This window comes from Aquarana catesbeiana, linkage group LG01, assembly GCF_042186555.1.
Source record: "Aquarana catesbeiana isolate 2022-GZ linkage group LG01, ASM4218655v1, whole genome shotgun sequence".
Taxonomy (NCBI): Eukaryota; Metazoa; Chordata; class Amphibia; order Anura; family Ranidae; genus Aquarana; species Aquarana catesbeiana.
Genome location: NC_133324.1, coordinates 454,140,110 through 454,428,467, shown reverse-complemented (window position 1 = coordinate 454,428,467; position 288,358 = coordinate 454,140,110). Strand labels below are relative to the sequence as shown.

Here is a 288,358-nt window from a genome sequence, read left to right as displayed (position 1 = left end):
GCCATACTCTTTCCATTTTCGGATGATGAATTGAACAGTGCTCCATGAGATGTTCAAGGCTTGGGATATTTTTTTATAACTTGACCCTGCTTTTTTTTTTTTTTAACAAAGATTGACCCTGCTTTAAACTTCTCCACAACTTTATTCATGACCTGTCCAGTGTGTTCCTTGGCCTTCATGATGCTGTTTGTTCACAAATTTTCTCTAACAAACCTCTAAGGGCTCCACAGAACAGCTGTATTTATACTGAGATTAAATTACACATAGGTGGACTCTATTTACTAATTAGTTGACTTCTGAAGGCAATTGGTTCCACTAGATTTTAGTTAGGGGTATCAGAGTAAAGGGGGCTGAATACAAATGCATGCCACACTTTTCACATACAGTATTTATTTGTAAATAATTTGGAAATTCATTTATCATTTTTCGTTCCACTTCACAATTATGCGCCACTATGGGGTTTATTTACTAAAGGCAAATCTACTTTGCACTGCAAGTGCACTTGGAAGTGCAGTCGCTGTAGGACTGAGGGGGACATGCAAGGAAAATAAAAAACAGGATTTTTGCTTGTACATGATTGGATAATAAAATCAGCAGCGCTTCCCCTCATTTCAGATCTGCCCCTCAGATTTAAAGCGACCGCAGTTCCAAGTGCACTTGCAGTCCACTAAGTGGTTTTGCCTTTAGTAAATCAACCCCTATGTGTAAGTCTATCACATAAAATTCCAATAAAATACATTTACGTTTTTGGTTGTAACATGACAAAATGTGAAAAATTTCAAGAGGTATGAATACTTTTTCAAGGCACTGTAATAATACTTTATCACTCTCATTAACACCCTCTCACGCAGTCCCCGTCAACTCTTTTCTATCTTTAACGCTATACTTAGTCCTCCATTACCTCCACCCACTAACATACTCTCTGCCCAGGAGATTGCTAATCACTTTAAAAATAAGATTGATACAATTCGTCTTGAGATCTCCACTCTACAGATATCTCCCTCACTTTACACTCTTTGTCCTCCTGCACAATCAATACTCTCGTTTAACACAGCTACTATAGAGGAAGTCACTACATTTTTTTCTAACTTCCTGCCCCCTGGACCCTGTTGCATCTCAAATACTACGCTCACCCTCTGACTCTATCCTACACTCTTTAACTCATATCTTCAACCTCTCCCTCTCTACTGGCATTTTCCCCAACCCTCTAAAACATGCACTAGTCACTCCCATACCATAAAAGGCCTTGCTGGACCCCACCAATCTTAACAACCTAAGACCCATCTCCTTACTCCCTTTTGCCCCCAAACTCCTTGAACCACCTCACTGAGAATAACCTTCTTGATCCCCTTCAGTCTGGATTTTGTCCACAGCAATCCACAGAAACTGCTCTCCTAAAACTCACAAACGACTTACTAACAGCTAAAACCAACGGTCATTATTCCGTACTCTTACTCTTGGACCTCTCCGCTGCCTTTGATACAGTTGACCACCATCTCCTCCTCAAAAAACTAAATTTGCTTGGTCTCCTTGGCTGCTCTCTCAGTTGGTTTGAATCTTACCTATCTCACCGCACCTTCAGTGCCACTTACAACTCCACTTTCTCCTCCCAACTCCCCTTACCATTGGGGTCCCCCAAGGTTCTGTCCTTGGACCTCTACTATTCTCTATATACACATCCTCCCTGAGTCAGCCGATAGCCTCTCATGGCTTCCGCTACCATTTATATGCACATGACACCCAAATTTATCTCTCTACCCCTCAGCTCACCCCATCAGTCTCCTCACACATCACTGATTTACTAACAGACATATTAGCCTGGATGTCACACCACTTCCTTAAATTGAATCTATCTAAACCGAGCTCATAATATTTCCCCACCCACGTGCTCTTCCCCTGACTTCTCTGTCAAGATCAATGGCACAACGATCAGTCTGTCCCCGCATGCCAGGGTGCTAGGGGTAACCCTAGACTCTGAACTGTTCTTTCAGGCCCACATCCAATCCCTGTCCAAATGATGTCGCCTTAGCCTCTGCAACATCTCTAGAATATGCCACCCACCCAACGAATAAAATTCAAAGTACTAAGATTAATTTAAAAAGCCATCCACAACTCGGCCCCCAGCTACATCACTAACTTAGTCTCAAAATACCAACCAAGCCTCTCTCTTCGGTCCTCCCAAGACCTCCTGCTCTCTATCTCCCTTATCACCTCCTGTCATGCTCGCCTCCAGGCTTTCTCCAGAGCTTCTCGCATTCTTTGGGACTCCCTACCCCAATCTGTCTGACTGTCCCCTAATCTATCCATCTTTAGACGACCCCTGAAAACCCTTCTCTTTAACCCTTTCGCCGCCAGGTCCATACGTCGTACTGACCAAACAGCCGGGGGTATTACACAGAATCCGGTGGCTGCAGACACTGGGCTTGTGTGTGAAAATGACAGGCAGACTCCTGCCTGTCAGGTGAGAGCATTCGGGCGGCTCCCGGTACCGCCCCCCCCCAATGCTCCGCTTGCCCACCGGTGGACCCGGGATCTCCATGGCGGGTGCCGGCAGGTAGAGGAGAAGGAGAAGAGCGGACACACGTCCACTCTCCTCACCTTCTTCTTGTGACTCGGAAAGCAACATCTCTGACATCACTTCCGGGTCAAGCTCTCGGTGTCCCCGGCTTGATTTGCCGAGAAAGGATGTTTTGCAATGAGGTCTGCACTGCAAAATATTCAGTGGAGTACAGGGGAGACATGCAGGGTCTAAAAGACATATATCAACAAAGGAAACCTGTCTCCTATGTGATGAAAAAAAAAGTTAAGTAAAAAAAAAAAATTTTTTTTTAAACATGTGTGCAAAAAACGCAAAAACAGCTCTGGCAGCGAAAGGGTTAAAGAAGCCTATCCTGCGTCTAACTAATACACTGTTTTACTTTCTCCATCAGCTCATCCCCCACAACTATTACCTTTTGAATCAATTGACCCTCCCTCTAAGACCCCATTCACACAGGGGCAACACGACTTGCAGGTCGCCTCAGCGAGGCGACCTGCAAACGACTGCCCGGGCGACTTGCAAAACGACTTCTGTATAGAAGTCTATGCAAGTCGCCCCAAGTCGCCCCCGAAGTCGTACAGGAACCTTTTTCTAAGTCGGAGCGACTTGCGTCGCTCCCCTTAGAACGGTTCCATAGCACAGAACGGGAGGCGACTTGTCAGGCGACTAGGTCGCCTGACAAGTCGTCCCTGTGTGAATGGGCTCTTAGATTGTAAGCTCTAACGAGCAGAGCTCTCTGATTCCTCTTGTACCTAATTGTATTGTAACTGTAATGTCTGCCTTCATTTTGTAAAGCACTGCGCAAACTGTTGGTGCTATATAAATCCTGTTTAATAATAATATAATGCAAAGCTCTATTCACACAGTTTTGAATTATAATTATTATAATTTAAGGGGATTACTGCCCTCTTGTGGTTTCATCAACACAACTTCATATTACATACCTAAAATAAACTTTTACAGACACACTCCTATCTTGATTACACATTTTCATTTGGGAAAACAAATAATTTTTCTGTTTAGAGGTAATATTAATTAATCAGAAACTGGCTTTTATTGAACGCCAAATACTTGGTCTTATTTAATGTGTGTCTAAAATGTTATATACAGTATTACAGCTTACCATTCTTTAGATGTGGTGATTTCATTCGTTTTCTTGTTAGGCTAAGAAGGACGATATTCAGGCATTTGTCTTCAGTGAAAGGTAAAAAGCCAAACGGCCATTGCCCCCACCTATAACTGGCCTTCTCAGCAAGGACCACATGGAAGCGTGACACATGTCAAACAAAACCAAAGAAAATTCCCAGTTCAACTTACCGACCAGCCTGCAATCAACCAAATTATCCTGTCTAACAGTTTGCATTAACAACAGGGGTTTAGTTTTCACTTTTTACAGATACATGCGTAAGCTGCAGAGCCACTTCACGGCACCCCAATGTTATCTGCAGTCCTAACTCTATACTCTTTTCCTCCAGTCATTGAGCATTGAGCTTGGGGCTCTGTTCTCTCTTTGTGGAGCATTGACCTTGGTTATCTTAACTCTGGCATGTTAAATTTGGGGCTCTACTCTCTTGAGTGTTGAGCTAATCACTTGACAGTTTGGTTGAGGACACAAGTAAATGTGACAGTTAGCAATCCCAGCATTCCAGGAACATACCTTTTTTTTAAAACCATTAAATCGATGGGTTTAGTTCAGCTTTATGATATACTTGTCTTCAGGATTTCTGGGCTTCAGCAAAATGGCAGCCTCCAGAAAGAAGAAACAGGAGTAATGCTGGAGGCAATTTACAGCAAACACTACTTTTGGTAGCATAAATATTAATGTGGAATGCATGTTCCTTGCTAAAGAACATTATTTTTTTTTAAGTTGTGAAGGGTAAAGTTAGACTTTATCTTTTTCCTAAGACTGCCTGCCTCCCATTCTTTACCAATGTTTTTTTTTTTTTTGTTTTTTTTTATAAAAGGAAAAAATGCCCCTTACATTGGTGAAGAATGTGAAATACCTGTGAAAAACAGGTACCCGCTCCCCCACCCCCACCCCCACCCCCACCCCCAAAAAAAAAGATGCTGGAAATGTTAAGGAGGAGGAGGAGGAGTGGAACTTTCCCTTCTAGGTGAAGTTCCACTTTAAGGCTTTATGTGCACAGTCGTAAAGTCTTTAGTGATACTTTAACCACTTTCCGACTGTGCTATATAGCCAAAAGATGGCTGCAGCGTGGACATTCAGTTTAGGGAGGGCGTCAATAAGCGTCCTTCCTGAACCCTTCCCCTTGCGTGCCTCCTTCCTGCGGCATGCATCAGACACAGTTGATCACAGATCAGGGTAAAGGGCCAATCAGAGCAGCCCTTTACCATGTGATCAGCTGTGTCCAATCATATGTAAACAGACTTTCCAGTTATTGACAGTCCTTTCCGTCCACACTGTATCTGTGGGAGGAAAGGAGAGCTGTTAACTGGCAAGCCTGTCAGCACATCGTTTACAGTGATAATCAGGGCACTGATCATCAGTGCAGCGCCATCAGTGCCAATCAGTGCAGCCTATCAGTGCCACCTATCAGTACCCATCAGTGCTGCCTCATCAGTGCAGCCTCATCAGTGCCCATCAGTGCAGCCCCATCAGTGCCAATCAGTGTAGCCTATCAGTGCCACCTATCAGTACCCATCAGTGCTGCCTCATCAGTGCCCATCAGTGCTGCCTCAATACTGCAGCCTCATCAGTGCAGCCTCCTCAGTGCCCATCAGTGCAGCCTATGAGTGGCCATCAGTACATCCTATCAGTGCCCATCAGTGCAGCCTCATCAGCACACATCAGTGAAGAAGAAAAACTACTTGTTTGCAAAATTTTATAACAGAAACTAAGACTTCATTCACACCTGATCGCGGGTGGAATTCCACCTACGATTTCAAATTGCTGCAAAAGGCGGCCCACCTTTGCAATGCCATTACTTTTAATTGGCACCCCAATTGCGCCACGATTGTTGTGCGGTAAATTGCTCTGCAATCGCGGTCAATCGCAAAGTGCAAAATAAGCTCATGTTCCTTTGTGATCGACAAGCACTGCGCATTGAGATTGCAACTCGAAGTTACCATGTGACAATCGCAGCAAAATTTGCGGTGCGATTAGGGCACCATTAAGAAGTAATGGCATCACAAACGCGTCCCGCGTTTTGCAGCGACGTGCAGAATCGCTGCAATTATGCCCATGATCAGGTGAGAATGGAGCTTAAGGAAAACTTTTTTTTCAAAATGTTCAGTCTTTGTTTGTTTGCTTAGCAAAATAAAAACATTCAAAAACTCCAGTGTTGATTAACCACTTGCTTACTGGGCACTTAAACCCCCTTCCTGCCCAGGCCAATTTTCAGCTTTCAGCGCTGTCACTCTTTGAATGACAATTGCGCGGTCATGTGTACCCAAATGAAATTTTTATCATTTTTTCACACAGATATAGCTTTCTTTTGGTGGTATTTAATTGCTGCTGTTTTTTTTATTTTTTGCTAAATAAAACAAAAAAAGACTGAAATTTTTGAAAAAAAACCCCACAAAACTGTTTCATAGTTTGTTATAAAATTTTGAAAACAGGTAATTTTTCTCCTTCATTGATTTGCACTGATAGGCTGCGCTGATGGGCATTGATAGGCAGCACTGATAGGCACTGATAAGGCGGCACTAATGGGCACTGACAAGCACTGATGAGGCGGCACTGAGAAGTGGCACTGATGGGTGGCACTGATGGTCACTGATGGTTGGCACTGATGGGTGGCACTGAAGGGCACTGATAGGTGGCACTGAATGGCACTGATAGGTGGCACTGATAAGCGGCGCTGATAGGTAGCACTGATGGGCACTGATGATTACTGATGGGTGGCACTGATAGGCACTAGTAGGTGACACTGATAGGCAGCACCACTGATCTGTGGCACTGATTATGAGAAACTGATGGGCCTTGATTGGCAGCGCTGATGGGCATTGATGGGTGGCACTGTGGGCACTGGTAGGTGGCATTGTGGGTACTGGTAGGTGGCACTGGTGGGTACTGATAGGTGGCACTGGTAGGTGGCACAGTGGGCACTGGCAGCTGATACTGGTGGGCACAGAAAATGCAGCCGCGGCTTTCTGTATGAGGGACCGATGTCCCTGACAGCGTGAGGGAAAAAAAAATCCAGATTACCAAGCTCCTGTTTACATCATGTGATCAGCCGTCATTGTCTGACAGCTGATTATGTGGTAAGGGGCCGGGATCGACCCCTTACTCTGGTCTGTGATCAGCCAAGTCTCATAGACTCGGTGATCACAGAGCATGCCGCGTGTGACCCGCAGGGCTGCGCAGACAGCGCTTGCTCAGGAGGACTTCCATGAACACCCTCCCGGCAATTAAGGCCCATGCTGTAGCACACTTATTTACCAACTGTCCCGGATACTTACCAACTGTCCCGGGACATTCCCAGGATTTGAACTCTTTTCCCGAGTTTATCGTTTCCCGGGAAATGTCCCGAGAAATCCGTTTTTTTACGTATTTCCGCCGCTAGAGGAACGCGGCCGGCGGAGACATTATCTCCACCAGCTGCCATTTTTAAGGAGACCAGGAACGGCTGGGCGGCTAGACGAAGCTCCTGCGTCGCTGCCCACCCTGTGCCTGCTCCGCCTCGCCCCACCTACCCGCCCCGCTGCCGGTCTGCTATAGAAAGGTAAGGGGGGGCTTCGCTGGGGACACCTGATGTTAGGGGGGGCACCGCTGGGGACATCTGATGTAAGGGGGGCTCCGCTGGGGACACCTGATGTGAGGGGGGCTCCGCTGGGGACACCTGATGTGAGGGGGGCTCCGCTGGGGACTCCTGATGTGAGGGGGGCCTCCGCTGGGGACTCCTGATGTGAGGGGGGCCTCCGCTGGGGACTCCTGATGTGAGGGGGGCTCCGCTGGGGACTCCTGATGTGAGGGGGGCTCCGCTGGGGACTCATGATGTGAAGGGGGGCTCCGCTGGGGACTCCTGATGTGAGGGGGGGCTCCGCTGGGGACTCCTGATGTGAGGGGGGCCTCCGCTGGGGACTCCTGATGTGAGGGGGGCTCCGCTGGGGACTCCTGATGTGAGGGGGGGCTCCGCTGGGGACTCCTGATGTGAGGGGGGGCTCCACTGGGGACACCTGATGTGAGGGGGGGCTCCCAATGATTCAGCATTATGGTGAGTTGAATGATTTCATTTTATATTACAATGTAATAATAGAAATAATGCACTTCAATCATCCTGACACCATAACAACCATGGTGCCGGGATGATTGAAGTGCTAACACCAGGTGTTTGGAGTATCTTTATCTGCTGATTGTTAAACTTTCTAGAATACACATATTTCTATTGTTGTGTAGGATCTGGGGCTGCTGTCCCTCCATCCCTCTCCCCCCTTTCCCTCTCCATCCCTCATTCATATCAGACTCTAACCACACCCCCTTTGAGCCACGCCCATTTAAGACATGCCCACTATTTTGCATAAACCACGCCCATTTTCGCCGCGGCGTGCGTCGCACGCCGCATTTTTACTTTCCCCCTGTACCACGCCCACAGATGCATGCCCCCGCCCCCAATTATAACAAGACTCCGCCTACAGCCAAAAAAGCGTCCCTAAAAATTCTTTTACAATGTTGGCAACTATGCTGTAGCCGTCTTTCGGCTATGGCGTAGGCAGCAAGTAGTTAAATACTACAAAATGAAAACTCTATTTGTGTGAAAAAAAATAATAGAAATTTTATTTGGGTACAGCGTTGCACGATGGCGCAATTGTCATTCAAAATGTAGCTGATAGCGCTGAAAGCGCTCAAATTGGCATGAGCAGGAAGGGGGAAAAGTGCCCAGCATTGAAGTGGTTAAACTTTTTCACTTCGAGGAGTACTAAAAAAAAGAAGACAAATGAAAATAACTGCATGTATTGAATATCTGAATATTGTGATGAGATTTATACATTTCCAATATGAATATGAGCCACCTACACAAAGCTCTGCCAATGAGAGGTATACTGTACTGCTTTTCCCCACTTTGTATTGGCTGCTTGTCACAGCTAGCAATGTAGTACTGATCAATAACCAGCAGAGGGAGCCTGCGCACCTTTCCTAGGCCCGACGTCATTAAACTGCGCCGAAGTCTCCGAGTGCCCTCTGTGGAGAGCTGAAAGAACAGAGGTGTCATTAGTGGGGAGGCCAGTGTTCCGTGTGTGCGGGGGGCTAAGGTCACATAGACATGGCTTTGAACCCTGCAGACGAGAAGCTACGGTTGCAGCAGCTTAGGGTTCTGAGGAGGAAATGGCTGAAGGACCAGGAGCTGAGTCCTCGGGAGCCCGTCCTGCCTCCCACCAAGCAGAGTCCAGTGGAGAGATTCTGGAGCAACTTCCTGCGGGAGAAGAGCTTCTGGAGGACCTATGTATGTGACCAACAGGGTGGAAGGGATCAGGAATTCCATTGGTTTACCTGGCAGTCTGTGAAATCCCATAGGGAACAGATAGCTGTGCCTTCACAGACTGCCATGTTCACAATAGAATTCAGGTGTTTACTGTTAGATGGCAGCTGTTTTTTCTTGTTTTTATGGCTGTCACACTCGCCCACACAGGGATGATGTCTGTCAGTGGGAGCAGTGTCTTGTTTGTTTTATAGGGAAAGGCACCATTTACCCTTTTTTGTTTTCTCAACTTTATTTCTATGCACCGCAGGAACACAGAGGGCTGCCGCGTGGAAATAAGCAGACATGCCTGCAATCCTGAGATGGCAACATCATTCTTGGTGTGGAAGCAGTGATCCATCTCGGAGGATTCACACATCGCATACACCAGGGATATGCGATTAGTGGACCTCCAGCTGTTGCAGAACTACAAGTCCCATGAGGCATAGCAAGACTTTGACAGCCACAAGCATGACACCCAGAGGCAGAGGCATGATGGGACTTATAGTTTTGCAACAGCTGGAGGTCCGCTAATTGCATATCCCTAACATGTTCCAACCTCTGAATCAGCAGAAGGTGTGCCTGACCCCTGCAGAGAGACCACTGCTTCCACACACAGAGCAAGGGTCACACTGCAGCTGGCAGGCTTTTCTACTTAGGCGGTGGTTGCTTTAGTAAGAAACGGTAGGACTTTGTACAGCTTTTGTTTTCAAGCGCCTGGAATATTTTTAGATGATTTAAACCAGGGGTGCTCAACCTGTGGCGCTCTATCTTAAACCAGGAAAGCGCATGCCTATGCGCTGGAATGGTGGGTCGGCAAGCCCAGACTGCGATCGACGAGCTGCTGACCCCCATCCCAATGCATGGAGTCAGCACTGGCAGCGGAGGAAGCAGGAGCCTTGTAAGCTGATGCTTCCTCTGTAGTGTCGCCTCCTGTCCCAGGTGGAGTGATACCAAGTACATGTTGTCTGTGACCTTTCTAGCAGCCTGGAGTGCGATGCCAGAAGAAGTACTACTGTATTAGACATCACATACAATACACTTTTGCAAAGAGCATATTAGCACCTCTAAAAAAATAAAAAGGTTATTAGGCTGCTTTCACACTGATCCGCAGGAGCAGCACAGTGCACCTGTGGCTTTCATGCAGGTTAGCTGCACTGAGCCATAGACTCCTATTATGACCTGTGTGTTTGGTGTGCTTTCAGAAAGTGCACCACACCTGTAATTGTTATTAAAAGTCTATGGCAAAGAGGAGCTAACCCGAAGAAAAGCCACAGGTGACCTGAGCTGCATCCACAGTGCGGGTAAACCTGTAGCGCCTCAGTGTTAAAGCAACATTTTATGATTTTTTTTTTGGGGGGGGGGGGGGATAGAACCTCATAGTTCATTGTGGCCCCTGATCGGTTACCAAATCACTTAAGTGACCCTTGCTTTTGAGCACCCCTGATTTAAACTAAAAGTTCAATAGGACTTCAAAGCCCTGCTCTGAGCAACTACAAAAGTATCCCACATAGTGGGGATTTGCCTGCACCGCAAGGCTTAATTACTCATCAAAAAAAAAAAAAAAGATCCTCCACTCCTTCCCAGAGCTTCTGCTTCACCAGTCTATGATCCTGATGTCATCAAGACCAAAGCGGGGTCAATAACCCTGCATTGGACATGATGATGCGGGGGGACAGTACACTGCTGGAGTGTGAGGAAGCACCATCTGCGGGGGGGAGCGGAGGATCAGGTGAGTGAAAGTGCTTCTCCTTTTTTCTAGACAAAAGAAGCTATTAACTCTTGCAGTACGGGCACAGCCTGCCTGCAAGGGATAGTTTTTTTGTTTTTTATCTGCCTGGAGTTGGGCTTTAAGTGACTATATCTAAAGTGCTGTACTTATTGTATTTATTTAGATTGTATTTAAAGACTAAGTTAATCTTTCCAGTTGAATAGACTATGCAGTCAAGGGGGCCCCCGTGGATTAAAAAAAAAATGTGCAGCATTAAAAAATATTGCTTAATGTAACTGCTATACCAGTAAGCAATGGGCAGCATCCCCAAAGCCTGGCTAAAATAATTCCCATTGTTAGCATTCCCCCATCCTTCCTTGCTGCTAGGGTGCACCATACGTTGAGCGCTCACCGCAGCATCACAGGCGCAAGCACTTTCTCTTATTCAAAACCTGTGCTTCCACAGTACACTGTCTCTCTCCCTGTAGTAGAACTGGGCTACTACTACAGGGGGAGAGGGAGTGCACTGAACATGCATAGATTTTAAACATGGGCGAGTACACTGCAAATGGGTGGGCCCCTTGATTGCATAGTATGTGTGTATGTATGTATGTATGTGTTTTTTGTTTGTTTTTTTTCAGGCATTTCTTCCTTTATTTTCACCTGGTGATCCTCTGAATAACATAGCAGCAGAAAAAAAACAAGTGGTTTATTAAATTTGCCACCCCTCTAAAAAGCAATCCCATTTGACAGGCCATCTGGAGGCAATGTGTTGCTTCTCCACCACCTGTTTTAACCCTGCAGTTTTAGCTTCATATTGAAATGCTTCCCTCCAGAACTTTTCACAGCCCCCTTTAAAGTGATATTAAACCCCAAAACAAAAGTAAATATATTGCACTTGCCGATCCTTAAATGTGGTGGCTGCATTTGTTAATTTTTTTTTTTAGGTTTTTTTTCTTTATTTTCATCTTATGATTCTGCCATAACACACTTCCTGTTTTTGGGTGTCTCCACTCTGGATGGAGGAGCAATGAAGTCATCCTCAGGCTGGGGAGACAGTAAGATTAGATGTACTAGCAGATTTAGATGAACTTGACCAACAAAGCAAAATTTCAGATAACACACTATAAGAACTTAGAGCAAAGTTTTTTTTTTTTTTTTTTGAGATGAAGGTTTTACATAAATTAATACCAGCTGACCATTTTAACCACTTACCGACTGCGCTATAGCTGAATGATGGCTACAGTGCGGTCAGCCAGTTCTGGCAGGGTGTCATATGACGACCTCCCGTAATCACGCCCACTGCAGCACTTGGGCGGCGCGCTCTGTAATCGCTGTGTTCATGGGACACAGCTGATCACAGATCGGAGTAAAGGGCCAATCACAGTGGCCCTTTAACAGCTGTGCCGAATCACAGCTCATCACGATGTAAACACAAGCCAGTTATCTGCATTCCTTTCATCACGCTGACAGGTGAAGAGAGCTGGTAAGTGGTTTGTGTGAAAGGGACAGCTAAACTGATTATCAGTGCAATGCCAACAGTGCCCATTATTACTGCCAATCAGCGTCCCCTATCGGTGCCACCTCATCAGTGTCCACCAGTGCAGCCTCATCAGTGCACATCAAAATTACCTGTTTACAAAATTTTATAACAAACTATGAAAAACGTTTCTGATTTTTTTTTTTTTTTTTCTAAAAATTTTGTGTCTTTTTTTCGTTTATTTAGCAAAAAATAAAAATCCCAGTGGTGATAAAATACCACCAAAAGAAATTGAATTGTTTTTTTTTTTTTTTACTCGGAGCCTGCAAAGCATTGCACCCACGATCAGCAGATCACAGGTGCTCTTGCAGACTGTCAGTGTTGGCTGAATGTTCCTACTTCATATGGGCAGGCAGCTAAACATTGACCAATTAACTACCTAGATTAGAGCACTCAACACCACCCTGTTAGGTCATTGGGAACTACAAGCCAACAGCTGCAAAGGTTGTTGGTACTTGTATAAACAGAAAAGTCAGTGCTGCAACATATAGCAGAGCTCCCGAGTGCTCCATCCACAGTCGCTGGCTGAGTAAAGTAATGTAGAAAAAATGATCCGCACTCCTATTGTTGTTCTTTAAAAAAATCTTAGTTTTTATTGACAAGCCACAGTGAACAAACGCAGATGAAAACAGTTGACGTGTTTCAGCCTGGGTACTTGTAGTTCCCACATCCACAGAACTCTGTGAATAAATTATGCAGCTAGGTGGGCGGGACCCCGCACTGCCACACTTTTTTCTTAAATTGTGACAGCAAGTTTGGGGAGACGTTTTACCGCTGGCTGACAACAGGGGATTGGGGGACAGTACGTTATTGATGTAATATGTTACAAATGGTAAACTTATCCTTTAAAGGTTTAAATCATGTCCCTCCTTTTCTTAAAAGAGAAGTTCTAGTTTTCAAAATAACAAATATATGTACTCAACTAGGTGGATGCAGCATTGGTCCCCCACTGGCTCTACACTGAGAACTGAGCAATCAGACAGTTGATTACTCAGTTATCGGTCCTTAGTGAGCAGAGATCCAATGACTGTCATTCAGCAGCAGCTCTCTACTCTGCCCCTCCAGTGCTCACTGGAGCGCTGGGCTGTTGGGGGGGGGGGGGGTGGGAGCGGCTGGCTCAGGCTCTCTGTAGCTTGCTGAGAGGTTAAGCCAACTGACAGTCAAGCATCTGGGTGGATCCCAACATTAAAGTTAGGATCCCTCCAGAGTCTGGACCAGCTGAGTGTTGACACCTGACAGTGGACTTTAGCCTGCTGTTGGCTGAATATGGGTCACAGGAGTGCAGAACTAACTGCATTCCTGTGACCCACAGGAGAAGTAGGGCCAAAAGAGCTTTGGCCCGACTTCTCCTATAAGACGGTATGTATTAGGTTCCAGAAGTCTTCCCTCAGTATTCTAGGCACAGTATGTAATGAGGTCTAACTAAAGATCTACATTTCTATAGGGGATTTAGGATCTCCTCCCTCTTGCTAGTGAACCCTCTAGTGATGCTCCCCAGAATCCAGTTTGCTTGCCACACTGTTTGCTATTTTGCAATCTTACATTTAAAATAGGCACCCCCATTTTTCTCTTTTGTAGATCTTGCTAATATTGCCCCTGTCTCCCTCCTACAGAACATGGAATTTAAGTTTCTACTGCTTTGACAAACTTTCCAACGATACTGAATTATGATGATTAATTTTCTTTGTTTTAAACATCTGCAGGAATATCAACCATATTGCACACCTTTATGTAATGAGCAAAAAGACATAGTTTGCCTACTTAGGCCGGGTTCACACTGGTGCGACAAACGCTCCAACGTTGGGAGCTCATGTCGCATGACGTGTGAAAATCAATGTTTCCCTATGGGAGCCGTCTTAACTGGCCCGACACATGTCGGTCCGACTTTGAAAATGCTCCCTGCACTACTTCGGTCCGACTTAGATCCTACTTCAGCCCATTGAATATCATTAAAGTCGGAACGCCGTCTTGCCTTATCCGACTTTGGCATGCGATTTGTGCTCTGATGATCTTGAGGAGGAATTCCATGCAAAATTTTAAATGTAAAACCGGCATGGGTTCCCCCTCCAAGAGCATACCAGGTCCTTGGGTCTGGTATGGATTTTAAGGGGAACCCCCTACGCCGAAAAACGGCCTGGGGGTCCCCCCCAGAATCTATACCAGACCCTTGTCCGAGCACACAGCCCGGCCGGTCAGGTTAGGGGGTGGGGACGAGCGAGCACCCCCCATTCCCCCCCCCCGAACCATACCAGGCTGCATGCCCTCAACGCTGGGGGGTGGGTGCTTGGGGGCAGGGGGGCGCCCCCCCAACCCAAAGCACCCTGTCCCCATGTTGATGAGGACAAGGGCCTCTTCCCGACAACCCTGGCCGTTGGTTGTCGGGGTCTGCGGGCGGGTGGCTTATCGGAATCCGGGAGCCCCCTTTATTAAAGGGCCCCCAGATCCTGGCCCCCCCACCCTATGTGAAGGAGTATGGGGTACATCGTACCCCTACCCGTTCACCTGGGGGAAAAAGTGTCAATTAAAAAAAACACATTAGACAGGTTTTTAAAGTAATTTATTAGGCAGCTTCGGGGGTCTCTTCCGACTTCTCCGCTCTCTCCGGCCTCCAGCGTGGTCACCGGATGATGTCACCCATTCACCCCGCCCCTTATGGCGTCACCGCCCCATCATGCCCGGGCGTTGACGTCATATGGGGCATGATCACCGGGTGACACCACCCGGTGACCACACTCCATGCCTATATAAGTCGTTGCACACCGCGCACATGGCATTACAGCGGGAGAGAGCGTCGTGTCAACATCGGAAGAAGACCGGGCCACCGCTAGCAAAAAAGTAGAAGATAGTGGAGGAGCCCGGCAGGAGAGTGGGAGAAGAGGCTGGAGAGAGCGGACTAGTCGGAAGAGACCCCCGAAGCTGCCTAATAAATTACTTTAAAAACCTGTCTAGTGTGTTTTTTTTTTTTTTTATTGACACTTTTTTTTTCCCCCAGGTGAATGGGTAGGGGTATGATGTACCCCATAATCATTCACATAGGGTGGGGGCCAGGATCTGGGGGGCCCCCTTATTAAAGGGGGCTCCCGGATTCTGATAAGCCCCCCCTGCCCGCAGACCCCGACAACCAACGGCCAGGGTTGTCGGGAAGAGGCCCTTGTCCTCATCAACATGAGGACAGGGTGCTTTGGGGTGGGGGGGCCTCAGGGCGCACCCTCCCCCTCCACACATGGCACAGGAGCGAAGGAAGGCTACAAAGCTGTGTTCTGATTAGACAAGCTGTGTGCTGAGCTCCCTCCCCCAACACAAATTTATCTCATGTGTCTGGAAAACTTGTCAGAAGTGACTCATGCTGATAACTGAGGAATGATGCACCAGAAAACACTACAGATATATGTGCTTTGTTCAGATTTCATGATTGAGGTTTAAGGTAAAGTCCCCCTCCTTATACTTACTTGAGCCCCATCTCGGTCCAGTGATGTGCATGAGAGCAGCAGGAGCCAATGAGGAGAGAGTGGGTGGGGCCAAGCCATACTGTGTATGAATGGACAATGTCGATTCACAGGAGTGTGGCTTGGGAGTGAACCTACTCGAGTGCCCCTATAGCAAGAGGCTTGCTACTAGAGGCAATTGGCTGGGGGAAGAAACCAAGACCACCTATGGGGGACCCAAAAAGAAGAGGATCCGAGCTTCTCCCTGCAAATCCCTTGCACAGAGCAGGTAAGTATAACCTGTTTGTTATTTAAAAAATAAATAAAAAATTACAACCTTCTAGAATGACTTAAAATGATTGCTACTAAAAGGACCTTAACCGCCCTCCCTGTTACATGTGTTGCTTCCCCATTAATATGGATGAGCTTACCGGACACTGAAATGATGTGGGGACAGGTGGATGGAACCACAGGAACTTTTGTGGAATGTCTATTACCTAAATGCTTCAGATTTGGGGAAAGTTGTATATTTTAAACATACTGTTATTGGGCTAAACATTTAAAAAATATTTTCTAATGTCTCTTTTTTTTTTTTTGTTTGTTTTTGTTTTTTAGACTTATAAAGCATACAATTTTGGCAAAACGACCTCGAAAATTTTAGCCATAGCATGGGTTGTACATTACGTCACGAAGTACCACCTGATGGTAATATTCTAATTGTTATCTGGCATGAAATTTATAAGAGTTGTTTTTTGTTTCTTAAGAGCCCTTTCACATAGGTGTTCTGATCAGATCCCCCTGTCAGTTTTCAGGTGGATCTGAATAAAAGCTCTTTGTTTATGCGCAGGCAGATGTAAATGGACAGTACATCCAATTACCTTCGAGTTCACCTCGGTCCACCTTCCGTGTTTTCTGACCCTAAACATGATGAATCGGAGGTAAAAGGATGTAAATAATGCATGTCTGTCTGTATCTGCCTGCCCGTAGACCTAACATAAGTCTGTTAAGCTCCATCAGAAAAACCCTGAACAGACACAAATGCCACCGATGTGACATACAGATGATTCAATTATCATTCAGCAGGGGGTCTGTTCAGATTCCCTGCTGATTAGAAGGAACATTTGTGAAAGGGGCCTAAGAATTGCCTTTCCCCAGTGCCATTATTGAAGACTTCCCACGTGTCTTCAGTTCTACTGGTGATGAAAACAATCATTCAGAGAGACTATCATGAGACACATTGATTAGAGTTATCATTTTTACTTCTTAAATTTAAATGCTTTTGTGTACTTAAGAATTAAGTGAGTGGTTCCCAATGCACCAAGATTTGCACCAGATTATAGACATGCGATTTAAGTGTGGGCTAAACATTATTTGCTGGGTGAAAATGAAAGTGCACTTGTGCCCAGGCTATGTGCATTACACTATTACCATGTTCTTTGGAAGTGAAAGAGCTTTACAACAATACCTCAGTCACCTTTCTAGGTGCTTCTTGAAGATCGCAAGAAAGACTCTACTAGAGTCAGAATCAGTTCAATTCCAACAGCTTAGAATCATCTGCTCAATGTTTACATTATGGGGCCGGATGCCTGCTAAGATCTGCTCTCTTAAAAAAGAAAAAGAGCTAAGATTTCATTGCCTGTGTTGTGAACTTAGAAAATTACTTCTCCACAATACATATAGGCTAAATGAGGCCATGTGCTTTTAAAATACAATCATGGCCAAAAATATTGGCACCCCTACATTTCTGTCAGACAATGCACCACTTCGCCCAGAAAATTGTTCCAATTACAAATGTTAAGGAATTCTCATGTTAATTTCTTTTGTTTGTATTGGTGCTCCACAAAAAAGTGGAGAAACAAAAAGCCAAATCTGACACATTCCATGCAAAACTCCAAAAATGAACTGGACAAAATTATTGGCAGCTTCTCAAAATTGTAAGAAATGATTGCATTCCAAGTTTGTGATGCTCCTGTAATTTGTAATTAAACTCACCTGTATCAATTAACAGGTGCTGACAATATAGAAATCACAACAGCAACCAGTTAAAATAGTGAAAAATTTGTTTGAGGATTTAAGAACAAAAATTGTGGAAAAGCATAGACAATCACAAGGTTACAAGTCCATCTCCCGAGATCTAAGCCTAATGCCCCGTACACACGGTCGGACATTGATCGGACATTCCGACAACAAAATCCATGGATTTTTTCCGACGGATGTTGGCTCAAACTTGTCTTGCATACACACGGTCACACAAAGTTGTCGGAAAATCCGATCGCTCTGAACGCGGTGGCGTACGTTGGGACTATAACTGGGGAAGTAGCCAATAGCTTTCGTCTCTTATTTTATTCTGAGCATACGTGGCACTTTGTGCGTCAGGAATTTCCGACAACGGATTTTGTTGTCGGAAAATTTTATAGCAAGCTCTCAAACTTTGTGAGTCGGAAATTCCGATGGAAAATGTGTGATGGAGCCTACATACGGTCAGAATTTCCGACAACAAGGTCCTATCACACATTTTCCATGGAAAAATCCTATCGTGTGTACAGGGCATTAGTCTTTTTCTGGCATATGTTGCTTACAAGTTAAAGTAGAACTATAGGCAAAACCTTTTTTTTTTCTTCATTTTGGATAGAGCAAGGAAGGGTTATAACCCTTGTAAGGTTTATTTTTGCCACCTGTGCCCCATTGCAGAGATTTCCCTTCGCTTCCTGTCCCATAGCCAAATGGAAAGTGAGGAAATCCCTGCAAATTATGGGAATTTCTTGGGGACCCCCAGGTTACCAGAACTATGGTCCCCATTGGAAGATTCCCCCTCTATTACTTTTCTGGGGACAACCCAAAATATGGGATTTTCTTTTAATTTCACTTTCAGTGATAATGGTAAATAGGACAAATAAAGAGGGTGTATCTCCTTAACGGGGGGCACAGACAGCAATTAAAACTGACAGGGGGACTAATCCTTCTCCCCTCTATCCAAAACGGTACGTTTTTTGCCTTTAGTTATACTTTAAAATACATATTTTTTGCTTGAAAATTACTTAGAACCCCCAAACATTATAGATTTTTTTTCAGCAGAGACACTAGAGAATAAAATGGTGATCGTTGCATTATTTTGTCACACAGTATTTGCGCAGCGGTCTTTCAAAAGCAATTTTTTGGGAAAAAAGAAACTTTCATGAATTAAAAAGAAAAACAAACAGTAAAGTTAGCCCAATTTTTTTGTATAATGTGAAAGATGATGTTATGCCGAGTAAATAGATGCCTAACATGTCATGCTTTGAAATTGTACACACATGGAATGGCGACAAAATTTCTACAGGTTACCAGTTTAGAGTTAGAGGAGGTCCTGTGCTAGAATTATTGCTCTCGCTCTAACGATCGTGGTGATACCTCACATGTGTGGTATGAACACCATTTACATTTGCGGGCGTGACTTGCATATGCGTTCGCCTCTACGCGTGAGCACGGAGGGATAGGGCACTTTAAAAAAAAAAAAAAAGTTTTTATTTTTACGCTGTCTTCAAAAAAAGTTCTGATTTTATTGCTGTCACAAGGAATGTAAACATCCCTTGTGACAGTAATAGTCAGTGACAGGTACGCTTTAAGGAGGGATTTGGGGTCTATAAGACTCCAGATCCCTCCTTTGCACTTTAAAACGCCAAAAATCTGCGTTTTGGAATACTAGGGATTTTTTAAAATCGGTGCCATTGGCAGCCGAGCAAACCAGAAGTTATGTCATGACATCGCTTCCGGGTTACTAGATTGAAGGGCCGATTCCGGCTTAATTCGGGTCTTCGGCCAGCCGGCGGACTTGTCGGCTGGTCAATCGGGGCCCCCAGTGGGACAGGAGAGCTGCGGAAGGCGACGGGGGGGGAGACGACCCTTCCCGCACTATAAGATAACAGCCTAGCGGCTTTTAGCTGTATCAGTTGTTATCACTAGAAAGCCAACCGCTGGCTCTAAAAAAAAAACTGTACCCGGTATAACTTCTTCAAGCCGAGAATGCAAGACAGCTTTTTGGTAAAGCCCATCATTCTACTGTTTTCAGAAAAAGAAATGAGGCCTTTAAAGAAAAGAATATAGTCCCTACAGTCAAACATGGTAGAGGTTCACTGATGTTTTGGGGTTGATTTGCTGCTTCAGGTACTGGATGTCTTGATCGTGTGCATAGTATTATGATACCTGAAGACTACCAAAGAATTCTGGTGTGCTATGTAGGGCCCAGTGTCAGAAAGTTGGGTCTCCATCAGAGGTCATGGGTCTTACAGCAGGATAATGAACCAAAGCACACGTCAAAAATCACCCAGAAATGGTTTAAAGTGGTTGTAAACTCAGAAAAAAAAAACAAAAAAACGTGCAAGACAAAGGCATAATGAGCTAGTACGTATTGCATACCAGCTCATTCTGAAATATTAACCTTAGATCGAAGATGTTGTAGCGGTCACCCACACAGAGGTGTGACCGGCGACATTGCCTGTGCAAGGGAAGAGAGAGGAGAACCGCCGCCAGGTTGATTAGAGCGCCGGGAACATCACAGCTTTCATTTCAATAGCTGTGTGTTCCCCGTTGCGCTGTCAAATACAGCCCCTTCCCCTTGTCCGGGGAACTTTGATAGACAGATCACCCGTCCCAGGATTGAAATGAAAGCTGTGATGTTCCCGGCGCTCTAATCAATAAAGCAGCGGCGCCTCTCCTCTCTTCTGCGCTATACAACACCCCTGTAATGGGCAGCACCAGGGGCGGGGGCAGAGCCCTGCCCAGACCCCAACCCCCCCCCCCCCACCCCCCATTTTCGGATCCATTATTGGCCTTTTTTTCTCTTTCGAAAAGGCAATTTTTGGCCAATCTGTTTCGGCAGCCGAAATTTCAGTGCATCCCTAGTGTAAATGTACATAGTCTAGGCACAGGTTTACTTTAACCACAATTGCATTTTAAATATCGCTGCACAAATGCTGTGCGACACAGTCTCTAGGGCCTCTGCTAAAAAAAAATATATAATGTTTTTAAGTCATTTCTCTAGCAAAAAAACACACATTTTTACTTACAGTATCTCACAAAATGGAGTACACCCCTCACATTTTTTAAAACTTTATCATATCTTTTCATGTGACAACACTGAAGAAATGACACTTTGCTACAATGTAAAGTAGTGAGTGTACATCTTGTATAACAGTGTAAATTTGCTGTCCCCTCAAAATAACTCAACACCCAGCCATTAATGTCTAAGCCGCTGGCAACAAACGTGAGTACACCCCTAAGTGAAAATGTCCAAATTGGGCCCAACTAGCCATTTTCCCTCCCCGGTGTCATGGGACTTGTTCGTGTTACAAGGTCTCAGGTGTGAATGGGGAGCAAGTGTGTTAATTTTGGTGTTATCGCTCTCACTCTCTTACTGGTCACTGGAAGTTCAACATGACTCCTCATGACAAAGAACTCTCTGAGGATCTGAAAAAAGGAATTGTTGCTCTACATAAAGATGGCCTAGGCCAGGGATATGCAATTAGCGGACCTCCAGCTGTTGCAGAACTTCAAGTCCCATCATCCCTCTGCCTCTGGGTGTCATGCTTGTGGCTGTCAGAATCTTGCTATGCCTCATGGGACTTGCAGCTGGAGGTCTGCTAATTGCATATCCCTGGCCTAGGCTATAAGAAGATTGCCAAGACCCTGAAACTGAGCTGTAGCATGGTGGCCAAGACCATACAGTGGTTTAACAGGACAGGTTCCCCTCAGAACAGGCCTCACCAAGGTCGACCAAAGGAGTTGAGTGCACGTGCTTAGCATCATATCCAGAGGTTGTCTTTGGGAAATAGATGTATGAGTGCTGCCAGCATTGCTGCAGAGGTTGAAGGGGTGGGAGGTCAGCCTGTCAGTGCTCAGACCGGACGCCGCACACTGCATCAAATTGGTCTGCATGGCTGTCGTCCCAGAAGGAAGCCTCTTCTAAAGATGATGCACAAGAAAGCCCGCAAACAGTTTGCTGAAGACAAGCAGACTAAGGACATGGATTACTGGAACCATGTCCTGTGGTCTGATGAGACCAAGATAAACATATTTGGTTCAGATGGTGTCAAGCGTGTGTGGTGGCAACCAGGTGAGGAGTACAAAGACAAATGTGTCTTGCCTACAGTCAAGCATGGTGGTGGGAGTGTCATGGTCTGGGGCTGCATGAGTGCTGCTGGCACTGGGGAGCTACAGTTCATTGAGGGAACCATGAATGCCAACATGTACTGTGACATACTGAAGCAGAGCATGATCCTCAGGGCAGTATTCCAACGTAACGACCCCAAACACACCTCCAAGACGACCACTGCCTTGTTAACCGCTTCAGCCCCGGAAGAATTTACCCCCTTCCTGACCAGAGCGTTTTTTGCGATTCGGTACTGCGTCGCTTTAACTGACAATTGCGTGGTCGTGCGATGTGGCTCCCAAACAAAATTGACGTCCTATTTTTCCCACAAATAGAGCTTTCTTTTGGTGGTATTTAACCACCTCTGCGATTTTTTTTATTTTTTGCGCTATAAACAAAATAAGAGCGACAATTTTGAAAAAAACGCATTATTTTTTACATTTTGCTATAATAAATATCCCCCAAAAATATATAAAAAAAACATTTTTTTTCCTCAGTTTAGGCTGATACGTATTCTACATATTTTTGGTAAAAAAAAAACGCAATAAGCGTTTATTGATTGATTGGTTTGCGCAAAAGTTATAGCGTTTACTAAATAGGGGATAGTTTTATGGCATTTTTATTAATAATTTTTTTTTTTTACTAGTAATGGTGGCGATCAGCGATTTTTATTGTGACTGCGACGTTATGGCGGACAAGTCGGACATTTTTGGGACCATTGTCATTTATACAGCGATCAGTGCGATTAAAAATGCACTGATACCTGTGTAAATGGCAGTGAAGGGGTTAACCACTAGGGGGCGGGGAGGGGTTAATCAGTACTAGGAGTGTTTTCTAACTGTAGGGGGGAGGGGCTGTATGTGTCACTAGACTGATCACTGCTCCCGATGACAGGGAGATGTGATCAGTGACACTTGTTTCTAGGCAGAACGGGGAGATGCTGTTTACATCAGCATCTCCCCGTTCGTCCTCTCCCTGAGGCGATCGCGGGTATCCCCGCGGCGATCGAGTCCGCGGGACCCGTGACCCGACTCACGGAGCTGCCGGCGCGCGCGCGCACACGCCGCCACCGGTGCGCTTGCAATGGCACAGTGGGGAATTCAAATGGACGTACAGGTACACCCATTTGCCCAGCCGTGCCATTCTGCCAACGTACATCTTCGTGCGCCGGTCGGGAACCGGTTAAAGAAGCTGAGGGTAAAGGTGATGGACTGGCCAAACATGTCTCCAGACCTAAAACCTATTGAGCATCTGTGGGGCATCCTCAAACGGAAGATGGAGGAGCGCAAGGTCTCTAACATCCACCAGCTTTGTGATGCCATCACGGAGGAGTAGAAGAGGACTCCAGGGGCAACCTGTGAAGCTCTGGTGAACTCCATGCCCAAGAGGGTTAAGGCAGTGCTGGAAAATAATGGTGGCCACACAAAATATTGACACTTTTTGGGCAGAATTTGGACTTTTTTCACTTAGGGGTGTACTCACGTTTGTTGCCAGCAGTTTAGACATTAATGGCTGTGTGTTGAGTTATTTTGAGGGAACAGCAAGTTTACACTGTTATACAAGATGTACACTCACTACTTTACATTGTAGCAAAGTGTCATTTCTTCAGTGTTGTCACATGAAAAGATATAATAAAATATTTTAAAAAATGTGAGGGGTGTACTCACTTTTGTGAGATACTGTATATGAGAGAAGTGTCAGAATTGGCCCGGTAGGCAAGAGGTTTAAAGGATTCGCAGATCAGAGAAAGAAAAATGGTAAAGGGATATCAAAATGAATGGTCTGGCAACAGGTTCTCATGAATGATGGTGCGATGTTAGAAATGTATATGAATCTTAACGGATGTAAAGTAAATTAAAGTAATACGTATTCTCTGTTTTAGGAAGCCCCTTATGGTGTCACCTATCAAAAGGCTGCCTTGTATCCCGTAAGTATTGACCACAGGTTCATAGAATTGTCAGGTTTTATGCTAAAGAAAAAATTTCTAATGATGTCACAGGAACTCCTATGCTCCTTAATGTGAAACTTAGGCAAGTAAATACACCGATACTGATTATCTTCTAATAATGGAAGATAGAATGGATTTGTGTAACTGATTGGTAATACACCAGCCAGCTGTAATTTTTATGCAGGTTCTGTTGAAGTTTATTTTCAGGCTATAGGTAGAGAAGCCACACAGTAAGTTGTTTTTTTTTTATGTCAGCGTGGCTCTTAGTCTTATGTGTGTAAACGCAATACATTAACAAATTTAAAGTGGAGTTCCACCCTGAAATTTTTATTTTTACATAATCACACCTTTAAACCTATAAAGAAACATTTGGAGGAAATGTTTTTGTTATACTTACCAGAAACTATGTTGCTATGTAGTCCCCCTAATCTGCCACTTTCTAGTCCGCGGCGCTCCTCGTCCTTCCTCGCCTGTGCTTCTGGGAAATGTGAGTCATCATTTCCTAGGAGAAATCACAGCCCAGGAGGGAGGAGCCTGGTAATGGCTCTGTGCACGGCGTGAGGATCCTGAGAACCCTCTCCCTGCAGCTGAGAGGAATGATCGGCCTGATGAGAAGGTGTAGGTAGCTTCCCTCCCCGCCCCCCCTGCTCATCACTCACTGAGCTGTCTTGTGGAGTAAGCCAGAGGAAGTTTGTACCTGCGTCTGACTGCTACAAGCTGTAGTGAGCGTCCCTTTTTGTCCCAACTTCAACAACAACTAAAAGATAAGTACCGTATTTTTTTTTTTTTTTTTTTGGCTTTTTTTCTATTGCAATTGTCTTGAAGTGAAAAGGCAAAGGAAAAGTAATAGAGCAAAAGAAAGGGAAAGAACATATTGAAATAAAACGAAATAAAATGGAATAAAAAGCGAAAGTAAATGAAGGCGAAAGAGCTGAAAAAGTAGAATCAAGTGAGCTAAGAAAAACAATAAAAACAGGGGGGGGAACAGGGGAGAAGGAGAAGGTGAATGAGAGACAAGCCAACGGAAGAGTTGTCTCCCAGCCCCCACCTGCTTGCTGCTGCTGCTGCAGTAGCTCCCTTTCTTGTGATCCTTTTTTTTTTTTTTGGTCTTTTTTTATTTTTGTTTTTTGCAAATGGTATTAACTATAGGCTCGATAGTATAAACTATAGAATAAGAAGAAATTTCATAGTAACAAAATGTGGAACATATAAGCTCATACTGGAACTATACTGCTGAATATATAAATCATCTTGCTGAATACTTGAATTAGATTGCATTATACCGCTAAAACATTTGAATTATTTTTATGAGCACCTGGGCCCTCATGCACATGGGCTGTTGGGAGAACGTTGTGAAAACGCTAGTGTCTTTGCAGTGACTTTTTTTTTTTTTTTTTTCAGCGTTTTTGCAATAGCGTCTTTGAGCGTTTTTGGAGCGTTTTTTTTTTGTTTTTGTTTTTTCCTCCTCTTTTGGCTCTTCTATTGCAATTGTCTTGAAGTGAACAAGCAGGGGAAAAGGCGAAAGAGCTGAAAAAGTAGAATCAAGTGAGCTAAGAAAAAACAATAAAAACAGGGGGGGAACAGGGGAGAAGAGAAGGAGAAGGTGAAAGAAAGACAAGCCAACGGAAGAGTTGTCTCCCAGCCCCCACCTGCCTGCTGCTGCTGCTGCTGCTGCTGCAGTATCTCCCTTTCTTGTGAATTTTTTTTTTTTTTTTTTTTTTTTTTGCAAAGGGTACTAATTATAGGCTTGATAGTACAAACTATGGAATAAGAAGAAATTCCATAGTAACAAAATGTGGAACATATAAGCTTATACTGGAACTATACTGCTGAATATATAAACCATCTTGCTGAATACTTGAATTAGATTGCATTATATCGCTAAAACATTTGAATTATTTTGCTGAGCACCTGGGCCCCCATGCACACGGGCTGCTGGAAAAGCGCTGTGAAGACGCCGGTGTCTTTGCAGTGACTTTTTTTTTTTTTTTTAACTTTTTCCAGTTTTTTTTCAGCATTTTTGCAATAGCGTTTTTGAGCGTTTTTGAGCCTTTTTTTTTTTTTTTTTTTTTTTTTTTTTCCAGCTTAAGAACGCTTAAACAATTGAACAGCACTAAGGAATGCTTAATGTACTTAAGGTAGTAACATAACTTCTGGAAAACGGGGACCACTCATATCTCATTAATTTATTTCTATTATTGGATTGTGGGGAGGATGCCGGGTATGAGAACGGAATAAAAGAAATATTAGTAAAAATAAGTCAATTTAAAAAGGCTGGGAGATTTTTTCATCATTAAGAGATCCCAATCAAGGGGTATTCTGGAAGGCAGCTTTGAAGATCTTATAAATCCAGCCATAGAAACAAACATGAAGGGGAAAACAACAAGAAGTGCGGGAGCAATACCGAAATCACCTAGGACCAGCCTAGGCCCAAGTCCAGGCCCTATGAACAGGTATATACAGCAAGGAATCGGAGAAGGAGAGAAACAAGTGGGTTCAAAGGGCAGACAAATAGATACAAAAGAGAAGGACAACAAGGATAAAAAAGGCCAGTATAAAGTACAAACAGAAACCAGCCACCTCTCAGAACCCAGAATGGAGCCAGAAATGGGAGAGGAAGACAGAGGAAAGGAGGAAGGACAACAAGGGCCACAGTTGCCAACAAAACAGGATATGGAAAAAATGTTTGCGGCACTAGAGAATTCCCTAAAAGCAGAGATGTCAACACTCCATAAAGATATGGGATATATGTTAAACAGAGTGGAAGAAGTAGAGATCAAAGTAGACCTACATCAAAAAAACATAAAGGAACTAGAAGATGAAATAAAGAAATTAAAACGGGAACAACAGGAACAATCATATAAAATAGAAGAGCAAGAAAATAGAGATAAAAAGAAAAACTTGAGAATACGTGGGTTACCGGAAACAGAACAAGCAGAAAATCTAATAGAAAAAATGAACAATCTCTTCAACCAAATCTTGGGAAAGGAAACAACTAACACAATAGGAATAGAAAGTGTCTTTCGAGTAAAAAAACCTCAAAGGTTTGCAAGGGAAACACCTAGAGATGTAATCGTACGCTTTGAAAAATGGGAAGAAAAAAAACAGATCTGGATAAACCTAAAGAGGAAAACACAAATAGAGTTTGCGGGAGGTAAATTACAAATATTTCAAGACTTATCTCAAGAAACGTTGAAAAGACGACGGATACTAAAGCCATTATTAGAAATCCTCCGGGAGCAAGAAATTCAATACAACTGGGGTTTTCCAGCATGTCTAATAGCAAGGAAAAACGGAATAAGTGCGAGGCTAAGACATGTGGAGGAGATTCCGGACTTTTGCAACAAACTAGAAATCCCCTCCCCAGAACTGGAAAAATACGCAAATAGTCAGGAGCGAATAACGGCAAGAGATGACCTACAGTGGCAAGTAAATTCAAGGATCAGACATCAAGATGTGGACTCTCGAGGAAATTAATATCTGAGAAAATACCACACAACGGTGCAAGGGGCCTTAGAGTGGAAAGGGGGGGGGGGGCTGGGGTTGATGGGATGGGAAAAAAAAGGAAAGTGAAAGGATTGGTAAAACACAACAAAAACGCAGGGAGAGGGAGACAGGGACTCACGGAGTGGACAGGGGGTCGCCCTATTAGTGCTTAGGCAGGGGGGTAATAGGGTGTCTTACAGAGCTCCGCCTCACAATAAATAGAGCAGAGGGGGCAGAGCGTGCCCCACAAAACAAAGTAAAATGCTCTCAGCTCTAGAGAATATGGGGGTAAAAAACCCATATCAGAAAAAAGGGAGGGGGAGGGTGGGAGGAGGGAGGGGAGGGGGAGGGAGGGTGGGGAGGGAGAGGTCTGAGTCACATGAGTGGTTACATAGGCACACCTATTCTGAGACAAGAGATGAGGAGACCCCGTGCGTCCGCTGGGTGTCCCCTCCATCCGGTCTCCTAGGGGGACCGCGTGGGGGGGAGGGCCGGAGGACGGGCGGGGAAGAAAAGGCACAAGAATGGAAAACGTAAACAGCATAAAAATAATCTCTTACAATGTCCGAGGACTAAATTCCCCAGGGAAGAGAAACATCATCCTCCGAGAACTAGAAAAAAGTAAAGCAGAAATAATTTTCCTACAGGAGACGCATATAACCCAAAACTCAAGTGCCAAAATTTATTCAAGAAACATACCAACATGGTATCAAGGAGACTCGCCAATAAGAAGGGCCAAAGGAGTAGCCATCGGTATAGGGAAAAATGTACGTTTTCTAATAGATCAAAGGAAAATAGACCCGGAGGGTCGATATCTTTTTATTACAGGAACTATACATGGGGTAAAATATACATTGGCCAATGTCTACTGTCCTAATAAGAACCCTAAAAAATATTTGATAGATATAATTAAAATACTAATGGAATTCAAGCAAGGAAAATTAATACTAGCTGGAGACTTCAACTTCAGCATGGATAATAAAATGGACAGTACCTCAAGAGTAAGGGACAAAGAGGTAAATCAACTAAAGAAATTAAAAAGAACATTATATGAACAGCAACTAATAGACCCTTGGAGAATTCAGCACCCCAGCACAAAGGACTACACATTCTACTCAACAGTACACAAAATTTACTCCAGATTGGATTACATCATGGTCGAACATAGAAACTTGGAAGAAATAGAAGAAACAAAAATAGGCATAATAACCGCCTCAGATCACAGCCCAGTAATCTTGAGAATGAAAATAAAAGGAGAAGTCCTTGAAAGGGGTCCATGGAGAATCAACGAAACTTTATTAGAAGACAGTGAGACCGAAATAAGCATCATAGAAGAAATTAAAAGATATTTTGAAGAAAACGATACACCAGAAGTATCGAAAGCAACAATATGGGAGGCGCATAAATCTGTTATTAGGGGCAAGTTAATAGCTATAGGGGCAAGAAAAAAACAGGAAAGGAAAACAAACATGCAACAAATAATTAAAGAAATTTATGAATTGGAACGAAAACACAAAAATCAAGTAAACAACAAAATCTTCGGCCTACTATCTCAAAAGAGAGAGCAATTAAAAGACTGGATGGAACAAGAAGAAAGGAAGGACTACAACAGAGTAGTACAAGAAAAATATAAATGGGGTAATAAACCAGGAAAATACCTAGCAAATCTGGTAAAAAAAAAGAAGTCTTTGAATTACATTGAGAAGATCAAAAATGAAAAAGGAGAAGTGGTAAATAAAACCACAGATATAGCGATAACATTTCAAAAATACTTCAGCTCCCTTTATGCAATAAAAGGACAGGAAAGTTGGAAAGAAGCGAATACAAGAACAAAGAAGATACAAGAATATTTAAAAAAAGCAAACTTACCAAAACTAAAAATAGACCAACTAGAAGAATTGGAAAAAAATATTACGCATGAAGAGGTAAAACTGGCATTAAAGGAAACTCCCGTAGGAAAAAGCCCAGGACCAGACGGGTTTACGGTCAAATACTATAAAAAATTTGAAGAACAGCTGACTCCAAAACTATTAGAATATATGAATTCCTTAGGGGAAGATGAAGAAATAAGAAGTGAATCGTTATTAGCTCATATTACAATACTACCAAAAGAAGGGAAAGACAAAGTTAACTGCTCAAGCTACAGGCCAATAGCCCTATTGAACGCTGATACGAAGCTGTACTCCAAGATCCTGGCCACTAGGATAAAAAAACTAATCCCACTGTGGATCAACCCGGACCAAACTGGTTTTGTCCCGGGGAGAGAGGGGCGGGACAACAGCCTAAAATCATTATTGATGTTGCACAAGAAGGTGCAGAATGAGACCCCAGTTCTATTCCTGTCATTGGATGCAGAAAAAGCATTTGACAGGGTAGACTGGGGTTTCATGATGGATACATTGCGGCACTTGGGTATTGGGACAAAAATGATGAAGTGGATAACAAATTTGTATAATGGCCCGACAGCAGTCGTAAAAGTAAACGGTAGACTCTCTCCAAAAATTAAGATGCAGAATGGAACACGGCAAGGCTGTCCACTGTCTCCACTATTATATGTATTGGCCTTAGAACCACTATTAGCAACACTCCGCAATAACAAAGAGGTAGAAGGAGCGAAACTAGGAGGAAAAGAGCATAAGATCGCTGCCTACGCGGACGACATCTTGATGTACGTATCCAACCCAAGAGTGTCACTCCCAAACATACTGAAAGAAATTAAAAAATACGGAGAACTGTCAAACTTCAAAATTAATCCAATAAAAACGGAAATATTAAACATAGGTCTAGAGGAAAAGGAAGTTCAGTTTTTACAAAAAGAATTCCCATTCACTTGGGTAAAAGAACTCAATTACCTTGGAATTAAAATAACTCCTAGAGTCGAAAAAATTTATCAGGCAAACTTTATTCCACTGATCAATGAGGTCAAAGAAGAAATGAAAAAGTTAAGAATACAGCCACTTTCATGGATTGGAAGAATAAATATGTTTAAGATGACGATATTACCTAAAATAAATTACAGATTACAGATGTTACCAGTAAAAATCCCGCAGAGTTTTTTTAAAATAATTAAAACAATCATGCTAAAATACATATGGCTTAATAAAAAACCAAGAATTAAATACACGCTGATCACAAGGAAAAAGGAGCATGGGGGTCTTGCCGTCCCAGATATAAGTAGGTACTATAAAGCCATAGTTTTAACACGAATGTTAGAGTGGACAAATGAGAAAAATGAAAAAAAATGGGTGGAAATGGAAAACACAATAAGTGGAGCCACACTACATAAGAATATTTGGATTCCACGGAAATATAGAATATTGGACACCGACACGCACGAAATAACAAAAAATGTATTTAAAATTTGGGACACCATTCACTTAAAGAATGAATGGAAATATAATTCACCACTATTAGCACTCACAGGATCGAATCTCTTCACCCCTGGGAGGGAAATATTTGAAATCCAAGGAATAGGTAACCCACGACTGAAAGATATCACTAGAAATGGCAAAATAAGAACACGAGTAGAAATAGAGGAAAGGAATGGATGGAAGATGAATGAATGGAATTATATTCAAATAAGGCACCTAGTAAGCACAATACCACACCCACTGAGAGATGAAACAAAATTAACTGCACTGGAAAAGCTATGTAGCAATGAAACACCATTAAAAAACGGAACATCAAAAATTTATAGTATACTGACAGATTTGGAAGCACAAGAAAGACCAGAATATATAAATCAATGGGAAAAAGAAATGAATTTAAAAATAGATAACCAAAAAGTGGAAAAAATGATAGAAATGGGATATAATAAGGCTTGGGACATGAAGACCATAGAAATGAATTATAAACTAGTATCAAGATGGTATATGACCCCAGTAAGAATACACAGATTCCATCAAGATAGAACCTCCTTGTGTTGGAGAAAATGTGGCCAAATAGCAACGATCATACACATATGGTGGGAATGCCCAATAATAATGGAGTACTGGAAGGAAGTGTTAAACAACATAAAGGAAATAACTGGAGAAGAAATAGAACAAAATATTTGGACATGCCTCTTCCATATCTACAATAAACCTAAGAAACAATATAGAAAATCAATAATACCTAACCTCCTGAATGCGGCCAAGGCCTTAATTCCCAAGAATTGGCTAAAAAGTGGAAAACCAGACATTAGAAACTGGCTAAAGGAAATAGATTATCACTACAAAATGGAAGGAGGAGAGAAAGGGGATAATAGTAGATGGGAAAGTTGGAAAAACTACAAAGTCTCGGATATTTATTTAGATAGGATAAAAGAAAGAACAGGTGCAGAGCCAAGTGGATAAATAACATAAAGGAACGGACCAGACACAGGGGAGGGGGAGGGGGGGTGGGGGGAAATAAGAGGAACTGAGAGAGAATAAGATAATAATAGGGTTTATAATTATAGAAGGCGGTTTGTCGCCGGTTTTTAAAAATATTTAAGAATATCCTAGAAGGGAAAAATAATAAAGATGTGACGGAAACAATCCACAATGATGTGAAAAAGGAGAAGAGATAAAGTTTGACACATAAAGTTGAAATAATGTCTCTCGGAAAATTTTCGCTGAAGTGGAAATAAAAAAAAAAAAAAAAAAAAAAAAAATCATTTCCTAGGAGTCTGTGGGCAGTTCTGTCATCACAAATCGCGTTATTTCCTGACAGGTATTGACGCAATTTTAGGGGGATCACATCTGTTGCCATAACAACAGGGCGGGACCTTCCTCCGCCACACATTGTTATGGCAACTTTAGAAACAATCGGCGCTACGGCCGCCGGTGAATCGTGCATGCGCGAGATCAAGAGGTGCATGCTGGGTCTCCAACGCTAATCCTGAAAGAGGTATCGATTGGGCTTCACATGCCCACAATCATGATGGCGATGGCCAGAAGAGGATGTACAAACTTGTGAGTATAAACTATATATATTTTATCAACATTAACTATTAAACATATGTAAATGTTTTGTAATGTAATAATGCATTATGCTCGGATCAATAAAAAAAAAAAAAGTGTCCGGAACTCTGCTTTAAATCGTGTGTTGTGTGTGTGTGTGTGTGTCATTAACTCCTATCAAATATAATAAAAAAAATTGTATATTTCACATAAATGAGTGCCCAAAATCTCAGTGCTGTAAGTAGTATATGTGAGGGAGTTGAAACCGTGCACACTCCCAGTGTTGTAAATAGAAGTGATCTTTTCACAAGTAACCAATCACGGTTTAGATGAATGTGAAACCAAAATATCAGTGCTCCAAATAAAAGTGTAAGGACATTTTCACACTGGGGCGTCGGTGGTAAAGCGCCGCTATTGTTAGTGGCGCTTTTCAGCTGCTAGCAGGGCGCTTTTAACCCCCACTAGCGGCCGAAAAAGGGTTAAAAGTGCCGAAGCACTTTGCAGGCACTTCAGCAACGCTGCCCATTGATTTAAATGGGCAGGGGGGCGCTTTAGGAGCGGTGTATACACCGCTCCTAAAGCGCCTCAAAGATGCTGCTTGCAGGACTTTTTTTTTTTTTTTTTTAACGTCCCGCAAGCGCACCGCTCCAGTGTGAAAGCACTAGGGCTTTCACACTGGAGTGGCACTTTGCAGGCGCTATTTTTAGAGCTATAGTGCCTGTAAAAGCGCCTCAGTGTGAAAGTGGCCTTAGGGAGTTGAGATCAAGTTCCTAATGTTATAAAAGACAGTGCTATATGAATAACTCAGATATAATTCATGCACAGGTGCAGGCAAACGACACAGCATTTGGGATGTAGTTGACACCCACAGCAGATCGCACATATTGGAATGTGGATTTCCCACACTGCGTTCCGGGCACTTAAAGTGGATGTAAACCTGATTGATGAAATTTGACCTAAGCACATACAGTGTCTTGAAAAAGTATTCATACCCCTTGAAATTTTCCACATTTTTTCATGTTGCAACCAAAAACGTAAATGTATTTTATTGGGATTTTATGTGATAGACCAAAAAGTGGCACATAATTGTGAAGTAGAAGGAAAATGATAAATGGTTTCCAACATTTTTTTTTTGTTTTACAAATAAATATCTGAAAAGTGTGGCGTGCATTTGTATTCAACCATCTTTACTCTGATACCCCTAACTAAAATCTAGTGGAGCCTTCAGAAGTCCCCTAATTAGTAAATAGAGTCCACCTATGTGTAATTTAATCTCAGTATAAATACAGCTGTTCTGTGAAGCCCTCAGAGGTTTGTTAGAGAACCTTAGTGAACAAACAGCATCATGAAGGCCAATAAACACACCAGACAAGGTCAGGGATAAAGTTGTGGAGAAGTTTTAAAGCAAAAATAATTTATTTAAAAAAAATATATATATCGCAAGCTTTGAACATCTCACGGAGCACTGTTCAATCCATCATCCCAAAATGGAAAAGTATAGTACAACTGCAAACCTACCAAGACATGGCCGTCCATCTAAACTGACAGGCCGGGCAAGGAGAGCATTAATCAGAGAAGCAGCTCATGGTAACTCTGGAGGAGCTGCAGAGATCGACAGCTCAGGTGGGAGAGTCTGTCCACTGGACAACTATTAGTAGTGACTCCACTAATCTGGCCTTAATGGAAGAGTGGCAAGAAGAAAGCCATTGTTGAACGCACAACAATTCTACACAGGAGTGGGCGTAGATATTATTTTGACAGGGGGGGGAGGGGAGCAAACAAGCGGAGCTTCCCCTTTTGGGTGGAGCTTCATTCTAAGTAGCACGTGTCTTAAAAATTTTCTGTTTTTCGGACTCAAGCAGTTAGCAGTAATGTTATTAACATGGCTTGCAGAGTAAGCCTGATGCATGTGGATATTTGCACTGGTGAGGAATCTGAGGTAGAGAGAGGTGTTATTATAAACTGCCACTTAAGTTTACTATATTAATTATGTCTGTTTCAACATAGGGTGATATCATCAAAGAGACTGGAGAAGTTATCCCACCCATAGAGGAACCAACAAGCGGTCATCATCACCACCACTAAGACAGAAACGTGTTATGTTTTCATATAAATGTGTGGTCAGAAGTATAGTATTGAATAAAATATTAATTATACCTTTTTGTTACAAAATGAGATTTGTGCATCTGTAAAGTTTGTCAGTTAGTAAGCCTTGTTTATGCCCCAAAGAAATAATGAAAGAAGGAGGGGGGGGGGAGAAGAAAGGACTGATTTCTGTGGATTTAAAAAAAAATACCCTCCAGCTGGCTGAGGCAGGTCATTTACTGCAGCAAATCCTGTTTTTTTATTATTCCCCAATAGAAGACTAAACTTTGGTTCTAGTGGGGGTGCTCACAGCCATTACTGCAAACACTCAGCCAGTCCCTGCTTAGAAAATTCAATTTGTTCCTATAGAGAAGCTATCGCACATCAAAAAGTACAATGTACTTGTGTTAAAGAGTATCCTGTTCTCTTTGTATTGCTTCCTTTGTTTGAAATGCCTTATGATCCTGCTATTTCCCCTGCTTTCCTATTATAAACTGACCACGCTAGGCATGAGAGCACATCCTTCCCAGCGTGGTCAGTTTTCTGCCTCTCCTCCAATGGCCATGACTTCAGCTGACATGCCTCCTGCTTAGCCATTCACTGGGAAGAACAATGTACTGCTGGTTTCTCAACCCCACCCCTCCAAGTCCCTTACGAGAACCCATAAAGTGCTCTAGAATTTCCTAGTAGAGGGCTGCGCTGACTTGATAAAACACAGTGGACCACACCAGCAGATGACATGCCTCCCCAAATATCTCCTAAACCTGCACAGTTTAGGAGATACTTACATTACATGCAGCCAGTGACATCACTGGCACATGTGCTCTGAAGGAATGCCACCCATGCCGTTCCTTCAGAGCCCTGTGCCGTAAACGGCAGCTCCTGTGTGTATGCGTGAGAGTGATGTAATCGGCTCTGTGACTGGCCAGAGCCACGGAGTCCGCAAACCTGGAAGCAAGACGGGTGAAGATGGGAGCCCCTGCAGTGCTGACATGTCGGTGCGGAAGGGCTTTGTTTTAAGATGAGTTTAACGCATACTAGCATATTTATGCCTTTTACCTTGCAGGTTTCCAAAAAAAAGACCAGCGGTTTACAACTGCTTTAAGAAATTCAACTTTATTTGCAAAGCAGAATAATTTTTTAAATACTACTGCTTAGGGATGCACCGACACAAAGCATTTGCATGAGTATCGGTACTCGCCCAAATGCTCTCGATACCAAAACTTTGCGGTTCGATTTGCGTCAATACAAAATGAATGGGTGCAAATCACACGCGATTTGAACAGGTATGCGGTGCGATTCCTGTCTGAATCGCATACAATTTTCCCCACCGCTCCTGTGTATAGAAAGAGATTACAGAAAAATCTAGTGGGAGTTTAAAAAAAATGTCAGAACTCACAGTACATGGAGCCTGCATGCGCAAGTTGCTGGAGGAGATATAGAGGCGGTACGCCCCCAAGCTGACATCACTTCAGCTCTATACCCACGGGGTCCGGAAACTTCTACAGCCCTGTGAGCACCTCCAGCGGCCCTGATTTAAAGGGTATTGGTGCAACCCTACTACTGCTTTTACCTAGTTACCTTCAATTCAGGATGTGTTGATTCGTGTTTTTTCCACATTTAAAAAAGCATGTGTTGCGTTAAGGCAACCCATTCCTTTAAATTTGCTGCCTAGTACACACAAAAAAGGTGCACATACTTTTTTTTTTTTTTTCTTTTTTTAAACAGTACGCCACAACGCATGGTCATACATTACTATGCACTGACAAGGTACTTAAGCGTGCCATTAAGAATTGAGGGCACCACAACACGCTAACGCGCACACATGTGAACACAGCATAAATGCTTTTATAACCTTCAGCGTTTACTAAAAACCACAACAAACACACCTTTCAGCTGACAGGACAAAGTACACAACTCTTACCATACCTTGCTATAAAAATGAACTCCAGGCAAATCTGCAGAGCTTTTTTTTTTTTCCTTAATTACATCATTACACTACAAGTACAGGCCAGACCTAGATGGCTTAATATATATGAAGAAGAAAACAAGAAAAAAAAAAAAAAGTTAACTTATCCAAATAGGTTCAGTGTTCTAGAAAAACAAGAATTCTGATTAGTATGGCCTACATATCGACTTTTCTGAAGGATAGGTCATGATTATTGCTTATTTTCCTTAAGTAGCACTAAAATTTAATGCTCCTTATTTCTTTTTTTTTTTTTTTTACATTTTGGCAACTCAAAGCAGTTTTTGATTCCTCACTAGGTCTATACTACAAGCTCTGAACATGGCAGATACCATTTGTGCAGTCACATCCTTGCTGTGACAACCAGGACTGATTTGAATTTCCTGATTCATCTCTGCAGTGCATTATAACAAAATAACCCACTTGCAGTCTATTGTTTTGTTTCCCACAGTATGGTGACAGTTTTGGATTTTTCAAAACAGTCATTAGAAAACGGACCCCAGAGTAAAGCCATGGAGATCAGTTCATAGACAAGCTCTGAATATTGCAGTAGAGGTAGCAGAAGAAATCAGACACCACCACCCTTGAAGGTCACGGACATTTTTGGTCTGTTGCTTGAGGCAATGGTCATTCTAATATATTGAGAGGACGAACCCTTCTAGGTGCCAAAACTGTTGCAAGGTACAGTGCATAATTCCATCCAACCAATTTGCAACACATAATGGCCAAGCCTAACATACCATGTCCAATAAATCACACATTTTTAGAGACAGATTTATATATAAAAATAATTTTGGATGTGTTACTTTAACAAAAATTTCTCAAGCATTCTTAGTACGGGCCTTTCCATATCAGAGTTGAAGATGTAAAAACTGTCATATCTCCTGAAATATCAGTTTCAATGAAGATCCGCAAAGAAGTTCTGTATCAGAGGACTAGGCCAGTCACATTTTTAATTACAAAAAAAGTCCAAGACATGAAAGTGGTGCCGTGTTCTAGTTTTGGTAGTTCATTTTTTCTGTAAAATATTTTCCATGGTTGTGGTATCACCTCATGTCAGGTGGTGGTATGGGTTATCACTCATTTGCATCAAAGTGATGACAGCAGGCGCCCAATCTTCTAGTGGTGTCAGCTTAAGATTTGGTTTGGGTATTTGGCCTGCAACTGCCATAAAGCCGAAAGTCTTGCAGCATATAGCACAAAACCCCAGGAAATGATCACAATACAGAAGAGAACCTAGGAAAAAAAGAAAGTATTTTAGATCTTTATAAAAATGCATACATTTTCTGTCTTAAAGTGTTACTAAACCCACAACAGTAAAATCAGTCTGTATATGCAGCATAGCATGCTTGTTTTACTCACTGTGGAACTTAAGGGGTTAATCCTCTGCATTGTGTAAAAAGGCTGTTTGATCCTGTATGCACAGATCCTCCCCCTCCCTGCAATGTCTATCTGGGGAAAGCCAACCTGCACATGCTCAGTTGTGTCTTTTATGCTGGAGAAAACAGTTTCTTGTTTTCAGAGATAGCCAGGTCACGTGATATTGACATCACACATGTGGGCGTGTATAGAGGCTGAAGTGAAAATCTCCACCTTCCTGATTTCTCAGCACTGAAGTAACTGTGCAGATTATGATGTAACCGTGGTATACAGATCATCAAAAAAAAAAAAAGGTATATAGTGGCAGTATTGTAATGTAAAAAGATTTAAAAGCTGTGGGCACTGTGGGGGGCGGATGAACTGTTTTCATATTACTGGGTTTAGTAACACTACAAGTTGTTACTAACTTTTTAACCCCAACTCAAACCCAATATTTTATTTATTTTAGTTTTGGATGGAGTGCGGCAGAGATAGAACCCATCTGGTTTTAGCTGCAGTCTGTACCCCATTGGAAAAATTTCCATTACTTGCTATTTGGACGGGGGGTTAGTAGGAAATTTCTACAACAAAACTTTTTTTCATTAAAACCAGGGAAGGGTTGAAACCTCGGTCAGGTTATTACAGTAATTCTGTCCCAATAACAACTATCCCATTTATTTTCTGCCCAGTTGTCATAGGGACAGGAAATATGGAATCTGCTCAGGGGGGTCACAGAAAAAAAAATTTAAATGCACAAGTTCTGCATTAGTGCTTGACCATATTCGTGCACATCCATATTTACATAATGTTCAAAGTCTCTTTAAAATAATATCTTATGTGCTGTTTATATTCATAACCTTCCACCATGCGTGCCCTTATTTAATTCACTGTTTTTATCACCACCAGATGTACTCTCCCCTGGATCTATTGACCATATCATATGCTCGGTCAGAATGCGCTTTTATCCCTTTTAAAGTGGAGTTCCACCCAAAAATGGACCTTCCACTTTTTGGATTCCTCCCCACCTCCGGTGTCACATTTGGCACCTTTCAGGGGGGAGGAGGGAGCAGATACCTGTCTAATACAGGTATTTGCTCCCACTTCCTGGCATAGATCACCGCGGCGCTTGCGGTGACCTACGCCACTTCTGGTGCCTACATTGTCCTCCCCTGCTGTATTCTGTGAGACACAGAACACAGCAGGGACCAGAGAGGATGCGCAGTGTGACTCGCGCATGCGCAGTAGGAAACCAGGAAGTGAAGCCGCACGGCTTCACTTCCTTATTCCCTTACCGAGGATGGCGGCGGCAGCAGCAGAGAGCCGACAGACGGATCGGCTTCGGCTGCCGACATCGCGGGCTCCCTGGACAAGTAGGTGTCCATATATTAAAAGTCAGCTGCAGTATTTGTAGCTGCTGGCTTTTAATATTTTTTTTTCGGTGGACCAAGGACAGCATTTTAAAGTATAACCAATCTTACCATTCCAATTCTCCTGGTGTTCTCCTCAACCTCCTGCTCAGCGCTATATAAAAAAAAAACACTTGTGCGACTTTGGACATCAGAGTCGCATGACAAGTCGTACCCCATGATTCCCAATGATAGTCCCTGTAATACTTTGGTCCGACTGATACAAGTTGAGGTCCATAGACCTTAAAGGGGTTGTAAACCCTCATGGTTTTTCACCTTAATGCATTATATGCATTAAGGTGAAAAACCTTCTGTGGTGCTGCACCCCCCCAGAGCCCCCGTTTTACTTGCCTGACCCCGATCTTTCTCCAGTCGGGAACAAGGACACCAGCTCGACCTGATGTCTCGTGTCCTGATTGGATAGATTGATAGCAGCACAGCCATTGGCTCATGCTGCTGTCAATCAAATAGAATGATAGGGGCAGGGCCAAATCCTGCATTCCGTATAAATGGACACAGATGCAGGACTTGGGAGCGTGCCCGCATGGTTGTCCAGCTAGGAGAGTGCTTCTCCAACGTGGACACTTAATGCGGGGAGGAGCCACCAGCACCACTGAGGGATGCCAGAAGAGGAGGACCAGGGTCACTCTGTGCAAAACGAACTGCACAGTGGGAGGTAAGTATGACATGTCTGTTTTGTTTTTTTTAAAACGAGGGTTTACAACCCCTTCCTTCAAGTTTACACAGGCATTCCCTGAAATTGCATCAAAATCGCGCAATTTTCAAGTCATGGCAGAATGTGAAAGGGGCCTAAGATAGTGCTTCTCCTTTTAAAATTGTATTAGTTATCCAAATTTAACATTTTACACTCATATAACAGGCGCAAGATCGCACAAAATATATCCAGCCTTATTATGAAATATGGCAATTGTGTGCATTATCCCACACAACTGTGGGTTACCTCACTTCCAAGCTCCTTGAGCGTCGTGACGTCATCCATGCCCTGCCCCTACGCATTTTGTCACAGGGCACGTGACTTCATTAGGGGGAATGTGCATTAATATGGTCAAGCACTAGCGCAGCACTTGTGCATTTATATAGTATATCTTTTGACTTGTATGAAAGTTGTATATGGTGCATAGCTGCTGGTGACATTATGTTTAATATATTTATATAATTTTTTTTTTTTTTTTTGTTTTCTTTATCTATTTTGGGATTTCTACAGAATAAAACCCGTAGCAGCTCACAAGGGATAATATTCTTTGTGGTTAAAAAAAAAAAAAAAACCTGACATGTATTTACCCTTCCCAATTCTGTCCAAAGCAATATAAAATGGTTTGAATGTAGTTAAAGCGGACCTTTAACCATATATCTACATATAAAAGTAAACTTGCTTAAATGTACACATCTCGCTTTCACTCTCTGAAACCCTCATCGTCCTTGAAGGAAAAAAAAGAAAAGGGTGTAATCGGTGGCCGGCTTCTTTTCTGTCCACATACTAGCACATTATGTGACACTTACCTGCAAATGACGCCCGCGTCGTCCCCGCTGCAGGCCACATTCACCTTAGCCCCTCTTCCTTCTGGGGGACGTGGACTCCGGCTGTGTGACTGGCCGGAGACGTGTGATTTCACTTCCGCACGGGAGCCACCGATCACGGCGCGCACTGCTGAAGAAAAACGGCACGGGCGGCCGTTCCTTCAGAGTGCATGCGCCGATGACATCATCGGTGCAGTATACAGTAAATACCTCAAACAGTGCATATTTAGGAGATATTTTCAGTACCTATAGGTAAGCCTAGAATAAGTATACAGGGAGGTATACAACCTCTTTAAATGTACATCAGTGCAGGTCTGATGAATGGATCAGGACACAGACAGACTGAATCCTGATGATTTAAAGTGATACCAAACACACACCATTTAATTTACATTGTCCCTTCTCTTTCTGCTGGTCACATGTTCAAAAAAAAAAAAAACAGACTTTGGAATACAGAGTAAAAATAAATAATTCACATCAATAAACGGTTTTGAATTAGCATACAATTATATATATCAGAAATATAAATATTTTTTTGGCAACAACATGGTGTGGGCAGATTTCTACTAGTCACAGGCTGTGTCATGCCCCTCCAGCCTGTGTCTTAGAATAAGAGGGAGGTGAAGCCTCCATTAATCTTCATGTAATATCCTGCCCTCATTATGTTTAGCTGGTTAGTGGACATGGAGGAGGAGAGAGGAAGTGAGCTGCCATTTACCACTGTGTATACACCCACATGTTACTCTATAGTCACATGGTCTTCTCAGATGTGACAGGGAGGAAAAGCTCAACAAAGAAACTCACTGAAAACTGAGCATGTGCATAGTTGCCACCACAGCCGCACTATCCCTAGCTGAATTGGGGACATGAACAGAAGGTGGAGAAAGAGAGCAGCAGGATCAACCAGGTTTTGGAATACATCATTTATCGATAGTTTTTTTATGATATGGTTTTAGTGATCAAAAACACATAGAAAGTAGGTTATATGGTTTCCCATGGCATAGTTCACACTAGTGCTTTCCAGTTCCAGAAAAAAAAGTAGAACATGCTGCATTTTTCCTGCACTGGAAAGCAGTAAAACACATTAAAAACGCACCGGACCCAGTACAGTGAAAAGAAAAAAGAAACTAGAAAAAGTAAAAAAGCATCTGGAAACCCATACAAAATGCACTGGAGAGTGCGCATGCAGAAAGACATCAGGAATGGATCTGGAGTGGGTTTTTGTGGTGTGAACCAGCTGTAAGATCTACATGGACTATAGCAGGGGTCTTCAAACTATAGCCCTCCAGTTGTTCAGGAACTACAATTCCCATCATGCCTAGTCATGTCTGTGAATGTCAGAGTTTAAGGCTTCATGCACACGAGACGCCGGTGCAAACTCTGCCGAACACATTTTTAAAAGCTGAAACCGACGTTTAGAAACGCCCGTTATACCGCGTTTAGCAGCGCTTTACCACGTTTGCGTCTAGAAGTGTCTGCAGAGCAGAGAATGAAATTTTGCTACCCAACTTTGGGGTCCTGTATCTCAGGGCCACTTGGTGCTAGGAACCCCAAATATGGGGTACCTAGCACTAAGTGGCCCCCGAGATACAGGGTCGCAAAATGTCATTCTTTGCTCTGAAGCAGAGAATGACATTTTGCAACCTGAATTTGGGGCCCCGTATCTTGGTGCTAGAAACCCCAAATTGGGTGTGCTAACACAGTCGAACTAACACTACAACATATCCAAAGCTGGGGTTCCTAGCACCAAGTGGCCCCGAGATACGGGGCCCCAAATTTGGGTCGCAAAATGTCATTCTCTGCTGCAGAAAAGTGCTTGACATTTTGTGACCCGACTTTAGGGCCCCCGTATCTAGGAACCCCAACTATTAGATATGTTGTACGGCTAGTTCCACTGTGTTAGCACACCAAATTTGGGGTTCCTAGCACCAAGTGGCCCCGAGATACGGGGCCCCAAAGTCAGGTCGCAGAGCAGAGAATGACATTTTGCGACCCAACTTTGGGGCCCCGTATCCAGGGCCACTTGGTGCTAGGAACCCTAAGTTTGGATATGTTGAAGTGCCAGTTCCACTGTGTTTGCACACCAAATTTGGGGTTCCTAGCACCAAGTGGCCCCAAGATATGGGGCCCCAAAGTCGGGTCGCAAAATGTCATTCTCTGCTGCAGTTTACCATCATATTCCTGTGTTTTCTGGTCCAAAAAATAGGATTCATTTAAAAACACTTATAAACGTAAACGCGGTACCGGCGTTTAGCCGCGTTTGGCGTCAGAAACGTGGAAAAATTTTGCGTCTGAACCCATTTTTTTGCTTCTGGAAAAACGAGGTTAAACACAACTGCCTAAAAACGCCAAAAAACGAGAGTGTGTACTTGGACACATAGGATAACATTGAATGAGTTCAGGGGCAGTTGAAAAAAGTGTCCAACTGCCTCTGAACGCGCGTTTAACAGCATCTCGTGTGCATGGGGCCTAATGCCTCATGGGATGTGTAGTTCCGCAACAGCTGGAGGGCCATAGTTTGAAGATTCCTGGACTATAGTGTATGGTCACTGTCAGAATGATGTCAAATGTAAGCTGTGTCTGTCTATATACATCCACATGGTCTTCTATAGCATATCCCAACCTGTGATTGTTGCATGCCAGCATGAGAAGGAAGAGATAATTCCAGATCTTACCAAGGACAGGAGTCTCCCCTGGCCTCTTCTGCTGAGGATCATCATATCTGCACACACTGACTTCCCTCTCCTCTTGTGTTGATGTTTGGCGCTGTATAGCAACGCACGTTGAGGTCAAAGATCCCCGGAGAAGCAGAGTGGCCATTTTTATTCCTGGCAGGTCAGAGCATCCTGCTAAGATAAACATTATTTCACGTGCACAGATTTATAGTACATCTAATATACTATAAAACAATGGACAACGATCTTTTTGCCGAATAGTTCGAAACACAGCCAGGGTGCACCTTCACCTCCTCGCCTGCAGGGGGCAGCCAGCGCTGTGTCTAGCCCTCCAGGGCAGAGTTTGGCGCTCTTCTCTATGGCAGGTTCCCGGCGCCCCGGTCTTCCTGGTAGGGCGGAGAACGGAGGTTGTTTGTGTAATAGGCTGGGAAGGTAATGAGAGTTGGTGGTGTCGGGGATACTCAACGGTCACCATGAGGGAGAAGAGGGGAAGACGGCGGAAAACAGGAAGGAAAGAGGATCCGAGCACAATGGTTAGTCCGCATATATATTGTTATGGGCGCTATCCCTCCATTATTTACACTGTCCCTTTGTAGTGCTGACTGGCACTGTCACTATGACTTAGCAGAAGCTGTGTTGGAGCTCCATAGTCCTCATCCTATTCCTCCCACTCATTTCATGGCTGGAGACTGGGGTGGAAGGTACTGTATATGTATGTGTGTTCTCATATTGTCTATATACTGTATGTGTGTTCTCATATTGTCTATATACTGTATGTGTGTTCTCATATTGTCTATATACTGTATGTGTGTTCTCATATTGTCTATATACTGTATGTGTTCTCATATTGTCTATATACTGTATGTGTTCTCATATTGTCTATATACTGTATGTGTTCTCATATTGTCTATATACTGTATGTGTTCTCATATTGTCTATATACTGTATGTGTTCTCATATTGTCTATATACTGTATGTGTTCTCATATTGTCTGTATACTGTATGTGTTCTCATATTGTCTATATACTGTATGTGTTCTCATATTGTCTATATACTGTATGTGTGTTCTCATATTGTCTATATACTGTATGTGTTCTCATATTGTCTATATACTGTATGTGTGTTCTCATATTGTCTATATACTGTATGTGTGTTCTCATATTGTCTATATACTGTATGTGTTCTCATATTGTCTATATACTGTATGTGTTCTCATATTGTCTATATACTGTATGTGTGTTCTCATATTGTCTATATACTGTATGTGTGTTCTCATATTGTCTATATACTGTATGTGTTCTCATATTGTCTATATACTGTATGTGTGTTCTCATATTGTCTATATACTGTATGTGTGTTCTCATATTGTCTATATACTGTATGTGTTCTCATATTGTCTATATACTGTATGTGTGTTCTCATATTGTCTATATACTGTATGTGTGTTCTCATATTGTCTATATACTGTATGTGTGTTCTCATATTGTCTATATACTGTATGTGTGTTCTCATATTGTCTATATACTGTATGTGTTCTCATATTGTCTATATACTGTATGTGTGTTCTCATATTGTCTATATACTGTATGTGTGTTCTCATATTGTCTATATACTGTATGTGTTCTCATATTGTCTATATACTGTATGTGTGTTCTCATATTGTCTATATACTGTATGTGTTCTCATATTGTCTATATACTGTATGTGTTCTCATATTGTCTATATACTGTATGTGTTTTCTCATATTGTCTATATACTGTATGTGTTCTCATATTGTCTATATACTGTATGTGTGTTCTCATATTGTCTATATACTGTATGTGTGTTCTCATATTGTCTATATACTGTATGTGTTCTCATATTGTCTATATACTGTATGTGTGTTCTCATATTGTCTATATACTGTATGTGTGTTCTCATATTGTCTATATACTGTATGTGTGTTCTCATATTGTCTATATACTGTATGTGTGTTCTCATATTGTCTATATACTGTATGTGTGTTCTCATATTGTCTATATACTGTATGTGTGTTCTCATATTGTCTATATACTGTATGTGTGTTCTCATATTGTCTATATACTGTATGTGTGTTCTCATATTGTCTATATACTGTATGTGTTCTCATATTGTCTATATACTGTATGTGTGTTCTCATATTGTCTATATACTGTATGTGTGTTCTCATATTGTCTATATACTGTATGTGTGTTCTCATATTGTCTATATACTGTATGTGTGTTCTCATATTGTCTATATACTGTATGTGTGTTCCCATATTGTCTATATACGTGTTCCCATACTGTCTATATACTATGTGTGTGTTCACATACTGTCTATATACTGTATGTGTGTGTGTTCCCATACTGTCTATATACTGTATGTGTGTGTTCCCAAACTGTCTATATACTGTATGTGTGTGTTCCCATACTGTCTATGTACTGTGTATATATGTGTGTGTTCCCATTAGGGTTGTCCCGATACCACTTTTTTAGGACCGAGTACAAGTACCGATACTTTTTTTCAAGTACTCGCCGATACCGATACTTTTTTTTACTTTCTTTTTTTTCAGGGGGGTAGGGGGTGAACGGTGTATGTGTTTTTGATTTACAATTTTTTTTTTTTTACAATAATATTTCTTTTATTCTTTATTGCAATATGTGTTGTTTTTTTTTTTTTTAATCAGCCCTGTTGGGGGGCTTTGGTGAGATATCAGGGGTCTTAACAGACCTCTGATATCTCCCCCTTGAGACAGAGAAATAGACAGAGGATAGAGATTCCCCAGTCCCTTTCTCTGCAGCGTCAGCTGCACTGAGAATGAATAGAGAGAAGACAGCGGCTCCTCTCCATTCATAAACTGACACATTGTAATCACAAGAGATTACAATGTTTGAGTTATGTGAATAGACAGTCAGCTGACTCTGTCCATTCACAAAGGAAGGAGGAGGAGGACGGCACAACGGAAGGGGGAGAGCGGAGAGGGACAGCAGAACAGAGGGGACAGCGGAACAGAGGGGGCATGGAGGAGGATGCGGTGACAGTCAGCGGTGATCACGTGTGGGGGATTTACAAGCACCAATCACCGCTGTATGTCACTAAAGCCGCTGGGGGAGAAGCTTGTAACTCCCCCACGCGCCGATCACCGCTGATTTCCAAGTATCGGGGGAAGCATCGGGAGCATTTGCCCGAGTACAAGTACTTGGGCAAATGCTCGGTATTGGTACCGATACTAGTATCGGTATCGGGACAACCCTAGTTCCCATACTGTCTATGTACTGTATATGTGTGTGTTCCCATACTGTCTATGTACTGTATATGTGTGTGTGTTCCCATACTGTCTATGTACTGTATATGTGTGTGTTCCCGTACTGTATATGTGTGTGTTCCCATACTGTCTATGTACTGTATATGTGTGTGTTCCCATACTGTCTATGTACTGTATATGTGTGTGTTCCCATACTGTCTATGTACTGTATATGTGTGTGTTCCCATACTGTCTATGTACTGTATATGTGTGTGTTCCCATACTGTCTATATGTGTGTTCCCATACTGTCTGTACTGTATATATGTGTGTGTGTGTTCCCATACTGTCTATGTACTGTATATATGTGTGTGTGTTCCCATACTGTCTATGTACTGTATATATGTGTGTTCCCATACTATCTATGTACTGTATATATGTGTGTGTTCCCATACTGTCTATATATATATATATATGTGTGTGTGTGTGTGTGTGTGTGTGTGTGTGTGTGTGTATTCCCATTAGGGCTGAAACAACTAATCGATTAATCAACAACTAATCGATTATGAAATTAATTGATTACTATTTTCATAATCGATTAATCGGCCAGTAACATAATGGGGTTAAAAAAAACTAAAATGAGCCCTTTATAGTACAAAAAGAGCAAATAATTGCTACTGTAAATATTACTTTCACAGTTCTACAGTAAAAAAATGAACCCTTTACAGTAGCAATTATTTGGTTTTTTTTGTACTATAAAGGGCTAATTTTAGTTTTTTTTTAACCCCATTATGTTACTAAACGTGTTAGACCTGGTTCACATTTTTGTGTTTTTTGGTGCTTTTTGCAGAAACGCACTACAGTTCATTTACATGGTTTCCTATGGGACACGTTCACATCTATGCTTTTTTCAGTTGCTGCGTATTTGGAAAGGGTCAAGGACTTTTTCTTTTAATGCAAAACGGTGCTTTTTTGGTTCAATATACTTTAATGGAGAATCTGCAGAATAGCATGTAATGCGTTTTTGCAGCAATTTGTTTTTTTAATCTGCGCAACAACAAATTGGCCAAAAAAAAAAAAGAAAAACGCAAATTGCAGCAAAATCACGTGCGCAAAAATCAAAACGCACAGCAAAAAGAACTGCAGAAACAGATCAAAAGCAAACTGCATAGGTGTGCACCGAACCTTATGCTGGCCACACCGATCAATTTTCAGACAAGAATATTCAGACGAAAAATCTTTGTACATTCACTGAATGAAAGAATGTTTGAAATTTTCACTTGTTTTTAACATTCTGTTTTTAAAATGAATGTAATTTTTGAACGAAAACCACATACACTGTCTGAAAATTCCTTTCACCAAGAAGTTTTCTATTTCCAAATTTTCCCATCACTGTGGTTGAAAATGAACGTCGATTTGACCCCACTAACGATTAGAAAATCGAACGAACGTTCTTAAAATTACATTTTTTTTTTTTTTTTTTTTTTTTGAAGGAAGACAAAAGAAGGAAGACAAAAGAAGGAAGACAAAAATTTGATCTCTGAGTCTGATGATATTTACCAGATTCACCCTTTAATAGTATATATCCTCTAATAGTATATACAGTGTATATATCCTCTAATAGTATATACAGTATATCTCTCCTCTAATAGTATATACACAGTATATCTCCTCTAATAGTATATTCAGTATATCTCTCCTCTAATAGTATATACACAGTATATCTCCTCTAATAGTATATTCAGTATATCTCTCCTCTAATAGTATATACACAGTATATCTCCTCTAATAGTATATTCAGTATATCTCTCCTCTAATAGTATATTCAGTATATCTCTCCTCTAATAGTATATTCAGTATATCTCTCCTCTAATAGTATATTCAGTATATCTCTCCTCTAATAGTATATACACAGTATATCTCTCCTCTAATAGTATATACACAGTATATCTCTCCTCTAATAGTATATACACAGTATATCTCTCCTCTAATAGTATATACACAGTATATCTCTCCTCTAATAGTATATTCAGTATATCTCTCCTCTAATAGTATATACACAGTATATCTCTCCTCTAATAGTATATACAGTATATCTCCTATAAAAGTATATACAGTATATCTATTCTGTCTGTTCGCAGAGTGGATTAGATATTTTGCTCCCTAACCATATAGTTGGTTATTTATATTTACCAGTGCATATAGATATTTAAGAATAACTTGCCTTTTAAAACTTTACATATTAACTAAATTATACACCACACTTTTTTTTTTTTTTTTAAGGTTATTAACCGATTATTCGAAACAATAATCGGCCAACTAATCGAGTATGAATAATCGTTAGTTGCAGCCCTAGTTCCCATACTGTCTATATACTGTGTATGTATATATGTGTATGTGTGTGTGTGTATATATGTGTGTGTATATATATATATATATATATATATATATATATATATATATATATATAAATAATGTGTGTGTGTTCCCATACTGTCTATATACTGTATGTGTGTGTTCCCATACTGTCTATATACTGTATGTGTGTGTTCCCATACTGTCTATATACTGTATGTGTGTGTTCCCATACTGTATATGTGTGTGTGTGTTTCCATACTGTCTATGTACTGTATATGTGTGTGTTCCCATACGGTCTATGTACTGTATATGTGTGTGTTCCCATACTGTCTATGTACTGTATATGTGTGTGTTCCCATACTGTCTATGTACTGTATATATGTGTGTTCCCATACTGTCTATGTACTGTATATGTGTGTGTTCCCATACTGTCTATGTACTGTATATATGTGTGTTCCCATACTGTCTATGTACTGTATATATGTGTGTTCCCATACTGTCTGTGTACTGTATATATGTGTGTTTCCATACTGTCTGTGTACTGTATATATGTGTGCGTTCCCATACTGTCTATGTACTGTATGTGTGTGTGTGTTCCAATACTGTCTATGTACTGTATATGTGTGTTGCCAAATTATTTTTTATCATCAAGGAACATACATTCCACATTACCAATCATCCTACCAAAATGAGCGTGTACTGTAAACTGCCTCCAGCATTGCTCCTGTTTCTTCTTGCTGGAGGCTGCCATTTTGTTGAAGCCCAGAGCCCCTGAACAGCAGTAAATCATAAAGCAGAACTAAACCCACCGATGTAATGGTTTCAAAACCGTTACATTCCTGGAATGCTGAGATTGCTAACTGTCACATTTGCTTGTGTCCTCAGCCAAACTGTCCATCAAATGTGTGCAGCCATGGTAGTTTGCAGATCAAACAAAAGCAGCTTCCTTGGCTGTAACGGATAGGAGGGTTTAATGCCACTTTAAGGCTGTCAGCAGATCATCCTCTTCAAATTTGGCAGTGCCTAAAAATAGAGCGCAACTGAGCATGCACAGAGCAGGGTGAGGCAGTGTATTACTGGATTTTAAACAGTATACACATTTATTTTTAGAGTGGAGCTTAAGGGTTAGTTCACAGCATACGTGCTTGAAAAGTGAAGTGTCACTTGCAGAGACATCAGTTTACATCAGTATTCCCGCACGTCCGTTATGTGTCCTGTTAAGTAGATATTCGCCATCACACCAGATGTAGGTGTGCTGGCGAATATCTACTTATGGCACAGGTTCCAGCTGTACAGTGCCCAGTACCATAAAGAGCTCATTCCAGGAACATGTGCGATGGGAATATGGACTGTGAGTTATGTGCCCTGTTCACACCAATGTTTGCGGTCATGTTAGTTTTTTTTACCTGTGCAGAAAATTGCATATATGTTTCAGATTCCTGCACAGAAAAAAATCTGCAGGTTGTGGCGTGAACAGGGCATATACAGAACAATTGTTTTTTTTTTTTTTTTTTATTTATTTTTTGTGCCCTTATAGGAGCATGTGCAGAAAAACTGACTTCTTAGCACCATGGTGTGAATAAGGCCTTAGAACCGGTTCACACAGGGGCGACTTGTCAGGCGACCTAGCCGCCTGACAAGTCGCCTCCCGTTCTGTACAATGGAACCGTTCTAATCGCTCCGACTTAGAAGAAAGGTTCCTGTACTACTTTGGGGGCGACTTGCATAGACTTCTATACAGAAGTCGTCTTGCAAGTCGCCGCGGCAGTCGTGTGTAGGTCGCCTCGGTGAGGCGACCTGCAAGTCGTGCCGCTTCTAATGTGAACCGGCGCTCAGTCAGAAAATTAAGTCCTGCTAGATCACTTCAAACTGGCCCCTTTTGTTAGGTATAGCGATGTAAAACATTAAAAATAAGTATACTGTTTAAAATTCAGTGACACACTGTCTCACCCTGCTCTGCACATGCTCAGTTGCTCTCAATTTTTAGGCACTGCTGGGTTTGTAGAGGCTGATCTGCTGACAGCCTTAAAGCGTAATTAAGCCCTCCTATCCTTTAAAAATGTCTTTATCAGTTTAGGCCAATATGTATTCTTCTACATATTTTTGGTAAAAAAATCGCAATAAATATTGGTTGGCCCTAAAAGGTATAGCGTCTACAAATTAGGGGATAGATCTATGGCATTTTTATTTTCCTTTTTTTACTAGTAATGGCAGTGATACTCCTCCCTTTTTTTTTTTTTTTTTTTTTTTTTTTTGCGGGACTGTGACATTGCGGCGGACAGATCGGACACTTTTGATACTGGAGTACAGAGAGATAGCTGTTCCTGATCACTAGGATCAGACAATCACACTGTACTCCCCTGACAGAACGGGGATCTGCTTTGTTTACATTGGCAGATCCCTGTTCTGCCTCTGTGGAGCGATCATGGGTGGCCGGCGGACATGGTGACTGCCGGCCACATGCATCGGCTCCGGTGTGCGTGCCCGCTGCATCTATTACACGAAGCCCCGTACCAATACGGCAATTCGCGCAATAGAGCCCCACTGATGCAGTATAACTGCGGCGGCTGGTTGGCAAGTGGTTAAAGTAACACAGTGCCATTTCACAAATAATGACCTGGTCATTAAGGTGGTAAATCCTTCAGGGGCTGAATTTATTTATTTTATTTGATCACTTTTATTGCTGTCACCAGGAATGTAAACATCCCTTGTGACAGATACGCTTTATGGAGGGATCTTGGCGTTTTTGAATACTGTGGATTTTTTTTTAAAACTGGCGTTGTTGGCTGCCAAGTAAACAGGAAGTGACGTAGTTTCCGGGTTATTAAATCGTAGACCCGATCAAAGCCGATTTTGGCTTTGTCCGGGTCTTCGGCCAGCCGGCGGACGTGCCGGCTGGTGGCTTGGGTCTCCCAGTGGGACGGGAGAGCCCAGGAGAGCTGCGGAAGGCAGCGGGATAGGGGGGATTTCCCCCCCTCGTTGCTTGTAATAACTGATGCTTAGCCACATCAGTTGTTATTACAAGAAAGCCGACCGTCTGCTCTAAAAAACCGTACAACCACTTGAGCAAAATGACGTACCCAAGTATTCACATAACCAAGTGTGCCAGGCTGCCTGTGAAGGGCTGACACTGCTACCGAATCCTTAGAGCAGTAACATCATCCCAACAGCATCCATAGCTCCAAGGAGTTGTTGGCCCTGGGAAGCTGGTAAAAAATAGGCAGTTGCAGGGTCCCCCCCCCCCCCCCCCCATTAAAATGGAACTAAACCCATCGATTTAATAGTTTCAAAAAACAGTTACATTTCTGGAATGCCGGTGTTCTATCAGATTACCACTACCTGTCAGATCTTGTAACGGAAGTGACGTTCCGACCAAAAAAATACTTCCTGCGCTATGCATTCCAACATGCGTTCCACGGCGCTATGCATTCCAAACATTTCATGATCTGACGGGTAGTGATAATTTGATAGAACACCCATGCGGACATCTTAATACACCCAGCTACGTCTTGAATTTCAGAGAAATTTTTTTTTTTTTTTTTTTTTTTTTTTAAAGATAACTTTGCATTGCATTTAGACTGTAATGAACACGTCAAGTATAACAGCCAAAATGTAACAGTTACATGTGAGTGAAGGTCGCTAATCAGTCAGACTCATGCCGAATTTCAGAGAATTTTAACAATAAAGTTGAACGTATATGTAAATATAGTGTATTGATATCTGTGATGCTGTTTGGATGTTTACTTTTAAAAGCCTAAAGGTTTAGCGCTGTGCAGGGTGTATCAACATGGCCTCCGCTACCTTACTGCTGGCGTCCAGCTACTTTCAAAATGTAACATCAAAACAGCGTCACAGATGTCAATATACTATATTTATATACGCTCACTTTATTGCTAAAATTACTCTGAAATTCAAGATGAAGCTGGGTGTAGTAAGAATTCCCTTCACTTTCTGTCCCATAGCCAAAACGGGAAGTGTGAGGAAATCCCTGGGTGTCACTGAAACTAGTGTCCCCATTGGAAGATTTCCCCTCTATTCCAGTTCTGGTGTCAACCCAAAACTTGTGATTTTCTTTTACTTTAATTTTCAATAATCATCCACAGCAATGACTGACAGCAGCTTTTGCTGTGTGTGTCCCTTTCATACCGCCTCTGCATGCTGCGCTCATGGCAGATAGAGTTGTAGTTCAGGACAGGAGCATGCATGTACAGGAAATTCGTTCAGGACTCCATAGGTCCTGGGGCACAGTGGGAAGACATAGAACTGTGAGTTTTTACGCATGGCCAGGGTACTATTTGAAAAATAAAATTAAGAGGAAGAACATTTATTGGATAAAAAAAATTACACATGGGGCTGCGCATTGCATGTGGTTGCATAGTCGTGGTGCGGCTCCTAAGGGTTGAAGCAAGTGGCGAGCAGATTTATCATCTCTCAGCCACCTGTCACCCACCCTCTAAAAAGCAGTCCATCATATATCTTTTTCATTGGAGCAGCAAGAGCTTACAAGTGTAAAACGGATCTAAAGAAGTTATTGCCCACCAGGTGTACAGACAGACCTGCTCCGCAGAGTTTTGTGGTCACATGAATGCTTGGAAAAAGTTTTTTTTATTAAAAAATATTGAGATTAATTAGAAACTGAATGTAGCAAATATAAGTGGAGTGACAACATTTAAAAGGTGGGGGATTGCATAGCCATTTTTTATACCCAGTCCTTAAAAGGGTCATACACTGTACTGATTGTACAATCTCATAAACCTCCTTTTAGCTTTAGAAAAACTGTTATTATTTAGACAAATCAAAACATTCCTTTTAATTAATATCAAATTAGGCAGGTCCTTATTCTGCATAGTTGATGGTAGACCTAAAGGAGATTGTGTAATCAAATTGTATAGTGTATCGTCAGCTTTAGATGATGTGGATGCATTTGTTTTCTTCTTACCTGTATTTTTACCTGATGATCCTGCCAGTAACACACTTTCTGTCGCAGGTTGCCCATGCTTATTTTCTGCTCTCTATGGAGAAGCAGGTTTTACTTTTAATTTGGGCTACTAACCCTCATCATCTCCAGTAGATAGGGAGGAGTTGTTCAGTAGGTCACCAAAGATAGCTGGGAAGGTGGATAATGTTGGGGAAAATGACAAGGACACTGCAGTTCTGGCCAGCACGGTTTATGATTTGCATGTTGTCAAGGGTATACTCTCTTTGATCTATCTGAGGCAGGCGATGTGAGGAGGTCTTGTCCATAGAATTTGATGGATACATACCTGTCATTTTGATATGATTGTAATTATCTGGAGTGCCAGTGCGCTCTTCTTCCTTTTTTTTTTTTTTTTTTTTAATAGCAATTTTACAAAATGTTCTGGTTCTCGAGCACTGCAAGGCCCTGCACAATTTTGTGACATTATGCAATTTGGACCAGTGAGAAGATCTAAATACAGTACAGGGTTGATCATTAACAATACCAGTTTTTGTTTTTTTTAGCCAGGCTTTGGGGATGCCTTTTCTGCCCTACACGTATGGCATTTAGGGCCGGTTCACACCAGAATCGCACTGGAACGTGCTCCACACTCCTGTGGGACTCTTGCATGGTCCTGTGGGACTCATGCATGTTCTCCTGCAGTGTGATTCATTTGAATGGGCTGCAAATTGCAATTTGCAGAAATGCAGCCCTAAACTTGCCAGAAACCTCCATCATGCTTCACTGTTGCCTGCCAACATACATTAATGTACCGCTCTCCGGCCCTTAGGTGAACAAACTGCCTCCGGCTACAACTAAATATTTTAAATTTTGACTCCCCAGTCCCGAGCACCTGCTGACATTTTTCTGCACCCCAGTTCCTATGTTTTGTGACCGCTGCGTCTACGGTCCTCAACATTGCCCATTTCTTTGTGCTTCTTTAAAAGATCTTGGAACCCCAGTCTGCTTAGAAATCTTTGCCCGGAGGAGACCTTGCTGATGCAGTATAATACCTTGTGTCTTGTTGCTGTGCTCAGTCTTGCCATGGTGTATGATCTGTGACATGAAATTGTCTTCCACAACCTCACCTTAGTAGCAGAGTTTGGCTGTTCCTCACCCAGTCTTAAGCCTCCTACACAGCTGTTTCTGTTAATGACTGTTTCAACCTACATATGAAATTAACGATCATTAGCCTGCTTGGTATAATTGGTTAATCATACACCTGACTCTAAGGGCCGGTTCACACTGGTCCGACAAGCGCTCCGACTTTGAGAGCACAAGTCGCATGACATGTCAAAATCGATGGTTCCCTATGAGAGCCGTCTTAACTGGTCCGACTATGAAAAAGGTTCCTGCACTACTTTGGTCCGACTTAGGCACAATTTCAGCCGATAGATTTGAATAGAAGTCTCATCCAAGTCAAATCACATCTTAACTGATCTGACTCATGGCATGCGACTTGTGCCCTGAGATCAAGTGTATGCAATGTTAGCAAAGTAAACCCCCCCCAAAAAAATAACAGCCCCCACCCCCCAAATCCTTACCAGGCCCATTGGGTCTGGTATGGATCTTAAGGGGGAACCCCATGCAAAAAAGACCGGCGTTGAGTCCCCCCAAAATCCATACCAGACACTTATCTGAGCATGCAGCCCGCCCCTCCTGAACCCTACCAGGCCACATGCCTTCAACATGGGGGGGTGGGTGCTTTGGGGCGGGGGGGGGGGGGCCTCTGGCCGGTGGTTGTGGGGGTCTGCGGGCAGGGGGCTTATCAGAATCTGGAAGCCCCCTTTAAGAAAGGGGGCCCCCAGATCCTGACCTCCCCCAATGTCAATGAGTATGGGGTACATTGTACCCCATACTCATTCACTCCCAAAAAATAATAATAGTAATAGTGTAAATAAAAACACGACACAGTTTTTGAAAAGCAAAAGAGAGATCCTAGTACAGAAGTACCTAATATACAGGGTGACTCTGTAGGTACTTAAAGGTCACTTGTGCCAACGTCCCCGATAATGTGTTAGAAGCATCAAGGGGCTAAAAATGGGACTTTTAAGGCACAACTGTAATACACTACAAAAAATATGTAAAAAAGTGGAATTTTATTAATAACATACAAAGAACATGGGGAATGGACATACAACAGGCGGCAACTCAGCTGAGCTGTGCACTTCCAGACTCCTCTGTTACCTATCGTGGGAACTGCAGCCTATACAAGCTCTCCCCTTACCTGCAACTACCTGATCTGATATCTATCTGGGATGCCTTGGTCTCTGTTTGCTGCCAGTCTGATCTTTTTTCAGAGACATCTTTACTTTTGATCGTTTTCAGCGATCGATTAAGCAAGTCCACCTTCGTGAATACACTTTTTCCCTTTTATATTTAATCGAACCTCTAGCTCCTGAAGAAGTGTTCTTTGTTAACGTGAAACATGTAGAGCAATTGGAGAATACACCACTCTGGAATACCAGACCTGCAGTGCTCCCTCAATCTCAAACTCTCTAGGGGAAGTCTACCCTTTTTTCTCCTACCTGGATAGTGAATGTATTGATAAGAATATATAGAATCACTTAGGAGACTGCAGGATAGGATCCTTAATGGTGTTATTACATGTGTTGTATGCCTATATCTGATGTTTTTTTAAATGTCCATGTCCATTCCCCATGTTCTTTGTATGTTATTAATAAAATTCAACTTTTTTACATATTTTTTGTAGTGTATTACAGTTGTGCCTTAAAAGTCCCATTTTTAGCCCCTTGATGCTTCTAACACAGTTTTTGAAAAGTCCTTTACTCAAAAAGAATAATGTTCCCCATTGTAGCTCCAACGTCAATCACGATGTCTTCAGCTGCCGCCACCGATCCGTTGGAAAAAAAAAATGCTCGTCATCCAACACTGACTCCCTCCGGGTTATGTCACATGATGGCCATCCCCCCTAGCTATATAAGAACTGTCAGACATCGGAGCTGACAGAATGGTGGGAGCCAGCGTCCATGGAGGAGTGCGTTTTTTTTTTTTTCAGCAGTGATGACGGAGGAAGACATCGTGATTGACGTTGGGGGGACTTTTTGATACAATGCACCCCATACTCATTCGCATAGGGGGGCCGGGATCTGGGGCCCCCTTTCTTAACGGGGGCTTCCAGATTCTGATAAGCCCCCCGCTCGCAGGCCCCCACAACAACCGGCCAGGGTTGTGGGGAAGAAGCCCTTGTCCCCATCAACATGAGAACAAGGTGCTTTGGGCAGAGCCCCAAAGCACCCGCCCTCTCATGTTGAGGGCATGTGGCCTGGTATGGTTCCTGACCTGCCGGGCTGCATGCACAGATAAGGGTCTGGTATGGATTTTGGGGATGACCCCATGCCAGGTTGGTGTATTTTTTTTATTTTTGTGTTGTTATATATATATATATATATATATATATATATATATATATATATATATATATATATATATATATATATATATATATATATAATTTTGGTGTGTGGTTTCATCCATACCAGAAGCAAAGGAATTGTTTTGATTGGTCAAAGGACAAGTCGTGATCATCTTAATGTCGGATCAAAGTCTGATCCCGTTTATTGAAGTCGAATGGAAGTCGGACCTGAAGTTGCAGGGCAAAGTCAGAACGAAAGTCGTGCAACTTTCGTGTCAGTTTAGTGTGAACATGGCCTAATCCTACAAAATACTTGTGTAACTTGTGTAAGAATTGATGCTGGTTTGAAGCCAAAAGGGTAGTCACACCAAATATGGATTTGACTTAGATATTTTTTTTCTGTTCACTCCCTTTTTGCATTTTGTGAATTGATTAAAAATCAATCAAAATATACATTTTTGGAAGCATTCATACTTTACAGCATTTCTCCACACCTGTCTAAAACTTTTGCTTAGTGCTGTAGGTAGGGTCGTTAGGAAATAAACCTATCGTTTATTTTCATGTTCTTATACATGGTTTTTGTTTTGCAGATGCAGTCAACATCAACAGATGACTTCCTAGGAGCTAGCAGCTCTAAAGCTGGTTCCAGGAAATCGCACAATAAAGGATCCCCAACAGATGTTTCTCCAGACTCAAAATGTCCCATATGTTTGGACCGATTTGAAAACATATCGCACTTAGACCGATGCCTCCATAGGTTTTGCTTTAAATGTATAAAGGAATGGGCAAAAAACAAAGCAGAGTGTCCTCTATGCAAGCAGCCATTTCATTCTATATTTCATAGTGTGCGAGCTGAAGATGATTTCAAAGAATTCGTTTTGCGTCCCACTTTAAATGGCTCTTTTGCCAGTCCAGATGGGCAGAGATTTCGCTATCGTACTACTATGACCGGGGACAGTAACTTGCCCATGCGAACAAGATCTTCTGCACACAGAACATTTTCACCACCAGACAATGGTGTTCTGTTTGAGGGATATACAACTAGACAATCTCATCAAAGGGGCAGCAATATTCAACAGATGATGAGAAGGCTAGCTTCCAGGCGACAAGCAAGTGCAGAGGGAAGGACAATGAGACAAATTCAAGAGCAGGAGCTCATAAACTTCAGGAGAGCACTTTACCGATCTGGAATACGCGTCAGGAATATTCAGGATGGAGGACGCTACCGTGATATATCTGCTGAATTTTTCCGCAGAAATCCTGCTTGCCTTCATCGGCTTATACCATGGCTTAAGCGGGAATTGACAGTGTTATTTGGCACACATGGTTCCCTTGTTAACATCGTGCAGCACATCATTATGAGCAATGTTACTCGATTTGACATGGAAAGCCAAGCCTTCTTAGAGGATTTGCAGCCTTTCCTGCTTCACCGTACAGAACACTTTCTTCATGAGTTCATCAATTTTGCACGCTGCCCTTATAATATCGATGCATATGACCAGCATGCCAACTACGATTGTCCTGCACCTTCATATGAAGAAGGTAGTGCATCAGAATCCTCTGTAATTACTATATCCCCAGATGAAGTTAATACAAGGGAGCCTGATGTGACTTCCTCTTCTGTTGAAGTTGGTGAAGCTCCCTGGGATGATGAAACACCTGGACCTTCCTACTCTACAATGGAACAGGCAACTAGTGGTATGTTAACTACTTTAGATAGCTCAGATGAGGAACCTTCAAGTAGTAGACTGGAGTCTGCCAATATGATAAAAGAAGCTACTGATGATATTCAGAGTCAGAGCATTCCTTCTGATGACTGTATTATAGTGGGTTTTGTTAAACCACTTGCAGAAAGAACCCCAGAATTAGTTCAGCTCTCTTCTGATTCAGAACCTTCCCTTTGTGAAGTGAAGATTGAGCAAACTAAAAAGCCCCAAGAAAGACCTTTTACTTTATATGACAGCAGTGAGTCACATAGGTCTTCCATTTCTTCATCTCGATCAAGTGATAAGCCATCACGCAAAACTAAACAAAAGCAGAAGACACCCAGTGACAAATCTCATCCAAAAAAGAAGAAAGAGAAAAGATCAACAGACGTATCTTCTAGAAAATTGTTTGAATCCAGAAAAGACGACAGACATTCTTTCAATGAAGGCACATCAAGGTGGCGGGAACGTTCTTTGAGCTCTGATTGTTATTCTCGTTCTTCTCGCAATAAGGCTTATGACAGTCACAAAAAATGGCACAGTAAGAACAGACAAAGAACAAAATCTCGAGAAAAGAGGCATAAAAGTTCGAGAGAAAGGAGGCGATCACGTAGTAGAGATAGAAGTTTATCTTGGAGGAGTAGAACTGTTTCTTTGTCAAGTGAAAGTTCCAGAGAGCTAAAAAGATCCAGCTCTAGAAATAGAAAGCATAGCAGAGGGAGATCGCGAAGTCGTGACATTGACAATACAGGCAATTATCGCAGTACTTATCACTGGGAGTATACATACTATAGCAGAAACCGTAATAGAGAAGAGTTACAAAAGTCCTATAAAAAACATTCCCGTGGTAGAGGTCATTGCTCTAGATATTCTGACAGTCCTGATTACCATTTACAGGCTTTTTCTCAAAGGAAAGAGCCAAGAAAGCGAAGAGGAACTATTGCTGATAAGCATCATCATTCAAGAAGCCGATCAAACAGCAGTCGTGCTACTATAACTAGTGCTCAACAAACCCAGTCTGACAAACCCAGTGGTAAGAGGAAATATAAAACCCGCCATCTGGAGCCACAGAACAAAAATAAGAACAATGGTGAGACAGAAGTTGCCAATGGAAAAGAGGCTCATACACAGACAGCCTTAAGAGACTTGGAGGATAGTTTGATGGATAAATCTTCAAATGAACACAAGCCTAAATGGAAGAAAAGGACAAGGAGCCCCAGTGTGGAGATTGTGTATGAAGGAAAAAGCACACAAGATACCAAACAACATAAAAAGAAAAAGAAGAAAAAACACAAGAAGAAACGCAGACATGAAAAGAGTTCTCCAGTAGTCATCAGAATTGACAGTGATAGTGACACTCCAGAGAAACTTGATGTGCCGAGCAGTATTGATGTCGATACACTGCCTGGTAAAAGTAACAGCATAGAGTCTAATATAGATTTGATCAAGGACTCGCCAAGTACCTCCACACCTGTTCACACCATAGACAGAGATTGTGGGGAAGCCGCAAACCCTTATTCCAAAGCTTGCAATCTGACATCAGTTAATGAATATCTTGATGCTGCCTCAGAGATACTTGATGGATTATATTTTGATGAAAGTTTGGATGGAGAAGCTTTTCTGCCAGCACCCAGTCCACCTAAAACACCTTCTTTTCTTGATGAAACTGCAGTGACTGGGCTTCCCACATCTGATTCCAAATCGGCGCAGGACAGAGAAGATTCTACTTCACCCCCTATAACCGCCTCACAAGAAACTCTTGCTGGGAAGTCACAAGAAGTATTTCCTGAGACTGTCTGTGAACATTTGCAAAATATGCCTTCTATTGCACCACCTCTAATGGCCTCTGAAGAAAGTACAGCAGAGAACTTGCAAGATACATTTGCCGAGAATATCTGTGAACATTTGGAAGATATAGTAGAACACCTTTCTCCAACAATTTTATGAGCAGTTTTTTTCTTACGTAAAATCTAAGTTCTTTTTTAACTTAAAGTTCAGCTTTCATTTTGACATTTAATACAATATGAAGATCATAAAAACAATCAGCTTTTTTGATGTGTTTTGTCTTTCTAACTGAGCCATGCATGTCTGTTTCCATTCCATTTTATTCATAGGGAAATTGGTTACCCCTTTTGTCTGAAAGTATACATAAAGGCAAAATCTCTCCCCCCCCCCCCCTTTTTTTTTTTTTTTTTTTTTTTATAGCTTTGGATAAGGTGGAGATGGATTAGAACACAGGTCAGGTTTTATTGATGTCTGTGAGATTCATCCTCTCTATTTGTTCTGTTTACCATTATCATTGAAAGTAAAAGACAATCCCAAATTTTGGGTTGTCTCCAGAATAGCAATAGAGGGGAAATCTTCCAATAATATTCCCTTAAATTGCAGGGATTGCCTCTCCCCTGTTTGCCTATGAGACAGGAAGTGAAGGGAAATCTCCCCAATGGGGCACAGATGGCGAAAGAAAAATCTGACTGGTTATAACCCTCCCTTACTCTATCCAAAATGAATCCAAGTTTCAATAACTAAAAAAAAAAAAAAAAAAAATGATATACAATATATATGCAAATGAGGCAATCCTTTTCACTTTGAAATAGTTGGCAACAGTGCTGGCTGTTTGTAAGCATACCATTTTTATGTGCTCACAGACATGCAATGCCTTTTAAGGCACAGTGAAAACCCGGTAGCAAAGATTACAGAAACCTTTCAGGATCCTGAAAATTTTCTGTATAACCCACAAAATTACCAAATCACTTGGAAAGAGTAATTTTTGAGTAGAACCTAAAGTTTTTAATGCATTACAAGAACAGGATGTGTTATTCTTTGGAATAGGATCTATCCTTCCTTTTTTTTTTTCTTTTAAGACAAATACCAGAGACTTTGCAATAAATAAAAAACACAGAAATGTACACCAAAAAAATTGTGTTCTTATATGTATAAACTCTGCAGATTGTATCATTTACTTTAATGTAAACCTTCTCTGAGATGAAGGTCCTGGTGACTCAAAGAACTAAAACCAGAAGGTAGCCATTACAGCCAGGGAACTGGAACTTTTTGTAGAAAAAACTAGCAGCGACTAGGTCCCATCCCACTATATTGCATTGTTAGGCCTTTATCATTCCTCATAACAATAAAGAGTAACTCCACTTTTGTTAAGAAAAAGAATACAATCCCCTTTGGGTGATCTGTGTACATTGCAGGGATTTTTTTTTGTTCATACTTCTCCTATGGATCGCAGCAGTACAGTTTGTTCTGCACTCCTGTGATCCGTTTCAGCCAAGAGTGGGCTGATGTCACTCAGCTGGTCTAGGCTCAAGAAAAATTCTGACCATATGGTCACTATCCACCCAAATACCTGGACCGACACCTGGCTCGGCCTCTCATTAATCTGCTAAGAGCCTGAACGATGAGCCCCCACAGCCCACCGCTGCAGTAAGCACTGGAGGGGCAGAGCAGAGAGCCGCTGACTGACAGTCATGGTTCTCTGCTCAGAGCAGAGGAGGAGAACTGAGTGATCAATGGTGTTCACTCAGATATCACTGGGGACAGATGCTGCATGCACCTACATAAGTATAATTGTTTGTCTTTTAAACTTCTCTTTTGGCAAACCTTGCAGAGAGAATAGGCATGGCACTGACTCTTTCGTTATTAATCAGCTCATGCAGTTCTAGTTCTAGTGAGGTAAATGCAAGGTCTATATCCTTCTAGACCTGATTAACCCTTTTGTAAGTATCTCGCCAAAAATGAAATTTTAGTTGTAGAGGATACCTAAAATATTATTTGCATCTTAGTGCAGATTCCTGAGAAAATCAATTGATCTGATAGCAGGAAATGATGTTTCTGGGGGTGTTTTTATATACCAGTCGTGTATGGAAGAAAATTATCCACTTGAAGACCAAGCCTTTTCTGGCACTTTTTATTTAGAAGTTTAAATTTAGTATTTTTTGCTAGAAAATTACTTGTAGCCTCCAAACGTTTTTATATATATATATATATATATATATAATATATATATATATATATATATATATACATACAGTGGGGCAAAAAAGTATTTAGTCAGCCACCAATTGTGCATGTTCTCCCACTTAAAAAGATGAGAGAGGCCTGTAATTGTCATCATAGGTATACCTCAACTATGAGAGACAAAATGTGAAAACATATCCAGACAATCACATTGTCTGATTTTTGAAAGAATTTATTTGCAAATTATGGTGGAAAATAAGTATTTGGTCAATATCAAAAGTTCATATCAATACTTTTTATATATCCTTTGTTGGCAATGACAGAGGTCAAACGTTTTCTGTAAGTCTTCACAAGGTTGTCACACACTGTTGCTGGTATGTTGGCCCATTCCTCCATGCAGATCTCCTCTAGAGCAGTGATGTTTTGGGGCTGTCACTGGGCAACACGGACTTTCAACTCCCTTCAAAGGCTTTCTATGGGGTTGTGATCTGGAGACTGGCTAGGCCATTCCAGGACCTTGAAATGCTTCTTACAAAGCCACTCCTTCGTTGCCCGGGTGGTGTGTTTGGGATCATTGTCATGCTTTCGTTGTCATGAAAGACCCAGCCACGTTTCATCTTCAATGCCCTTGCTGATGAGAGGAGGTTTGCACTCAAAATCTCACGATACATGGCCCCATTCATTCTTTCACGTACACGGATCAGTCGTCCTGTTCCCTTTGCAGAGAAACAGCCCCAAAGCATGATGTTGCCACCCCCATGCTTCACAGTAGGTATGGTGTTCTTTGGTTGCAACTCAGCATTCTCTCTCCTCCAAAGACGAGTTGTGTTTCTACCAAACAGTTCTACTTTGGTTTTATCTGACCATATGACATTCTCCCAATCCTCTTCTGGATCATCCAAATGCTCTCTAGAAAACCTCAGACGGGCCAGGACATGTACTGACTTAAGCAGGGGGACACGTCTGGCACTGCAGGATCTGAGTCCCTGGTGGCGAAGTGTGTTACTGATGGTAGCCTTTGTTACGTTGGTCCCAGCTCTCTGCAGGTCATTCACTAGGTCCCCCCGTGTGGTTCTGAGATTTTTGCTCACCGTTCATGTGATCATTTTGACCCCACGGGGTGAAATCTTGCGTGGAGCCCCAGACCGAGGGAGATTATCAGTGGTCTTGTATGTCTTCCATTTTCTAATTATTGCTCCCACAGTTGATTTCTTCACACCAAGCTGCTTGCCTATTACAGATTCAGTCTTCCCAGCCTGGTGCAGGTCTACAATTTTGTTTCTGGTGTCCTTCGACAGCTTTTTGGTCTTTACCATAGTGGAGTTTGGAGTGTGACCGTTTGAGGTTGTGGACAGGTGACCTTTATACTGATAACAAGTTCAAACATGTGCCATTAATACAGGTAATGAGTGGAGGACAGAGGAGCCTCTTAAAGAAGAGGATACAGGTCTGTGAGAGCCAGAAATCTTGCTTGTTTGTAGGTGACCAAATACTTATTTTCCACCATATTTTGCAAATAAATTCTTTCAAAAATCAGACAATGTGATTGTCTGGATTTGTTTCCACATTTTGTCTCTCATAGTTGAGGTATACCTATAATGACAATTACAGGCCTCTCTCATCTTTTTAAGTGGGAGAACTTGCACAATTGGTGGCTGACTAAATACTTTTTTGCCCCACTGTATATCTCATTTATTTAATTTGTTTGTAGAATATGAAAGATGATGTTACGCCAAGTAACTAGATACCTAACACATTCACACTGATGGAATGGTGACAAACTATGATACTTAAAAATGGGCGACCCTTTACATTTTTTTTTACAGGTTACCTGTAGAGTTACAGAGTTCGTCTAGCGATAGAATTATTGCTCTCGCACTAATGTTCGCAGCAGTACCTCACCTGTGCTGCGAACATCTGTGTGAGCGACTTGTGTATGTGTCAGCTTGTACACAAGTACAGAGGAATGGGGGGCACTTTTATTTATTTCTTTTGATAACGTTTATTCCTATTACAAAGAATGTAAACATCCCTTTTAGTAGAAATAAGGATGACAGGTCCTCTTTATAGAAAGATCTGGAGTCAAAAAGACCCCAAATCTCTCCTTTTACCTTTTTGAAAGCAAAAGATCAAGAAAAAAACAACAAATTTTGATCTTTTTGCTTTAAAAAAAATAATTATTTCTGCCCTAGACTGGAAGTGACGACGTGACGCCGCTCAGGTCCTCCGATCAGAGATGATCTAGTCTCTTGTTGATTCTGTTTCCAGCTAGCCGTACCATCTGATCGTTTCTCGGGCACGCCGGAGAAAAAGGTAAACCTGGAAAACACAGAGTGGGGGGAGAGAAAGTGGGGATGTCACTTCCCACTGTTTCGGAAAGAAAGCGTTCACGTGGCTAAGAAAGCCAGCCGCTGGCTGAACAAAAAAATACTAAGGTTGTGGCGGATAGCTTCAGCCATAACCCCGGTAAACCACTTGCAAGCTGCAACGTGTATATATGTATTGCGGTTGGCAAGTGGTTAAAGCGGCTGCAGATTGAGAAGGAAAAGCAATTTTAAATAACATTTAAATACAATATGGCTTGTTCAGCAATTGTATATGCTATATTACTATTTTTTTATTTGCTGTTTTTTTCACCACAAAATTGGAGTTACCCTCAATGAGCATTACAACATTTTTAAAAAAAGGGATTTGTACTGAATTGGGTATATCTAATGAAGATACTTTGGTTTGGGTCTTAGTACCTCTTTTTTATTTTCTTATCTTGTACGTTTAGCTGGTTTTCTAAGGAAAACCGGAATAAACCAATGTTTAACCAAACAATATCCTCCAAAGTTGTGTACGGTATTGTAGGTTTAACATTTTTTGGGGCGGCATTGCCTGACTTTCTATTTTAATTTGTCCTCAACTATTTTTCTTTGTGGTCTCTTTTCATGGTGTGGTTTGTTTTTTTTTTTTTTCCTCCTAAAATGCCCACATACAACATGACTCCAAAATAGCTTTGCCTTAAATGGAAACTGAAGGTGTGTGTGTGTGTGTGTGTGTGTGTGTGTGTGTGTGTATGTATGTATGTATGTATGTGTGTGTGTGTGTGTGTGTGTATATAAATATATATATATAATATATATACACACACACGTGTGTGTATACATGTATGTATATTTTTGTTTGTGTGTGTGTGTTTATACACACACACACATTGAGGGAGAATTGCTAAAACGAGTGCAAAATCTAGGGCAGCTCTGCATAGAAACCAATCAGCTTCCAGGTTTTATTTTCAAAGCTGAAGTTAGAAGCTGATTGGCTACCATGCACAGCTGCACCAGATTCTGTGCGCTTCAGTTTTATGCATTATGCATTTTCAGTGCTTTTTGCAGATTTGCACTACAGTCCATTTAACATGGTTTCCTATGGAACACGTTCTGTAGTGCAAAAAGCACTAAAAATGTATAGGTGTAAATCTCCCTCATTCTGGGCAAATCTAAAAACATTAAAAAAAAAAACTTTTACATTTAATTAGGTTAACCATTCTGGGTATTTGTCCTATTTACCACTTACATCCAACACACAGCTCACTTGAAATTTCTCTCCTGAAGATTTGTACTCATTAGGGAGTATTCCCTAATGAGTACATTTATGTCCCAGTGAATAAATATGAATTCACAATATGCAGCCTACATATCTAGAGCCATTTATTTCAGTTTCTATACATCTCTTGTCAGGCTTGCGAAACCTTGCTTCTGGATTTTATAGATTAGGGCTTGGAGAGTACCAAGGCAGTGTGAGCATGCCCAGGTGGGGCCAAATATTCCACAAAACCAAATACCCTCTATACTTCACATTGTGGTCAGCTGTTCTTTCCTCACTCTAAAGCCTTGTACACATGGTACGATTGTTGGCAGGGGATTGTCTGTTGACAGACTGTCTTAAAATCCTACCGTTAGTACGCTCCTTTTGACAATTGTTGTCTAACTTTCGGCCAACAAATGTTGGATGACAGGCTCGTAAATTTTTTGCAGACAACAGTTTGACGTCAGATTTTTGTATGGTCAGTACACAAATTCATCACACAAAAGTACAAACACGCATGCTCGGAATCCGTGTTTACCAAACACAAAATTAGCAGAAGGGGCCCAAAGGGTGGCGCTCAAGACCTGAAATTCCTCATAGTACATCACTACGTTCGTGTTTGTGGCACGACAATTGTGTACCATTAGTATGCAAGACAAGATCCTGGCACACGCCCTTTTGACAAAAATCAGATGCTCGGTTGGCCAACAATTGTACCGTGTGTCCGAGGCTTAAGTCTAACATCTTGCATGCATTGGAGCTTTTGTACATTTTCATCTCTGTTGCCTCTGTGCACTTGTACAGAGAAGCTGAATATTCATCTTTCTTGAAGAAAAAAAGGTTAACTGCATAGCTGTTAAAAAAAAGTTTTAGAAAAAACATATACCTTTTTATAGAGAATTAAAGTGTATGTAAACATATTTGCTTCCTTTTTGGTCTATTAAAAATATGGTTGAAAGTGTTTTATGTTAGTTTAATAAGTGCAAAAAACTTTTTTGCTTCTGCCAGAAATCCAGTAATATCCGGAGGACTCTGCACTATTATCTCAAACAATGTTACTAAAGTAACTATGCTGCTCCTCAATAGATACAGTGAGTGAATGTAGCCACCTGTAGTTCAGAAAGTTTTACTAGCAGGTGTGAATAAGCCTGAAAAAGGAAAAAAAAAAAGGAATGAAGCCACTACATTTAGGATTGGTAAATTACAATATATTAAATTTTTGTACTGTGGCTTTGGTACACTTTAATGTGCATTGAACCCTATAGTGGTTATGTACTTAACAGGCAACATACTAGGTCATCTGCATCTCTTTGACATCCATTCAGGTTAGGACTCTTTTTTTTTTTTCCGTCCTGACTGACCGTTTTGACATGAGAATGAGTTTACTGGTGTGCTTTAAATCTTTCACCATGGCTTTTGACAGAATTTGTGTACTGGGTGTTACAGTCCCAGTTTTTTTTTTATGTATTAAGTTTCTATTGTAAATGCAAATGTGCACATTTACTGTATTTGTCCTCCCTTTTTTTTTTAATATACCTATATACTCAGGGCTTGGGAGTCACAAAACCATGCTTCATAGGACTGTCAAAATGCCATTTAACATGTAAACTTTTTGTAATATAATGTATGTCAATAGAAGACAATAGGGCTGTTTAATGCTTTATTGCTAAACATATACGAAACATGTTCAGTATTTGCCTCCTTTTATAGGTTTATGCAGTAGAATATTATTTCATTTTTTTGTTCTTTTTTTACTTGTTATCCTATCCTAAAACTTTGAAAGTATTGGCTTAATTTTGTGACCTGTAAATATGTATGTTCACAACCCTTGCAATGTATATATGGTGATAAATCTATCTATCTTTAGACTTGTATGGTAATTTTGTTTCCTATTGATCTCACACACACATTACATGCCTACATTTATTCTGCACTGCAAGGGTATGTTGCATGTTCCACCTGTTTAGGGATTAACATGTAACATGTTCCAGCATCTACAACTCTTCCCCTGCTGTCCCCTCCTTGTGACAGTGGGCCAGGGATCTTTTCCCTGCACCTGCTGTCACTATTTGAAAACCGCATGGCCGTGTGCGGCTCCGCCCACACGGCTGCATAATTCATTCACGGTTTCCTGAGAATGAATGCCTGCAAGTACCATCATCCATTGCGGCAGACAGCTTGTAGCTTTCAGTGAGCTGCGAGGGCATCCTCATAGTCCATTGATCTTCCTGCTCTCAGGTAACTCCCTGTCGGCAGTATGGGCAGACATCTATGCTGAGAGTCTGCAGAACTGGATGTTGCACCCATGCTCTGCTGATCACGGGTGCAATGCTCTGAAGGCTCCTTAGGAAAAAATTACAAATGCACATTATTTATTTTTTTTATTTTATTTTTTTTTAACCTGCACATCTATTTGCAGGTAAAAATTGTGAATTTATTATTTCAGCAAAATGCAGGTGCAATCTCATGCTCCTGCAGACTGTCAGTGTAACTGGCTCCTTGTACCTCGTATGGGCAGGCAGTTACTGATGGGAGACATCAATAAACTACCTAGAGAGCTCAACAGCACCCTGGTACCGCAAAGGCTGTCAGTACTTGTATTTCTCCCATTCACAGAACCTCGTAACTGAATGACGGGGGCGGAGCCCTGCACGGCTGTGTTGGGTTTTGTTTTTTATATATATATAATATATTGTAACAGCGGGTGCGTGGAGTGGTTTCCCAGCCCACTGTCACATTAGGGGTGCAGGGGCTGCTGCGACAGTAAATATGTTACACCCCTTCTGGGTCTGGGGTTAGAGGAATAAGCTTTCACTTTTGCATTATTCTTCACTCTAGCATACTTCTGTTTTCCCTGATGCTTCAGATTGTGGGTGGGCCCTTGCCATCCTTGTTTGCAATGAACTATGCAGAACTATTGGTCCTGCATTGTACTTGATGATGTTGGTGTGTGACTGCTGGATTGAGCGCCCTAGAGAAGAGGTGGACAAATCACATAGATGGAGGGAGGCTGCCAGAGTAATGAATACGGTATTAAACTTTCTTCCTGTGTCCTCAGATTTTAAATCTGGAAATTTTGTTTAAAAGTTTTCACATTACACAAACAACATCAGTACAGTCCTGATTCCTTCTCTCCCTCCACCCAAAAAACAACTTGTAGCTATACATAACTTCTAGAAAACATACATTTGCCTTTGTTGCGACCACCTATTGCAAGTGTACTCCAGCTCCTTTAGTAGTATTTGGCACACTTGTAGAGAAATGAGTAGAATTATATTCCACTGGGAGACCCAATTAGGACAAATGTTGTGTAAGGACTCAAGAGCGGAGGAAAGAAGTCCCACCGATCTAATGCAGAATATGGGCCTACCAGGGGTCAATCCATGTTAGGAGAGTAGTCTATTAACAATTGGGAAAATGGGAGCCAAATCAACGTCACTAAACCAATCTTCCCACAATTATTCAAAAATAAACGATAAAATCAAATGATATTGTTAAGCATAGAGACCCAAGGAGCATGGTCTAGTGAAGCAGAAGCACCTTTGAGCTATACATTTTGTGTATGTTATTTGCTGTTTGTACCAGTAGTAAGACCCAGATGTTAATTTACTAAAACTGGAGAGTGCAAAATCTGGTGCAGATCTGCAGAGAAACCAATTGGCTTCCAGGTTTTAGCCTAGGTTCAAAGAAATAAATAGTACAGCGCTGCGTGAAATGTAAGTAAACAGCGGCCAACACACCTATAGACCCAAGTAATAGATAAAAGTGTAGTGCTATAAACTAGGAAAATTAGATAAAATAGTGTCTTAAACCTAATGTGTATATAGAATGACATACAATATAATCAAATATTAGTATGAAAATGCTATAATGCACTATATATAGTGCATGTATAGTATACAGAACTATAAACCAATATGCAAAAGAACACAATACAGTTTTGATATAAAATTGATATAATACACTGTGTATGGTGTATATATGGTCTACAGAGCTATAAGAAAGAACACCAAAATATGTGAACAGTGATTCAAATATAAAAACCAATAAAGTCCAAAAAGTCCTAAATGGAATTAACACCACAGGAAACCATAATGTCAAAGTCCACCAACGTTGTTGAAAATTGAAGAATAGTGAGAAAGCCACCACCCAGGGTCTTAGGGGGCTTACCAGAGGCAAATGACTTGGGAAGACGTATGTCAACCGAGTCACAAAGGCTGTGAGACCAACTGGTCACAAGAGTACAGCTCCTTAAATGGCCATGTTGAAACGCGGATTGGAGTAGCAGATAAGTGGAGAAGCTGTGTGGAGGCTTAGCGGCAACCAAAGTAAGCAGTGAAGGTATTAATGGTGAGGAAGCCCTCACCGAGGATATTAAGGGGCTTACCAGAAGTTGTTGACTTGGGAAGACTTATGTCGTCCAAGGCAAAAAGGCTGAGCATAAATAGCAGCGGCAGTTGCTGGACTATTTGCTCAAGCAGTGGATGCGATTTCTGGTAGTCCCTCTGCATTTGTGCATCGGGCTATGGTCAGAAGGGGGGGAAACACCCAAAAAAGGGCTTAAAAGGGACTCCTACAAGCTCTAAACACTCTACATTTTCCCCTGAGAGTTCTGGGGTGGCCGGTCAGAGTAAGCGATCAGGGCTATCAAATATTGCTTTGGTTTTCCTCAAGCCATGATGGGATTGGCTAGCGGCTTTATTCGCATCCCAGAATGGGATAAAATGCGATTTCCCTCAGGGGACCATGAGAAGGCTGATGACTCCTCTTCTGAGCGGTCAAATGCGGGGGGATCAGCTTCACAATCTGAAAGATTGATGGTGCAATTCTTACTGAATTTGTCCGCTCCACATTTTTTGCTACTCTTCATTGAGTCGGTCGATATGCCCACTTGCTTGTTTGGGTTCACTAAAGCCTACTCAAGCTGCGCATGCCTTTCCTGTCCATTCATTGCTGGAAAGGCTTATATATTCTGAGTGGGATCACCCAGATAAACATTTTTTTCTCCTAAAAAGTTTTAACACTTTTTCCAATGGAGGAAAAATTCACTAAGAAGTGGGAGATACCAGCAATTGTCGCTGCTATATACTCTGTGAATGAAAGTTTGACCTGTCCGATAGACAATGCTCAAATGCTTAGGGATCCAACGGATAAAAAGTTGGAAATTCCTATTCCGAAAAATAGTGGTTTTTTTTGGGTTTTTTTTTTGTTTTGTTTTTTTATATGTCTTAACCTGCACTAGCAGCAATTGATATATGTCAGTCCTTGAGAGACCTGTCTGAACAGGTGCTCAAGGTTATTCCTGATCAGCAGGCCCAGGATTTAGCCGAGTTACTAGCGGCATTATGTTTGGCAATAGACGCCATGAGAGATTCTAGTCTTCAAGCCTCGCGCCTTACACTTGGCTGGTGCATAGCCATAGAATCTTATGGTTGAAAAGTTGGTCAGCCGTAGCGTCATGCAAAGCTCCTGGCTGGATAAATACATCCAAAAACATTTTTTGTGGAAAAAGTATCCTTTTGCTAATTTGGAAGAGGAGTAAACATATTTCATTTAAACAAGCTCCTTCTCCAGTACCAGGAGCATCTGCTTCCAGGCAGTCATGACGGCCTTCGCTGTCAAGTATCAAGAAGGAAACTGAAGCCTCCTTATGAGGGGGCAACACCGCTTGCTCGAGTGGGGGGGGGGATTCCACAGTTCTCAAGGGCCTGGCAGGAAGAGTGTCGGAGCCTGCAGCCACATTACCCTGAAAGCGCCTGATCTCAGAGGCTAAGCAGGGTCGGTCCTGGTCAGTGCCTGGCTGGGAGACCGCCTAGGAATGCCATGTGCCGTAGGCTGCAGATGGGTGACTTCCTCAATAACTCGAGGGTACAAACTTGAGTTCTGAAAGTCCCCATATCCTTGTTTTCTCAGACTCCAGAGGAAAAGAAGTCTCTCTTTCAAGCATTGGACCATCTTTTGTCTCAAAAAATTCATCTTAGTGGTTCTCATGCAAGAGCAGGGATTGGGATTTTATTTAAACCTTTTCATGGTACCAAAACCAAATGGGTGTGTCAGACCCATTCTAGATCTCAAAGATCTAAACTGGTTTCTGAATATCCACTCTTTTTGTATGGAGTCAATCCGATCAGTGGTCTCCGTCCTACAAGGTGGAGAACTTCTGGCGTCAATAGACATCAGGGATGCATACCTCCATGTACCTATATTTCCTGCTCACCAGAAATATCTACGTTTCGAGGTAGAAAATCTTCGTTTTTAGTTTGTAGCTCCTGCCTTTCGGTCTATCTACTGCACCTCAAGTATTTACAAAGGTCTGGCCTCTCCTGTAGCCGGATTCAGGCCCCAAGGTATAACGATTATAGCTTACCTAAATGATCTGCTCTTGATAGACCAGGCGGTAGCCCGCTTAGACCAAGGTATGATCTACAGTCAACTATCTGGAATACCAAGGTCGGATTCTCAACCTAGAGGGATCCTCCTTAAAAAACTTTAAAGGAGATTGGAATACTTGGGTCTGATTTATTAATACAGCCCAGAAAAAGGTATTCTTAACCCAGGCAAAGATCAGTGCCATATGGGAACTGAGTGAGATGGTCAAAGCAAAGAACAATCCTTCTATTCGACTTTGCATGAGTTGGTTGGGAAAGATGGTGGCTTCATTCGAGGCCGTTCCTTATGCTCAGTCTCATTTTAGGCTGCTGCAAAACAGTATTTTGTCGGCTTGGAACAAGTAGGTCCAAGGTCTAGATTTCCCAATGTGTCTGTGTCCAGGGTGCACTGGAGCCTCAGTTGGTGGTTGATAACCAAGAATCTGCAGAAGGGAAAATCTTTCCTACCAGCTACCTGGAAGATGGTAACAGCAGATGCCAGCCTTTTGAGTTGGGGAACAGTCCAGGAAGAAGTCACTGTCCAAAGGAAATCAAAGATTTGACCTTGCCCATCAACATTCTAGAGATCCGGGCAGCGCGCTTGGCCCTGAGGGCCTGGATGTTCAGGTTAGGGAATTGTCCTGTCAAGATCCAATCCTACAATGCCACAGCAGTGGCCTATATCAATCACCAAGGGGGCGCGACAAGTCGTGCGGCCTAGAGAGAGGTGAATTATATCTTGGGCAGAAAACAATGTACCTTGCCTATCGGCAGTTTTCATTCCCGGGAATAGAAAATTGGCAGCCGGACTATTTGAGTCGCCAGCAGTTGTTCCCGGGAGAATGTTCCCTTCACCCCAATATCTTCCTGGCAATATGCCGAAGATGGGGGACCCCAGACGTAGATCTGTCTGCGTCCAGGTTCAACAAGAAAATCAACAACTTTGTGTCAAGAACAAGGGATCCGCTAGCATGCGGAACAGATGCCTTGGTGTTCCCATGGAATCAGTTCTTACTGATTTATGCATTTCCTCCAGCTTCCACGACTGCTTTGCAGGATCAAGCAGTAAGGGAAGTCGGTGATTCTTGTGGCCCAGAAGATCCTGGTATGCAGAGATCATAAGGATGGCGGTAGGGGACCTCTGTGGACCCTACCACCACGTCCAGACCTTCTCTCGCAAGGTCCGGTATTCCATCCTACCATAGAAGCGCTAAATTTAACGGTTTGGCTATTGAGACCCATATTCTGAAGAAGCGTGGGCTATGGGGTTCAGTGGTATCTACCTTGATTTATGCAAGGAAGCCGGCCTCCAGAATTATATATTATAGAGTCTGGAAGGCATATGTCCTTGACTTTCTGTAGATGGGGTTAGAAATGAAGCTGGCCTTGCGTACTATCAAAGGCCAGGTTTCGGCCTTGTCGGTATTATTTCAACAACCACTTTGCATTCTTTGGTTCGTAGCTTATTCAGGGGGTAACGCAGCTTAATCCTCCAGTTAAGTCATCCCTGGAACCTTGGGACTTGGATTTAGTTCTGTCGGCATTGCTGAAACAGCCTTTTTTGAGCCAATACAGCATATTCCCTTGGTCCTTTTGGCAAGGAAACTAATTTTCTGGGAGCTATATCTTCTGCAAGAAGGGTATCAAACTTGGCTGCTCTTTCTTGTAAAGAGCCATATTTGATTAGTCACAAGGATAAGGTGGTATTGCGCCCTCATCCTAACTTTCTACCGAAGGTAGTGTCTAGTTTTTATCCGAACTAGGATATTGTTCTACCTTCTTTTTTTCCAGAACCTGTTCTACGGAAGGAAAATGACTACATTCTCTTGATGTGGTGAGAGCACTCAAGGTCTACTTGAAGGCGACTGCTCAGAGTCATAAAACAGATGTTTTGTTGTGTTGCCTGAAGGTCCTAGAAGTGGACAGGCAGCATCAAAATCTACTATTTCTAAATGGATTCAGCAAGTAACTGTTCAGGCTTATGGTTTAAAGAGAAGGATTCCACCCTCTCAAATCAAAAGCGCACTCTACTAGGACTGTTAGTGCTTTGTGGGAGTGCATCGCCAAGCTTCCATGGTCTTCAGTCCATACATTTACCAGATTTTATCAAGTGAATGTAAAAAGGCACAAGGATATCGCCTTTGGGCGTAGTGTGCTGCAAGCAGCAGTATAAATCCTCTAGTCTCATGTTGCCTAAATTCTGTTGTGTCTCCCTCCCCTCAGTTGGCATTGCTCTGGGACATCCCACATAGTAATTACTATGGCTCTGTGTCCCGTGATGTACGATTAAGAAAATAGTATTTTTATAACAGCTTACCTGTAAAATCCTTTTCTTTGAAGTACATCACGGGACACAGAGGTCCCTCCCCTCTTTCTGGTATACACGTGTATTGCTTTGCTACAAAAACTGAGGTACTCCCAGTAGTGGGAGGGGTTATATAGGGAGTGAACTTCCTTTCTTAGGGTGTGCCAGTGTCCATCACCTGAAGGTGGCCTATAACCCACACAGTAATTACTATGGCTCTGATGTACTTCAAAGAAAAGGATTTTTACAGGTAAGCTGTTACAAAAATCCTATATATTTTTTTTTTTTTTTTTGCCTTCTTCTGGATGAACTGTAGGTCTAGGGTTGTGTATATGGGATTGTACGATTTTATTTTATTTTTTTTCCCTTTTTATTGGTTGAACTAGATGGACTTTTCAACCTAACTATGTAATCTCCCATTGTTACTGCACAGATTAGCAGAGCCCCACTGAGCCTTCTTGGTTCTTCTGGATCAAGGTGTTACTGCCCCTGCGGCAGGAAGGGTAAGGTTTTACTACAACCTGTTACTGCTCCCAAGCCCGAAGGGGCATTCGTCCCATTTTTTTTATCTCTGGATCTTCATTCAAAATCCAAAAATTCTACATGAAATTTACCAAATCTTTCATCGCCTGCCTTCATAAAGTAACTTTATGCCTTCTGTGGAGATGCTTGCTCATTTGTCAACATTGCCAAGGCTATGTTTACCCACCTCACTTAAATGATTAACGATACATAAACTAAGTGATTAGAACCTTTGTCTATATAAGAATTAAAAAACGAATGATAACGGTGCGAAAAGGATAACAATCTAATTTATTTAAACTTACTATTGTACAGAAAAAAAACTTGTAATAATCCGAGGTTAGCAACTATAACATAAATGATACAAAATATAGTTATAATGGTCATACACATGCTATCAATAGATTAATAATATATTAAGGCAAAATCCTACGATAGAAAAAGTTACAGAAAAGGTAAAGAGGAATATAAGAATACATTACACAGGCATTCTTACGTGTGGCCATATTGGGTCCAGACCATGAGGTAAAGAGAGTTAGCATTCCTAGGCTTTTGGTTTTTCTGTTCCCTCTCTACCCATCCCTGCCAATCAAAACCCTTGACCACCTCATTGGTTCAGAAGTGACATTGGATCCTGATTGGCTGAAATTTAAGCATGCTTCCCACACAAGCAAGAGGCTATCTACAGTGCCTCTGTGTCTGCCTTAAAACATGTAAACAAAAGTAGAATACCGCGCTATATCACAACAAAGAACATGTACAACTGCTGCTAAAAGTGAGATACACCCAATAGTATAAAAGAAGAGAACAGTAGCAGCGCTAAGATTGAAAAAAAATATAATTCCAAATATTGATATTAATTGGTTGGCATCAATGTTTCACTAATAAATGAATCACTCAATTAGTTGATTAACAATCTATAGCGTGAAAAACCTTACCACAAGGGATATATATTGATTATAGGATCAGTAGATAATTATTAACTGAAAAGTGTTCAATAAAAATATCAAATAATAAATGCTAGTCAAAAGAATGTTCAAAAAATGTGCAAAAGGTGTTAAAGTTCATAAGTATAATAAAAATAATTCCGTGACAAATCCACCACTGCATCCAAGAAGTGACCACCATAAGAAATGCAGGCTTACCAAACAGCAAGCAAGAGAAGCTTGTGACCTCAAACCCGGTCGGGGCCTTTATCCCAAAGCAGGCAGGTAGCTCTGAATCCCAAGCTGGTAGTAAGGACAGAGCGGATGTCCCAGGGAAATTCAGCGTTCATCGGATGATATGGATAATCAGCAAGCTCTCTTGGGCCAGAGACCTCCGACAAGCCATCATATAAAACCCAGAAAGAAAAGGCTCGCCATAGCGTTATACCATCAAGAAGATTTATTAAAAAATATTGCACTTACAGAAGTTAAAAGCAATCAACAGGAAAAGCCGGCCGGCTAAACAAAAATGCCCGTCCAATAGAGACACTGGTACGCGGTGATGTCAGCATGTCAACTCCTCCCGACATACGTTTCGTCAACAAATGACATTGTCTGGGGAACGGGCAACGCACTGACGTATCGCGTATTTATAGAACCAGAGCTAACCAAGCCTCGATGTGGATCGTGGACTGGAAACTCAGGCATAGTCACAGGAAGACAGGCAAGAAGGCCAAATCCACCATATAGATTGCTGGCAAGAATCAAATAAAAATCCATAAAAAACAAAAACTCATTAAAATATAAAATTAAAATCAGCATCTGACACATAAAAGGAGGATGGGAACAATAAATAAATGGGTAAATAATACATTAGGATAAATAATGATATTTGAAGCGCTTCACAATGTGCATGAAAATGAATATATAAGAATAAATATAAATAGTCAAATAAATCCAGCGGTGAGTAAAAATTCCTATAAAATCCAGCAATCAAAATAGTGTAAAATTATAAAAAATTAGTGACACCAAATGTGTAAAAAATTCACATCAACAACTGAATAAAGTGTTAGAACAGAAAGATGTTGAATTGAAACAAAGGAAAAAGAGAAAATACCTCAGAGATACCAATGATTATCAGTTAGAACAGGTTTTCAATTGGAAAATCAATGCCAAACAAGGTAAAACTGGGTCTATAGCCTCATCACCAGATAGAGAGGTGAGGATAGTGAGCCCCAGGAGAAATACATATTATAGGACTCCAGAAAGGAGATCCAGGACACCAGAAACCCCAAGATATAACCAACAGAAACAATGGGAACAAAGTAACACACATGACAATGGATCAAGAACACCAAAACCTTGGTGGAGGAACAAAACAAAAAATAAATCACCAAGAAGACCCTACTGGAAAAATAATGCCAATAAAAGACCAAACAAACCCCACTATCCACCCTACAATCAATCAAGATCGCACCAATCAGGTAATGAATCGCAATATGATCAGGTGGAAAATGGCAGGTACCCCAGGTATGGGGAACAAGGATACTATCAACATTCAACTAGAACTGAACCAAGAGGAAATCAATATAATTCCAGAAATGACCCCAGAAACTCCTACCAACAACCTCATAGGGATCAGCCAAGGGATTATCGGTATGATCAGGATAGGAGAGATCATAGGGACTATCAACAGAGTAATGGTGAATCTCGAGACCACCAGTCCAATGGTAATAGGAATGGGACCAGAGAATACGACCAATACAGATATCCTGATAGGAGGAGCCCATTGCCTACCACCAATAGATACGAGCCTCTTAGAAATTACATAGAGGAAGAACAGTCAAGATCTTTTTTAGATTTCCGCAGAAACGAAGATCCCCCACCCCTACAGGAATATACAAACAGAGAAAGAAGTCCAAACACCATAAAAGGGGATGCAGAGCAGGATGGCAAACCCAAAAGAAAAAGAGAGTACTAGGGGAAGGCATCTACAACCTCAGCGGCAAAGAGCTCACACGAGCGGAATTAATCACACTGGACAAAGGCCTTAAATATGCACCAAAAAAGAATCTGGACAAATTCCAGATGTATATTGACATACAAAAATACACCAGGAAATTGAATATCAAGAAATACTTATTATCCAGACCACCATCTACATTGAACAAAGGAGTGGAACTTGGCAGAGGAGTACAGCATAGTGATTTAAGAAATAAGTCACTATTCAATCCACCCTCTACAAATAATGAACATATTGAGGTGTTTAAAAAAATGGTGATCAAAGACCTGGAACAACTCAAGTTCAGTAGAATCTCGGAATCCCAGCATATACAACAAGGTATAAAACAATTGGAAGCAAATAAAGATATTATAATTAGACCGGCCGACAAAGGGGGCGCCATTGTAGTACTAACAAAGGAATACTACCACCAGGAACTGATGGGACAACTTAACGATAATAACACATATCTGAAACTCAGTAGCAATCCTACTAGAGAATACAAACGAGATCTGTCCTCTTTGATTCAAAAAGGAATCAACAAAAATATTCTATGCAAAAAAGAATCTAGATATTTAGTACCGGATACATGTAGAGTTCCAATCATTTACACCATCCCGAAGATCCATAAGAATGCTGAGGCACCACCAGGAAGACCCATCATTAATGGGATTCAATCGATCAATGCAAGACTAGGGGAATATGTGGACAAATTCTTGCAACCCCTAGTACCTAACACTAAAGCTTATCTACGTGATACCAAACATTTATTACAAATATTAAAATCTCTGACCCTGGACCCTAATAGAAGATATCTGTTAGCAACTGCGGATGTTGCTTCACTGTACACAATAATTGAACATAGCGATGCAATAGAAGCATCTAAATGGGCTATGGATTCATTCAGCCATCTCATTTCTAAACAGAAAAGATTTCTTCTTAGAAGCCTGGCCTTTGGTATTCAACATAACTACTTCTGGTATAATGATAATTATTTTCGACAACTAACGGGTATTGGGATGGGAGCTAAATATGCCCCAAGTGTAGCCAACATATTCATGGCAAAATGGGAGGAGGATGCCATCTTTTTAAATACTCCAAAGGAACTGGTTCTATATAAAAGATTCATAGACGATTGTATTTTTATTTGGAAGGGTGATGAACTGAGTTTAAGATCCTTTTTCCAACGTTTGAATATGAACCAAAAAAATATTAAACTTGAACATCAAATTAGTGAGACTAAAATCCAGTTCCTTGATCTTGAAATAGAACTAACAGCCAATATCATCAGCACAAAAACTTTCTTCAAACCGGTGGAAAGGAACAGCTATATACCAGTAACGAGTTGCCACTATGAGCCATGGTTAATCAACATTCCGAAGGGCCAGTTTATTCGCTTACGGAGAAATTGTTCAGAAAATAAACAAGCTCAGTGGATAGGTAAGAGGTTTGAAGAAAAAGGGTACAATAAATGTTTTATAGAAGAAAAAATAACAGAAGTCAATCAAACCTCAAGAGAAGCGCTGATCCAAGATAAAATCAAGGTAAATGACAAAACAGATGACATACCTCTGATAATGGACTTCAGTATACAACACAGGAGGATGGAGAGGATTATAAAAAGACATTGATCTATTTTAAAAACTGATACTACTTTGGCAAATATACTCCCAGAAAAACCGAGATTCATTTATAGACGAGCTCCAACTCTAAGGGACATCATAGCTAAAAATGTACCCAACCCACCCAAGAGAATAACTGATTTAACCTTTTTTCAGGGTAAAGGATTCTATCCCTGTAAAAGGTGTTATGCCTGCATAAATACTAATCAAAATGGATACAGATGTCAGAAATTTTCTTCAACAAATACTGGACAAGAATTTGAAATAAAGGATTTTATATCTTGCAGGACTGAGGGGGTGGTATATGCTTTACAGTGCTCCTGCTCCCTCCAATACATTGGCAGAACGAAGCGATGTGGAAGAGAATAAGAGAGCATATCCAGAACATTAGAAAAGGCTATCCAAACACAGTGTTTCAAAACATTTTGATAGGTATCATAATAGAGACCCTAGGGGTCTCCAATTCTGGGCTATTCAAAAGTATAAGGCTCATTGGAGGGGTTCCCATAAAGTGAGGGAACTCAGCAAGAATGAATCCAAATGGATATTCCAGATGGGTACATTAGAACCCCATGGTTTGAACATTGAATTCGACCTGAATTGTTTTATTTCTGATTTTTAGAGGTTTTTCAGATTTATATATATATATATATATATATTTTTTTTTTTTTATGGTATATATTTTATTTTAATATTTTTTATTTTATATTTTTTATTTTTATTTATTTTTTGGTCCAATATTCTCATTATTTGTCCAATACCAGTTTTTGTGGCAATATTTGGTTCAGTTCTAGCATATAAATAATGGTCATCATCCATTTTTGCAATATTCTATCATGGAACTTTTAGATTTTAATTTTATATTTTAATATTATTTCCCTATTTCTTATATCATATCTTATTTTAATTTTATATATGTATATTTATATATCATGTCATCTTGTTTACTCCGTTTTCCATACATTTTATGAGCAGAGCATGTGGATACCCCATTTTTGTGATATCATGGGGCACTGGTCAATTATCAAAACCATTAGAGACAATGCTTTGCCATACACTCCCTCTGTGAGATGTTATACCAATTGTGACCACTGGAGGGAGTTGAAGAATTAAACGTGATTAGAGATATCAATATATATATTTTTTACTTTTTACACACTGCGTTTTTTACACATTGAATCGTGGTTTTGATAAACCAACGATATTCATATGAATTACATGTCTAATAAAAGTAGGTTTTAACAGGATTGAAGTTTATGCAGGAAGCAGAATGATGACAAACTCATGCTGTAGCCATGGCAACCACTCTGCTGTTGTGCTATAAAGCTGAGTCCGTCAGAGCTTGTATTATCCTTGAAAAAGTCACGTGACTGTGATGTAACGCGTGGGAGGAGCCAAGGAAGCTCTGTGCAGATCAGCAGTTTCACACAGTGTACTGCACTGAATCTGCTCCTGTCTAAGGCGTAGTAAAACCTGCATATGCCTTATCATTATAAGGCACACGTGAGTGGATTGAAGTTTGCCTGTGTACCTTGGTATCCTAACTATTGCACAATGATTGTTTTTTTCTCTTATCTGCCTGTTTATGATTCTCACATTGGTTGTGAATAGAAGCAAAAAACACATTGGTACTATCAATGAGCACCTTAATTAAAGGGGTTGTAAAGGTAAACATTTTTTCACCTTAATGCATTCTATGCATTAAGGTGAAAAAACTTTTGACAGTACCGCCGCCCCCAGCCCCCCCGTTTTACTTACCTGACGCCTCGAATCTTCGCTGCTCGTGCTCGTCATCTTCATTGCAGCTCAGCCTGGTCGCTGATTGGCTGCAGTGGATGGATTGAAAGCAGCGCAGCCATTGGCTCGCGCTGCTGTCAATCACATTCGATGACGCGGCGCGCCGGGGGGCGGGGCCGAGTGATACAGCGAGCGGCTATAGCCGCCGGCTGTATCACAGGAGCGCGCCCGCAAGCACTCACCACCGTGCGAGGGAGCTCGCATGAAGGTGGTAAATGCTTGCGGGGAGGAGCTGAAACAGCCGCCGAGGGACCCCAGAAGACCAGGTTCGGGGCCACTCTGTGCAGAACGAGCTGCACAGTGAAGGTAAGTATAACATGTTTGTTATTTAAAAAAAAAAAAAAAAAAACTTTACAACCCCTTTAAGCAAGTGTTTTTAAACAGCTTTAAACAGGGGGTTAAACTCACCAAAACTAGGTAATAATAAGGCTCCAAGGAAATACACATCCAAAACACAAGCTGTTGCTACCACCACTCCGGAGGATCCTCAGATGATCAGGGCTCTGTTTTCATATTTCAGCTTGTATACTAAATAAACTTATTACCTAGTTTTGGTGAGTTTAACCCCCTGAGGAGAGAGTGTTCTCACACGGTGGAATTTTACTGATCGGTGGAAGGTGCACACTGAGATTCTGCTTTACGATCACCTGGTGGACACTGTCTGAACTACACTCTGAATTTTTCACCACTTTCTGAAAAAGGACTTTTTCATGTGAAGTTGGCCGCATGCATGTATATCTCTGCTCAACATTAGCGCTGTTTAGTGTGATACTATAGTCTTTTTAATGATTATGCTATACCACTGTTTTTCATATACTTCTACATATTTGTGGTAAAAAAAATCGCAATAAGCGTTTATTGATTGGTTTGCACAGAAGTTATAGCGTTTACAAAATAGGGGATAGTTTTATGGCATTTTTATTAATAATTTTTTTTTTTTACTAGTAATGGCGGCGATCAGCGATTTTTATTGTGATTGCGACATTAGGGCGGACACATCGAACATTTTTTACACATTTTTGGGACCATTATCATTTATACAGCAATCAGTGCTATAAAAATGCACTGATTCCTGTGTAAATGACACTGGCAGTGAAGGGGTTAACCACTAGGGGACGGGGAGGGGTTAAATCAGTACTAGGGAGTGTTTTCTAACTGTAGGGGGGATGGGCTAGCTGTGACACGTCACTGATCTCTGCTCCCGATCACAGGGAGCAGAGATCAGTGACACTGTCACTAGGCAGAACGGGGAGATGCTGTTTACATCAGCATCTCCCCGTTCATCCTCTCCGTGAGGCGATCGCGGGTATCCCCGCGGCGATCGAGTCTGCTGGACCCCCTGACCTGACTCACGGAGCTCCCGGCCGGCACGCGCACGCAATGGCACGGGGGAAATTCAGTGGGACTTACCTGTACGCCCATTTGCCCAGCCATGCCATTCTGCTGACGTACATCGGCGGGCGCCAGTCGGGAAGTGGTTAAACGCTACCCACATCAGGACAGCAACAGGGTGGGGTTTACTAAAGCTGTGGCCCTAAGACGGTACCTGAATAAACTTTTCCCATTAAGAAACCTTAGTTTGAGATATTTGGATTAACCTCTTTTGATCTTGAGATCACCCAAATCGTCCACTCCGCTCCTCCTAAGACATCCTGATTTCCAGCTCCCTTGATACCTCCTCCCATGCTCAACCTCAGGACTGCTCCAGAACCTTTGGAACTCCCCCACCCCAATATGTCCAGCCAGGCCCTACCTTTTTCACACCTAGGTGATAACTAAAAAACTTTTATTCCGGGAAGCCTACCCCGCCTCCACCTAAAATGTTACCTCAGCCAGCTCCATATTCCCAGCCGCTATTATTTTTGTACCACCCTACTTTCCTTAAATCATAAACCCCTTGAGCAGGGCCCTTCTACTCATGCCCTGCACAAACTGTTGGCACTAAATCCTGTTGCCCAAACTACCCAACTACCCAACTACCCAACTTTTAACTCCTCCCCGAATCCCAATGGAAGTTTCAGTAGGTGTAAGGGGATGTCAGGTTTGTTATAAGACCTTTCTTCAGGGGTGATTGAGGTACAACTCGGTGTTCCTGCTATATCCATGCCAAGGGCAAGAGGAGATGTACAATAGACTCCCCAAGGTAGTGTACCCTGCTAAGTACAATTTAACCTGATGCTGAAATCAGTGCATCATTAGACATGTGATTCCAGCCCCAGTACCCTGGCCTCAAGTATTTTTAACTTTGTTTAGGACCAGTTGGGACACTACCCCAGCATCCATTAGACACAACACCCTCCTGTGCCAGCATTGTTGCCTTTTGCCATAGCACAACACCTTCCTTTCTCCAGCACTCATCAGTACCAGTCATCTGAGGCTGTCCAGACTCAAACCATCAGAACAAGATGGACTCCAGGGTGTAACACAGTAGAGTCTGTTAGGATATTACCCAGGTTGACCGTGATATCTGCACAATGTTCCATCCGTGCCATTAGGGATGAGAACAGTGCAAGTTAGATTTTGACGATCCTGGAACTTAGTCATCCAATCTATTACGACTCATAGGCAACCTGGATACTACCCTCACCTGCCTGTCTTTGCAAATTGAAAATTGACCCAGTGAGAAAGAGCCAGTCACTTCTCCAAGGTCCTGGATGCTGGACAGAGCAAGTTGGCTTTCCTAACCCCTTCCCTGATATATAGCACAAGACCTCCCAATGTGGTCCTGAGTATCTCCAGCTCCATAGTGTTTTAAGGTACCCAGTGCCCCACCTCCAGCTCCAAAGACAGTCTCCATTAAGCCTCTCTTTTTCCTAAGGATGAGAAATAGTCTGAATACTCGGATTGAAGATCACCTTCCACCAGGTACACTTGAGGCTGCACACCTTTTGCCTCCTTTATCAATTCGGTAATCAGACCATGTTATTCTTCACCCCTACAAAATAACCTGTCTACCCTATTCAGACAGGACTCACATGAATGACAGGGGCATAATGTAGCACTGGGGCGCTGGTCTTCCTGGCATGCAGGACACAGACAACTAGTTAAGGTACACAAGGAGTCTAGGACAGGATAGATACCTACGGGTATTAACTGAGGAGAATACAGCATGCCCACACATATAACCAAAGTGAGGGTCCTTGGAACAGCCAAGAGCTGGAAGCACCCCACACAATCTTCCTGCACAACTCTTCTCCAGACTCACCCAAAACCATACACCACGAGGCCTGACCTATACACTCTGAACTTGTATGCCATCAGGCAGGCCCTCGTACTACACATCTGAAGGTAAATCTAAAGGAACTGAACAACAAAAATTGCATAATGTGTATCCAGCTCGAGGAGCTGCTGCTACCAGACACAACTGGCCAACAGGCAAAGAAAAATCCTTTGCAGCACTGAGGCGCCGGGATCACTGAACAGTAGTGGGTACATGAGCTGACCGGTGTGCCTTGAAACACACAGATATTCATTAGGTAATTGGTAACAAATAGCCACATAAAAACAGACAAACAGGAAACTCTAGGAGAAAATAGGATTGCATGGTGACACGGAAGGAAACAGGTGTGAACTACACATGGGGACACACAGAAAGCTAGGCACATTAACAAACCTTGGCCTAAGGCAAAGAGTCACACTTGCAAACAAAGCACTGGCTGGGTGTGTAACTAATTTCAATAACAGCAGGGGGGATTAAGCAGTCTTAAACAAATCTACACAAAAGAAACATCAGACCTTTACCCTTTAAAGCCATGGAACTACTAGTATAAGCATGGCTGATCTTTGGGAATCTATGACATATCCAATTCACGCTCTGGATAATACCAAAAAAAACCTAAGTGAGAACTGGACATGTGGACTTCAGTTAGTTGGTTCTGCTACTCAGTGGAGCAAAGAAACTCGTTCACACCAGAGCTTCATACATGTTGGATCAGAACGTACCACACACACTAGGTAGTCCAAAACACAGCCGAATGGACTGACTAATAGTACAAAACAGACCACATAAACCCGACAAACCAGGAGAAAGAAAACCAATTTTTGTATAAAGTTGTCTATGGAGGCTGTGATTTCCTTTTGTTCTGAAAGCCATGAAACCCAATTATCAAATCTGAGGAATAAAACACCAATAAAATTTAGTAATAAACATTACATTTTTCCTCCTAGAAACAAAATAAACCAATGGTTATATACCTGTAACAAGACATTAGCATATGAAACACAAATATATATTACATTACATAAACAGTGCACTTTTAAAAAAAAAATACCAACAATTGTTGAGCTCAACTTATTATTAATATGGATTTTTGTTTTATGGTATACCAATAATTTCCTAAAACAAATGTATTCACCATGGTGAGAAAAAAAATTAGCAACTCGTAATAAATCTTTTAGAGGTACCATTTATCAACAAATCATAATACCTCACCACAAACCTCTCGCAGAGCTGTCTATCTGGAAAACAAATACATTTTAGTAAATGCACCTTTCAGTTCAGTATTACAGATAATTATCTTGGCTCGGGTAATTTGCATGTCAATACAGTTCGCTTTACACTCTCACAGATCTGGTGAGAAAGAAGGGGGGGGGTCATTTGGGTGGGCTGTCAGCAGCTGAGACAAACATCACATGACACGACATATATTGCATATTCCACACACTCACAAAATTAGCTAGGTCAAAGATGACCTCTAGACATCACACATATCAGCATGTTTTCTATAATGACCTGTACTTCTTAAACCCATAACATCTGTTTCGTAAGGTTGAAATTCTTTCAGAGATCCATCCCATTTCATTAGCCCCTTCTCAGCCTGTATGGATGCATTCTCAGAATTTTGGAATGGGACCCATGACCTAGGTGGTTCATACTTCTTACACCTAGGCCCCTTTGCAAAGCGTGGAAAAATGTGGAAAAAAATTGCGCTGTCTTATACAAATAGTGGTAGCTGCCAGCACATCAGATAATCTGTAAATAAGTGAACGAATAAAGTAGTATAGTGCAGCGCTAATAAAAGTGGAATAAACAATGCAATATTTAAATCAAAAGTTAATATAGTATACAAATGTGCAAATCATACATACACAACAAAATAAAATTAGACAACAATGGTGATAAAGTTACATAAACCAACAGTGTTAGGGCATATAAAGTGCATATAGTCCATATAATATGGCAATAAATAATGTGACTGTGAATCTGTGTGAACTGGTTGTCTGTAGATAATCCACCACCTTTTGGTGTAACACACCCAAGGAGAGGTACAGCAACCACGCCTTCCAATATAAACCAATCCGGTAGGGATCCGTTACAATATTGACATCAATGGGTATCCGCCATAGGTATAGTAACCCAAATTCATGAGCGGTTCCTCTCAATATAACATATGGTAAAAGGAGAAAAAGGGGTATGACCCAATGTCTGTACACTCACAATATCAGGAAGTTTTAGAGACAGATAGGAGTTCTTTGTTGTTGGATCGCCCACCCATAACTCTTATAAATGGGCAATTCTAACTTCATATTCAGTACAACACAAGGACATTAAAACTTTACTGAATAGACATTGGAATGTCCCGAAAATGGACAAAGTTTTACGTCCTCTAATACCAGAACACGCTAAAGTTACATTTAGGGGAGTACCTTCACTACAAAGTAAAATCGCTCCAAATATAATTAATCCTCCTGTTCGCCCCTCTTTTTTTCATAATCTGAAAGGGTACCATCCTTGCTAAAAATTTGTTGTATGTTGCCATAATACAAATGGCAGGTCCAAAACATTGGAATTTAGCTCCACTGTCACTAATCGTGTTTATCAGATAAAAGGTTTCCACACGTGTGCCTCAAGATATGTTGTCTATCTGATAACGTGCCCATGTGGGAAGCAATACATTGGGCGCACAACTCGCGCCTTCACGATTAGAGTAGGGGAACATATCGCCAAAATAAAGAGTGGAGACATTAAACATATGGTCCCAAGACACTACAGGGAACTTCATAACCGTAACACTGAAGGTACCAGTTTTTTGGTGATTGACAGCTATATTTCCCCATTAAGAGGAGGAGCTTTGACCAGAGGGGTCTCACAACTTAAAACATATTGGATATACAAACTCCAATCTTATCAACCCTGGGGGATTAACATAGAATGGGATATAAAAGGCTTTTTGAATAAAGCCTAGTCCCCATATGTAAGCTCATATACTGTAGTATGTTTGGTGGTATCAAGATATTTAGGCATTTGGGTGTGCCAAATGAATTTCTAGGTTTTATGTATCCGAATATTATGAGTTTTGACTCTAACAACTAAGTCTTAAATTTTAAAATATTGTGGTTATTTTTCTTTTTTTCTTTTTCTTTTTTATTTATTTTTCATCTTTTGTTCGTTAGTTATGGGGTGGATCTCTTTGTAAGTTGACTCTATACTTATGTACGGTTAATATTATACATATTTTATATTTTTTATGAATTTTCTGTTTTGATCCCTGTGTGCGGGCCAGCTCTGTACCATTTGTGAAGTCCGGATTATCATGCATTAACTATTTAATAATGCACTATATATGTTTTAATCCGGGAGAATATAAAAATGAGTCCGCTCAGTGAATATGGGTACAGAAGAAATATAGAACTGCTGCCTCTACAGATACACTTCCACCTGGGTGGAGTTTACTAGAATATATATAAAACAAATGTAGATGTGGCGCTGTTCTAGTGAAATATATGTTTGATGATAGAACCATCATATTATGCCTTGTGTAGTCACCCAAACTAAGTGTGGAAACTGGATAGTTTAAATTGTGTATACTGTAAATTAGTAACAAATACCTCAAACCTTATGTGTGTGCACATATATCACGGTGTGGTACTACAAACTTATGGTGTCCATTAGCAGTTGGACTAATTCAAACGAAAAAATGGGTGAATAAGTAAAGAAATAAAAGAAAAAGGGAACAGCGTGTGTTACAGCCTCTGTCGCCTAGTTTGCGGTGGATTTTGAATTGTGTTACAACCTGTGGCGGCTGCTTGACAATGTAGTTTCAATGGCTAGAGAATAAGCTTCAGTGTGTGTTGTTTACCAAAAATGGTGTGGGTTACACTTCGTGTATGTCAACCCCAAATGTAATATATGCTATTTTGCAAATCTTAAAATAAAGTTACATTAAACATATCACATGCAATTGCATTAATGGATTTTTTTAGTAAAAGTGCGTGTGCCAAAAGTGCTTCGTGATCAAAAATGTATGCTAATTTAGCAATTAAAATTAATTAACAAAGTGACTAGTGCTCAAAAGGTTAATTAACAAGGTGACTTGTGCTCGAAAGGAAAACCAGTGCTTTCTGGAAAGACAATTTTGTTTAAGAAGGTCTTCTTATATGGCAAAGTGACTTGTGCTCAGAAAGAGTCAGTCCTTATTAAAAGACAATATTATTTGAGGATCTTCTTATTCAGGTGCTGGCTTGGTGGTAGTGCTTCTTAATCGTGCTCCTAATGTGGATGCACTCACCGGATAGCCTCACCCCTGCAGGGGTATTACGCGATCACAGTATCTGCCACTGTGTAGCAACCCTTGGCAGCTCTGGTCCGTGGTGAACATGGTGGTTCTATCATCAAGCATATATTCCACTAGAACAGCGCCACATCTACATTTGTTTTATATATATGTTTTTATCCGGGACACATATAAGTGATTATACATATACAATTAACCACTTTGCGCCCGCGCTATAGCCGAAAGATGGCTACAGCTTGGCGCTCAAAAGGGACGCCCTCCTGTTTACACTCCCCGTGCGCACAGCCACGGGCGCGCGTCGGGGGAAATCTGTGTTGGCCGTGTCCCTTGGACACGGCCAATCACAGATCGTGCTAAGTGGCCAATCACAGCGGCCATTTAGCACTCGATCGGAGTGTCCAATGAGAGATGATCTCATATGTAAAAAAATTTGTTTTTTTTCAAAACTTTAGGCATTTTTTAATTTATAGCGCAAAAAATAAAAAACCCAGAGGTGATCAAATACCACCAAAAGAAAGCTCCATTTGTATGAAAGAAAGGACAAAAAAATTAAATTGGGTACAGTATTACATGACTGAGTAATTGTCATTCAAAGTGTGAGAGCACCCAAAGCTGAAAATTGGTCTGGTCAGGAGGGGGGTTTAAGTGCCCAGTTGTCAAGTGGTTAAGTAATATTTATATCCATTTCACTCTCGTTATTGAGTGATTTTGGGTTTCAGATAGGTCGGTGACTTTGTTGTCATTTTGACGATTGGCTCACTTCCGGGTGATTCCGTTGTTATTCTGACGATCGGTTCACTTCTGGGTAACTCACCATTTCCGGTTTTCATCAGTGGAGAAAAGAACGAGGCTTGGATCATCCTTGTTTGATATCGCCGCCATTTTCGTGGTGACGTCCAATAGAGGACTTTGCTTGCATGCCTCGGGCGCCATTTTGTCAGCGTCCTATGGTGCAAGCGCTCAGTTCCGTTCTCTTGCTGCAATATTTTTTATATAGTGATCATAACAGCAAGTTTCATTATAACATAATGGCACGTGGCTTATTTAATTTTTATTTTACTCAATTTATGCTTTCGGACGCGCTCTGCTTAGCATAGCAGAGAACGGTCCAGAGTGTATAGTTCCGGTCACACCCATATTGAGGCTTGAGTTACACATCAGAGTGAGGCTTGAATTGCAAGCCATGGGCGCCATCTTTACAAACCGGAAGTGGTTTGTTTACGATTTTTTGGCGGTCATGGAGCTGGCCCTCATTTGGGGTGCTCATTTAGCCTATAAATACGCAGTGGCTGCAGTGGACCAGCACCCCAGAGGATGCCTTATAGGATGAAACGTCGGGACGGGCTCTGCTGATGCCACTGCGTTACTTGGTTTTATCCATATGCTTTTAATGTCTTCTCAAATGTGAGTGACCATTTTATCATTTTTCAATAAATGTTTTACATTTAAAACAGAATCACACTATGTGGCCCAATTTTTTCTCCTTTTGCCATATGTTATATTGAGAGGAACCGCTCATGAATTTCAGTCACTATACTTATGGCGGATACCCATTGATGTCAATATTGTAATGGATCCATACCAGATTGGTTTATATTGGAAGTCGTGGTTGCTGTACCTCTCCTTCTGTGTGTTACACCAAAGCTCTGTTGACCCATCAGGCATACGCCTAGTTCAACCTGTCTTTCCTTACGGTGGTGGATTATCTACAGACAACCAGTTCACACAGATTCACAGTCACGTTAATTATTGCCATATTATATGGACTATATGCACTTTATATGCACTAACACTGTTGGTTTATGTAACTTCATCACCATTGTTGTCTAATTTTATTTTGTTGTGTATATATGATTTGCACATTTGTATACTAACTTTTAACTTTTGATTGAAATATTTCATTCTTTATTCCCTTTGCAAAGCGCACTGAGTGTACTTCATGATCACGTCTTGTGGTCCTATATGGATTATGTTTACCGCCGACTTTTTGACTGAAACTGGACGGACAGAATCTCGCGATGTGGACAAATAAACCACATAAGTGACATTTTAGCTTATCTAAAGTGGTACATCTCTTAACAAAAGGCTTTGTTTTAGACGACTGAGAATGTGGGATGGCTTTTTCTGCATTAGTAGTTTTTACCTGCGGCTTACAAAATAAAGGGGCAATTTTTAAAGAGCTCTTACCTTCCTGGGATTTATTCTTGTTGGTACATACCTTAGGTGTGGAGGATGTCCCCCTGAATTCAGACATATCCAAATCCATTGCCTCATCTGACTAGGCAACTGAATTCATACGGCCATGTCATCTTTGTGTGATGATCACGGTACAGATCTTCCCATACTTTTAACCTTTCTTAGAATACCTCTTCCTCGTCCAACAATCCCAATCACGAATATCCTAGGGCCCATATTTAACCCATCCTTACGTACGCTTGGACCCTGCCCTGATTTCCTAACCTTTTATAGGTTGATCCTCCAGAGGTAGCGACCCTCTGGACCGTGATTGGGTTGACAGGTACCGCCCCTATCACCGTTGCTGCTTTTCACTACTTGTCAGAACAATATTTTCCCTGTTCGTGATGATAGTCCTTCAAGTCAGCCTGGAGATTTTCCAAACTATAATAGTTCAATCTCCCCCGTGGACTTTTCAGAAGTATTCTAAAAAAAAATGGCCTAAAGTTTTGTCATCTGCTGATAGATGACAACTCCTGTCAGCTTCTGAGTATCTTGCCAACAAGGACCGGGTGATTGTATAAGGCCCCAATCCTGACAATTCCTCATCATCCCCCTGTTCATCACTGTCACAACTCTGGGGATAATAAACAAAAAACCGCGCTAAAAAGTGAACAAATGAAATAATCTTTAGTAAAGTCCATGCAGTCCCATATGAATGTCCACACAAAATAAGGAAGGTGAAATTATTATAAGTGAATAACATATAATTTCCTCCAATGTGATAAATGATAAACAGCAAAGGGACTGGAAACACCAAAATATTGCGCTTACCAGACGTAAGCCAAATAAGAGCGGGTGGCTCAATCCCAGCCTGGGCCTTTACAATGATGATCCAGCCGAGTCAGGATGATCACACTCGTCTCATATGTCCAGTCCGTCAAGATTTATATCCAAAAAAATTATAACACAAGCATAGCGTAATACTGATATATGAAAAACTCAAAAAAGTGCAACACTCAAAAAAAAGGTAAATCATGAATATCATATATCATCCAAAGTTGACACAGCAACTATGGATGTTGAGTGAGTATCATGCAATCATGCAAAAAATGTGAATTAGGTGAAATAGGTAAGAGAAATTGCAACCCCAATCTCAAATTAAAATCAGGAAATATTATAGCTGTACCAAATCACCCAAAAAATGTAATCAATATGAACGTGAAAAAAAGAGAAAACGGAACCAATGACAGATAGCTCATCGCATGCACATGCTGCTTACCAGATGATAAATTTAAACAGGCAAAGTGTCACGCAACTAAACGCGTAGATAGGATAGAAACACACCAGCGAATCCTAGGGGATATTCAGCTTACCAGACATCCTCACAGAGTAGGCAAATGGGATAAGGCATACACAGGCTCCTATCCGGAGTGGCGTAGACGCGTCCTAGCCAGTCAAGCCCAAGCTCAGCGGTACATATGAAGTAAAAGATGCCCAATAGTATAATACTGTTTAATCCAATTTATTCGAATAGAAATTGCACTTACATAAAAGAAGTTAAAAACAGCGAGAAATTGGAGCCGGCCGGCACTCAAACAATACTCCCATCCTCACAGGGCAAACGTGGTGACGTCAGCACGTCCCTCCCAGACGCGTTTCGTCACACGCTGACGTTTTCAATGGGGAACGGGAAGCATGCTGAGCCACCACGTTAAATACACATACCAAGCCTCGCCTTGAGTTCCGTAAAAGGAAACACGCAGCGCCATCTTGGATATGGGCAACTATGTACTGTAATGCCAGAAACTGAAACCAGCGAACAGTCAGAAGCCCTCAAATTAAATATAGCGTCAAGAAATATTAAAACAACATACATATGCATACATCATTGCAAGATGTGCTCAAACATATTTAAAATACCATCTATATAGGAAGTGAACACATACTATAGCCTGGCAAAGGGTAATAGATAAACAATATTTAAAATACCATCTATATAAAAAGTAAACACATATTGTGGCCTGGCAAGGGTAATAGGTAAACAATCAATGTCAGACTTCAGAGATCCAAGACAATATATCCCCCATAATGTTACCCATACCACATGGGTCTCAATAGTAAATACATTATCTATGCGATTAGAAATAATTGAAAAAAAGGATATAATAAAGAAAAAATATATAAAAAATATATAAAATAAAAATATTACAAAAATTATTAGGGATAAGTTTAGGAATAAACTTGGAATTAAAATTAATGCAAATCTATTCATACTTAAGCAAACCGTAAATTAGGCAGGGTATCATAGACAGACTGAACCATACACAACCACCTCAAGGAGACAGGTAACATGGCCCGACTCAGCCCAAAGATATTTTATCCAAGAAATGAATAATAAAACCCATAGTTTGAAAAAGGATCAGAGTTCCAGGATGCTCACTGATTCAAATGTACCCAATTCACCCCTTGTATATAACAAAGTAGGATATATATGATTCACCCCTATGTGCAACCACAATCACAGATCAGGAATTGTCAATGAACGCATTGACGTCCACATCTATATTAAGTCCATAGGGCGTATAACTTTTAATTCTATGGACCCAGGACATCTCTAGTTTAGAGATGTCCCGTACCATAGAACTTCCTCGCCAGTGCGGTTGATAACGGTCAATGCCCAAAAAAAGGGTGCTGGCAGGGTTCCTGTCGTGTATTAAACGATAGTGTTTGGAAACTGAGTGATTTTTAAAACCCGTCAGAATATTGGTGACGTGCTCATTGAGCCTCACCTGGAGGGGGCGTTTAGTCCGCCCCACATATTGCAAGCCACAAGGGCATTGCAACATGTAGACCACCCCTATGGTGGAACAAGTAATAAATGGGGTGATAGGGTGGGCTCGCCCAGTTACCGTAGACACAAAAGACTGAGTTCTCCTCTGGGGATGTTGGTCTAGTGGCTGTCCCTGCTTGTCCCTACTCAGCATCATTTGGTGTGTTTTTTATTCTACCATCCATGCACTCCAAGTATTTCTTTCCCAAGCTTTTGGCTTAAAAGTACCTCTCTTAGAATACCTCTTTCCAGTCCAGCATTCCCAATCTTGAAGATACCACCCAAGGCCCATATTTACAATGGACCCTGAACTGGAACTAATTCCCCAACCTTTTTACAGGTTTCCTTTACTCCAGAGGTAGCTACTCTCTGGCCAAGAATTGGGTTGACAGGTACTGCCCCTGTCACCGTTGCCGCTTTTTTTTTCACTACTTGTCAGAACAATTCCCTGTCGTGACTATAGTCCTTCAAAAAATTAGCCTGGAGATTTCCCAAACTCAGTAATAGTTCAATCCCCCCCCCGTGGACTTTTCTGAAGTATTCTAAAAGAAATGCTTAACGAAGGTGTCATGGTTATGCAGTAATGTGTGTCTGTCAGCTCACCTTTCCTCCTGTGTTCACCTTTAGAGGCCAGCCACCCTCACCTGACTGTTTAAGTAATCTTCCCTCAGCATAGCTCCACCCGGCCTCTATTAGGAAAACTATATTAACCTGGGCATTGCAAGCCAACCTTCCTGTTCAACCATTGTGTGTTAACTTTCATGTGTACTTGCTGTGTTTCCTACGTCTGATTCCAGTTACCGACCTTGGCCTGTTCTCGACTATCCCTGTCTGCTTGTGACCCTGACCTTTGGCGTGTTATGTTTATCCTTGTCTGCTAGTCCCCCCCTGACATTTGGCTTATCCCTAACTATCCTTCTTGTTCCAGCCTGCTGCCTCCTTCCTCTTCTCCTGTAGTCTACTGTGAGTGTGAGCTGTGAGACCCTGGGGGCCGCGACCTGTAGCCAGACTGCGGCGCAGTCCATCCTCACCACTAGAGGCTCTGGTGAACACCTGCTGGCTCCTAGACTCCGTGCCCTGGGGAATCTATGCTCTAGCTCCCAGTGGGATCTGTGTTAGTGATCCAGTAGACCGGCTTCCTGAACCTCCCGGGGGTCAATCCGCAGCAGTCAGTGCTAGGGTCCACTACGTTAGCGGTGCACTCCTGACTCCCACAGAGTGCATCTGTCACCTGGTCTCAGGTGACCTGACAGAAGGGCTGTTACTTCTGTTATCTCAAGAATGATTAGCACAAACTTGGATAATCAGGACCCTATGCGTGCTTGTAGTACAGGAGGCAGTTAACTGAGGCACACCTAATTTCAATATGATTTGTAGCAGTTACAATATAGCCAGTGTTTACAGGTCTAATTACAAAGCTCACAATCCCCAATTAGTAGTTTCCAAAGAGACATACTAGGGCTGAAACCACTAATCGACAACCAATCAATCATGAAATTAATCGATTACTATTTTCACAATCGATTATTCTGCCAGTAACACAATGGGGTTAAAAAGCAAAAACAAAATGAGCCCTCTATAGTACAAAAAAACCAACGCCACTGTAAATATTACTTTCACAGTTCTACAGTAAAACATGAACTTACAGTAGCGACTATGCGCTCCTCCCTGCATCACAAAGGGCCAACCCTAGCCTTCTCAACCTCATTATGTTAATAAACTTCCTAGACTTGGCTCACATCTATGTGCCCTCTGGTGCCTCCTGCAGAAATGCACCACAGTTCACCTACATGGCTTTCCATGAGACACGTTCACATCTATGCTCTCCCCAGTCGCAGCATATTTGGAAAGGGTCAGGGACTCCCTCTTCAACGCAAAACAGCGCCTTTTCTGTTCAATACACTTCAATAGAGAAGCTGCAGAAAAGCATGCAATGTGCCCCTGCAGCAACCCGTGTTTTTTTAATCTGGCCAACAACAAAAATGCCCAGGTGGAGCTCCTCCTCCTTGGCAGGGCCCTGAGAGACCACCCTTTCCCCCTTCTTGTCAGGATCCAGAGAGATCCCAGTATTGGCAACTAAGGGAGAATTCCCACTGGCAACAGGAGGAACCAGATTGGGAACCAAGAGGACCCCCAAGAAACCTAGAAGAGGATGCAGAGGGGGGGAGAAAGAATAACAAGAAAAAGAGATCAATAGGTCAGGGTATCTTTAATTTAAATGATGCAGAATTTACCTCTAATTAATTAAGAGTTTTGGAATTAGGTTAAGGCTCGATTCACACTGATGCGTTTTTTGATGCATTTTGCATTTTGCAGAAATGCAGGGAAATTTTTTAACATGGGTTCCTATGGAACGTGTTCACATCAATGCATTTTTGTGCCTCTGCGTTTTTGGAAAGGGTCGGGGACTTTTTTTCATGCAAAATGCAGCATTTTGCATGTAATAGAATTCAATGGACATGCATACAAAACACAAGTACCACAATTTTGCAGCGTTTTTGCCAAGATTTGGGTTTTGCTGTTTTTTTTTTTAATTTCTTTTTTTTACATTGTATATAAATGGTTGCTACGCAACCGCATTGTAAATAAAAAAACAATGTAAAAAACAAACAAACCGCAAATCGCGGCAAAAACCCTGCAAAAACGCATGTTCAAAAACGCGTCGATTACCGCAAAAAGCACTGCAGAAACGCTCAAAAGCAACATGCATAGATGTGAATCAAGCCTTAAAGTTTGCACCAGATAAAGAACTAAACAAATTGAATGCATATATAGATGCAGAGAAGTTCATCAGAAAGTTGAGTGTTTATAGTTTTTTTGCAGAAAAACAGACCAATAAAAATGATTTTACTGCAGTTTTTTAAAATAGTAGTTTAAGAAATAAATCAATTTTTAATCCCAAAAAAAATCATCCAACCATTTTTTTAGAAAGTTTAAAGTCTATGGTAGAAAAAGACATTTGATTACTCAAAACCAAACCCAGACACAAAAAAGGTAATATACAGAAGGGCATTGAAGCTTTAGAAAAAATAAAAAATGTAGTGATTAGGGCAGCTGATAAAGGGGGTGGGATTGTGTTAAATGAGGAGGATTATAAATATGAGCTGAATGGTATCTCCCACTATTCTAATACATATAAAAAGTTTAAAGGGAAACCTACAAATAAACTGAAGGCTAAATTGAAGTGTTTAGTGAAAACAGACCTCAAAAAAGATATTCTAACAAGGAAGGAGGTCAGATATCTTACACCAGATGCACCTCAGGTACCAATAATATATAAATTATCCAAAATACACAAACATACTGAATACCCCCCCGGTTGACCTATAATTAGCAGCATAAACTCTGTGTTTTTGTGAATCAGAGAGGATCCATGTGACTGAAGACGAGCAGCTCCCACGCGCGGAGCAGGCATCCCCGCAAAACACAGGAGGCCGCTCCGCGCATGCGCGCGACATCAGCTCCTCGTCCGAAGGTGGACACGGAATGCCGCCGGCAGGGTTGGAGCTCCACCCGGTGGTAGATGTTAAAACCACGGGTGTTGCTAGAAAGGGGAGATGCCTAGAGTTGCATCCCCCCACCCTGCCGGGAAGCCACCAGATCAAGCATTGACACCCCAAGGTACAGGGGGAGGACAAAAACAGCAGTCTAGTATCTGGGGGAGAAAGAAGAGAAAACCATAAACATAATTAAACTATTTCAACTTTACATCAATTCATATATTACAATGTCGAAAAATCAAACCTACTGATACAATGTAAATGCATTATTTTATTTTTGTTATATAATGAGCAAGGAAAGAAAGAAAAGGTACACTGTGAAAACTATGACCTAAAAAGGCATCAATCAAGAGAAATGCATTGAAATTCCCCAAAGCCTGTTTCCAGGAAAATAATTACCAGAAAGGATGGATAGATGTTCATGGGAAGGCAGTAAAGGGCATATAAATATTACAAAGATTATCATCATAAGAATTTATTAATATCATAGACATGTGTATGTATATATATATATATATATATATATATATATATATGTATTATTGTACCCGGAGAGGGCCAAGTTCATATCCAGGTTGAAAGGCAATGCCATATTATGAAATGGGTGCCAACAGCTACTTCCTCGATGAGGGAATGGCAAGTGAAGTAATGTTTAAAAAAAAAGAAAATGTATTTTCTTGCCCCCTTCATTCTCCTCCACATTTCTTCAACCATATCATCCTAACTGGTCTTTCCTGAATTGAACCCCTTCAAGAAAGGGATATATAGACCTGGATGTGTGGTGGTCCCGAGTCTATATATACATTTTTGCTCGATTTGTAAGAGCCTTTTGTTCCAATCGCCACCTCTTCTCGGAATGTGAATCCTGTCTAAGGCGGCGAAAGCAATTTTTGGCATTTTGTAGTGGTGTTGGGTGTCACATGTCTTCCTAAGGTGAGGTAGATGTTGCCTATTTCCATGCTATAGACATGTTTAGAAGTTCTGCACCAAAATTTCTGCCTGGTTTTACCCACATAAAATGCGCCGCACTCTCAGGTCATTAAATAGACTACTGCAGGAGTATGGCAATCTACAAAATGTTTGGGTTTGAAAACCTGGCCGTTGGGAAGCGTAAATACTTTTTCCTTTCTTATCTACGGACAGTGAGCACAATGTCCGCAAGGAAAGGTCCCATATATGGAACAATGTTTTTTATTGGATTTGCAATATTCGTTTTTCATCAATTTGTCTTTTAAAGACGCAACCCGTTTAAAAGTGATAGAGGGAACCGGAGGGACAAAATGCTGGACTTTGTCATTATCTGTAAGGATGGACCAATGTTTTGCAATAATATTGCGAATTTGTTGATGTTATCGTGAGTATCGTATGATAATACGTGAAGGATCTACTTCCTTCCTACTTCTTGTCTGTGGTCTAAAAAACATCATCACTGCCTTCACTTTTCCTGGGCACAGACACTTTGATTAGAGCCCAGATATAGTTATAATTCGATGGGATATTTATTTTCTCCAAACAAAAGCTTGATGTACAGTGATATATATACTTTTAGTAATCTGTAAAAAATACACTAATACATACACTCTTTTAGTAACCTTTATAAAAAATTTAAAAAGAAAGTTAGAAAATTTTTATTTCCTTTCTTTTTTTGCTCCTGAAATAAATTGCTCTTTGCTCCTTACATTACATATAAACATTATATGCATTTGGGTTAGAGCATTGATATAACCTAACACATTTCAACACATATACAATATACTAATCTTTATCCTCATGGTAACTTTCAGGTGACCTGTTTCTCCTTTTCCCTCCTTTGGCCTTGTGCGTGGGGGGCACTGTTTATCTGTGACCACTTGCAAGCCTCACGGGTCAGTTTTGCCTCCCCATTGAGGGTGCAAGCAGGGACGACTTTTCAGCAGAATCCAGGACCACAAGTGGGGGAATCTTCTGTTTTCTTTTATGCTCTTTTAAAGAAGTCTCCGGATAAACGAGTCCACACGGTATAGAGGGTAAATATAAAGTGACTACCTCAGACTAATACATGTATAGGATATATTAAATAATATTAAAATGTTGTTTTTTTCTGATGTACTTGTAGAAATATAAGGACCCCCTGAGGAAGACCATGACCCAATAAGGTTGAAATGCATCTGGGTTTTTTCCAACATCGGATAGTATAACCATGTTCAATATTGCAGGTAGCATCGTTGGATGCATACCCTCTATAATAGTTTTCATATATTACTAATTGTCTGATCTGTTATCCAATCCATCGTGTCTTGTATCATGTAAACCGGAGCTCATGTTTTACATTTTTGTACTGTTTAATCCATGTCCCGAATATTTTGTTAATAAAACCTATTTTTTATATAAAACTCTTTCCGATTTATATTTGTTGCTAAAAAAAACCCCATGGGAAACCTTCAATCTTTTTTGCAAATTACTATTAGAAGATAAATCAAAAAATAGAAATATTGGGTATGAAACAACTTTTTTGACAGATTTCACTGCATATTTTAAATCTATTGAGAGTATAATAATGAAATGCTTTTTATTAAGAGACAAAACTTTAAGTGGTTTTCTCCCTAAAAAAAAACAAAATGTCTCTACCAGAGAGCCCAAAATTTGAGAAATATTATAGTCCCCAATGTTCCCCAAGAAGCCCATTACATTTCTGGATCAGACAGGCTTATTTTGCTGTGGTAGGTGTGTAGGGTGTAGAACCATAAAAAAGAGAAAAAGAAAATTGAATACTTTTAAATGAAATAGTCTTGGTAGAGAGTTTAAAATTAAGATATTTATAACTTGCCAGACTACCCATGTGACCTATCTTGCAGCCTGTCCATGGGGGCTGCAATATGTAGGTCGCACGACAAGAAAAATGGGAGTAAGGGTCAACGAACGTATTAATAATATTAAAAAAGGATTCCCCAAGCATAGCCTATTGAACCACTTTAGATTGTACCACAATCGAGACCTTAGTCCAGTGATGGCAAACCTTGGCACCCCAGATGTTTTGGAACTAGATTTCCAATGATACTCACCTACACTGCAGAGTGCATGAGCATCATGGAAATGTAGTTCCAAAACATCTGGGGTGCCAAGGTTCACCGTCACTGCGGCCTAGTCTTTTGGAATTCTGTGGGATAGATAGAATTGAGAATTACAGGGAGGTATCAACATGACCAAAGCTGTTTCTATGAATGAAACAAAATGGATATTTGACCTTAATACTTTAAGTCCTGCATGCTTAACATAGATATTGATGTCAATTGTTTAATTGTTTGTATAGTCTGTTTTTTTTCTATTGATTCTGGTCTTATTATCAGGCCAGTGAAATGCAATATCTGTAATGCCCACTAGAGGTCTCTTTTGTACAACTGTGAAAGCCTCTTGTTCTAAAATTATTAATTCTTAGTGGTAATATATAGAATGGCCTTTAGAGGTCAGTGTTGATTTCCAGTTCAGCGATTTTTAACTAGAGCTCAGCGTCTGTTAAAGTTTTTTTAATTTGTTAAGTGATAACATAAATAAAATAGAACCATCTTATGATAGATTAACCTTTTTGTATTAAATATATTTGATTATGTTTGAATCCTCAGCCATCCTTAGTTATTTTACAATCGGATTGACCCAGCCTGGTTGTGGATTGTATATAAAAGGGTTAGACGTATCCGAGCACGTGATCCCTGATGACGTCAGACGTGGGCCGACAAAACGGCATTGGGTGGTGTTCTTGAGATACGTCATTTCCAGTCAGCTGGAACGCAGGTGGAGCACAAACCGGCATTTCCAATAATATACATGCTGATCCTTTTCTTCTTAGATGTAAGTGCAATATAACCTTTTTAAAAATAAATTATTTTTAATACTACACTATGAAAGCGCTCTTTCCTCTCCCTCTTTATCTTTATATGGCATCTTTGGGGCTTTGAATATAGTATTTATCTGCATATTGAACGAGTGACAGCAGCAACTTGGATTCCATTTCCGTGATCTCATGTGTGATACCCTGGGATTTCTCCCTCTATGCACATCTTGACTCCCTATAATAGTGGTTAATTAAGTCTGGTGAATGTGTAGTGTGTCTGCATGCTGGTGGAAAAAGAGACCTATACCCACTATACTTTCCTATACTCACAAAGGACGTTATTTGCACTTGGGATATACTATGGACTTCACATTTATGTTTATTCACTTATTTTAATTGGTGTTGCGTATATGTATTCTGTATACTCACTGTGATGATGTTTAATTTATGATTTCTTTATAGGAGCGCGGTTATTTTGGTTTTATTCATTTTTTTTTGTTTTGGAAATTGTGAAGTTGACCGCCCAAGCATTACAGCTATTCAGATGGATAAACACTGAAGAAATGGCTGCACTCCAAGATCCATCAAAATTCTTGTTTAATAAATGAACATCCCAAGTGTTACAAACAGTTCAAATGGTAGACGCGTTTCACACACTAACAGGTGCGCTTATTCATTACAAAGATAAGTCAGCATTTTTCTCCTTATATAAACCTATCCAATATAGCAACAGGTGATACAGATCATTAAATTGCGGACTTCTTTCTAGCCACATGTGATTCACATATACATTAATGAGAAAGAAAAAGACATATAAACTTGCACATATTTGGATATCCATTCATAAATAGGGTTAATGGTAGTTATGAGGATATATCGATATAGACAGTTCATGTGCTATGAAAAAACAGGAAAAAATGTGTACATATGAAGTATGTGTAAAAATATAAATGTGTGTATAGAAGAGAGAAAACGTCCAAATTTAAAAGCATTATAACCTATTCATATGCCAATGGTTAAAAATGAATATATGTTTGCTATACTCCAATATACCTGAGTAAATATATAAGTAAATACATATATATTTGGCTAGACCCACAATAAAAACATTAATCAAAAAACATGGGGAAGCTATCAAGGTATAAGGATGGAAGGAGGAGGAGTATAAAACGAGACAAAATTGACCAAAATCGATCAACGGTATATGGTTCATACAGGAAAAAGATATCCATTGATTATCTGTTCCATATGACCTCAGTACCATGGTGCGTAATTAGATAGATGAATTCATGTACGGTTAATAAATACATTTGTGTATGTATATATATATATATATATATATATATATATATTGAACAATATGGGCGGTAAAAACGTGGCCCAAATTTTAGATCGCCCCTATGCCTTCTGCAGTCTATAAGAGAGACTTGTATTCAATAAATGGATTAAGTGGCCAATTATCCTGGGAGTGCATAGTATCATATGAAACAATATGGGCGGTAAAAAAAAAAAATCACGGCCCAAATTTTAGATTAAACCTATGCCTTCTGCAATCTATGGGGGGGGGGGGGGGGGGGGACTCGCATTCAATAAATGATTTGAACCACCAGCTATCCTGGGTATGCACAATACCATATGGGACAATATGGACAGTAGAAACACAGCCTAAATTTTAAATTGTCCCTCTGCCTTCTGTAATCTATAGGAGGGACTTGTATTCAATAAATGAATTGGATGACCAGCTATCTTGGGTGTGCATAGTACCAGAAACAAAACTATCATAATTACACTGCCATATTTGCGCTAAAATTTAAGGAGACACTAAAAAAAAAAAAAGGACCATATCAATAGACAAACACATCACAAGCCAAAAAATAGTAGTAGTATATAGCTAGGAATGGATGTGGCAAAAGGCAAAAAACAAAGAACAAAAAAGGGGGGGGTTAACGGGGCTGATAATATACTGCCGGAGAAGATATATATTTGGCTAGTCATAAAAATGAGTAACATCCCACTGAAAAAATTCGAGTGGCGCGTCAGGGCCCATAATTTACTGCGGCATTGCTGGCTGATGATTGGCCAAGCATGCACTATGACCTGCATGCTTGGCCAATCACAGCGCCGTCTGTACAGAGAGCCGTAATTGGCCAAAGCCAGGGTGGCTTTGGCCAATTATGGCTCAGGGGGTTTAGTACACGCCCCACACTATATAAGGCCGCCTGCGTGGCGGCCTTGTGTAGTGTGTTGCGGCGGAGAGAGATAGACAGAGAGAGAGACAGTGTCATTTGATTTAAGTTAGATAGTGTAGGCAAGCAAGTCAGCTGCACTTACGGTGTATTGTGTATATATATTCATCCTAGATGTTGTACGTGTGTGTATATATATATATATATATATATATATATATATATATATATATATATATATACTGTATTCAGTTTAGCTAGATCCGTTCCTGTTATTCTCTTCCTACTGACAGGCAGGCAGGTGTTTTTACAGTATTTACAGTATTTACAGTTAGTGTACTGTGTCCTTTGCACAGTGTGAACCTAAAACTACCTGAAGAAAATTGGTGGTGTTTTTCTGATCCTATTAGTACCACAGGCAGGCAGCTACAGTATTTACAGTTAGTGTACTGTGTCCTCTGCACAGTGTGCACCTAAAGCTACCTGAAGAAAATTGGGGGTGTTCTTCTGATCCTAATAGTACCACAGGCAGGCAGCTGCAGTATTTACAGTTAGTGTACTGTGTCCTCTACACAGTGTGCACCTAAAGCTACCTGAAGAAAATTGTTGGTGTTCTTCTGATCCTATTAGCACCACAGGCAGGCAGCTGCAGTATTTACAGTTAGTGTACTGTGTCCTCTGCACAGTGTGCACCTAAAGCTACCTGAAGACAATTGCTGTTGTTCTGATCCTATTAATACCACAGGCAGGCAGCTGTAGTATTTACAGTTAGTGTACTGTGTCCTCAGCACAGTGTGCACCTAAAGCTACCTGAAGAAAATTGGTGGTGTTCTTCTGATCCTATTAGTACCACAGACAGGCAGCTGCAGTATTTACAGTAAGTGTACTGTGTCCTTTGCACAGTGTGCACCTAAAGCTACCTGAAGACAATTGCTGGTGTTCTTCTGATCCTATTAGTACCACAGGCAGGCAGCTGCAGTATTTACAGTTAGTGTACTGTGTCCTTTGCACAGTGTGCACCTAAAGCTACCTAAAGACAATTGCTGGTGTTCTTCTGATCCTATTAGTACCACAGGCAGTCAGCTGCAGTATTTACAGTTAGTGTACTGTGTCCTCTGCACAGTGTGCACCTAAAGCTACCTGAAGACAATTGCTGTTGTTCTGATCCCATTAATACCACAGGCAGGCAGCTGCAGTATTTACAGTTAGTGTACTGTGTCCTCTGCACAGTTTGCACCTAAAGCTACCTGAAGACAATTGCTGGTGTTCTCATGCTAATAATACTACAGGCAGGCAGTTGATTCTGCTAGCTGCAGTATCAGTATATATATACATCCCAGCTTTGTGCAGCTACATCTCACTGCAGGCCATTAGTATGTCTGGAAGGCCAACAAGGAGAGGCAGACAGTCACAAGCCAATAAAAGAGGGTAAGCAGGCTCTGTGTCTAGAGGCAACAGTGCTGGTCATGTAGATGGTGCATCCTCATCAGCACGTGGCCGTGGGACACGCTTGTCCTTTTTTCAGCAGCTGGCCGTGTTGAGCCGCAACATGCGGAAGACTTGGTAGAGTGGATGACCAAGCCGTCCTCATCCTCCTCATCCTCTCTCACCCAGGCTCAGGGTACTTTTTCTGGCAAAGCAGCTGCCAACGCGGCCTCTTCCCTGGGCTCAATGGCATCAGTCACCCCTTCCCCAGCCCCACCATGTCCTCCTGAGGAGTCCCCCGAACTGTTTGACCACAGTGTTGGGTACATGCTCCAGGAGGATGCCCAGTGTTTTGAAGGCTCCGATGATGGTACCCAGCTAGAGGCAGGCAGTAACGTCAGCCCAGAGAGAGGGGGTGCCCAAGAAGGACAGCAATCTGGCAGTCATGTTCCCCCAGCTGCAGCATACTGCAGGTTTGCTCCAGTGATGAGGAGGGGATGATGAGGTCACTGACTCCACGTGGGTGCCTGATAGGAGAGGAGGAGGCACATTTCCAATGAGGCAGGATGCCCTCCAGGTGCCAGCTTATGGGCAGCACACGACTGCATCACAACGCAGAGCTCCGCATGTGCAGGACGCTGCTGTCTCTGTGCGTTATTCCAAAAGTTCTTTGGTGTGGGCCTTTTTTGAGACGAGTGCATCAGATCCCACTGCTGCTATTTGCAACATACGTCTCAAGCGTATCTCGCGTGGCCAAATCATCACCCGCTTGGGCACCACATGCTTGACCAGACATATGTCTACCTGCCATGCAGTTCAAAGAACAAAGCGGACCTCTCCTTGCTCCTCATCAGCTGGGATCTCCAACCCCACTATTCCTTCAGTCCTCTCTGAAACCTGCACTGAGAGGAATGAAGGTGTAGAATTAGGGGTGTCACAGCCAAGTACTTGCGGGCAATCTGCTATCGGTACACCAACGTCAGATTGTAGCAGGCAAATTTCCCTGCCCCAGCTGCTGCACCGCCGAAAGAAGTTCACTCCCAGCCATCCACATGCCCAGCGGTTGAATGCTAGCTTGGCTAAATTGCTAGCACTTCAACTGCTGCCTTTTCAGTTGATAGACTCTGCCCCCTTCCGTGAGTTTGTGGAATGTGCAGTTCCTCAGTGGCAGGTTCCCAAACACCACTTTTTCTCAAGGAAGGCGATTCTGGCTTTCCACCGGCATGTGGAAGGCAATGTCTTGGTCTCGCTGGACAGGGCGGTCAGCGGTAAGGTACATATTACCGCTGACTCATGGTCCAGCAGGCATGGACAGGGACGTTACCTATCTTTCACCGCGCACTGGGTGACTCTTCTGGCAGCTGGGAAGGATGCAGGACAGGGTGCAGTAGTGTTGGAGGTTGTTCCGCCACCACGCCTCCAAAATTCTACTAATGGTGACTCTGCCACACCTCTCTCCTCCACCCCTCCTCTTCTTCTTCCTCCATGGCCTCTTCCTGTGCTGATTTGTCCTCGGCACCAGCGGCGCTCCGTAGGCGTTCAAGGGGCTATGCAAGCACGCAGGCAAAAAGATGCCATGCGGTGCTTGAGCTGCTGTGCTTGGGGGACAGGAGCCACACTGGGGCAGAAATTCTGTCAGCTCTGCAGGCGCAGGTTCGGAGGTGGTTGGCGCCACACCAGCTCAAGCCAGGAATGGTGGTTTGCGACAATGGCACCAACCTCCTCTTCGCCCTCTGACAGGGACAACTGACCCATGTGCCCTGATTGGCTCACGTCCTTAACTTGGTGGTGCAGCGGTTCTTGGGCAGGTGCACGGGCTTACAGGAGGCAGGCCAGAAAAGTCTGTGTGCATTTCCGCAGGTCATATAATGCCAGTGCTTGGCTGGCTGACCTCCAAAAGGAATTTAACCTGCCCAAGAACCGCCTAATCTGTGACATGCCCACCAGGTGGAACTCAACGTTGGCCATGCTGCAGCGGCTGCACATGCAGCAGAGTGCCATCAATGAGTACCTATGCGACTATGGCACCAGGACAGGGTCAGGGGACCTTGTTTTTTTTTCCCCACACCAGTGGGCTATGATCAGGGATGCATGCACTGTCCTGTCACCATTTGAGGAGGCCACGAGGATGGTGAGCAGTGACAGTGCATGCATCAGTGACACTGTCCCTCTTGCCCACCTGTTGGAGCACACGCTGCGTGGAATAATGGACAGGGCACTTGAGGCAGAACAGAGGGAGGAAGAGGTTGACTTCCTTACCTCTCAAAGCCCCCTTTATCCAGACAGTGTTCCTGCGTGCCCGCTGATCACACAGGAAGAGGAGGAGGAGGATTGTGTCAGCATGGAGGTGGAGCCTGGCACTCAGCATCAGCAGCAGTCTTCAAGGGATCATTTACAGTCCGAAGAAACCCATGGACTTGTATGGCTGGGAGGGGGTGGCTGCGGAACATGTCATCTTTAGTGACCCAGAGGACTCTGGACCGAATGCCTCAGCAAACCTACACTGCATGGCCTCCCTTATCCTGCAAAGCCCGCGGAAGGATCCTCGTATTCGTGGTATCAAGGACAGGGATGATTACTAACTGGCAACCCTTCTTGATCCACGTTACAAGGGTAAGGTTGTGGACCTTATCTTGCTGTCACAGAGGGAGCAGAGGATGAAACATCTTCGGAAGGCCTTGCAGAAAGGTTTGTGCAACACATTTCCAGAGCCTGGGAGGTTACAATTTCCTGGTCCTCCTGGACAACGAGTTGCTGAGGCTTCGGTCAGTCACAGAATGTGGAGAAGGTGGCCGTCTGACCGATGCATTCAGACAATTCTTTAGTCCGCAGCCCCAAGGTCTGATCGGTTCCAGCAACCATCGCCAACGTCTGATTCACATGGTGCAGGATTACCTAGGGGCAAGATCAGACTTGGACACCTTTCCCACTGAAAATCCTCTGGGTTACTGGGCCTTGAGGATGAATCACTGGCCAGAGCTTGCACAGTATGCAATTGAGCTACTGGCCTGTCCTGCATCCAGTGTTCTTTCGGAACGCACATTCAGTGCTGCTTTAGGCTTTGTAACCGATCACAGGGTGCGCCTGTCCATCGAATCGGTCGATCGGCTGACCTTCATAAAAATGAATCAGTCTTGGATCACCAGCTACCAAGCACCTGATGCTGATGTAACTGATTGATTTTTTTTTTAATGTGAGATCCCTTTAATACTGCTTATACTGATGCTGAGTGACTATCCTGTTATGCTGAGTGACAATCCTCTTCCTCCTCAATTTTCATGCTGATAGCTTGTAAGAACATTTTTGGTTCTGGGCACCGCCACCAGTGGCCAAGGCCCAATTTTTCTGCCCCTGTTTAACAGGGGTGCGTAATTGCAATTTTTGATGCAATACTTTGCAGCAGGGCTCATTCCTGCACTCCAACTATAGCATCTGTGAGGGGTTGCAGTATTGTGGCACCAGCACCAGTGCCCAAGGCCCAATTTTTCAGCCCCTGTTTAACAGGAGCGTATAATTACAATTTTTGATGCAATACTTTGCAGCAGGGCTCATTCCTGCGCTCCAACTATAGCATCTGTGAGGGGTTGCAGTGTTGGGGCACCAGTGCCTAAGGCCCAATTTTTCTGCCCCTGTTTAACAGGGACATGTAATTACAATTCTTGATCTAATATTTCACAGCAGGGCCCATTCCTGCGCCCACCAAGAGTAACTGTGAGGGCTTACAGTGTTGTGGCAACACCACCACCACCACCAAAGGCCCAATTTTTCTGTCCCTGTTCAACAGGTGCATGTAATTACAATTCTTGATATAATATTTCACAGCAGGGCCCGTTCCAGCGCCCACCAAGAGTAACTGTGAGGACTTACAGTGTTGTGCACCACCACCACCAAAGGCCCAATTTTTCTACCACTGTTCAACAATGGCATGTAATTACAATTCTTGATCTAATATTTCACAGCAGGGCCCGTTCCTGCGCCCACCAAGAGTAACTGTGAGGGCTTACAGTGTTGTGGCAACACCAACACCTAAGGCCCCCAATTTCTGCAGAGTATATAGGGCAGGCCCCTACTTTCAAACATCCAGCTTACAAACGACTCCTACTTGCAAACGGAAGGAGACAACAGGAAGTGCGATGAAATCTACCCCTAGGAACAGAAATTCTCTCCTGTAAGAGTTAATATGGGAAAAACGTGTCTCCTCTTCACTGATGCTTTATCACCAATCCTTATTTCACTAAAACCCCAAATTTTCAAAAAACATTTGTCATTGGAACAGAAAGTGAGGTGAAATCTTCTGAAGAGGTGCACAGACAGCAAAACAAATTTTACAGGGGTGATAACTCTTCCCCATGTTTTCCAAAAAGCTTAAAAATAGATTTTTTGGCTGGAGCTACACTTTAAAAATGTACCAGTTCAAAATTACAAACAGATTCTACTTAACAACAAACCTACAGTCCCTGTCTTGTTTGCACCGCCTGTATACTGCTGTTCAGAGTATATAGGGCCTTGGGGCCCCACGCCTTTCCTTTTTTTAATTTGGGTTCGGGGTTCGCCTTAATATCCATACAAGACCCAAAGGGCCTGATAATGGACTGGGGGGGGGGCACCCATGCCGTTTGTCTCACTGATTTTCATCCATATTGCTGGGACCCGACATTACATTAAAGGCGCAAGCAGTTTTAAATTACTTTTATTCCTTTACAAATGTCATTTTGTGCAGGGACTATTCTAAGCACGGGAAACACGCGCCACTTTACAGGCATACTATAAACACCCCCCAGGTAGGATATTTAAAGGAATATTTCCATTTTTTTTGTTCACTTTAAGCATCATTAAAATCACTGCTCCCGAAAAAACGGACGTTTTTAAAACTTTTTTTTGCATTGATACATGTCCCCTGGGGCAGGACCCGGGTCCCCAAACCCTTTTTAGGACAATAACTTGCACATTAGCCTTTAAAATTAGCACTTTTGATTTCAAACGTTCGAGTCCCATAGACTTTAATGGGGTTCTAAAGTTCGCGCAAACTTTTAGTCCGTTTGCAGGTTCTGGTGCGAACCGAACCGGGGGGTGTTCGGTTCATCCCTAATTTCCACTGACTACATGGCTGCAGCAAGGACACCCACCCCTTGAAATGCAGCCATGTTAAAGATTTGATAGTTCTGCTTTTAAAGAAACTAGGGGACAGCGATTGACCCAGAGTGGGAGCTCTGCGTGGTACATTGATTCCTCCCCGCCGAATACTCGCACAAGTCTCATCCGCATACAGAACAGGAAGATGTCTACTTACAATCTCTCTTATCTCTTTGAATTCCATACTATAAGGAGTAGGTAAAGTCATTCTGTTTTGATGCTGATTTTGAGCGTGCATCCTTTTTCTACTGATAAGGTCTATTCTGTTTTTATTCTTGCCAATTATCCAAGCCCTATTGATCATCCATCTTGGATATCCTCTTTCCAAGAACCGTTGGGATAAAGATGCTGCCTCACGCTTATAATCAACATCATCCTGACAGATTCTACTGATTCGTAAAAACTGTCCCACAGGGATCCCCTTAATGGTGTGTCTAGGCTGTCCTGATTGAGCTACAAGGAAGGAATTTCCCGACAAAGGCTTTATATAGAGAGTAGTGATAACCTCCCTTAAGGAGTACATCCAAGTAGTGTATCCCAACATTTTCAGCCTCACCAGTGAAGGTGAGGTTTTTATTGTTATAATTAAGGTACTCCAAAAATTAACCTAATCTAGATGTACCATCCTCCATGATGAACAGGAGGTCATCTATAAATCTCAAATAAAGTCTAATGGAGGACCTAAAGGGGCTCTTCCCTCCAAAGATGCGAGACCGCTCCCACCAACCCATATAAAGGTTGGCTAATGAGGGCAAAAATGTGGCCCCCATCCCGGTCCCGCATCTCTGGAGGTAGAACTCCCCATCAAATAAAAAATAATTGTGAGATAACAGATAATTAAAAACTTCCACAATAAATCCTCTCTGTTCAATTGGTAGGTCTGTGAGTGTTATAAGGAAGAAGGCTACTGATACAATAGCTAGGTTGTGTGGAATGGACGAGTATGCACTCGCAACATCACATGTAACCCATGAATAATTGCTTCTCCATTCAAAACTCTCTACGATTTTTAGAAGGGGATTTGTATCTTTGAGATATCCGGGAAGTTGCTGGACTAAACTTGCTGCACATTTATATTTTTTACACATACTTCATATGTACACATTTTTTCCTGTTTTTTCATAGCACATGAACTGTCTATATCGATATATCCTCATCACTATCATTAACCCTATTTATGAATGGATATCCAAATATGTGCAAGTTTATATGTCTATGTCTTTTTCTTTCTCATTAATGTTTATGTGAATCACATGTGGCTAGAAAGAAGTCTACAATTTAATGATCTGTATCACCTGTATCACCTGTTGCTATATTAGGTTTATATAAGGAGAATAATGCTGACTTATCTTTGTAATGAATAAGCGCACCTGTTAGTGTGTGAAACGCGTCTACCATTTGAACTGTTTGTAACACTTGGGATGTTTATTAAACAAGAATTTTGATGGATCTTGGAGTGCAGCCATTTCTTCAGTGTTGATCGTATGCAGAGACGAGCCTAGGCAGGCACCCGTGATATCATTAGGCTTCCTGTCTCAGCGGGTTCTTTTGTTTGGATATTCAGATGGATACTTGGGGGATGGGGCCATCCATTCGTGCCTGAAACCCACTACTCAGTCCATGGGGCCTGTGCAGCATACAGGGCTCACCCAGGTTCATTCACCAGCCATGAGTACACAGAGCCCTCACAGATATACATGTTTGCCCACTATCCACACACACGGTGTGCTAGTGACAAAGAGCCGAACTTCAAGGCCCACTCACCATGCTCCTGGTCTCTGTGCTGCGGATACCAGATACCTATAGCCTGAAGGTTTCTTGTGGTTTCACGATAAAGCCTCTCCCTCTGCCTATCCACCTCTGGATAGCTAGACCAGGTTTAAGACACTGTTGGATACACCAAGGCGCGGGAAGTTTCTCAGGGATGGACTATCCAGCTTAGTCTAACGGGGTGCTTCCCGGTACACAAACAGCAACTGGAATCCACTTCAGACACATAGTTACATAGTTACATAGTAGGTGAGGTTGAAAAAAGACACAAGTCCATCAAGTCCAACCTATGTGTGTGATTATGTGTCAGTATTACATTGTATATCCCTGTATGTTGCGGTTATTCAGGTGATTATCTAATAGTTTCTTGAAGCTATCAATGCTCCCCGCTGAGACCACTGCCTGTGGAAGGGAATTCCACATCCTTGCCGCTCTTACAGTAAAGAACCCTCTACGTAGTTTAAGGTTAAACCTCTTTTCTTCTAATTTTAATGAGTGGCCACGAGTCTTGTTAAACTCTCTTCTGCGAAAAAGTTTTATCCCTATTGTGGGGTCACCAGTACAGTATTTGTAAATTGAAATCATATCCCCTCTCAAGCGTCTCTTCTCCAGAGAGAATAAGTTCAGTGCTTGCAACCTTTCCTCATAACTAAGATCCTCCAGACCCTTTATTAGCTTTGTTGCCCTTCTTTGTACTCGCTCCATTTCCAGTACATCCTTCCTGAGGACTGGTGGCCAGAACTGGAAAGCATACTCCAGGTGCGGCCGGACCAGAGCCTTGTAGAGTGGAAGAATTGCTGAGCCTATCATCTACTAGGACCCCCAGGTCCTTTTCCATCCTAGATTCCCCCAGAGGTTCTCCCCCCAGTGTATAGATTGCATTCATATTTTTTCCACCCAAATGCATTATTTTACATTTTTCTACATTGAACCTCATTTGCCATGTAGTCGCCCACCCCATTAATTTGTTCAGGTCTTTTTGCAAGGTTTCCACATCCTGCGGAGAAGTTATTGCCCTGCTTAGCTTAGTATCGTCTGCAAATACAGAGATTGAACTGTTTATCCCATCCTCCAGGTGGTTTATAAACAAATTAAATAGGATTGGTCCCAGCACAGAACTCTGGGGAACCCCACTACCCACCCCTGACCATTCTGAGTACTCCTCATTTATCACCACCCTCTGAACTCGCCCTTGTAGCCAGTTTTCAATCCATGTACTCACCCTATGGTCCATGCCAACGGACCTTATTTTGTACAGTAAACGTTTATGGGGAACTGTGTCAAATGCTTTTGCAAAATCCAGATACACCACGTCTACGGGCCTTTCTTTATCTAGATGGCAACTCACCTCCTCATAGAAGGTTAATAGATTGGTTTGGCAAGAACGATTCTTCATGAATCCATGCTGATTACTGCTAATGATATCGTTCTTATTACTAAAATCTTGTATATAGTCCCTTATCATCCCCTCCAAGAGTTTACATACTATTGATGTTAGGCTAACTGGTCTGTAATTCCCAGGGATGTATTTTGGGCCCTTTTTAAATATTGGTGCTACATTGGCTTTTCTCCAATCACCTGGTACCATTCCAGTCAATAGACTGTCTGTAAAAATTAGGAACAACAGTCTGGCAATCACTTGACTGAGTTCCCTAAGTACCCTCGGATGCAAGCCATCTGGTCCCTGTGATTTATTAATGTTAAGTTTCTCAAGTCTGATTTTAATTCTGTCCTCTGTTAACCATGGAGGTGCTTCCTGTGTTGTGTCTCGTGAAGACTGAGGAGAAGAATAAATTCAATACCTTCGCCATCTCCCCATCCTTTGTAACCAGATGTCCTTCCTCATTCTTTATGGGGCCAATATGGTCTGTCCTCCCTTTTTTACTGTTTACATACTTAAAGAATTTCTTGGGATTTTTTTTTGCTCTCCTCCGCTATGTGTCTTTCATGTTCTATCTTAGCCGTCCTAATTGCACCCTTACATTTCTTTTTGCATTCTTTATAAAGTCTGAATGCTGAGGATGATCCCTCAACCTTGTATTTTTTGAAGGCCTTCTCCTTTGCTTTTATATGCATTTTTACATTGGAGTTAAGCCATCCAGGATTATTGTTCGCTCTTTTAAATTTATTACCCAATGGGATACATTGGCTAATGCCCTTATTTAATATGCTCTTAAAGCAAACCCATCTCTCCTCCATATTCTTTGTGCCTAATATTTTATCCCAATTTATGCCTTTTAGCAAGGTTTGTAGTTTAGGGAAGTTGGCTCTTTTGAAATTCAGTGTCTTTGTGTTCCCTTCATGTTTCCTATTTGTGTGATTTATACTGAAACTAAGTGACCTGTGATCGCTGTTACCTAAATTGCCCCGTATTTCCACATCCGTGATCGGGTCTGTATTGTTGGTAATCAGTAGATCCAGTAATGTATTATTTCTAGTTGGTGCGTCTACCATCTGACCCATAAAATTGTCCTGCAAGACATTAAGGAACTGGCAAGCCTTAAATGAATGCGCGGTTCCCTCCGCCCAGTCTATGTCTGGATAATTAAAATCCCCCATTATGATAACACTTCCCATCCTTGCTGCTAATCCAATTTGTGATAGGAGATCCGTCTCCACTTCCTCACTCATGTTAGGGGGCCTATAGCATACTCCCAGTATTATTTTCCCCTTAGCTTCATCCCTTTGGAGCTCTACCCATAAGGATTCCACCTCCTCTCTAGCTCCCTCAGTGATGTCATCTCTCACATTCGCTTGTACATTTTTCTTGATATATAGGCATGCCCCTACCCCTTTTTTACCCTCTCTATCCTTGCGGTATAGGGTATACCCTTGAATGTTTGCCAGCCAATCATGAGAGCTGTTGAACCAGGTCTCTGAAATTCCCACAAAATCCAAATCCTCCTTGTACAACAGTATCTCAAGTTCACCCTTGTCCGCCATGCTCCTGGCATTGGTGAACATGCCACATAGTTTAGACCGGTCGCATATTGTCCTCGTATTGGGTGTTTCGAGATTGCAACTAGGACTTGCTACTATACTCACCTTGTGTTTTTGTGCTTTGGTTAACCTACCACTAATGCCCCCAATACTACCCTCTGGAATATCTTGCGCGCTGGCTATCTCTGTCTCTGGACCCTCCCCCCCATCGCCTAGTTTAAAAACCCCTCTAACTTTTTGGCCATCTTCATTCCCAGCAGATCTGCACCCTCCTCATTTAGGTGCAGTCCGTCCCTTCTATAGTACCGGTTACCGACTGAGAAGTCGGCCCAGTCCTCCAGGAACCCAAACCCCTCCTTACTACACCAGCTCTTCAGCCACTTGTTTACTTCCCTAATCTCCCTCTGCCTTTCTGGTGTGGCTCGATGTACCGGTAGTATTCCTGAGAAGCCAGAGGCTCAGTCCAATGCCATTTTATTATGACAGTCACAGTTCCAATAAAGTAATACACCTCTCTCTCAATCCTCCATGCTCTGCATCCTCCATTTATTTATGACAAGTCTCTGTGAGTATGGTAGACTACCTCTGTACCCAGCTTCAGGGGAACCCTTCCAAGGGTAATCTAAAGGGTCAATCTCAGTCTCTAGATAGTTCTTTCACCCATGGCTCTTCTTCTTCTCATAGCCAGCCTTCAGCAAAGCTCCACCCAAGCTATTTAGAAGATCCTGCAAGGGGGGAAATTAAAGCAAAACTTCACCCAAAAGGTGTTTTCCCCCCAATCCTTGCCTGAAGCCTTCTGTGATACATCACAGGTTCCAGAAGACTGCTGGACCATTCACAATGCACAGCGGGCTCACACAGGCGCAGTGGGCAACCACCTATGAAGCTGCAAGGAGTCATACCTGGCTGCCCACAGTTAAGATGGCAGCATAGGGGAGCAAAGACCAGTGAAGAAACTGGCTCAGTTGAGGACAGCGCTGGATCCCTTGGACAGGTGAATGTTTATTAAAAAATCAGCAGCTACAGTTTTTGTAGCTGCTGACTTTTAAGTTTCACACATATGACTGAAGCTCCTCTTTATCATCCTCCTCCCTGGAGGGATTTTAAACGAGAAATACACTTAAGTGGAGCAAAAAGTGGACCTTGCTTACATACTGTACTTAACCCCTCTAAAAATTGATGTTGCACAGACTCATTGTTTCGAGTATCTGGTATAGTCCTGAAAACAGCTCAGGCCAGAGTCTTCTTTCCAGAGCAGACACTTCAGACACTCTGGTTTCATGTTCAAACTCTTCTGTCTAGTGCAGTGCAACCCTCCACTGACAGCTCTGGAGCTGGGGGAAGTCCTTCCCTCCCATCTTTTGAAGGATTCTCATGACAGACGCCAGCCTGTTGAGCTGGGTTAGAGTTTTGCACACCCTGTTGGTGCAGGTTACTAGGTAGTTCTTGGAGTCTTCAGGTAATATGGCTGTCTTTACATCACTAAACCATCCTACCAGAGGATCATCTGATTCGCATTTAGTCGAACAATGCCACAATGTTCATCATCAGTTTATCATCAGATGAGCTGTAGCAGGCCAGTCAACTTCCTCCACCCCAAACTCGCTCATCCATGTCTTTATGGACCATGTTTTTGCACTGGTGCGTAGTCATGTTGGAACAGGAAGGGGCCATCCCCAAACTGTTCCCACAAAGTTGGGAGCATGAAATTGTCCAACATGTCTTGGTATGCTGATGCCTTAAGAGTTCCCTTCACTGGAACTAAGGGGCCAAACCCAACCTCTGAAAAAGTACCACACCATAATCCCCTCTCTGCCAAATGATTTGGACCAGTGCATAAAGCAAGGTCCATAAAGACATGGATGAGCGTGTTTGGGGTGGAAGAACTTGACCAACCTCAGTGCTGACCTCAATCCGATAGAACACCTTTGGGATAAATTAGAGTGGAGACTGAGAGCCAGGCCTTCTCGTCCACATCATTGCCTGACCTCACAAATGCGCTTCTGGAAGAATGGACAAACATTCCCATAGACACACTCCTAAACCTTGTGGACAGCCTTCCCAGAAGAGTTGAAGCTGTTATAGCTGCAACGGGTGGGCCAACTCAATATTGAACCCTACGGACTAAGACTGGATGCCATTAAAGTTCCTTACTTTTATTGTTTCACTTTAAGCATTATTAAAATCACTGCTCCCGAAAAAACGGCCGTATTTTAAACTATTTTTTGCATTGATACATATCCCCTGGGGCAGGACCCAGGTCCCCGAACACTTTTTATGACAATAACTTGCATATTAACCTTTAAAATTATCACTTTTGATTTCTCCCATAGACTTTTAAAGGGTGTTCCGCGGCTTTCGAATTTGCTGCGAACACCCCAAATTGTTCGCTATTCCGCGAACAGGTGAACAGCCAATGTTCGAGTCGAACTCATGTTCGACCCGAACATAAAGCCCATCCCTAGTGGAGAGATTTGGCAGACACTGAGGTGTAGATAGAGAAGAGAAGGGGTCCAAGAACAGAGCCTTGGGGGACCCCTACAGAAAGGAGCAATGGAGAGGAGGAGACAGAGTTGTAAGTAACACTGAAGGAACGCTGTGATAGGTAGGAGGAGAACCAGGATACAGCAGAATCTTGGAGGCCAAGGGAACAGAGTTTATTGAGAAGGAGAGGGTGGTCAACAGTATCAAAGGCCATAGAGATGTCAAGTAGTAGGAGTATGGCCATTGGTTTTAGCAGTTAGTAAATCATTAGTGAGTTTTAGTAAGTCAGTTTCTGTGGAATGTTGTGAGCAAAAGCTAGACTGTAAGGGGCCAAGAAGGTTATTTTCACTGAGGTAGGAGCTAAGACAGTTGTAGACTAAACCTTCTAGAAGTTTAGAGGTGAATGGGAGCAATGAGATGGGTCTTAAGTTGCTCAGGTTGGTGGGGGAGGGGGGTCCAGTGATAAGCCTACCTGTAGGTACAAGTATCCAAGGGAAGTTGTACTACTGTTTTAAGGGCTAATTTACACTGTAACGTAGAGCGGCAGGAGCGATTCACCACTCCGTTGCCAGCTTTGCTGGGGGGCAGGGTGGGTGCACGATTAATTGCACTGTTCCCTTTTTTTCTGTTTTGTATTAGCTTTATTTGAAGTGTACAAAATGTACACTTTAGTCATTGCAATGTGCGATTTGGGCCAGTGCGCTGCGATAAAATGCAGCATGTCTGCATTTTATTGTAGCACCCTGCAGTGCAGCGCTAGGCTGTGTTGTGCTGTAAATGGGACACATAGGAAACAATTGTTTCCTGTGTGTCCCTGCCGTGATAAACATTTTAGCATGTGATAAAATGTCTATCACCGCACATTATAGTGTGAACTGGCCCTAAAGTAACAGGATGAAACAATTGAGACTCGAAAAGCATGAATGTTGTTTTTTTTACTTTAGCTACACTTTAAAAATGGGTTTCTGCCTTAGGGCTCATTCTGATGGGCAGAAGGAGTGCCGTGTTTACATGTGTACAGCAGATAGTTTTGTTCATCTGTAAATGCAGTACTATAGTAATCGATGAGCCCATACACATAGCTGTGTCTACATCCGAAAATCTGCACTGTTATATTACACACACACACACACACAAAAAAAAAATAGGACACAGCTGCAGATTTTACAGATTTTATGCATGCAAATAAACGCATAGAAAAGCGTATGCATGTGCATAAACACTACAACTTTAGGCAAGACTTTTTCACAGGATCTTTCTCTTATGCAGAAAATACTTTTCTTACTGCCCATTTGAATGAGCTCTAGCTCTGCCAGCCAGAACCTTTCTTTCGTGCAGAAAATACGCATCTAAACGCAGTATTTTTCTGCCCATGTGAATGAGCCCTTGGACTGCCTAGAATATTGATGGCGAACCTTGGCACCCCAGATGTTTTGGAGCTACATTTCCCACGATGCTCACCTACACTGCAGAGTGCAGGAGCATCATGGGAAATGTAGTTCCAAAACATCTGGGGTGCCAAGGTTTGCCATCACTGGCTTAGAAGGTGGTGATGTTTTAGAAGCACTAGACTAGAACATGAAAATCTTCATTTCTGGAAGTGTAACAGTAGGCTGTAATAAAATGGATTAGCATTGAATTAAAATGCCTTATGTGGAATTCCCCTACAAGGTAGCACCATACCAGTTTCAGTTTCCTTTCCATCACAAGATGCTGTTTTCGATTCCTCAGGTTATGAGGAGTATGAGACAGCTGTGAGGAGTGTCACACTGAGCATGCGCAGAAGATCATCTGGTAGGGATAGTTTCGTTTCTCATACTAGGAAAAGCTGCTGCTTCCTGATTATGTTCCAGACTGGGGATAGCTGGTCTCAGAGACACAGCTCTGTACACTTATAGGGAACTCTGTCCTATTCTACTGGATCATCTTCAGGTAAGTCACAACCTCACATGAAATCTGCACAGCTGTAGATCAGACAATGTAACAGGAAGACATTACCTTGTAATAACATTACAACATAGTGTCTGTACTACAACTATCTGGGCAATTTGTTGCATGTCAAATATTGTGATACATTCCTGATATTTGTAATTATGGGCAACAGTCTAGTATTTGCTGTATTTATAATAATGTACAATCCAGCACCCCTTGTATTAATATCTATCGGCAACAATAGTAACAATATTTGTTGTACTGATAAGGCTAGGTTCCCACTACTGCAGTTTGCGAGCCTTGTCACACCAGAATGTACACAAGTACCATGCGATCTGGTGCCTGCATTTTTTTTAAAGTCATGAATGCACTTCTTTTAAAGTGGTCCAGTGCAAAAAATGCGTCTGCTCAAATCGTACCGCACTGAACTGCATGTGAAACGCACAGGAACGCAAAGCACGTCCCTGTGCGATTCCTGGTGTGAGCTGGCCCTACCTGCGACCGCATTTGCGCCGGCACAGCAGCCCATTTGCTGCACTTACGGAAATCGCAGAAAAAGGTACCTGCGCCTTATTCAAAAATCTCAGCCAAAGAGAAACCGTCTAGTGCTAGGCGGTTTCCAGTAAGGGAAAACATGCTGCAGTTTCCAGTGCATAAGGGCTCATTTACACTTGCTTCGGCTTTTGGGAAAAAAAAAAAAGTTTTTCTTTTGTTTCTGTTATAAAATTTTGTAAATAAGTATGTTTCTCCTTCACTGATAAGGCAGCACCGATGAGGTTGCACTGATGGGCATTGATAGGCAGCACTCATGGGTGGCACTGAAAGGCTGCACTGATAGGTACTTATGGGTGGCACTAATGCTGGGCACTGATAGATGGCACTGATAGGCATCACTGGCAGGCATTGGGGATGGGCACTGATTGACAGCTTCCTGGGCACCGATTGGCATTTTCCTGGTGGTCCAGGCGGTATCCTGGTGGTCCTGGGTGGGCACTCGAGGGGGGGGGGCTGCGCTGATAAACAATCAGCACAGCCCCTCCCTGTCAGGAGAGCATCTAATCGGGTCTCCTCTACTCACGTCTGTCAGACGCGAGTGAGGAAAAGCCAATCAGCGGCTCTTCCTGTTTACATCATGATCAGCCGTGATTGGATACGGCTGATCACGTGGTAAAGAGCCTCCGTCAGAGACTTTTTACCTAGATCAGTGTAGCGGTGTGTCAGACTGACACACCTCACCACCGATCGCAGCGATGCGCGCCCCTACGGGCGCGCGGCTGTTATCCTGCTGGACGTCATATGACGCCCAGTCAGGATAACTGAACCACCGCCCGGCCATCATTCTGCTATAAGCCAGGCGGGAAGTGGTTAAAGCTCTCTGAATGCCAGTCAAAGCTCCTGTCACTAAATAAAATGGTTAGCTTACAGTCCTGTTTACACCTTCAAAAATGATACCCCATGTAGCTTTATTGGTGCTTCAAAGCATCTTCAAAACCGCCATGGAAGTCTATAGCAAAGCTCGCTTGAAGCCCCACCAAAGGCTCATCGAAGCACCAAGCAAAAGCAAGTTGTAAACAGAACTGTAAGCTAACCATTTTATTTAGTGACAAAGCCTGTCCGAAGCCTTGTTTTGAAGCAAGTGTAAACTAGCCCTTAGGGTACCATTAGGTATTCCCTTACCCCCCCCCCCCAAATCAAATGTAGCTCAGTTAGAGGCTGCGGGGATGGGGCGAACCATTGATATTTCACTTTTTAAGAGACATTCCACTTTATGAAGCTTGTTTCCAGGGCAAGAGGAGTACAGCAGTTCCATAGATTGAGAGGCATAGAAATGCACATCAATAAAAATTTATGATGCCAAAAAAATATAATTATATATACAAATGTGAGTGCAGCTGCCTCTTTTAAGAGTGGAAAATACCACCTCATATGTGAAGTCAAATAACAATGAAAAGGCATTAGCGCCCTACCTTTTCATTGTTATTTAACTTAAGCAAAAGCATGCATAATGTTTGTTAGCAGGCACTCCAATTGATGTCTGTGGGACCCAAATACTCTGTTTTTGAGCATAGGGTGTACAGTAAGGATGGGCTTAGGCATGCCCGCGCCCGCCAGGAACCTAACACCGCGCAGCGTTAATCACAAGCAGTGAGACATTTCCCGATCTGTGCAACCGTGGATTGGGAAATGTCTCACTGCCTGTGATTAGCGCTGTGCAGTGTCAGGTTCCTGGTGGGCGCGGGCACAGGCACATGAAATTGCGAACATGCATGAGCCCATCCTTAGTGCAGAGCATAGAGTGACTGTGTGAACAGGAATGATTAAAAAGAATGGGATTCTGCATGTTGAGGAAAGTCAGGCGCAGGGAAACAAGCAAAAATAAGCTCAAATGTGAATGGGGACTAAAACAGATCATTCTCCTGGGTGTAGTTCATTAATAGCTTTTTAAATGCATAACTAGATAGTTACATAGTCAGGTTGAAAAAAAGAAACAGCTAGTTCAGCCAATAGAAAAAAAAAAAAAAAAAACGAATAGAAAACCTCCCATATACACAATCCTATACCCACAATCAATCCAGAGGTGGCCAAGAAAACAATAATGCAGGTGGAAAAAAATCCTTCCTGATCCCCCAGAAGGCAATCATATGTTCCCTGGATCAGTTAACTCTGGAGTTATTGCCTATATATGTTAGTATCCAGTTATATTTTGTATTAGGAATGCATCCAGCTCTTTTTTAAAACAATCTACTGAGCTGGCCGGAACCAGTTCTTGAGAGAGCCTATTCCACATTTTCACCACTCTTACTGTAAGGAAGCCTTTCCATATGTGGAGGTTAAATCTCATTTCCCCTGAGCAAGTGGATCACAGCCAGAGTGTGAAAGGGGAAACAAGTTTGTTCTTAAGTTGAATCTGTGTGTAAGCCGGAACAGGATATTTTTTAAGTGTAGCTCCAGCCAAAAAAACTATTTTCAAGCTTTTTGGGAAGGGTTAACACCCCTGTAACATTTGTTTTGATGTGTGTGCCCCTGTTCAGAAAATTTCACCTCACTTTCTGTCCCAATGACAATTGAATTTAAAAAATTTTGGGTTGTTGTGGAAAGAAGCCTTGGTGATAAAGCATCAGTAAAGACGCCTTTTCCCCATAATCTTACAGGAGTGAATTTCCTTTCCTAGGAGGAGATTTCCTCTCACTTCCTGTTACCTCCCTCCGTTTGTAAGTCGGATGTTTGTAACTAGGGGACAGGCAAAGTATTTACTCCACCATGCCACTGCTAGCCCAATACTCCCCTAGAGGCACATGGAATAAATATGGGGCGCTTCAAATATAAATAAGTGTAACCAAAAAACTGTGTATAGCACAATAGTGGTGGAACCCTCCTACTGTGTTTTGTGCTGCACGTAACAAGTGTAACCAAAAAACTGTGTATAGCACAATAGTGGTGGAACCCTCCTACTGTGTTTTGTGCTGCACGTAACAAGTGTAACCAAAAAACTGTATATAGCACAATAGTGGTGGAACCCTCCTACTGTGTTTTGTGCTGCACGTAACAAGTGTAACCAAAAAACTGTGTATAGCACAATAGTGGTGGAACCCTCCTACTGTGTTTTGTGCTGCACGTAACAAGTGTAACCAAAAAACTGTGTATAGCACAATAGTGGTGGAACCCTCCTACTGTGTTTTGTGCTGCACGTAACAAGTGTAACCAAAAAACTGTATATAGCACAATAGTGGTGGAACCCTCCTACTGTGTTTTGTGCTGCACGTAACAAGTGTAACCAAAAAACTGTGTATAGCACAATAGTGGTGGAACCCTCCTACTGTGTTTTGTGCTGCACGTAACAAGTGTAACCAAAAAACTGTGTATAGCACAATAGTGGTGGAACCCTCATACTGTGTTTTGTGCAGCACGTAACAAATAACACACATTAAATGAATGATTGTGACATTCACGTGAAACACTCTGTGAAATCACTGCATTCCATGCTGTGACATCTTAAAACATTAAATGACAGTCCATATGAATCAGATCCATCCAAGAGGAACTGCTTGTGATCACATCCAGTGTAAATCAGCTGCATACATTCAAGTGTCTTCGTGTGTCTTCCACCTCACCCCTGTGTTCAGTGAATCACACCCTCCAGAAATGCACTCACCGAGTTACAATGCCAGCACTTTCATGCAAGGCAAAAAACGCAAGTTTTACCACACTCAGGTGTAAAAAATGGCAAGATACGTGTCCAGGAGGATAGTTGTTATATGGATCCACATGTAAGAAAATAAAATGCTCCAATAGTGTAAACCAGCAAAACTATTTATTAAAACCACTGCAACCTTCAACTGATGCACTCACATTGTACAAAAGATAAAACAGCAGAAATCATTTGTGGATCACATCAATCTTCAAGCAATCTTCAAACAGGTGTAACTCAAATAATAAACAACTGGTGGTCACGGCGGACCCGAGGTGTGCTTTCTCTGGGCTGCAGTATCACTGCAATCCCACCCTCCCTTCAGCTCTCCTCTGCTCCTCCGTCCACTAAAACTTCCTGATTCCTGTGTAGTTCAACTGCGCTGTGTGTCACGTCTCACAGCCACGCCCCCGACATGTTTCGTCATAGGTAGACTTAATCATGGGATTGGCTGTGCAGGCTGTCATTCACCCCTTATATTTGCTTCTAATTGACGCCCATTCGGCCGCACATTGCGCATGAGCACACCTCGCGTCCCCGTTCCGCTGATTATGTATGGGATATCTCATTTAAAACACTCATAAAACAAAATCGTTGAAAATCTTTTGGACATTACACATAAATCACACTTAATTGATAAATATGCATATCATTCCCAATGGTTGTTTCAAACCTTGGATCAATTATGATGAGTTGGATAGAGGGATCCTGCACGGGCTCCCCCGCTGGACAAGAGTGGTAACTGCATACCCTATCCCATCCAACCTTATCAAATGCTGGATGGTGATCAAAAGGCAAACGGCCCCCTAGTGTCCAGTGTCCATATTGCAGATTTTTCAGCATGCGTGAAAGTATTCATGGTGGGAACCTCTCTCAATCAAATGTATCCGTCTTTACAGATCTCTTTTTTTTTTTTTTTTTTTTAAATAAGATCACATGGACTCTATATTATAAATCTATTAAATATAAACTCTGAGTGTTCATGCTCAGAGATTATCTTATTCCAATATATCAACCCTTTCAGGAATGGGTCTAAAATAAAATATACCCTCATAACGATATATTACAAACATAGTAAACTAAACAGGCTAAACTGTCTCTATAACTGGCTGCCCCTGCATATTATATGATAAAGTCAAAAATATGTCAAGGGATATAACAAGAGCCATATTATATATCTCTATTTGATCTATTATTAAATTTCTATGTAGGTCGAGTGAACAGGGTTGGGGGCTGATGATGATATAACCTCACCACCCCCCCTCACTCATACCCACATGGGGGCATCACATCAAGATATTATCATGACGACGATGTCTCCTATAATCAAACCCTAAGAGATCCCTAAAAAATTTTTTTTTTTTTTTGATAAAAACTACTAAAAATCTTTAAAAATTCCTAAAAAAGGTGGGACTAAAAGAGACTACAGAAAATCGGAACCCTAAAAAACTGAGATAACTTTACATTAAAAATCATTAATAAAGCAGTTAAGATCCAGTTCTATGTTCAATCCTTTCGGGGCCAGACTCTTCAAAAGATATATCCATCTGGTTTCCCTCCGGGATAGGTCCCTAACTCTATTGGACCCTCTCCAAGAAGGGTGGACCACATCTATCCCACAGAACTGCAAAAGTGTGGGGTCCTTTTGGTGTTTTTCTTTAAAATGTAGGGAGACACTGTGGAACCTATATCCATTTTTTATGTTGGTCATATGCTCTGAGATCCTAATCCTCAAGAGTCTCTTGGTTCTCCCTACATATAGCAAGCCACACGGACACCACATTAAATAGACCACATGCGTAGAGTTGCATGTACTGAATTCTCTAATTTCAAAGGATTCCCCTTCCCTATTGGTTATGCTGGTGACACCTCTGTGGTTCACTCTTGTTGTTCGGCAGCAGATGCACCTCCTACAGCAATAGAAGCCCTTGAAATCAAAACCAAACACATTCCGTCTTGGTGGGTCCAATATCTTCCTTACCACGTGGTCTCCGAAATTGGGAGCCCTCCTATATATGAACCTCGGTTGGTTCGGAAGTATCCCACCCAAGTGCCTATCCTTACATAGGATGTGCCAGTGTTTTTTAAAAATATTCTCGACCTCTTTATATTGGCAGTGAAACCCTGAAATGAATCCATATTGGTGTCGAGTATCCTCTGACACCATTGAGGGCTTATTTAGACACAGGTCCCTGGAGGTTGAAGCCACCTCTTCAGTGATCCTGCTGAGTGTTTCCACTCTATACCCTTTTTGTAAAAATTTATTATTAAGGACTTCAGCCTGCTCATAGTAGTCGTCTAATTTAGTGCAATTACGTCGAACACGTACCAACTGTCCTTTGGGGATGTTTTTTATCCAAGCCGGATGGTGGCCACTTCTTATAGATAAAAAACTGTTACGATCAGTTGGCTTAAAAAATACTTAATATTTACCCATTCCTGAAAGGGTTGATATATTGGAATAAGATAATCTCTGAGCATGAACACTCAGAGTTTATATTTAATAGTTTTATAATATAGAGTCCATGTGATCTTATTTAAAAAAAAAAAAAAAAGAGATCTGTAAAGACGGATACATTTGATTGAGAGAGGTTCCCACCATGAATACTTTCACGCATGCTGAAAAATCTGCAATATGGACACTGGACACTAGGGGGCCGTTTGCCTTTTGATCACCATCCAGCATTTGATAAGGTTGGATGGGATAGGGTATGCAGTTACCACTCTTGTCCAGCGGGGGAGCCCGTGCAGGATCCCTCTATCCAACTCATCATAATTGATCCAAGGTTTGAAACAACCATTGGGAATGATATGCATATTTATCAATTAAGTGTGATTTATGTGTAATGTCCAAAAGATTTTCAACGATTTTGTTTTATGAGTGTTTTAAATGAGCTATCCCATACATAATCAGCGGAACGGGGACGCGAGGTGTGCTCATGCGCAATGTGCGGCCGAATGGGCGTCAATTAGAAGCAAATATAAGGGGTGAATGACAGCCTGCACAGCCAATCCCATGATTAAGTCTACCTATGACGAAACATGTCGGGGGCGTGGCTGTGAGACGTGACACACAGCGCAGTTGAACTACACAGGAATCAGGAAGTTTTAGTGGACGGAGGAGCAGAGGAGAGCTGAAGGGAGGGTGAGATTGCAGTGATACTGCAGCCCAGAGAAAGCACACCTCGGGTCCGCCGTGACCACCAGTTGTTTATTATTTGAGTTACACCTGTTTGAAGATTGCTTGAAGATTGATGTGATCCACAAATGATTTCTGCTGTTTTATCTTTTGTACAATGTGAGTGCATCAGTTGAAGGTTGCAGTGGTTTTAATAAATAGTTTTGCTGGTTTACACTATTGGAGCATTTTATTTTCTTACATGTGGATCCATTTAACAACTATCCTCCTGGACACGTATCTTGCCATTTTTTACACCTGAGTGTGGTAAAACTTGCGTTTTTTGCCTTGCATGAAAGTGCTGGCATTGTAACTCGGTGAGTGCATTTCTGGAGGGTGTGATTCACTGAGCACAGGGGTGAGGTGGAAGACACACGAAGACACTTAAATGTATGCAGCTGATTTACACTGGATGTGATCACAAGCAGTTCCTCTTGGATGGATCTGATTCATATGGACTGTCATTTAATGTTTTGAGATGTCACAGCATGGAATGCAGTGATTTCACAGAGTGTTTCACGTGAATGTCACAATTATTCATTTAATGTGTGTTATTTGTTACGTGCAGCACAAAACACAGTATGAGGGTTCCACCACTATTGTGCTATACACAGTTTTTTGGTTACACTTGTTACGTGCAGCACTAAACACAGTAGGAGGGTTCCACCACTATTGTGCTATATGCAGTTTTTTGATTACACTTGTTACGTGCAGCACAAAACACAGTAGGTGGGTTCCACCACTATTGTGCTATATACAGTTTTTTGGTTACACTTGTTACGTGCAGCACAAAACACAGTAGGAGGGTTCCACCACTATTGTGCTATATACAGTTTTTTGGTTACACTTGTTACGTGCAGCACAAAACACAGTAGGAGGGTTCCACCACTATTGTGCTATACACAGTTTTTTGGTTACACTTATTTATATTTGAAGCGCCCCATATTTATTCCATGTGCCTCTAGGGGAGTATTGGGCTAGCAGTGGCATGGTGGAGTAAATACTTTGCCTGTATACTTTATAATTTAAAGGGGCAGCTGTTCCTATTTTCGCTTGTTTTTATCGACTCTCACGTTTTCATTACATTTTATACACACCATTTAACACTGGTCAACACTATTTGTGAGAGTAAGGAATTGGATGTTTTGGGTGTTCACCACCTAATATTGGTTCACACCACTATTTGAGTTTATTTAGAGGCATTGGCGCGGTGGGGGTGTCTGTTTGGTGGAAGGGCGCTCTAGTGAGGATACCCAGTGTTTATTATAACTAGGGGACAGCCTGTATTCATGGCTGCTGATCCCTGATACCATGGTCAGTTTACATTCCTCCATCATCACGCTGTGTGTTCAGTCTCTCCCTCTCCCCCTCCCTCCCTGCCTATCAGTTCAATAGTCTGTGTTGTAATGTATAGAAATCACTTATATCCCCTCTGTTTTAGGAAGATATTGAGCAAAGTGTGTCAGTTTAAAAGAAATATATAATTCCAAATACCTTCTTGCACAGTGCTGCTGTGCGGCCATGTGACCACCCTCTGCTGGCTGGAATACGTCAGAGGGGAATCTCGGCCCCTCCCGCTGCTCTCCTTAGAATGGGGAAGAAGAGCGGAGGGACGTCACGTGACTGCACAGCTAAGCTGTGCAAGAAGGTATTTAGATTTGTCTTTTAATAAACTGACGCGCAGTATCTTCCTAAAACAAAGGGGATAGAAGTGATTTATAAACAGGGTGGATACAAATCAGTGATCAGATTTATGTGATTCAAATCGTGTTTTTTTATTTTTTTTATTTTAATAAAATGCTTTTGGAGTAAAAATCTATCCAAAGATAGTTTTCTATTTAAGATACATTAATAATTAGAATTTTCAGCATGAAATGCAGCTTAGTTATGTAGCATGAGGCTGTATATTCTGCAATATTAACATTTTTGGTAAACTCATTCAATTAATCCAAGCTCTGCAAGCTGAGATAACATGCACTGCACTAAATTAATGCATTCACACAATTTCACACTACCAGCAAGAATGAGTCCTTACATTTAAAGACCTCCTGTTAAAGTGAATGGGACTGTCGGTGAATCAACAGCGGGTCAGAGGAGGCAGGGCCGTCTTTAGCGCAGGGCAAACGGGGCATTTGCCCTAGGCCCAATCTTTGTTGGGGGGGCCCGCGCTACCCGTGAATTGGGGCCCCGATGACAGCTTTGCAGAGCGCACAGAGGACACGGGAGGATGTATTCTTGCGCTAGCCAGCTGAGAGGGGGCGGGGCTGGGAGCTCCACTGACGCTCTGACCCCGCCTACGTGCAGCCTGTATACTCGGAAAAGAGCGTCTGCAGTGAGAGCCAGTGATCGGAGTGGGAGCGTCAGTGGAGCTCCCGGCCCCGCCCCCTCTATACTGGCTGGTGAATACAGAGGTCCGGGGGCAGGCCGGGAGCTCCACTGACGCTCCCACTCCGATCACTGGCTCTCACTGCAGACGCTCTTTTCCGAGTATACAGGCTGCACGTGGGCGGGGTCAGAGCGTCAGTGGAGCTCCCGGCCCCACCCCCCTCAGCTGGCTAGCACGGGAATACAGCTTCCCGTGTCCTCTGTGTGCTCTGCAAAGCCGCCATTGGGGCCCCAATTCACAGGTGACGTGGGCCCCCCAACAAAGCATCAGTGGAGCTCCCAGCTGCTTTAGTGAGAGCAGAGAGTGGAAGCCCCGCCCACAGACCTGAATGTATGTAGTGAGTTTGGCTGGCCAGGTATGTCCTTACACCCATAAAATGCCTGACTGTTTAAACTAGAGGTCGACCGATATGGGTTTTTCTCTGGCCGATGCCGATATTTAGAAATCACGGTGGCCGATGGCCGATATGTGATGCCGATTTTTTTGGACCGATATATTAGGCCGATTTTTTTTTTTTTCCCTTCATCTCATAAAATCTAATAGTTAGACCCCTTTCACACTGGGGCGTTTTTCAGGCGCTTTTGGGCTAAAAATAGCGCCTGTAAAATGGCTCCCCTGCAGTCTCAGTGTGATATCCCGAGTGCTTTCACACTGAGGCGATGCGCTGGCAGGATGTTAAAAAAAAAGTCCTGCAAGCGGCATCTTTGGAGCGGTGTATACCGCTCCTCCACCACTCCTGCCCATTGAAATGAATGCGCACTGCTGCCGAAGCGCCCGCAGAGCATTTCGGCAGCGGCGATTCAGGGGCGCATTTAACCCCTTCCTCGGCTGCTAGCTGGGTTATAAGCGCCCTGCTAGCAGCCGAATAGCGCCGCTAAAATGACGGTAAAGCGCCGCTAAAACTAGCAGCGTTTTACCGTCAACGCATGCCTGCTCCAGTGTGAAAGCAACCTTAAGCGATACAGAAAATTTTTTACATTTAAACATTTATTAAACAAAACAAACCTCCAATCAGTTCACTTGTATGTAGAATTTAGATAAAAAAAAAATTAAAAAAAACTATATCTTAAATATTAAATACACAAAAACAGGTAATCAAAACTTTTGGATGAAAAAAAATGGGCTAACTTTACTGCTTAGTTTTTTTTTTTTTTTAATTTATTAGTGTATTTTTTGAAAAAATATTGCATTTGAAAGACCGCTGCGCAAATACCGTGTGACATAAAATATTGCAACAACCGCTATTTTATTCCCTAGGGCAGTGATGGCGAACCTTGGCACCCCAGATGTTTTGGAACTACAGTTCCCATGATGCTCAATTACACTGCAGAGTGCCTGAGCATCATGGGAAATGTAGTTCCAAAACATCTGGGGTGCCAAGGTTCGCCATCACTGCCCTAGGGTCTCTGCTAAAAAATATATATATAATGTTTGGGGGTTCCAAGTGATTTTCTAGCAGAAAATACAGGATTTTTACTTGTAAGCAACAAATGTCAGAAAAGATTTAGTCTTTAAATGATTAAACTGAGAACTTCTCCACACTGAGCTCAGTTCATTCATAAGTGTAAACATTGTATCCTTCAGGTTCTTTTTATCAGATTTGGTAGGCTGCCCAGAGGAGGAGAGAAGTCTCTTCACAGAAGATTACAGGCAACTTGTGTTGACTTCTATTACAGAAGTCATTTGCAAGTCCGCTGATATCGGCCTTTTTTATCAGCACAATCGGCTGATGCCGATTAAGTCAAAAACACCAAATATCGGCCAATATATCGGTCGACCTCTAGTTTAAACCCTGAGCTGTGTTATTTAACTGTAAAGCTGTGCGTTGCTGAAAGTTCTCTGACCATCACCTGTTTAATGTCTGCAGTCTCTGATTTGTCTCCTGCAGTATGTCCGTAGTCTTTAATTGTCTCCTGTAGTATGTCCGCAGTCTCTAGTAATCTCCTGCAGTATGTCCGCAGTCTCTGGTAATCTCCTGCAGTATGTCCGCAGTCTCTGGTAATCTCCTGCAGTATGTCCGCAGTCTCTGGTAATCTCCTGCAGTATGTCCGCAGTCTCTGGTAATCTCCTGCAGTATGTCCGCAGTCTCTGGTAATCTCCTGCAGTATGTCCGCAGTCTCTGGTAATCTCCTGCAGTATGTCCGCAGTCTCTGGTAATCTCCTGCAGTATGTCCGCAGTCTCTGGTAATCTCCTGCAGTATGTCCGCAGTCTCTGGTAATCTCCTGCAGTATGTCCGCAGTCTCTGGTAATCTCCTGCAGTATGTCCGCAGTCTCTGGTAATCTCCTGCAGTATGTCCGCAGTCTCTGGTAATCTCCTGCAGTATGTCCGCAGTCTCTGGTAATCTCCTGCAGTATGTCCGCAGTCTCTGGTAATCTCCTGCAGTATGTCCGCAGTCTCTGGTAATCTCCTGCAGTATGTCCGCAGTCTCTGGTAATCTCCTGCAGTATGTCCGCAGTCTCTGGTAATCTCCTGCAGTATGTCCGCAGTCTCTGGTAATCTCCTGCAGTATGTCCGCAGTCTCTGGTAATCTCCTGCAGTATGTCCGCAGTCTCTGGTAATCTCCTGCAGTATGTCCGCAGTCTCTGGTAATCTCCTGCAGTATGTCCGCAGTCTCTGGTAATCTCCTGCAGTATGTCCGCAGTCTCTGGTAATCTCCTGCAGTATGTCCGCAGTCTCTGGTAATCTCCTGCAGTATGTCCGCAGTCTCTGGTAATCTCCTGCAGTATGTCCGCAGTCTCTGGTAATCTCCTGCAGTATGTCCGCAGTCTCTGGTAATCTCCTGCAGTATGTCCGCAGTCTCTGGTAATCTCCTGCAGTATGTCCGCAGTCTCTGGTAATCTCCTGCAGTATGTCCGCAGTCTCTGGTAATCTCCTGCAGTATGTCCGCAGTCTCTGGTAATCTCCTGCAGTATGTCCGCAGTCTCTGGTAATCTCCTGCAGTATGTCCGCAGTCTCTGGTAATCTCCTGCAGTATGTCCGCAGTCTCTGGTAATCTCCTGCAGTATGTCCGCAGTCTCTGGTAATCTCCTGCAGTATGTCCGCAGTCTCTGGTAATCTCCTGCAGTATGTCCGCAGTCTCTGGTAATCTCCTGCAGTATGTCCGCAGTCTCTGGTAATCTCCTGCAGTATGTCCGCAGTCTCTGGTAATCTCCTGCAGTATGGCCGCAGTCTCTGGTAATCTCCTGCAGTATGGCCGCAGTCTCTGGTAATCTCCTGCAGTATGGCCGCAGTCTCTGGTAATCTCCTGCAGTATGGCCGCAGTCTCTGGTAATCTCCTGCAGTATGGCCGCAGTCTCTGGTAATCTCCTGCAGTATGGCCGCAGTCTCTGGTAATCTCCTGCAGTATGGCCGCAGTCTCTGGTAATCTCCTGCAGTATGGCCGCAGTCTCTGGTAATCTCCTGCAGTATGGCCGCAGTCTCTGGTAATCTCCTGCAGTATGGCCGCAGTCTCTGGTAATCTCCTGCAGTATGGCCGCAGTCTCTGGTAATCTCATGCAGTATGTCTGCAGTCTCTGGTAATCTCATGCAGTATGTCTGCAGTCTCTGGTAATCTCATGCAGTATGTCTGCAGTCTCTGGTAATCTCATGCAGTATGTCTGCAGTCTCTGGTAATCTCCTGCAGTATGTCTGCAGTCTCTGATTGTCTCCTGCAGTATGTCCGCAGTCTCTGATTGTCATCTGCAGTATGTCCGCAGTCTTTGATTGTCTCCTGCAGTATGTCCGCAGTCCCTGACACTCTCCTGTAGTATGTGTATTAATGTGCCCCAATTATTTGGGATTGCTCCACTGCTCAGTGAGAGGTAATGATGTACATTAACCTCTAGCAACCAATCAGCGAACAGTAGTGATCTGCTTTAATCTATAGCAACCAATCAGTAAGTGGTAATGATGTGCTGTAACCCCTAGCAACCAATTAGTGAGCGCTAATAATGTACATTAACCTCTAGCAACCAATCGACAAGCAGAAATTGTGTTCTAACCTCTAGAAACCAGCCAGTGAGCAGTAAGGATAGGCTGTAACCTCTGGCAAACAATTGCAGTTGCTGCGTGATCTGCTGCAGTAAACTAATTTTGAGTCTACCTGCTATTTTTGTATGTCTCAGAATGGAGGGGGGGGCCCCAAGAAAATGTTTGCCCAGGGCCCAATCAAAATTAAAGACGGCCCTGAGAGGAGGAGTCACTGCAGGACAGAGAGGACAGTTGCTCTTTTAAAAATTATGATTTAATTCAAGCCTTTTTACTAGTGATTTAAATCGACTTGATTTAAATCAAATCCACCCTGTTTATAAATGAGACTTAACAACCACTTTAACCTCCCTAGCGGTAATCCCGAGTGTGGCGCAGGGTGAATTTTCATTATCAAAAGTGGTAACCCCGAGCCACACTTGGGATCGCATCGCAGCATCCAGGCAAAGTTACTTACCTTGTCCCCAGGATCCTGCAATGTACCCCCCCCTCCCCTCGCTGTGTGTGTGAGCTGTGTCCTCCGCTCGATCTATCACAGTGCCGGGCAACTGCGAGTGTTGCGATACACAGGGACAGAGCACGGCGCCAAATTCAAAAAGTGCAAAAAGCATAACACATACAGTACACTGTAATCTTACAGATTACATTACTGTATCAAATTATTTCACATCCAGTGCCCTGCATGCAGTTTTATATTATATATGCTGTTCTTTCTCCCTGGAAACTGTCCATAGCAACCAAAAAGTGTCCCTTTACGTCAAAAGCGGTTTTAGACCAGCTAGAAAACAGCGATAATAAATTAGAATCACTTGCAGAATTGAGAGATAGTGATTTGTGGGGAAATTCGTCATCAAACACTGAAAGTAATCACGGCGACAATTCTGTAACTGAGCAAATTTCAGTGTTTTTGATTTGATTACATTATTGAATACATTTTATTATTATATAAATAATTATTTATAGTTATTTATTATATTATAATTTATGATTTTGTGTTTCAAACTTTATCATACCCGGGATGTCTACTAGGCTCTCGTTTGGACAGATTTAAATGTGTTATTCTTAAGAATTACAGGCCTACAATATAGAATGTCAAATTTTTATGCAAAACAATGTACCACTTTCAGCATCAAAAATCAGATATTATCATACCGCTAGGGAGGTTAAGTGAACATAACACTGCAGGCCAATAAAGAAGCATTTTATAGTGTTTTTTTTATGGGCATCATAGTATGAATGGGCCCTTCTGGGCTTGTGCACAGTGAGTGCTAGTGCACCTGGAAAACCATTCTTTTATATATTCCTTGGTCACACCACGATGCTGGTGTGATTATGATGTGTGTTGCAGTGCACTGTAATGGATGGCGCTGCATGTCACTGCACAGCAGCACAGTGCATCGTGTTGCTGTGCAGTGACTTGGGTGAGGCGTTACTATGTGCCACTTCAAAGTTAAAAAAAAAAAAAAAAAAAAAGCGGTGCGATTCACTGGAGCATGCATCGCACAACTCCCTGCTGGAGCCAACTTGACAGAAGTAGCATTTTACCATGAAAGCTAGTGTGAACCTAGCCTTAAGCTCCATTCACACTTCTATGACTCCAAAGTCGAGCGAGTCTCCAAAATCAACTTTGATGTGACTTTGGCTTTGGCCATTGATAATGGATAACTGTTGTAAAACATTCAGGTGAGACTTTTATAAGTATTAACATTTTGAGTTTTGAGGCTTAAAGTGGATGCAAACCCTCCATATACCCAGTGAAGTGAACAGCCTCAGATGATACACAGGGATGAAACAAATCACCCTACATATGTTTTACATGTATATCTGCTGTCTTCACCTTTGATATACTGTTTAGAAAGTGCACATTGTGTTAGAATTTTCACTTCCTCGTTCCCCTGTAGGAGGAGATCATTGCTAGACACTGTGAGTCTGTGAGACAGCTGATTGGAGGAAAGGCACAGCCCCCGCCCTCCCCACACATGCAGGGGTTTCCTGTGTACAGTTTAGCAGTGTGCAAAATGCAAATCTATTTATAGCAACCTCCCCGACACACACATAGGAGAGCTTGTCAAAAGTTCTCAGGCTGATAACAGGGGAATGGAGCAGGACAAAGCTATGAGACACAGGACTTTGAAGAGAGATAAGAAAACACTGCAGATATATGTGCCCAGCTCAAATTTCATGAATCGGGTTTACATCCATTTTAACATTGAAGTCTATGGCCCTCAAGTTACATGAAAGTTGGACAAAAGTAATGCATGAACTGCTTTTAAGTTGCTACGACTTTAAGTCGCATAGATATGAACAGTACTCATAGGAAAATGGGGTGCGACTTGTCATGCGACTTTGATATTCAAAGTTGCATGACAAGGCACTCTAGTGTCAATGGAGCCATATACAAGACTGTAGTTTGCTTGCTTTAGAAACTGCAGCTTAGCATTGCATACTATCATATTGTCTCCACCTTGTTACAAAAGCAAAACCAAAGATGTGCTGCAAAAAAGGATTAATTTGTGAAAATATTAAAGGGAAACTGTCTGAATAGAAATCTGGGCACTGCTGTTGTGCTCTTTATTTGTTTTTGAAAGTGTGAGCTCCTAGGCTGTCTTCATTGTAAAGGATTTGTAAATCAGTGCAAATATACAAATTTGACATTCTAATATGCATGCTTGTCAGGGGCATGAAAAGTATTGAAGCCTGTGTATGCAGGCCCCAATTACGTTAGGAGCAGTACGGCCTGCCAAACGAGACAGAGTGGTTTCATTTTTGCCATAAAGCAAAGCATCACGGCTGTGGAATGCCTACAGCTCTGAGTAGATGATTGTCCTTGTTTAGGTGGGTGGTAAAACTGTAGCTCAATTGCCTGCTTTTACTGCCCCTTGGCCACCCATGTGAACCAGCCCTTTAGCTGATCAAGGGTTCCAATCAGGAGGGAGAGTGTACACAGGGTTTCTGCTATCTGGTTTTTAACCAAAGATAAAAAAAAAAACGTTTTTTTTTTTAATTAAAGTTTCTCATTTATTTCTATCATAATTCTAGAAAGACGGACAGTATTGTGATTAAAGAAGAATGGGCGCCGAGGTGAAGGAAAGCCTAAGGCTCTACAGCAATTACATTATGAATATAATACGACCTTCCTATGTCCTGCACTACATGGAAACCTGGATGTCGGAAAGTGAGTTTCTTTGTTTTTTATAGCATATCGGAAACATTTTAACAGTCACATCTATGCAAAATGTAAAGATAATAAATGAATAATGATAAAAAGATATCTGCTAGTGGGTATAAAATGCAGGGATCTAATGGTGCCTTCACATACATGCAGCAGTTCTTATCCCCCTCTACTATAGCTGGGTGGGATGGCTCCACTCTACAGAGGCCAAGTTTAACAACTTTGTGGGAGTGACAGAGCTTGCCCCATCACTTCTTGCGCACATTCCTATTGGCCAAGAAGTGTGGCCAATTATAATAATGGACCAAGAGGAATGTAGGGCACGAAGAAGCAGGGAAGGCCAATCACTATCTAGAAATGTCAGAGCTTTTTGCTATATCAGGCAGCTCAGTGGTTGGCACATCTACCATTGGGTCCTGGGTTTGAATCCCATCCAGGACACTTATGTGTATAGAGTTTGCATGTTTCTCACCACCTCCAAGTTAACCCCACCTTGTATTTTGTGTGGGTTTCCTACAGGTCCTTTAGTTTCCTTCCACACTCCAAAGATATGCTGGTAGGTATGCTGCATGTGAGATAGGGACTGTAGATTGTAAGCATCTTGAGGACAGGGACTGATGTGATTGTACATAAATTGACAGGGCTAAATATAAATACCTGTAAAGTTGACCATACACTGTTATACAAATGAGGTAATGGAGGAAAACAGGGCATTGTATCGTGACCGTTGGGACCTTCTGCTGACGGGGATGGCCATACTCTGAATTCAGCCAGACCCTGCTGAACTGTCCAAATCTCATTCAGCATATGGCCAACTTAATAATAACTATAGCAGATGGGAATGAGAGCTAATCAGAGCTGCCAGATATCTTTGAATTCCAATGGGTTTATTCAGTAAAGAAGTGCAAAGGGTTACAGTAATGTTCACAACTGCAGCCCACGGCGACCAATGCAACTTTTATCTACAGTAGTCACACCAATACAAAGATCAGTTTTAAAGTGTATCTAAAGCCTAATATTTTTGATTAGAGTGGTGAGGGGTGAGAACCCTGTTTGGCTTATTAAGTGTTCTTGCATAGTAAGACCACTTACTGTTATCTCACATATATATTATTAAGTGTTCTTGCATAGCAAGACCACTTACTGTTATCTCACATATATATTATTCTTATTATTATAGCCAAATTTACCACCCTAACTCCTCCCACAGTTTTTACACTACATAGACAAGTAATATACCGAAACGTGCGGATTGTTCCCGAATGGTGTGCTATTACTTTGTGGAACGTTTTGCCGAATGGTTCACGAAATATCGTCGTTTTTGCGGCGAAATTGGTCCCATAGGAATGAATGGGGAAACTAGAGTGGGAGATGACAAAAGCTGGAAAATCAGAACATGATTTCTAAACTGCCGCCACTCCCTCATTTTCAAGCCCACCTACACAAATCTTATATCAAAACGTTCAGCTATCCCTGCTGCCACTAAACATGTCCACGGCTAAGCCATAGTCCTGATAGTTTTCACAATATGACCATTTGTTTGCAACTCACGCCGTCCATTGACATTCATTGAAACTACACTCTAGCCCCCTCCAAATTTGAAGGGCAATTTCTAAACTGCGACTGTGCCTTCATTTTTAATATTTCAGAGACATACTATACATCAAAATCTAGGTCTGGGTCTTGTGATTCTCACAATATAAAGATCTTCGCTGTAGGATGTATAGTTTTTAAAATACGGCCATTTGTTTAGAGGTCATTTCAGGAAATTTTAGCCATTAATCAGAGTGTACTGTTAGTGTTTGTTTTGTTGCCATGGTTACCAAAGCTTCTGTTATACACAGGGGGGGAAGGTGGCTGGAGCATCTCAGCTGATTACAGAGCCCGGGGGAGGGGACAGACACACCATGTACTGATTTATAATAGAGGAATATGATGGGGCAGTTTTGATGGGGTAATTCTGATGGGGCAGTTTTGATGAAGCAGTATTTGGGAAGCATAAACAGGGCATGAGCGTTGCTAGGAAACAGTGGTTGTAAACACAAGATGCTGAGACACCCCAAATGCATGTGACTTCATCTGCTAGACTTGATAATGCTTGTAGACTCCTCCCACAGTTTTCACACTACAGAGACAAATAATATACCGAAACGTGCGGATTGTTCCCGATTGGTGTGTTATTACTTTGTGGAATATTTCGCCGAATGGTCCACGAAATATCGTAGTTTTTTGCGGCAAAATTGGTCCCATAGGAATGAATTGCGAAATGTTCAATGTCATTTAATTGGTGTCCTATTACCTTGTGGAACTTTGTGAAAAGCTGAAAAATACCAGTGTGAATCCGGCCTCAATGTCATTTAATTGGTGTGCTATTACTTTGTGGAACGTTTCGCCGAATGGTTCACAAAATATCGTCGTTTTTGCGGTGAAATTGGTCCCATAGGAATGAATGGTGAAATGTTCAAAACTAGAGCGGGAGGTGACAAAAGCTGACAACCCCATGATCAGCTGAAACATGACCGCCCCATGAAAAAAAAAAAAATATTTTTGAAAAAAAAATATATATATTTTTGAAAAAAAAAATTACTTTAAAAAAAAAAAAATAATAATTTCGAAAAAAAAAAAAATTTTTGAAAAAAAAAAAAAATTATTTTTGAAAAAAAAAAATATTTTTGAAAAAAAAAATTATTTTTGAAAAAAAAAAATATTTTTGAAAAAAAAATTACTTTAAAAAAAAATCATTTTGAAGAAAAAAAATTCATTTTTGAAGAAAAAAAATTCATTTTTGAAGAAAAAAAATTCATTTTTGAAAAAAAAAAATTACTTTTGAAAAAAATGTTCAGCTCTTTCAGCGAATGATGGAACTTTTTTACTACTATTTATACTTTTTAAAATATTAAGCTTTTTAACACTTTTCACAGTTACTCAAGCCACTCCACCCCACCCAGTTACTCCGCCCACTCCAGTTGTAGAGGCAAGAACACTTTCACAATTTCCCCAGAAATTGTACCTTTTCTAGTTAAGTGTTCTTGCATAGCAAGACCACTTATTGTTATCTCACATATATATTATTCTTATTATTATAGCCAAATTTACCACCCTAACTCCTCCCACAGTTTTCACACTACAGAGACAAATAATATACCGAAACGAGCGGATTGTTCCCGATTGGTGTGTTATTACTTTGTGGAATGTTTTGCCGAATGGTCCACAAAATGACGTTTTTGCGGCGAAATTGGTCCCATAGGAATGAATGGCGAAATGTTCAAAACTAGAGTGGGAAGTGACAAAAGCTGACAACCCCATGATCAGCCAAAACATTATGACCACCCCATGATCAGCCAAAACATTATGACCGCCCCATGTAAAAAAAAAAATATTTTTGAAAAAAAAAAATAATTTTTGAAAAAAGTAAAAAAATAATTTTTGAAAAAAAAAAATCATTTTTGAAAAAAAAAAAATATATTTGAAAAAAAAAATATTTTTGAAAAAAAAAATTATTTTTGAAAAAAAAATTACTTTAAAAAAAATAATAATTTCGAAAAAAAAATTATTTTTGAAAAAAAAAAATTACCTTTGAAAAAAAAAATTACCTTTGAAAAAAAAAATCATTTTTGAAGAAAAAAAAATCATTTTTGATTAAAAAAAATTCATTTTTGAAAAAAAAAATTACTTTTGAAAAAAATGTTCAGCTCTTTCAGCGAATGATGGAACTTTTTTACTACTATTTATACTTTTTAAAATATTAAGCTTTTTAACACTTTTCACAGTTATTCAAGCCACTCCACCCCACCCAGTTACTCCGCCCACTCCAGTTGTAGAGGCAAGAACACTTTCACAATTTCCCCAGAAATTGTACCTTTTCTAGTTAAGTGTTCTTGCATAGCAAGACCACTTACTGTTATCTCACATATATATTATTCTTATTATTATAGCCAAATTTACCACCCTAACTCCTCCCACAGTTTTTACACTACATAGACAAGTAATATACCGAAACGTGCGGATTGTTCCCGAATGGTGTGCTATTACTTTGTGGAACGTTTCGCCGAATGGTTCATGAAATATCGTCGTTTTTGCGGCGAAATTGGTCCCATAGGAATGAATGGGGAAACTAGAGTGGGAGATGACAAAAGCTGAAAAATCAGAACATGATTTCTAAACTGCCGCCACTCCCTCATTTTCAAGCCCACCTACACAAATCTTATATCAAAACGTTCAGCTATCCCTGCTGCCACTAAACATGTCCACGGCTAAGCCATAGTCCTGATAGTTTTCACAATATGACCATTTGTTTGTAACTCACGCCGTCCATTGACATTCATTGAAACTACACTCTAGCCCCCTCCAAATTTGAAGGGCAATTTCTAAACTGCGACCGTGCCTTCATTTTTAATATTTCACAGACATACTATACATCAAAATCTAGGTCTGGGTCTTGTGATTCTCACAATATAAAGATCTTCGCTGTAGGATGTATAGTTTTTAAAATACGGCCATTTGTTTAGAGGTCATTTCAGGAAATTTTAGCCATTAATCAGAGTGTACTGTTAGTGTTTGTTTTGTTGCCATGGTTATCAAAGCTTCTGTTATACACAGGGGGGGAAGGTGGCTGGAGCATCTCAGCTGATTACAGAGCCCGGGGGAGGGGACAGACACACCATGTACTGATTTATAATAGAGGAATATGATGGGGCAGTTTTGATGGGGTAATTCTGATGGGGCAGTTTTGATGAAGTAGTATTTGGGAAGCATAAACAGGGCATGAGCGTTGCTAGGAAACAGTGGTTGTAAACACAAGATGCTGAGACACCCCAAATGCATGTGACTTCATCTGCTAGACTTGATAATGCTTGTAGACTCCTCCCACAGTTTTTACACTACAGAGACAAGTAATATACCGAAACGTGCGGATTGTTCCCGATTGGTGTGCTATCACTTTGTGGAACGTTTCGCCGAATGGTCCACGAAATATCGTCGTTTTTGCGGCAAAATTGGTCCCATAGGAATGAATGGCGAAATGTTCAAAACTAGAGTGGGAGGTGACAAAAGCTGACAACCCCATGATCAGCCAAAACATTATGACCACCCCATGATCAGCCAAAACATTATGACCGCCCCATGTAAAAAAAAAAAAATATTTTTGAAAAAAATAAAAATTAATTTTTGAAAAAAAAAATATTTTTGAAAAAAAAATATTTTTGAAAAAAAAATATATTTTTGAAAAAAAAATTACTTTTGAAAAAAAAAAAATTAAAAAAAAAATTTTGAAAAAAACAAAATTCATTTTTGAAAAAAAAAATTTCATTTTTGAAAAAAAAATCATTTAAAAAAATCATTTTTGAAAAAACAAAAAAAACAAAATCATTTTTGAAAAAACAAAAAAACAAAATCATTTTTGAAAAAAAAAAATCACAAAGCTCTGAGGGGAATTATAGCTCCTCTCACACAGCTCTAAGGACAATTATAGCATTATAGCTCCTCCCACACAGCTTGGAGGGAAGTTATAGCTCCTCCAATACAGCTTTGAGGGGAATTATAGCTCCTCCCACACAGCTCAAAGGGGAATTATAGCATTATAGCTTAGCATTATAGCTCCTCCCACACAACTCTGAGGGGAATTATAGTTTCTCCCACACCGCTGTGAGGGGAATTATAGCTCCTCCTACACAGCTCTGAGGGGAATTACAGCTTAGCATTATAGCTCCTCCCACACAGCTGAGGAGAATTAGAGCTCCTCCCACACAACTCTGAGAGGAATTATAGTTTCTTCCACACCGCTGTGAGGGGAATTATAGCTCCTTTTAAACAGCTCTGAGGGGAATTATAGCTTCTCCCACATAACTCTGATGGGAAATGTAGCTTCTCCCACACAGCTCTGAGGGGAAATATAGCTTCTCCCACACAGCTCTAAGGGGAATTATAGCTCCTCCCACACAACACTAAGGGGAATTGTATCTCCTCCCACACAGCTCTGAGGGGAATTATAGCATTATTGCTCCTCCCACACAGCTCAGAGGGGAGTTATAGCTCCTCCCACACAGCTCTGAGGCGAATTATAGCTCCTCCTCCAACACAACTCTGAGGGGAATTATAGCTCTTCGAACAAAGCTCTGAGGAGAATTATAGCTCCTTCCACAAATATCATCATGCCATCTAAAGGAAAGAGATCTAAAGCTGCAAAGATACGCTGGACTAAACTGGATCCGGAGCCCCACAGCAGCATAGTGGATATGGAGGTTTGTGACAGTGAATGTGCCCAGGAGGTACATAGTGAACCTGTGGTGTCATTTTCATGTTCAACTCAGTGTCAAGTTCAAGAGCACAGTGACAGTGTGATGGGCACTTCTGAAAACCATGGCATGCAAGAACCATGTGTACCAAGTGAGATTTCTGTGCAGGCATCATTTCATCAGGGTCATCATGGCTATGGAAGGTTAAGGAACAAACAGTGTACATGCATGGCTCTGACATTTTTGGCATACCACAGTGAGCTTGATGATGTGAGAAAGGGTGATCTTGATCAAATACTGAAGAAGGGCAACAGCTTGTATGGCTCAACAATAAAACAGCTAAAACAAAGAAATGTCTATCAGCATCAACACTTGACAATGGAAGAAGTGCCCCTCAGAGTCAACACTGACAAATATGAGTATAACGTTGTTAAATCTCCAGTGTTATCGGGATGTATGAGAGACACGGTAGACGGTGACAACCAAGGTTGGTTTGTTGACCTCTCCACAAGACTTCAGTGCCTCAATGCAGATGTTACACATGCACTTTTTATAGTAGTGCCATATTGCATTGCATTGTTCAGAGACAAGTCTGGGAGATATGGACTGTTTGATTCTCATAGTCGAAATAAGGATGGACTTCCTGCCACTGGAAAAGGAAAAGCTGTTATGATCACTTTTACACATTTGAGTGATATGGGGGCAAGGATTTATAAGTTGTATGAATTGCTTCTTACAGACACCAGAGGCCCTATTGATGGACTGCAGTATGACTTCATGCCAGTCTCATTTCATCGTGCAAGACGTCTGTCAGATGGTTTGCTGTCCCCACTGGTGCAATCTGACAAACCACATAATGCAAAGCATGTGGAGAACAAAGTGACACAGATGACCAAAGATGTAACACACACTGGATTCCCAGCCAGCAAGCATTCTCCACGGTCAGTTGATGCGAAATCCTCACAGGGCATATGGAAGGACAGTAAGGCATTGTCCAAATTAAATGCACAGAGACGACAAAAACTGAAGACAAGACACAGAAATGAAAGAAGGCGTGATTTCAAGGCTACAAAGATGTCTGTCACCAATAAGAAAAGGACATACATCACCAGCCGATACAGAGCAGATGCTGATTTTAAGTTGAAGCAGAAGCAATATATCATTCGCAAATATGCAACAGATGCCAATTTCAACTTGAAGCAGAAGCAATACATCACCAGAAAATATGCGACAAATGCAGATTTCAACTTGAAACAGAAGCAGTACACCACCAGAAAATATGCGACAAATGCAGATTACAACTTGAAGAAGAAGCAATACATCACCAGAAAATATGCCACAAATGTCGATTTCAAGTTGAAGCAGAAGCAATACATCACCAGAAAATATCATAATGATCCTGCTTTCAGAAAACGTCACTTGCAACATTGCATGAGTTACATGAAAATGAAGCGTCAAACTCAAGCAGATTTTCGCATAACCCATAAGATGCAATGTGCCTTCAAAATAAGAATGAAATACAGACGATGGACTCGTGTCATGCGGGAATGCAGTCAACCAGTGGACAACAGCCTAATGCAGACAGCTATATCCACTTTCCATGAATGCATTAAAGCTGGGCCAACATTTGTGTGCACGATGTGTCATCGCACCCTTTTCCCTAACCAAGTGAAACATTGCATTCACAGCAATTACAAGAAGAATCTACACATTGTTGCTGCCTGTTTGACAGGGAAATATGTCCATGTGTGCAACAATCACTGTCAAGGACCTGAACAATGCACCGTACCAGATGAAAGGACCAAAGAATGGATTTGTCACAACTGTGATTTACATTTAAAAGCAGGACACAAATCATCCATCGCTGTAGCTAACAACATGGAGCTGGCGCCCATTCCCCCAGAGCTCTGCGATTTGAATGTGCTGGAAAGACAACTTTTGGCCAAAATACTGCCATTTGCCAAGATCATCACACTTCCCAAAGGTCGACAGGCAGCTATACATGGCGCTGTAGTGTGTGTGCCATCCAAGGTGGAAACCACGGTCAATACTCTACCAAGATCGCACAGCAAATCCCAGTTACAGAGTCAAGCTGAAAAGACGTCTGACTTACAAAGGCCACCAGCTGTTTCATTATGTCAACATGGGAAATGTAGTAGCAGGTCTGTCAAAACTCATTGACACACACCCCGACTACAGTGACATTTCAATTAGAGTGGATGAGACAATCGCTGATGATGATGATAATGATGATGGGATGGAACTCGACAGTTGTGACGAAACTGAAATGATGGAGATACTTGAACGCATCGAAAATTGTGATCCATCAGAGGTACAGTCTGCATGTTTACCGGCTGCTTCTGAGCAACAGGAAGGCCATGACCAACAACCTCCCAATGCAGAGGATGAGAAGGATACACTAAGACCTGGAATTGGCCTAGACAGTTGTTTGCAGCCATCTGACCTTGGAGAGGAAGCACTGACACACGGTGATGGAATATTCAGCATTGCACCTGCACAAGGAAACACACCTGTCAGCTTCTTTAAAGTTCCTAGGCTTGAGGCAATGGCTTTCCCTGTTCAGTTCCCTACTGGACAGAATACATTGGACCAGGCAAGACAAGTCAAACTGTCCCCGAGCATGTATTTCAATGCAAGGCTTTTTTGTGTTGATACTCGTTTTGCAAGAGACACAAGCTACCTCTTCTTTGCGCAGTTTGTCACAGAAACACACATGGCCAAAAGCAGCATGTCCATCCAGTTAAGGAAAGGAAAACCCAATACCAGGGATGGACGGAAAATATCCAACAAGCTGCTACAGGACAAGTGTGAGGTTGAGAGGTTGGTGCGAAACCGAGATGCCACAAGGTTCATGCAACCACTGAGAGGGAGTCCAGCTTACTGGGATAAAAATCTGAAGAATTTTCTAGCCATGGTCAGACAATTGGGTAAGCCAACATTTTTTCTTACCTTCTCTGCTGCAGAATTCAGATGGCCAGAGGTAATAACGGCAATAAAGGCACAACAAGGTCAAAAGGTGGATTTTGCGGGGCTAGACTGGGCTGAAAAGTGTGACATTCTTCGAGGCAACCCAGTGACCACCATGCGCATGTTTGACAAACGGGTTGATGCTCTGATGCGAGAGCTGCTGTTGGGTCCTGCACAGCCAATTGGTGAAGTTATCGATTACTTTTACCGGGTTGAATTTCAGGTGAGAGGGAGCCCTCATATACATTGTCTCTGTTGGGTAGCAGGAGCTCCTATATTTGGACAAGACAGTGATGACAAGGTGTGTGCCTTTATAGATCATAACATCTCATGCCAGCTGCCTGATGAAGCCAAACAGGCCTTACTTCACAGATTTGTAACAGAACTTCAAATGCACAGCAGATCTCATTCAAAATCATGCAAGAAAGGTAACAGAGTATGCAGATTTGGATTTCCAAAGCCACCTATTAGAAAAACGAGGATAACTTACCCGATGCCAGAAGAACAAGGAGATTGTGCAATGAAACCACAAGCAGCCAAAAACAAACTGAAACCAGTCTGGGATTTGCTTAATAACCCAAAAGTGCAGCTTGAAGACATGTCACAGCTACTGGCACAGTGTGATATGACTTTGAATCAGTACAACTCGTACATTCAGGCATTGACCTCCTCAAGCGTGATTCTAATGACGCGTGATGTCAAGGACTGCTGGGTGAACAACTACAATCCACATTTACTGACGGCCTGGAACGCCAACATGGACATCCAGTACATTCTTGATGAGTATGGTTGCATCATGTACATGTTGTCCTACATATCCAAGCCAGAACGGGAGCTGAGTGACTATCTCAAAACAATAGTCAAAGAAATGAGCCCAGAAACAGCGACAGAACGAGAAGAAATGAAAGAGGTTCTTCAGGCTTATTCAAAACACAGAGAGGTCAGCGCCCAGGAGTCTGTGGCCCGTACGTGCAGCTTGAAAATGAAGTCTTGCTCACGTGAGGTTGTTTTTCTGCCAACTGGGGACAACGCACTGAAAATGAGTCTCCCGCTCAGTGCATTGCAGAACAAACCAGCCGATTCTCTTAATGTGTGGATGACGAGTTTTGTCGACAAATACAGAGCCAGACCCGAAACACCAGAGTTTGAGTCCATGTGTCTGGCAGACTTTGCATCCCATTACAGGGTTGTCTATGGCAAGCAGAAGGAAGATGGCAAGCAAAAGGAAGACAGCAAGCGTGTCAGCCTATTGAATGAAATGGGAATGATTCAAAAACGCACGAGAGGGAAGCCTGCAATCATCAGGTACGCACGCTTCTCAGAGAAGAAGGACCCTGAGAACTACTACGGCAGACTGCTTAAACTCTACCTCCCCCACCATTCAGAGTCATCACTGAAAACTGTAAGGTTCCCAACACACCAGGATTTTTACAAAGGCGCCTGTGTGAGCTTACCAGGAGAAGAAGCAATCCGAGCAGTGTCTGCAATTGTTACCAGCAACCAAAAGAAGTTCGAACAACACAACAAAATTGTGGAACAAGTCTTGGATGACTTTGTAAAAAACGGCCCTGTTGAAGATGCTTGGAACACCTTTGCCCCAGAAGCTGAGTTGGATAGGTTGGAATGTATAGAGGAACGCAAAGAAGGGGAGCCACTTCATGAGAATGAACAAGATGATGTTCCGGAGTATACACGTCACAAACAAACAGGTGGAATTGCGCTTACTGTGAAGGCCCCACAAATGTGCCCTGATTTCCTTCGGAAAATGTACAGAAACCTTAACCGGACACAAGCTCAGACATTCTACTCAGTTTGTGACTGGTGCACTAACCGTGTGCGTGGCCTAAATCCTGACCCATTCTATTACTTTGTCACTGGTGGTGCAGGGACAGGCAAATCACACCTGATAAAGTGCATCTATGCTGAGGCGACAAAGATACTCTGTAAACTTACCAGACTACGTGAGGAAGCAGACATATCCATGCCCAGCGTTTTACTAACTGCATTTACAGGAACAGCAGCTTTCAACATTTCAGGCAACACTTTGCATTCTCTGCTGAAGTTGCCAAGAAGCTTGAAGCCACCCTACCAAGGACTTGGAAATCTAATAGATGAAGTGAGGGCACAGCTGTCAAATGCGGAGATCATTGTTATTGACGAGGTGTCAATGATTTCAAAGCCTCTGTTTGCCTACATCAACTGGAGATTACAGCAAATCAAAGGCAGTAAGAAACCTTTTGGTGGTATGTCAGTACTAGCAGTAGGAGACTTTTACCAGGTCCCCCCGCTGGGAAAAAGTAAGCCACTCTGCGTGTTTGAGGAAAATACCAATGACGTCTGGAAAGACAACTTTCAGATGATCACGCTGACAGAGATCATGCGACAGAAGGATGACATTTCATTTGCTGAGCTTTTGAATAGAATCAGAGTCAAGCAGAAGACTGTCACCTTAAGCAATGATGACAAAGCTCTGCTTGCTCAGGCTTTTACAGATCCCACCCACTGCCCTAATGACGTGCTACACATATTTGCCACCAACAAAGAGGTTCACAAACATAATGCTGCAACTGTGTCTGTTCTCCATTCAAACATCACCAACATAGATGCCGACGATTACAGAAAAGACCCTAAGACAGGAGTGATGCTGAGGCAACACCAACCTTTCAAAGGACACAAAGACAATCTGATTGACACACTGCAAGCAGCTGAAGGTGCCCGTATCATGATCACAAGAAACATTGATGTAGAAGACGGGCTTGTTAACGGGACATTTGGCAAGATTGCAAGAATAATCATCCAGACTGAGAATGGTGCTACTACGGTAAACAAGCTTGGGCTTGTGCTGGACAATCCAAATGCAGGACAGAGATACCGTAACAAGTCGTCTTGTGATGCTGACAACTTGGTGTACATAGAAAGGGTAGAGGAAAACCTGAGACAGAAAGGAGTTGTTCGCAGGCAGTTCCCCCTGAAGTTGGCTTTTGGATGTACGATTCATAAGTGTCAGGGGATGTCGATACAGTCGGCAGTGGTCTCATTGAAACGGGTCTTCCAACCGGGAATGGCCTATGTTGCTCTGAGTAGAACGACTACACTACAAGGACTGTACATAACCGACTTTGATGAGAAGAAGATCTTTGCTGATCCTGAAATCACAGCTTCCCTGGATTCAATGAAGAAAGCATCACTGGAAAGTGTTATGCCCCTCTTAAAGTTTCTACAGACAACAGACAAACAGCAAACATTAACAATTATCCATCACAACACGGAAGGATTACCAGCTCACATTGAAGATATCAAATCTCACCATGAGTTGACACTTGGAGATGTTTTATGTTTCACTGAAACTCATCTCTCAGGCTCTTCTGTTGCTGAAAGTCTCCAGCTGGAGGGCTACAACCTGTTCAAACGCAACAGACACCTCTCGTACACAAACCTTCCTGACATTGCAAGTAAAAGTGGCGGAGGTGTCGCCTTGTATGTCAGAAACCATTTCAAGGCCTATGAAAAGCAGTATCATCACAATGTGACTGACTTGGAGTTCTTGGTTGTCAAACTGGAGTCCCCTGTACAAGCTTTGATCGCTGTCGTTTACAGGCCACCGGATTACAGTATTGGCCAATTCCTTACTAACCTGCTGGGCCTCTTGGAATCTTTGGAAATAATGGATTGCCAACCTATAATACTCTGTGGAGATTTCAATGAAGATTTTCTGTGCAGAGAAAAGAAGCCAATATCTGACCTTCTTCACTCAAGAGGATATACTCAACTGGTCTGGGCAGCCACCACAGAAAAAAACACACTGTTGGATCACATTTACATCTCCAGGGTGCAGCAGTGTCTCCAGTCAGGAGTACTGCACAGTTATTACAGCTACCATTATCCTGTGTATTGTGTTTTGAGCAGTGGTTGTGAACACGCTTAGAGCCTGCATAAACAGGGCATGAGTGTTGCCAGGAAACAGTGGTTGTGAGACAGTGGTCATCAAACAGATAAAGTGGCAATGAGGGTCAGTTTACGTGGCCATAGTTATGTGGGACCATTTACAATTAGCTAAACATCATTCTCTATATTTCATGTTCGGTGTACTTGTTAGACACTGAACTCACTTACTCCCCCCCATCCATCACAGACATCTGTCCTCATCATATAGTAAGAGGAATACCGCGCTGTAGTGCACCCAAAAAGGGTACCTGTTCGTGAAATATTGTGAATGACCAAATAGGGGATAACCAAAATAGTGATGAAAATAACTTAGTGAAAAAAAATTAAAAAAAACTACATAATAACAAAAGCAGCCACTCTATGTGAGATACACACACTAATACAACAATATAACAAATATAGCAGCGCTGTAAATAGGAGTAAATACTAGTACCAGTGTTGAATAGGACTAATTGGTTAGAACCCAAATTAAATAACTAACACAGTTCTTGAAACCTAAATCAATAAGTGTTCACTGGACAGTCCTAACACAGTGAATAAAGTCCAAATAAATGTTGTGAAAATACATAGGCTCAGACCCCATTTTTTTAAAGCAGGAAATGTAAAATAGAAAAAATTCCTCCACCGCACCACGGTGGTAGCTGAAAATAAAATGCGCGCTTACCAAACGGCAAGCACAAGGGGGCTTGCGACCTTAACCCGGTCAGGGCCTTTCATTGGATGGGCTTCTAGGAAACGACATGCCACTTCATACAGCCAAAGGGTGATGATACCACTAGTCCACCAAGTCACAGGAAATCACTCTTATCATGGAGATTAATAAAAGACTCCTAGCTGGGGGGTTGTTCTCATTTAGGGGTACCCCGGGAAAAGAGAGGGAAACAACATAGCGTAATCCTGGTTTTGAGGTTTATTAAAAGAATTAAAATAACACTTACAGTGTAGCAGATTCAAATAAGCATAAGAAGCCGGCTGGCTAAAACGATCACCCGTCCTACAGACGGTAGATGCAGCACGTCAGCTCGCCCTATCACACTGTCCTCATCACACTCACCCTCTCCTTCCTGTGCTATAGCCTGCTTGCTGATTAGTAAGACAAAGAAACAGCAAGGAGCAAAACTGCAGAGAAACTGAAAATTTGTAAGGGTTTAAAGTATATGCTTTAATGAATTGCCTTGTATCCAAAAAGTTCAAAAAGTTGACTGTTCAAAATGTTAATGTTAATGTTAATGTATAACGGAAATATACCGCCAGTTCGCTTGTGATGCAATATATTGAAATTATATGTACACTGTGTAAACTGTTTTTGACACACTTGATTTTGGGACGCGAGTCCGTCAGGTGCTATGCTTTGGCTGGGGCGGAATAAATCCTGGTAACCCTTAAGTCTGTGTCCGACAAAGTCATTTACCGATATTTCTACCTTCTACATCATTAGCACTTGTGCACTTTTTAAATTTGATCAATCAATTGGTTAGTGTAATGTTTACTATCTTTACTCACTACAAACACTCCACTCAGTTACTCTGCCCATCTGCCCAGTTCAACCTTTCCACAGTTACTCCAACCACACAACAGTTACTCCAGGCACTCCCCCCAGTTACTCCGCTCACTCCAGATGTAGAGGCAAGAACACTTTTCACAATTTCCCCAGAAATTGTACCTTTTCTAGTTAAGTGTTCTTGCATAGCAAGACCACTTATTGTTATCTCACATATATATTATTCTTATTATTATAGCCAAATTTACCACCCTAACTCCTCCCACAGTTTTTACACTACATAGACAAGTAATATACCGAAACGTGCGGATTGTTCCCGAATGGTGTGCTATTACTTTGTGGAACGTTTCGCCGAATGGTTCACGAAATATCGTCGTTTTTGCAGCGAAATTGGTCCCATAGGAATGAATGGGGAAACTAGAGTGGGAGATGACAAAAGCTGGAAAATCAGAACATGATTTCTAAACTGCCGCCACTCCCTCATTTTCAAGCCCACCTACACAAATCTTATATCAAAACGTTCAGCTATCCCTGCTGCCACTAAACATGTCCACGGCTAAGCCATAGTCCTGATAGTTTTCACAATATGACCATTTGTTTGCAACTCACGCCGTCCATTGACATTCATTGAAAGTACACTCTAGCCCCCTCCAAATTTGAAGGGCAATTTCTAAACTGTGACTGTGCCTTCATTTTTAATATTTCAGAGACATACTATACATCAAAATCTAGGTCTGGGTCTTGTGATTCTCACAATATAAAGATCTTCGCTGTAGGATGTATAGTTTTTAAAATACGGCCATTTGTTTAGAGGTCATTTCAGGAAATTTTAGCCATTAATCAGAGTGTACTGTTAGTGTTTGTTTTGTTGCCATGGTTACCAAAGCTTCTGTTATACACAGGGGGGAAGGTGGCTGGAGCATCTCAGCTGATTACAGAGCCCGGGGGAGGGGACAGACACACCATGTACTGATTTATAATAGAGGAATATGATGGGGCAGTTTTGATGGGGCAGTTTTGATGGGGCAGTTTTGATGGGGCAGTTTTGATGGGGTAATTCTGATGGGGCAGTTTTGATGAAGTAGTATTTGGGAAGCATAAACAGGGCATGAGCGTTGCTAGGAAACAGTGGTTGTAAACACAAGATGCTGAGACACTCCAAATGCATGTGACTTCATCTGCTAGACTTGATAATGCTTGTAGACTCCTCCCACAGTTTTTACACTACAGAGACAAGTAATATACCGAAACGAGCGGATTGTTCCCGATTGGTGTGTTATTACTTTGTGGAATGTTTTGCCGAATGGTCCACGAAATGACGTTTTTGCGGCGAAATTGGTCCCATAGGAATGAATGGCGAAATGTTCAAAACTAGAGTGGGAAGTGACAAAAGCATTATGACCACCCCATGATCAGCCAAAACATTATGACCGCCCCATGTAAAAAAAAAAATATTTTTGAAAAAAAAAAATATTTTTGAAAAAAAAATTTCTTTTAAAAAAAAAATTATTTTTGAAAAAAAAATATATTTGAAAAAAAAATATTTTTGAAAAAAAAAAAATTATTTTTGAAAAAAAAATTACTTTAAAAAAAATAATAATTTCGAAAAAAAAATTATTTTTGAAATAAAAAAATTCATTTTTGAAAAAAAAAATTACCTTTGAAAAAAAAAATTACTTTTGAAAAAAAAAATCATTTTTGAAGAAAAAAAAATCATTTTTGATTAAAAAAAGTTCATTTTTGAAAAAAAAAATTACTTTTGAAAAAAATGTTCAGCTCTTTCAGCGAATGATGGAACTTTTTTACTACTATTTATACTTTTTAAAATATTAAGCTTTTTAACACTTTTCACAGTTACTCAAGCCACTCCACCCCACCCAGTTACTCCGCCCACTCCAGTTGTAGAGGCAAGAACACTTTCACAATTTCCCCAGAAATTGTACCTTTTCTAGTTATTATTATTATTATAGCCAAATTTACCACCCTAACTCCTCCCACAGTTTTTACACTACATAGACAAGTAATATACCGAAACGTGCGGATTGTTCCCGAATGGTGTGCTATTATTTTGTGGAACGTTTCGCCGAATGGTTCACGAAATATCGTAGTTTTTGCGGCGAAATTGGTCCCATAGGAATAAATGGGGAAACTAGAGTGGGAGATGACAAAAGCTGGAAAATCAGAACATGATTTCTAAACTGCCGCCACTCCCTCATTTTCAAGCCCACCTACACAAATCTTATATCAAAACGTTCAGCTATCCCTGCTGCCACTAAACATGTCCACGGCTAAGCCATAGTCCTGATAGTTTTCACAATATGACCATTTGTTTGCAACTCACGCCGTCCATTGACATTCATTGAAACTACACTCTAGCCCCCTCCAAATTTGAAGGGCAATTTCTAAACTGTGACTGTGCCTTCATTTTTAATATTTCAGAGACATACTATACATCAAAATCTAGGTCTGGGTCTTGTGATTCTCACAATATAAAGATCTTCGCTGTAGGATGTATAGTTTTTAAAATACGGCCATTTGTTTAGAGGTCATTTCAGGAAATTTTAGCCATTAATCAGAGTGTACTGTTAGTGTTTGTTTTGTTGCCATGGTTACCAAAGCTTCTGTTATACACAGGGGGGAAGGTGGCTGGAGCATCTCAGCTGATTACAGAGCCCGGGGGAGGGGACAGACACACCATGTACTGATTTATAATAGAGGAATATGATGGGGCAGTTTTGATGGGGCAGTTTTGATGGGGCAGTTTTGATGGGGCAGTTTTGATGGGGTAATTCTGATGGGTCAGTTTTGATGAAGTAGTATTTGGGAAGCATAAACAGGGCATGAGCGTTGCTAGGAAACAGTGGTTGTAAACACAAGATGCTGAGACACTCCAAATGCATGTGACTTCATCTGCTAGACTTGATAATGCTTGTAGACTCCTCCCACAGTTTTTACACTACAGAGACAAGTAATATACCGAAAAGAGCGGATTGTTCCCGATTGGTGTGTTATTACTTTGTGGAATGTTTTGCCGAATGGTCCACGAAATGACGTTTTTGCGGCGAAATTGGTCCCATAGGAATGAATGGCGAAATGTTCAAAACTAGAGTGGGAGGTGACAAAAGCATTATGACCACCCCATGATCAGCCAAAACATTATGACCGCCCCATGTAAAAAAAAAAATATTTTTGAAAAAAAAAAATATTTTTGAAAAAAAAATTTCTTTTAAAAAAAAAATTATTTTTGAAAAAAATATATATTTGAAAAAAAAAATATTTTTGAAAAAAAAAAAATTATTTTTGAAAAAAAAATTACTTTAAAAAAAATAATAATTTCGAAAAAAAAATTATTTTTGAAAAAAAAAATTACCTTTGAAAAAAAAAATTACTTTTGAAAAAAAAAATCATTTTTGAAGAAAAAAAAATCATTTTTGATTAAAAAAAATTCATTTTTGAAAAAAAAAATTACTTTTGAAAAAAATGTTCAGCTCTTTCAGCGAATGATGGAACTTTTTTACTACTATTTATACTTTTTAAAATATTAAGCTTTTTAACACTTTTCACAGTTACTCAAGCCACTCCACCCCACCCAGTTACTCCGCCCACTCCAGTTGTAGAGGCAAGAACACTTTCACAATTTCCCCAGAAATTGTACCTTTTCTAGTTATTATTATTATTATAGCCAAATTTACCACCCTAACTCCTCCCACAGTTTTTACACTACATAGACAAGTAATATACCGAAACGTGCGGATTGTTCCCGAATGGTGTGCTATTATTTTGTGGAACGTTTCGCCGAATGGTTCACGAAATATCGTAGTTTTTGCGGCGAAATTGGTCCCATAGGAATAAATGGGGAAACTAGAGTGGGAGATGACAAAAGCTGGAAAATCAGAACATGATTTCTAAACTGCCGCCACTCCCTCATTTTCAAGCCCACCTACACAAATCTTATATCAAAACGTTCAGCTATCCCTGCTGCCACTAAACATGTCCACGGCTAAGCCATAGTCCTGATAGTTTTCACAATATGACCATTTGTTTGCAACTCACCCCGTCCATTGACATTCATTGAAACTACACTCTAGCCCCTTCAAATTTGAAGGGCAATTTCTAAACTGCGACTGTGCCTCTATTTTTAATATTTCAGAGACATATTATACATCAAAATCTAGGTCTGGGTCTTGTGATTCTCACAATATAAAGATCTTCGCTGTAGGATTTATAGTTTTTGAGAAAAAGCTTTTTGTTTAGAGGTCAATTCAGGAAATTTTAGCCATTAATCAGAGTGTACTGTGTTTGTTTTGTTGCCATGGTTACCAAAGCTTCTGTTATACACAGGGGGGAAGGTGGCTGGAGCATCTCAGCTCTGATTACAGAGCCCAGGGGAGGGGACAGACACACCATGTACTGATTTATAATAAAGGAATATGATGGGGCAGTTTTGATAGGGCAATTCTGATGGGGCAGTTTTAATGGGGCAATTATGATGGGGCAGTTTTGATGGTGGCAATATAATGGGGCAGTTTTGGTGGGGCAATTATAAAGGGGCAGTTTTGATGGTGGCAATATGATGGGGCAATTCTGATGGGGCAGTTTTGATGGTGGCAGTATGATGGGGCTTATTTGATAGGGCAATTCTGATGGGGCAGTTTTGATGGTGGCAATATGATGGGGCAGTTTTGATGGGGCAATTCTGATGGGGCAGTTTTGATGGGGCAGTTTTGATGGTGGCAATATGATGGGGCAGTTTTGATGGGACAATTCTGATGGGGCAGTTTTGATGGCAGTTTTTGAAAAAAAAAAATATTTTTGAAAAAAAAAATTTCGTTTAAAAAAAAATAATTCATTATGGAAAAAAAAAAAAAACTTTTGAAAAAAATGTTCATCTCTTTCAGCTAATGATGGGACTTCAACTTTTTTACTACTATTTATACTTTTTAAAATATTAAGCTTTTTAACACTTTTCACAGTTACTCAAGCCACTCCATCCAGTTACTCCGCCCACTCCAGTTGCAGAGGCAAGAACACTTTCACAATTTCCCCAGAAATTGTACCTTTTCTAGTAACTATTATTATTGCCTGTGTCCCCACTAGGAAGATTCACCTGCTCTATTTTGATAATGACTATTGTCACTGGGACTAAAAGTAAGGGAAATCCAAACTTTTGAGTTGTCACCAGATATAGGGGGTTATTTACAAAAGGCAAATCCACTTTGCACTACAAGTGCAAAGTGTACTTGAAATTGCACTGAAAGTGTACTTGGAAGTGCACTCGCTGTAAATCTGAAATGAGGGGAAGCTCTGCTGATTTTATTATCCAATCATGTGCAAGCTAAAATGCTGTTTTTTATTTTCCTTGCATGTCCTCCTCGGATCTACAATGACTGCACTTCCAAGTGCACTTTGCACCTGTAGTTTGCACTTGTAGTGCAAAGTGGATTTGCCTTTCGTAAATAACCCCCATAGAGTGGGAATGTTCCAGTGGGGACACTTGTTATGGCTAGTGGTGCACCAAAATGAAAATTCAGGATGCACTTGGCTGAAAACCGAAATGTAGAGGTAAGTAGCGCTGTTACTGTTAATGCAATGCAAATGTCCTCTGAGGAAAAACAATAATGGATTGGATGGAATGCTTGAGAAAGGCGCGCGCCTGTGGTATACAGTGCGCATGCGCCGAAACGTCGCAACACCAGTGACGTCGCTACGTTGTAGACCTGCGCTCCATCACCCACACGAGCCAAGCCTCGTTCTCAACCCAGAGACGCTGCATACACACAAGCTGCTGGACGGGACTGCCTTTCCACTCTCCCCTGGTTTTGAGCTCACTTACAGGCACACAAGCAGTGACAACACTAACTGAGGGATCTGTGCTCAACTCGCCTTTCTTTCATGTAAGTGGATAAAATCGTTTTGTACAATAAAGCTTTTAAACTGGTTCTGACCCGGAGGCGCTTCTCTTCTGCTTTTTTCCTGAAAACCGAAATGGACAGTTGAAAAAAAAAAATGAATGTGGCTGGCATTTTTGCTGGCATTTTTGCATTGAAGTCATTGGAACGCGATTTTTGCGTTGAAATCAATTGGGGCATTTTTGCGTTGAAATCAATTGGGGCATTTGTGCATTGATGTCAATGGGTGGTGTTTTTGCATTGAAGCCAATAGGACACAGGATTCCATTATTGGCACTTTTTTTTTTTATATCAGCAAAACCTATTTTCGGCCGATACATTTCAGCGGCCAATATATCGATGCATCCCTAGTTACAGCAACAATTTTTGTTCGCAAAGATGTTCCTTACTTTAGGAGAAATTGCCTTGTTTCCTGTTGTGTTTATAGAGTAGGTCCTGGAAGATCAGGGAAAGATTCTGTCTAGAACAGGGGTCTCCAAACTATGGCTTGCAACTTTATCAGCCAGGGTCAGTGGCATATCCTCCACTGTGCACATATGGAGGATTCAGGTCAACAGAGGCTGCCTATGGTCTCTGCTTCTCCCTACTCCAACCTTCACCATAAGACCACCAGCGTCCTGGCCAGGGCTTTTTTTCTCAGAGAATAGGTGCAGGAACTCTCTCTTTTTAAGTCACCCCTACCCACCTCCAAGCCCTGTCCCTTGATTCCTCCCCCTATCCACCTCCCAGTACCACCCCTTTTAGAGAATACAGAACCAAGTGTCATTTTGTGGTGCCAAGTAATTTGCATGGCATTTGTTAATAATAAGCTGTAAAATATATCCCCTGCAGCCAGCAACAATACACACCCCCTTTCAACAATAGACCCCCACCCACAACAAAGTAGCACCCAAGCAACAGTAGATACACCCTACCATTAGTCAGCATCTCTCCTGCTCTGCACCTCCATGCTCACTGGAGCACTGAGCTGTGGAGGGGTTGAGAGCGGCTGCCTCAGCAGCTCGCTGAGACTGCCATCAGTCCAGGTAGCTGGCACATGCAGACTTCCTAAGTCGGGATGATGCGGTGCCTGGACTGATCCTGGTGACGTCAGCAGAGAGCCGACTTCAGACCACTCTACGCTGTAAACGGGTCACAGGAATGCAAAACGAATTGCACTCCTGTGACCCTTAGGAGAAGCCCAGCTTAAAAAGCTCAGGCTTGACTTCTCCTTTCAATTTTATTAATTAATTTATAAAATGGAATTTGGCCCTTGTACTGAAAAGTTTGGAGACCCCTGGTCCGCAATATGGATTTCAGATAACAAAGGTCCTAGATGAGTCAGGCACTTTGTGATTGGAATACTCTTATTTCTGTATTACACTGTTATAGTAACTGGTGTTCAAAGTACTGTTGGTCTACATTTAGTGTCATGTTTTGTGCTTTGTTTTATTTCCTGGAAGGTATAATAGACCAGATTAAGGCTGAGGAGGCAAAAGGACCAACTGCAGCTGCAAAATTATTTATAGATAAACTGCTGGACCTGGAAGCTGAAGGATGGTATCAAGGACTTATAGATGGTCTACGTGCTGCAGGTTTGTTATACAGCATTGTAATTGTGCGTCTAATGCCAGGGTTGCTTTGTAGGCCCAAGCTGATAGGGCTGACATATATCCATTGCAAAAATGCAAGATTAAAATCAGGGTGGCTAAAAATCAATGATTTAAAAAAAAAATATCAAAACAATCAGATTTTTTTGATTTTAAATCATATTTTTTTTTATTTAAATCAAATGTATTTTAATAAAATGCTTTTGGAGTAAAAATCTATCTAGAGATAGTTTTCTATTTAAGATACATTAATAATTTAGTTTATTCAGCATGAAATGGAGCTTTAGTTATGTAGCATGAGGCTGTATATTCTGCAATATTTACATTTTTGGTAAACTCATTCAATGAATGCAAGCTGAGATAACGCACTGCATTGATTCATCCACACAATTTCTGGGCAACCATGAGATAAAACTTAAAGTTCAGGAATATTCCTTTATCCCATTGTTTTGCAAATCTATGTACATTACAAACTGTATGATTGAATCGGTTCTGATATCGCTGTTTTACTAACCTGACAGCTTATTATTCTAAATAGGAAACCTTCATTTTGTTTGCAAATATTAAAGATTCTAACTACCAGCAAGAATGAGTCCTTACATTTAAAGATCACCCGTCATTTCAGATCCATCAGGGCAGCGCCTGTTAGCGGGCATCCACTCGCCAGCTGCCACCACGTTCCTCGCCTTGTTGTGTCAATTCCACATCATCAGCTGTCTCATTAAAGTGAATGAGACTGTTGGTGAGTCAACAGCGGGTCAGAGGAGGAGCTGCTGCAGGAGAAAGATGACGGTTGCTCTTTAAAAATGATTATTTAAGTCGAGTTGATTTAAATCAAGCCTTTTTACTAGTGGTTTAAATCATGATTTAAATCAAATCCACCCTGATCAAAATGTTCAATATTTGTAGCTGTAACAATAACAATCTAGTGTTCCATTATGTTAAAAATGAATTACCATTTGGAGAAAAGAAGGAAAAAGGTGTTAAATTGTTTAAATATATGAAATTGTTAGTGTTTGCATAAATGGGGGGTTGTCATCTATTATGTGTCCACTTTACGACCACCTTACACACATGTGCTGCAGCAAAAGGATAGGCTTTAATTAGGGTTGCACCAATACCGAGCATTTGCACGAGTACTTGTACTCGTGCAAATGCTCTGATGCTTAATCCGATACCTGCACAGTCGAGGATGATCGATGCGGTGGTGGGGGCAGTTGCAAGCACTGATCTCCCTAATATAGATTTCAATAAAGCAGCTGACAGCTGCTTCTCCTACTGTCCCTCCCGTGGCTTTCAGCGGCTTTATTGAAATCTTTACAGGGAGATCAGCGCTTGTAACTGCCCCCACCTCTGCACCGATCGTCCCTGACTGTCCCCTGTGTCCTCCTCCAGTCCCTCTCTGTGTCCTCCTCTGTGCTCCTAATGTCTCCCTCCATGTCCTCCTGTGGTCCCCCTCTGTGCTCCTCCGCCCCCTCTGCCGGTCTCCCCCCCCCCCCCCCCCCAGATCTGTCAGGATGGAGAGTGGAGGTAGAAGCCAGTATTGTCATTTACCGGCTCCTTCCTTTTCTGAATGCACAGAGTCAGTGATCACTAACTGAGCAATGTAAACTGTGTTTACGATGTTTCAGTTTATAAATGGAGAGGAGCCGCTGTCTCCTGTCCATTCATCTTCAGTGCAGCTGAGGCCCCTAATATCTCACCAAAGCCCCCCCCCCCCCCCAACAGGGAAAATTTTTAATAAATATTTAAAAGTAAAACTGTAAAAATAAAAAAAACACTGACACCGTCCACTCCCCCCCCCCCCCCCAAAAAAAAGAAAGCATTGTGAAAGAAAAAAATAACAAAAAAATATATACTGACACAGTCCACGCCCCATCAGTGCCACCTATCAGTGCTGCATATTAGTGCCACTGTTACATGACGTTAAAAAAAAGTATTGGGAATCAGTATTGGCGAGTACTTGGGAAAAAAAAAAGTATTGGTACTTGTGTCTTAAAAAAATGGTATTGGTGCAACCCTAGCTTTAATGCCCACACGCTGCACATATGTTGTCGCTGGGCGGCCAATGTCTCTGTGCTGCACACTTCCAGCATAGAGACCGAACTGTGAAAGACAGCTCTTGGACCCCACTAATGATCAATAGCTGCTTCCAATCCTGTGACCAGTTTCCAATGATGTGACCACTGTGCCAAGCAATCACAGTGGTCACATGATTGGCTAATCTTTCCCACCCCTCCAGCATCCAGAACTTATTAAAGAGACACTGGGGCAAGTGGGAATGGGTTGAGTACTCTTATAAAAAAATAAAGTTTTTTGTGTTTGGTTTCAGTAATCAGACTTTTGTTACTTTTGCTTTTAAGTGTTTGCTAATAATGTGAAATAATGCACGCTTGGTATATCACATTATTGCCACTAGACGGAGCTAAAGAATCTAGTAAATATGTTTTCCTACGGTCATCAGCTCCATCCAGTGGCGATAATGCAGTATTTTCCTGATTCATTCTATTCCATATGAAGACTAACATTCGACATGGAGACAAAATAGCCTAATAAATTTTCTTTACACATATTCACACAAAAGGAATGTACATGCATTTGAAGATGCAGATAGCTCTGCTATTTATTTTATAAATATACCCCCATGTAAGAAGTTGAGCATTTTTTCTTTTTTTGCAATATTTGGCATGGTCCAGTATGTAATCGGGCAGTCAAGTTATCAAATGTTTTTTTCATTCTTATTTTTTTGGAACATAAAACTATTGTACAGTCCTTTGCAATGTATTTATGTAATATCCTACACTAAGGATTCAATTTAGTAAAAAAAAAAAAAATCATGGAGCTATTTGTTCAGCGAAACTGCATGTACATTCGTTTTGTGTGAATGGAGCAAAACCAAATATAATTTGGCTTTTTTTCCTTCTGTTTGAATAAAAAACATTCATACAGAATAGAGTGAATCAGGAAAATATGGCATTATGGACACTAGATGGAGCAGATGATCATTCTAAATAAGTATTTATTTCCAATGAAAGTGCTCCCTGAAAACTTGTTTTTGTTCTACCCTTCACTTCAAATTGCAGTCAAACTGGCTCTTTCACTCTTGCCAAAAGAAAACTAAACAATCACAATGATGTATTTCTAGCCTTGACCTTTTGGTTCTCTTTTTTTGTCATTTGTAATGTATTTATTTAGTAACTTACTCCTAATGCTGCGTACACACGGTCGGACTTTTCGACCGGACTGGTCCGACGGACCAAATCTGGCGGACAATCCGATCGTGTGTGGGCTCCACCGGACCTCTAGCGGACTTTTCCAGTCGCAAATCTGACGGACTTTAGTTTTGGAACTTGCTTCAAATCTTTACGTCGTAACTCCGCCGGACCCAGAAATCTGCTCGTCTGTATGCTAGTCCGACGGACAAAAACCGACGCTAGGGCAGCTATTGGCTACTGGCTATCAACTTCCTTATTATAGTCCGGTGTACGTCATCACGTACGAATCCGTTGGACTATTGTGTGATCGTATGTAGCTAAGTCCGTTCGTTAGAAAGTCCGCCAAAAGTCTGTCGAAAGTCTGTTGGACGGGCTGTCGGACTTTTGTAGCCGAAAAGTCCGACCGTGTGTACATGGCATAAACAGAGTTATTCATTCTGTGAAACTGCATGTACATTTGTTCTTTAGTGAATGGGGGAAAAAACTAATATCATTAGGCTATGTTCTCTCCAGGTCAAATGTTTATCATTCATAAAGAATAGAGTGAATCAAGAAAATACAGCATTATGGCCACTGGATGGAGCTGACGATCATAGTAAATAAGTGTTTATTTCCTATGATCGTCAACTCCATCCAGTGGCAATAATGCAGGATTTTCCTAATTACTCTATTTTGTAGGTTGGCCTTTTGAGGGTTAAAACAAGCGGTGAGGAGCATATCGCCTCCTCACCTCCTGTCAAACCCATTCTGAAAAGTGATCTGTGGATCACATTTCAGAGAGCGTTGACAGGCAGGGAGGAGGCGATATTTTAGAGAGGGCTGTAACAATATCCACATGTGTGAACGAGCCCCAATACAGAAAGTGTTTGATTGGCAGGATCACCAGTTCAAAATAAAGCTAAAAAGCCAGACAAAGGAAGCTAATACAGGCACCACATCCAAAGGCTAATAAGTTTCAATATATACAGTTTTCAACAATTATACCTATTGAAAACAGCAAATGTTAAGCAACAGGTATTTTAAGAGACGCTTCCAAAGAACCACTGGGCATTAAAGTATGCATGTGGACCAACAATATTAGGCAGTAAACCGTGCCATGTAGAAGACAACACAGAGAATGTCATTATTTATCAGTGGCTTGGATTGCTTGACTTGAGTGTGGTTTCGGTTAATTATTTCAGTTTTGTTAAGGTTTTCAATCTTTTTTTGTCCATTGAAGAATATGAAGGACTATCTCGAGCACTTGCAGATACAGACTTCAAAGACATTGAAAGTCTAGAAGAACACAAACGACACCTTAATTTTATCAGACCGATTGTAACAGGTAACATTAAACCTGAAGAAGTAGCTCCTGAACTGAGTGGCTGTCTCATCCAAAGGGAAGTTGAGGAGATTTTGCAGGTACGCTTTGGCAATATTAAATGTGGAATTTCAGCCAAGCTTTTTCTTTTACTTTTAGGTTGGTATTGCTGTTTGTGTTTTGATTGGTAGGACTTCCTTAATGGCTGGTGTGTCACTGGAACAGGAAGATGGGATAAATCTCTGCAAAGGACACACAGGCAGCAAGGAAAGCCTGCCAATGTTTCTATAGTATGCCTCCTTACTATTAATAAAGTGCTTTTATTGCTGTCTGTAACCCCATTGTTGAAATATTCCTCTCTTTCTCTCTTGCTGACAGAACAGGATGCCATACCACCCTTTCTAATCTGTTCTGGGGCCCATTACACCACATATATGACAGACTGCTTATTTAAAGCTGAACTTCAGGTTTGATATTAATTGCATACTTTCATTGGTCAAGCTTGGCTCAATGTATGTATGCATATCTCATACCTGAGGAACCACTGTGGATACTGACCACAACTGCAGGAGTTGGTGCTACTACAGAGATCACTACAATCTTCCTGGTAATGTGTCAGGGGCGCATGACATGTCAATCTTCACCTTGTCCAATTAGGGAACGCCTTGTACTCATTGAAAAGTCACTCACACTAACGGGAGAACCAAGAAGATCAAGGTGGTCACTGTACAATAGTAGCATTGACTATTACAGTGATTGCCAGCTTCCCCAGCAGTCCCTCAGGTATGAGATTATTATACTTACATTGTTCCAAATTGAACCAAATTAGGTATGCATTACAGATCTTACCTGGCATTTAGGTTTAAAGTGATACTAAAGGCTTCATTTTTTTTATTAAATAATAAACATGTTATACTTACCTGCTCTGTGCAAGGGTTTTGCACAGAGCAGCCCGATCCTCTTCTTCTCGGGTCCCCCGCCAGCATTTTAGGCTGTGCCCCTATAGCAAACCCTTTGCTATAGGGGCACTCCTTGCTCGCTTCCGAGCCCTACACTGTGTGTCCATAAGACACACTGGCTGTGGTTGACAGCAGTGGGAGACAATGGCTCCCGCTGCTGTCTCTGAGCCAACGAGGAAGCAGAGAGCCAGGACAGCAGCTGCTCTTGTGTACATCGCTGGATCAGGTTCAGGTAAGAATAAAGGGAGGGTGTGGGGGGAGCTCCATACTGAAGGTAAAAAACCTTCAGGCTTTACAACTACTTTAACTTTACTCTGTATACTTTACACCCTTAAGTCATTCGGTTTTGAAGATTAATGTATTCTTTGTTCTGTTCTGCAATCAGGAAACAAATACGAAAGGCACAACCGCTGGAGCACAGAAACTCATTGACTGCCTTCTCCGATCCGATAAAAAAGAATGGCCAAAGACATTTACTCTAGTCTTGGAACGCTATGAATGCAAAGAAGTCCTGGAAGTTTGGAAGGAGGACACAGGTGATTTGAAGACAAACTGTTGTACTGTATCCCAGAATATAAAAAATATCCTGATAACTGCACTGTTCCCTTTTACCAGTGCCAAAATGTTCTACTAGTTTGTAGACCAAAATGGATGACAAACAAAGCTGACTTTCTTCTAAAAATACTATTTGCTGACTTGGAACATATACAGTGTGTACAGATTAGAAAAGTCAGCATAAAGTCCTTACCTGCATACTTGAAGCCTGAGCACGGGAGCTAAACATTAGCAGCCACCATGTTTCTGTCAGGAAGAGTTTTATTTAAAACTATTTTCAGAAAAGGCAATATATTGGTGTTAAGGCGGCCACAGACGGATTGAAATTCAGCTGGTTCAGCAGGAACTGGATGTACTTCAGTCCTATTATGGGCAGGCTGGTTGTACTGAAGTCGATCTATCCATCAACTTTAGTATAACCAGCCTGCCAGGTTTTTTTGTACAATCACTGCATCTGGCTATAGCGGACAGCAGTGATCATTCTATTCTGATGGCGGGAAAACCTCCCACTGTCACAATACAGAAGCGCAGCGAGAGAGATCCCCCCTCATCAACACTGACTGTGTTGATGAGGGAATCAAGCAATTTTCTTTCTGTTAAAATGTGGTTGAAGAAAAGAAGATTGCATAATGTACTATGGCCATACTTAAAGTTTGAATTTAATAACCAAAAAGCATCATTATATCATTATACACCATTGGAAAATATAGTGAATCCAGCACAACCAATTAAAAAAAATCATGTTTTCCTTTTCTGTCTACAATAGATTTAAATCTCATTAGTTGCTATAAGTTACTGCACTCTATCACTAATTTTAATTAATGGGAGGGGATGAAATTCCATAGTTAAATGCTCCACCCAGCAGCATGTGTTAATAGATATTGATTCCTTCATATAGTAGCACATATCCAAATGTATAATAGATAACAGTGGAGCCCAGGAAACAAACTACCAAGGGTGAGTTTAGTTATGTCTCCACCTTTCTGGTACTTTTCCAGTCACTGTAATTTGTTATTGCAGTTCCAAACACCTTCTTTGAAGTGGCATATGCCATATTTCATGATTTTACACGTTTTGTCACCCTATTACTAACAATGCAACTAGGGGGTGTCTGTGACCCCCTGAAATTTGAATGCATTTGACAAAGTGTCACCATGTCCACAAATCTAGGCCTGCTGTCTAGATCAAAGTCCATTCTTCATCGCTTACACTCAAGTAAAGGTACTTTCCTTGCCAGTTTATCACTTTCCACATCCTGTGCATTAGATAAAGGACTCAGTATCAGTATTGAGTGGATGCACTTCAGCTAGTAAATTGCAGCAATAGTTCCCTGTACTGACACAAAAACTGTTCTATATTGATGGATATTACATAGTTTAAGTGTCTGAAGAGAGAAATGTCTGAGTAGCGTAAAATAACTAATCAGCATTATGCTTTTAAGTTTTCAGTGCAGGTTAGAATATTTAAATTGGAGCTTTAGCTACTTATTTGATTTATTCCTGGAAAACATGGCAAAGTTATTTGGGGTTTTTTTAGCACTGCCTATGCCCTTCATGGCAGTTTTGCCCACATTTCATGTTCTGGTGATAGTTGTCACCAGAATTAAGTGAAGAAAAAGTTATCATTTTATGGTCACTGGAACAGGAGTAGAGGGTCAATCCCTCAATGGGTTTGTGTGCTCTGCAGGCAAATGCCAAAGCTCGGACTTACCCTCATCCTATCCAAAACTAAAATGAAATAAATTGTGTCTGGAGTTCCACTTTAATTGAGGAGTTGATTGATTAGTATGGGCACAAACATTTATTTTTTTTCCCTTTTTTCTTTTTCTTTTCTTGCATGTGTGCATGTTAGAAGTTCAGCATAAATCGTGCTTTGTACTTTCAGAATGCCAAAATGAGAAGAAAATGTCCACTGATGACCCAGTAGAAGCAGCTAGTCCTTTCATGATGATTCAGTTCACTGAAGAGCCTGCACTGGATAACCAATGTCTGTCAGGTAACTGGTTCAAAGTCCCCTTAATTTCAGATAAATGATATAATATAAGAGATTCACATACTAATATAACATACAAGGGATCACAAATTAATCTTATACCACATATTTATCTGTGCTAAATATTAGACATGTGCGCCATCAATAAATTTGTTTTGTTCCGTTCCGTTTCGCATTAGAATTCATTCGTATTTCATAATTTGTGTCCGAAATTCAATTTAAATTCGTACGAAATACGAATTTTCCTTAGGTTTTCACAACAATTACGACTGTTCATTATGATGAATTTATCATTATGAGGGGCTCCCACCATCCCTGTGCTGTGCTGACTTCCTGGGTTTTTAACTTTTAGGTTTGTTAACTTTTCGTAACAATTACGAATGTTTGTTAGGAATTTGGATCCGAAATTCGTAAACGAAATTTCGTATTTCGTACAAAATTCAGAAGCATAGCAATTTGTATTTCGGATCCTCCCGAATGTACGAATTTACAGAAATTCATACGAATTTTCGATTCGTACGAAACTAATCGCACATGTCTACTAAATCTAGTGTATTATCAAGCAAGGTAAACCCATAAAAAGCAGAAAATGGTTGTTCTGACAGTTTCATAGAGGTGCACTATTACTTTTTATATACTTTTACAGCATTCTTTTGTATTTTGTGTACGAATACCTGTTTATGACTCCCATTGGCCTATGTCATATTATTTGCTTTTTAGCATGACCCAAACTTTGGCTTATTCACTAACTATACAGAATGGAAAAGACATTGGCGAATGAAAAATTGTATGTTCAGTTTAACTTTAAAAAGATAACTTATGAGGCCACAGGAATTGTGCATGGGTGCTTTTGAGCTATCCATGTTCTGTGGTTCTCTGCAAGCTTTTTATGGTTACGATGGTCTACCTTCAGTACAAATGAGAGGGAATCTCATGCCCAATCACATTCAGTGGTGTCAAACCCACTCCATTATGGGAGAAACATTCATGCTCGTTCGTATCACTAGAATTTTAGTATGTTTTCAACATATGAATACAGCCTAACTATGTCTCAGGTTCATAATAATGGCAACATAAGCTGGCCATGGTTCGAATCCTGGCTGATTCAGCAGGGACCTGCTAAGATTTGAACCATGTATGGGTGGCCTTATTGTACCCGATCAATCAACTTGGGTACAACCAGCTTGTCTGATTTTTTTCATGTGATTATTGATAGTGGCTATAGCCACTATCACTAGCAATATTCACTGTGTGTTCTCCCGGTCAGGGCGACTCTCCCTGCTGGGGGGAATAATAGCTCTGCAGGAGGAATTCCCCCATCAACACTGATTGTGTTGGTGGGGAATTGAGCGATTTTTCTTTCCTGCAACCCGTGGTTGCAGGGACGAAAATTGCACCGTCTATGGCCAGCTATATTCACAACAGGCATCCCAACCTAAAAAATAGTGATGATAAAGTGCTTCGACCTGTTCTACTAACCCAGAAGAAATCCTCTTACCTATGCATTCAATAAGAAAAGGAGATCATTCCACGCTGCAATTTGCTACATAAATAAATCTGCAGTATAATAATAATCTATAGCTGATCTTAACACCATTTATAGATTTGGAAACATACGCCTTGTCAGTGTAAGCTGCTCCTATTCACCTGACACATAGAAAGAGAATATATGTATGTATAAGTTGTTGCTCATAGCTAAAGAGTTTACAGTATTTTAACAAATGAGGATGAATTTTCCATTTAAACTTTTTTGTGAATACTGTTCAAATTATTAAATAGCATAAAAACAGCTAGGTCATTATTATGGTCCATGTATTTCTAGTTTTCAGAGCTCTAACATTTAACCTTTTATATACATACGTTATCATTAATGTTGTTACATTAAAACTGTCTTTTGCTGTAATCTTTATAATGACAAAAGAATACCGTATTTAAAAATGAATGCCAGAGTGCAAATATACAGTTGTGCTCATAAGTTTACATACCCTGGCAGAATTTATGATTTCTTGGCCATTTGTCAGAGAATATGAATGATAACACAAAAACTTTTCTTTCACTCATGGTTAGTGTTTGGCTGAAGCCATTTATTATCAATCAGCTGTGTTTACTCTTTTTAAATCATAATCACAGAAACTACCCAAATGACCCTGATCAAAAGTTTACATACCCCAGTTCTTAATACCGTGTATTGCCCCCTTTAACATCAATGAGAGCTTGAAGTCTTTTGTGGTATTTGTGGATAAGGCTCTTTATCTTCTCAGATGGTAAAGCTGCCCATTCCTCTTGGCAAAAAGCCTCCAGTTCCTGTAAATTCTTGGGCTGTCTTGCATTAACTGCACGTTTGAGATCTCCCCAGAGTGACTCAATGATATTCAGGTCAGGAGACTGAGATGGCCACGCCAGAACCTTCACTTTATTCTGCTGAAGTTATTTGTGGGTTTTTCCTTGCATTCTGAACAATTTTCCTGGCAGTTGTGGCTGAAATTTTAGTTGGTCTACCTGACCGTGGTTTGGTTTCAACAGAACCCCTCATTTTCCACTTCTTGATTAGAGTTTGAACACTGATTGGCATTCTCAATTCCTTGGATATCTTTTTATATCCCTTTCCTGTTTTATACAGTTCAACTACCTTTTCCCGCAGATCCTTTGACAATTCTTTTGCTTTCCCCATGACTCAGAATCCAGAAACCTCAGTGCAGCACTGGATGAAAGCTGCAAGGGTCTGTCAGGAGTCCAGTAACTCATTGACATTTTATACACACTAATTACAAGCAAACAGATCACAGGTGAGGATTGTTACCTTTAACCACTTAAGTCCTTGACCATTTTGCTGGCCAAAGACCTGAGCACTTTTTGCGATTCAGCACTGCGTCGCTTTAACTGACAATTGCGCAGTCGTGCAACGTGGCTCCAAAACAAAATTGACGTCCTTTTTTTCCCACAAATAGAGCTTTCTTTTGGTGGTATTTGATCACCTCTGCGGTTTTTATTTTTTGCGCTATAAACAAAAATAGAGCGACAATTTTGAAAAAAATGCATTATTTTTTACTTTTTGCTATAATAAATATCCCCCGAAAATATATAAAAAATGTTTTTTTCTTCAGTTTAGGCTGATACGTATTCTTCTACATATTTTTGGTTAAAAAAAAATCGCAATAAGCGTTTATTCATTGGTTTGCGCAAAAGTTATGGCGTCTACAAATTAGGGGATAGTTTTATGGCATTTTTATTAATAATTTTTTTTTTACTAGTAATGGCGGCGATCTGCGATTATCTCTATTATTATATTTATCGTGACTGTGACATGGCGGACACATCGTACAATTTTGACACATTTTTGGGACCCTTGTCATTTTTACAGCGATCAGTGCTATAAAATTGCACTGATTACTGTAAAAATGACACTGGCAGTGAAGGGGTTAACCGCTAGGGAGGGGTTAAGTGTGTCCTAGGGATGTGTTCTAACTGTGGGGGGAGGGGCTGTGTGTGACACATTATTGATCATAGCTCCCAATCACAGGGGGCAATGATCAGTGACAGTGTCACTAGGCAGAACGTTCTTCCTCTCCGTGAGACGATCGCGGGTATTGGGACCCGTGGTCCTACTCACGGAGCTCGCGGCAGGAGCAAGCATGCCCCGCCAGCGGTGCGCACATGATGGCACGGCGGCAAATTCAAAGGCGTACAGGTACACCCATTTGCCCAGCCGTGCCATTCTGCTGACGTAAAAGTACATGCGGCGGTCGGCAAGCAGTTAATAGCTATTCAAACCTCTTTGTGTCAACGCATTTGTGCATGTTATCAGCCCAAAATCACCAGGGTATGTAAACTTTTGATCAAGGCCATTTGGGTAGTTTCTGTTGTGATTATGATTTAAAATGAGTAAACACAGTTGACTGATAATAAATGGTTTCAGCCAAACACTAACCATGAGTGAAAGAAATGTTTTTGTGTTGTCATTCATATTCTCTGAAAAATGGCCAAGAAATCATAAATTCTGCCAGGGTATGCAAACTTATGAGCACAACTGTAGCTATACCAAATATAGTTGTTCAATGTGTATATAAACCCTAACAATGAACTTCTCTTATTTGTTATATGTTGGTTTGTTAAATATACCAAAACATGTATTTAATTTACTTAGGGGAAAAAATACCCATTAACCTTAAATAAATTCAGTGCTGTCCTGGTCACACTACCTGTGTTATGTCAAGTAGCCTGAAAAGCCCATGCAAGTTCTTATCCTAGGACCACAGATCAAAAAGACAATGGCAAGGCTGACACTATTCAGAAAAAAATATGCTATATTTTGTCCACAACAGGACAGACAGGCGGAATGAATTTCTGGCAGATGAATAGGTATTTTTCTATACTTGCAATGTCTTAAAGGGATAAAATATGAGAAAATGTGTATGTATTGCAGAAAGGTACTGCGCATCATGATTTTAACTGTTAGGCACATGACCAAAATGGTTTGGAGGTATTAATTGCTTTAATTTGGTGTATTGTTTCAGTAGTAAATATACTTTCTTAAAAGAGCAGTATGGGAATGCAAAAAAAACAAACACAAATGCTTGCCTCCATGCTGCCTCGCCAGATAAAAGCCCAAAAACTGAGCAATCACATGACTGCAGATCATCTCAGATTTTGATCCACTCTAAGCAGAGAGCAATGACGCGATTCTCTGCCTCTCCAGCGCTCACTGGAGTGCCAGGCTGAGGAGGGGGCGAGAGCTTCTGGCTCAGACTCTCAGCTGTGGGCTGAGAGGATAAGCCAGCTGCTGGTCAGGCATCTAGACAGATCCCAACTTTGCGCAGTGGCAGTATCATAGCCAATGAGGTTCAACTGAGGCGTGATTATTGCTAATTGCTAATTTGGCGAAGATCAAGTGTAGTATCTATTCTTATCAGTTTCCAGGAGGTGGCGCTTGCTTCCGTCCCTGATCTATGGCGAAATAGAGATGGGATTGCGGTTGCTATGCAAAACCTGCTGGAGTGAAGGTGACCTGGAGCGGTTTGTAGCCGAAAGGGAAGCCTTCTGATGGGGATGGAGAACCACGGGGTCTGAACCAGAGGGTCGGGACCCTGGCCTTCTGGCCTGGATTGGGGCGGATCTAGCTCCAGACAGTTATTTGGGAGAGAACGCTTACTCCTGCCTTGCAAGGGGGGGAGGGAGTGGCAAGTACTTCCCGAATGTAATTAGGAGGAGTGATGGGAGCGACGGCAGAGCCTGATGGTAAAGGGCTCTTTCCAGCTTCCTGATCTCCATATCCTTCCTGTCTGTGGTGGGGTCTGCTGTGGTCTGGGCTGGGTGGTCAGGGCTTTTTCGAAAAGCCAGTGGTGAATGTGCCCCTGAAGTGGCAGTTCAGGGGTGCCGTATAGTCACGGTGTGAAAGCACTTGATTTTATGGCACCATGGTCACTTCACCACAACACACGTTTTTCGCACCTGCCTCTTGGGCCGGGCCTTTTGGCCAGGACCAGGGGAAATTTTTATGCCTGGCCGGAGGGCCGGCCATTGTATAGCACAATGGCCACTTTCACTCTCCCATCTCACTATCTTCCCCACTCTTTCTTTTACCCCTGTTTGTCACCTTTTTGTCTTTTTTTTGGTTGTCTTTGTATACACGTTTTGTCACTGTGTGGCGAGTAGGGTGTGGGTCCTCGGGCCTACTCTGAAAGTCTTGGGAGGGGGTGGACATAGGCCTTTTGGCTTGGTTCGCCCTCTCCTTTGAGGGGTCTCTCTTCGGGAGAGCCCCACTGTACTTGGGTTGGTCTGCTTCGGCAGTCCTTCCAGTTGTGGGGGTCCGCCTGGTTTCGGCCGGATGGACCCTTTGTCTGAGTACCTCAGTCCCTGTCTGGAGCCTAACGCCCCGGGGGATCAGGGTAAGGTCCTTCCCTAGTGGAGGACTCTGTACACCCGTTGCACGTTTTTGTGTTTCACTCTCTATGTGTGGGCACTTTTTTTTGGCACCGGGTGGAAGTTTTTGAGGTGTGTTTTGCACGCCACTGGCTTTTCGATAGAGTGATTAAGAAAAAAAAAAATCTAGACAGATCCCAACATTATTGTCAGGATCCTTCCAGAGCCTGGAGCTTCTCTATGACATCAGCCAACAGCGGGCTTTAGCCCTCTTCCGGCTGATTCTAAGTCACAGGAGAGCACAAGTAAGTGCACTTCTGTGACCCAGAAAAAAAGTATGGACAAAAAAAGCTTTGGCCCCTCTTCTCTTTTATTCAAACTCATTGGTAATCATTATAACTATTTCATGTGCTGTCTGTTCCATTTGTTATAGTTCACTTATTATTTACTATGTTAAACCATATATTTTTTTAAGTAGGATACTATAGATAGAAGCAGTAAAGGGCTTGTTTTAATTGTCTTCATTCTTTAAATTTTAAGCCCCTGGAGAACCCGAACTGGAGCAGGATTGTGAGCACACTACAAAACCTGCTAAAATTAGTGAGTATATATACACTGTTTGTGATTTACACTGAGAAATCTTAATGAGGTTTCAGGTACAGGACCATGTTGAAAGCTGCGTGAGATCAGTTTTATAAGGAGACATTTTATCTGGGCACCTGTTCTTCGATTTTTACCTTTTTATGCAATTATTTGAATTCGTTATAACATATAAAGTGGGCAAGCTTCTAATAGGCCCCACCAATTTTCACTTAGTACAGCTACTCCCAAACCCCATTCTTTCCTCTTCTTTGCCTGCCTTCTAAAAGCTGACTTATCAGAATGGAAGCCCAGAATGGCAATTGGCTGGTGGTTTGCATTACATCAAAACATTGAAAGCACTGCTTCACCTTCCAGGAGACAAGATGCTTTGTGATTTTAATGCTACCAGTGTAGCGAGTTAGCTTGTTGTGCCACAATCTGAGAAATTTTTAGTTGCAGAGCAAGTCTGGGATTTGCTGGAAATGGGAAACCCCATGTTACTACCAGAGAGGGTCTTACCCATGTTACTGCTAGAAAGGGTTTACCCATGTTACTCCCAGAAAAAAGTCTTACCCATGTTACTACAAGGGTCTTAAAAAGGCTCCCAATGTTTTCCTTGAAGTTCTTTTTTAAATACACTGATACATTTTATTTGAATGCCAATATAAATAAGAAGTTATTCCGATGGTAGTAGAATTGTAAATGTTTCATGATATTAAATTGTATATTTTTTGGTTTATGCTTTTTAGTTTCTCCTCCAGTATCAATAAAAGCTATGAAGCTTAGAAACTATCAAGAAGAGTTGGCTCAACCTGCATACAGAGGCAATAACACAATTATATCTGCCCCGACAGGTCAGTTTATTTGACTGAGTAGTAAGCAAAATGTAATGATGACTTCAACTTAACACATTTTTGTAATACTATAAAAATAATTTAAAATTACTTTACAGCTTTATTATCATTAATGTTTCTTAATTTGTCCTAATGTCAGTGTAGAATGTTGCTTTTCTTGTTTTAATGCTTAACAACAAGTGGCTTTTTCACATTCTTTACAATTAGCACCTTTGTTAAAGCCCAGCTGAACCTTTTTTTTTCTTGTTTATTTCCATTTTATTAATGAATTGAAAGATGGACTTTACAAGCATTTAAAAAATATAAAAATATTACAATGAAATGGCAGGTTTATTCATTTTGCAAATGCAGGGTATAGGTAAAGGATGAGACAAACAGGAAATGGTCTCCAGAAACTTTCAACCATCATTCTATACTTTGTGATAATGCATTGGTAGAAATGATCATTACTAAATAACTTGTTGTGAGCCTATAAAAGTCTTTTAGTAACCTTGATATCCTGGATAAGGGAAGTGCAATTTTGATCTGTAGAAGGGTAGCAATCTTGGGAAAGAATATATTCCCTTTTTAAACCATCTTGATTTATTGATTTGGTTAAAAAAAACTGTGCTGTCAGCACTAGAAGAGTTGGATTTAGCCACAGCCTAGCTCTTCGAAAGTCCCCACGCTCAGGGAACAGGAACAGCGTTGATTAGAGCAGTGTTCGGGGGGCATGTCATGGTGCAGGAAATGTCCAACTCTCCTATGTGCTAGCAGTGAAGGTTTTTTTTTTTTTTTTTTTTAACCCTTGGTGCAGCAATTAGATAATAAAGAAAGTTAAAAAATGTATTTATTACAACATATGCAGCCTGACTGGATTACAGTAATACGTTAAAGTGGAAGGCAAGTCAAAACTTAACTAAGCTTAAACCTGCTCCCACCCCCATTCTAAGCCTATTCTAACTACCCTGTAAAAGGAAAGACCTCTATACTTACCTATTCTGAGGCCACTCATGTCTGGTCAGGGACCGATCGGGACACAACTCCGGCTTCAGTGGGGAGGGGGACAGCCGACAATGGATGCCCCATAATAAGCCTGTGGGCATTGTCAGCAACCACTCCTCTTTACCGAAGCTGCTGCTGGAGAGATCATGTGACCAGATCGACTTCAGAATATGTAAATACAGTAATACCTCGGTTTTCAAGCATAATTCGTTCCAGAAGCATGCTTGTAATCCAAAGCGCTCTTATATCAAAGCAAATTTTCCCATAAGAAATAATGGAAACTCTGATAATTCGTTCCACAACCATTTATTCATATGAAATTATCAAAATATGAGCAAAAGCTCATATTAATACTGTAAAGTACTGTAGTAGGAATACTGTACTGCACCTCTGTGTAGAAAAATCAAGAAGAATCAGTTTAATCAAAAAAAAAAAAAAAAAAAAAGAAAAAAAAAGAATTACACTCACAATGTTAAAGAGTCTGGAGCTCATCCATGTAAAGCCGCTGTGTATATTACAGTAAAGCCACTGGTGTTCAGTATACAGCCCTATATGTGGCCAGATGTTGGCTCCCAGCGCTTCCTGAAGAACTCTGAGACACTGTTGACATCACTTCCAGGTGCTCCAAACGCACGTTACGCCCACTTCACTCAGCTGGTGGGAGTGTCTCTGGTTATCTCCGACAGCTTTACTGTACATATACACAGCAGCTTTACATGGATGAACACCGGACTCCTTAACATTTTGAGTGTAATTCTTTTGTTTTTACAGTAAAATTACTGCTCGTATATCAAGACAAAATTTAAAAAGAGATATTGCTCGTCTTTCAAAATGCTCGTATACCATGAAACTTGCAAACCAAGGTATTACTGTATAGACCGCTAGGCTTGGAATGGGGGTGGGAGCAAGTTTAAGCTTAGTTAGGTTTTGACTTGCCTTCTTGCCATAGGTAAGTTCCAAAAAGACTGTCATGTTTTTGCAGTCCTTCCTGAACCTGTTTGGTTTTCTGCTTCAGTATGCATTGTAGAGACAGGGAAACTGTGTTGCTTAATAAATTTAAAACTCACTTTCTTTTTTTTTATTAATACAGGATGTGGAAAAACATTTGTGGCATTATCGATTTGTGCTCACCATCTAAAATCTATTCCAGCAGACCAAAAAGGAAAGGTTGTGTTTATGGCTACCAAAGTGCCAGTGTATGAGCAACAGAAAAATATTTTCCACGAGTATTTTGAAGATACCGGGTATGTATTGAAAATATGATTGGTGTAGGAAAGAACTCCACCTAAAGTACATGGGTTAAGGCTGGGTTGTTACATTCCTTCAGGTGCTTCATGGTCTAGTTAATGGTCTGTCGAACCCCACTGTGTACATTACATACACCTGCCATGTATGTTGCAAAGCACTCTCACCTTTTAAAACAAACCTGCCAAATTGAAAATAAAATCTCCAAACTCAAAACCCAGTACTTACCATGTACTTCAACATTCAAATTAACATTATATAAATATATATATATTATAACAAATTATAAATTAACATTCCTCCTCCCTCCCACTGTGAAACGATTACAGTACTTTTAGGCATGGGAAAGAAAGTGACAAGTAATTTGTCTCCCCAGAATACAGTGTTGGAGCCTGAGGGGTTAGTCAAAAGCTTTCAGCACAGTCACAAGGGTAAGTGGTGGGGAGGACAGGTTGTCAAGGCCACTTACTGTACAATTGTCTGTGACCTTCAGTGGGAGCAGTCTAAATTGTGAGAAAGCAGCTATAAAGTTAAAGCATTTGTAAACCCAAATTGCATATTCCTGATATGTGCCTACTGTACCATGCACTTGTATGAAAAAGTATCCTGTTCTCTTTGTATTGCTTCCTTTGAAATCCCTGGTGTTCCTGCCAGTCCCTCTGCTTTCATATTAAAAACCGACCACACTAGGCATTTTCTAGCTGTGCTGGGAACTCAGCCTGCTCTCCTCCAATGAACAGACTTGTCCTGACACCCCCCCATTCATGCACAGCCTTTCACTGGGAAGCTCAGTGTGCTCCGCCCCCCCCCCCCCCCCCACAGCTTTTATGCAGCTGAGAACAGAGGAAATGTGATCTCAAAAAAAGGAAGGTATTTATAATGTTTTTTTAAATATCTACACACAAATGTTTTGCCTTTTTCATTTCAATTTTAAACTGAATGGGTTATTTTACAAGGTGATCGTTTACAATCACTTTAAAGTGTAAGTAAACCCTCCTGTTGTTTTCAGCCAAGGAAGCTGCCATCTTTGCCTCTGTTTAATCTACAACTGCCATGATGCTGCACATGTGATCAATTATGACACCAGCCATTGGATGGTTTGATAGTTTGGTTGAGAGCACAACCAATGGGAGTGCTGCATTTCCGGCACGTGCCGGAAATTAAACTGTTTTATGGCTGGGTTTACTACCGCTTTAAGTATAGCTATCTGAGGTGCATAGGATAGGGTGGGGGGTTAAGGAATTTTCACAGCTGTACTTTAGGACAACTGTACCTTTCGTAAGTTGTCAATTACTCAATTATCCCCTCCCCCTTATTGCTGTTAACCTGTACAAATACTTACCTTCCTCTTTGATCCAACAATCCTTGTTGTCTCTTAAGCTGGGCTGCAGCAGCAGTGGTTGAGGTCAGCTCTCTGTGTATTACTATGGAGTGCCCACTATAGGGCGTGTATCATTATAACATTAACCATTTCACTGCCAGAGCCTTTTTTTATTTATTTGTATTCTTTTCTTCAGTTTTTAAACACACATGTTAAAATGCACATGTTATATCCCATAAAATCCCCACAATATTACTTTCCAAAAGCAGAGACCTTGTACAATAATGGTAAATGCAGTTTTTTTTAATCACATGATATTGGCAAAACTGTTTATCAAACCCATATTTTCAGCAAAAAATACTCTCAAACTAAGTGTTCACAAACACATAATAATACCCAATTTTGTGGTAAAATATAAAAGTTGGGGCTGCATCGAGTAGATACAAAATATATCAAGCCTTAAAATTGCATGCTGATGAAACTGTAAAAAACTACAGTACCCGAAAATTGTCAACTGGCATGTTTTAAAAGCACCATTCATTTAGGGTAACAGTGAACAATGTCCCTAGAGTTATTGTTCTTACTCAGGTATGTGTGGCAATTTTCACTTTACATCACTTCTACCAGAAAGCCAACAGTCTGTAGAAAATCTGTGTGCATGTCTGTGCTGCCACTGCTGTAAGGTTTACGGCTACAACAGTAAAAGGACTAAGGTTACGGTTATATTTTATAATATTATTATTATTTTTTTTTATTGTTATATTGGTGGGAGCAAATTGGAAAAGTTTGGATGAAGGAAGGTGTGGAGAAAATGAATTTCTCTTTCATTCATTGCAGGGCACAGCTCTGCTTTAAATCATTATCACTGGGTATATTTTCACCTGCAGGAGTAGGATGCTAGGGACAACTAAGGTACAACAACAAAGACCGCTTAAGTGGTTTAAACCCCCAGACTGTGAAACAAGTTCAGTTATTAACTTCCTCCTGGAAATGCTAGCTTCTTGGTTTTACTTCAAGCAAGTTGCTTGCTATGTGGCAGCCCATATAATAAAGATCCTAGTAGTCTTCCCAATTTCATCCATTAAGCCTTGCTGCATGACAGTCCTTTACCTGTAATAGGGCACCCTGACAGCATTTTACTTTTAGACACACATATGACAGGTCGCTTCAAGCTAGCGTGTCACAGTGTGCCATTCAGTCATGCACCTTCACAACTTTGGCTGGATGTGACCAGCACTTCACCAAGGAGGACCACTTCTTATTCAGTAAAAGAAATGTAAATACAGCGCTGCGCTAGAGGGTGGAAGTAAATAGCAGCCAACACACCTGTAGACCCAAGGTAAAGACGATATACAAAAAAGTGTAGCGCTATAAACCCCAGAACAAATTTAAATGAATCAAACAATATTCAGTGTGTATGAAACTGATATCACAGACTTATGATGTATCCTTTAGAATACAAAGTGAAGCAAAGTGAAGTGCTATAAACTAAAACTATTACTTAGTGTACCAAAAAAAATATTAGAAAAATATTAATTAATAAAAATTAATAAAAAACAGAGATAAAGTCCAAAAAGATGCCCAATGGGATTAACACCATTAAGAATTCTTTATCAAGAAAGTCCACAAATGTTGATTGTAGAAATGGAAAAGTGAAGAAAAACCGCCACCAGGGGTCTATGGAGGCTTACCAGAGGCAAAGGATCAAAATCGTCCCAAATATTACAATAAAAGGGATCAACTGAATTAGGCAGGTAAATAAAAGTGTAGAAAAACCAAAGGTGAACAGAAGGGCTGTTGGTGGTTCAGGAGCCGTCACCGAAGGCATCAAGAGGCTTACCAGAACTTATTGACTTGAGAGGACATACGTCATACAAGTCACATGTTAGAAGATCATAAAAGCACAAAATTCAAGAAGCGGTAATCGTGAGGGATCCACCCACGATCCCTCACGATTACTGCTACTTGAATTTTGTGCTTTTATGATCTTCTAACGTGAGTGTATTTATTATTATTATTTTGATAAACCAGTGTTAAACGTTATCACGCTATGTGAGTTTTTTTAATTTCTCACATGGCATATAAACATTCTTATGGCCCCTATTGGATTGTCTATGTTGTGTGAATATTGTGAAAGTCGTATCGCCATATTATTGCAAATTATTTTTGCAAATTATTGCAAATTATTGAAGACATCTGAAGAGACGTATTGTCCAGACCTGTTGGTCATTAAGCCTTTTTGACTTGTATGACGTATGTCCTCTCAAGTCAATAAGTTCTGGTAAGCCTCTTGATGCCTTCGGTGACGGCTCCTGAACCACCAACAGCCCTTAAGTTCACCTTTGGTGTTTCTACACTTTTACTTACCTGCCTAATCCAGTTGATCCCTTTTATTGTAATATTTGGGAGCATTTTGATCCTTTGCCTCTGGTGAGCCGCCATAGACCCCTGGTGGCGGTTTTTCTTCACTTTTCCATTTCTATCAATCAACATTTGTGGACTTTATTGATAAAGAATTCTTAACCACTTCCCGACCGGCTCACGCCGATGTACGTCGGCAGAATGGCTCGGCTGGGCAAATCGACGTACCTGTACGTCCATTTAAATTCCCTGCCGTGCCATTGCGTGCGCGCCGCCCCGAGCGCGCGCGCCAGCCGGGAGCTCCGTGAGTCGGGTCGCGGGTCCTGCGGACTCGATCGCTGCCTAGTGACAAGTGTCACTGATCACTGCTCCCTGTTATCGGGAGCAGTGATCAGTCTAGTGACACATACAGCCTCTCCCTCCTACAGTTAGAAAACACTCCCCTAGTACTGATTAACCTCTCCCCGCCCCCTAGTGGTTAACCCCTTCACTGCCAGTGTCATTTACACAGTAATCAGTGCATTTTTAATCGCACTGATCGCTGTATAAATGACAATGGCCCCAAAAAGGTGTCAAAAATGTCCGATGTGTCCGCCATAAGGTCGCAGTCACAATAAAAATCGCTGATCGCCACCATTACCAGTAAAAAAAAAAATTATTAATAAAAATGCCATAAAACTATCCCCTATTTAGTAAACGCTATAACTTTTGCGCAAACCAATCAATAAACGCTTATTGCAATTTTTTTTTTACCAAAAATATGTAGAAAAATATCGGCCTAAACTGAGGAAAAAAAATGTTTTTTTTATATATTTTTGGGGGATATTTATTATAGCAAAATGTAAAAAATAATGCGTTTTTTTCAAAATTGTCGCTCTTATTTTGTTTATAGCGCAAAAAATAAAAATCGCAGAGGTGATTAAATACCACCAAAAGAAAGCTCTATTTGTGGGAAAAAAAGGACGTCAATTTTGTTTGGGAGCCACGTCGCACGACCGCGCAATTGTCAGTTAAAGCGACGCAGTGCCGAATCGCAAAAAGTGCTCTGGTCAGGAAGGGGGTAAATCCTTCCGGGGCTGAAGTGGTTAATGGTGTTAATCCCATTGGGCCTCTTTTTGGACTTTATCTCTGTTTTTTATTAATTTTTATTAATTAATATTTTTCTAATTTTTTTTTGGTACACTAAGTAATAGTTTTAGTTTATAGCACTTCACTTTGCTTCACTTTGTATTCTAAAGGATACATCATAAGTCTGTGATATCAGTTTCATATACACTGTATATTGTTTGATTGATTCATTTAAATTTATTTTGGGGTTTATAGCGCTACACTTTTTTGTATATGGACCACTTCTTATTACCTGGTAGCTACTGGGTTCATGGAGTGGTAAGCTTGGATGTGTCCCTACTATCCCCCTTTGCTTTACCTACCCCATGTTAGTTGTAAAGAGTTTGTTCTCCTGTGGGATAAGAGCAGCATTGGAGAGTAGGTGTGCTGTAATCCATTTAGGGGATCTAGACATGACTGCTTTCCAGGCCACAGTGGATAAACAGGGCCCTGCCTGAAGGTCTGTTTCGCACTGGTGGAGTGATTGTTGTATTTTTGTCTCTGAGCATTTGGCCTAATTCATCCAGCCCAGGCCCTGCCAGATGGTCCAAGGATTCCTGGCGGCAGTTAAGGGAACTCACTATTTTTACTAATGGTTTTGGCTGTGGCCTAGGCTGGGAATTGAGACCACCATTTTTCCTTAGGGCATTTTGCCTTGGTAAATGGTGGAGGCAGGGCACGAAGTGACACAGAGTACTATCTTGGTTCAAAGTATTGTTTACAGTGGGCATCTGGTGGAACTCCAGGAGGACTTCTGGGGAAAAAGGCAGGTTTCTACCCTCACTGTCTGAGCTATGCAATGAAGAAGTACAGGTGCCAGTTGGTCCACTATGTAAGGTCTGCAGAACAGAGATTCCTTTTTCTTGCTCCATTTGTGATATTGCGATGCATGGGGCTGTGGGAGATCCATTTCGTAACTCCTACAAACTTTTACAGGCTGGATCCCTCCTTTAATCTGATTCCCCACTTCCAGCCTTGTGTATTCCAGGGCCGTCCTCATTCCTAGACAACCACTTTGGAGGGTATAGTGTCGCAGTTAAAAAACCTTTGCATACAGTTGTGGGGTCCTTAGTGCACTCTGTTTTGGCTTCAGCACATGTTTCCTAGACCTTGACTGTGTAGGCAAAACTCTTACACAAAGGTTTGGCAGAGGAACAAATTTCAAACATTATATGAATTTGGCCAAGCAAAATTAGGATCCTTGGTGGCTCTTGATTCATGATTCTTGGTCTCTAGGTTGTCAGCCCTTTATGGATCTGCCATTCAAAGAGAATCAATTTTTTGGAGCAATGCAGGATGAGATCATTAAGTACATAATCAAAGAAAAGTGTAAGTTTTTCCCTGAGCCTAGGAAAGCCAAGCATTCCTGTCACAAACTTGGGGATTCCCTATAAATCCACAAGTAGGTTTTTTGATATCAAGGAAATTCATCTAAGCTCTTTACCTCTGCGGGTGTAAGCGTCCCTAGTCGTCCAATCCAACCAAGTGAGCAGATTAGCCTTCCTCTGCAAAGTTTCGCCCCACCTGTTCAATACCAAGGTAGAGGGTCCACTTCTAGCATTCGTGAACTATTAGCTAACCCATGTATTGGACAAAATCAAATTTTACACATTTTGCCTCCAACCTGTGTCTCCCCAGGTAGTGATGACTCCAGTTCTGGGTTCTGAAGGGTTCTAAGGTTTCTACTTAAACCTCTACATGGTGCCCAAGAAGGGTGGAATGCAGCCTGTTTTGAATCTCAAGGTGACCTCAGTTTGTGGCCTTGCCCTGGTCAGGCCAATTTTAGTTGCCTTGGGGTCAAGGCAGATACCATTCTTGGGATACCTTGATGACATTCTTTAGCGTGCAAAGTTGTACTCAGAACTGGGATTCAACCTGTGCATCACCATTTAGACTCTGGAGACGTTCAGGCAGAAATAAAATCTCCAAGGGTGTTGGAAAAACTGTTGAAACTACAACTTCTAGTTCACTTACTGCGTGCTTGCAGAAGGTTGTCCATTCCCCACTGCGATCAGGGTCTGGTTTTAATTTCTGAAGTGTTTTCTTATGCACAACCTTGCACTAGGAAGTTGCTGCATGAGATTCAGTCACAGTACAACATGTGTCCTCTGTCTTTGAGCTGGAAAAGAAAGATAAGCTAACTGACAATGTTTTCTTCTACTTGGTGGCTCTGCTCTCCCCTGCTACAGCCTGGGAAGCTATTTCCCCTCTGTTGGATATAGTAACAGTCATCAGCTTGCATGGCTGGGAAGGAGTTCTGGATCTCCAATTCACACAAGGTTCATGGAGCCGGAAAAGGGATCTGTTGTTCTACAATAATGTGCTTTAAAAATTCAATGTACTCTGCTTTGCTGGACCCACCTCCTGGAGGGACAACCTGTCAGAAAATGCTTGGCAGTGGTAAATACAAATTATCTGGGTGGGAGGGCCAAGAGTGCGGCGGCAGCACTAGCAGTGTCCCATATTCTGAGTTGGTCAGAGTGCCACATATGCCAGCTCCGTCCCTAGTACACATAGCAGAGGTAGGCACTTGACTGCCTAGGAACATGTTACCTGTTACACCCTAAATATGGGTGCAACATGTAACATGCTCCTAAAGGTGAACTTAGCCTTTAAAACCCGCCTCTCTGCACAGGTGGTGTCAGATGGGATAGCAAGATAAAAGGCGTAGGTCACTGTAAGAGAGAGATGGATGAGAAGGAATTTCGAAGAAGCAATATAAAAAGACTTTTTTTTTCTTGAATATTACCTCTTAATATGTGTGTGTGTGTTTTTTGAGCAGTGCAAAGATCAAGAACATATGCAAAGTATTGTAACCCCTAAATATTAATCAAAGTTAATCTCTTATCTGACCTTACTAGTAAATTGCATGTAAAGTTTAATTCCAGCCTCAGGGTGCATTCATACCTGCGAATGCATCATGGTGCAGCAATTTAGATGTGAGAACCCCAGCATGGGTTCCCACGATTATCTGCGAGTAGGTAGCCCCATTGAAAGCAATGGGAGGCTTTCGGCTCTCCCAGCTTATCGCACCCACTCATATATAATCTCTCAGGCAGCAATCACATGCAAGTGATGGGCCTTGGACGTAGACTGCCTGTGTTCAGGGACAGTCGCTTGCATGTGATTGCTAAATGAGCAATTACTTGTGAGTGGCCACAATAAGCTGTGAGTGTCAGCAGCCTCCCATAGCTTTCAATGGGGCTGCCTACTCGCAGATAATTGTGGGAACCCACGCTGGGGTTCTCACGTCTAATTGCTGCACTTGCATTCACAGGTGTGAGTGCACCTTTACTTTTAGTCAGTCCTATACCGAAATTGCTTGCTTTGTTTGTACTGCACACCGTGAGCGTCTCAGAGTGTTCAGCAGAAGCTGCAGCAAATCAAAGCCTGCCTCATTTCCAGGCTGGAGGACATCCAGCATCTTCTAGCCCTTGTCCCTTTTCTTGTCCCTGACCCATCCTTATCAGTCATTGGCTTTCAGCTCTTTCAGTCATGGAGGCTTAGCATCACATGGGAACATTACTTAGGGCAGTCTGCCTTGGAACTCCTACTTCTCCAGACTGAGACATGCAGAATCCTGCTGACCCTTCCCACCAACCATGATCTGCTTGCCTTGCATAGAGCGATACAGAAACTTGGTGATAACATGACTTCTTCTAAAAGAAGAGGTGTTTATTTAAAAAAGGGATGGAGGAACATGGGAAGGTTAAAATATAAACAGATAAAACTTTAAAAAACTTTAAGATAAAACTTTAAATAAAATATAAACAGAAAAAACTCCATACTTGCTGCATTAAAGCAGGGGTCCTGGCAAACCACTAAATACACAGATTAATTGCTTATAATGGAGCTGTTTTACCTGCTAAACTAATTGTATTTCTGTCCATCCAGTCCTGAGATTTATGTTACGCAGCACAGTCCTGCCTGGCACACAAGGGGACCTGATTTTCTTCTGCTGCAATTCAGTAACACTTTCAGGTCTCCTTTCCAAACACACCCTATGACTGGACAGTGAAAGAGAAACTGCAGACTGACAAGTTAATCTCTTTGTCACTCTGCACTCTCCTCCTATCAGCATGCCCCCTGCACTGCTGTACAATTTGATTGGCACCTTGTGCTGTTTCTCCCTCTTCCAGTCCAAGCCCTGCTATCCAAAGACTGCAAGAGGATTATAACAAGTCAAACTGCATTTTTATCAACAACAGGTATTTCTGCACTTGCTGAAAATGTTCTTGAAGCCTGAAAAAAAAGAAAACGAATTCAGCCACTACATCTAAGGACTGGCAAACTGCAGTACATTATATTACATTTTAAGACCAGCTTTTCCTTCTACCCAGTAAAAGACCTATTATATGTGGTGCATCAGTGCTGCACTGGGACTGGGGGTCTGATTTCAGTATTAGCAGTAGAATCTTTTGTATATCAAGGTTATTGTTTTCTAGTAACTGAACTGCTGTCATTTTTCTTCTTCAGATATTCAGTGACTGGGTTCTGTGGAGAACAAGCTGATAATATTCCTATAGGGATGGTCATTGAAAAGAGTGACATCATTATTTTGACCCCTCAGATTCTTGTCAATTGTTTAGAGGATGGATTACTGTCTTCCCTGTCCATCTTTACCTTAATGATTTTTGATGAATGCCACAATACAATAGGAAACCACCCCTACAATGTGTTAATGTTTAAGTACTTGGACCAAAAGCTGGACTCACCAGGTCAAAAACTTCCTCAGGTAAGGCAAGCTATGAAAGGGCCATTGAACACACATTCCAGATCAGTTTAAAAGAGTGTTTTAATTCTGTAGATGAATGCTGCCAACTGTTGGTTTTAAAGTGGACTTGTGCTTTGCCTATGCAGGACAAATTAACATGCTGACTTTAATGCCATGCAATGACCTTTCCCTTCCAGCAATGCTGTGTGATAGCCCTTTCCGATTGACTGCTGAGGCAACCAACACTGTCACATGAATATAGAGGATGAGTCCTCAAACCCCTGTAAGCTCCAAATCAGGACCTAGAACTTACACACAGCTTCTCCTACATGCAGAGTAAAAGGGAATGAAGAAAAGCAAACCATAAGCAGCTGCAGGAGCTACCATTAGTTTTCATTAGTGCAAAATGGTGTATAACCTAGAACAAATAGTTACATATAGTTACATAAACATCCAGTATACATTTTCTGTGAATCCTGTAAGCAGTGGTTTTGTTTTTTGTTTTTTTGCATGATTGCAATTTTTCTTTTCATAATCCTCTTTTTCAGATTTTACTTTCCAGTTATGGTACATACATTGCACATTTAATGTAACTGGTATTTTTCTTTCAAAGTGCAGTACTGTTTTTGATATATATGATTTATATAGTTAAGAAGTAAAAATAAAAAAACTGACACTGACTAAACATGAACAAACTGAGAACTGACTGGATGTGAACAAGCTGAGAACTGATTAGATGTGAACAAGGATATATACACTTATATCATAATTCTAACAACCATACTATATCATACAGAAGATGTCCAGTCATCCCTCTGTTGCCGGAGATTGCCTGAAGATGGAAAGAATATGAGATAGCCAGGGATATTAGGGTAGGAGCTCCAAAGGATGGGAGAGGCTCTGGAGAAGTCCTGGAGGCAAGCATGGGATAAGGTATCATGGGGTATAGAGATCAAGAGGTCTTGGGAAGACTAAAGTGGATAGTGCGAGTGATAATTTGAGATGAGGTTGGTGGTGTAGCTGAGGGCAGAGTAGTAGAATAATTTTTTTCATTGAGCAAGCAGGAGCCAATGGAGGGATTGGCAGAGAGGGCCAATGGACACTGAACAGTTAGTTGGGTGGATAGGCCTGACAGTAGCACCCATGATAGTCTGGGGGGGGGGGGGGAGCCTGTGTAAAGGCAGACACTGAGTAAGGATAGAGGTGCACCAGTCAAGGAGAGAGATAACAAGGGAGTGAATTAGTAGCTTGGTTGTGTCATTGGTTAAAAAGGGGTATATTTTGAAACTGTTATGGAGGTGAAGGTGGTGAGATTTGGCTAGTAATTGGGACCAAAAGGAGAAGTCAGAGTCCAGGATAATACCTAGTACCCTGGCATTAAGCAAGAGAAACTACCGTAATAGCTGTGCTATTAATCTCAATGGAAAAGGTGGATATGTGCTGAGTTTTCAAATGATTGCATTTGAGGAAGTGGCGTGACATCCATAATGATATGCCAGTTAGTAAATTAGTGATGTGTAAGGAGACTGTAGGAGTTAGATGAGCAGTAGAAAGATAGATGTGGGTGTTGTCAGCTTAGAGATCGTATTGGAAGCCATGAGAGACAACTGATCAAGGGAGGAGATGTATATAGAGGGAATCCAAGGACATAACCTTTGGGGATCCCCTATGGAAAGAGGAAAAATAGGATGGGAGAAGGAGTTGTAGGTGACCCTGACAGGAGAGCCTAATTAGGCAGGAGGAGAACCAGGAATGTCTTGGAGGACAAGGGAGTGGAGCTTTTTGAAGAGAAGCAGGTGGTTAAGTGTATGGAAGTTAGCAAAAAGTCTAATGGTATTGGAGTAGTGAACATTGATTTTAGCAGCTAGTTAGTTAATCATTAAAGTGGTTGTAAAAAAAATTAAAAAAATGTAAATAAGGAGAAGGTTTATACTGTCCTTCTCTGTGCAATGAAATGGAATTGCACAGAGAGGCCATGAACCTCTTCTCGGGTCCGTTACTGGGCTCCTGGTTCCTCCCCTCTGACGAGTGCCCCTACAGAAAGCCGCTTTCCATGGGGGCACTCATGCAGGCTTGCTTCCGAGCCTCGTTTTTTTGGGTCTATTAACACAGACAGCAGGTCATGGTTCCGCCCCCACTCCCTCTTCAAATGGGTCCGCCACTATCGCTTTACCTCAGGGGACTCCCAGGACATACCTTTTTCTTTTTCGATGGACAGCCACTGGCTCCCACAGCCTCAGCAAAGCCAGTGAGACCAGGAAGTGAGATGAGAAAAGAGCTGCAGGTGGGCACAGCGCTGGATTAAATGAGAGTTCAGGTAAATGTAAGAAGGGGTGAGGGGGGATCCTGATGCCTAAACTTTTTTTTTACCCTAAAGAGGAGGTCCGCCCAAAAAAAAAAAAATACTGCAGCTGTTGGCTTTTAATAATAGGTCACTTACCTGTCCTGGAGTCCAGCGATGTCGGCACCGACCATTACGGGTAGGGAAACCCGGCAGTGTATCTTTACAGCTCCAAGCCAGGAACCCTACTGTGCCTGCGTGAGGACCAGCTCCTCTCTCCTACTGGCCCGGCGACAGGAGGAGGAGGAGGGAGCCGCGCGGTGACATCGTGGGACGCGGCACCGACTTCCAGGAGTGGGAACAGGATACCTGTCAGACTTTTGGGTGGAACTTTTGGGTGGAACTCCGTTTCAATGCAAGGAATGCATTAACCACATGCCGACCAGCGCACGACAATATATACGTCGGCACAATGACACGGCTGGGTAAATGGGCATACAGGTACGCCCCCTTTAAATTGCGGCATTGTGGGTGCGCGTGAGCCACCAGCGGGGTGGCGCGCGCGCGCCCACCGCATACTCTGTGACCATGCCTGCGGGTCCCACGGACTCTATGTCCGCTGGGGGCCCGCAATCCTGTCACGGAGCAGCAGAACGGGGAGATGCCTGTGTAAACTAGTGTGCCCTGTGTTCTGCCTAGCAACATGACAGAGATCTACTGCTTCCTGTCTCGGAAGCAGTGATCTTGGTCATGTTCTAGTGAGGCAATCCCCCCCTCCAGTTAAAATCACTCCCTAGGACACACTTAACCCCTTGATCGCCTCCTAGTGTTTAACCCCTTCCCTGCCCGTGTCATTTACACAGTAATCAGTGCATTTTTATAGCACTGATCGCTGTATAAATGACAATGGTCCCAAAATTGTGTCAGAAGTGTCTGATGTGTCTGCCATAATGTCGCAGTCACGATAAAAATCGCAGATCGCCGGCATTACTAATAAAAAAAAAAAACTAATAATAAAAATGCCATAAAACTATCCCCTATTTTGTAGACACTATAACTTTTGCGGAAACCAATCAATATACGCTTATTAAGATTTTTTTTTTAACCAAAAATATGTAGAAGAATACATATCGGCCTAAACTGAGGAAAAAAATAGTTTTTTATATATATTTATGGGGGATATTTATTATAGCAAAAAGTAAAAAAAAAATTTTTTCAAAATTGTCGCTCTTTTTTTGTTTATAGCGCAAAAAATAAAAACCTGCAGAGGTGATCAAATACCACCAAAAGAAAGCTCTATTTGTGAGAGAAAAAGGACGTCAATTTTGTTTGGGTGCAAAGTCGCACAACCGCGCAATTGTCGGTTAAAGCGACGCAGTGCCGAATCACAAAAAGTGCTCTGGTCAGGAAGGGGGTAAATCCTTCCGGGGCTGAAGTGGTTAAGGTAAAATATATTTAGGCTTTAGAACCACTTTAATGTTAGAAGGATAGCTTCTGTGGAGTGCTGCAGGCGAATACAGACTGCAAGGGGTTGAGAAGGTTTTTATCAATGGAGTAGCAGCTCAACTGGTTGTAAGCTAGGCGATCTAGAAGTTTGGAGATAAAGGGAAGCAGGGAGATGGGTCTTAAGTTGTTCAGACTGGTGGCAAAACAAGGCAAAAATGGCAGTAGAGAGGGAAAATTAAGATGCGAGTTATAAACATATGAAAAAGCAGGAGCAGTTGCAAGGGAACAGAACGGGGTTCAGGTGTTTAGGTGGGCATCAGAGAAAAGTTTAGCAACCTCTTTTGTAGTAGAGTCAAAAGTGGAACACATTTAATGTGTTAGACATGGTATGTTAAGTGGGGCAGATGTCAGAGATTTGATCACAAATTACATCTTGGTCAGTGGCGTAGCTTGAAGCTTGTTGGCCCCGAAGCAAAAATTGACAGGGTCCCCCCTCCCCCCCACTACCACCCACCACGTCCACTGTGCGTGCAGATACACGCCAAGATACTCAAAGTGACTTAAGAGTTTTGAATTCCCAGAGTATCACCCCTGGAGAATCAGAGGACAGGGACCCCTAGCAGGTCACTTGGCAGAGCTCCTTTCCCATCCCAGCACTGTATACAGCTCCTCCCCCCCAACTACACAGGGCTGGAATCACATTCCTTTACACACAGTCTATCAGCCCTCACAGGGTGTATCTGGCTTTTATGTTGCCGTTCTGACCTGTGAAATTCTCTGGTCAGAACCGCAGCGTAGTTGCAGTAGGCAGATACACCCAGTGAAGATCGTGGCTGACTGGCTGTGTTGTAAAGGAATATGATTTCAGCCCTGCGGAGGAGGAGCAGTATAGAGTGCCGTAATGGGAAAGGAGCTCAGCAGCCGGGCATAGCATCCAGGGTGGAGTGGCTGGTCAAGGGCCTTTGGGGGGTGGCGCAACTTGGATCTGGGGATGGCAAGGCCATGTGACACAAAATCTGGAGCCTGCAGCCCCTCAGGAGGTGTTAAGGGATTTGTTTTAGCAATTTCTGAGGGTTTCTTTGTCAGTGTTGGCAGGTGTTGGGGGGAAGGTCACCTCCCAGAGGGGTGTCTTTTCCCCAGTTGTCAGGAAAGTGGGGTAAGCGGACAACTCCAGGTGGGGGGCACAAAGAATCCCAGCTGGTGACTAGGAGACACTGAGAGGTGTCTTACCTCACCAGTAACATCCATCCCATTGTGGCTACAGGACGGCACTCTTCTCATAATTTCGCTGAGCTTGGTTACCATTCCATGTTGCAAGCACACAGCACAGACTCTTCCCCATCCTGGGCTGTTCTCACCCAGTGCTCCTCTCCATTCAGGAAATGGCTCACAGCTTCTCCCCAGCCAATGAGAACAGAGGGGTGTGGACTGTGGAAGGCAAAGTTGAAGCCCAGTATTGGAATGTTGCTATGGGTCCCTAGGGCAGATCGGAGCTGGACTTTGTGGAGGATATGATAATATGACAGGGAGGCTGCAGGGGTCCCCTGGAGCTAGGGGCAGGGTTTCGATTGTGACCCCCTGCAACCCCTTATGCTAAGCCCATGATCTTGGTTTAGAAATCACTGGCAGTGTCCTGGGCAGTGAATGAGTTAATGGTGTGTGTGTGTGTGTGTGTGTGTGTGTGGGGTGATGTAAAGGGTAGCAGTGCTGTGCGTGTTGGGGGTCATGTAACTGATGGTAGGATGGGGTGATGTAAAGGAGGGTAGTGCTGTGGGAGGGGGATGTGAAAGGGACAGTGGTGGGGGAGATGTGAAGAGGGCAGCGCTGTGAAGGTGATATATGAAGGGGGGGAATGTGAAAGGGGCAGTGCTGTGGGAGTGATATGTGAAGGGGAAGTGCTGCGAAGGGAAACCTGCAGTGGCACATAAAATGAGGTGCTGCACAGAAAACGTGCGAGGAACCATTAACTCTTAAATGCACTGAAACACATGGTGCAGTTTCCCGCACATGTAAATTGCATGGTACAAACGCACCATGCGGTTTCAATGCAGCTGCATTTTTAAAGAGGTGCCAGGACCTTTTCCTAGCAGAAAATGCAGGCACAGCGGCCCATTCAAATGAATGGGCTGTCGTGCCTGCAGATCTAGGCTGTGATGTAAAGAACCGGAGTCATCGAACCAAAATGTGATTCGGACCTCTGCTGGAAGAAATTTTTAATAATCGGACCTCCATTCATTTTAATTCAATACCCCTGGTCTATAACCTAATAAATATAAGGATTAAAGTGGCAAAAATTTCTTCCGGCAACTGTTGGCTGCTCGGATGTATAGGGGGTTGAAAATAGGGAGAGCATCAACATAATAAGGTTGTGATCAGATAGATGGGGGTTTGGAGAGATTAAAGTGTTTGTAACCTTACACTATCATTCACTGCCAGACCCTCTCTTTTAGGCAGCCATAATGCACTGTTGTAAGTGTGTTTTAAAAATGAAGCCTCTAAATACCTTTTTTTTTTCATGTATCTTCAGGCCGGTCACATGACTCCCGGGCCGATCTCCTACTCCGATCTATGGGAAACAGCACAGAGCGGCTGGGAGTCTGGTGACCAGCCTAAAGATACAGGGAAAAGGGTATTTAGAGGCTTAATTTTTAACAAACACTTGCACAGTATGTTAAGGCTGCATAAAAGAGAGGGGCTGGCAGTGAATTTTTTAAAAGTATACTTTACTACTAACAGTGGCGGGGGGGGGGGGGGCAGGGGGGAGACAGCTCACACAGACACAGGAGCTGACAGGCAGGGAGGGGAAGAGGGGGGGAAAGAGGAGAGACAGCAGATGACTGAGGCACTTAAAATGACCACGGTATCAGGGCTCAGCAGCCATGATAAACGTGGTCAGTTTACAGAGGAAAGGGCAGAACCAGGCAGGATCAGCCAGGTTTTCTTTCTCGGACATCACGGGACACAGAGCCACAGTAATTACTGATGGGTTATATAGGTATCACTAGGTATTGGACACCGGTCACACCCTAATCAGGAAGTTCAACCCCCTATATAATCCCTCCCCTTCCAGGGATACCTCAGTTTTTACGCCAGTGTCTTAGGTGTTGGACGTGCAAAGATGTCCTGTGCTGAAGCTCCAAAGGAAATATCCTATATCCTATACTGGGGCAAGCCAGGCGAACCGGATCCATTCAAAGTGTCTTTCATGGCCGAATTGGATGGTACCCGGGCCTCGTGTCCGAAGAAACGAGGTTTTACCTGTAACGCTTCTCTTTTTAGAGAGCTGGACCCCGCATATCAGAAAATGGCTTTAAACGTCCTAATTTCTGGCGAGGTGCCTTACAGGGCCAGAACTGCAGGATCTCCCTACTCGTAGGGGGCCCCATTCTCTGACGGTTTTTACAAACGGAGTCCACCGTGAGAGGTGAAGATTGGGTCTGTGTATACAGAACCCTGCGGCTGGATAAGGTAAGTGGAGATTCCACAGAATTTTTAAATTCTAGTGGGCTTTCTCCTTTAAAGTAAATGCATGCGATGCCTATTGTGACCACCGGGGGCTGCCAAGAGCACAAACCTTCTCATGCTTGATTCTGTCTCAGCGTTCGCTGCACAGGCTCCAGGTAGGATGGTGGGGGGTATTCTCAGCTGGGATGTTCCCCCCAGGCTAGGGGGAGGCTTGGGTATGCTGTAAGGCGGTTTTAAACCGCACTGTCACCGCCGCTGCTGCCGAAGCCGCCATTGCAATGCAGGGCCCATCACTACCGGCCTCCTCCTTCTTCCCCCACCCCCAGCCTTCCTTCAGGATTGTCAGGAAGGGTCAGCTCGCGCGGGAAGTGCTCTTTTTTTTTTTAAAAAAACGAGGGGGGGGGGCGTCAGCACAGCGTCAGCGTGCTCAGACGCCCACAGTGCCAGAAAGCATGGCTATTTAAAGCACACTTTACAGGTGCTCTGAGCCTTGGAGGGACACAGAGCTGACAGTCGCATGTAAGGTGGGACACAGGCATTCTCCTAGGCTGCATTTACTAAGGTAACACTGGACTGGGCAGTTGGTAGCAAGGCTTTTCCAGACTACATCGCTCAGCAGTCAGTGTTCATTTTTGGATACCTCACACCTTGTTGCTTTGCACTATGGGTAGAAGAGGTTCAAGTGCCCCCAGAACCAGAGACACTAGGGGATCTCGTTCAGGTTCTGAGGACCCCCTGTCTGCTACACCCTCCCCTCCTGAGGGGCCAGGGACGGCTAGCCAGGGAGAGCTGTTGGGGTTAGGGGCTACATCTGCTTCCGCCACTTCAGCCCCTGTATACATTACACAAGAGGTGTTTTCCTCAACCATTACTGGTTTAGAGGAAAGATTAATGGCCGTGATTACATCTTCACTCAGTGGAAGAAAACGTACTAGGCCTTCCTCTGTTTTCCAAGACCCTCACACAGAGGAGCTCTGGGATAAAGGAGACGAATCCCTTTCAGAGGATCAGGATGGGACGAATGATTCCTCTTCGGAGGAATCAGGTGGAGAGGGACCCTCTGCGAATTCCCAAGAGGAGAAAGTCTTAGTGCAGATCCTCACTGGATTGGTCCGCTCCACATTTAAGTTGCCGTACCTGAAACTGTTAAAGAATCCTCTTCTGCTTTGGGGTCACTGAAACCTTTCCAAGCAGCACATGCTTTTCCTGTTCATAATTTACTTGAAAAGCTCCTTTATTCTGAGTGGGATCACCCAGATAAGCGATTTCTTCCGCCGAAAAAGATTTCTACACTTTATCCTATGGAAGAAAAATTTATTAAGATGTGGGGAATACCGGCCATTGATGCGGCCATTTCCTCTATAAATAGTAGTCTGACTTGTCCTGTAGACAACGCTCAGATGCTCAAGGATCCTGTGGATAAAAAGATGGAATTCTTATTGAAGGATGTTTTTCCTTAGCAGGATCAATGGCCCAACCTGCAGTAGCAGCAATTGGAGTCTGTCAATACTTAAGAGACCATGTTAGGCAGGTCATCAAAGTATTACCTGAACAGCAGGCCCAGGGGTTTGCTAACCTTCCTGCGGCCTTATGTTATGTTGTTGACACCATCAGAGATTCTATTGTGCAAACCTCTCGTCTTTCACTTGGGTTGGTGCATATGCCTAGAATCTTATGGTTGAAGAATTGGTCAGCCGAAGCACCATGTAAGAAGCTCCTGGCTAGGTTTCCCTTTCGTGGTGAAAGGTTGTTTGGAGAAGACTTGGATAACTATATCAAGAGAATCTCTTGTGGGAAAAGCACTCTCTTACCTGTTAAGAAGAAGATTAAGCGTGCCTCTTTTAAAGGGACTCTTTCCCCAGCGCCAGGGGCATCAGCCTCCAGGCAGTCATGACGGCCTCCTCCGTCTGGGGCAAGGAACAAGAGTCAACCCCAGGGACAGAAGAAGTCCTGGAGGAAGAAGTCTTCTAGACAAGACACTAAGGCCTCTTCATGAAGGGGCGCCCCCGCTCGCTCGAGTGGGGGGAAGACTGCTGCAGTTCTCAGGGCTCTGGCAGGAGGACTTCCAGGACAGAGGGGTAATCTCCACGGTAACCTTAGGGTACAGACTGGAGTTCCAAGAATTTCCCTCTCCTCGTTTCCTCAGATCAGGTGTTCCCAGAGAACCAGAGAAGAAGCAGTCGCTCCTTCTAGCGATAGAGCGACTTTTGTCGCAAGAGGTCATTATGGTGGTTCCCACAAAGGATCAAAGATTGGGCTTCTATTCCAACCTTTTTATGGTCCAAAAACCAGATGGGGATGTCAGACCCATTTTGGATTTAAGAGATCTGAATCGATTCCTAAGGATACAGTCCTTCCGTTTGGAATCAATTCGGACAGTAGTCTCCACACTGCAGGGAGGAGAATTTTTGACATCAATAGACATCAGAGATGCAGGCCTACCTGTGCCCATTTTTCCTGCTCAGCAGAAGTATCTGCAGGCAAAGATCACTGCTCTAAGGGAGCTGATTCTGACAGTCAGGACCAAGAAGGGTCCTTCTGTCCGCCTTTGTATGAAGCTGCTGGGGAAAGGGTCTCTGCATTCGAAGCAGTTCCCTATGCTCAGTTCCAGTCAGGACTGTTGCAACAGAGTATTCTGTCGGCCTGGAACAAGAAGGTTCAGGCATTAGACTTTCCAATGCACCTGTCGCATGCGGTGCGTCAGAGCCTCAATTGGTGGCTCATACCCGAAAACCTGCAGAAGGGGAAATCCTTTCTACCGGTTGCCTGGGATCCTCTTGCAGGCGGGACGGATGCGTTGGTGATTCCGTGGCATCGATTCTCACTGATTCATGCATTCCCTCCTATTCTGTTACTGCCACGACTCCTTTCGCAGGATCAGGCAGGAAAGGAAGTCGGTACTTCTGGTGGCCCCCCTTTGGCCCAGAAGGACCTGGTAGGCAGAAATAGCAAGGATGACAGTGGGTTCCCGGTGGACCCTACCGGTACGCCCAGACCTGTTATCTCAGGGTCCAGGGTTCCATCCTGCCTTACAAACGCTAGATTTGACGGGTTGGCTATTGAGACCCACGTTCTGAAAAGTCGTGGGCTTTCAGGTCCTGTCATATCTACCTTGATCAATGCAAGGAAGCCAGCTTCCAGAATGATTTATCATAGAGTCTGGAAAGCTTATGTATCCTGGTGTGAATCCAGGGGTTGGCATCCTAGGAAATATGTCATAGGTATAATTCTGGATTTTCTACAATTAGGATTAGAGATGAAGCTGGCCTTGAGTACCATCAAAGGCCAGGTCTCGGCCTTATCAGTATTGTTTCAACGACCGCTTGCTTCGCATTCTTTGGTCCGAAACTTTATGCACGGGGTGATGCGTCTTAATCCTCCGGTTAAGGCGCCCCTAAACCCCTGGGACTTGAACTTGGTTCTGTCGGTGTTACAGAAACAGCCTTTTGAACCAATACGTCAGATTCCTTTGGTCTTGCTGACAAGGAAACTAATTTTTCTGGTAGCCACCTCTTCTGCTAGAAGAGTATCAGAAATAGCAGCTCTTTCCTGTAAAGAGCTTTACTTGATTATACACAAGGATAGATTGGTACTGCGCCCTCATCCTAGTTTTTTACCGAAGGTGGTTTCAGATTTTCATCTAAACCAAGACATTGTTCTGCCTTCCTTTTTTCCAGATCCCTGTTCCTCGGAAGAAAGGTCACTACATTCTTTGGATGTAGTAAGAGCAGTCAAGATCTATCTGGAAGCAACTGCTCAGATTCGCAAGACGGATGTCTTGTTCGTGCTGCCAGAGGGTCCCAATAGAGAACAGGCAGCGTCAAAAGCGACCATTTCTAAATGTATTCGACAATTGATTATTCAAGCTTACGGTTAGAAACGGAAGGTTCCTCCGTTTCAGATCAAGGCACATTCCACAAGGGCTATTGGTGCTTCTTGGGCAGTGCATCACCAGGCCTCTATGGCTCAGATCTGCAAGGCCGCAACCTGGTCTTCAGTTCATACATTCACCAGATTCTATCAGGTGGATGTGAGAAGGCATGAGGATATCGCCTTTGGGCGTAGTGTGCTGCAGACAGCGGTACAGGGTCCTCAGGTCTGATAGCACCCTACTGGGTTGTGATTTCCCCCCCTTCAGTTGGCCTTGCTTTGGGACATCCCATCAGTAATTACTGTGGCTCTGTGTCCCGTGATGTCCGAGAAAGAAAATAGGATTTTTTATAACAGCTTACCTGTAAAATCCTTTTCTTTCGATGGACATCACGGGACACAGAGGTCCCGCCCCTATTCTAATACACTTCTATTGCTTTGCTAAAAAACTGAGGTATCCCTGGAAGGGGAGGGATTATATAGGGGGTTGAACTTCCTGATTAGGGTGTGACCAGTGTCCAATACCTAGTGATACCTATATAACCCATCAGTAATTACTGTGGCTCTGTGTCCCGTGATGTCCATCGAAAGAAAAGGATTTTACATGTAAGCTGTTATAAAAAATCCTATTTTTTGCAGCTAACAGAGGGATAGATTAGACAGCACAAGCACTGTGCTGTTTAACCTGCTATAAGGGAACAAGATCTCCTCCTTCCTTTTTTTTTTTTTTTTTTTTAGGGTTACAACCACTTTAAAGGAAATGCAGACATAGGAGAATAAAAGGTCAAGGAAGCTGCCATCGACGGTGAATAGGAATGTGTGTCCAGGGAAGTAGCCTGGGTGTTAGCATTAACAGGATATTACAAATTTAAATTCAAAACACTAACAAAATCTTACAAAGCCATTCACAACTCAGTCCCCAGCTATTGCACTAGCCTAGTCTCAAAATACCAACCTAATCGTTCTCTTCATTCCTCCCAAGACCTCTTGCTTTCTAGCTCCTTCGTCACCTCCTCCCATGCTCGCCTCCAGGACTTTTCCCGAGCCTCTCCCATCCTATGGAACGCCCTACCCCGATCTGTCCGACTTTCTTCTACTCTGTTTGCTTTTAGACGATCCCTGAAAACCCTCCTTTTTAAAGAAGCCTATTCTGCCCCCAGCTAACAACTGTACTTTTATTTTCTCCATCAGCTCATCCCCCACAGCTATTACCTTTTTGTATCACTTGACTCTCCCTCCTAGATTGTAAGCTGTAACGAGCAGGGCGCTCTGATTCAGCATAAACATAAAAAAAAATTATGGTTCCGGAGATTCGGGGCTCCTTGCGCAGCCTGTTAGAAGCTACATATAGAGCAGCCAGTTTAACCACTTCAGCTCCAGAAGATTTTACCCCCTTCCTGACCAGAGCACTTTTTGCGATTCGGTACTGCGTTTCTTTAACTGACAATTGCGCGGCCGTGCAACGTTGCGCCCAAACAAAATTGACGTCCTTTTTCTCCCACAAACAGAGCTTTCTTTTGGTGATATTTAATCACCTCTGCGTTTTTTTTTTTTGCACTATAAACAAAAAAAAGAGCGACAATTTTGAAAAAAAAAGCAATATTTTTTACTTTTTGCTATAATAAATATCCCCCAAAAATATATTAAAAAAACACATTTTTCCTCAGTTTAGGCTGATATGTATTCTTCTACATATTTTTGGTAAAAAAAAAATCGCACTAAGCGTATATTGATTGGTTTGCGCAAAAGTTATAGCGTCTACAAAATAGGGAATAGTTTTATGGCATTTTTATTATTAATTTTTTTGTTTATTAGTAATGGCAGCAATCTGCGAGTTTTATCATGACTGCAACATTATGGCGGACACTTTTGACACTATTTTGGGACCATTGTCATTTATACAGTGATCAGTGCTATAAAAATGCACTGATTACTGTGTAAATGACACTGGCAGGGAAGGGGTTAAACACTAGGGGGCGATCAAGGGGTTAAGTGTGTCCTAGGGAGTGTTTCTAACTGTGGGGGGTGGGGGGGGTGGGCTTCCACTTACACGACAGCAACCACTGCTCCCGATGACAGGGAGCAGTGATCTCTTGTCATGTCACAAGGGGAAATGCCTTGTTTACATAGGCATCTCCCCGTTCTGCCACTCTGTGACATCGAGTCCGCAGGTCCCGCGGCCACAGTCACGCTGTACACGACGGGCGCGCGCCCGCTAGCCCCGCCAATTGAAGGGGACATATAGCCATCGTGCCGACGTATATCGGCGTGCAGTGGTCAGCAAGTGATTAAGTACAAGCTGGCACACTCTGTTTGCAGAAGACTAAGAGGATGAGCTTACAGTGCCTCTCCTCACTTCTTGTCAGAGGCACTGAGCTCAATGGACAGCTTGAAGTCTTGGACCAATGGTAAAGTACCATTGGCTCAAGCTGTCCAATAAGCCTCTCACTGCCTCTCACTGCCGTGTCACAGAAGGGGGCATGTGTCTAAAAGAAAAATGCTCCTATCCAGCCCAGCCCTCTTAGCTACAAGGAATAAATATTTGTTTATGGGTATAAGATTTACCCACAATCCCATGTTTTTCTCACACAGTTAAGAGGGAGAATGGGAATCTGCTGCTGTTGAAAATGTACTGTTTTAATCAAGCCAAGTCATATATTTATATGCTATATGTTATAACATAATTTATTATTTATCTATTTACCTCAAAATTACTGGTTGGAAGTTATAACTTCAAACTTCAGTAATTTGTCCGTTAAGCCACCTGCTTGAGTACAGTTTTTGAAAATTATAGTAAATTACCTTTAAAAACAATATATAATAATTATTTGTATATTACTTATGGTAATTCACCCCTTGCCACACAGGCCAATTCTGACACTTCTCTCCTACATGTAAAAATCATAATTTTTTGCTGGAAAATGACTCAGAACCCCCAAACATTTTTATATATATATATATATATATATTATATATATATATAGGAAAAACACGTAGAACGATGCTTGATGCAAAAAGTGTCCTTTTACTGAAAATTATTCCATTACATATTTCAAATATAAGCAAGCCACTGTACAGTTCCGAGCGCAAGTCGCTCTTCGTCAGGCTTTTCTGGCTGTGTGTGAAAAGCCAAGCCACACTATGTTCTCTTATCAACACCCAGTCCAGTACACACCTGTGTTCACTTAACTAATTATCCTACACAAACCACCTATACACGATCAGACATCTAACCTTGCTGCATAAATCTAGTTCCAGTAAACCATCCTAGATTTCCTAATAGAAAAATATTTACAACAGATTCATCCTATTATGTATCATGTATCATCAGCATAACATTAAGAACTGACTAAATTCTCTCATTTAATTAATTAGATCTTTCCAATTATTTTTCACAAATATATATATATATATATATATATATATATATATATATATATATATATATGTTAATATTCTTGATCATGTCTCAAATTTCTTCATAGACTCCAGCTGATATTCTGCTATCTAGTATTCCCAACGGGAACTCTTTGTGATCGATCTAGAGAAAATACAATACAAAAATATGATCGTAACTTCTTTATAATCTCGTACCAAAAAGATTCCTACATAAATAAATGTAAATCATAATCCTTGTTCATACCATCAGGATGCAAGGACTGTAATTTATTAATCCACCAAACTTCACGTCTTTTTAATTTCAAAATCCTATCGCCCCCTCTTTTGTCATGAGGAATCTCCTCTAGCACCATAAATCGTAAATCGGTGTCTTTGTGTCCCATTTCTGAAAAATGACGCGATACAGGAAGACCTGATTGGGGATGTCTAATTGTGCTGCGATGTTGTGCAATACGGTCTTTAATTTTTTGGGTCGTTTCCCCCACATACAGGAGATTACAGGGGCATGTGAGAATATAGATCACATATGATGACTGACAGGTGTAAAAGCCATTAATTATTATCTTATTGTTAGTTCTGGGATGATAGAAATTGTTGCCCTTAGTCATTAGGTTACATTGAATGCAATTAAGACACGGGTAACAGCCCTTCCTTTTACTACCGAGAAAAGTCATTCTTTTCTCCTCCTGCCTATCAGGTTTAAATTCAGATCGTACCAAAAGATCGCGCAAGGTTTTATTGCGCCGATACGCTTTCATGGGAGTTAATTGAAACTCCTCTATCTGAGAATATGATCGTTTCAATATCGTCCAATGTTTTCTCAATACATTAAAGATCCTATCACTATAACTATTAAACTGGAAGACAAATGGAATCCTAGGTTTATCAGATAAATATCTTTTCTTATTGGAGATCTTGATGGGGTTCAAAATTGTATCTAATTCCTGTCTAATTAGACCTTCTGGGTAGCCCCGCTCTTTGAATTTACAGCACATTTAATCTAATCTCTGATCTCTTATTGTGGTATCACTCACTATCCGCATCACTCTGAGAAGTTGGCTTCTAATGATAGAACTAAAGACGTGGGGGGGATGGTAACTATCATATCGTAGTAGCTGGTTCCTATCTGTGGGTTTCGTATATATATATCAGTTTCAATCCGTCCTTGTTTAATATATGCCCGTATATCTAAAAAGGGGACAGAATCCCCGCCGATGTGGATTTTAAACTGAATATTTGGTGAAATACTATTAATCATCTCATCAAAGGTTTTGAGTGATTCAATGTTGCCCCGCCATATGGCAAAAATGTCATCTATATAGCGCCACCAAGTGGCGCAATGTTCCTGAAAAAGATCATTGACAAAAATATGTTTTTGCTCAAAATCATGCATAAATGAACAAGCATATGGCGGGGCAACATTGGAACCCATAGCCACCCCCGTCAGTTGCACATAGTAACGATCCCTGAAAAGAAAACAGTTATTATACAAGATCAATTTGAATAACTTTTCAAAAAAGGCAATCTGAGCTTCTGAGTACTCGTGACAGTCCTTAATTAGGTTCAACGCTGCTTCAATACCAGCCATATGAGGAATTGGTGTATATAAACTTGTTACATCCCAAGTGATATATTAACATATATATATATATATATATATATATATATATATATATATATATATATATTTGTGAAAAATAATTAGAAAGATCTAATTAATTAAATGAGAGAATTTAGTCAGTTCTTAATGTTATGCTGATGATACATGATACATAATAGGATGAATCTGTTGTAAATATTTTTCTATTAGGAAATCTAGGATGGTTTACTGGAACTAGATTTATGCAGCAAGGTTAGATGTCTGATCGTGTATAGGTGGTTTGTGTAGGATAATTAGTTAAGTGAACACAGGTGTGTACTGGACTGGGTGTTGATAAGAGAACATAGTGTGGTTTGGCTTTTCACACACAGCCAGAAAAGCCTGACGAAGAGCGACTTGCGCTCGGAACTGTACAGTGGCTTGCTTATATTTGAAATATGTAATGGAATAATTTTCAGTAAAAGGACACTTTTTGCATCAAGCATCGTTCTACGTGTTTTTCCTATCTTTTATGGTGGAATTTTGGGGGTCCACCCTGACGGTGTCTTGATTGAATAGGATATCAAGAGAAGAAGGTAACCCACCTGATGTTTATTTATTACACTCCCAGTGAGTAAGTTGCCTTCAGTTGTGATGGATATCAATGGAGCGACATTTTCATATACCCAGGAAGAGACTACACAGATCATGTCTCAGATCTCAGGGTCCAGAAATTTCCTGACGGGCAACACTCCGGTTTACAATTCTCGTACATGGGAAAAATTAGGAAGGAAACAGACATCTCTGGAACTGCACGGGCTAACTTTAGCCAAATACCATCGTGTGCAACGGATCCCTAGAGGCTTGAGGGTGCGATTGGCCCCTACCCTATTCAGTGATAACGATGAGTTCAAGAGCACATTCATGCAGATTCTTAACAAATGTTCATTTGACCTAATGACTTTGACTATTTCATTTATACACAAGGAACTGGCTTCACTGTCGGAACAACTTACCAAGATCGAATCGGAATTGCGTACAGCAATGACCTTGGAGGAGTTCAACAAGTGTAAAGAGTTGGCTGATGAAAGCATTAACAAATATCGTTGCGATCTGGAGACCAGAAAACGCAACAAATTCGATTGGGACATTGAGGACTATGAGAGGAACCAGGTATACCGATGGCCACATCCATACAATCGACGAGGTCGTAGCGATTATGGAAGCCACAGGAGAGAAATATCTGACAATTCTTCAGCCAATACAGACACCGATTCCTCATCCAATTTTTTACAAGCAGATCGGAGAGAATTGTCCACCACTCGGATGCAAACCAGGTCCCGTTACAACAGAGAAGGGAGTCACGACAGATATCGCAATACACGAGGCAACCGTGGCCGATCAAGGGAGACTTAGTACATAATATCTCCAGGCGGGTTCTGTCATCGGATGAGGTAGGACTTTTTAACCGTGGTTTATCTTATTGCCCTAAGAGTCATCTAGATCCATTTCAGTTAGATCAAGACCTGTATCGCCTATTCCGTAATATTAGATGGAAGGTTCATTTTCTTCACAGACCACTTGTCCCTAATGAGATACCTGAAGGGAGGCTGAGTAATAAAAGTTTGGGACTGGTGATGAAATCTAAATCTGTTCCCCCCACTACTTATGTACCTGTTGAGATGTTTGTACAGGAGGTCACTCGAGATGTGAAACGTCTAATACAACAAGTGGACTTTAGAGATCATGTACCTAACAACTTGTCCCCTCATGAAAGAATTGCGTTACGGGAATTGACTAAACGGAATGATATTATTTGTAAACCTGCTGATAAAGGGGGTTCGGTAGTCATTATGGACCCCCAGGCGTATGAGAATGAGATCAAGCGACAATTGGATGATGACACAGTGTACAAACCACTACAGTCCGATCCCACATGGAGCATTAGAAAGATCTTGGAGAGTATTGTTAAACCAGCATTTAAAGAAGGGTTAATTTCACATGATCTGTATGAATTTCTGTTACCAACACACACCCGTACCCCGGTCTTGTACATACTCCCCAAGATCCATAAGGACAAACATTCCCCACCGGGACGCCCGATTGTATCGGGGAGAGATTCGATTTTTGTACCCACGGCCAAATTATTGGATAGAGTGCTATCACCTTTGGTGAAAACTACCCCATCCTACATCAAGGACTCTGGTGACTTTCTGACAAAAATTGGGGACCTACCACAAATTCAAGATGGATGTATCCTTGTCACTTGGGATGTAACAAGTTTATATACATCAATTCCTCATATGGCTAGTATTGAAGCAGCGTTGAACCTAATTAAGGACTGTCACGAGTACTCAGAAGCTCAGATTGCCTTTTTTGAAAAGTTATTCAAATTGATCTTGTATAATAACTATTTTCTTTTCAGGGATCGTTACTATGTGCAACTGACGGGGGTGGCTATGGGTTCCAATGTTGCCCCGCCATATGCTTGTTCATTTATGCATGATTTTGAGCAAAAACATATTTTTGTCAATGATCTTTTTCAGGAACATTGCGCCACTTGGTGGCGCTATATAGATGACATTTTTGCCATATGGCGGGGCAACATTGAATCACTCAAAACCTTTGATGAGATGATTAATAGTATTTCACCAAATATTCAGTTTAAAATCCACATCGGCGGGGATTCTGTCCCCTTTTTAGATATACGGGCATATATAAAACAAGGACGGATTGAAACTGATATATATACGAAACCCACAGATAGGAACCAGCTACTACAATATGATAGTTACCATCCCCCCCACGTCTTTAGTTCTATCATTAGAAGCCAACTTCTCAGAGTGATGCGGATAGTGAGTGATACCACAATAAGAGATCAGAGATTAGATGAAATGTGCTGTAAATTCAAAGAGCGGGGCTACCCAGAAGGTCTAATTAGACAGGAATTAGATAAAATTTTGAACCCCATCAAGATCTCCAATAAGAAAAGATATTTATCTGATAAACCTAGGATTCCATTTGTCTTCCAGTTTAATAGTTATAGTGATAGGATCTTTAATGTATTGAGAAAACATTGGACGATATTGAAACGATCATATCCTCAGATAGAGGAGTTTCAATTAACTCCCATGAAAGCGTATCGGCGCAATAAAACCTTGCGCGATCTTTTGGTACGATCTGAATTTAAACCTGATAGGCAGGAGGAGAAAAGAATGACTTTTCTCGGTAGTAAAAGGAAGGGCTGTTACCCGTGTCTTAATTGCATTCAATGTAACCTAATGACTAAGGGCAACAATTTCTATCATCCCAGAACTAACAATAAGATAATAATTAATGGCTTTTACACCTGTCAGTCATCATATGTGATCTATATTCTCACATGCCCCTGTAATCTCCTGTATGTGGGGGAAACGACCCAAAAAATTAAAGACCGTATCGCACAACATTGCAGCACAATTAGACATCCCCAATCAGGTCTTCCTGTATCGCGTCATTTTTCAGAAATGGGACACAAAGACACCGATTTACGATTTATGGTGCTAGAGGAGATTCCTCATGACAAAAGAGGGGGCGATAGGATTTTGAAATTAAAAAGACGTGAAGTTTGGTGGATTAATAAATTACAGTCCTTGCATCCTGATGGTATGAACAAGGATTATGATTTATATTTATTTATGTAGGAATCTTTTTGGTACGAGATTATAAAGAAGTTACGATCATATTTTTGTATTGTATTTTCTCTAGATTGATCACAAAGAGTTCCCGTTGGGAATACTAGATAGCAGAATATCAGCTGGAGTCTATGAAGAAATTTGAGACATGATCAAGAATATTAACATATATATATATATATATATATATATATATATATATATATATATATATATTTGTGAAAAATAATTGGAAAGATCTAATTAATTAAATGAGAGAATTTAGTCAGTTCTTAATGTTATGCTGATGATACATGATACATAATAGGATGAATCTGTTGTAAATATTTTTCTATTAGGAAATCTAGGATGGTTTACTGGAACTAGATTTATGCAGCAAGGTTAGATGTCTGATCGTGTATAGGTGGTTTGTGTAGGATAATTAGTTAAGTGAACACAGGTGTGTACTGGACTGGGTGTTGATAAGAGAACATAGTGTGGCTTGGCTTTTCACACACAGCCAGAAAAGCCTGACGAAGAGCGACTTGCGCTCGGAACTGTACAGTGGCTTGCTTATATTTGAAATATGTAATGGAATAATTTTCAGTAAAAGGACACTTTTTGCATCAAGCATCGTTCTACGTGTTTTTCCTATCTTTTATGGTGGACTTTTGGGGGTTCACCCTGAAGGTGTCTTGATTGAATAAGGATATCAAGAGAAGAAGGTAACCCACCTGATGTTTATATACTGTGTATATATATATATATATATATATATATATATATATATATATATATATATATATATATATATATACACATACATTTTTTTTTAGCAGACACCCTAGAGAATAAAATGGTGGTCATTGCAACTTTTTATTTCACACGGTATTTGCGCAGCAATTTTTCAAGTGAGTTCTTTTTTTTTTGGAAAGAAACTGTTTGATGAATTAAAAAAAACAGTAAAGTTAGCCCGATTTTTTTTTTTTTTTTTTTAATTGTATTAATGTGAAAGATGATGTAATGCCAAGTAAATGGATACCTAACATGTCATGCGTTAAAATTGCACATACTTGTGGAATGGTGCCACACGTCAGTACTTAAAAATCTCCATAGGCAACGCTGTAAAATTTTTTACAGGTTACATGTTTAGAGTTACAGAGGAGGTGTAGTGCTAGAATTATTGCTCTCGCTCTAACGATCGCGTGGTATGCAACCTGTGTGTATCTGGCTCTGATACTAGCCAGTGCCTCACCAGCCACTAACCTCACTGGACATCCCTGCTCTGATTCCTCTTGTATTAAACTGTATTGTAACTGTACTGTCTGCCCTCATGTTGCAAACTGCTGTCGCTATATAAATCCTGTATAATAATATTGTTAAAGCCATTAGGAAAGATAGTGGGTATTTCAGAGGTAGAAGATTTGTCGAGAAAACATGACACTGGTCCAAGAGACCATTAGAATACAGCAGTCTTTGGAGAAAAAGGACAAATACAGCAAACTTCAAAAGAGGATGGGCATAAAGGTGAAGGAAAGACTTGAAAAGTGCTTTGTGGGGATATGATTCTAACCCCACCTCCCTTTCTTCAGTCCAGTGCAGGCCACAGTAGTAGAGAGCAGCTAAAGAGGGGGATTCAGATTCCAGTAATAGCAAGTACTGTAGGTTAATGGAGTTGGACATATCAAAAATCAAGCACACAGGAAATTTCTATATATACCTATTGCGCATGGGGATGTTCTAGTGACTCCCACTTATTCTCGATGGGTTCAGTTCATCAAGGGTTCTGCAAATCATGCTTAAAATTTGGCGGCCACCTTTTTTTATAAGGGACAAATAGCTGAAATATACTCTAGAAAAGGAATACAAGCAGGTGTTTTGACACAGCAGATGACACAGCAGTGTAAAATTGTCCAGCAGCAAGACAATTTTAAATAGTAAGGCGTCGATTGAATTACTAGAGGCAAAGAGCCCAGGCTGGAACTTTACTGCAAGAATTAAGATGCACAGGATATATCAATGTAAATTTTCCCTGTAGCAGCAGGACAGTTTTTATGTGGTATAATAGGCTTAACTGCATTTATGTTATTTCTGCGGATAGTGGGGTGAATTCAATGTGAGTGATATAACATGAGGTGGTTTAGATGGATTTATAGCACTGCTTAGGCCACATGCACACTGGTCATTTTAAATGCCACTTTCTTTATCATACATCACGGGACACAGAGCAGCCATAGTATATACTATGTGGGTTATACGCCACCTATAAGTGAATGGACACTGGCAGATCAATCAAACAGGAAGTCCTACCCTATATAACCCCTCCTACGTAGGAAGTACCTCAGTTGTTTCACCAGTGTCTGTAAGGTGGTGGTCACTGATGTGATACATGTGCTCTTGGAGCATACTTGGAGGTCTGGAACGGTTCTACTGAGAATCAAGGACTTCATTCGGATCCGTTAGAAAAAGCTGTCAGCCAAAATGGATGGTACCCGAGCCTCATTGGATAGGAGAGAAGATTCCTCAAGGTTTGCCTGTAATGCAGCCTTACGGCGTTGGACCCTGTGGAATGGAACCCTGTGCAGTGTTTTTTCTTACCAAGGTGCTATACAGGTCCAGGGGAGTGGACTCCAGATTAAGGGAGACCCAGTCTCAGAAGGTCTTTTATGACAAAGCCCGCAGTAATGGGTGAAGGTTGGACTCCTGTTATGCTCAGAGTCCTGCAGCAGGAATGGTAAGTCTGTATTTTGGAGATCTGACTGTCCTCCTGGTGGCCACTGTGGCAGTGTGCTTTTCATGCTCTGTGTACTTTTCAGGAGTATTGGGCTGCAGTGTCTCCTCCAGCCACTAGAGGGCATAGGTTCGCTCTGTATGGCCTACTTCTGTATAGACAGGAAGTAGAAGGGCAGACATTTTTTTTTTCTGGTGGACCATGTGAGCTGAAGGATCTGCAAGGCCTCTGAGTTGTAGCTTCAGCTCATGGCTACATAAGGAAATGTGAACTTTCTATAGGAGAGCTATGTGACCAGACAAGTCATGGTTATGTACTGCATAAAGGTATACTTACTACTTAATCCTGGGGGCTGGTACAACTGTCTGTTGATATACCCCTGTACGAGTATCACTGCACTTTTAAGGAGTTGTCTCCAGAATAGCATGCATTTGGTTTGCAGGAGCTGTTTTGAAGCAGCAAAAAGGCTGCATTGGATGCCTATGTGCTTAGCTAATCCTGCAAAACTTGTATGGGGCCAAGTGCAGTTGAGCAGGGGCATGCTTGCAAACTGGCTTGAACGCATGTTTGCTTAAACGCATGTTTACCTAAACGCATGTTTGCATAAGATACTTGTTTGCATAAGATATATTTTTATACATGTTTGTACAAGATACATGTTTGCACAAGATACATGTTATATAGACACATGTTGCATGTTTGCATAAACGCATGTTCTGCGTAAGCACATGTTTGCTTACTAACATAAGCACATGTTTGCATAAAAGCATATTCTATAAACGCATGTTTATTTTTATTTTGCATTAAATTGTATAAGTATGTGCTTATTTGTATTAAACTGCATACATAAATGCATGAACTGAAAGAATACTTATATACCAGCATGTTTGCATGCCTAGGTATCTACATAAAGGCATGCCTGGGTACCTGCATACTTGCGTAACTAAGGGGTTGTATAGCAGTAGACCAACATTGTTTTAGGCCTGCATCCTTGGGGAACTGCGTATTAGGTTTTGACTAATATAGGCATTACATTATTTACCTGTTAGACCAGCTAAAGTGGTTTCTAGTTTTCACTTGAATCAGGACAATTTCTTGCCTTCTTTTCTAATCCTCAGTTGGCAGGAGCAAGATCGATGCGTACTCTGGAGGTAGTTCAGGCGGTCAGGATTACTTGGATTATCGGCACAGGTCAGGAATCCTGGGTTGTGCTGCCAGTAGAGCCCAGGAAGGGCAGGAGGCATTCAAGTTAACTATTTTCATTGGATTCCCCAGGTAATTATTCGAGCCTATGGCTTGAAAGGGCACCCCTCAGCCCTCACCCCATTGCCACCTGATGTCCCAAAATGCCCCCACACACCAGGTGTGTGGGAGCATTTTGGGCCATCGGGTGGCAGTGACTCAGGATTTTAAGGCCACTACATAGTCTTTGGTTTATACATTCAAAGGATTTTACCAGATGGATATCAAAGCCACGGAGGATACTGCTTTGGCCACAGTATGTTACGGGTGACAGAATAAGTCCTTCTTAAGTGGCAGTTTATGTGATTGTGTCTCCCTCCCCTCAAGAGCACTGCTTTAGGACATCCCACATAGTAATTACTATGGCTGCTCTGTGTCTAGTTATGTACGATAAAAAAAATTGGATTTTTCCTAAAGCTTGCTTGTAAAATAATTTTCTTGGAGTACATCATGGGACACAGAGGTCCCTCCCATCTTTTTTGGGATATTCATTGGTTTGCTACAAAACTGAGGTACTTCCTGTCTAGGAGGGGTTATATAGGGGAGGACTTTCTGTTTGATTGAGCTGTATGTGTCCATTTACCTATAGGTGGCGTATAACCCACATAGTAATTACTATGGCTGCTCTGTGTCCCCTGATGTACTCCAAGAAAAGGATTTTACAGGTAAGCTGTAGGAAAAATCAAATTTTTAGAGATGTCTTGCTTTTTTTTCTGCCTCTAAATGCTCCTCAGTGTTAGCCTATATGTCCATGCACACATAGGCATTTACAGGCATTTAAGGGCAGAAAAAAACGAACTGTAAGCACATTCAGGAGCAGCAGCATTTTGGCGTTGTTTTTTTGTTCTTTTCAATGTTTTTTTTATTAAAGTTTTAAAGAAAAAATTTAACATACAGTGTACAGTTGTGCTCATGTATGATTTCTTGGCCATTTGTCAGAGAATATGAATGATAACACAAAAACTTTTCTTTCACTCATGGTTAGTGTTTGGCTGAAGCCATTTATTATCAATCAACTGTGTTTACTCTTTTTAAATCCTAATGACAACAGAAACTAGCAAAATGACTGAGATGGCCACTCCAGAACCTTCAATTTATTCTGCTGTAGCCAATGACAGGTCGACTTGGCCTTGTGTTTTGGATCATTGTCATGTTGAAATGTCCAATTACGTCCCATGCGCAGCTTCCTGGTCTGATGAATGCAAACGTTCCTCAACTATTTTTTGATAACATACTGCATTCATCTTGCCATCAATTTTGACCAAATTTCCTGTGCCTTTGTAGCTCACACATCCCCAAAACATTAGTAAATCACCTCCGTGTTTCACAGTAGGAATGGTGTACCTTTCATCATAGGCCTTGTTGACTCCTCTCCAAATGTAGTGTTTATGGTTGCGGCCAAAAAGCTCAATTTGGTTTCATCACTCCAAATGACTTTGTGCCAGAAGGTTTGAGGCTTGTCTCTGTGCTGTTTGGCGTATTGTAAGCGGGATACTTTGTGGCATTTGCGTAGTAATGGCTTTCTTCTGGCAACTCGACCATGTAGCCCATCTCTCTTCAAGTGTCTCCTTATTGTGCATCTTGAAACAGCCACACCACATGTTTTCAGAGAGTCCTCTATTTTACCTGAAGTTATTTGTGGGTTTTTCTTTGCATCCCGAACAATTTTCCTGGCAGTTGTGGCTGAAATTTTAGTTGGTCTACCTGACCATGGTTTGTTTTCGACAGAACCCCTCATTTTCCACTTCTTGATTAGTTTGAACACTGCTGATTGGCATTCTCAATTCCTTGGATATCTTTTTATATCCCTTTCCTGTTTTATACAGTTCAACGACCTTTTCCCGCAGATCCTTTGACAATTCTTTTGCTTTCCCCATGACTCAGAATCCAGAAACGTCAGTGTAGCACTGAATAAAAGATGCAAGGGTCTGTCCGTAGTCCAGAAACACATTGACCTTTTTATACACACACTAATTACAAGCAAACAGATCATAGGCGAGGATGGTTGCCTTTAATAGCCATTCAAACCCCTTTTGTGTCAACTTGTGTGCATGTTATCTGGCCAAAATCATCAGGGTCATTTGGGTAGTTTCTGTTGTCATTATGATTCAAAAAGAGTAAACACAGTTGATAATAAATGGCTTCAGCCAAACACTAACCATGAGTGAAAGAAAAGTTTTTGTGTTATCATTCATATTCTCTGAAAAATGGCCAAGAAATCATAAATTCTGCCAGGGTATGTAAACTTATGAGCACAACTGTATACTCTGAAAGTGGTACAATATGCGTATCTCAATTAATACCAGAGAGAAATACAAATTAACTGAATGTAATACAGCAATTAGAATGAAGGCAACAGGCAAATTGCCATACACTACTGGAAATTTCCACAAAATACTAAATTGGCCTGTATAAACCATGAGCATCCTTAACGTATACAAACAATGAAAATCCAAGACTTGGGTATAAAGGAAAGGAAAAGAAAAGCAATATAAATATGAAAAAACTTCAGCAGAGTTTTATTGTCACCTGGAATCATAGATAGACTAGGACCATCTATAAATCAATACCATCCCTCGCTGTCTATGGAAGAAGGACATTTGCTAATCAGAAATATGGGCTGCATACCAATTAGACCATTGTGAATGCAAACATAGTTTCATAGGTACAATGTAGTTGAACTAACCTATATAAGTACCTGAAATAAATAAATAAAATAATAAATAAACCTAACAATATCCGATGTGGTTGGGATAGTGGAGGATTTCCATTATCTATCAATGCTTAGCCTAGCTGCTAATAAAAATGTGTTGTTATGGTTTTCAAGGCAGGAGGAATATCTTCTATTCCAAAATTGAGGAAAAGCTAGGCTGGGCGAGGGTTGCACTGAAATTCCAATAAGTTAGAAAATGACAGAGAATACCATGGGCCAAAAGGTTGACAACTTTCTGCAAGACCAGAATATGTGGTAAAGATTACCTATTTGATTGCAGTTTATCCAGCAATTTGGTGAATTTTTGGATTAGTTCCAATAAATCAACACTTTTAGTTGCTAAATAAGTAACCTTCAAAGCTTTCTGCCCTTGGTCTATGATATAAGAGGTGGGGGTTTGACAAAGTCCTGTTTCCCCTTGAGAAACCTATAAAACAAGGACCCCCCCCCCCACCCACCCCTGTATGGCTGAGACCTGGTTTAAAGTATTAGCCAATCCTCCGCTGGAATTTATATTCCATGCTAGGTTCCTTATGAAGATAGGATGAGATATATGGAGGTAATTCTAGAACTCTCTACAAGGCAGGTAAATTCTAATTACAAAGTAGGGGATGTTTTAAGGGTGTTACCATTAGAGAGATCTTTAATGGTAGTAATACCGTGTGCCTTCAACTTGCCCAGTTGCAAATTCGGTAGGAGGGCGAAGAGTACAGTGATGGGAATTGGGAGTTTAGTATAAAGGGAGGCATTGAAACTTGTGGCACACAATGTGTGCCAGGCTGAGGCTTTCAAAGTGGTGCGTATAGTTTGGGATAAGTTGGTTCGATATAGAATGCAGATTGCTAGAAGTGTGACAGTATGCAAGTAAATTTCTGCCTGGTATTGAAGCTCATTCTAATTCACACCATAAGGACTCCAAAAAACAATCTCTGGTTTCAGCTAAGAGAGCGGCAAAGTAATAATCCTGTAGGTCTGTATGATCTAGATCACCTGCAAATCTATGTTTGATTAACTTACTAAATGCACAGCATGCTTTCCTACCCTGCCATAAGAAGCTGTTCAAGAGTGATTGTAAAGTGTGTCTTGGCTACTAAGATAGGAACTGTTCTAACGATATAAAGTAAATGTGGAAGAAGTTGAATCTTAAATGCAGCCAGTCGACCTGACCAAGACAATTCATACCTAGATATATGTAAGAAATTTGCTTTAAGCTTGTCCACAAGCGGTAGATAATTTGCTGCAAAGAGTAAGTCTGGTGTTTTAGTAAAAACAGTGCCCAAATACAAAATAACTTCATCTTTCCAGGGAAATGGAAAAGTGGTTTATTATTTCTGTGTAGTAGTTGAATCAAAACACAGCGAGATCCAATATGTAAGATTTAAATGTGTTCACATTGTAATAAGATACTTTATTAAAAAATTGCAAAGATGATGGGGGGCAAAAAAATACAATGAACAAAAATTCCCCATAGTGCTAAGGCAGCAGGACAGCGATATGTAAATACTCAGTAGCTTAAATGTATAGAGAGGTGAATGAAAAATGAAAAAAATATACAAAATATAAAGGTATAATGAGCATGAGGGCTAGTATCATACTAGCACATAAAAATTATTGTAAATACTGAAACAGAAGAAAAGAAAAATCTCAGTGCAAAAGGGCTAGTATCATACTAGCACATATGTGGTAACTCAGCAAATACATATCAAAAGAAAAATCTCAGTGCAAAAGGGCTAGTATCATACTAGCACATATGTGGTAACACAGCAAATACTTAATGGTGACTCCAAGTAAATAAATAAATGGTGAACAGTCCTACCTCCTTGTAGTACAAAGTGCTCAAACAATGAGTCATCAATTCCAAAAGGCAAAATGAAAAAATTATACAAAATATAAAAGTATAAATAAAGTGCAATTTCATGAGCACTAAATCCGAATAAACTGAAGAAACAAAATTGCCTAAAACGTATAAAAAACTATGAAATGAGTGACAAATACAGTGTGGGTACAAAAAAATAATTGAACCAAATAAAAATATATAAATCAAACAAAGTCCATGTGCATGAGGGCTAGTATCATACTAGCACATACAAAATATTGTAAATACTGAAACAAAAGAAAAGAAAAAATCTCAGTGCAAAAGGGCTAGTATCATACTAGCACATATGTGGTAACTCGGCAGATTCGTATTAGTGACTCCAAGAAAATAAATAAATGGTGAACGGTCCCACCACCTTGTAGTACAAAGTGCTCAAACAATGAGTCATCAGTTCCAAAAAGGCAAGTCCACAAGCCACAGGGAAGGGAAAAAGGTCTTCAGTGGGGACACCTCTGTGTTCGCAAGCAGCTCATCTTACTGCTGCAAGACAACAGCTTGTAATCCAGTAACAAATCACCAGCAGGCAAGGGTCCCATCCAGTAGTTCAGACGATTCGGGTGGTGGGTGTGCAGGATGGTATATAAAAAACATAAGACACAGTATATAGTATAACTCTGTGGCGGCCACAGTGGAAAAAGGGGACAGGACACAGAAGGGGGATGCACTCACTTTTGTAAAATGAGTGTGGGCGTTAATCCAACGAACGCCGAGTTCGTATACCTCAAAAGGGTGTCTTCAAACTGTCCCCTTTCCTCAATGCTCGTCACAATGGGATGAATATATGTGGAGTGTTGGAAGAGAGTGCACATAGCGTGATCCCGTATATAAATCAGTTTATTAGGTTAAAAACAACATGGTACACTTACATTTAGCAGAAGGCTATAGTAAAAAACATCCACGAGCACCGAACTCGTATCCTATCGTCAGTCTGTGACAGTTCCTGTGCTCCAATCCTGACGCGTATCGTCACATCACGTGACTTCATCTGATGAAGTCACGTGACGATACGCGTCAGGATTGGAGCACAGGAACTGTCACAGACTGACGATAGGATACGAGCTCGTCGCTCGTGGATGTTTTTTACTATAGCCTTCTGCTAAATGTAAGTGTACCATGTTGTTTTTAACCTAATAAACTGATTTATATACGGGATCACGCTATGTGCACTTATTTTTCATTCACCTCTCTATACATTTGAGCTAGGCCTTCCCCTTCCTCTTCCTTCCTTCCCCCTTTTTTATCACAGCGCAATCACCAATTACTTTATTCACACCACTTTTGTCTGTTTGGATCAGCCATTTAGATGTTGCAGCAGTGCCCCTTAGCATAGGTATTTCTGACAGCACAGGAGTTTCTTCATTATTTATCCATGTAAATACTCAGGATGTGTTAAGGCATCAACACCCGGGCATTTGGAAAGTATTAGATTTATTTGCGGGACACCTGTTTCCATTCAAGATCCACTTTGAGTCCATGTGGTGGGTTAGTAGATGGAGAAGCCGATTTGGTATAATGACCCAAGATTTGAGAAACCGCAGGCCGCAGGCCTTTATCCAAGGATGTGATGAGATGGGAAGTGCCATTCCGATGCAGAAGGAGTTTGGTCGGGTGTATCCACTGATAGGATTCCTCAGGGCTTTTGTAATAGTATTGGGGTTTTTCCTCAATTGTATTAGGACAAGTCTGTATAGAATTGCAGATTGGCATATGGGGCAGGTAGCACCTCTACCGTACGCGTTTTACTGTTTCCAGGATGCCTCACATTTTAATATCAATGCGTCTAGATCTGTCCTGCAAGTCGGCTAACTTTGCTTTAAACCACTGGTGCTCTTACTCATTGGCATCATGGTCATTGGCAAAATCATTTATCGTGGTGGCATACTCCTCCATCTTAGTCTCCACATGATTAATTCTATCCCCTATAGCTGTAAGCTCAGTGCTAAATTTCTGCATACAGGAAAGCATGTCAGAGTGGGAGGCACAGTGGTGTAGTGGATAGCACTTTCACCTAGCAGTAAGGAGTGCTGCCGCTGTGGCTGGGAGAAGAATGGGTTAGCTTCTGAGGGCAGTGATCTTCCTTCCTCTTGCGGGTCATGTCGGCAGATATGCGGGGAGGTAAACCGCCACCAAATGGAGCCGATTGTGTGCTCTGGGAGGCCGCAATAGGTTTTGAAGTCCTGGTGTCTGCCGGAGCTCTGGGATCAGCCATCCATCTTGGCCTAAGGCAAGCCACTTCCTTTTGGTGCGTTTTTGATGTTGCTTTTATCCTGCCAGGAGAAATGTGTTTAGAATAGCTGGACAAACGCCCAGTGTGCATAAGGCCTAATTGTTGCCAGTTTCAGAGTCTGGTGTTTCAAAAAAAGGGATTAAGGTTGCTTGAAAAATACAATGATCTGTTAAAAGCCGCAGCATTCCCCGTTGTGTCAGCTGTAGAGTAAGAATTCACTTTCATAAAATACACTCATTGACGTGTAACAATTTATATTTTTACGTGCAGATCGTTGGTTTAACAGCCTCCGTGGGCACTGGAAGGTCCCGTTGTGCTGAAGAAGCTGTACAATACATCAGTAAACTCTGCTCCAGTCTGGACATTGAATGCATCTCTACAGTTAAAGAAAATTTGGAAGAACTGAAAAAAGTGGTGTACAAACCGGAGAAATGTCAGTACCTAACAGGAAAACTGTATATTTTGGACAGCTGTATATAAAAAAATACTGTACATTTTATGTCTTTCAAGTAACCTCATAACTACTGTTTCCTCTTCTATCATAACCTTTCGACAGCTGTTCATGAAGCAAGTTGTCGCAAGAATGATCCATTTGCTGGCATCATGTCTGAAATCATGACGGAAATTGAGCAGATGGCTAAATCAGTTTACCCAAATTTAGGTAGGTGTGATGTACACTTTGTGAGATTATAACTGCTAATGTAGAAATTAGACTGTTATGAGTGTACATACCTCAGTGAAATAAAGATAAGGAGTAGAATACTATAACTTCTGTTTGTAGAAGGAAAAGTTAAATTGCTATTTAAAGGAAACTTACACTGAAAGAAATGTGTGGGCTGCCATTGCTGACTGACCTGAAAATGTTGGCTTTGGTTTCAATACTTTTGGTGATACTAACCTAGGACAAGCATGCAACAACAACAGGGGTTAAGGCAGAACACCTGATCTGCATACTTGTTTAGCGCTCCTAAAGGAGCCACTTAGTAAATTTGGGTTCTCTGTTCCACGCCTTGACTGCAATAACAAGCTCAGCCCCTCTGACACACCTGGTTGAATGGAAATCGCTACAAACACAAATAAGGACACAAGTGGAAAATACCTTTTATTTGGCTGTGGATTATTATCAGGGAATAAACACACACACTTTTGCTAGACGATTATTCTGTTTCTATAGAAGTCAAAATAGCAAGAGTATAATTACAGAAAGGTCAATGTTTGTGGTACGCAAAAGCAAACTACATATTGGGAATAAACAATACAACACTTATACAATTCCACTTTAAGTAGACCCAACTGTCCTGCAGGACTGAAAGCTTAAATGTTAGCTCTCTTACTGAGATGTTTCTTTCCCAAGTGAGCAGCGAAGAAAAGGGCAAGAGATAACAAACATAAAATATAGGAATGACTCTTCTGCCAGCTTGATAGGGCCCTTACGTTGGTGCACAGGAGAGGTATAGTCTCTTTGGATGAAAAGTGGCACTTCCTCTAAGACAGTGAATTTGCGAGCAGAGTCCCCCTTTAAGAAATGGCGACAAACCTGGGCGGTCACTCTAACGTCAACAAATGATGATAGAGAGCGCTTAAACTGGTAAGGGGGTGGGACTGAATTTGGCAGCAATATGTCCCTTTAAGTGCAGAACTGAATTTGGAAAGACTTTTTTCTTCCTGGGATAGAATAGGCATGTAGTGGAATGTATCCATAATTCCTGCCTATCAGAGAGACAGAAAGCGTTAATGCAAATATCCTATGTGAAGTGAATCATTGAGCATTAACAGAGGTAGGCTGCAACACTGAAAGGCCTATAGAGTCTGTGTGGCGATCTGTACTGTAAAAAATCCTGAACAATTGGCAACAACAAATAACTTGGGACATATAATGGCACAGTATGTGTTAAGAACCCTCTCACGCGTTCTTCCGACGTAGAAGGTTATCTTGCCCCTCAGCGGGCACACAATCTTGATCTGGACTCTCCTGCTCTGCTCTCTAGCTTGATTCGAGACGATCTGGGTCCTCCTGGATCCACACTACCCGACTCTTTCTCTCTCGCTCTTCCTGAGATGCCGCTGGGCATTTTCCTTTGATGGTGTCCCAAAGCACAGTCCTCTCTCCAGTCTGCCCCCGGTCGCCCTCATCAGCATGTTTCTGTCTCCTCCCGTGCCTCTGTTTCCAGGCTCCAACTCTCTCTCCCTGAGCATGCTGGGGGCTGTAGTTTGCTAAGTGTAGTCTGGGGATAGCCCCAGACTACACTTGTTATAGGTGTGTGACTCAGAAAGTACTGAAGCCACTTGTCTTCTGGGACTACATGTCCCAAGACCCTCTTCTCTGCCTCCCTTAATTGATCCCTTGCCACAGCCAATGAGGAGGCAAGGGGAAGAACAGAGTGGGCGTTGATCCCGGGAACAGTGAAGAGCCTGCAGCCATTCTCCCCTGCTACGGCTCAAGTCCACTCTTCTGTGTCTCCCCACTGATGAGGGGGGGGGGGGGAGCAACGAGCAGATCTGTCTGTCTGATCCTGGTCACCCCCTCCTCCTGCCGCCCTGTCAGTCCACTTGGTGGTAAAGGTGGGGAGAAGGCGTCAGAGAGCGTGTGTGGGGGGTGGGGATAGCCCCAGACTACACTTGTTATAGCGTGTGTGGGGGGCATTGGATAGCCCCAGACTAACAGAAGGAGAGGTCGGTAACTGTAAATCTGTCACTAAATAATAGCTGTTTATATTCCTATCTGAATCCATCTGCAGAGTAAAATCGGTTGCATTGCTGTCTGGTTTGCATGATTGCAGTTCTACTTGGTACTAAAAATCAGTGCAAAGATTATATTAATACTAAATGCATTATTGTGGCTTTAGAGACTATGTCGGACATTCAAAACCGAACGATTGGAACCCAGAAGTATGACAACTGGATTATTGGCATTCAGAAGAAATGCCGTTTGCTGCAGCTGGAAGATAAAATGGAGGAGAGTCGCCTGTGTAGTGCTTTGTTCACATATACTGAACATTTACGGGTATGCAGCTTCTATATATTTACTTTTTTACTTTCCTTTTTGCCACGTTAATGGAAAATTAATCACTGGAGGGCAAACAATACAACAATCATATAGCCTATTTCTAAGCACTAAATTGCATTCATTCTGTTATTTTTTAAAACTCTGCCAATCCCTCCCAAGTTACAGCCAGTTCCTTCCAAAATCACCCTTATATTTGCTAATCAGGCCTGCTTTAGCCCTTTAAGCGATTTCAAAATCTGAAAAATACTGCTAGAACAGGATTATCTGTAATGCCTTTTTCACACAGGCTGACCTGGTCGGACCCTCCAGCCTCTTCTATGGAGCGGCAGATGTCACTCGCCACCATCTGATCTGATCCTGTCTGCCAAAAACAGACGAATGGTGTTCTATTCCCCATTCCCCATCCGTCTGGCGAATCAGATTGTATGGCATCGGATGGAAACAGACAGGCATTCCGTTTCCATCCGATTGCCCCACAGAGGAGAGCAGACTGTGTCTGTGTCCGCTCTGCATAGCGGATCGGACATGGACCTCATGGACCTGTCATCCGCCTGCTCAGTGGCGATCAGCAGAGAAATCTCTCACTGAGCAAGTGGATGCCGCATAGCGGAGGCGGAAATGTGAAAGGGGCCTAAAGGTGTTTGTTTTATAGCTAAAACTTGTGTTTTTTATTAGCTTTGAAAAGAGTTGGGAAATACTTTGTTAGGGGTTTTATTGCTGTCTGTTACTCTGTTAAGGGATTTTCTCTCATTTCCTATCCATGTGACAGGGGGTCAGAAGGGGACTGTAAGTGTTGGGAAGGAAAATCTTTCCAATGGGAACACAAACAACAACAAAACTGATTTTTTTTTTTTTTTACAGTGGGAATAGGGCTGTGTCTTCCAGTACTGGTGACACAAGTATCTTCTAATTTTAGTGTCAAATGGATGTCCTATTCCTTCCCATTCTATCGGGATGGGGGGTGGGGGTGGGGGGAGCTGTGGCCAATCTTACCACTAGACTAGAGCTCATGACCCATAGTTGTTGTGCAAGTGTCCTCTACTACTCCAAGATTAGAAATTAGATTTGAATTTGCAGCTACCCTGAGTTTGCAGACGATCTAGCTGTTTCGATATTCATGATGCTGGAGAATTTTTGTGCAGATTCACCTGGCAGAATATTTTAATAATGCATTTAGGCGTTAATGAATTGTGTATTGGCATAATATTGGCTGTATTTGCAATGATTTAGTGTTCTTTTTTTTCTTTTTTCTTTTTTTTGCAAGGAAGTAAGGACACGTAAGGACAACCACATACAGTTAGGGATGAGCTTCGAGTTCGAGTCGAACTCATGTTCGACTCGAACATTGGCTGTTCGCAAGTTCACCGAACAGCGAACAATTTGGGGTGTTCGCGGCAAATTCGAATGCCGCGGAACACCCTTTAAAAGTCTATGGGAGAAATCAAAAGTGCTAATTTTAAAGGCTAATATGCAAGTTATTGTCATAAAAAGTGTTTGGGGACCTGGGTCCTGCCCCAGGGGACATGGATCAATGCAAAAAAAAGTTTTAAAAACGGCCGTTTTTTCAGGAGCAGTGATTTTAATAATACTTAAAGTCAATCAATAAAAGTGTAATATCCCTTTAAATTTCGTACCTGGGGGGTGTCTATAGTATGCCTGTAAAGGGGCGCATGTTTCCTGTGTTTAGAACAGTCTGACAGCAAAATGACATTTTGAAGGAAAAAACTCATTTAAAACTACCCGCGGCTATTGCATTGCCGACAATACACATAGAAGTTCATTGATAAAAACGGCATGGGAATTCCCCAAAGGGGAACCCCGAACCAAAATTAAAAAAAAAAAATGACGTGGGGGTCCCCCTAAATTCCATACCAGGCCCTTCAGGTCTGGTATGGATATTAAGGGGAACCCCGGCCAAAATTAAAAAAAAAAAATGACGTGGGGTTCCCCCTAAATTCCATACCAGACCCTTCAGGTCTAGTATGGATTTTAAGGGGAACCCCGCGCCAAAAAAAAAAAAAAAAAACGGCGTGGGGTCCCCCCAAAAATCCATACCAGACCCTTATCCGAGCACGCAACCTGGCAGGCCGCAGGAAAAGAGGGGGGGACAAGAGTGCCAGGCCACATGCCCTCAACATTGGGAGGGTGCTTTGGGGTAGCCCCCCAAAACACCTTGTCCCCATGTTGATGAGGACAAGGGCCTCATCCCCACAACCCTGGCCGGTGGTTGTGGGGGTCTGCGGGCGGGGGGCTTATCGGAATCTGGAAGCCCCCTTTAACAAGGTGACCCCCAGATCCCGGCCCCCCCCCTGTGTGAAATGGTAAGGGGGTACAAAAGTACCCCTACCATTTCACGAAAAAAGTGTCAAAAATGTTAAAAATGACAAGAGACAGTTTTTGACAATTCCTTTATTTAAATGCTTCTTCTTTCTTCTATCTTGCTTCATCTTCTGGTTCTTCTGGCTCTTCTGGTTCTTCTGGTTCTTCCTCCGGCGTTCTCGTCCAGCATCTCCTCCGCGGCGTCTTCTGTCTTCTTCTCCTCGGGCCGCTCCGCACCCATGGCATGGGGGGGAGGCTCCCGCTCTTCTCTTCTTCTCTTCTTCTTTTCTTCTTTTCTTCTTTTCTTCTCTTCTTCTCTTCTTCTTCATTTTCTTCTCCGGGCCGCTCCGCAATCCATGCTGACATGGAGGGAGGCTCCCGCTGTGTGACGGCGCTCCTCGTCTGACAGTTCTTAAATAACGGGGGGGGGCGGGGCCACCCGGTGACCCCGCCCCCCTCTGACGCACGGTGAATTGACGGGACTTCCCTGTGACGTCACGGGGAATGCCACAGGGAAGTCCCGTCAATTCACCGTGCGTCAGAGGGGGGCGGGGTCACCGGGTGGCCCCGCCCCCCCCGTTATTTAAGAACTGTCAGACGAGGAGCGCCGTCACACAGCGGGAGCCTCCCTCCATGTCAGCATGGATTGCGGAGCGGCCCGGAGAAGAAAATGAAGAAGAAGAGAAGAAGAGAAGAAAAGAAGAAAAGAAGAAAAGAAGAAGAGAAGAAGAGAAGAGCGGGAGCCTCCCCCCCATGCCATGGGTGCGGAGCGGCCCGAGGAGAAGAAGACAGAAGACGCCGCGGAGGAGATGCTGGACGAGAACGCCGGAGGAAGAACCAGAAGAACCAGAAGAGCCAGAAGAACCAGAAGATGAAGCAAGATAGAAGAAAGAAGAAGCATTTAAATAAAGGAATTGTCAAAAACTGTCTCTTGTCATTTTTAACATTTTTGACACTTTTTTCGTGAAATGGTAGGGGTACTTATGTACCCCCTTACCATTTCACACAGGGGGGGGGCCGGGATCTGGGGGTCACCTTGTTAAAGGGGGCTTCCAGATTCCGATAAGCCCCCCGCCCGCAGACCCCCACAACCACCGGCCAGGGTTGTGGGGATGAGGCCCTTGTCCTCATCAACATGGGGACAAGGTGTTTTGGGGGGCTACCCCAAAGCACCCTCCCAATGTTGAGGGCATGTGGCCTGGTACGGTTCAGGAGGGAGGGGGGGCCGCACTCTTGTCCCCCCCTCTTTTCCTGCGGCCTGCCAGGTTGCGTGCTCGGATAAGGGTCTGGTATGGATTTTTGGGGGGACCCCACGCCGTTTTTTTTTTTTTTTTTGGCGCGGGGTTCCCCTTAAAATCCATACCAGACCTGAAGGGTCTGGTATGGAATTTAGGGGGAACCCCACGTCATTTTTTTTTTTTAAATTTTGGCCGGGGTTCCCCTTAATATCCATACCAGACCTGAAGGGCCTGGTATAGAATTTAGGGGGACCCCCACGTCATTTTTTTTTTTTAATTTTGGTTCGGGGTTCCCCTTTGGGGAATTCCCATGCCGTTTTTATCAATGAACTTCTATGTGTATTGTCGGCAATGCAATAGCCGCGGGTAGTTTTAAATGAGTTTTTTCCTTCAAAATGTCATTTTGCTGTCAGACTGTTCTAAACACAGGAAACATGCGCCCCTTTACAGGCACACTATAGACACCCCCCAGGTACGAAATTTAAAGGGATATTACACTTTTATTGTTTGACTTTAAGCATTATTAAAATCACTGCTCCTGAAAAAACGGCCGTTTTTAAAACTTTTTTTTGCATTGATCCATGTCCCCTGGGGCAGGACCCAGGTCCCCAAACACTTTTTATGACAATAACTTGCATATAAGCCTTGAAAATTAGCACTTTTGATTATTCATGTTCGTGTCCCATAGACTTTAACGGTGTTCGCATGTTCGAACGAACTTTTTTCCTGTTCGCATGTTCTGGTGCGAACCGAACAGGGGGGTGTTCGGCTCATCCCTACATACAGTACTAGGGAAATTATAAGACTTCTAGCATATAGGAGGGAATCCAATGCTAAATAAACTTTTCAAACGTTTACAGCACCAGATCATGTTATTTTGTTAATCTGCTAATATTCCTAAAACCCTCTTTTCTTTGTTGTAACAGAAATGTAATAATGCACTCATAATTAATGAGGATGCCCGTACCCAAGATGCTCTGGATTATTTGCAGAACTTTTATAACAATATAAAGAATGGAACATTTACAGACATTGAACAGAAGCTAGTTAAAATGTTTGAAGGTAAAGAGAATAAAGACCTGCATTATCATCATGCTCCAGTGGCATACGAACGTTACACAGTGCCTTAGCAAACTAGGGCCTGGTTGCTCGCCCAGCTCTTCTGCACCCTTCTACCAGTACTACAAGGTGTAAATATACCTAACAGTAGGTGGTGTCTTATCAGAATTGCCCCTGCCCCAGAATGTGTTCTCCTTACCAGTACTGAACAGTGTGATGTAAAAAAAATCAGGAAAATACCCAATACCAGGCAAGATGGGTGCTGAGCAGTCTTTTCCCTCTCTGCAGGCACTGATAAGTACAGGCCCTTCAGTAACGGGATGTGAACTGTGTTTCCCCACTCTCTGCCTAACAGCCTAAGAGGGGACAAGAGCATAGATTACACTGGACAACATGCTGCTCTCGGCCAGGGAAGTTCAGTCAGGGGAGGCAGATGAGGCAGAGCTTCACCTGCCATGAACATAAAAAAAAAAACGATCGAGCTTCGAGGATCATAGCTCAGTGACCTGGAGTCACAGATCCCAAATTTGGGGGTAGGTAACTGAAGTTCTACCCCACTACTGGTCAAAACTTGGGGCTCCTGGCACCTATGGCTCAGGAGATATGGGGCTCCTTGCGCAGCTTGTCAGAAGCTACATACAGCGCGGCCAGTTTAAATGCAAGTTGGCACATGCTGTTTGCAGCAGACTGAGGATGAGCTCACAGTGCCTCTGACTTCATGTCAGAGGCACTGAGCTTAATGGACAGCTTGGTGCCTTGGACCAACGGTAAAGCATCATTGGTCCAAGCTGTCCAATAAAAATTCTGCAGTGGAGGCTCTCCTCTCACTGCAGTGTCATAGAAGGGGACATGTGTCTGAAAGACACATGCTCCCTTCCAGCCCAGCCCTCTACAAGGAAAAAACATGGGTTTATAGGTATTGAGGGAGAATGAGAATCTGCTGCTGCTGAAAAGTTACTTTTTTACTCAAGCTAAATTAATATATTATTATGCTATATGTTATAACATAATAATGTATTATTTATCTATTTACTGTGAAATTACTGGTTTGAAGTTATAACTTAAGTTTGAAGATATTTGTCCATTAAGCCACCTGCTTGAGTACAGTTTTTGAAAATATAGTTCATTACCTTAAAAACAATGTATAATAATTATTTGTATATTACTTATGGCAATTAACCACTTGCCACCCAGGCCAATTCTGACACTTCTCTCCTACATGTAAAAATCATCTTTTTTTGCTAGAAAATTACTTCAAACTCCCAAACATATTATATACAGTATATATATATATATATATATATATATATATATATATATAATTTTAGCAGATACTCTATGGAATAAAATGGTGGTCATTGCAACTTTTTATGTCACACAGTATTTGCGCAGCAATTTTTCAAAAGCGTTTTTTGGGGGGAAGAACTGTTTCATGAATAAAATAAATAAATAAAAACACTAAAGTTAGCCCGATATTTTTTTTTTTGTATAATGTGAAAGATGATATGTTACGCCAAGTAAATAGATACCTAACATGTAACGCTTTAAACTTGCGCACACTCGTGGAATGGCACCAAACTTCAGTACTTATTATTCTTTAAAGGCGACGCTTTAACATATTTTACAGGTATATGTGTATCTGCCTCTGATACTAGCCAGTGCCTCACCAGCCACTGACCTCACTGCACATCCCTGCTCTAGGCATACCTTTTTACCTTATCCCATGTGAATATTTTAGTAATAACTGGTGCTAGATTGTGTTATTGGAGGAAGCATCCAGTCTGTTTTATATGTAGGACTAATTCTTTAGCTGTACAGAGGAGCAAGCAAGAGAACAGAAAGATGGTTTCACGTGTCCAGGTATATAAAGAGCCATCTGGTTCCTCTGCACATTCCGTGCACCATCTTTCCCCTGCAGTTCTCTTACAGACTCAAGTCACAAATGTGATGTTCCTATCAAGAAGCACTGAATTATAATGGTAAATACTGTAAGCCTTAAAGCGGTTGTATACCCGCAAATTTTTTTTTTCTTTTTTAACCCTGTAAAGCAAAAGGCATAATGAGCTAGTATGCACCGCATACTAGCTCATTATGAAATACTTACCTTAGAACGAGGCGTCAGTATCTTACCTGGTCCACGCCGAGGGAGCTGTCATGTTGCCTCAGCGTGTCTTCCGGGTGTCGCGGTTCCAGCGCTGTGAGTGGCTGGAGCCGCGATGTCATCACTCCTACGCATGCGCGCGGGAGAGTTCTTGCTCGGCTAGGTCCGGCAGCTGCCGAGCTTCAGCCGAGAATCCCCTGTGCGCATGCGCCTCTGCAGTCAGCGGCGCATAGCAAGGGGAATATCTCCTAAACCGTAAAGGTTTAGGAGATATTTTTTTTACCTACAGGTAAGCCTTATTATAGGCTTACCTGTAGGTAAAAGTTAAAAAAAAGACTATACAACCGCTTTAATTCTTAGTCTTGATTGGACACAGTGAGGTCTATTCATAAAATGTTTTGTTGGATGAATGTGAAAGGCAATTGCCCAGCCTTAACAAATTCTAGCCATATTTTGCCTAATATAGTGATAGCCTCTGATCATCAATTCTATCTAGTGTGTTTTCTTTTCTGATTGAGGTATTTCAGAAAAAAATACAGTTTTATGGGAACTAGATGGAGCTGAGGATCAGGGCTGGGCAAATGCTTGTCACATTCATCCAACAATTTTTTTAAACACAGGTGTTTTGATTGAGACACATCTGCTGTGTAAGAGACAACTGTTACTGAAGTTCACTGATTTAGATATAATGGATGTGGTAAATATAGCAAGACTGTGTAGGGGCTACCCTTCTGTTACTTCAAATATTGTTGTACGGCCATGGTCCTTATTTAGAATTAAACATTCTGTTTGTAGCTGATCTGCAAACAATCTGGTCAACTAAAATACATCTCTTGATAAAGCATTTAGGCTGGCAATTTTCTAAACCCATTATGTATTTTTTTTTTTTTTTCACAGTTAAGTTGCCACAACTGTTGGAAATTGCAAAGGATAATGAAAATCCAAAGCTGGAAGAGTTGCAGTTTATCCTATCTGAATCCTATCGTGAAAATCCAGAGACACGCACACTGCTCTTTGTGAATACCAGAGCTTTAGTAGCGGTAATTATTTCTGCAAAAACTAGATAATGACAGTTAAATAGAGTGTTTCCTGATGGGTACAGTCATTTATAGCTTGGGGTGGAAAAAAAGTCCCTATACTTATTCCTGGTTCCATTTTAATTTTATTCATTACAGAGCAAAGAACATAGTTTTTATCATTACAGTAAAAATTTGATTTTTATCGGGACTGTGACATTATGGCGAACAGATCAGAGACTTTTGATACATTTTTGGGACCATTGACAATTATAGAGCGATCAGTGCTATATAAATGCACTGATTACTCTGTAAATGTCACTGGCAGGGAAGGGGTTAACACTAGGGGGCGATCAAGGGGTTAACTGTGTTCCCTGTGGGGGGAGGGGACTGAGTATAGGAGATGACAGATCGTTGTTCCTAGCTAGTAGGAACTCACAATCTGCCTGTTCTCATAGAACAGGGATTTGTGTGTTTACACACATACAGGTCGCTGTTCTGCCTCCCGTGCCCGCGTGTGGCCGTCGGTCATCGCAACCGCCGGCCATGCGCATCGGCACCCCCGCAGTGCAGCAGGTGCACACCTGCTATCCCACTTAAAGGAGCCAACGTACAACTATGACGGCTCACGGGATCGTGCCGACCTTCTGCCATATAATGATGGAGGCTGGTCGGCTAGAGGTAAAGGTGAAAAACCTTCTGTAGTGCTGCAGCTCCCCAACCCCCCCATTTTACTTACCTGAACCCTGTCATCCTCCGGCCAGGAATGAGCATACAAGCTCTAGCTGGTGTCTCGTGTCCTGATTGTATACATTGATAGCAGCGCAGCCATTGGCTCCCACTGCTGTCAATCAAATCGAATGATGTGGGGCCGAGTCCTGCATTCTGTGTGAATGGACACAGATGCAGGACTCAGGAGCGTGCCCGCACGGGTGTCCACCCTAGGAGAGTCTTCTCCAACGTGGAAACTTGATGCAGGGAGGAGCCACCCGTGCCGCTGAGGGACCCCAGAACAGGAGGATCGGGCCACTCTGTGTAAAACTAACTGCACAGTGGAGGTAAGTATGACATGTTTGTTTTTTTTAAAAAAAAAAAAAAAAAGAGGGTTTACAACCCCTTTATTGACTGGAATAGTACCACTGGATTGGCGTAAGGCCGATGTGGTGCCTATATTTCAAAAGGGATCAAAGTCTTTAACAAGTAACTATAGACCTGTTAGTTTAACTTCTATAGTCGGGAAGATACTAGAGAGTTTAATAAAAGACCACATAGATGAGTTCTTGCTGGTAAAAAATATTTTAAGCAACAGACAGCATGGATTCATGAAAGACAGAAGTTGTCAAACAAACCTGATTTCTTTTTATTTGGAGTTAAGTAAAACCTTGAAAAATGGTGTAGCTGTGGACGTGGTATACTTGGATTTTTCAAAAGCCTTTGACACAGTTCCCCACACACAGCTCATGTATAAGGTAAAGCCTACAGGCTTGGAAAGATCAATTTGTAAATGGATAGAGAACTAAAAAACCGAATTCAGAGAGTAGTGGTTAATGATTCATACTCTGAACAATCTAAGGTTATCAGTGGTGTACCCCAAGGTTCAGTGTTGGGACCCTTACTTTTTAATATCTTTATAAATAATATAGGGTCTGGGATTAAAAGTATCATTTGAGTCTTTGCAGATGACACCAAGCTATGCAGTGGAATAACATCCTTACAGGATGTCAGTTTGGGGGCTAAGAATATGCATGCATCATACATACTAGGGGGAGTACAACTGGGAGAATCCATAGTGGAGAAGGATCTGGGGTTTTTGGTAGATCATAAGCCTAATAATAGCATGCAATGCCAAGCTGCGGTTTACAAAGCTAGCAAAGTCCTTTCTTGTATTAACCACTTTCTGACCGGCGCACGCTGATGTACGTCGGCAGAATGGCACAGCTGGGCAAATGAGCGTACAGGTAAGTCCCATTGAATTCCCCACAGTGCCATTGCGTGCACGCCTTCGGGTCGCGGGTCCCGCTGACTCAATCACCGCGGGGATACCCGCAATCACCTCACGGAGAGGACGAACAGGGAGATGTTAATGTAAACAGCATCTCCCCGTTCTGCCTAGTGACAGTGTCACTGATCTCTGCTCCCTGTCATCAGGAGCAGAGATCAGTGACGTGTCACAGCTAGCCCATCCCCCCTACAGTTAGAAAACAGTCCCTAGTACTGACTTAACCCCTCCCCGCCCCCTAGTGGTTAACCCCTTCACTGCCAGTGTCATTTACACAGGAATCAGTGCATTTTTATAGCACTGATCGCTGTATAAATGACAATGGTCCCAAAAATGTGTCAAAAATGTCTGACGTGTCCGCCATAATGTCATGGTCACAATAAAAATCGCTGATCGCCGCCATTACTAGTAAAAAAAAAAGTTATTAATAAAAATGCCATAAAACTATCCCCTATTTTGTAAACGCTATAACTTTTGCGCAAACCAATCAATAAACGATTATTGCGTTTTTTTGGTTTTTTTTACCAAAAATATGTAGAAGAATACGTATCAGCCTAAACTGAGGAAAAAAAATGTTTTTTTAATTACTTTTGGGGGATATTTATTATAGCAAAAAGTAAAAAATATTGCGTTTTTTCAAAATTGTCGCTATTTTTTTGTTTATAGCGCAAAAAATAAAAACCGCAGAGGTGATCAAATACCATCAAAGGAAAGCTCTATTTGTGGGGAAAAAGGACATCAATTTTGTTTGGGAGCCACGTCCCACGACCGCGCAATTGTCAGTTAAAGCGAAGCAGAGCCGAATCGCAAAAAACGCTCTGGTCAGGAAGGGGGTAAATTCTTCCGGGGCTGAAGCGGTTAAGAGAGGCATGGGCTCCAGACAGAGAGATATCATTTTGCCCCTGTACAAATCATTAGTAAGACCTCATCTGGAATATGCAGTTCAGTTTTGGGCCACCAGTTCACAAAAAGGATATCGGGGAACTGGAGAAAGTGCAGAGAAGGGCAACCAAACTGATATGAAAAACAAGTAAACTGGCACTCAGAGGCTATAAGGCAAAATGACTATAAAAGTTAATAAAATTATAAAGTCTAAAAGCTGGATCAATCACGGTGTAATCAGGACGGTGTTGGAAGTCTTGGACAGGAGCCAGGAAACAGTCTATAAAGCAGGAGAGGATCCCTGGAGGATAAGTCATAGGTAAAACAAAACACCGGAATAAAACTTTTCTTTTCTTGTGGGAATTTGTGTGGCCAGATTCACGAAAGGCAGCTCTTCTTGTTGAGAGAAGTCAAACTCAGATCCATCCAGGTAAAAAAGAGAGAGAGGAGCGCCACTAAGTAAAATCATTTATTCACCAATATAAAAACAAGGTATCAACTTACATTTAGGAGCGGTATATAGAACAGACAGATGTGATTCCTGATGTCAGAGGGGGAAGGGAACAGTCAGTGATTCCCCGGGGATGCCTCCAAACACGACGCAGTCTGGCGGGGAGGCCAGGACGGTACACAGCCTGTCTCTGCGGGAGGACGGAGCGGCAGCCCAGGAAGCCGCTGGCAATGTTGTCAATGAGGAGAAAAAACACAACGCGTTTCTGAGCCTGCGCAGGGTCTGTATGGCACATGAGCGTCTGTTCTATATACCGCTCCTAAATGTAAGTTGATACTTTGTTTTTATATTGGTGAATAAATGATTTTACTTAGTGGCGCTCCTCTCTCTCTTTTTTACCAAACTGATATGAGGCATGGAGGAGCTCAGCTGTGAGGAGAGTTAGTAGAACTGAATGTATTCTCTCTTGAGAAGAGGAGATTAAGGGGGGATATGATCACCATGTATAAATATATAAGAGGTCCATATAGTGAACTTGGTGTAAGTTATTCACTTTACGGTCAACACTGAGGACAAGGGGGCACTCTTTCCGTCTAGAGGAAAAGAGATTTCATCTCCAAATACGGAAAGGTTTCTTCACAGTAAGAGCTGTGAAAATGGAGTAGACTCCTCCAGAGGTGGTTCTGGCCAGCTCAGTAGATTGCTTTAAAAAAATCATGCTTTTGCTGGAGTTTTTTGCCTCCCTCTGGATCAACTGTGGGTAAAGTTTTGTGTATATGGGATTATATGGTTGTGTTTGTGTTTTTTTTTTTTTTTTATTGGTTGAACTAGATGGACTTGTGTCTTTTTTTTTTTTTTCTTCAACCTGACTATCTATGTAACTATATGAACTCTGTCAATTACCGAATGAGAACAAAAATGGGGTGGGACTTTACATGTACCTTGCAGCGTCTAATAAATACACATACCAAAAAGGCGTAAAAAATAAACAAATCTTTAATTTCCATATACAAATGGTTAGATTTAAAAAAGTTGAATACAACTGGTTAAAACTGCAGTTACAGCAAGTCTATCCAGGATGTGCTGGTCCTGGCTGAAGAATCGCGAAAACTGGCCTACATGTTTCGCGGGGAATCCCGCTTCACCAGGGCCTTAGATTGGAGCACAAATTTGTACATATACAGCAAAGATATACAAACATATTATTGACAAATAGCGTATATAAACATTAACATATACAGTGGGGACGGAAAGTATTCAGACCCCCCTAAATTTTTCACTCTTTGTTATATTTTAACAATTTGCTAAAATCATTTAAGTTCATATTTTTTCCTCATTAATGTACACACAGTACCCCATATTGACAGAAAAACACAGAATTGTTGACATTTTTGCAGATATATTAAAAAAGAAAAACTGAAATATCAGTATTCAGACCCTTTGCTCAGTATATAGCAGAAGCACCCTTTTTATCTAATACAGCCATGAGTCTTTTTGGGAAAGATGCAACAAGTTTTTCACACCTGGATTTGGGGATCCTCTGCCATTCCTCCTTGCAGATACTCTCCAGTTCTGTCAGGTTGGATGGTAAACGTTAGTGGTCAGCCATTTTTAGGTCTCTCCAGAGATGCTCAATTGGGTTTATGTCAGGGCTCTGGCTGGGCCATTCAAGAACAGTCACAGAGTTGTTGTGAAGCCACTCCTTCATTATTTTAGCTTAGTGTCATTGTCTTGTTGGAAGGTAAACCTTCAGCCCAGTCTGAGGTCCTGAGCACTCTGGAGAAGGTTTTCATCCAGGATATCCCTGTACTTGGCCGCATTCATCTTTCCCTCGATTGCAACCAGTCGTCCTGTCCCTGCAGCTGAAAAACACCCCCACAGCATGATCTTGCCACAACCATGCTTCACTGTTGGGACTGTATTGGACAGGGTATGAGCAGTGCCTGGCTTTCTCCACACATACCTCTTAGAATTAAGGCCAAAAAGTTCTATCTTGGTCTCATAAGACCAAAGAATCTTATTTCTCACCATCTTGGAGTCCTTCAGGTGTTTTTTTTAGCAAACTCCATGTGGGCTTTCATGTGTCTTGCACTGAGGAGAGGCTTCCGTCAGGCCACTCTGCCATAAAGCCCCGACTGGTGGAGGGCTGCAGTGATGGTTGACTTTCTACAACTTTCTCCCATCTCCCGACTGCATCTCTGGAACTCAGCCAAAGTGATCTTTGGGTTCTTCTTTACCTCTCTCACTAAGGCTCTTCTCCCCCAATAGCTCAGTTTGGCTGGACGGCCAGCTCTAGGAAGGGTTCTGGTCGTCCCAAACGTCTTCCATTTAAGGATTATGGAGGCCACTGTGCTCTTAGGAACCTGAAGTGCAGCAGAAATTTGTTTGTAACCTTGGCCAGATCTGTGTCTTGCCACAATTCTGTCTCTGAGCTCTTCAGGCAGTTCCTTTGTCCTCATTATTCTCATTGGCTCTGACATGCACTGTGAGCTGTAAGGTCTTATATAGACAGGTGTGTGGCTTTCCTAATCAAGTCCAATTAGTACAACAAAACACAGCTGGACTCAAATGAAGGTGTAGAACCATCTCAAGGATGATCAGAAGAAATGGGCAGCACCTGAGTTAAATATATGAGTGTCACAGCAAAGGGTCTGAATACTTAGGACCATGTGATATTTCAGTTTTTCTTTTTTTAATAAATCTGCAAAAATGTCAACAATTCTGTGTTTTTCTGTCAATATGGGGTGCTGTGTGTACATTAATGAGGAAAAAAAATGAACTTTAATGATTTTAGCAAATGGCTGCAATATAACAAAGAGTGAAACATTTAAGGGGGTCTGAATACTTTCCATCCCCACTGTATTACCAAGAAATATTAAACATTAAAAACTTGCAATATACTGAGTCATGTTGCTTTAAATTTTTTGTAATGGTATCCTAATAGAGCTTGTGGGTAGGGAGGACAAATTATCTCAAGTAAAATATAAGTATAAACATCTACATTCATACCTAGAAAACCACCAAGAAGACTGCTGATACACCTGTGTAATTTTTTTTTTTTTAACCCCCCCCCCTCCCTTTTTTTTTAATGCCCCCCCCCTTCCCTGCAATAGACCCTCTAGCCAGAAACATAATTGTTAATAAGAAATTAAACATTAATACGCTGTATATCTTATTACAGTGTTTGTATTAAAGCTTGTACTGTAAATGCACTTTGGCAGATTATGGGCTATATGAAAGATGGGCAGGTAGGCTGCAATGGCATTGTTGTTACATACTTAAACATGATTTTTGTTATAAATTACCCCAAATTAAACCCATTTTCATGTGTTGAGATTAGTTTTGATTTTTGTTTTTTGCTTTACCAGTATTTTGTCAATATGCGGTTATGGTAGGTTTGGCCATGGCTGTGTCTGCCCATTGCCTGTGGGTGTTGGTGGAGGTGTGGTTATAGTATCCACCTCACTTTCTATCCCTGTAACATCCGGGACCGCACAGGGGTGTTTTCGGGTGCGCTGCCAGTTCCTGTCCCCCATCTCTTCCATCCATATGGGCATCTCTCCCTCTGAGCTTATCAGCTGGGAGAGACCCACCACACCGCCTACTTGGCGGGTGGTACGCACTGGAGAGGGACTTTCACGGGGTGTATACAGCTGCTTTGGTCTACACCCATACTGGCAGGTCGGTGGACAGATGAGCCCGTTCCCATCCCTCCGGATCCAACATGGCTAGAGGTCGACCGATATGAGTTTTCCTCTGGCCGATGCCGATATTTAGAAATCACGGTGGCCGATATATGTTGCCGTTATATTAGGCCGATTTTTTTTTTTTTTTTTTCTTCTTGTTTTGTTTTTTTTACCCTTCATCTCATAAAATCTAACAGTTAGACCCCTTTCACACTGGGGTGTTTTTCAGGTGCTTTTGGGCTAAAAATAGCGCCTGTAAAGTGCCTGCAAAACGGCTCCCCTGCAGTCTCAGTGTGATATCCCGAGTGCTTTCACATTGAGGCGATGCGCTGGCAGGATGTTAAAAAAAAGTCCTGCAAGCAGCATCTTTAGAGCGGTGTATATACCGCTCCTCCACCACTCCTGCCCATTGAAATGAATGCGCACTGCTGCCGAAGCGCCTGCAAAGCGTTTCGGCAGCAGCGATTCAGGGGCGCACTTAACCCCTTCCTCGGCCGCTAGCTGGGTTATAAGCGCCCCGCTAGCAGCCGAATAGCGCCGCTAAAATGACAGTAAATCGCTGCTACAACTAACAGCGTTTTACCGTCAACGCCTGCCCGCTCCAGTGTGAAAGCAACCTTAAGTAATAAATGTTTAAATGTAAAAAAATTTCTGTATCAAACAAAACAAACCTCCAATCAGTTCACTTGTATGTATAATTTAGATTAAAAAAAATAACTATATCTTAAATATTAAATACACAAAAACAGGTAATCAAAACTTTTGGACGAAAAAAAAGGGCTAACTTTACTGCTTATTTTTTTTTATTTCATTAGTGTATTTTTTTTTTTTAAAATTGCGTTTGAAAGACCGCTGCGCAAATACCTTGTGACATAAAATATTGCAACAACCGCTATTTTATTCCCTAGGGTCTCTGATAAAAAATATATATATATAATGTTTGGGGGTTCTAAGTGATTTTCTAGCAGAAAATACAGGATTTTTACTTGTAAGCAACAAGTGTCAGAAAAGATTTAGTCTTTAAATGGTTAAACTGAGAACTCCTCCACACTGAGTTCAGCTCATTGATAAAAGAACCTGAAGAGATACAATGTATCTTCTTATCAGACTTGGCAGGCTGCCCAGAGAGGAGAGAAGTCTTTCCACAGATAACTTCAGGCAACTTGCACTGACTTCAATTACAGAAGTCATTTGCAAGTCCCGCTAAAGTTATAATCTGCCTTTTTTATCAGCACAATCGGCCAATGCCGATTAAGTAAAAAATGCCAAATATCGGCCGATATATCGGTCGACCTCTAAACATGGCCCTCCTAGACTTGTGATCCGGGCTACAGGAACGGTCTCAGGGATTCCCCCACCCTCCCCCTGCAATTGAAACAGACTCCCTTATGCATAAAAAAACCTCCACTCATGGCTGCATGTATGTGGCTGATCATTCATTTGAAGACACAGACGGAGGAAGTATTCGCAACCAGTAAGCCGTTAGTATAGGTGAGGAAGCCTTTAAAAGGGATGAAATTTCCAGTGCATTTCCTCTATCTGTGTTCTACTTTCTGGGTTCACTTTATTTATAGTGATTTGAATAAACCTTTTATTGGTTTTCATATAGATTTTTTTCACGTTTCCATCTATGCTGCAAGGATAAGCAAAAGCTTAGGTGTGGCTTGATTCACCCTTCAGTTTTGCCTCTTGTAACTTGGTACACTCTTTTGACCCAGTTCTGGCCCCTTTTGATTGTTTAAGGTAAGATTTTCTTACTCCCCCACTTTTTTTCTTCCCCCTCCCCTCCCCCCTCTTTCCCTCCCCCCCATTCTCCCCTTTCTCCCCCCTCTTTTCCTTCCCCCCACTTTACCCTCCCCCCTCTCTCCCACCCCTTCTTTGCTTTCCCTCTTTTTCCTTCCCTTCTTCCCCTCCCTATTTGGTTTTCCGGTCTTCCTCTCTTCCTCCCTTTCCCTCTTTCCTCACCCTCCCTTTCTTTCTTTCCAGTAGTCTTTCCCATTCCCCTTTCTCTCCCTCCCCCCATCCATTTCTCTCTCCCCCCCCCCTTTTTTTTTTTTACCTCCCCTCCCTTTACCCCCCCTCCCTCTCCCACTCCCCCCCTCTCCCACTCCCCCCCTCTCCCTCTCCCCCCCTCTCCCTCTCCCCCCCCCCCTCCCTCTCCCTCATTTCCTTTTCGCTCCTTTCCTTTTTCCTCCTCCCCCAACCCTTTCTCTTTCCTTCTCCTTCCTTAGCCTCCATGTATCTATTATCACTAAGTTTACTTTATCACCATCATCACATAGGAGTCTGTTTCTTGTGGGGGGACACAGAGTTAATCCCCACGGGCTCCCCAAGCTTCTCCTCCACTGGACCGGCTGACAAAAATTACACAGGTGAATCAGCAGTCTTCTTGGTAGTTTTCTAGGTATAAATGTAAATGTTAGAATACAGTTTATGTTTATACTTATATTTTACTTGAGATAATTTGTCCTCCCTGCCCACTCACTTTGCCCATGACATGCTGTGTTGTATGTAACAAGCTCTATTAAGATACCATTACAAAAATTTTAAGTAACGTGACTCAGTGTATTGAAAGTTTTTAATGTTTAATATTTCTTGGTAATATGTTAATGTTTTATATATGTTATTTGTCAATAATATTTTTTGTATATCTTTGCAGTATATGTACAAATTTGTGCTCCAATCTAAGGCCTTGATGAAGCGGGATTCCCCGCAAAATGCGTAGGCCAGTTTTCTTGATTCTTCAGCCAGGACCAGCACATCCTGGATAGACTTACAGTAACTGCGGTTTTAACCAGTTGTATTCAACTTTTTGAAAGCTAACCATTTGTATATGGAAATTAAAGATTTGTTTATTTTTTTAAGCCTTTTTGGTATGTGTATTTATTAGACCCTGCATGGTACATGTAAAGTTCCTCCCCATTTTTGTTCTCATTTGGTAATTGTCTTATATGGGATGATACCTTTCGTAGGGTCATAATTGCCTCACATTCACCCCTCATACTCTTCTAACTTATATGAAATCTGAGCTTTAGTTCTTTCCATAGATTTTCTATTGTATTCATTTCAGGTGATTGGCTGGGCCATTCTAGCAATTTTATTTTCTTTCTTTGAAACCAATTTGAGAGTTTCCTTGGCTTTGTGTTTGAGATTATTGTCTTGCTGAAATATCCACCCTCATTTCATCATCTTCACCCTGGTAGGTGTCAGCAGATTTTTTATCAAGAATGTCCTGGTACATTTTTCCATGTATCCTTCCTTCAATGATATGAAGTTTGCCAGTACTGTATGCTGAAAAACAAAAAAAAAAATGGTGTTTTTGGGGTGATGCGCAGTGCCATTTGACCTCCAAACATGATGTGTATTATGGCATCCAGAGTTCAATTTTGGTCTCATCTGATCAGACTATATTCTCCCAGTATTTCACAGGCTTGTCTAAATGTTGTGCTGCAAACTTTAAACGAGCTTCAACAATTTTTTTTTCTTCAGCAATGGAGTCTTGTGTGCATACAGGCCATGGTGGTTGAGTGCATTACTTATTTTTTTTGAAAGAATTGTACTTGCTAATTCCAGGTCTTTCTGAAGCTCTCCACAAGAGGTCCAAGTGGTCCTTGGCTCTTGGAAAACTCTTCTGATATTCCTTTTCACTCCTGTCAGAAATCTTGTGAAAAGTACCTGGTCATGGTCGGGTTATGGTGAAATTTATGTTTTTTCCACTTCCGCATTATGGCCCCAACAGTGCTCACTGGAACATTCAGAAGTTTAGAAATCCTTTTGTAACCTATGCCATCAGTAAATATTGCAACAATAAGGTTGCAAAGGTCTTGAGAGAGCTCTTTGCTTTTACCCATCATGAGATGTTTCTTGTGTGACACCTTGATAATGAGAAACCCTTTTATAGGCCATCAGTTGAGCCTGAACTAGCTGATATTAATTTGCACTGACAAGGGGCAGGACTGCTTTCCAATTACTGATAGATTTCAGCTGGTGTCTTGGCTTTTTATGCATTTTTGCACCTCCCTTTATTCACGTGTTCAGTACCTTTTCCCTGTGTCATTCCATTTTATTACACATAACTAGGGATAAGCTCGATGTTCGAACTGAACGTAATTTCGACTCGAACATCGGGTGTTTGCGGAACAGCGAATATTATGGGGAGTTTGTGGGAAATTTGAGCACCGCGGAACGCCCCATAATGCACTACGAGATCGCAGTGCATTGCTGTATGATTGGCCAAAGCATGCACCTGACCTGCATGCTTTGGCCAATCACAGCACGCTCTGCTGAGAGAGCCATAATTGGCCAAAAGCAGGGTGCCTTTGGCCAATCATGGCTTAGGGGGACGAATTCCACGCTCCACACTATATAAGGCTGCTTACATAGCGGCCGTGTATAGTGTGTGGACAGAGATTGTTTGAGCTAGATTAGGCAGACAGGTTAGTTAGTGGCAGTGTATTTGATATATATATATATATATATATATATATATATATATATACCGTATTTATCGGCGTATAACACGCACCGGCGTATAACACGCACCCCAATTTAGAAGGGAATTTTAAGGAAAAAAAAACTTTTAGGAGGGAAGTTGAAGGGAAAAAAACTTACATTTAAATGCCGATCATTGCAGCCTTCTCAGTGCAGCCTTGCCCCAGTGCAGCCATGTCAGTGCAGCCTTCCCCACTGCAGCCTTGTCAGTGCAGCCATGTCAGTGCAGCCTTCCCCAGTGCAGCCTTGTCAGTGCAGCCATGTCAGTGCAGCCATGTCAGTGCAGCCTTCCCCAGTGCAGCCATGTCAGTGCAGCCATGTCAGTGCAGCCTTCTCAGTGCAGCCTTCTCAGTGCAGCCTTCTCAGTGCAGCCTTCCCCAGTGCAGCCTTCTCAGTGCAGCCTTGCCCCAGTGCAGCCTTGCCCCAGTGCAGCCTTGCCCCAGTGCAGCCTTCCCCAGTGCAGCCTTGCCCCAGTGCAGGCTTCGATCCCCTGTCCCTGCTTTGTGGGCTTCAAAATCGCCGACCGCGATTTGAAAATGGCGCCGCCGGCGCCGAAATACACAGAGCCGGTCCTCGGCTCTTTCCGGCGGCTCTCGTTCACTTTCGGTTCCACTCGTAGTCCCAAGCGGAGCTATCCGAGTAGGTTCGGATAGCTCCGCTCGGGACTACGAGTGGAGCCGAAAGTAAACGAGAGCCGCCGGAAAGAGCCGAGGACCGGCTCTGTGTATTTCGGCGCCGGCGGCGCCATTTTCAAATCGCTGTCGGCGATTTTGACACTTTGACAGCTCGGGATCGCAGGGGATCGGCGTATAACACGCACCTGCGACTTTCCCCTGATTTTAAGGGGAAAAAAGTGCGTGTTATACGCCGATAAATACGGTATATATATATATATATATATATCTCAATTTGTGCTCATAAGTTTACATACCCTGGCAGAATTTGATTTCTTGACCATTTTTCAGAGAATATGAATGATAACACAAAAACATTTCTTTCACTCATGGTTAGTGTTTAGCTGAAGCCATTTATTATAAATCAACTGTTTACTTCAGGTCTGGTATGGATTTTAGGGGAACCCCGCGTTAAAAGTTTTAAAAAAATTGTCGTGGGGCCCCCCCAAAATCCATACCAGGCCCTTATCCAAGCATGCAACCTTGCAGGCCGCAGGAAAGGGGGAGATGACGAGAGAGTGCCCCCCTCTTGAACCGTACCAGGCCACATGCCCTCAACATGGGGAGGGTGCTTTGGGATACACTGTACCCCTAAATAAGTGAATGGGTAAAATTGCTCGCGGCTGTAATGTATTGTCGGATCCTGGCAATATACATAAAAAGTAATTGAAAAAAATGGTGTGGGTCCCCCCCCCCCACCACCACTCCATTCGGGTCTGGTATGGATATTAAGGGGAACTCCATGCCAAAATTAAAAAAAATTGATAAGTCCCTTGTCCTCATCAACATGGGGACAAGGTGCTTTGGGGGGGTGAGGGCATGTGGCCTGGTACAGTTCAGGGGGGGGGCGCTCTCCTGACCTGAAGGGCCTCGTATGGATTTTGGGGGGGACCCTCACGCAATTTTTTTTTTTTTTTTAATTTTGGTGTGGAGTTTTCCTTAATATCCATACCAGACCCGAATGGACTGGGGGGGGGGGGGGGGGACCCACGCCATTTTTTTTTTTTAATGTATATTGCCCGGATACAACAATACATTACAGCCGCAAGCATTTTTAAATGACATTTTTTCCTTTTAGAAATGTCATTTTGTTGCGGTACTGTTATAAACATGAGAAAGAGGCACTAATTTTACAGGCAGCCTAAGGGGACAGCCCAGGCAAGATATTTAAAGGAATATTTCATTTTTATTGTTTCACATCAAACATTATTAAAATCACTGCTCCTGAAAAAGCAGCTGTTTTAAAACCCTTTTTTTGTATTGATACATGTCCCCTGGGGCAGTACCCGGGTCCCCAAACACTTTTTTATGGCAATACCTTGCGTATAAGCCTTTTAAAATGAACACTTATGATTTTTCACGTTCGTGTCCTATAGACTTTAACAGTGTTCGCACAAATTTTTTGTCTGTTCGCATGTTCTGGTGCTCATCCCTACACATAACTTAATTTCTGAACTTATTTGTTTTGGTTTCTTTGTATGTATGGATTGCATGGGTTGTTACCGATGTGGTGAATATTTCCTGTCAATAGCACCTTTATAAAATATACACACCTAGAAAAATAGTGATGAGTTCAATACTTATTTTACCCACTGTATGTTAAGAGCAGACAGAATTGGAGGGAAGGGGTCCTGGGGGTTAGTCTGTAGATAAAAAGTGAACATGATCAGCCATAGCCAAGTCTGCACAGGCACACTATCCTGCAGTGTGGCTTCTATTTTTTCCATGAATCTTGACCCTATTTTTAGTTTCGGTGAGGCTCAGCCTAGGGGTTTTCCAGGCCTCTGCCTGCTTCTGCTTAGCAGCTGTGGTGACCTGCAGAAGAGGTTTAAACTCCCTGTTGGGAAGTTCAAGCACCACGGTAGGCCCAGGGAAGAGTGGTCTGTCAAATGTGGTTTATTGTTGAAAGGATTCCAAAGAAGTCCCACGCCAGGGAACACGTCCACCAAATGTAGAGATGAGTTCAGTCTTCCTACAACCCTGAAAACAGGAACAAATTTAGCAATCCGTTCAGGGATGGATTGAGAACAGGATTTGATGGCCTCTCAAATAGCCATCCAATACTTGGGTTCTAGAGTGCCCACCTATGAACACACAAAGGGCAAAGTCTCATTAGCCATATGGGAATACAACCTAGATATGAGGCCTGGAGAATGGAAATCTTTAGTACACATGCCCTCAAAGGATGAAAGCTGATCTAGGGATGTCCACAAATAGACCATAGATATATAAAAATGTTTGACTTGAAGGTACCTAAACACCCCTGACCTGGGAAGTTTAGGGTCCTGCTGAAGGGTAAAATCCCAGTGGGGCCAGCGAGTCAATATAAGCGAGTGATATTCAATGCAGACTATGAAGCGAACGATTGTGGTGACTCGGCCATTGGATAAAACAACGTATAAAAGATAGCATGCGGCAGTGCTCCATTATACTTTTACCACTGCCAAAATCACGTTCTCTGGTTTATCACTTTATCCATTTATTTTTGTGATTGTTGAAAAATCACTGTTACATATATGCCACATAATTATGGGCAGAGGTGCCACACTTATTAGAGGACAGAAAAGACTGTTAGAAGAGGTGCTTCAAAGAGGGGACTGTACGAGAGGTCTTATAAATTTGTCTCTGACAACTGCTAACATTGTTATTGTTGATAGGTTTATGTAATGTAAAGTTACCTATACTGTAGCAACCAACCCTATTTCAGCTGATCTTAGTAAAGTAAGGAAAAAGGTGGATTCTAATTGGCTGCTGTGGATTATTGTCTTTGCACATAATCATTGCATTTGCCCGAGCTTATTAAACAAGCAGGCTTTTTCTTGTTTCATTGTTACATGAAGCCATTATACCATATATGCATTTGGTCTTGTTATAATTCATGTACAGTAGAACCTTGGTTTGAGAGCGTTTTGCAAGACAAGCAAAATTTTTAAATAAATTTTGACTTGATATACAAGCGATGTCTTGATATATACAAGTAGCGCCACATCACAACTGAGTATAAAAGAGAAGAGGCGCCTCTAAGTGTAGCAATACAGTTCCATTTAATGAAGGTACAACATTTAGCAACTCACATGGTTGATGATTAAAAGGCACATCCGGGGTATGCAGGCTTCCGGGGTAAAGCTGTCCACATAGACCATCCTCTGCACCTCCATTGACGTCGTCTCTTCCATGCTGCTCTCTACGAGCGCTTCAAGCCTTGCTTTCAGATCGCTCTACTGCAGGGTAGTCTTCCCGATCATGATTGCAGACCGACAGCTGTGAGAGCCGGCGGTGCGCAGGAAGGTCTATGTGGACAGCTTCACCCCAGATGCCTGCATACTTAGATGTGCCTCTTTTAATCATCAACCATGTGACTTGCTAAATGTTGTACCTTCATTAAATGTAACCATATTGCTACACTTAGAGGCGCCTCTCTTCTCTTTAATACTCTGTAGCTCCTGCTGGGTTTTGCGTCTAATCCCCTTGTGGAGGCTGCCATTTGTAGATGGACATTTTATGGTTACACAACCTATCACATTGCTATAATCTTGTTATATGGACCATAAGCTGAAGGACTTATGAATAAATGGTTGTGGAACGAATCATTGGATTTTCCCTTATTTCTTATGGGGAAATTTGCTTTGATATACAAGTGCTTTAGATTACAAGTATGCTTCCAGAGCGAATTATGCTCGCAATCCAAGGTTTTACTGTACTGTTATGTACCTGTAGTAAAACTTGTATTACATATAGTACATTGACTTGGTTGCAGCTCATCAGCTTGCATTGGGCCTCTGATGCAAGATCCTGAGAAGTATGGACATTTTATTTTGGGAGGGGGAGGTGGTTGGGGAGGCCATACACTAGTGGATTTTTGAACAAATATTTGTTTGAACATTATTATGAAAATTCTCAACACAACGTTTGATGAAGTGAGAAAGTAGTTCAAAAATACTTAAGAAGGTTTGCTTTTAACATTCCATTTTAGGTGTGCATGAACTTTCCTGAACAAAAATCACATTTACTGTTATTCCCCAAACACACGGTCGGATTTTCTGATGGAAAATGTTCGATGGGAGCTTGTTGTCAGAAATTCCGACCATGTGTAGGCTCCATCGGACATTTTCCATCAGAATTTTCGTCGCACAAAATTTGAGATCTGGATCTTTCAAATTTTCCGACAACAAAATCCGTTGTCGGAAATTCCGATCGTGTGTACACAATTCCTACGCACAAAGTTCCACGCATGCTCGGAATCTTTGAGCCGCACTGGCTATTGAACTTCATATTTCTCGGCTTGTTGTACGTCAGCGCCTTCTTGACGTTCGGAATTTCCAACAAGATTTGTGTGACCATGAAAAATGTTCATCACTGCAGTAGAAAATGAACGGCAACTTGACCTCACTATCTATTAGTTGTACTAGTGTAAAGCCAGCTTTACTCTTTAAAGTGATATTAAACCCCATAAACAAACATTTAATATATTGCAGCTTACCAGTTCTTAGATGTGATGGCTGCATTTGTTTTTTTTTTTGTTTTTTTGTTTTTTAGACTTTCTTTCCTTTATTTTCATCCAGTGATCTGGCCAGTAAGTCCTTTTATTTTTAAACAGAACAAGCTGTCCTGCAGATGTAGCAGTTGGAGGCTTGAGACAAACCTTTTACCCCTGACATGGGTGCTTACAATGATCAGCTTATATTTATTTATGTAAAACCTTTATTCCAAAAGGAAAAACAACTTGTTGCTGCAACCGCTTATAAAGTGTTAGCTGGCGTTTTGCCTTAATTTGTTAGTGTATCTAAATCTCCTAGTACATTAACACCCCCCAGACTGACAGTGTTGCTGTCCAAGGGTGTCTCTGTCGCTCCTTCATCCAGAGTGGGGGTTAGCTAACACTGGGGGTGTGTTACTGGCCGGATTACCCGGTGAAAACAGAGGGAAAAAAATCCCCAAAGAAGAAAATGAATACAGCTACCACATCTAATGATTGGGAAGTTGCAGTATACAGGTATTACATTTTTGGTCTTGAGTTTCATACTGCTCTAAGTGCTCATGTAAACTGTCTATAAATAGTACTATGACTATGATATTTTCCTATATTTGTCATTCATTAACAATATCATTGTTACTGTTTCTGTATTTTCTAGGCTCTGAAGAAATGGATTGAGGACACCCCATCACTCAGCTTTTTAAAACCAGAAACAATATTTGGACGAAACAAAAGACATGATAATATAGGTAAAGAAAGATACTGTGCCCATAAACCATAAATCTGCTTGTTCACGCTAAGCATTAGGCAACTGGATCTTTAAGAGACTTAGCCAATGACAAATCAGAAAAATGTGTACTTCTTGCATCTAAGTCATTCATCCAGGTCATTTCTAAGGTGACAGACATTACGTAACGAGACAGAATGTCTTGCATGCCTGGGATATGGAAGAAAATTGAATGCTTGCACACTTTGCAGCATGCACAGACCCTTTACCTGCCTGATCATTTTTAGTGCTAAATATGGTTATTTTTTTGTACTTTTTTTTTTTTTTTTTTTAATTAGATAAAATACTTAGTGACTGCAATAATGATAGCATATTGCCATAAATGCATTAGGATACCTCATCTGTGGAACTAAAATTCCAGCATGTCTTGATGATCATGTGTGTACTATTATCAAAATAAGAAGCTTGGCAAAGCAAATTGTACTTAAGGTATTGTTATGTTTCGTCTTCGTAGATGGGGCACTAAGGGCCACAGTGAAGATATCACGTTTTTTTTTTTTTTTTTTTTTTCTACTTCCCCACCGGGCCAAATCTGGCATTTCTCTCCTTCATGTAAAAATGAATGTTTTTCGCTATAAAATTACTTTGAACCCCCAAACATTATATATATAATTATTTATTTATTTTTTAAGCAGAGGCCCTGGAGAATAAAATGGTGGGCATTGCAATTTTTTATGTCACATGTTATTTGCGCTGCAATTTTTCAAACACAGTTTTAAAAAATACACTTTAATAAATTATAATGCAAAAAAAACACAATATATAACCCAATTTTTTGGTAAAATATAAGACTATGTTATGCCAAGTAAATACATATGTAACGCGTCATGCTTTAAAATTGCGCATGCTCATGGAATGGCGCCAAACTACGGTTCTTATAAATCTCCATAGGCGACGCTTTAAATTTTTTATAGGTTACCAGTTACAGAGTAGAGTTACAGAGGAGGTCTAGTGCTAGAATTATTTATCTCACTATAGCGTTTGCAGCGATACCCCACATGTTTGGTGCAAACACTGTTTACAGTTACGGGTATGCGTTTGCTTCTGCACGCGAGCACAAGGGGATGGGGGCGCTTACATTTTTTTTTTAATTATTATTTATTTTACTTTACTTTTATTTATTTTTTTACACTGTCCGTTTTTCAGGTGGATCCGAGTGGGCCTTCCATTGACTCCTATAGGCAGGCAGATGTCAGCAAAGATGTGTTCGCTGACACCCGTCTGCCATACATTCCTCTCAAGACAGACGTATGGTGATGTATCTGCCATCCATCTTATGGGATCGAATGAGAGCTTATGAAAATGGACATGCTGTCCATTTTCATCTGATCTCCCCATAGAGATCAGCGGGGCTCTGACAGGTCCCTCCCCGCTCAGTGAGCAGAGACGGACCTGTCATCCGCCGGAGCGATCTCCCGCTCAGCTGGCGTACTCCGTTGAGCGGATCCGCCTCGTGTGAAAGGGGCCTATAAGACCCCAAATCTCTCTTCTATCCTGGAAAGCATGAGATAAAAAAAGACATTGATCTCAGCTTTCCAAAAAACAAAAATTGCAAAGTAGTGGTCAGTGCTGCATTGACCACTATTTTATTTCTTGCATGTTTCCAGCATTGCCAACATTGCCGGTGCATTCCTATTATTAGAGCTTGCAAAATGTTGTAATTGCATTGCCTCAGGTTTCCATAGTTCCATCTTATTGTATTAATTTCTTTATCGTCTATTGAGCCCCACAAAAGTTCAGATACATTCAGGTTATATTGCTGCCTACAGGAGGTATAGACACTGGCAAGCAAAAGAAAAAACTGTATAACCCTTCTTCTACCCAGCATACCTCAGGCCTGCCTCTGTGTAAATTTCCTCTGCCCAGCATGCGTCAGTTTTTTGCTAGTGTCTTAGAGGGGTGGATGCTTTTTTCTTAGCTCTACTAGCCTTTTTTCTTTGGGGATTATTTCGTCTGAAATCTCAGTCAAGATTCTTCACTACAATGCCTTGAAAAAGTATTCATACCCCTTGAAATTTTCTACATTTTGTCATGTTACCAGGGACGGTGCTCCCACTAGGCAAACTAGGCAGCCGCCTAGGGCACATTGCAGCCTAGGGGTGCAGCTGACCCTTGCCTCACCTCTTCTTCCTCGTCCCAGCAGGGCTCCCAGCAGGGCCGCTGATGGGGGGGGTCCGGACAGCAATGAGTTTGTTGCCGCAGATGGGTGCAATTGCAGAGCGGTGTGTGGCTTGCCCCCTCTCCCTTCCACCAGCTTTCAGATGCTGAGTGGAGAGGGACAGCTGTGTAGCAGGCAGCCAATAGCGCTGCTCTACTGAGTGGGAGGGCGTGACTGCTAAGTTGCTTTGCCTCCCTCCAGCCAATCAGATTACCCAGCCTGCCACATTTAACTAGAGGATGCCAGTGGCCAGGGCAGGATGGCATGGAGAGGATCTGATATACCTGAGCATGAAGAAGGTATGATCACAGATCAAACATGTCACATGGCAATGAGCGTGTGACATATGTATGCCGGTGTTCTGCCGAGAAAGTTCCTCTCGGCGGATAAGGACCCCCCTCTACTGCGCAGGTGCAGCGCCTGCGCAGTAGGAGCCGGCGGAAATAGCCGAAGCAAAATAGAGAAGAAATCAGCTGTACACGGCACCTATTAGGGGGCCCCTCGCGGGCTCGCTTTGCTCGCCACGCTTCGGGCACGGCCTCGTTGCGCTCTGCACTTTTTTATTCTCCCTCTAGGTCCACTTGGATGGTGGGGCTTCAACCTGGACCTAGGGCGCAGGCGCCGTGTACAGCTGATTGAAGTTTTTCTTCTTTGGCTATTTTCGGCGGCTCCTAGCGCAGTACAGGGGTGTCCTTATCCGCCGAGGGAACTTTCTCAGCAAGACACCGGCTGCAGAAGTCTAATCGTTGGTGTGTTCTCTCCTCCTGTGTGTAGAACAAGTCAAGGGATCACTTCTCACACTGCTTCTTATCTCTGTTTTTATTTACACTGCACACAGGACACTGCTCACAGTGTGGGTGAAATGATGATTAGACAAGACCTGTTAACCATTTACTGTCCTTACATAGTAGTTTAGGTTGAAAAAAGACACAAGTCCATCAATGTCAGTATTACATTGTATACCCCTGTATGTTGTGGTGCTTATCTAATAGTTTTTTGAAACTATCGATGAAATTGAAATCATATCCCCTCTCAAGCGTCCGTTCTCCAGAGAAAATAAGTTCAGTGCTCGTAACCTTTCTTCATAACTAATGTCCTCCAGTCCCTTTTATTAGTTTTGTTGCCCTTCTTTGTACTCGCTCCATTTGCAGCACATCCTTCCTGAGGACTGGTGCCCAGAACTGGACATACTCCAGGAGAGGCCGGACCAGAGTCTTATAGAGTGGGAGAATTATCGCTTTATCTCTGAGTTAATCCCCTTTTTAATGCACGCCAATATTCTGTTTGCTTTGCTAGCAGCAGCTTGGCATTGCATGCCATTGCTGAGCCTATCATCTACTAGGACCCCCAGGTCCTTTTTCATCCTTAATTTACCCAGAGGTTCTCCCCTCAGTGAGTAGATTGCATTCATATTTTTGCCACCCAAATGCATTATTTTAAATTTTTCCACATTAAACCTCATTTGCCATGTAGTTGCCCACCCCATTAATTTGATCAGATCTACTTGCAAGGTTTCTACATCCTGCGGAGAAGTTATTGCCCTGCTCAGCTTAGTATCGTTCGCAAATACAAAGTTTGAACTGTTTACCCCATCCTCCAGGTAATTTATGAACAAATTAAATAGGATTGGTCCCAGGACAGAACCCTGTGGGACCCCACTTTCCACCCCGGACCATTCCGAGTACTCCCCATTTATCACCACCCTCTGAATTCGCCCTTGTAGCCAGTTTTCAATCCATGTACTCACTCCATGGTCCATGCCAACAGGCCTTACTTTGTACAGTAAACGTTTATTATTATTATTATTTATTATTCAGGAGTTTTATAGCGCCAACAGTTTATGCAGCGCTTTACAACATTATGGGGAACTGTGTCAAATGCTTTTGCAAAATCCAGATACACCATGTCTGCGGGCCTTCCTTTATCTAGATGGCAGCTCACCTCTTCATAGACGGTTAATAGATTGGTTTGGCAAGAGCGATTCTTCATGAATCCATGCTGATTACTGCTAATGATACCGTTTTAATGACTAAAATCTTGTATATAGTCCCTTATCATCCCCTCCCAAGAGCTTGCATACTATTGATGTTAGGCTAACTGGTCTGTAATTCCCAGGGATGTGTTGTAGCCCTTTTTTAAATATTGGTGCTACATTGGCTTTTCTCCAGTCAGCTAGTACCATTCCAGTCAGTAGACTGTCAGTAAAAATTAGGAGCAATGGTCTGGCAGTTACTTGACTGAGTTCCCTAAGAACACTCAGGTGCAAGCCATCTGGTCCCGACGACTTATTAATGTTAAGTTTTCCAAGTGTATTTCTAATTCTGTCCTCTGTTAGCCATGAGGGTGCTTCCTGTGATGTGTCATGAGGACAAACGCTGCAGTTTTGGTTATTTATTCCCTCGTGAAGACTGAGGAGAAGAATAAATTCAATACCTTTGCTGTCTCGCCATCCTTTGTAACCAGGTTCCCTTGCTCATTCTTTATGGGGCCAATATGGTCTGTCCTCCCTCTTTTACTATTCATATACTTAAAGAATTTTATGGGATTTTTTTTTGCTCTCCTCCGCTATGTGTCCTTTGTGTTCTATCTTGGCCGCCCTAATTGCACCCTTTCGTTTCTTGTTGCATTCTTTGTAAATTTTGAATGCTGATGATGATCCCTCAGCCTTGTATTTTTTGAATCCCTTCTCCTTTGCTTTTATATGCATTTTTACATTGGAGTTAAGCCACCCAGGACTTTTGTTCGCTCTTTTAAATTTATTTCCCAATGGTATGCACTGGGTAATGCCCCTATTTAATTTGCTCTTAAAGCAAACCCATCTTTCCTCCTTAAATGTACATAGAAGAGCCGGCACCACTGGAAATTCAGTCTTCCATTTTAGGAATATGCTGTTAACAAGGCTTGCTTGCCGAAATGCATCTGGGTGTTCTTTTTATCATGGTCATAAGACAACAATAAAATTGAAGACTCAGTTTCCAGTGGTGCCGGCTCTTCTATGTACATTTGTGGTTCGTTTCCGGATGTGGGAGGGACATCCTGAGCCAGAGCACCTGGACTAGGTGTGCCGCCGCCCATCTCATCATTTGGCTTTTCTGTTCAGAGCGGTGTGATTTTGTGTTGCATCTCTCCTCCGTGTTCTTTGTTCCTAAGATTTTATCCCAATTAATATCTTCTAGCAAGGATCGTAGTTTAGGGAAGTTGGCTCTTTTGAAATTCAGTGTCTTTGTATCCCCTTATGTTTCCTATTTGTGTGATTTATACTGAAGCTAATTGACCTGTGATCGCTGTTTCCTAAATTGCCCCATATTTCCACATCCATGATCAGGTCTGTATTGTTGGTAATCAGTAGGGATGAGCTTCGTGTTCGAGTCGAACCCATGTTCGACTCGAACATCGGCTGTTCGATCGTTCGCCGAATTGCGAACGTTATGGGCCGTTCGCGCTAAATTCGTGTGGCGCGTCACGGCCCATAATTCACTGCGGCATCGCAGTGCATTGCTGGCTGATGATTGGCCAAGCATGCACTATGACCCGCATGCTTGGCCAATCACAGCGCTGTCAGTAGAGAGAGCTGTAATTGGCCAAAGCCAGGGTGGCTTTGGCCAATTACGGCTCAGGGCATTTAGTACACACCCCACACTATATAAGGCCGCCTGCACGGCGGCCCTGTGTAGTGTGTGTTCCGGTGTGCTGAGAGATAGAGAGAGAGAGAGACAGTGTCATTTGATTTGAGTTAGATAGATTAGGCAGAACAGTCAGTCAGTTAGCTGCACTTACAGTGTATTGTGTATATATATGCATCCCAGGTGTTGCATATATATATATACACTGTATTCAGTTTAGCTAGATCCGTTCCTGTTATCTTCTATCTAGACTATTTACATTTAATGCAGTGCGTCCTGCTCACAGTGTTCAGCTAGATCCGTTCCTGTTATCTTCTAGACTATTTACATTTAGTGCAGTGCGTCCTGCTCACAGTGTTCAGCTAGATCCGTTCCTGCTATTTACATTTAGTGCAGTGCGTCCTGCTCACAGTGTTCAGCTAGATCCGTTCCTGTTAAATTCCTACTGACCGGCAGGCTTGTCTGGTTACAGTATATAAAGCTACCTGAAGAAAATTACAGGTGTTCTATTTGATCCTATTAGTACCACGGTCAGGCAGCTAGACTATTTACATTTAGTACAGTGCGTCCTGCTCACAGTGTTCAGCTAGATCCGTTCCTGTTATCTTCCTACTGACAGGCAGGCTTGTCTGGTTACAGTATATAAAGCTACCTGAAGAAAATTACAGGTGTTCTATTTGATCCTATTAGTACCACGGTCAGGCAGCTAGACTATTTACATTTAGTACAGTGCGTCCTGCTCACAGTGTACAGCTAGATCCGTTCCTGTTATCTTCCTACTGACAGGCAGGCTTGTCTGGTTACAGTATATAAAGCTACCTGAAGAAAATTACAGGTGTTCTATTTGATCCTATTAGTACCACGGTCAGGCAGCTAGACTATTTACATTTAGTACAGTGCGTCCTGCTCACAGTGTACAGCTAGATCCGTTCCTGTTATCTTCCTACTGACAGGCAGGCTTGTCTGGTTACAGTATATAAAGCTACCTGAAGAAAATTACAGGTGTTCTATTTGATCCTATTAGTACCACGGTCAGGCAGCTAGACTATTTACATTTAGTACAGTGCGTCCTGCTCACAGTGTTCAGCTAGATCCGTTCCTGTTATCTTCCTACTGACAGGCAGGCTTGTCTGGTTACAGTATATAAAGCTACTTGAAGAAAATTACAGGTGTTCTATCCCAGCTTAGTGCAGCTACAGGCCATTAGTATGTCTGGAAGGCCAAGAAGGAGAGGCAGACAGTCACAAGCCAATAAGAGAGGGCAAGCAGGCTCTGTGTCTAGTGCTGGTCGTGGAGACGGTGCATCCTCATCAGCACGTGGCCATGGGACACGCTTGGCCTTTTTTTCGGCAGCTGGCCATGTTGAGCCGCAACATGCGGAAGACTTGGTCGAGTGGATGACCAAGCCGTCCTCATCCTCCTCATCCTCTCTCACCCATGCCCAGGGTGCTTTGTCTGGCAAAGCAGCGGCCTCTTCCCTCAGCTCAATGTCATCAGTGACTCCTTCCCTAGCTCCACCATGTCCTCATGAGGATTCCCTCGAACTGTTTGACCACAGTGTTGGGTACATGCTCCAGGAGGATGCCCAGCGTTTGGAAGGCTCTGATGACGATACTGAGCTCGATGAAGGCAGTAACATGAGCGCGGACAGAGGGGGTGCCCAAGAAGGACAGCAATCTGGCAGTCATGCTCCCCCTGCTGCAGCATACTGCCAGGTTTGCTCCAGTGATGAGGAGGGAGGGGATGATGAGGTCACTGACTCAACGTGGGTGCCTGATAGGAGAGAGGAGGAGGAGGAGGAGGAGGAGGAGGAGGCGGCAGCACATCACCAACGAGGCAGGATGCCCTCCAGGGGCCAGCCTAAGGGCAACACATTGACTGCATCACACCCCAAAGCTCCACATGTGCAGGGCGCTGCAGTCTCTGCGCGTTATTCAAAAAGTTCTTTGGTGTGGGCCTTTTTTGAGACGAGTGCATCAGATCGCACCGCTGCTATTTGCAACATATGTCTCAAGCGTATCTCGCGTGGCCAAAATATCTCCCGCTTGGGTACCACATGCTTGACCAGACATATGTTGACCTGCCATGCAGTTCGTTGGCAAGCGTATCTAAAAGACCCACACCAAAGAACAAAGAGGATCTCTCCTTGCTCCTCATCAGCTGAGATTTCCAACCCCACTAGACCTTCAGTCCTCTCTGAGACCTGCAGTGAGAGGAATGAAGGTGTAGAATTAGGTGTGTCACAGCCAAGTACTTGTGGGCAATCTGCTTTTGGTACACCGACGTCAGATTGTACCAGGCAAATTTCCCTGCCCCAGCTGCTGCACCGCCGAAAGAAGTTTGCTCCCAGCCATCCACATGCCCAGCGGTTGAATGCTAGCTTGGCAAAATTGCTAGCACTTCAACTGCTGCCTTTTCAGTTGGTAGACTCTGCCCCCTTCCGTGAGTTTGTGGAATGTGCGGTTCCTCAGTGGCAGGTACCCAAACGCCACTTTTTCTCACGGAAGGCGATTCCGGCTCTCTACCGGCATGTGGAAGGCAATGTCCATGCCTCGCTGGACAGGGCGGTCAGCGGTAAGGTGCATATTACCGCTGACTCATGGTCCAGCAGGCATGGACAGGGACGTTACCTAAGTTTCACGGCGCATTGGGTGACTCTGCTGGCAGCTGGGAAGGATGCAGGACAAGGTGCAGTAGTGTTGGAGGTTGTTCTGCCACCACGCCTCCAAAATGCTGATTGTGACACACCTCTCTCCTCCACCCCCTCCTCTTCTTCTTCCTCCATGGCCTCTTCCTCGGAACCAGCGGTGCTCCGTAGGCGTTCAAGGGGCTACGCAAGTACGCAGGCCAAAAGATGCCATGCGGTGCTTGAGCTGGTGTGCTTGGGGGACAGGAGCCACACTGGGGCAGAGGTTCTGTCAGCTCTGCAGGGGCAGGTTCAGAGGTGGTTGACGCCACGCCAACTTAAGGCAGGAATGGTGGTTTGCGACAATGGCACCAACCTCCTCTCTGCCCTCCGACAGGGACAAATGACCCATGTGCCCTGTTTGGCTCACGTCCTTAACTTGGTGGTGCAGCGGTTCTTGGGCAGGTACCCGGGCTTACAGGATGTCCTGAGGCAGGCCAGGAAAGTCTGTGTGCATTTCCGCCGGTCATATAATGCCAGTGCTCGGCTGACGGACCTCCAAAAGGAGTTTAACCTGCCCAAGAACCGCCTAATCTGTGACATGCCCACCAGGTGGAACTCAACGTTGGCCATGCTGCAGCGGCTGCACACGCAGCAGAGGGCCATCAATGAGTACCTGTGCGACTATGGCACCAGGACAGGGTCAGGGGAGCTTGGTTTTTTTTCCCCACGCCAGTGGGCCATGATCAGGGATGCATGCACTGTCCTGTCACCATTCGAGGAGGCCACGAGGATGGTGAGCAGTGACAGTGCATGCATCAGTGACACTGTCCCCCTTGTCCACCTGTTGGAGCACACGCTGCGTGGAATAATGGACAGGGCACTTGAGGCAGAACAGAGGCAGGAAGAGGAGGACTTCCTTAGCTCTCAAGGCCCCCTTTATCCAGACAGTGTTCCTGCGTGCCCGCCGATCACACAGGAAGAGGACGAGGAGGAAGAGGAGGAGGAGGAAGATTGTGTCAGTATGGAGGTGGAGCCTGGCACTCAGCATCAGCAGCAGTCTTTAAGGGATCAGTCCCAAGAAACACATGGACTTGTACGTGGCTGGGAGGAGGTGGCTGCGGACCATGTCGTTCTTAGTGACCCAGAGGACTCCGGACCGAATGCCTCAGCAAACCTACGCTGCATGGCCTCCCTGATCCTGCAAAGCCTGCGTAAGGATCCTCGTATTCGTGGTATCAAGGAGAAGGACCAATACTGGCTGGCAACCCTCCTTGATCCACGTTACAAGGGTAAGGTTGCGGACCTTATCTTGCCATCGCAGAGGGAGCAGAGGATGAAACATCTTCGGGAGGCCTTGCAGAAAGGTCTGTGCAACGCGTTCCCAGAGACTGGGAGGTTACAAACTCCTGTTTCTGGACAACGTGTTGCTGAGGCTTCGGTCAGTCAAAGAAGGAGCGGTGGAGAAGGTGGCCGTCTGACCGATGCGTTCAGACAATTTTTTGGTCCGCAGCCCCAAGGTATGATCGGTTCCAGCAACCATCGCCAGCGTCTGTTTTACATGGTGCAGGAATACCTAGGGGCAAGATCAGACTTGGACACCTTTCCCACCGAAAATCCTCTGGGTTACTGGGTCTTGAGGATGGATCACTGGCCAGAGCTTGCACAGTATGCAATTGAGCTACTGGCCTGTCCTGCATCCAGCGTTCTTTCGGAACGCACATTCAGTGCTGCTGGAGGCGTGGTAACCGATCACAGGGTGCGTCTGTCCACCGACTCGGTCGATCGGCTGACCTTCATAAAAATGAATGAGTCTTGGATCACCACCAGCTACGAAGCACCTGATGCTGATGTAACCGAATAATTTTTTTTGAAATCTCAGATCCCTTCAAAGACTGCCTATGCTGATGCTGAGTGACTATCCCTGAGTAATTATCCTCTTCCTCCTCAATCATCACGCTGATAGCTTGTAAGAACATTTTTGGTTCTGGGCGCCACCACCAGTGCCTAAGGCACAATTTTTCAGCCCCTGTTTAACAGGGGCGTGTAATTACAATTTTTGATGTAATACTTTGCAGCAGGGCTCGTTCCTGCATTCCAACTAGAGTGTCTGTGAGGGGTTGCAGTGTTGTGGCACCAGCACCAGTGCCTAGGGCCCAATTTTTCTGCCCCTGTCTAACAGGGGCGTGTAATTACAATTTTTGATGCAATACTTTGCAGCAGGGCTCGTTCCTGCGTTCCAACTAGAGTGTCTGTGAGGGGTTGCAGTGTTGTGGCACCAGCACCAGTGCCTAAGGCCCAATTTTTCTGCCCCTGTCTAACAGGGGCGTGTAATTACAATTTTTGATGCAATACTTTGCAGCAGGGCTCGTTCCTGCGTTCCAACTAGAGTGTCTGTGAGGGGTTGCAGTGTTGTGGCACCAGCACCAGTGCCTAAGGCCCAATTTTTCTGCCCCTGTCTAACAGGGGCGTGTAATTACAATTTTTGAAGCAATAATTTGCAGCAGGGCTCGTTCCTGCGTTCCAACTAGAGTGTCTGTGAGGGGTTGCAGTGTTGTGGCACCAGCACCAGTGCCTAAGGCCTAATTTTTCAGCTCCTGTTCAACAGGGGCATGTAATTACAATTCTTGATCTAATATTTCACAGCAGGGCCCTGTGAGGGCTTACAGTGTTGTGGCCACAGCAACACCTAAGGCCCAAATTTCTGCTGAGTATATAGGGCAGGACCCTACTTTCAAACATCTAACTTACAAACGACTCCTACTTGCAAACGGAAGGAGACAACAGGAAGTGAGATGAAATCTACCCCTAGGAAGGGAAATTCTCTCCTGTAAGAGTTAATATGGGAAAACAATTTCTCCTTTCCACTGATGCTTTCCAATCCTTGTTCCACAAAAAAACCCAAATTTTCAAAAAACATTTTTCATTGGGACAAAAAAGTGAGGTGAAATCTTCTGAAGAGGAGGAAAGACAGCAAAACAAATGTCACAGGGGTGATAACCCTTCCCTATGTTTTCCAAAAAGCTTAGAAAAGATTTTTTGGCTGGAGCTAAACACGTTAAAAATGTTCAAAATTACAAACAGATTCTACTTAACAACAAACCTACAGTCCCTGTCTTGTTTGCACCGCCTGTATACTGCTGTTCAGAGTATATAGGGCCTGGTGGCCCCACACCTTTCCTTATTTTAATTTGGGTGCGGGGTTCCCCTTAATATCCATACAAGACCCAAAGGGCCTGGTAATGGACTGGGGGGTACCCATGCCGTTTGTCTCACTGATTTTCATCCATATTGCCATGACCCGACATGACATTAAACCCGCAAGCAGTTTTAAATGAGATTTTTTCCTTTAAAAATGACATTTGGTGCAGGGACTGTTCTAAACATGGGAAACACGCGTCACTTTACAGGCATACTATAGACACCCCCCAGGTACGATATTTAAAGGAATATTTCACTTTTTTTTTTTTACTTTAAGCATCATTAAAATCACTGCTCCCGAAAAAACGGCCGTTTTTAAAAGTTTTTTTTGCATTGATACATGTCCCCTGGGGTAGGACCCGGGTCCCCAAACCCTTTTTAGGACAATACCATGCAAATTAGCCTTTAAAATGAGCACTTTTGATTTCGAACGTTCGAGTCCCATAGACGTCAATGGGGTTCTAACGTTCGTGCGAACTTTCGGTCCGTTCGCGGGTTCTGGTGCGAACCGAACCGGGGGGTGTTCGGCTCATCCCTAGTAATCAGTAGGTCTAGTAACGCTTTGTTTCTAGTTGGTGCGTCTACCATCTGACCCATGAAATTGTCCTGCAAGACATTTAAGAACTTGCGAGTCTTAGAGGAATGCGCGGTTCTTTCCCCTGTTTACGCATAGTAGTGCAGAGATCAATGTTTTTCCACACTGGTCACTGCTAGGACACACTTGTATCATGTCCACAGTCTCTGACAATCTCCTGTAGTATGTCTGCAGTCTCTGACCATCTCCTGTAGTATGTCTGCAGTCTCTGACCATCTCCTGTAGTATAAATTATAAGATGAAACAATCAGCGCCACAAGTAAAAAATATTGTGATGTTTAAAAAAAGATAACCTAATAATAAACATGCACAGCTGCTAAACATTCCAAGTGGTACACCACACTAATTTCAAAATGGATAGTAAATAAATAAATGTAGCGCTATGTGTAAAATTATAAATATAAAGTGCAAATCTCTAAAATAAATCTTACATATAAATGAATAGTCCATAAAATGAAAAAAAATTGAAGAAATGAAGTAATAAAACATGAAAAACTCTAACTCCTGAGGAAGGCCTGTGATTGGCCGATACGTGTCTAGAAGGGAGGAGCTGATAGTCACGTTCAGCCAGGCACTGTGCATGTGGACACGGCTGTGCTACTCTGGAGGTTTTTATGTGATTTTAGAAGTTTTTATCTTGTAAGTGCAACTTGTCTGTTTGGGGGCTTTGAATAAATTTGTATACAGAGAACACTATGGTCTCTATACTTATTATTTACATGTCCTGAACTCATGTAATCTTGAGCCAAGCTGGGAGATGATCCGTTTCTTTGGATGTTAATGAGCTGAGTTACCATTAAGAAAAGAGCCATCTGGATTACCCACCATTGATTGGGAAGAGAAAGTGAGAGTAAAGAGCTCGTGGGGAGATCCGCATATGAGTTTTGACTCATCTGGGAGGTGAGCGCGCATTTTTACTGGTGGTGGTGTGCACTCCTTTTGAGGACGAACAATCACTGTGGTAGAATTGTGTGGATACACTGATCGCAAGAAGAGTTTTTCATGTTTTATTTCTTCATTTTATAGACTATTCATTTATATGTAGGATTTATTTGTTTTAAAGATTTGCACTTTATATTTATAATTTTACACATAGCACTACATTTATTTATTTACAATCTCCTGTAGTATGTCTGCAGTCTCTGACCATCTCCTGTAGTATGTCTGCAGTCTATGACCCTCTCCTATAGTACATTTTGCAGTCTCTGACCCTCTCCTTTACTATGTTTGCAGTCTCTGACCCTCTCCTGCAGTACGTTTTGCAGTCTCTGACCCTCTCCTGCAGTACGTTTTGCAGTCTCTGACCCTCTCCTGCAGTACGTTTTGCAGTCTCTGACCCTCTCCTGTAGTACGTTTTGCAGTCTCTGACCCTCTCCTGTAGTACGTTTTGCAGTCTCTGACCTTCTCCTGTAGTACGTTTTGCAGTCTCTGACCCTCTCCTGTAGTACGTTTTGCAGTCTCTGGAATGGTCGCACTTGCAATCGGGCACTGGTGTTCCACCACTGTGGCCACTTCCGCCACTAATATATTTTTTTATAATGGCACTCGGTGAAATAATTTAAAAAAGTGCCGCCATAAAAAAACCCCACTGTGACAGATTGTCACACAATACACACTGGGATCTGTGATCAAAGAGTGTATTGTGCTATTATTTAATAACCCTGCACAAAGCCATTCAGTTTTTTTTGGGGGGGGGGAGGGGTGCAAGTAGCTGGTCTTGCCTAGGGCGCAAAATAGTCTAGCACCGGCCCTACATGTTACAACCAAAAATCAAAATGTATTTTATTTGATAGACCAACAAAAAGTGGCAGACAATTTTGAAGTGGAAGGAAAATGATAAATGGTTTTCAATTTTTTTTACAAGTATCTGAAAAGTGTGGCGTGCATTTGTATTTAGCCCCCTGATACCCCTAACTAAAATCTAGTGTAACCAATTGCCTTCAGAAGTCGCCTAATTAATAAATAGAGTCCACCTGTGTGTAATTACCCTCAGTATAAATCAGAGTTGCACCAATACCGGTATCGTTGCCGATACTAGGCATTTTCGCGAGTATTGATACTAGCGAAAATGCTCCAATGCTGTGCGATTTGAGCCCATACAAAATGAATGGGCTCAAATTGCACTGCAAATAACCACCTGCGGTTTGAACAGGAATCCAGTGCGATTCCTGTCCGAAATCGCATGCCATTTCCCCCACGGCTCCAGTGTGAACCTAGAGGCATAGATGGCAGGAGTGTGTGTCCCTGCCTCCTTCCCATCTGACCGCTGCTGGGCTCTCCGGGGTGTGAGTGCTGGGGAACTTCCATGAGCGGGCTGGAGAGGTCTTGTTGGGAGTGTGAGCTGGATGCCATGGATCATGTGTGGGGGTCCTCAGGCTGGTAAATGACGGACCTATTGTGCATGTCAGGAAGGAGAGGGGTAGACTATTGCACCCGGCAGGTCACCTGCATGTACACTCCGTGCACCGGCTCTTCCACCTCCATGTGTCTCTGCTGACTCCTGGAACTTTAAATGGAACAGGGCTTCCTTCCCTCTGAGGTGAGGGGAGCCTAGTACGACCTCTCTGCATCATTATTATCCCCTTACTGCACCCACCCCATCTCCATCCAGTAGACGGTTAATGTATAGAGATGGGGTGATGGTCAGTAAGGGGTTACTGGATGGAGATGGGTTGGGTGCAATAATGGGTTAATGTATGGAGATGGGGTGCACCTCCCCAGTTCCATGTGCATCCTTAATCCCTTACTGCACCCCATCTCCATATATATCAGTGACCCTTTAGATCACGCCCCCCCCCCCCCAATTGCCATACATTGACCCCTTGCTTCACACCCCTCCTCCCCCTTTTGCCTTACATTGGCCCCTTACTGCACCCCCCCCCCCCATCTTTATGCATCATTAACCTGTTATTGTACCTCCCCATCTCCATATGCATCATTAACCCCTTACTGCACCCCACCCCCAATCTCCATGTTTCATTAACCTGTTCCTGCAGTGCTCCTCTGATCTCCAAGTGGAGGAAATGAAAGTAGAATGTGGAGCAGAGTGCTGTCCGAATCACATGTGGTTCCTAGCACCGCATTAGTGTGAACCTAGGCTCAAGTAGTAATTTTCTGTTAGTCTAAAAAAAACTGTCACATGACACTAATAATAGGTATCGGTAATTGGTATCGGTGAGTACGTGAGAAAAAGTATCAGTACTTGTACTCAGTCTTAAAAAAAATGGTATTGGTGCATTCCAATATAAATACAGCTGTTGTTTGAAGCCCTCAGAGGTTTGTTAGAGAACCTTAGTGAGCAAACAGCATCATGAAGGCCAAGGAACACACCAGACAGGTCAGGGATAAAGTTGTGAAGATGTGTAAGGCAGGGTTAGGTTATAAAAAAATATCCCAAGCTTTGAACATCTCACGGATGACTGTTCAATCCATCATGCGAAAATGGAAAGAGTATGGCACAACTGCAAACCTACGAAGACATGGCCGTCCACCTAAACTTACAGGCCGGACAAGGAGACCATTAATCAGAGAAGCAGCCAAGAGGCACATGGTAACTCTGGAGGAGCTCAGGTGAGAGAATCTGTCCACAGGACAATTATTAGTCGTGCACTCTACAAATCTGGCCTTTATGGAGGAGTGGCAAGGAGAAAGCCATTGCTGAAAGAAAGCCTTAAGACGTCCTGTTTGCAGTTTGTATGAAGCCATGTGGTTAACCTCTCTTTATCTTTAATGCCATCTATATGAAGGCACACCCCACTTAAATGGGGATATTGTGCAGCCCTTCACGGTACATGGTACCCATCACATCTCTTTTATCCAGAGGAACTTCCTGACCTGCAAGTTTGACCAGGACCAGCTTTGCCTGTCTTTTACCAAAACTATGACCTGACTCCTCAACATCATTTGGAAAGACCTATTACATCTCAGAGCATGAGGGCCTTTGATTCGCCTTTCCTTGCACCTCCCACTGTGGGCTGATTAGACAACCTTTTGTGAAAAGCTTTTTGGACCCTTAATTCAGTATTCTGCTAAAGGCACTAACAATTGCAAAGATCTCAGCCTCGAGGAAAGATTAGCGAAGCTGGATTCATTCTCCATTGAGAAAAGAAAATTAAAGGAGATATGATCACCATGTGTAAATAAATAAGTTAATACAGTAAACTTGGCGCAGAGTTATTCACTTTAAGGTAATTACAGAGGACAAGAGGGCACTCTTTACGTCAGGAGGAAAAGGGGTTTAACCCCCACATGCAGAAAGGCTTCTTCACAGTAGGAGCTCTGAAAATGTGGAATAGACTTTCTCAGAAACTAGTTCTGGCCAGCTCAGTTTATTGTTTTAAGAAAGCTGGATGCATTCCTAAATGCACAGAATATAACTGGATGCCACGTGTTCTCCTCCACCTCTCTGTGTCTTACTTAGTCTCCTGTGCTGCTGCCCAGCCCAGCCAAGCCTGTCACGATCCGTTCTCCACCCAGGCAGCACGGCTGCACACTGTCCTCTCCTCTCCAGCAGCCGCCCGGGTGTTCCATGTACCTGAGCTGCCTGCTGGTGCAGTAGGGGGGGGGATTGCTGCTGGACACAGCTATATTATATATAGGGGGGTGGTTTGTCCTGAGGGGGGGTCTGTACTAATGGGGGGGAGTGGTTTGTCCTGGGGGGGTCTGTACTAATGGAGGGGGAGTGGTTTGTCCTGAGGGGGGGTCTGTACTAATGGAGGGGGAGTGGTTTGTCCTGAGGGGGGTCTGTACTATTGGAGGAGGAGGTGGTTTGTCCTGAGAGGGGGTCTGTACTATTGGAGGAGGGGGTGATTTGTCCTGGGGGGGTGTATACTTAGAGGGGGGTCTATACTTAGTGGAGGGGGGTCTGTACTGAGGGGTGACTATAGTTGGTGGGGGGGATGACACCATGTTTTACCGCACCGGGTAACAACCCTAGTGATGCCACTGGGTAGCTATAGTATCTCTCACCAGGGAGTGAGGCTGTTCAGCTAAAACCCTCACTAAAAAGGTCTAATCCCTGTGTGCCTTTTAGAATGTTGCCATATTTTCTCCTCTCTTTCTTCCTCTTCTACTAACCCCCCTTCCCCCTTTTGTTTAAGAAAAACAATCTATGCATTTGCAGAAACAGTGTCTTCCTCAGGGTAGTTTTAATTGATGTCTGGGACCTGCATACAGGTCTATAGGTACTACCACTGTGTTGGACACACGCCCTCTTATGCCGCGTACACACGAGCGGACTTTACGGCAGACTTTGCCCGGCGGACGGGATTTCGTCGGACAATTCGATCGTGTGTGGGCTCCAGCGGACTTTGTTTTCTCAAAAGTTGGACGGACTTAGATTTGAAACATGTTTTAAATCAATCCGTCGAAATCGAGTCCGGTCGAAAAGTCCGCTCGTCTGTATGCTAGTTCAACGGACAAAAAGCCACGCTAGGGCAGCTATTGGCTACTGGCTATGAACTTCCTTGTTTTAGTCCGGTCGTACGTCATCACGTACGAATTCGACGGACTTTGGTGGATTGTGTGTAGGCAAGTCCGTTCATTCAGAAAGTCCGTCGTAAAGTACGCCGAAAAGTCCGCCGGGCAAAGTCTGCCGCAAAGTCCGCTCGTGTGTATGCGGCATAAGAGCTGAGCCTCAACCCTGGTCGATCAACCAACTAAGCCTAATGTCTGATATTTGCAGGATGCACTCACGCAACCTTCGGATGACTGCTGATGCTTTCTTATTTCCCACCCCTCACCCCTTCTGTGTTTGTCTTATCCCACTATCCCCTCTTGTTTTTGTGTTTTTTGAGCTTCGTATTTTTGCTTTGTAACTTTTAAACCTTAATAAAAATTGTCAATTAAAAAAAAAGAATGTTGCCATAGCAGTTTTAGGAAAATAGGTTTAGGTATATCTAAAGTCAGACTCTTTTTGTTTTGGATAGAGTAGTGAATGGTTAGCTCCCCAGTCAGGTTTTTTATTACTGTGTCCCCACTGAGAAGATTCTCCGTCATTTTTTGTTCTGTTGGCCAGGACTGAAGAAGATGAGAAATTGAGATTTTAAATAGAGTGGATATTTTCCAAAGGGAACTTTTTGTTCTGGTGACAACTGCCTAAGAGGGGATTCCATCACAGCTCTTGTTGCCTACAGGACAAGAAGTGAAAGAAAATCTGCCCAATGGGATACGGATGGCGATTAAGCAACAGGGTTTTTAAAAAAGGTTTTGATTTTAGATACTTTAAATCAGGTCTCAACAAATCTCAGGCGCCAGGTCACTATGGCGACTAAAAATTGCATATTGAGGAAGGGGCTTGTCCCCGAAACATGTAGTGTCTCGAGTCGGCGATGTGTGACTCTCTTTGCTCCCTTGGCATCGGCAGTTCCTGATTGGCCCCAGCAGCAGGGTTTGCCCATACTCTTCGGATTCCCTTGGCTGACTTCCCCTAGGCGGTAACATCACTTCCGGGCTTCGTACACAGTGCGAGCAGCCCCAACAGTCCCTGTGCCTGCAGTTTGTTTCCCTCTTCATCGGACCCCTGGCCTTACGGTCCTGGACAGGCCCCCCACCAGCGGTGCTCTTGTGTTCTTTGTCCAATGGCTTTGTGCTGGGTTTCCCTAAGCCCCTGTGTCATCCATGCGGCTCCAGCCTCCGGGTACTGTCAGTTTTTTAATCCAAGCCTCTGCAGGACCATAATGCTGTATGCCTTGGTGAACAGTTTATTATTTTTTTATCAATAATAAAAAGTTTTTACTTTGCCTCTGAGGGTCCTAATTATGTCTGCTGATCAGTGCTGTTCACCCCTTTGATTATATCTTCTGTCCTCATTTGTCTATGAGTTTTGGACAGCAGCGGCTACAGCTACATTTATTTTTTTCTTTTTGACTTTTCACTTGGCCTCTGGTCTGTGCGCCTGGATTTTTGTTTTTATTGCATAACCACGCATTTGTCATTCAAAGTGTGACAGCACTGAAAGCTGGAAAATGGCTTGGGCAGAAAGGGGTGAAAGTGTCCAGTAGGCAAGTAATAAATAAACTGGCTCCTAACTTTTTTAGCTGGCTGCTAGATTCAAAGCAAATTTGTCAAGCCTTTAAATAAAGAAGAAGGTGTGATTTGTAAGGTGCAGGAAAAAAGGAGGAAGACCTAGATAGAAAGGCACAACTAGAAACAAGGTGAAAAGTGTGAAGTAATTATATATTGTGGGTAGCAACCAGGTGTCTTAGATGACATTTTTGCCCTAGCTTTCTTCTACAGTTCTCTTATTCCCATTAGATAGAGCAGAGAGGCCCAATGCTAGTTACAGTACCACAAGCTTGGTTTTATACTAAAATGAAGGGGTGAAACAGTGTTCTGTCTCAAGGAGCAGATAGCTAAACCTTCGTATCCCAATAACTGTAGATACCATATTTCTTTGATCTCAGTTTTATTGGAACAAGCCAGGTGAAACTACAAAATAACAGAAATAGACCTCAATAAGTATAATATTGCATACAATACAGCATACATTGCATAAACGATATACAGTACAAGATGGGATAGTAAAAACTTACTTTTTAAGTTCTTTAAGGGGTGATGGCGATAGATAGAGAAATACATGTGTTGTTTCCTGAATGTCTTCTCAAAGAATGGTGGCTGTTTCACTTCCTGTGAATATTCTACCCAGAATTCCCTGCTTGCTGACAACTTCCTTATTTACACATACATTAAAGGAAATAAACAGAACTGCAACAATACCAAAAAGGAACGCTAGATGGAGCCTGCACACCACATATGATTGTCTTAAGTAAATTACACATTTTGCATGTAAATTTAACAACACAGGTACAAATAACCAGTATAAAACATCAGTAAAACATCTGGTGGACAGAACAGAGCAGACCGTTTTAAACACACTCAAACCTTTAAAATAGAGAAGTTTCACACCCAAGCCAGTGCAGAGAGCAATGTGTAGTAATCCATGTCAATCAAATTTCAGTGGGGTGCAGTTTAGAAAAGTCAGTCTGGCTGACCGGTTAATATGGGCTACTGAATTTTGCGTTATTAGGTAACATTTGTTGCAGAGTGACAGCTCCACTTTAATAATTGATGTATCAATTTGTGTACCCTTCAATTTCAGGAATGACCCTTCCAAGCCAGAAAGGAGCTCTGGACACATTTAAAAACTCAGGAGACAACAAATTGTTAATAGCTACATCCGTGGCTGATGAGGGCATAGATATTCCAGCATGTAATCTGGTTCTTCTCTATGAATATGTTGGCAATGTTACCAAGATGATCCAAGTCAGAGGTACAGTTTTATTAAATAAATAGAAAGACAAACCATCTATATTTTGTACACCTTTTTAGAGAGTTCAGAATAAGGCCCCTTTCACACTTATACGACTTGTCCCACGATTTTGTACTGCACTTCCCCACCACCATCGCTTGCTCTTCCCCACCACCATTCCTGACCTGCCGGCTGCGTGCTCGGATAAGGGTCTGGTATGGATTTTGGGGGGACCCCCACGCCGATTTTTCAGCGTAGGGGGTTCCCCTTACAATCCATACCAGATTGGCGTGGAGTTCCGTCTTATGATTCATACCAACTACTGTATGTTTTCATTTGTTAATGCCAGAAATGTGGCAAAGTAGTACTGCTCCCAAATCGCGGTAAAATCGCGCAACTTTGAAGTCGTATAAGTGTGAAAGGGGCCTAAGGCAGAAAATAGAAATCTAGTGCAGCTGGTTTGTAAGGTTTCCCCTCCATGAACCCCCAGTGATTTGCTGTTTTGACTGTGCCAGGACCAGTCGAACAGCTGGAGGGACCCTCACACCTCATGCACACCTAGACAAAACAAGTATCTAACCCTTGAAGGAGTAATTTTGTTTTGCCTGGAGTTGGTCTTTAAATAGTTTGGCTTTATCAATGAATCCTCATTAAGCTGATTTGTGGCCACGGCCTGTTTTTTGATTCTCCAGCATCCTACTGTAATCCATATAACCCTTTAGTCTGTCTTCTATGCTTTCCTAATTTATTTATCATTGTTTTATAGCCCTCTGTTTTTTTTCCTTCAATTGTTGTTTCTCTTAAATCATTAATGTATGCTAGTTTAGTCTGGCTAGTTTCTAGAGTAGTCACAAGATAGGCTTTTACCTATCTTTCTATGCAGTAGAGCAGTGGTCTCCAAACTGCGGCCCGGGGGCCAGATGTGGCCCTTTCCTTGCTTCTATCTGGCCCTTGAAGCACCATTTTCATCCACTGATACCAACAATGGGGCATAATCCCACCCCCACTGACACCAATGAAGGGGCAGAATTTCTCCCAATGACATCAAAGATGGGACACAATTCATCCTAATGACATGAACAATGGGGTTCAATAACACCAACAATGGGCTCTATTCCTCCCACTGACACCAAAGATGGGGCATTGTTTAATCCCACTAACATCAGGACCTTTTCTACTCCCAATGCCCACAGTCTGGCCCCCCTTAGGTCTGAAGAACTGTAAACGGGCCCTTTGTTTAGAAAGTTTAGAGACCCCTGCAGTAGAGGATGCCAGGAGTTAGGGCAATATTTCACAAATGTTGTGACTTGAACATAGAGTATTCATATTTATATCACACAGGTCGAGGAAGAGCCAAGGACAGCAAGTGCTACCTTATCACTAGCAAGCATGAGCAAGTTGAAAAGGAAAATATTAATTTGCTACATGAGGAATTAATGAATAATGCAGTTACTGTGCTCCAGGAGAAGGACAGAAATGAATTTATAAGACAGGTAACACTTGCAGTAGTATTAATATTGTGGTAAATCTGAAAAGTGTATTATCCCAAGTCTAATTAACGTATGTATGAGGTATATGATGGTAAGTTTAGTATATAGTATTATATGGTTTTCAATAATCAAAGGTAAAATGGTGTCAGAGCTAACGTATAAGCCACATCCTAGGAAAAACATTTAAAGGAGGCACTTCTCATTTATAATATGGCAATGTGGCACAAAAATTGTGTGGCCAAAGTGCACCGTGGGTGGGTCTTAAAGAGGCATTGTTAATTAAAGCCGAGAGTGCAGTCTAGTACTTCCTGTAGCCAGAGTTTGTTTCCATACATAGTGCACTGAGTGCACACTCATTTGTGGCTTCACCTCTCACTTTCAGCAGCAGTTAGATCATCCAGTGGGGTGTCAGCAGCAGGGAGAGGTTCGTGAGCCATCAGGAGAATTAGACTGTCACTTGTAAACACAGAACTGGGCTTCAGTGCCAAGGGTGAACATGCCAAATGACACCCTCCTGGTTTGTTACGCATGAGTCTATATTTACTAAAACTGGAGAGTGCAAAATCTGGTGCAGCATCTCTCTGGTTTCCCTGTATGTACTGGAGTTAAAGCGTACAGTCTCTGTATCCTGGCAGTCTGCAGACTTTGTCTCAGCAGTTTGACAATTTCACATGCTAATAAAGCACCTCCCCTGTAAACATGGCCAGCAGAGGAGGTCTTCCACTATTCATCTCCTGTGCCGGGATCTGCATTAGATGTAATTTATTAGAGCCTGTCAGAAGAAGCAAGTAGTGGAAAACCTCCTCTGCCAGTTCTGTTTACAGCAGTGAGCACTGAGATTACAGCAGCGAGTAGTGAGCTGCTGTATTATAATGTGTGAGTCTGTGCTGAAAGAGGTCTCCAGTAGCTAGATCAAATTTTGGTGGTACTATAAGTACAGTGTTTCTCAACTCCAGTCCTCAAGGCGCCCCAGCGGGTCATGTTTTCAGGATTTCCTTCAGATGAAACGGCTGTGGTAATTACTAAGGCAGTGAAACTGATCAAATCACCTGTGCAAAATAATGGAAAGCCTGAAAACATGACCTGTTGGGGCGCCTTGAGAACTGGAGTTGAGAAACATTGCTATAGTACACCCAAGTCCCCTCTGGCACTACCACTGCACCTGGCCCCCTTTTCCGGACCCTGCCTCAGCATTTTCCTAATATACACTGGCCAAGTGCCACCTTGGGCTAATATTGTGAGGGAGCATTCAATAATGCCATGCATTGAAAGGGGCAAATACTTTATTTCTGTTTATGACCATTTGCAGTCTATGTCCACAAATATACTGATACATATCCATAAAGTGCGCAGTGCACACAGGCCCCAAGGATGATGGGGCCCACTGTGCACTCACTCACTACTGAACACACTGGAGAATGGAATTCAATTTGTGACTGCAGCGACTCATGGCTGCAAGGAGATCCTTGGCCCATATACCAGCACTGCATCTGCCCTCTAAAGCAGTGGGTATTTACTGATAACTCCAGTGACCTCAAATGGGCAAAATGGCAGATTATCTTATCTTAAAAGCTTTCCCCGCTGAGTGATTGCATGGTTGGGGATCAGCTACCATATTTTCCCTTGTGCATCCACTAGTGGTCAATGTAAAGTCAAGGCAGGTCATCATATACAGTTGTGCTGATAAGTTTACATACCCTGGCAGAATTTATGATTTCTTGGCCATTTTTCAGAGAATATGAATGATAACACAAAGACATTTCTTTCACTCATGGTTAGTGTTTGGCTGAAGCCATTTATTATGAATCAACTGTGTTTACTCTTTTAAATCATAATCACAACAGAAACTACCCAAATGACCCTGATCAAAAGTTTACACACCCTGGTGATTATGGCCTGATAACATGCACACAAGTTGACACAACGGGGTTTGAATGGCTATTAACCACTTACGGACCAAGCCTCTTTCTGAGATTTGGTGTTTACAAGTTAAAAACATTTTTTTTTGCTAGAAAATTACTTAGAACCCTAAACATTATATATATTTTTTTCTAACACCCTAGAGAATGTTATGGCGGTCGTTGCAATACTTCTTGTCACACCATATTTGCGCAGCTGCTTTACAAGCGCACTTTTTTTGGAAAAAATGCACTTTTTGAATTAAAAAATAAGACAACAGTAAAGTTAGCCCATTTTCTTTTTTATATTATGAAAGATAATGTTATGCCGAGTAAATCGATACCCAACATGTCACGCTTCAAAGTTGCGCCCGCTCGTGGAATGGCGACAAACTTTTACCCTTAAAAACTTCTATAGGCGACGTTTAAAAAATTCTACAGGTTGTATGTTTTGAGTTACAGAGGAGGTCTAGGGCTAGAATTATTGCTCTCGCTCTAATGTGTGAAACAATACCTCACATGTGTGGTTTGAACACCGTTTTTACATATGTGTTCGCTTCTGCAAGGAAGCGCGAGCTCAGCGGGACAGGGCGCTTTTAAAAAATTTTTTTTCCTCTTATTTTCCCTTTTATTTTCACACTGTAAACATCCCTTTTAATAGAAAAAAGAATGACAGGACCCCTTTAAATATGAGATCTGGGGTCAAAAAGACCTCAGATCTCATATTTACACTAAAATGTAATAAAAAAAAAATGTCCCTTTAAGAGCATTGGGCGGAAGTGACGTTTTGACGTTGCTTCCACCCTGCAATGATATGGAGATGGGTGGCCATCTTCCCTTCACTTGTCTCCATGTCAGGCTAGGGAGAGCTACCGACGGCTCCGGTAAGCGACGGAGGGCACCGGAGAGCAGTGGGGGGGCCCTCTCCTGCCGCTGATAAAAGTGATCTTGTGGCGAATCCGCCGCAGAGACCACTCTTATCTTGAAGCGGACCACCCGCTCTTGAAGACGATACTGGGGTTATGGTAGCTAGCTGCTACCATATCAACGGTATTCCTCTTCAAAGTAGCGACGGCGGGCGGTACCTGTGATGTGTTTGCTTGTAATTAGTGTGTGTTTAAAAGGCCAATGAGTTTCTGGACTCCTGACAGACCCCTTGCATCTTTCATCCAGTGCTGCAGTGACGTTTCTGGATTCTGAGTCATGGGGAAAGCAAAAGAATTGTCAAAGGATCTGCGGGAGGGGCAGATGCTCTGGGCGGTACAATTTGCTGGAGGGAGGGGGGCGCAGGTGAAGTGCCGGCAGTGTGCTTCACAATTGTGAGTCACTATACACACTACCCGGCGTCGCTGTACCTGTAAACCTGTCTGTAAGATGTGCCGAGCGTGCTCCTGCACCCGGCACAAGCCTGTTCACTGCACACTCACTCCCAAAGAGGGGGGGGGGCACTGTGACCCACACTGCACCCATAGAAGATTGTTCCTTGACAGCCAGGGATGATCAGTGCGGTGGGGGGTCAGTTGCAAGCACCGATCTCCCTGCATGGCTTTTCAGACAGCCGTTTCACATCCTCTCCCTTCCGTGGCTGTCATCTAAAATGCCATACAGCGAGAATGGTGCTTGCAACTTCCCCCACCGCACTGATCATCCCTCCAATGTCCACCGTGTCCTCCTCCTTCAGCCCCCGTGTTCTCTGGACCCCCATGTCCTCCTCCTCCTCCAGTCCCCGTGTTCTCCGGACCCCTGTGTCGTTCTCTTCTTCCACCCTCGTGTTCTCCAGACCCCTATGTTGTCCTCCTCCTCCAGCCCCGTTTTCTCCAGACCCATGTCATCCTCCTCCTCCAGACCCCGTGTTCTCCAGACCCCCTTGTCGTCGTCTTCCTCCAGACCCCGTGTTACCCAGACCCCTGTGTCGTCCTCCTCTTCCGCCCTCGTGTTCTTCAGACCCCTGTGTCCTCCTCATCCACCCTGCTGTGTGCTCCTCCTCCACCCCCCTTGTCCCCCCGCAGCCGGCTTCTCTCCTCACCTCTCCCGCCAGCTGCTGCCTTTTCTGAATTGGACACAGTGAGCGATCGCTCCTGTGTCCTGTGATAACTGAGCAGACTAAACTGTGTGTTACTCTGCTTCAGTTTATGAATAGAGATGAGCCGCTGTCTCCTGTTCATTCATCTTCAATGCTGAAGCTGCAGAGAAAGGGACTGGGGAATCTGTGTCCACAGTCAATTTCTCTGTCTCAAAGGGGAGATGTCAGGGGTCTGTTTAGACCCCTAATATCTCATCTCACCAAAGCCCAGCAACAGGGCTGATATAAACAAAATTGCAATAAATATTACAAAATTACAAAATGTAATTGTAAAAAAGTGATAACAAATAAAATTGGGTAAAAAAATAATATAGAATTAAAAACAACGGCCGCCGCAGACTTTTTTTTTTTTAAATAACTTGATTCTTGATGACTGACTGCTCTCTCCTCCTGTATGTGTGTACTGTCTGTGTTGTAGACCCGGCTGGTGTGCGGCGCCAGCACCAGAACCGCCCACTAGTCCTGCTGCGTGCAGAGTGATCTCTCTGTTGGAGGGAGGGAGGGACTGGTATTTTCTTGTTTTGAAATGACATTGAGTCTTTCTTTACACCCGGTTGGGGGGGGGGGGGGGGGGGCGCAGTTTGCCATCTTTGCCCTGGGCACTGAATGACCTTGTCCCAGCACTGCCTTCATGTTATTACCTGGAAGGCTTGAACTCAGGTACCACTTTGTTTCTTTTAATGTTGCTTAAAATTTTATCAAATTATTTGTTTTTTACATTTTTATTCACAGAATCTTCACTTTCAAAGAGAAGAGAAGAGGCTTCGTGATATTAAAAAGAATTTTAAAGGACCTGTACTATCAAAGGAGAACAAACGTCTGCTTTGTGGAAGATGTAAAACCTTTGCGTGTGATACAGATAACATCAGACTTATAAATGTATGTAGAAAAGTCACACACATTATATTTAAGGAGAAGAGGGTTGTGAAGCCCACAGAAATATGTGTATAGACTAACAAATTGTGCAGGTTCTGAATAGATAACCTCTGTTCTATTTGAATATCCACCATGGGGATGTAAAAAAAACTATACTGTTGTGAGGGAATGTCAGCACACCATAATGCACTTGTCCTCTTACAGTGATGCAAAAATAAATAAATAACAAAACAATATTTAGAGTCACATAGGAAGAGTTGTCAGCTAGAGAAAAGGGTTCTACGTGTTTCAGTGAAAGAGCATTATTTCTTATTAGTTTAGTCTACTGACATTTTGCTACAATGTAGTCTACTGTATATTTGCAGCCAACCTCCAAACCATGGAACATTGGCCTATGAGCTATGTGGAGGTGGCTTTGTTTGTAACCTGTCATTAAAAGCCACGCAGCAGTGTGTATGGGCACTGCAAGATCCCTTTAATTTTCTTTTGTACGTTATAGGCTAAAGCTGTTTAGAATTCCCAGATTCAGCCATACCCATATAATGTGCCTCAGGGATAACACATGTCAGTGGTGAACTGGGTTGACTACATTCTAATGTATATTTCAGAATAGTTGCCAGCACTGTGACTATGAAAGCAATACACAATAAATAAGAAAACATTTATGGTCCAGTTCATAGTAGTGCAAAATGCAGTAATCAATAAAAACAAATCAGCTCTTTACTTTTTGATGCCAGATCAGTCACTTTGCACCCAGCTGTCTACCTTACTATCTGGTGACACCCAGGTAATTTACATTTACCAGTAGAAAAGAACCCTAACCGCTGAATATACCAACCCATTTACAAATATATTTGCTTACTAATTGCTCTCTCTTAACAGAAATCCCATCACACAGTGATTGACAGAAGCTTCAAGGACAAGTATTTCACTAGGGTACACTCAAAGCCAGTAGCATTTGGTGGCTTCCACAAAAAGTACAAGATATTCTGCAAAAATCCCAAATGTGGAGACGACTGGGGAATTTCTGGCAACTACCTGAGCTTCCAGAACATTCCACTTATCAAAATTGACAAGTTTGTGGTAGAAAATGCTAACGGAACCCAGGAATATTTCAAAAAGTGGGTGAAGGTGAATTTCAGAATGAAGGAATTCAACCAAGAAGAAATAGATGAATCCTTCTCTGCCCAGACAGATTAGCACAGTCGGTAACCAGGACTTTTGAAAGTGGCTTTGATAGTTGCTTAAGGCTGGAAAACAAAAAGTATATGATCTTTTGGTAAGAAAATACAGTGTTTATAATGAAATTAAATATAAAGCAATCATCATTTTAACTGAGCAGAGAAGTTGCCAATAACTGTCAACAGACACCTAAGGGGAGATTTACTAGAATTGGAGAGTACTAAATCTGGTGCAGCTTTACATAGAAACCATCAGCTTCCAGGTTTTGATTTCAAAGCTTAATTGATCAAGCTGAAGTTAAAAGCTGATTGGCTACAATACAGAGTTACACCAGATTCTGAGTAATCCAGTTTTAGTAAATCAACCCCAAAATGTCTGGAGACTTTTGCTCCCTGGTAATGTTTTTTTTTTCTGTTCTGTTTCTAGTGATGCACTGGCAATATTTAGCTTTACAACAGTTGGTAAAATAAATTCAGTGTATCATGAAGTGAAAAAACATCCATTTATTGTATTATTATGTTGGTTCTCTTCTTGTTCCTAAAAAAAAAAAATAAGCAACTGTCAGTCACCGCTCTGTGCTCTGCTCCTCCAATGTGGGCTGAGGAGGAGGGGCAGCTGGCTCAGGCTCTCAGCAGCTTGCTGAGAGCCTGAGCCAGCTGCTGTCAGGCATCTGGGCGGATCCCGACTTTTTTTTTTTTTTTTTTTCACAAGAAATCAGATCCCCACTTTAAAGTCGAGATCTCTCCAGTGTCTGGACCAGCTCAGTGATGTCAACCGACTGTGGACTTTAGCCTGCTGTTGGCTTAAAAGGGGTCATAGGAGTGCAGAACGAAGAGCACTCCTGTGATCCCCAGGAGAAGTAGGGCCAAAAGCGTTGGCCCTACTTCTCCTTTAACAGCACAGTGCAAAGAGTATTGTTGTGATGTAATCAGCAGCAGCCAGTCAGATAATTTACTGTACATCACTGACCTTTATACAGTTTGGCAATTTATTGGATTTTTTTTTCAGCTTTTGGCGAAATAATGTAATTGTTTTACCACAATTTGACTTCTTCAGTCTTCTTAGCTAACATAACCGGGAATTTAAACAGTAATATTTTTCAAGGTTCTGTGCTTAAATTGTAAACATTTTAATGCTGTATTACAGCCTTTGATACGTTTGTTGGTACTATCCATGAAAAAAAAAGAACCCCCACAATCTCACAATTCTCTGAAATACCGTGAACTGACAAAACTAGTTGGCATTTATCATTGTTTGTTCCATATTTAATAAAAATCAAATGTTGCTTTTAATATAACTGAATATTTAAAATAATAAAACAAATGAAAATTACGTGGATAAAAATAATGGGTCCTTTACCCAAATTTTTTGTTACACAGCCTGGCAAAAAAATGATTTCTGTAGCGCTGCAACTGAAAACAGGTAGTTTGGCCCACTCTTCTTAGCAACTATTCCAACTGCCTCAGGTTTGAAGGCTGCCTTCTCCAAACTGCATGTTTTACCTCTTTTCGCAGATGTTTGATTGGATTCAGATCAGGAGTCATACAAGACCACTTTAGTGCTTTTAGCATTTTCCTGTTGGAAGGCCCATGACATGCAACTGAGATATAGCTTTCTGACAGTGGGCAGTATATGTTGCTCCAGAATTGATAGTCTTTGACTGTGCCCTGCTGAGATTCAGGGGGCCAGATTCAGCAAAGCATCATCAAAATGTAACTGAGCCCTCTCAATTTAGCAGATTCCAGTCTAGCTTTGTTTTTCAGTGGGGCCCTCCTGGGACTTCTTTTGAGCCCGCTGTTGCCTTAAAAGTGATGGATGGTGCAATCAGATGTACCCTGACCTTGGGTTTCAGCTTATATCACTTTGGAATTTTTCCTTGCCTCTTTGTCTACCATTTGCACTATCCTTCTGTTCAATCTAAGGGTTGATTTTCCTCTTGCAGCCACATACAGGGAGATTGGCTCAATTCCCATGTCCATAAACTGTGTACTAATATTTGCAACTGTAGTCACAGGAACGTCAAGCTGCTAGGAGATGCTTATAGCCTTCGCCATAGACAATGCTGGTCTATAATTTTCTTTCATCTCTCTTATTCTCTCTGGTCCATGTTCAGTGTGATGCACACAACAATACCATATAAAACAGTAACATAAGAAAGTTCAGTTGATTTGCTGCCTCAATCCTATGTTATAACAGCGCTTAAGTTAGTCCACTGGATTCCAGACCAACACATGTGTTATTACACATATAAAACTTGATGTGATGACAGAGCGTATTCAACTCAGGAGATAGCAGGTGATCTTAAACTGTTGGTTAAAACGTGCACAAAACCACCAAACACCAGAGTCTTCACCATGTGAGAATCACTCCCCCGAAAGGGGTTACACTCACAATATCTCTGTACAATAGTGACAGGGACTTTGTGAAAAGAGACAACCTGCCCACATCCCTATATAGATACACAATGGGGAATTTTCCTCTTAGTGGGACTTTGTAGGGCAGGAATCTCGAGACATAACATCAAAATTGTAAACGATAATTTTATTTATCAAAAAGTTTAAAAGGACATGACAAATGTTAAAAAAGGAAAGCAAAAGTGGATGCCAAAGTTACAAATGATGACAATGCAGCAATTGTACATAACCTATTGTCAACGATATACTTAACCCCACAATTGTTGAGACCTCTTCTTCAGGGGCTGATGGTGAGGTATACGCATATAAAATACCACACAGCTGGTGTGGGCATTGGATTGAATGTGCAGCCATTCAAGCTATCAGAGCCACTGACTTCAGGGGCTCCATCGGTGCATCTCTCGGTACTACAGACCAGTCAGTACCGTCTGAGATACCTTAGTTGTAGTCCGCAGAGGGGTATTTTACCCTATATGCGTCAACGGTGGTTAATAATACCCTACAAACAATGTACATCCAGAATGTCACAAGTTGGCGGGTAGGACGCCCTTTGTGTCGTGTCCTGGGTTGTGGATGCATTCGGTCCTTTAGTGATAGCGATGGCTTCTAGCTCTAATTCCCACTGGTAAACCATCCCGTCCCCTCTACTTTTTTAAATTGGATGCTATTTGATGCCGATCAAGGAACAACACAACAGTATACCTCACCATCAGCCCCTGAAGAAGAGGTCTCAACAATTTTAAAACCTCGAAACGCGTCGGGCTTCATTGTACAGCTTTTTTCTTGCTGAAACAGCTCTTGTGGGGTTAAGTGTATCGTTGACAATAGGTTATGTACAATTGCTGCATTGTCATCATTTGTAACTTTGGCATCCACTTTTGCTTTCCTTTTTTAACATTTGTCATGTCCTTTTAAACTTTTTGATAAATAAAATTATTGTTTACAATTTTGATGTTATGTCTTGAGATTCCTGCCCTACAAAGTCCCACTAAGAGGAAAATTCCCCATTGTGCACTCACAATATCTCAAGCATTTAAAGTAAATCCTTTCAATACTTTAAAACAAAATCATCGGTTTTGCAGGGAGGTTCTGGACAGCGTGAATATCTCTGATTAGATGTAACCATAAAAACACAGAGAATCCACAATAGTGTAATATTGTTTCACACATTTATTTAAAAAACCCAAAGCCCTTCCCTTATACAGAAAACGTACAAGCTGTAAAATATAATGAAGCGTATTCACCAATCTGCTGCTCAGGATGGCGTCTATGGGGATTCCACAGCCGCGCTGTGTACTTCCTGGTAATATTCAGCTGATGGTGAAGCGCAATCGTTACTTCCTGTTGCCGTGGAGGTCATGACTGACGCGTTTCGTCATATCTGACTTCAACTGAGGGCGTGACTACATGGCATAACAGCTAGGCTTATATTGGTCCGCCCCTCGATTCACTTTACCCTTTCAGTGCCGTTCCATTCTCCTTCAAATGCATGTAGGCAACAGATCGGCACACAAGGGCAAACAAGCAGATTTGAGAGATCGGATTATCTAGCCATATATTGCACAATTCCATCAATTAATTTAAAGGCAATATCTCAAACATTACATTCCGGGTTTAGTATTATCTCAAACATACATTTCTAATTGTTAAAAAGGAGAAAATTAACTGCTTAATCATTTATCATTAAACATAATACTCAAATAAATAAAGATATATGTACCATTACTAAAAAAGAGGACTTTAATACCACTACTTGTTGTATCTTATATTCACACAAGTGGTATTCATGTCAAATAACCGCAAAAGCAACCACACACTGTAATATAAAATTGTATGCAATCTCATAAAGTAGGGGTTAGATAATTAGTCCCACATTATTCCTACATGTATGTCTGTGAGACTGTACATCAAACCAACGATAAGGCAATTAGTAATAAACAATAATGAATTATTAATTAAATTGTCTTCTCTTAATTATTTCAAAGCAAAAAAATTTTGAGTAGTTCAAATCATTTTAAAACTAATTAATAAAATATATTCAATAATCACTGATGAAGCAATTGATGTCTAGAGCCACATGCACCCCTTTCGGCGAAAGAGTGTCAGTGCGGAATATCCACTGAGTTTCACGCTTGGATAGTTCCCTCACAATATTGGACCCTCTCCATGCTGATTTCAAGTGATCCACATCCCAAAATTTCATACCAGATGGATCCTGGTTGTGGAACAGCTTGAAATGTAAAGAAACATTATGGTCTTTAACCACTAAGCCACCGCCCACCGTCATGGGACGGCGGGACGAGGCTTCTGTTGTTCTGGGCGGACGTCATATGACGTGATCGCCCTCCCGAGCCACTAGGGGGCGCGCGCCCGCTGCGTCGCTCGGGACCCGGTGCGCGTGCCCGGCGGCCGCGATGTCCGCCGGGTACCCGCGATTGCCGGGTAACAGAGCAGGACCGTGGATCTGTGTATGTAAACACAGATCCATGTCCTGTCAGAGAGGAGAGGAGACCGATGGTGTGTCCCTTGAACATAGAGACACCGATCGGTCTCCTCCCCTAGTGAGTCCCCTCCTACCACAGTTAGAATCACCTCCCTAGGTCATACATTAACCCTTCGATCGCCCCCTAGTGTTAACCCCTTCCCTGCCAGTCACATTTACACAGTAATCAATGCATTTTTATAGCATGGATCGCTGTATAAATGTGAATAGTCCCAAAAATGTGTTAAAAGTGTCCGATATGTCCGCTGCAATATCGCAGTCACAATAAAAATCGCAGATCGCCGCCATTACTAGTAAAAAATAAATAAATAAATAAAAATGCTATAAACTTATCCCCTATTTTGTAGACGCTATAACTTTTGCGCAAACCAATCATTATACACTTATCGCGATTTTTTTTCACCAAAAATATGTAGAAGAATACATATCGGCCTAAACTGAGGAAAAAATTTGTTAAAAGTAAAAAAAAAAAATTGGATATTTATTATAGCAAAAAGTAAAAAATATTGTGTTTTTTCAAAATTGTCCCTCTTCTTTTGTTTATAGCACAAAAAATAAAAACCACAGAGGTGATCAAATACCACCAAAAGAAAGCTCTATTTGTGGGGAAAAAATGACAAAAATTTCATTAGGGTGCACTGTAACATGACCACGCAATTGTCATTCAAAGTGCGACAGCACTGAAAAATGGCTTGGACAGGAAGGGGGTGAAAGCCCTGTATTGAGGTGGTTAAACCCAATCTTAATATTAACATGTTCTGCTATTCTCACTTTTAGACATTTCTTGGTGCGGCCTATGTACATAAGCCCGCAAGGACATTCCAGGGTGTATACCACATGTGTGGTATTGCATGTGATACATTTTTTAATGGAAAATTCTTTGTTATTTGAAGTAGAGATGAAACTTCCCAAGCCTCTAATGGGTCTGTCTACTTCTCTGCATGCCTTGTATTTCCTACATGCAATGAACCCATCTCTATCCCAAAAAGAAAATAGTCTAGTAGGTGGATCTAAAACTTTATTCACTATTTTGTCTCCAATATTGGGTGCCTTTCTATAGATGAATTTGGGATTGGAAGGAAGCACTGGTTTAAGCACCTTATCTAACAGTAATACATGCCATTGGGATGCAAATATTGACTCAACTTCCCTATATTGTGAATGAAACCCTGTGATGAAGCCCCACTCCTGACTAATAGTGTCCCGGGGCACAACGTCATCTTTCAAACAATTCTCTCTAGGTAACAAGGATACCTCTTCCACTGTGTTATCCAGATATTGTGCATTATGACTTTTATCTACAAATTTCTCCTTGACAATTTGTGCTTGAGAAGAATAGTCTGAATCATTACAGGAAGTCTCCGAGTTACGAACACAATAGGGACTGTAGGTTTGTTCGTAAGTCGAAGTTGTTCGTAAGTCGCAACACTTTATTTGTAAGTGTAACTTCCGGTCAGAACACTGCATTCGTAAGTGTAACATCCACCGGTGCATGAATGTGGGATGTTCCGGGTGCATGTTATGTTATCTGGGGCTCTTCTGGCCATGCAGCATATGTAGTACTGCAGTATGGGATGTGTCCAGAGGTATCCAGGACCAGCGTGGAGCATAAGTGGCCGGCATTTGAGGCCGTTCGTAAATAGGAGTCGTCCGTAACTCGGGTGTTCGTAACTCAGGGACTGCCTGTAGAGCAGTTTCTCTTTACTCTCACCATTTGTCCTTTGGGTATGTTTCTCAGCCACAGAGGATGATGTCCACTGTGGACCCGTAAATAACTATTTTTATGTATCTGTTTTGTTTAGTGGTATTTACTAATCAATGGGACTTGCAAAAAATGCTATAATGTGTATATATATCTCTATTAGTTTGACCATTTACAAGTAACTTGGCTCTGAGCAGTGTGGATAGGCCGTATTTCTACACTCAACATAGTATACAACAATACCAAACTACTTTGCTCCATTTAAAATAGGATGACTGACTGGTTACAAGATTGAAATATCACTATGGTCCAATTATTTTAATCTTTTCTAGGGGCACCAAAAAAATTTGTCCAGGTCCTTTTTAATTATCTTTGTAGAGTAAACAATAATTTTATCTCTTTTCACAGATTCTTTGGTTCTCTGACATATTGAAGGAATGCGGGTATACATGAGATTTTGTTTTGCGGGTGTAGATGAGATTGCTTTCTTTTTCATCACTTTTCATTATGAATGAAATAACATTATTTACAGGTTAAATATGTATTTTGCAGTATAAAGCCCCATAACTGGGGAATATTCTAATGGCCCGTACACACGATCCGAATATCGTACGACTTTCCCCGCTTGCTGGTCGCATCGGGTAGGGAATAGTATAAAGTACTCCCAAAAAAGCTTGTACGACGACAAACGACCGCCCTGCTTGTGTAACAACGGTGGAGTGTGGTGATGTAATGTACGATTGCTAATGGCGCCATGTGTTGGCCAGATGTTACAGACGGCAGTGCGCGATCATGGGACAGAGGGGCGGAGCTTAAGACACATGCGCTATGACTCGGAATCATGCCGGATAACGGATCTTTTGCGGCAAGTTCTATCGGGACTTTGCTTCCATGCATGCGATTATTCCGTATTGTTTATTTGATATTCTTCCGGGGTCATTAGCAGCTTCCAGTTATGCACAATCGTTCGCTGACGGGTTGTCTCGTACAACTGTTGTACACATTACACGATTATCGTTCGTTCTATTCCCGTACAAGGAAAAATCATGGAGCTTGCTCCTTCAAAATTTTTCATTTGGACGGTCGGAATTGGCTGTCGAAAGAAGTGTACAACATGATCTGAAAATCGTACGATTCTTCCTTCGATGACAGTTTTCGTACGATATTCGGATCGTGTGTAAGGGCCATTAATCTGTTGTCAGCTACCTTTGGTTGATATAGTAGGGAGCACAGTAAAATAATATGTATAGTATTGAATTTGTTCCAATGTACATTTTAGACAATGTTACATCTAATCTGGTACTAGAATGAGAAGTAAGTATGTAAAATGTATCTATTAGTCAGTGTGCAATTTTTTTAATTTAACCACTTAAGCCCAGAAGGATTTACCCCCTTCCTAGCTGACCAGAGCACTTTTTGCGATTCGGAACTGCGTTGTTTAACTGATATTTGCGCAGTTGTGCGACGTTGCACCCAAACAAAATTGAAGTCCTTTTTTTTTCCCACAAATAGAACTTTCTTTTGGTGGTATTTGATCACCTCTGCGGTTTTTATTTTTTGTGCTATTAACAAAAAAAAGAGTGACAATTTTGAAAAAAAAGCATTATTTTTTACTATAATAAATATCCACAAAAAATATATAAAAAAACTAATTTCTTTCTCAGTTTAGGCTGATATGTATTCTACATATTTTTGGTAAAAAAAAAAAAAAAAAATGCAATAAGCTTATATTGATTGGTTTGCGCAAAAGTTATAGCATCTACAAAATAGGGGATAGATTTATGGCATTTTTATTTTTTTTTATGTGCATTGGCGGTGATCTGCGATTTTTATCATGACTGCGACATTATGGCAGACATATCGGACACTTTTGATACTATTTTGGGACCATTGTCATTTATATAGCGATCAGTGCTATAAAAATGCACTGATTACTGTGTAAATTACACTGGCAGGGAAGGGGTTAAACACTAGGGGGCGATCAAGGGGTTAAGTGTGTCCTAGGGAGTGATTCTAACTTTGGGGGGGAGGATTGCCTCACTACAACATGACAGAGATCACTGCTCCCGATGACAGGGAGCAGTAGATCTGTCATGTTGCTAGGCAGAACAGGGAAATGCCTTTTTTACAAAGACATCTCCCCGTTCTGCTGCTCCGTGACACGATCGCGTGCCCGCCCACAATGCCGCGATTTAAAGGGGACGTACCTGTTTGCCCAGCCATGCCATTGTGCCGACGTATATCGTCGTGCGCTGGTCGGCATGTGGTTAATGAACGTTATTATATACTGCTCTATTTAAATAAATACCCAAGAGACTTGGTTTTTGAACTTAATTTCACAAATAATCATTGCACAAAATGTATTAGGGTTTAATGTAAATGATAATTCCACATATAAGTAATGGCAGTTTCACAGGGGTGTGGCTGGTAAGATGTGACAAGCGCCTGTGCCTTTTAGGAATCCTGAGCACCACCTATGTTGCAGTCATACCAGATCGCTTCTCGGCCTCTTGGCTAAGATAAAGTGTAGTATCTGTTCTTATCAGTGTCCAGTATGGGTGCTATGCCATCATTCTGGCTTTACCGTGAGCTGGGATGGCTGGCTATGTGGTAGGCTCTGAAGGCTAGTACTGGCTGGAACAGAAACTGGGTCACCCACAGGCAGTTAGGGCACAGGAGTAATTCCCCCTGGATGGGCCCAGTTGCTCCTGTTTTGAGTGGATCTGCCTTGTCTGGCCATGGGCTGGGAAGGCAAAGAGTCTGTGGTGTCTTTGTCCCCTGGGAGTGGTCGCCCTAGGGGTGCTCTTAGTAACGCTTGGGTGTGGGACAATTACAGTGTAAAACAGCACATGGTCACAGCACCAAAGCTTTTTTCTGCACTGCGCCTTTTAGGGCTAGGCCTTCTGGTTGAAGTCAGGGGCAATTCTTGTTACCAGAAGATAAACTAGAAAACATAGACTTTGGACTTTGCAGGCACTACAGTACACATATTTGGAAAACTACAATATCTTTAATAAAAAAAAGTAAAAAAATACAAGAAAACATAAAACAAAACAGTTTAAAACTTGCCTATTAAAGGTAAACCAACTCTACCCTCAACCTTGTGCACTACATAGGAGAAAAGTACCGTATTTATCGGCGTATAACTCACACTTTTTTCCCCTTTAAAATCAGGGGAAAATCGTGGGTGCGTGTTATACGCCGATCCCCCGCCAATTGTGAGCCTTTTGGCGGCTTTCAGTGGCTCTTGGCCGCTCTCGGTGGCTTTCACAGTCTCGCGTGAGCCGCCAAAAGCTGCCGAGACATGCTGACAATGGCCGAGAGCGGCCGAAAGCCGCCGAGACACGCCGAGAATGGCCGAAAGCCACCGAGAGTGGCGGCGCCATTTTTAAACGGCAGCAGTCTGTAAATGACACAGGGGCAAGGCGGCAGATGGACACTGACAAGGTTGCAATGATGGACAAGGCTGCAGATGGACACTGACAAGGCTACACTGGCACTGACAAGGCTACAGATGGACACTGACAAGGCTGCATTGATGGGCATTTAAAGGTAAGTTTTTTTTTCCTTAAAATTCCCTCCTAAACTTGGGGTGCATGTTATACGCTGATTAATACGGTATCTATAGTAACAGTTGGTTCCAAAGTCCTGGTTATGATGTAGAGATGTATCGTGACTTGCTTTGCCTCTACGTGTTACGCGACAAGCACTTCTTCAGGAGCTTAGTCCACTATTATGCGTGAAAAGAAAAGACATATAAGCAAAGTATATAAGCATAAATATCGTTATCACATATAAAAACACAGAAAAGTATTAAACATAAAGTATAAAACATTCCAATTGTCTACCCCTAATATGGCCATGAACTGAGCACCCAATCCAGGTGGGATAAGCAAGCCAACAATTATGGGGGTGTACATAACATTATACTAATACAGATGGCATTGTGGAGATATATATAATATAATATATAATTAGTTGATATATAATCTGCACATACTGTTGGAGAAAGTTGTATCAGAAGTAGAAGTAAAGAAGTCAGCAATGCGATTAAAATCAAGAACCGAAACAGGACAGCTGCTCAAGAATCAGGTAAAACCTCTCACAATGTAAGTGCTGGTATATAAATCTATAAAAGATATAGATCAACATGCAAATAAGACAAAATACTGCATAGTAACCATTTAACCCAGATAGCATTGTACATGGAGGCCAAGGGAAATAACTTGCCTAACTGAAAAACCTATAGCATATATTAATGGGGAGTCACCGTATATCACAGTATATCCATATAGTAATTCATCCCAAATCCTGCACATAGGGTAATGGTGACAGGCAGAAAGCGTAGGATGCTGATAAGATAATCCTCAATCAGTGAAACATTAGGTTATCTAAAAGGGAAAAAAGGAATTTGACTAAGAAGCTTGTATACAAACAAGAACACAAGCAGCCTTAGGAAATGGTGAAAGAATACAGCATACTTAGCAGGGAGAAACGTATCCTGGCAAGCTGTCACTGCAGAAACAGTCACAGAAAGTTGTTACCTCTAAGGACGCTGCATGGAGCGTCCATTTGTATGCACATCCTTAAAATTGTATAATCCATGACTTTCTTAACTATTAGATTTGTATGCACATCCTGTCCGTAGTCAGCCAAATCGGTATTGCCGTGGATGACCTCATCCGGACCGCCCGAAAATCACCACTGCGCATGCACCCGATTCCCGCGCATGCGCAGAAGCCTTCAAGAATTGAGCGAGCAGGGAGGGGCTGGCAGTGACAAAGGATGGTCGGAACAGAGGGCGCTCTCCACTTAGAGGTTGTCCCCAATTAATCAGGACGTGGCACATATTACATTCCCTGTATCCACAGTACCACTCTGTAGTGATATATGGTTTAACAACCTATTTATGAATTTTTATTACCAGGCCTCGGGGTCCAGCCAGTGTACATTGCACGGCCACTTCTCCTCACGTCTTGTCACTTTCACTTATGTGTGTGTTTTTTTTCTCACTCAGATGGAGGGTGTGAGTCTTCGGGCTTGCCCTGATTTCTAGGGGTAGGATGTGTGGTCCTCAGGTTCCTTCCTACCCTGACCCCGGGGGTCTCTCTTTGGAAGAGCCCCTCGACCTAGTACTCGGTGGCTGGCTTTGGCTGGCCACGAGGAGAGTGGTCTGCCAGTCCTTCTAGCTAGGCAGACCATGTCGTACCCTATGTCTCTGTCAGGAGCCTTGCGCCCCGGGGGATCAGGGAGACGTCCTACCCCTTTTGGGGGGTGGACAAAGCACACTCTTAGGTGCACTTCTTAGTGTGTGTTTCACATGCACCTATTTGTTTTTGTTTTTCCTTTTCAGCACTGCCGTGGATTAAAAAAATAGGAGATCCCCTGACTCTCACTGTTCCTTCAGCATAGTCACAATCAGCCAGGTTACCCCCAAAAGTTCATGGGAAAAGCTGGCTAAGAATGTCAGGGACCAGGTATGATAAGTCCTTTTATTCCCAAGACAGGTAATCCATATCCAGCCCTTCTGCACACACGCAGCCCCTGCCAATTTCACTGGGCAAAAGCAGAACAGCAAACCTACACAGGGAGACACTGACCTGAAGCATGTATACAGGCAATATGTGTGTGCCAGGCAGCCTTAATCCCCTAAATAGTTTCTGTGAGAATGGACTTTTCACTGCTCAAACATAATGTGCAAAAATAAGACACAGGGTATCTAAGGGCGAATACAGGATTAGTGATCTGGAAGACACAGCTAATCCTCTCTCTACTGAATTTCTTGCCATTCAGAGGGATCACTATGACCATACCGTAAAACTGGGTGATCTGAATGATCGCCTCTGCAGCAATAACCTTCATTTTTTGGAAGGATAGAAACCTAGAAAAGTAACGGCAGAAAAAGAGAGTTTGCCCATTTTTTTTATTGGGGGGGGGGGGGTTGTCAACTTTTTTTCAGATTTATGTTTGTCCAAAGCATGTTTGAAGCCATTTACTTTTGACTGTCTCACTACCTCTGCTGGAAGTCTATTCCAGGCATCAACTATGTTTCTATTTTCTGGAAGGATCTAAGGGGTCGCAACACAAATCAGTCCTGGAAAACCAGCTCAAAACTAATGAATATGAGGGACAATGTCCCGTCCAGTTTATTTACCATAGAAAGAACTCCACTAAGTCCCTCTGCACCCAAAGGTAGGGTAGGCAGCCTGCGGACCTACTTGCACAACATGAAAGAGATCAAAAATCACTGCAATTGGCACCTTATTAATTAAATTAACTAGCAAGGCCTAACTAAATAGTAAGGAAAACTTAGAAAAACATACTTAAGCAAATGTCACTGTAAAAATATAAATGGTGTCAGTAGGCCAGTGGATGGTGTGAGTCAGTAGAGCAGTGGAAGCTTGGGGTCACAGAAAGCCAGACCTAACTGTATGGGTCTAAATGTTTTACCATGATTAATTACAACCAGGATTCAGGCCTGTTAAGCTTGTCCAGAGGTTGCCCACTCGATACCAGCTAACAGATGTACTTATCTCATCTGGAGTGTGTAAATAACTGAAATGTTTTATTACCATATTTCAGAATATCCATTAGCAATTTATAACAGGCTACAGCCTGCTTAAGCACACCTGCCAGATCCCATTAGGTAACCTAAATCACTACCTCCTTGTCTTAGTGGGATTTATGATACTTGCAGATTGTAGGATGTCAGCTAAGAAAGTTTAATGAAATTCATGATGTGGGTTGTATATAAAATGCTGACTTCTACATATTTAAAACTAACTTATGTTACAGACTGGCCAATTTAAATAGGATAAGGGTACAACTCTGTTTCTGTTTTGGGAGCGCCCAGATCCCATTACTGTCACTCTGGAAGCAAGAGAAGTTAGTAGCTGATTCAACCATGATTAAATCAAATAAGTATTGGGTAGGCTGACCCTTTAACTTACAGATATTTAAACATTCTCTTAAGCTTAAGTTATAAATATACAAAAAATCTGAGCTATACATGAAATGAAACATATATCTCCTGAAATAGATTTATTTTGCCTTTTTTTTTTAACAGAGTAATTTTGTAAAGATAAAGGCCTTTGACAGACACATACCCAAGATTTGAAGAAGAAAAAAAACACTGCAAAAGTGTGGAACAGAGGATGTAATCTAGACACAGAATCAGTGCACCAATCCTTTCCTAGTACACACGACTGGGACCTTCAGAATTATTTTGGAGAGAACTGCACTAACCCATAGCAAAACAAATCTCTAGTGACCACAGTACACTGAAATATGATTGTTTACTATGGGTTACTATCTTTACATATAGTCACAGCACTTTAAATATTCCCTTTAAACATCATGTCTATATGGGAAAGCTTTTATTTTTACACTGAATGCAATGTTTGGATCATTTTGTACTGCCTAGTCCTTAACTTGGAACAGTTTTCAAGGTTCATAGAGATAATCATATACCTGTAATAATTCAGGTATACTTGAGAAGTTTTTCAGGGTGGCAGGGTTGTCCAACACCCCATGCGGGTTCTTGCTGTGCAACAATATATTACTACTTCCTCTTTGCCATTGAGAGCATGCCTACGTTGGGATCTTTTATCAGTTCTGTAAATGAGGAAAATATTGATGTTTTTACCCAGTAACCACACCATAGGTGCAAGCTGGAATAAATGATTTGGAAAAAGTGAAGTAGATGTGGCGCTGCTCATATGATTCATAAAGTGTTAACCTGACTGAAAATTATATTAAATACTAGTGATGTGTTGCAGTGACTCAATTAGGTGAGATGATATAGTTTTTCTCTAATAGGTGTATTTTCATACAACTGTAATTAAATATAAACTGATATAAATGTAAAAATTAACCAAGCAAACTTAATATAATCATGTGCAAAATATATATATATATATATATATATATATATATATAATCAAGTGCAAAAAAAGAATAATATAATCATGTGCAAAAAAAATTTAACACAAAAAATAATGAACATAGATCCCAAATGAAGATAAAAGTGAAGTAAAAATAAAAATAAAAAATGCAAAGTCCAATAAAAATATTAGTCCCGTGAAGTGGAATAATTGGTGTTCAATAAAGTGCTTGGTGCTGGTGAAAAAAAAATATATAATTACGGTGATCTAATTTCCTCTTTGAAAGGTGATCACAGAATGCACGACTTATCCGTGCTCCTATTGTGGTTGCACTCACCAGAATTTTCTTCCCCGCCTGGGGTATTAGGCATTCACAGTATTTGCCACTGTGTAGCACCCTAAGGACTGGCCAGTCCGAGATGTCTTTGTGGTATTCCACTCATGTACCATTACCTCCTCTGCTGCCAGATCCAACAACGTCTCCTCTCTATGTCCTTCTAAATGGAATGTCCTTTGTCCTTGGAATAGGGACCTCCTCCAAAGGTCAGCAGGCGTGTCCCCCAGAGGTCAAAAGTCAAGAGGCGTGACTGACCCACCCCCACCAAAGTGTTCCGCCTACCCCAACTAAGTCAGGGAATGAACAAGTCGGGACAAAGGACATTCCATTTAGAAGGACGTAGAGAGGAGACAATGCTGAATCTGACAGCAGAGGAGGTAATGGTACATGAGTGGTATACCACTAAGGCATCTCAGACTGGCCAGCCCTTAGGGTGCTACACAGCGGCAAATACTGTGAATACCTAATACCCCAGGCGGGGAAGAAAATTCTGGTGAGTGCAACCACAATAGGAGCACGGATAGGTCGTGCATGCTGTGATCACCTTTCAAAGAGGAAATTAGATCAGCGTTATTATATATATTTTTTTCACCAGCACCAAGCACTTTATTGAACACCAATTATTCCACTTCACGGGACCGATATTTTTATTGGACTTTGCATTTTTTATTTTTATTTTTACTTCACTTTTATCTTCATTTGGGAACTATGGTCATTATTTTTTGTGTTATATATTTTTTTGCACATGATTATATTACACTTTTTTGCACTTGATTATGTATAATTTTTTTTTTTTTTGCACATGATTATATTAAGTTTGCTTGGATTATTTTTTACATTTATATCAGTTTATATTTAATTACAGTTGTATGAGAATACACCTATTAGAGAAAACCATATCATCTCACCTAATTGAGTCACCGCAACACATCACTAGTATTTAATATAATTTTCAGTCAGGTTAGCACTTTATGAATCAAATGAGCAGCGCCACATCTACTTCACTTTTTCCAAATTTCCAAATCATTTACCCTACTCAGGTGGAAGTAATTAGTAGAGGCAGCAGTTCTCCTGATTCTCTCCTTGCTTCCGCATTTCCATTTTATACTATATATTTCTTTTCCTGCTGGTACTTTTTTTTTCTTTTGTGCGGAATCACACATATTTATTTCAAGCTGGAATAGGTCCAAGCCCAATTGTGTC

General features: G+C 42.1%; 3 protein-coding genes and 2 pseudogenes across 4 annotated transcripts; all 5 read left to right on the top strand.

The window, feature by feature from the left end:
- The first annotated feature begins 8,625 nt into the window (after positions 1 to 8,625).
- On the top strand, positions 8,626 to 34,289 carry NDUFB6 (NADH:ubiquinone oxidoreductase subunit B6). Its single transcript, XM_073590996.1, has 4 exons — positions 8,626 to 8,943; positions 16,250 to 16,339; positions 23,644 to 23,688; positions 34,125 to 34,289. The coding sequence occupies exons 1-4, from the start codon at positions 8,764 to 8,766 to the stop codon at positions 34,200 to 34,202; spliced, it is 393 nt and encodes a 130-aa protein (XP_073447097.1). The 5' UTR covers positions 8,626 to 8,763; the 3' UTR covers positions 34,203 to 34,289.
- Positions 34,290 to 43,440: 9,151 nt separating this feature from the next.
- TOPORS (TOP1 binding arginine/serine rich protein, E3 ubiquitin ligase) lies at positions 43,441 to 62,769 on the top strand. Its single transcript, XM_073636828.1, has 2 exons — positions 43,441 to 43,680; positions 57,671 to 62,769. Exons 1-2 carry the CDS (start codon positions 43,621 to 43,623, stop codon positions 60,731 to 60,733), a joined length of 3,123 nt encoding a protein of 1,040 aa, XP_073492929.1. The 5' UTR covers positions 43,441 to 43,620; the 3' UTR covers positions 60,734 to 62,769.
- Positions 62,770 to 101,583: 38,814 nt separating this feature from the next.
- On the top strand, positions 101,584 to 272,812 carry LOC141148939 (antiviral innate immune response receptor RIG-I-like). 2 transcript variants are annotated; one of them, XM_073636850.1, is made up of 20 exons: positions 101,584 to 101,711; positions 136,325 to 136,460; positions 158,476 to 158,607; positions 163,057 to 163,238; positions 164,482 to 164,632; positions 166,536 to 166,646; positions 173,043 to 173,102; positions 173,834 to 173,938; positions 176,013 to 176,166; positions 185,433 to 185,691; positions 216,423 to 216,585; positions 216,709 to 216,813; positions 218,999 to 219,156; positions 223,643 to 223,778; positions 226,774 to 226,916; positions 244,208 to 244,298; positions 264,638 to 264,808; positions 266,129 to 266,280; positions 270,991 to 271,137; positions 272,017 to 272,812. In XM_073636850.1, the coding sequence occupies exons 2-20, from the start codon at positions 136,355 to 136,357 to the stop codon at positions 272,332 to 272,334; spliced, it is 2,844 nt and encodes a 947-aa protein (XP_073492951.1). In that variant the 5' UTR covers positions 101,584 to 101,711; positions 136,325 to 136,354; the 3' UTR covers positions 272,335 to 272,812. The 2 variants fall into 2 exon arrangements, with proteins under 2 accessions (XP_073492951.1, XP_073492941.1); XM_073636840.1 differs by lacking the exon at positions 101,584 to 101,711 and adding an exon at positions 119,408 to 119,564.
- Positions 171,449 to 171,520, top strand: LOC141124486 (U4 spliceosomal RNA; annotated as a pseudogene).
- An 8,617-nt stretch (positions 272,813 to 281,429) lies between the features above and the next one.
- Positions 281,430 to 281,524, top strand: LOC141124409 (U2 spliceosomal RNA; annotated as a pseudogene).
- Positions 281,525 to 288,358: the final 6,834 nt, after the last annotated feature.

Coding starts and splice junctions, on each gene's coding strand:
- TOPORS (XM_073636828.1), top strand. CDS start 43,621: ATGAGGGAGAAGAGGGGAAGACGGCGGAAAACAGGAAGGAAAGAGGAT. Junction 43,681..57,670: donor AAGAGGATCCGAGCACAATG/GTTAGTCCGCAT, acceptor TTTGTTTTGCAG/ATGCAGTCAACATCAACAGA.
- LOC141148939 (XM_073636850.1), top strand. CDS start 136,355: ATGGGCGCCGAGGTGAAGGAAAGCCTAAGGCTCTACAGCAATTACATT. Junction 219,157..223,642: donor CATATACTGAACATTTACGG/GTATGCAGCTTC, acceptor TTGTTGTAACAG/AAATGTAATAATGCACTCAT. Junction 226,917..244,207: donor ATACCAGAGCTTTAGTAGCG/GTAATTATTTCT, acceptor TGTATTTTCTAG/GCTCTGAAGAAATGGATTGA.
- NDUFB6 (XM_073590996.1), top strand. CDS start 8,764: ATGGCTTTGAACCCTGCAGACGAGAAGCTACGGTTGCAGCAGCTTAGG. Junction 8,944..16,249: donor AGAGCTTCTGGAGGACCTAT/GTATGTGACCAA, acceptor TTTGTTTTTTAG/ACTTATAAAGCATACAATTT. Junction 16,340..23,643: donor TCACGAAGTACCACCTGATG/GTAATATTCTAA, acceptor TCTCTGTTTTAG/GAAGCCCCTTATGGTGTCAC.